The sequence below is a fragment of the Equus przewalskii genome, chromosome 3, assembly GCF_037783145.1.
Source record: "Equus przewalskii isolate Varuska chromosome 3, EquPr2, whole genome shotgun sequence".
In the NCBI taxonomy this organism is placed as follows: Eukaryota; Metazoa; Chordata; class Mammalia; order Perissodactyla; family Equidae; genus Equus; species Equus przewalskii.
Window position 1 is genome coordinate 65,103,477 of NC_091833.1, and position 264,463 is coordinate 65,367,939.

At 35.6% G+C, this 264,463-nt stretch overlaps 3 protein-coding genes, 1 long non-coding RNA gene and 1 pseudogene across 13 annotated transcripts; 3 read left to right on the forward strand and 2 right to left on the reverse strand.

Moving 5' to 3' along the window:
• Positions 1-7,929: 7,929 nt before the first annotated feature.
• Positions 7,930-30,980, forward strand: SULT1B1 (sulfotransferase family 1B member 1). Of its 5 annotated transcripts, none has more exons than XM_008506648.2 (9): positions 7,930-8,033; positions 8,129-8,242; positions 14,280-14,463; positions 14,741-14,869; positions 19,994-20,091; positions 21,820-21,946; positions 22,583-22,677; positions 26,073-26,253; positions 29,262-30,980. In XM_008506648.2, exons 3-9 carry the CDS (start codon positions 14,316-14,318, stop codon positions 29,372-29,374), a joined length of 891 nt encoding a protein of 296 aa, XP_008504870.2. In that variant the 5' UTR covers positions 7,930-8,033; positions 8,129-8,242; positions 14,280-14,315; the 3' UTR covers positions 29,375-30,980. The 5 variants fall into 5 exon arrangements, with proteins under 5 accessions (XP_008504870.2, XP_070468892.1, XP_070468893.1 ...); XM_070612791.1 differs by having other exon boundaries at positions 7,931-8,033; positions 14,283-14,463; XM_070612792.1 differs by having other exon boundaries at positions 7,936-8,037.
• A 19,615-nt stretch (positions 30,981-50,595) lies between these two features.
• Positions 50,596-152,825, reverse strand: LOC103565312 (uncharacterized). Of its 2 annotated transcripts, XR_011538709.1 has the most exons (7): positions 152,071-152,825; positions 149,969-150,104; positions 117,243-117,366; positions 104,248-104,348; positions 103,091-103,134; positions 54,816-54,850; positions 50,876-52,884 (listed from the first exon to the last, which is right to left on the reverse strand). It is a non-coding gene; the product is annotated as an uncharacterized lncRNA (long non-coding RNA). The 2 variants fall into 2 exon arrangements; XR_011538708.1 differs by lacking the exon at positions 149,969-150,104 and having other exon boundaries at positions 50,596-52,884; positions 152,071-152,372.
• LOC103565311 (UDP-glucuronosyltransferase 2A2) lies at positions 78,823-145,751 on the forward strand. 4 transcript variants are annotated; one of them, XM_070614742.1, is made up of 7 exons: positions 78,823-79,115; positions 81,552-82,323; positions 134,088-134,236; positions 136,681-136,812; positions 138,428-138,515; positions 138,984-139,203; positions 143,875-145,751. In XM_070614742.1, the coding sequence occupies exons 2-7, from the start codon at positions 81,606-81,608 to the stop codon at positions 144,152-144,154; spliced, it is 1,587 nt and encodes a 528-aa protein (XP_070470843.1). In that variant the 5' UTR covers positions 78,823-79,115; positions 81,552-81,605; the 3' UTR covers positions 144,155-145,751. The 4 variants fall into 4 exon arrangements, with proteins under 4 accessions (XP_070470843.1, XP_070470844.1, XP_008539548.1 ...); XM_070614743.1 differs by having other exon boundaries at positions 79,036-79,115; positions 81,555-82,323; XM_008541326.2 differs by lacking the exons at positions 78,823-79,115; positions 81,552-82,323 and adding an exon at positions 123,946-124,727.
• Positions 152,826-163,879: 11,054 nt separating the features above from the next.
• On the forward strand, positions 163,880-173,474 carry LOC103565314 (UDP-glucuronosyltransferase 2A3-like; annotated as a pseudogene).
• A 27,552-nt stretch (positions 173,475-201,026) lies between these two features.
• LOC103565309 (UDP-glucuronosyltransferase 2C1-like) lies at positions 201,027-228,473 on the reverse strand. 2 transcript variants are annotated; one of them, XM_008541325.2, is made up of 6 exons: positions 227,629-228,473; positions 221,928-222,076; positions 216,111-216,242; positions 209,189-209,276; positions 207,611-207,830; positions 201,027-203,495 (listed from the first exon to the last, which is right to left on the reverse strand). In XM_008541325.2, the coding sequence occupies exons 1-6, from the start codon at positions 228,350-228,352 to the stop codon at positions 203,216-203,218; spliced, it is 1,593 nt and encodes a 530-aa protein (XP_008539547.1). In that variant the 5' UTR covers positions 228,353-228,473; the 3' UTR covers positions 201,027-203,215. The 2 variants fall into 2 exon arrangements, with proteins under 2 accessions (XP_008539547.1, XP_070468895.1); XM_070612794.1 differs by having other exon boundaries at positions 224,866-228,415.
• Positions 228,474-264,463: the final 35,990 nt, after the last annotated feature.

Below are 264,463 nucleotides of genomic sequence, written 5' to 3' on the forward strand. Positions count from 1 at the left end.
TCAGAGAATATTTGTATTTCTATGTCTCAGTCATCAGTGGGCACTACCAGCCTGGAATAATTTTATTACAGCTTTGATATCTGGGCTCCAATTCTCAGGCCTGTATAAGTGGTACACATTTTTAATCACAGACCCATATGCCAGCAGGCTTCTGATTGCAAATTCTAATGCAACATTATTAGCCGTATTATCAGTTCAGAGCCCTGTCAGGCAGAGGCAGTTCTCCCTGTGGGGTTTCCCTGATTTCATTAGCTCTTCAATATTTGTAGTAATAAATTGTATTTTATCGTGGAAAGATTTTCTGAACATTTTGTTTGCCACTCTTAAAAGTCCTGTTTTTGCGTTTTCATTTTTTTCTTCTGATTTCAAAGAACTGCTGGTGACTAGAGTTACTACATAATGACACAAAATAAAAGATTTTATGCGTATTTTATCAAAAAATTTAAAACCAGGCATGACATAAATATTATATTTAGAAATAAAATTTGAAACAACGCTGGCTTCAGCATTATTGAGCTCACTGATGAATGGTGGTGGATTTTACTGCCAGCAACACTCTCAAAAATGTACCATGAAACCAGCCTCCATTCATATTCAGCTGAAGCAAAACCGGAAAAAGAAAAGGCACAGTTTTGTATTATGCAAGCTCTAATAATTATGAATCCTCTCTAATAATTATGAAGCCATATGTTCTGCTTCACTCTCAGACCACAACACTCCTCATTTAAGACAATGTCAGAATCGAATAATATCTGTGCCTATACTGTTGTGACAGTCAAACAATTTGCACTGATATGTGTGCCCTACTTACACCCCCTGTAAGATATCTGCTGAAGACTATAACAGGAGGCCTGATAAATTAGACCATACCTTCACTCAGCAATCCATGCTATACTATTCTTTGGAAAGTAAATAAACTCTCAATAAATTAGAAAGTCCAGTTCCTTCAGCTGTGTCTGAGTAAGAGCTTCTGTGTCCAAGGCACTATGATGGCTTCAAGATTCCTGAGAGCCAGTTTGGTAAGAGCAAATGTAAACATTTAGGGAGAAGTGTAGCCTGTGGATGCTTATGCTGTGTGGGTTTGAGGGGTTGGGGTGCTTTAAGAAAAGAGGATAGTATGAAAACTAGAGAAGAGGAAGAATTCAGACATACATTGGAATGTTATATGCACACAGCGGTATATATAGTAGAAGTAGTGGGCTTCTACTACTTTCTGGAGACTGCTCTCCAAGGGAAAGTAGATTTCGCATAGTTGAGGGCAAAGCCAGCTATGGACGGCAGTTCCATAGGGATAAAGGCACTACTGTTGTGGGCAAACTGTTTGTGAGCATAACTGCATCTGGCTCATTAAGAATTCAATTAAATAGCTCATGTCTGGCTACTCACTGCTCATAAGCCGTATCCATTGCTCTAGCCTATCACGCTATTGAATTAGAAAGTGGATGCAGGAATAGTAACGTTGAAAGCTCACACTTGCATAGTGCTGGCTACCAGCGGAGCATTTTACTAAGTGTTTCCCAAACATCTTTTTACATCTGCATACTGTCTTTATGACTTTGGTACAGTATTAGCCCCATTTTATGGAGGATAAAACTGAAATACAGAGACAGTATGTAGCTTTGTCAATGTCCACTGGAACTGGAGCTTGAATCTAGGCAATTCTGCTTTGTTGTAAAATCCTACCTCATCCTGACCAAAGTCAGTGCTTCACAAATTAGAAAATTGACGCTGGAGAAATGAAGGAATATATCCCGGGATGTATTGATTGCAAAGCTCCAGAGACCAGCTTAGAAAGTATCTTCAGTTCTTACCTTCCTAAATTTCTAACATAATTGGCTAAAATGGTACAGACTAGAAATTGAAAGGAATTTAAAAATGACAAAACAAAGCAGAGTTAATTACACCTGGGGCAAAGGACACACCAACAGTGTGCATGGGCTAGGGGTGTGAGTTATAGTACAACTCTATACTTTCTATACTTTTACTCCTAATGGATTTTCAATGTATTCGCCCTGTCTCAGAAAGTCACAGTTCTTCAGGAAAAGTTAAAAATGATTCCAAGAACAGCAAATGTGTGAGCCACTTATATTTACAGAAGTCTTGTTTATTTCTGGTTAAAGTTCTTTCTTATCTTATGAGTACATTGGGATGTTTACAGAGGGTGTATTCAGCCAGTTATGTCAAATAAAATGCTGTACAGTCAGGTGGCATGAAATTAACCCTGGACTCAGCTCTTTATTTCTTTAAAAATACACAAAACCTTAAAAGGTCTCACAGATCTAAAGTTAACAAAACTTTAGAAAGTTCAATAGCTATAATGTGTAATATCACCTTAATTTTACTAAAATCAAATTTAAAACATTATCATTATGCCTTTTAAAAGAAAAAATATCCATTTTATTCATACAAGTAAAATAAATGCAATCATTTGTTTTGTATTTCAAATAGTCATAAAAGAACCATTTAGACTAGTCACTCTTTGATATGTATTTACCTCACCCACCTATTAAAGTCAAAATTCTCAAAATCATTAAGAACATAACTCTTCTAAGTAAATAAGTAAATGATGGCAATTATCTGCCAAAGCATTAGTGTAAAAACCTAGATGGTAGGGGGTTAAAAGATAGCAGAAAACTCTCCTAAGAACTTGTTCACCTATGAAATCATAATTTCTAAAGACATTTTTAAGTGGCTTATATAGTATTTTGACTCAGTTGTTGACATATGTAAAGAACCACTGCTAAATCTGAAATGCAAACCACTAAACATTCATTTTTAAAAGCTTATGCCAAGCAACGTAGTCAATAAACTCTCTTGCCCAACGGTACATTTCATCAGGCTGAGAGTGGACGAGGTTCAGATCCTGGGAGACTACCTCTAAAGCTGTAGAGGTCAGGGAGGGAGAAATGATGGGTGTAAAGCTTGGTATATTAAAGTGCAAATTCCATGTTATTACAAAATATCATTTTTACGTTTCACTGAAGCAGCTTATGAGGTCTCAGGCAAAAGGCACACTTCCTTCAGAGAGGTTTTGTTGTTGTTGATTTTTTTGTTTTTTCAGGAAGTGGAATTCTAAGTAGAAGTATGGGCAGTAAAGGCAGTTGCTCACTTTTCCCAAGACGGTTAAAGAAAAGACAGAGCCAAACTGTGCCTCTACTTGCTTCTTCCTTCACTTTGTAAAAGAGACGGAAGGTCTTAAACTCAAGCCCTTTAACTCTGTGGTGAACACGAGTTAGGTTACTCTCTTGTACTTTTGTGAGTCAGAGGGTGTGTGTTGGTCTGGTTCTCAGGAAAGCAATTCTCTTTGTCCTCTTTTTCTTCCTGGAAACAATATGCGTGCGTGCGTGCGTGCGTGTGTGTGTGTGTGTGTTAGGAGTGGAGTAGGGTGTGTACAAATGGGAAGGAGGCTGGACATCAGGTAGCAGACTTTGTTACTTCCTTCTCCAGGGGTAAGATAAAGTCAGAAGTATATACAAAAACTACAGCTGCCAAAAAGGAATTTTCTGTTTGGCAGCTAAGAAAGTAAGCACTCCTACAGTACCTAGGATTACCACTTTGGTGATGAGACATTCACTGGCCATTGTTCTGTAAACTCTCATTGATTAACAATGACAAAGAAAGAAAAAAAATATACATACCCATAGTCCTAAGAACGTTGTCTTGCCTAACCAAACAGACGTCCCTTCCTTGAGGAAGAAGAGAATATATTTGGCTGGTGGTAGTTGTGTATGAGAATTTACTTTTGCATTCATTTTGGTTTCAATAGTGTTTACCCAACAAGGAACAAGTGGGAGACTCTAGATTTGAACTCAAATTTATCTTCCAGATACTGAAGTTCATGATCTCATCCTTGTGCTATGTTCTCATTGAAGGCTGACTACTTGGACTTTGGGTCAAATTGATAATTAGAGATAAAGCAATGTGAGATTAATTGCATGCTGGTATTTACCAAGCACAATTGACTAAATCTGTTTTCTATATCTAGAATTAAAAAGTCGTATTAATATATCACATAACCCTATGATTATTAACATATATAAAAGCCTTTCATCCAAATGTTTACCAGGTGCACTATTATGGTCAAGATTATTGCTAATCTATAGAGCCAGTGAGTACAGTTGTGCACGTTGTGCACACTACAATTCCAGGTGGTACCATTCATATTGCGCAACACAACCTAATGTCCTCTAAGTGGGAGCTTGAAAGACAATTAGTTTATGAAGGGGAATAAGCTCAAGTTTTGCCATAAAAGAACTTTGAACTAGCGTTGAACAAGCAGATTCCTTTACTTTCCAAGACACTTAAACAAAGAAGAACCAGATTCTGTAAACTTACTTTTGAAAATTATTCCCCAATGCTAATAATTTTTTTATTTCTTGTGCATATTTCTTTATCCAATAATGTATCTTTACTGTTACCATCCTTCTTTGTCATTAAAGATGACTGATGTGTGCAAGGATGTCAATATTCAGATGAGGGACTTTCCAATTCTGAAGTGAGAAGTGAGGAAAAAGCATCCTGGTGACACATCAGTATAACTCACCTTCAGAGAGGGAAGGAGATTCATCTCCATCCTAATCCCAGCCTTCTCAGGTAAGTGAGCTATGACGAAACAAGGAATTTCAAGGAAGTGACTCTTACCATTATTTCTATCACAGTGAAACAAAGATGGCCTTGTGCTCTGGAATTTACAGGGAACAAAATAGCTGCAAAAAAGATTGGCTTTTCCTTGGACTCACACATTCATAAGAAGGGTAACTGAGAAAAATATTACGTATGCAGAAGTCACTGGTATAAGAACCAAAAAAATGCAGAACATAGATCGATATTAGGACATTAAAATGCATAATCCTAGATAAAGAAAATAAAGACAAACGTCTAAAAATGTAAAAGGGAACTAGGAAAACATGATCTAGGAAAAACCGTCATCACTTTTGCCTTAAGTTAAATATCACAAAAATAGAATTTCCAGTTCCAACGTTTCTTCTCACTTTCCATTTTTGAACTTGCTCTTTAAAACCTTTAGAACATTTATTCAGTAGTACTAGGTTCACAATTTGAAGATATTATTTTTATAAACATGCGTGAAAATGAAAATGCACTGTGGTCATTATAAGCATGTGTGGCTAAAATCTAGAGGCCCTTTTCTTCACCAATTGACATACAAAAAGCAAGTATGTATTTAGCATTTCTTTGTATTTTCTTTGAGTATGTAATTTTTTAAAACATAAGACACAGTTCCTGTCTTCAAAGAATGTATCTTCTTATAGGAGATAAGGAGAAATAACAAAAAACTACAATGTATCTATAAATATGTGGCTATTATGCAAAGGTAAATTGCATACCACAAATCCTGTGAAGAAAATAAGTAAAATTAAAATGGCAACCAGGCACATATTTGTTCCATTTATGACAGAAAAATGATTACAATCCTTAATATATAAAGAGCTCTTAAAATTATCACATAAAGATTTCAATAGAAAAATAAGAAAAGACTAATAATAATTTACCTACCCTCTAAAAAAAAAGTAGAATAGCATAAAAAAACAAGCTCTCATGTAGCTAAAGAAATGTCAATTAAAACAATGAGGTGACTATTCTTGCCTATAACATTATACACCGCCACAAAGACACAAAGCCATATCAAATGTTATTCTCTAGGATGGATGAAAGGTGCAATGATATTCTGCTAAAGAAAATTTAAATTGATGTAAACTTTACAAAGTACCTACCTTTGATTTAGCAATTTTGCTTCCAAAAAATTTGTTAGTAGTAAGAAATAATTTTTCTCAATAGAAAAATTCAGCTTAAAACTGGTAGGTATAATATAATATCTATTTTGGAAAAAATTGCGTAAAAATTTTTAGAAGTATATCCTGAAAATACTCAACTATAAATAGTGGTTGTTTCTGTGAGTAAAATCTAGAACAAATTTAATTCCATATTTTCTACATCTTTAGAGTTATTTTGCAACATGTACATAAAATTTTTATAAAGAGAAAAAACAATATTTAAAAATTTTGCATACCTCTCGTTTTACCTTTCTCACCTACCATAAAATAATTTCTCTAATTTTTATTTAACTTCTCATAGAATTTATTTATTTTTTCATTTGACTAGACATTAGGGACACTGAAAGAATCCAAACTTGTGTTTAGACTGGTGGATGCGCATAAAGGACACATTTCAGGGAAAAATGAGTACACGTACTGTGAATCTTTTCTGTAATCTCTTAATCTCTCTCTCCTCTCTATTATTTTATTTGTTAAGGCCACATAGCTTTGGAGTCACAAGTGGTTTTCTGGGCCTGATTTGTTACCTAATACTTGTAAGATTTTAGCCAAATCATTTACAATCTCTCAATCTCCTGGGACAAATTTGAGCTGTTGAGAATGACCTTATTGAATAATTCTTTATAAATCAGCCAGGCCTAGTGTAGTATTTAGGATAGGATGGATTCGATGACTGAATGCTTTCAGCAAGCCTGCTGCTGTTTTGCATAGCTTCACTAGTTGCAGCTGGGATAACACAATCATCCAGTTCACTGACACATTTATTGAAGAGAGCCTGAGGTATAATTCCACAGGTCTTCAAACTTTACCTGATTTCAGGCTGCCTAGATGTTCATCATTGTCTTGCCTCCTTAATTGGTTTTTAACTGGCACTGCAACTGTTAATTCACAATCACAATCACATCATTGTATTCCCAATTGGAAATATAATTTCCCCAGCTTTTGCTTTTGATGGTCCTCCACTGTGGGCGGGAGAATTGTCCTGACCCTGTGTCTTTGGAACATATCACTTGCTAGCATGAAGTTTGGCAGGAAGGGGAAGTGATTTGTGAGAGCCAATGGCTTTACGTGTTATCAAAATGGAAAAAAAAAACCAAAAAAACCTTTAGTTTACAGAGTCATCAAACCATACAAAAAATGAACAAACTAGCTTTGAGAAGACCTTAGACAAATCAGATGTTCCACATTCTCTGTCAAAGAGAGCCAGATGGGCATTAATATGACAGATCTCAATGCTCTCCAGATTTGTGTACCTGATGCACTGAGAAGGATTATGATTCCCAAGAACGGCAACAAAATACAACTATACCAGGTGCACATAAATGCCTTTTATCTGTGTTCTCTCTCTCAATTTTTCTACCCACCACACACACACACACACACACACACACACACACATACAAACCACTGGCTGGCAGAGAAAATTAGGAATCTGTAGGCAACATCTTTTAAAAACACAAATATGTTGTTTTTAAAATTTCCTTAAAAATCTGTAAATAAAATGGAGAGTCTAAAAGAATGTGCTAGTTTGTTTCTGGGCTTTATGACCTCCCCAGGCCTACATAGGTATAATCGCCAGGGCAAAGGCTTGGCAGTTATAACTGCATCTAAGTTTGAGACAAGTGCCCTTAGCAAAAAGATTGATGCTCACAACTAGAGCGTCAGAGAATCTTATAGGGTGGCTGAGGTAGTGGAGGTGGAGGTCAGAAGCATATATCTGGGCCAAAATTCCTTCCCCTTCACACACAAGCTTCTTGTTTATTCCTCTTCTTTGTATATGTGACTCAGAATACAAAAAACAAAAAGAGCTGAGAGATTATAGAAATGATTAGAGTGACAGAAAGCACCTGCATTCTGAAACCATTAGTTCTACCCTTTCTTTTCTGCTGCCAAAGTTATTATTTAATTTTTAGCGTATGCTTGCTCTTTCCATGATGTTGGGAACTCAAGTTTCTTCCAGATGAAAACACATGTACACACACACACACACACAAATGACTTTTCACCATGAGCAAAATTGTTAGATGACATTCTTATGAGTTGTAGAGAAGCAACGGTCTTCCATCCACTCGCCCTTCAGTTTCTTTTTCTGCGCATTTCTCTCAGACCGTTTGAAGGCTTATGGGAACCTTCAAATCTAGAGAATCTCTGACTTTGCTTCTTTCTGGCCTCCACCCTGATCCACTTCCTTCTCGGTGCTTCCTGGCTCTTCTAGCTGTTGAAACAGCAGGGTCTGACTCTGTGTGTGTGTAGTTTAGACTTTTTATATCTTTACTGCCTGTAAAGTCACTGATTATTAAATTCTGATCGTATCCTTGAACTTTTTTTTTCCCCAGAGACAGGAATGAGTCTCCCTGGCCTTTCCTGCCCTGCCCTTCCAGGAGTGCCACCAGCTCCCAGCAGTGCCACTGACTGAAACTGAAAACTGAAAAAGAGGATTAAATTGTGAGGTAAAATTTGCTTTTTTTGACTTTCTTTTCTTGAAGTTTTTACCTTGCATCTTCAGAGCATTGTGCTCCTTAAATGATTTCTGTTTTGAATACATTTGTAATTTGAATGTGTTTGCCTAATTCCAATTTTCCCACAGGAAACTCAGTGTTGTTTATGCTGTGCAGAATGTCTCAGGCTTTCAGTGATTTTTCTGGGTTCAATGGAACTCTTATGAAGCATGCCAGGATTTAAGATCTCTCATGAAACTGTAGACAGGAGGGAAAAATGAAACCATTTCAAGTCCTCACTTCTCTGCTCCCGTCTTCCCTCCACCCCTACACACACACCCCCACCATTATGACACACTTTATATAATATAGAATATGTGGTTTATGACATTTATTTCAGTAGCTGGTGTTTGATGTGGACGAAATAGAGCTGGACTTTGTGAGGGTGGGAGAAACGGAAAAAAACATTCTTTTCTCGCTAATAGAACCATTCAGTTTTAATATCAAATGACTCAGTTAGTTTCTCCTACAAAGGACATTGTTTTCCATTTTTCTCTTTTTTCCCACTAATTTTTTTAAGCCAATTTCGATAGTTTAATTTTCAGTCTATGGCTCTACTTAAATAGGAAGAGTAGTGGTGTCATGTAGATTATAGAATATAACCACATAAAATTGTTTGTTACTTTCTGGTAGGATTTAAAAGATTTTTATGAAATAATTTTTGTATTTTAAAGTAACTATCATTCATAAACCATCTTCCAGGGTCTGACTCAACAAGATTTGTTGTCTATGTCTTTCGGGCTGCTCCCCTGCACTCATGTCCACATATAATTCTGAACTCATCACCTTCTGTTGGTTATGATGAGGCAGTGCTAATTCAGAAGTAATATTCCTAGGTTCCTGAATTGGTTACACCCGCTTTCTTAGACGTGACTAGTATACATCGAGAATCAGCTACCTTATTTTCATCTTGTTACTCATATCCATCCTTCTCTGACAACATTTTTGCAGCATGAGGAGCTTGAGTTTTTTGTCAGAGGGAAGTTTGCTTTGTCAAAAGAAAATTTCCTCACGAACTGTGAACACCCTTATTTGAATGAGATCAGTGATAGACATTTTTTGACTCTGGTTTGGGCCCACTCACAGTAGATTTGCAGTATGACCAGGTGAGGAGAGCTGAGAAAATTGAATACTATTTCTGAGTTGCTGCTCACGTCTCGTGTGCCTTTGAGCAGACTCTCTGAAGCTCAGTTTCCTAATCTTACCTACAAAATGAAAGTAAGATTCATCGTCAGGGTAGGTATTGATTAGAGATAATATATATTAAGCACAATCAATACAATTTATTTTCTAGAAGACAATTCATTTTGATAAATCGTTTTTCTACATTCTATATTCTAGAGAATAGACTAAAAATGGTTATAAGTCATGCTTTCCAAGTTTTCCTGTGCATGCATGTTACTTGGGGATTTTATTAAACTATAGATTCTGATTCTGGATTGAGGCCTGAGATTCAGCATTTCCAACACTCTGGTGATGCCAATAGTACATGGTGCTTGTATATGGACTGTATTTGAATAGCAATTATGAATCAATTACATAAACATAAAACAATAGTACAAATTAAATTAAAATGAATAAATAAAAAAGTGGAAAAGGATGAGTTAAGACGTGAAGGGTGACCGTGAATGATGTTATAAATGTACAACATAATGTTAACCACCTATTATGTGGGGAATAAATTTGTCTATATACAAAAAGGGACTCTGTGTCTTCAATATTCATTTACTTTCCCATATTAATTTGTATCCATAATAAGAGTTGGTCAGTAGAGTTGTATTGCTACAAAATTTTACATTCTGGAGCCAAAGAACAAAAAGAGATCCTCATTTATTTTCCTCAATTAATTCAGAATATACAAGTGTTCAAATGAATTTGGGATTGATATTTACCTTTACATAATCTAGGAAGAAATAATTTGCTAGGAAATTACTAGAATAAAATGTTTTAAGGAAAACTATTTCATTTATTATGGGAACCTCAAGTCTAATATCTGAATATACTATGTGACTTCTGCTGTCACTCATTCCTTTATATACAAACTGGGAAATAACTCTAACCCCAAGATCTTCTAAGATTGTGGGTGGGAAATATAGGTCTCATCATTCATTCTTCCATTCAGTTCATTCAATAACAACTTCATTCCACGCACAATGCTTATAGACGCGATTTCACTTCTTTTCACTTCCTGCATCTGCTGAGTTCTTGACCAATCACTTTATTTGTTCAGGTCTTGAGGTTGCTGATGTATTCCATAGTATTTCGTGATGAAGAATTTCTTCTACTAGACCCTGCCCCTCCGCCAACAAGGGAATTCTAAGGCAACAAGATAGTTTACCAAAAATAGAGAATAACTGAGAAACACATAGATGGCAATAATTTAATACGGAATATTTAATATAAATTTCCTAAAATGCCATGGCGACTCGGCTCTCACTGGCATCCTTGCCGTAGGATCTTGCCCACTATAAACTTGTTCGTGTCTGCTCCATGCTGATCCTGCTCTTCCGTCAGTATACTCTTCTCTAGGCTCCTGAGGCCCTCAGCTCATTTACTCTATTAGCAGTAATGAAGATGCAAAATTCAAATTATTTTCCCTGTATTTCTAAAATAAGATGCCATATATTTTAAGACAAATCCCAGGTTTAATAATAACATTTGGAGAAACCAAAATATACTCTATTTTTGTGTGCATACCCATTAATTACAAGATACAAAAACATGACATATAATTCTTGTCTTACAATATAAAAGGAAGAAATGTTTGTTCATATTTCTCTCTTCTAGACATTTTTAGGGGTGGGTGAGTGGAGGAATTATCTCTAAAATATCAGACTATTACACCAACATGTTTTTCCTAATCAAAAGCATGCATGGTTCTATACAAATCAATTTTAGGTTACCAGTTTAAGCAGAAGCTGGCTTTTAAATTAGGGATTAATAACGCAAGTTACTGTTGAAAGCTTACTAAGTGCAATCACTGCTTAAAGCACCCTCAAGGGATTTTTCAGTCACCAAATTACTTACTAAATTTTTTTTTAAAAGATTTTATTTTTTTTCCTTTTTCTTCCCAAAGCCCCCCGGTACATAGTTGTATATTCTTCATTGTGGGTCCTTCTAGTTGTGGCATGTGCGACACAATGAGCAGTGCCATGTCCATGCCCAGGATTTGAACCAACAAAACACTGGGCTGCCTGCAGCAGAGTGCCCAAACCCAACCACTCAGCCACTGGGCCAGCCCCTACTTACTAAATTTTTGGCTGATGAAATCTGCATTTAGCAATCAATTTGCCAATCAGAGTTTGACAATCTTTGAGATCTAATTACAATTATTTTGCTAGAGGTAATACAATTTCATCCAAGATATTATGTGATTTAGGTTGTTATTAATTCAAATTCTGTTCATATGGTGGTATACATTATCTATTATTATTGAATGACAGATTCTCAGAAATAAATGGAACAATATATCATAAAGGAACCTATTACTTCTACATTCTATGTTTTCATCTATTTCTGGGATGTTTGCATTCTCTGTGTGTGGGAGGTGGGAATGTTGTAAAATTAGAAACACATTAGTAAGAGCAAGGCTAGAGTTTCACTTACAAAGTTCAGTGGAGATTAAGTGGAAAAAATAAATAATGAATAGCTCTCTTTGATGGTCAACTTTCTAGGCCAACTTGATTGAGCTACGGAGAGCCCAGATACTTGGTCAAACATTATTCTAAGTGTGGAAGTGAGTGTATTTCTGGATAAGATTAATTTTTGAATCAATAGACTGAGTAAAGCAGATTGCCTTCCCTAATGTGGATGGACCTCATCCAATCAGTTGAAGGCCTGAATGGAACAAAAAGAACAACAAGGCTGACTCTCTTGGGAGTAAGAGGAAAACCCTCCTGCCTGACTGTCTTTGAACTCAGATATTGATTTTTTTCCTGCGTTTGCAATTGAACTGAAATATTGGTTCTTCCTGGGTCTGAGGACTACTGGCCTTGAGATTAGGACCACATCATTGGCTTTCCTAGGTCTGCCGCCTGCCAACTACAGATCTTGTGACTTGGTTTGCCTCTATAATCGTGTGAGCCAATTCCTTATAATAAATTCTCTCTCTCGTTCTCTCTCTCTCTATATAGGTTCTGTTTCTCTGGAGAATCCTAATGTAGTCTCTCAGGAACAAAAATATTTTGAATAGCTTAGAAGACTAATGGAATTCCAATTCAGAGTTGGTATTATTATAATTAGAATAGTTATTAATCAAATAGTATACAAAGTAATTTCTATGGTATATATACACATGAAGAGATTTATCATATATAACTGTCTCATGTGATTTTAAAGGCAAGCAAGTCCCATGATCTGCAGGATGAGTTGACAAGCTGGTGACCCAGGATAGCTGATGATTTAGTTCCACTCTGAGTTTGAAGGCCTAAGAACCAGGAGAGCTGATGGTATAGCTCCAGTTCAAAAGCTTCCAGGCTCCAAATCCAGGAAAAGTTGATGTTTTAGTTCCAGTCTGAAGGCAGGAAGAAGCTGATGTCACAGCTCGAAGGCCATCAGAAAGGAAGCATTCTCTTTTACTTAGGAGATGGGCAGATTTCTGGTCTATGAAGGCCTTCAAACAATCAAATGGGGCCCACCCACAGCAGGGAGGGCAATCTGCTTTACTTAGTACTTCAATTTACATGTTAATCTCATCTAAAAACGCTGTCACAGAAACACTCAGAATAATGTTTGACCAAATATCTAGGCACTTCTTGCTCTAAGAAATTTGACACATAAAATTAACCATCATAGCTTCTAAGCAAGACAGAGTAACAGAAACTAGATTTACCCTTTTGCATGAAACAACCGAAATGAATGACATTGGATAGGAAACAAACAAATTGAGCCCTATGATTTTCCCAACTCATTTCCTTGAGAAAATTCCCCGGCCATGGCTCAGGGAGGAAAAACCCAGGCACAAGACCAGACATCCAATAAAAAAAATCAGGCATGCAAACAAGCAAAAGAAGAAATCCATAATGAAAAGAAAAATTGTTCAATTGAAACAACCTAGAACTGACATAAATGTTAGAATTAGCAAATAAAGACATTAAAAGAGTCATTATTACTGTATTCAATATGCTTGAAAAGTTGAGAGTTTTAATCTCTAGAAGATCATTTTGGCAATAATTCCCAAAATGATCTTCTAGAGTTGAAAACTACAATGTCTGAGATAAAAATACATTGGATGGGATTAACATCAGATTACATATTGTGGAAGAAAACATTAGTGAACATGAATACTTAGCAATAGATGTTATCCAAAATAAAACACACAAAGATTTAAAAAAATGAATAGAGTGTCAGTAAGCTGTGGACAACTTCATGTGTCCTGGAGTCCCAGAAGGAAGAAGAAGAAACAGAAAAAATATTTAAAGAAATAATGACTATAAACCCACAATTCCAAGAAGCTCAATAAACTTGCCACACACACACAGACACATGCACTAACCCATAGAGATAACCACATCAAGTTACATGATAATTCAATTGCTCCAAACTAGTGATAAAGAAAAATAAATCTCAGAAGCAGGCAGAGAAAATGGAGGCATTATGTACAAAAGAACACAGGTAAGAAAGACAACAGATTTCTTATAAGGAAAAATGAGATACAACTGAAATGTAAAGATGAGTGATAGATTTATTTTGCCTTGGGTCTAGAAATTTTTTAGCATATCTCTGTGAAAAGTAATTTTTAATTCAAACTAAGGTGTGCAGTTCCATTTCTTCCCAACGCTTCCACTAAAGACCTTTGTTCTGCTTGTCACTGAGCCAGTTGCTGCTGTTGCAGTCTACAGCTTTATATCCACAAAAATGCCCTTTGTATTTAGATCAGTGTATTAAAGGTCAGTTTTACTTTGTGTCAAGTTGCAGTATTTTCAGAATAACATTAGTTACTCAGCTTCTGATTTTTATCCTCTCTATTTCTCTATGATTTGATTGTCAGTAGATATTCTAAGTATTTGCACAACCTGGTACAAAAATGACTTCCCTAAAAGACATCCTGAGAAAAAACCTGAAGATGGTCCATGGTTATCCCATGGTCTACGCTTTTGCAAACAGCTGGGAAAAGGTTGAACAGTTCCACAGCAGACCAGATGACATCGTGATAGCCACTTACCCCAAATCAGGTGAGTTTTGTGGCCTGACAAATGCAGGTCTGACTTCAACCTTCATTTCCTGAAAATCAACTTCTCTATAAAATTATCATCCAAAATAAAATTAGTATTCCTATCAGTGAACCTAGCCATCTACTTTGAGTTTATTAAGATAGGTATTTGGGGCATAGAAAGGGAAACTGCAGAATTAAATTTCTAATGGAATTTATTAAGATGATAGGCTTACACCAGGTACTTTTTTCCCTCAGATGTAGGTGATGGTTATAAAAAATGTTTCCTTTTGCCACAGGTACCACTTGGGTTAGTGAAATTGTGGACATGGTTCTAAATGATGGAGATGTTGAAAAGTGTGAGCGAGATTTTATAACTGTTAAAGTTCCAATGTTGGAAATGGCTCTCCCTGAACTAGGAACCTCAGGTAATCTTAAACCACCTAGGAATTATAATTTTGTTATATTATTTATGTAGCTTACTAATTATGGTATTCGTGATTTCCATTCAAAGAAAATGGAGTAGATTTGGTGATATAAAATGAAAATTTGCAAGCAGTACCATAACTCAGGACAACAGAGAAAATGTGGTTTAGTTCACTGCATATCTGAGTATGGTAACCAAAGATGAAAGAGTTTTGTTGTAGAAAATAACTAAAAATTTGGTTGACCGCACAAAAAGTGCTCCTTATCTTTTATTGACTTTTATTGTGTAGAATTTGGCAGATTAGAGCAATAAGTTCCTAATTTAGGACATTTCTGTAGTTAAATAAGTAAAGAAATACCAATACCTCTTAGAACATAAAATTTATTATTAATACAATTCAGTTTTTACTCCAAAAATATTTACTGAGTGCTTCTAAAGAATTATGTACTGTGCTATGGCCTAGATAGAAAGTAATTAGTAAATTATACGCCCTATCCCCAAGGAGCTCGAAGTAATATTGTGACATTAAATAAGTAAATAAGGGGGGCGGCCCCATGGCTGAGAGGTTAAGACCACCAGTCTGCATCGTGGGTGCAGACCTGCACACTGTTCATCAGGCCATGCTGTGGTAACATCCCACGTAGAAGAACTAGGATGGCCTACAACTAGGATATACAACTATGTACTGGGGCACTGGGGAGAAAGAGAAAAAGAAAAAAACGGAGGAAGATCGGCAACAGATGTTAGCACAGGGCCAATCTTAAAAAAAAAAAAGTAAATAAACTAACAATAAGTGGACGTTATTAGTCTTACATATGCAAAGAATGGGGCTCTATGAAAGAGAAAAACAAGAAAGTTTGCTTTAGATTGGATATTTAAGGATATTGTAGAGACCTGGAAATGGCCACCCCAAGATATGTCTCTTTGGCTGGCCTCAGGATTATTTGAGGCTGATTGCTTTTGATAAACTGGGACAGGGAAGGAGGCTCTGAGGAAAGGAACCTGCCCTTTGTTAGGACACTTACATTTGTAAAGTAAATCTCTGTCTGTAAAAGGTGCCTCCCTCTCTGTACCAGGAAGAAGAAAGGAGATGACCTTCTCTCTAGAAACTCTTGATCTGTGCCAAAGGCAAGGACTTAAATCTGCATTTTATTGTACTTGTCTGGTAACCTCCTATAACTGACTTCCCTCTCCCTCCCAATGTTGGCATTTCTTTAAGGATTAAGCATCTTTCCTTAGGCTAGGAACTGATTGCTGCGCTCACCTGTGACCCCTCAGTTCAAGACAATAGACTTGCCTCCTGCTACGCCCACTGAGACAGCAGACCACTACCTGCTGTGTCCATCAAGTGCTGTGCTGACAGGGCAATCTTGTGACTATTGTGGGAAGGATATTTCAATCATATGTGAAACACCCTGTTTGGGGGTATATAACCACTCTGTGCACCCCACTTCTTTGGCGCCCTTTCTTCCTTTGGGAAGAAATGCCCCGGGCCATGGTTCCTCATAAAGTTTTACTTAATTTTTTCTTGCTATTCTTTCTCATGTGAATTTAATTTGTTCTTCGGCCAGACGAACCCACATTTGGGAAGAGGAAATGTCTTCCTCCCCTACAATATCTACTATGAATTGAGATCTAAAATTGTGCACACAGTTGGGAAAGTGTATTTCTGGAAGGTGAAGTATTTGGTATGAAGACCTAGATGCTGAAAAGAACCTGATGTAGTCCATGGACTAAAAAACAACAACTACCACCACCAAGAACAACAGCAATAAAAAATGGAAAAGTGAAGTGCAGATCAGTTGGAGTCTAGACAGTGACAGATCGTGTAGGGCTTGCAATTCTTAAGAAATACTCAATGAGCTACAAGAGAATCTGAAGAGCATGATGTTCTGTAGGCAGGTGAGAAGGGTTCAAGAAGTGAAGTCTGGCTCTCAAATGCTGCTGGAAACCTGAGAAAAGATGACAGAAGTGTTGTGGTGAATGTGTATATCGATTTAAAGAGTAGAATCCAAATTCTGTCTCTTAATGGAGCTAGTTGCTTCCACAGGCAGAGAAGGACCAACTGGGAGGATGTCATTCCTTCTGTGTGGTTACCTGAAGTCAGAGAGCAAATGCTAAAGCTTGGAACTAAAGGACTATTCTGGGACAAGCAACCAAAATGAGTGCAAGAGTGAATTATGGTTGCAGAACCATAGAAAAGTATGAAACGAGAAAGTGATAGAATTAAAGTAATCAGGGTCAAGGAGTCAGGGATTACTGATGGGAGACAAAGGTTGAGGGTGGGGATTGAGGCTGTGTAGCATCACCAGAGTGTGTAGGTGAGGTTCAGCAGGTAAAGGAGGGTAAACCAGCGTTCAAATTTACTCTGAGCCTGAATGTGGATACTTGCAATGTTATTACATACTCCCCATATTCATACTTTTGCATGAGAATGGTTCATTTAAAGGAACTCACATGGCAAAACAATTACAAGACAGAAGACATTGAGAAACCTTTCAATGAAGTTGAGGGAGAAAAGAGGAACCACAGATCTGGGAAAAACTTTATAAGAGAGCCAGATATAAAAGTTCATGTCATGAGCATTGAGGAATAGTGAGTTGTGGAAGATTATGTTTCTCATTCCCACATGCTAGTGTCGATGAAAATAATCCATAACCAATCTATAAATGAAAATTTGGGTGAGTTTATTCTGAACTTAAATCTTAGGATTATAACCCAGGAGAGTCTTTCCACAAAGTAACAGAGCACTCCAAAGAAGTGGGGGTACACAGGGTGGTGATATACCCTCAAAGAGGGTGTTTCGCATGTGATTGGAATGTCCCTCCCACAATAGTCACAAGATTGCCCTGTCGGCACAGCACTTGATGGACACAGCAGGTAGTGGGTCTGCTATCTTGGTGGGCGTAGCAGGAGGCAAGTCTATTGTCTCAAGCTGGGCAGTCACAGGTGAGCACAGCAATCAGTTTCTAGCCTAAGGAAAGATGCTCAATCCTTAAGGAGATGCCAACTGTTGGGAAGGGGAGGGAAGTTGCACCTTTATCTCAAGGGCCTTTGCTCTTGCCATAGGGAATCTCTAAAGCACATATACAATGCACGCTGAATGGCCTCAGTCAGGCCCTTTTGGAAAGACAAGGTCAGGCTGAATTAGGTTTACACCAAATGGCTTCCTCATATATTCCAATACATCCTATTACTTGCCATTTTTATTTGTCACTAGGTAAAGTTGTTGTAGCTTCCAGGCCAGTAGAAGCATGATGAAATATCTGGTGGAATTTTAAATATGTAGAATTAATGCTTCTGATAAAATTCAGGATACCCAATTAAATTGAAATTCAGATAAGTTGTTGTTTTATTTAGCATAAGTACTTCCCAAATATTGCATGAGAGATATTTACACTAAAAGGATTCTGTTGTTTATCTGAAATTCAAATTTAACTGGGATACTTACATCTATATTTCCTAAGTTTGCCAACCCTATCTGTACTGATATTAAGTTCTTCTTAATACAGCATGTGCTATGCATTGTTCTCCACAGAATAACCATTGGTGAACTGAATAAATGACATTCCTGCACTTATAGAATCCCCATTCTAGTGTGTGTGTTTGGGGATGGGGTTGGGGAAGAGGCATGGGAACTGACAATAAACAAACAAATAAGTAAATAGACTAGTAAACAAAAATAAGTGTTATGTAGAACATTTAAAAAGATGTTTTACTAGAGAGAGACTGAGTGGCTTCTTAGCACATGTCATAAATTATTCTAAACAGTTGAAGCATAAAATTTCTTTGAATGAGTGAGTCAGCTACAATTTTGTGCAGGTGTGCCTTCATATGCAAAAAGTGGGAAGATAATGTAGGATTAACACGTAATCTGGAAGTCAGACTGGATATAAGTATATCGTGAAAAAATGCGTGAGACTTTTAGATTTATTGGATGTGAAACCTGAAGGAGAAGACAACAATAATTGAGATTTTAAGGGTTGGAGACTAAAGGAGATGACACCGTTAAAGATATATCTGGGATGAGATAAAAGCCACTGGTCCGTTAAAAGAATAGTAAGTTAAAAGGGTTAGCCCAGGGGCCGGCCCCGTGGCCGAGTGGATAAGTTCACGCACTCTGCTTTGTGGGTTCAGATCCTGGGCATGGACATGACACGGCTCATCAAGCCATGCTGAGGCGGCATCCCACATGCCACAATGAGAAGGACCCACAACTAAAAATACACAACTGTGTACCAGGGGGGCTTTGGGGAGAAAAAGGAAAAATAAAATCTTAAAAAAAATAAAGGGGTCTAGCCCATCTCTCCCTAGTCTATGTCAAAAATTCTTTGAGTACGCTTTTACCCCGAAAGTGCCTTCAGATTGGCCAAGTCACTTATCTAGTGAGATCCAGGCCACTGGGATCTTCCTAATTCTGAACGTAGAAAATAAATGGAAACTTTCTGCCTCAGGACAGGTCATATATCTCTCATTCAAAGACTTAATTTCTATCCAAGTCCTACCATGTATTAGTTGTATGACTTTGGAGAGTTCAGCTAACACCTAAAGATTGCACAACATTTTCATTTTGCATATATATATATATATATATATATTACACATATATACGATACATAAAGTAAATAATGAAAATGCAGATACTATAGCCGATGCTATGCAAAAATAACCTCATCCACACTATAATAGCTGATGCAAAACAATAGCCCATGTGAGGATTACTAATTATCCCTATCTCTTTAACACTCAGAAAACGTTTTTATAATCATTTATAATAATGCACAGCTATGATGAAACTCCAAATTGCTAAGGTTGGTACTATTCCTTCCTGTTTTGGAGGTGGAGAAAGTAAAGCATAGAGATTGGCATACTTTCAAATGTCTCGAGATGAGGAAGTGATAGACATAGAATCTGAACCTTAGGAGGCTATCCTCAGAATGTAGGCCTTTAATGATTACACAATATTGCCTCTTTGAATCAAAATAAGTCATGCCTGTGATTGGCTCAAAATTTAGCAGCCTTATAAACTGCTCAAAAATATTTTGAAAAGTTGGTTGAGAAAATCAGGAAATGAAGGCTCTGTAAAGACTTTAATATCTCTAAACACCAAATTAAATTTTCCCAGGTATAGAACAATTAGAGAAGAATCCATCACCCCGCCTCGTGAAGACACATCTACCAATTGATCTCCTTCCTAAGTCTTTCTGGGAGAACAACTGCAAGGTATATTCTAGGCTGCAAGTCAATTTTCTAATGTTTCCCGACCCCTTTATTCAGTCACATAGTAAGTAATTGCTCAAATGTTTCATTTACTTGTTACCATGAGAACTAAGCTACATAAGAAAGTATTTCAACTAAACATATATATATTTTAGTCTAAACCTACATACTCAAATTTTCCATATTTACGTAGCAATAGGCTCCTTATCTCAGCACAATATTGTTACTTTCATTCCCAGGTGTCCCTAACATTCTTTCATTCTTTGAAAACTCAACATAAGGATGTCGGTTCTTATTTGATTGTTTGGTAAAATTCTCCAGTGAGACATTTGTGCTTGGATATTTGATTTTGGAAACTTTTAAATATGAAATTCAATTTGTTCAATAAATATGGTGATAATCAAATTATCTATTTCATCTTAGCTGACTTTTACTAGCTTGTGATGTGTGAGGAATCCCAAGTTGTTGAATTTTGTAATGAAAAGGTTTTTATAATATTCCCTTCTTATTTTTTCTTTTAACAAACTTTTTTTACAGAAATTTTATTTATTTTTAGGGCAATTTTAGGTTCACAGCAAAATAGAGAGGAGAGTGAAGAGATTTCCCGTATATCCTTGCCTCTACACGTGCATAGAACCCCCATTATTAACATTTCCCACCAGAGTGGTATATTTGTTACAACCGATGAACCTACACTAACACATCGTCATCCAAAGTCCATAATTTTTATGAGTTCATTCTTTGTGTTGTGTATTCTATGGATTTGGACAAATGTATGATGACATATATATACAATTATAGTATCATGTAGTGTAGTTTCACTACCCTAAAATTCCTCTATACTCTACTTATTCATCCCTCTTTCCTCCCAACACTGGTAACAACTAATCTTTTTCTTGCCTCCAAAGGTTTGTGTTTCCCAGAATATCATATAGTAGAATCATACAGCCTTTTCAAACTGTATTCTTTCACTTAGTAATATGCATTTAAGGTTCTTCCATGTCTCTTCATAGCTGGATAGCTCATTTCTTTTTAGTGCTGAATAGTATTCCGTTGTCTAGAAGTACCACAGTTTATTCATCCATTCGTCTACTGAAGGACATCTTGCTTGCTTCCAAGTTTTGGCAATCACGAATAAAGCTGCTATAAACATCCATTTGCAAGTTTTTGGGTAAACTTTATTTTTCAGCTTCTTTGTGTAAATACCAAGTAGTGTAATTGCTAGATCGTACGGCAAGAGTATGTTTAGTTTTCTTAAGAAATTGTTAAAGTTTCTTCCAAAGAGCTGTACCATTTTGCATTCCCTCCAACAATGAATGAGGATTTCTGTTGCTCCACATCCTCACGAGGATTTGATATTGTCAGTGTTCTGAATTTTAATCATTCTAATAAATTGTTTTAATTTGCATTTCCCTGATGACATATGATATGGAGCATCTTTTCATACTCTTATTATTCGTGTAATAATTGCAAGATTTCTCATGATACCACCTGTTTTTTTCTTGATATTAGTTTTTTGTGTCTTCTCTCTTTTATTTTGTCACTTGCTAGGTGATTATCAATCTTATTGATTTTTTAAAAAGAGATGTTTTTTGTTTCATTAATTTTCTCTAATGTTTTCCTATTTTTTAATTTCATAGATTTCAAATATGTTGTTTTACTTGCCTGTATGTTAATTTTTTTCTTAAATACAATATTATCCATTTAATTTTCTTCCTCCTGCCCCTGCAGATGATTTATCTGGCTCGAAATGCCAAGGACGTTGCTGTCTCATATTACCATTTTGACTTAATGAATAATATGGAACCTTTTCCTGGCACTTGGGGAGAATATCTGGAGAGATTCTTGACTGGAAAGGGTAGGTAGGCCTTGGCTTAAAATTAATAAGTAATTATTTTATTATTAATAATATTATTAACTGTAACTAGTATGACTTTTTCCTTTCAAAACACTTATTTTTCCAAGTCAGTAACAAGTACATTAAAATTCTATTAAAAATTACATCAAATAAATCTAATATTTTACTATGACATACAATATACAAACTTGGTATTAAACACTGGCTTAATAAAAATATTCTCAAGTTTATTTCATTTGCTAGAAATCCATTCTCGGTTCCTGCTCACAATAGAAATTAACTTGCTCAAATCATTAGTTACATCTATTATATATATATTTATGGTACTCAGATAAATAATTGATATGATTACTTCATAAAAGCATAATTTCCTTCTGTGTGAGGCTAAGTATAACGTATTGGAGGTCAATGTATTTTCATTTGAAATTCTTCCTTTGTACTTTATATATTTTTTTTCTAATCTGATTTTTTGTATATCAATAATGGCTGATTTTATTTTTTTAATTGGCCTTATATTCTCAGTTCCCTTGGTTACTAAAACATTTCCCAAAATGTTTTTACCATTTGACATATTGTTCAGAAGCAAATCTTTAATTTGATGAATGCTATGGAAATAGACTCTTTCTCTGGTTTTAGTGGCCTATGGTTCCTGGTTTAATCATGTTAAGAGCTGGTGGAAGAAAAAGGAAGAACATCCAATACTTTTCTTGCACTATGAAGATCTGAAAGAGGTAAAATGGTAGAAATTCATTCTGGATAATTCCTCTACTACATTCTGGGGTAAAAGGATTAGTATATACTTATATATTAATATATATTTTTCAGCTTAATCTATGGAGTCCAAAATGGTATGATTGCTTTACCTATTCTCCATGCCCTCTTACTCAAATCTTGCTAAGATCATTAATGACTTTCTAATTGTGAAATCAACCACATTTTTATTCCTCTTATCATTTTTAACCATTGTGTTTATTTTGAGCACCTTTTCCTTTTGAAATTCTTTCCTACTTTTAACAGATTATCACACTCTCATGATTTTCCTGTGGATCTCCATCTATCTTTTGGTCATTCTTCTTTTTGAGCTGTTTGCTGTATTTCGATGATTACATCCATACCCACTGTTGCTGAAACTATTTATGTGCTGATGACTCCCAAAAAACTGCATTTTAACTTCTACCCTGAATTCAAACCCATGCTTTTATTAAAATGACCCTCAAATTTAACATGTTCAAAACTAAACTCATCTTGCTTTCCTTTCTCCAACATGTAACCCTTTTCTTCTTTTATTCTCTCTTTCAGTTAATGATATTATTTGTCCATTTGAAAGCAAATTATTCTCATTGGCCTCCATATAGTGGATATGGTTCTACTGTATCCTGAACATTCCACTGGTTCACATGCTGTACCTATTATATCTTTCAAATGTGTCCCCCAACTTTACTTTCTTACTATCTTCCTCTTGGTTCAGGGACTCATATAAGTGTTCATCTAGTCTCTTGTATGAACTACTATTAGGTCAAATACTACTGCAAAGTTCCAGGCCTATTCTGGGGCTATTCTACTTAAATTAGCCAAATTCACTCACACACATGCACACACACGCACACACACACACAGGGAACTATGTGGAAACCATGTTCCTCTAGTTGTAAAAGCCTGAGCATGCAAATGAAGATAATTTTAGGCTTTCAGATTCATAATAGAAGGTACAATATCTATTGTTGTTGTAATTGCATCTGCAGTACCTAGTATAGTACCCACCAAGTAAATAGGGCCTCAATGATTACCTGTTGTATGAATAATTCATCGCTTGAATGAATGAGTGAGCAGTAATAACAAACACTTTAGTTTTGCGTGACAGAAATCAATCCCACTTTGCATAACAGAAATCATGCCCCATGTAAACTCTCCCTTGCTCCAAGCATTGCTGAGAGCCCCCCCCCCCAGAGCATTTCTCACATCTTATCAAAAAGAGAGTTTTCCTGCTCTGCCCAGGCTCCCACCTTCCATCACACTTGTTTGCAGCCTATAAGAATCTGCTGTTTAAACCCTACCATTGCACCTTTACGCAGGACTTGAGGCAGTTAACGTCAAGTTGCTGGCAATACATGGTTACAAAACTGAATTTTATAAAAGCGCTTTTAAAAAGTGGTCATATTCCTTGAGCGTTTAATTAGCTAGAGTTAAATTAAGAATTCTTCATAAGAGAAAAATTTGTCCTTCTGTACCAAGTGTCTCTCTTTACTTCATGGACACCAGGATAGCATTCATTAGTGTTATCAAAAGAGCAATTTTAGCTTCTGAATATAGTCTCTTTTCCCCATAGGATGGGAAAATACATCTCCTTGGCTAGACTAGTATCCAAATTCTGAGTCACACACCATGCTGTCCCCCATGTGACACTCTCGTGTCAACCATTTCTCTCCGCATGCATCTAAACTGTTTTATTCAAATCAACTCATTCATATTGATTTACAGTCTGGCCTAATCAGCTTTATAAGCATATCTAGATATTTTGAATTCCACTCAAACACTCTACATACATCATATTTAGTAGATAATGTTTTTCTCCTGTCATACAGTCATTTTTAGACAATGTTTTATAATGAGGTTTAATATAACAACTATAGAACAAAATTATAATTATATATCAAGAAAAAAATTCAGAGAGAAGTTTAATTTACATCAGGTTTATGAGTATCTCCATAAATTCTCTGTCAGTGAGGTGAAAGAGAAATATAGCACAAGAAGAGTCAATAGGAGCCAGCACTCTCTGCTTTAACTTCTGCTGGTCTTTAAACTAAAATCATCATTGATACTTTGGCAGTGGCCATATTATTCTCTAAACACTTTGAATCCCTAACAGAAATTACTATTTGCCTGTCCATCTATGCTCTTTCCTAGTACCACTACTAACTTTTCTTTTGGCCTTTTCTCCACTATCATCATTTCTGACCTTTTACTCATTCTAACCACTAACACCCCTTAGGTAGCATTGTCATTCTTCTCTCACAGATGTCTTCTCATGGAGGCCTTCCCTTATAGGGAATTCTTTGCCAAAACATACACACATGTGTACATGTACACACATACAGCTAATAAGACACATTCTTAAATGCTGTTTCTTCTCTACTGCATAACAGGTAACAGTCCTAACCCTTCACCAGGACATCCAAGGATGTTCTCAATTTTATCTCAATTCATCTTCCTACTTTTATAGTCTCTCTCACTCTTATGAACAACTCAAACCTACTCCAACCACTTTGCTTTTTCTCTCCCTTGAACACACCATGACACCTTATACCTCCAAGAATTTTAACTATTTTCTCTACTTGAAATTCACTTCTCAACATCTCAGCACCCCACATCTTTCTGACTTATCAAATTCTGACTTATCTTTTTCAAATCACTTAGATATTACCTCCTCAAATCTCTGTAGACATATCCATGCAGATTTTAGTTTAGCTTCCTAAAAATTTCCAATATCAAGTTTATGTCATTGGAATCTTTAAAATGATCCATTCCTCAGATTTTTTTTTATCCTCCATGGTTAATGAATAATTTAGGTCTTGATATCTTTGCAACTTCATTGGAGTTTATTTTTAATTATTTATATGCAACCAAGGTCTAATCAGTATTTATAGAGGCAAATATACTTGAAGTTGTTTATTATTACTTTTACTTTTTTAAATATTATTAAACACAAGAAAGAAATTTTGATTAAGAACAGGAAAATAAAGTCAGGAAGAATACAAAGATACTAGGTGCCTAAAACATTCACAGTTCAAATCTGATCACAAATTGAGCTTAAAATAGCTGTTGTGATTTTTTTCTCTAAATATTGTTACTATTTAGCTCGAAGCTTGTTCTTATTGTACTTTGAATGTAAACTAAAAATGCAAGATTTAGAATAAACAAAATATTTCCATTGTATTTTTGCTCAACATAAATTATTGATTTTTTATGATTGAATTTTGAAAAAAATTAGCAGACCCAACCAAATATGAATTCAATATTCAGAATCAACATTTAAGAAAACAAATTATAAATATTATAGTTTTTCTCATTATGTTAATAATTTACTTGTTTACCATTTTCTTGGATATATCTCTTTACCCACTGATAGAATCCAAAGCAGGAAATCAAGAAGATTGTTAGATTTCTAGAGAAGAACCTGAATGATGACATTTTGGATAAGATTGTCCACCACACCTCATTTGAAAGGATGAAGGATAATCCTCTGGTGAATTATACACATCTACCAAGTGCAGTGATGGATCACAGCAAATCCTCTTTTATGCGCAAAGGTGAATATTTTGCTGAGTTTAATTTCCCTTTTTCATTTTTTATAAATTACTCTGAAATGATGATTAGTTTTGTGATCTCTACCAAGTTACTTAGCCAGTTTTGGCATCAAGTTTTTCATCTGTAAAATAAGGACACTAAAAATGCCTGTGGCAAAAAGTTACTGTATTAGATTAGAAATTATTAAAGGAAATAATGCATGTAAACCTGTCATCAGAATACTTTGAGAATTTGATACATATTTCTTCTGCTATTTACTACTCTGATAAATGGGAGTGGTTTTGTTGATTCTGGTGTGAGTTATTCCAAATTTGTTGTTCCTAAATCTTAAATCTTTGTCTAAATTGGCATAGACCTCTTTCTCCTCGTCAGTGATAAACTAATGTCACTCAGTATAATACTATCTTCTTTAAAGACCCTGTATCCTTTAGAAAACAGCAGTCACTTTGTTAAGAAGCATTCACCAAGAAAAAGGGCATTATTTTCACCCTATGGGAAGTTTTTGCTTCCTAAAAATACTGTCTGAATTATAGGCAGTGTGGAATCTAAATTTAAATTAGAAAGATGATAATATAGGAATATGACATTCACTGGTGAAATACAACTTTATTCCGCTGAAGTAAATCCTGTGTGTTTTGTGTAAAAACGTTTTGTTAATGATAAAAATAATACATTTAACAAATTAAACAAATTTAAGAAGCTATCCATGTAATAATGCCACCCCCTATTTTTAATGTTCTTTATTGAATTGGAGAGAAAGAGGTAGAATTTCAATTGGTGTGCTAGGAAGTAAACATAATCTTGGGAATGTATTGTACATATGAACACGTGGATGAAAATTCTCGATTTTGGCAGTTATATTTTTTTCTAAAACATGTTTCTCCATAACTTATTAAAATAGCAAATGGTCTCAGTGTTTTCAAATTATGTTTTTTAAAATTTTCAGAAACAACCTCCATTACAAGAGGGCAAAACAAATTTTTTATTGTAAATGGTGCATTGTAAGATTGAACAAAGATGAATACACACACACACACACACACACTCTCCTGGTGGAAGAATCAGGGGAAAAATATCTCCTGCATTAAACAAGGCAAATTCTCCTTATGCCAGATCATTGGATGTAATCTTTTATCCCCAGTCATATGAAAATTGATACCATCCCATGATATCTCATTAGGGCATAGAGATAGAGAAGATAAGCTCACTATCTGGATTCTACGGTTTCACCAACTACAACAGAAAAGACTGTATGCTGGTCTAATAAGAAGAACAGTCTTGCATCCCTCTGGAAGTCATAAAGAACAGATTCTTTATGGTCAGATTGAACTAGGGTTTTTCCAGGCTATGCCACTCCCTGAAACCATGATTTTGAACACATTAATTAATCTGCCAAAGTTTTGGTTACATCACTGACAATATGAAGAAAGTAATAACACCTATGACCCAAGCTTTTGGGGAAGATTATGGAAACTGATATGTAAGTGTTTGGAATATTTTTCTGACCATAAATAATACATACAAAAACAGCAAGTCCTATTAGTCTAAACAGTTCAAGATTTATCTATCCATTTCTTCATTTGTGCATCCAGTAAACATTTAAAGAATACCCATTCATTCATTTATCCACACATAGGAAAGCTCTTCATGAACACGTATATGTGGCACATATTCTCTGGAACAGGCAGGGATGAATGACACATGCGCCTGCCTTAAGAAGCTTAGTATGTAATGCAATAGGCATGCATGTGAATGGATGCTGAAGAGGACTCACAATGAAGTGTGGACAAAGGTCCAGGCACAGTCAGTCTTGAAGGATGCTATGTTGGATAAATCAATGTCATAATTTAGTAATACAATAGTAAAGGTAGTAGAGAAAGGACAGATGACATTCAATGTTTGTACCAATTTTCAATTGCAACAAAACAGAAAAATCTGGACATTGGACAACATTGAGTTTATCAAAAACTTTTATACTTCCCTTACTTTTGTGAAGCGAATGTGTTTGTGTATATTATATAATTTATACTCAAAATAGAAGATCATTTGAATAGTTTATATATAACTCTTTATTGTTAATATCTGTGTCCTCTGTTTTAAATGACATCTTTACAGATATATTATCTCAAATATACCCTACCCCCACATACATTCCAAAGAGCTTTTGCCATCTGGTGAACACAGAGCAAAGTATAATAACCAGGGAAGCAACCTTGTCTATGGGGAGGTTTTCATTAAAAGGATTGGAAATATTCATCAACACATCATGGGCTAATATAGCTTGCAGTTCAATAGCATATATTTAAAATTTCATAAACAGAAAAAGTATGTGGTTTTCTCCAAGCATATTGGCAGTCCATTAAGAATTTATTTTTCGAATAAGTATTTATAAACATCCAAGTATAAGAGGTTAAATGTAAATTTATCACCCAAAAGTTTTACTTTGGTAAAGATGATTCAGTCATGTTATATGTTTGATTTTAATGCTATTCTTCTTCTCTGAAATGCAAATAAAGTATAAGTCTAGTAAACTCAGGAAAAAACAATTATCCTCCAAATATCACACTATCCTTATTTATAAAATCTGGGAAATCAGCTTTCTATTTCTGGTTTGGCTGTGCTGATAACCAGCCCTGTACAGTTTCCAGAACTAACTCATGAGACAAAATATTCCCTGTCCACTGATCCAGTGTCCAGTAGTAACCCCACAAGCCAGGACAATTAGTAACACTAAAGGAATCTCCTTCAGGAAACTATTGTACCAGCCCATAAACTTAGATAAGAAAATTAGCCCTTCTCAGAATCTATCTTTAAAAGTGAGACTCTGTTCAGTTATAAGCCACCTGCCTAAATGGAAAGAATTACCAATAAGACAATTGCTATTTTAAATTTTTCAAATACAAAGCTAACTCTTTAACTCTTCTAAACCTTTCTATTTGTATACATTAGCGTTTCCTTCATAATGGAAACGTTTTATTCTTTCAGCTGTTTTCTTATTTGCTATTTTTAGGGATTGCAGGTGACTGGAAGAATTACTTCACAGTGGCCCAAAATGAGAAATTTGATGCCATTTATAAGAAGGAAATGTCTGGAATTGCACTTCAGTTCCGCATGGAGATTTAAAGGACGGGAGCTGCAAATCTGAAGAAAGAAGAGCTCACCTGTAATTTTTTGAAACAGGGACAGATATGACTTGGGCAATCAAATGGATTTATAAAGGAGAGAATCTGCTTTTAAAGCTTTGATTTTTCAATGTCATTAACTTAGTTCTCAGTTTTGCTCCAGACCAAGCTTCTAAATTCCCTAAAGTTAGGGCCAATTGCTACCTTTTTTGTAGATTATTTCTGCCTTTTCCTAGACTAATGCTGATGAGAGAGAAAGTATTTATTCTACTCAGTCTCCATATATTATGACTTAAGATTGAGTTCCCCTCCCTATTAACATGGCCTAAAAAATACTGTTCTCACACTGACAATATATTTCCTAACTCTGCCCCAGTTTCCATTTTCTGAAAACTTGACCCAGGACACTCTGTTCCACTGCTGTCTCCTGGGTTTTATGTTGTTCCCTGAGTCATAGCCCATCTTCTTGAAGCGTTTCTACTTGGATAACATTGTTCATGTTCCAGATCATTTGGTTCAGTTTTTAGAAACGCTGTTTCTATGCCTAATTTCGAAAGTATCCAAATTTCTTATTGCTGAAAATATAGTTTCTGAGTCTCCAAAGGTGAAAGGTCTACATTAGTCTCCCTCCAGCTCTTCCCTGGGAATGGGAACTCTGCTCTGAGAGCCTGGACTAAGGGCTGGAACCTGTTTCCTGTGAAGTCCTTCCAGATCTCAACAGCCTCTTCTGAACTTCAGAGAATCACCTATTGCCATGCTCTGGTCACCATTTGGGAATTTCAATTACTTCATCCTGTGTCTGAACAGATTTGGATCCCCTAACAGCACCTAGAATACCCCAGATAAGATCATAGCTGCTGCTAAGATTTCCCAATCTGGTGCCTAAGGGAGACTCTCTAGGCTCAATCTCCACTATGCCCTCTAGACCCAAGGTCCCTTCTATCTACTGTTCTGCACGTATGCTTATCAACAGGCTCTTTGCAAAATGTTTCCTTGGAACATTTATTTCTCAACTCCAGCTTTGCCTTAGATGTAATTGTTTATATCTCCATGTGCAGACTTTTGCTTGCAGATCATATTGGCATGTGCCAAATTACATACCAAGCCCAAGTTCTCAAACTCAAGGTTTGTTAGCATGTCCTGGGCCCATACTTGTTCTGGAAAGGAGATCTGCCATATTATAGACCCCTTCAGCCATAACTGAGATAGCTACGATAATTTGATTACAATATTTTGCCTTCTCAGATGAATATCTATCAGCCTTTGCAGCTGGAATAGCTCCTCAAGCCTGTAACATCTCTCTTCCCCAACACCAGCGGGGGATTGATCTAATGCCAACAGCAAATCTCCTAGCAGTGGTATATCCATGATCCTGGAGATAGTTATTTTCAGAGGTTTATTATAAAATGTATTATACATTATTTGAGCACATGAAACTTGTGTCTATGTTCCTTAGAAAATGTTCAGTAATAGATAATCTTGAGCACCTAGGGGTATTATGAACTAGTTCCAGCTTTCTAGAATATTCTTGGCAACAAGGAAGTAAAGCCGATCATATATCTATTTGCTTTATTATCTTTATTAATAATAAATTAATGTGGTATGGACTTCTGATACTATGGTCTATTTTTTAAAGAAATTAAATATCTCTGAGCTAGTCTTTAATCTGTGTAATAGATTGGTTGCACTAACTGCCTTCACTAGCTGCATGAAATAATTTCACTTTCTCTAGTTTTCCTTTGTGGGAATAAATCTCTGTAACTGGACTTTATTCAAAAAATTTGAGTAAGTTGTAACTATGCCCCAAATATTTTTCTAGGTACTTGAGAAAAAAAAAGTAGAATTTAGATTTTCCTTTACCTTTCTTACAAGTTGCTACCTCGTATCCATTCTTTATTCTCTGATTCACTGTGGTTCACTCTCTCATCAGCTCACATTTCATACCACACTGTAGCAGTCCTACTAGAATTCCAGATTCAGAAGTACCTGATATCCTTTGAAATCACTCAGAAAACTGCCACAAAATTTTTCCTAAAACAATGATTTTATCATTATTTCTCCTATTCAACAATCATCAGTATAATTTTCAAAAAAAAAAGTTAGAGTAATCTCATTCTATTTTTCTCTAACCAAAGCATGTGATATAAAGAAAGTGTCAGCAAGTATTTGGCACTGACGTGATTACTCCCTCATCCATGGCACCTCAATAATCACACTTCAAATATAAATAAATAAATATTTGGAATTGTAACAACCCACTTCTAAATAACACAGGAGTCAAAGACGTCTCAAGAAAAATTCATTTCACACTAAATGAAAATGAAAATACCACATCAAAATTTGTGAGATGCAGTGAAAGCAGTGCTTAGAGGGAAATCTATAGCAATAAATGTATATATGCATAGAAGTAAGATCTGAAATCAATAATTGAAGTTTCCAACTTAGGAAAAGAAATAAAGGGCAAATTAAAGAGAAAATAAGCAGAAGAAAAGAAATAATAAAAATTAGTGTTGTTAAAATTCCAAATATTTGAAGATTTTGCAGCTTGCTTGTTGATTTCTAGTTTAGCTTCACTGTCATCTAAAAACACACTTTGTTTAACTTCTGGTCTTTAAAAAGTATTCAGATCTGTTTCCTGCCTCAGAGTGAAATCTATTTTGGGGAATACTCCATGTGAATTTGAGAAGAATATTTATTCTGTTCTTCCTGGATGAAGTAGTCTGTAACTGTGGATTACATCAAGTTGATTGACAATGCTCTTCATGTCAACTATATTCTTATTAATTTTTTGCCTACTTGATCTATCAGTTACTGATAGGAGGGTATTAAAGTCTGTGAGTCTAATAAATTTGCCTACATCTCTTTGAAATTCTGTAGATTTTTGCATCAAGAATTTTGATGTTCTATTGCTAGATGTATATCTGTTTAGGATTGTTATATCTTCTTGGGAAATTGATCCTTTTATCATTATGAAATGATCCCCCTTACCCTGATAATTTTTCTTGTTCTTAAAAGTGTTTTGTCTGAAATTAATACAGTTACTCTAGTTTTCTTTTTATTAGTGTTAAAATGGTATATCCTTCTCCATGCATTTTCTTTTAACTTTTCAGGGTCTTTATGTTTAAATGTGTGTGTATGTTTTGTAGAAAATATACATATTTTTTATATATTCTATATACACACATGTGCACAAACACACACAAACTTTGAAAATCTCTGTCATTTAATTGGTATGTTTATACCATGCTTATATGAAGTGTTGCCAGAGGTTGTTTTTCCACCTTTCTCTGATTTTAACTAAGCATTTTACATGACTCCATTTTATCTCCTTTCTTAGCATATTGATTATGCTTATAAAAATATTTTGCAGTCACCCCAAAGTTTGCAATATAGATTTTTAACTAACCGAAGTCTACTTTCAAAGAATACTATTCCAATTCACATGTAGTTCATGTAGTTTATAAGAGAATATTCCCAATTCTTCTCTCCCATCCCTTGTAACATTGCTGTTGTTCATTTCACTTATCTGCATGCTCTAATCACCCAATACAATGTTACTATGATTATAACAAACAGTCATCTTTTAGATAAATTAACAAAAAGAAAAATATAAGATTTTATTTTATCTTCATTGATTCCTTCTCTGATGCTCTCCCTGCCTCTATATAGACCCAACTTTCTGACATATATCATTTTTCTTATGTCTGAAGATAATCATCTAACATTTTTTACAGAGAAGGTCTGTTCAAAATGAATTCTCTCAGTTTTTCTTTGTCTTGGAAAGTACTTTTCCTTCATTTTTGAAAGCTAATTTTTCTAGGTATAGAATTCCAGGTTCATTTTTTTTTCTTTCAAGTCTAAATATTTCACTTCACACTCTTCTTGTTTCCATGGTTTCTGATGGGAAATTGCTGTAATTCTTATCCTTGCAATTTCTAGTTTTTATTGAAAAAGAGTTAGTCTTCAGTTTTTAATCTAGATAACACACTCAGAACTTTGCATGAGATTTTTGCACTGGAATTTTGTCCAGTGAAAATACGCTAAATCTCTTGCTGTCTCGGGGGGTAACAATGGTTAACTTCTATTATATTTTCTCAAATGTAAGCATGGATGTAAGAAAAAAGGCAAACATTCTAAAGGTTTCCATATTTTGTAAACTCTCAAGGACTCAGGCACAGTCAGTGCTCTCCATGTTGTCAGCCAAAACCAAAACCAGCATTGTTTGTTATCCCTGTGTCCACTGGCTCATTCTACCAGTTTAACCTGTGCAATACTTATCACTATAAATACAAAGTCCAAAACAATTTTTAAAGCTTTGAAGAGGATGTGTGTATTGATTTAAACTTTTCCATATTTAGGTTCATAAATTTATAGGAATCATTTCAAATTATATTTTGTGTTTCTCCCTTTTATGTAAGGCAGTTCCAGAAGATAATTCCATGATAGGAAATGTCGTTTATTCCCATATACTCCACCCCATTTTGATGTATTCTGTGCCTAATTTGTCTCTATCTACGCCCTTTACTCCCTTTCCCACTGGTCCTTTGTTCTGTCTGATGAAATCTTTTGAAGGTTTTCAGGGTTGAGTGCTGTTTCATTTTACTATTAATCAGCATAACACTCTCCTTTGTATCTTTTAAACATTTTCATAAGCAGAAAAGAAAGTAATGCAGTCTATTCAAAATGTTTAATATTAGAGAGCTATAGGAATACAATTATTTTGCTCAGAGATCTTTTAATAACTGGAAATGTCCAGAAAGAAAAAGAGAAGTGCTGATGGACATCAATGGACTCACATACAGGCTTTTTAAAGCAAGCTACATGTGCATTTATGATCATGGGAAATGTTACATATAAGTAAAATTTCTATATTATTGAGATACTACTTTCAGCAGCAAGGTAATCCTTTTTAGCTGCCACTTAATAACTACAATATAATTTATTTTATTTTGCTATAGTAAATTTATTGGTGACTATTTGGTAACTGTATCCGCCATTAAGAGTTTTAGCTGGTTTGTATTTTGACATCTCATACTTCTTTTTGTGGATATATATTTCCACATTTTATGGGAAATGTACATATGTTTTGCAAGTTACTGAGCAGCGAAGAGGTTCCTGACTTCATTACTGTTACCATTGCTCTTTTGTTGTTTGCTACCAAGTCGAATTTTCCATATGTGTTAACTATTCCTATTTAAGACATTATAGTCCAGTCCTCAACATTTTCAACAGGAGATAATGATTACCATTCATGGAAAAGAATAGGAAGGCTATATAGATTGAAATACTTCTTCAAATGACAGTATAAGTTATAAAAATCCCAGACTTTAAAAAAATATGATGGAAATTTAGATGCAGTCTTGTAGGTGGATTGAAATTTCTCAGTGAGAATTTTATTACTTGAGAAAGTCTGTATTGTTAAATTTAGCATTTAGGATGTTATGTATACTTGCACACATATTCTGGTAATAATGCTTTCTAATCATGTAGGTAGCAATTAGGAAATGTCATGACAGCATTTTTCAGAAAACGTTAGTGAATGCATAGAAAGTAACTTCTACATGTGTTTGAAAGTTTCAACTGCAAAATTTCTTGGCTCCATGGTTATCATGAGTTTATTCGTCAGGATTTGGGAAATGCTTAAAGCAAATGGGACCTCATTCTTTATCATCTTACCTAAGAGTGGTGGTCATATCTCTTGTTGGCCACAGCCTACTCTCATTAGTTTATAGGAAGAAATAACTGTCTTAATAACACATAATGTGGTAATAAAATAATATATGTATCAATTGTATATTTTATTACCACTTTTATTGATCATTTCTTGGATGTCAGACAATCTGGTAGAAGTTTAGTACACACATTTTAAAGAGAGGAAAATGAAATTTTGAAATAGGATTCAAATCTAAGCCTGCTTGACTCTAAAACATCATTCTTAACCACTATATGACGCTACATAGAATTGTATATAAATAATATCCAATCTCCTTCAGATATTATGTATTAGATTACGTTTCAAAGTACTATCATGAACATAATTAGTTTTGATGCCCAAGCTGACAACGTAAAGATTCCAAACGCTATCCACTCTCAGAGGCCTCCTGTTGCAGGGACACTGCCTGAAAATCTGTGAAGGTTAGATTTGTGGATGTTTTTCTTCTATAAGCTAGGTCATAATTGGTACTTTATTGTTTAAATAACGATGGCAATAGCATAGTTCAAGCTCATCTAGGGTAATGTACATTTTGAGTGTTGATCTGAAAACTTACTAATTAGAAAGGAATGTCTCTGGGAAAATGCATAGAGTCTAAACAAATGATTGATAGATTTTTTTAATGCAGCCTGTTCATTAAGATGGGACTGACTGTACTCTGTCCTGTTCTCTTCTAGTCAGGGAGGAAGAGAACAAGCTGTCATAAATCTTATGGAAAAACTTCAAGTGCAACTTTGAAAATGAGAAACAAAAGAGGAGAAAGCACAAATCATTTTCTCACAACTTGTGTCCTCTATTTCTGCTCCCTTCCTCTTTTCCTATTAGCATGAGTATCAAAATTCCTGAGTTTATTGGAAGCATTTGTAAAGAAAGATTCTTATTGTTTTCGCTGGAGATTCTGACGATAGCTGGGACTGGGGCCCCAGATTACGCATTTTGTATAAACACCAAAGTTGTTTCAATGGCTCTATTATCTACTTCTATTTCCAAGTGATGAAGATGAACTATCCTTACTTTCTAAGTCACTGCCAGATAGATAGATAGATAGGTAGATAGATAGATATAACAGCTACCAAGATATTCCTTTTGTACTGATTGAATTCCTGTTAGAGAATGAAAAAAAAAAGCAAATAAAACTTGAAACTAGTGGTTTAACATAATTTGAAAGGAAGTTCAGTGAATTACGCAGCTCAACTCTGGGCCTTTAGCCAAATGTGAACTGTGTTTTGAAATAAAAGAAATGGGTGATTTTCCAGCACAGTCTGTTCAGTGAACTATTCATTAGCTTAAACAACTGGTGTAGATTCAATTTCACTGAGAACATTTTTGCTTATTTACTGGGAAATTATTCTCTCCATTGAATAAAAGCTAAATTTCTAAATAGATTGGTACAAAGAAAAACTATATTCTCCCATTGTTTTGCCTGAATTGTTCTCATTGACATATTTTGGGGGCTTAGGCTTGAAGCACACTGGGCTTCTTCAATAAAGCCAAAACACAGAGAAAGTAAACCGGAAAAAAGCAGGAATATATAATAAAGTAAATAAATATGAAGTAAAATATTTTCAAAGCAGCCTATTGGTGAAGGCATAGCATTTGAGTGGTACAAAATTCTATCCCAATATCTGAATTTCCCATTGTCCGTGCAATTTTACTTTTTTTTGAAGTATAACATACAAACAGAAGAGTGTACAATCTTAAGTATCCAGATAAATCTCCCCAAGTAAACATATCTGGGTAACCAGATCCATATCTCAAGAAACAGAGCAATATCAGCATACCAGGGCCTGCCTCTATCTTGTACTCCTTTATAGTGAATATTCCCCACAATGAAAACCACAGTCCTGATTTCAAACACCAAAGATTAGGTTTGCCTTTTTTGAAATTTGTATTAATGGAATGATACAGGTGGACTGTTTGTCTTTCTTTTCACTCAACATTATAATTCGGAGATTTTTCCACATTGCATGTAGTTATAGTTTACTAAATATGGAGACTGGCATATTGATAATTTCAGGAGTTGTGGTTTTTAGATGGATATATTATATGGTTACTGAGTGGGCACTGGAAAAGAGGAGATAGGCCTCCCTGAGCTGGGATTGAAGAAAGAACATCAGAGAGTACCACAGGAGCTTGGGACTAGACCTGAGATATCTTCTGATGATTTCCAGAAAAAAATCCTTGACGAATTTAGGGGCAACTGAAGTTATTGTTGAGTAGATAAAGTGGAAACAGAACAATAGTGTTTTCATAAGGTGTGTATGACTGTCTTTATTCCTATGTTATTGTGGCCTAAAATGGGCATAATCTACACTTAGAGGTTTCATGGTATTACTTTTCACTTGAATAAGAATGGATACTGGGTTTCAATGCCATGCAAAGTGGCATGCCCTCCCTAGTTCATAGGATATATGAAAGTTGTTTTAAACGAATTAGTGTTCCTCTTACTAGATTGAAGACTTTATGTATAAAACGTATAAAGTCATTCCTCTATTTGTTTTTGAATTCCTAATACAGCAAGTAACTTTCAAAAATGAAATGTTGATTATTGTCTGCAATGAAGTGGAAAAGTAGAATTTCATGACTGGAACTTTGATTTTGAAACAATTTTGGTGGCCAACAGAATTTTCAGTGTTGTTATTGGTGCTGGGGTTTTTGTTTGTTTCATCTTTACTTTTTTAAGAATTTGAATGTCTTTATTTCTAAAATTTTTTTTGTGAGGAAGATTGGCTCAGAGCTAAGATCTATACTAGTCTTCGTCTATTTTGTATGTGGGATGCCACCACAGAATGGCTTGATGAGCAGTATGTAATTCTGTGCCCGTGATCCAGGCCTGCAAACCCCAGGCTGCCAAACTAGAGAGCAAAATTAACCTCTCTACCATGGGCAGCCCCTGAATATCTTTAATTAGGACACATAGGCTCCAGTTCAACCTAGGCCCCACTGCTGCCTTTTGTTGGTTTATGCATTTACATGACTTGTCTAATCCCCAAAAAGCATTTTAGTTTTTTCTTTGTCTGAAAAAGTCTTATCCAGATTCTTCCCTAAGATATATGGTTCCTCTCAAAGAAATATTTTCTGTTTCCACAATTTGTTATCATATTCAATCTTTTATTTGAACCTGAAATCTACATTCTTTTTAAACCATTCAAACTCTTTCCTGTTATCATTAAAAACACACACAGCCACAAATGTAAAACAAGTAAAAAATTGCAAAACGCAAGGTACAAAAGTAATATGCATTTAGTCTTTAGATAGAAAACTTATATTAGTATCTGGATGCTTCCAATTACTAGCTGCATGACCTTGGCCGGTTAGCTAGCATGTCTGATTCTCTTTCACCCTGCTAAAAAACATTCCATAGCATTATTTTGAGAATAAAATAAAATGTTAAAAACATGACATATGCAAAATCTCATAGGCAGTACATACAATCTCGTGTGCAGTACACGAACAGCATGAAAGAAATAGCAATTGTTAATATTAATACTATTATTAATGAAACTATTCAATGACATTGTATATTAGAGTTAAGATTGTAAGCTTTGGAGTTAAGAGTGCCTGTGTCCAAATCATGGCCATGCCACTTACCGGCAGGGTGATATTGGTCAGGTAACTTAATCTCTCTGCCTCAGTTTCCTCCTTTGTAAAAATGAGCACAGCTATAGCTCCTACTCATGGAATTGTAGTGACAGTGAAATAATTAAACTTATGTCAAGCTCGTAGAACTGTGATTCACATATAGTAGGGCTCAATAAATGTTAAATACTCTTCTCATTAGTGAATTCATTCTCAGAGGGAATTTCATTTCAGAGAATGAATATATTGTTATCTCTAGACACTGGCCTGATCAAAACACTTTTAACTCTGAAAGCAACATAATTTTGTCTAAGAGCAAACATGAGGCAATGTGTCTAAAAAACAAGCATGGCAGAACAGGAAACACACACACACACTCTCACACACATTGGATTTGCATGGGGAGAGACTAGGCAGATTAAACTCCAAGCTGCTACTCTGTACTATGAAGGAAGAACCTCATTTGAAAACAATGTGTTATCGAAGTTGTTGTACAGTGTCTTCATCAATAAATTCTTACTGGATTTTAACAGTCAGAATTGTGTTTTCAACATTTTAATTTAATATATAAGTGCAAATTCCAAAATCCTTAACATAAAATTGTGTTCAGATGATTCATTTTGAAAAAAAACTTTGGGAAAAAAATGAATCTTATTGGAAGGAACATACAGAGAATATTGCCTCATAATTGTTTTATCAAATTCATCCTGTCACATGTATAGTACGGAATATGAAATTAAATACGACTAATCTGGTATAAAGGTACACTTAAAAACACACTCAAAAAAAAAAGAAAGAAAGAAAAAGAAGACAAACACAGACATGTCTAGAATTGGGAAGCAGTTCTGAACTGCCTTACGCAACACCTTGTTTTGTAGCTGTCTTGAGTCTGCCCCATTCAGCTATCACAGGTGTGTTTTAGGTTCGGCACCTTTATCAGTTTAACTTCTCAGATGGTGAGAACATTCTGACGCCAGTAATAATGAAATACTATGTGATGTTGTTGCCAAAAAATCATGCTGTACAAGCCAGCTTTAATCCTCTAAGGGGTAAGTGAAACCCAAAGAAATGAACAAGAGTCTAATTTTACACTTTATGGTTTGTTTATTAAAGACAAAAGACCTCTTGGATCCCAAAGGCTAAGACAAGTTCGTTAATCTTTTTCTGAGGTGAAAATAATCTTGCTGAATACATTGTCACTAAAGAGATATGAATGATTTTCAAACTGAATTCATGCACATTTTCTCCTTTTGTCCTAATATTCAAAGACTGTGCAAAATGTTTTACAAAGTCATAATACAGCTCAACAAGGGTTTGTTGTAAAAGTTATAAAATGAAAAAAAAAGTTTTTCTTTCTTCTTTCCCTCTTAAATTTCCTTTTTCCCACAGCATATATTAGTGTATTCTTATCACTTCCATCTCACTATACATAACTTAAAAATAATCCCAATAACTTTACCACATTTCTAGATAATTTTGAATTTAGAATCAATGTATGAAAATCTTACAGGCAATAAGCTGGACAGCTTCTTTCCTTAAAAAAATGCTTCTTCAAATTTAAAAAATGCATTTTTAATGAGCTAACTTTTGGAACTTTAATCAGAATGTAATAGCATGAGATAAAATATTACTGGGGCTTCCTTTTTGTGGAACTGGAAAAAAAAAAAAACAAATACATTCTTGAGTACACAGTCAAATTAGAAAACCTAAGTGACAAAAATGAGCAGCATGAATGGAGCAGAGGCTTTCAGAATTGGAACCTGATTTCTAATTCTGCCTAAATAGCTATGCGATCATGGAAATCTCACTTCATTTTTCTGAGCCTGGTTTCTTCTTCCTTAGAATGGGAATGATCACACCTTGTCTGAGTGTGGCTCTCCACAATCACCAAATCACCTCTCTCATCAAGAGAAGTGTTCAAAATTGCCAAATCTGATTCTCCTATAAGTAAGCATCCCTGCTGGGAAAGAGCCAAAACATCTCCAGATGAAGGAGACATTGCAGATGTTTAAGCAGATCATTTGCATGTGATGAAAGAGGAGTTTATGAGGCTTGGCATGACTAAATCTCATGCAGAATTTGGTGGTGAAAAAATTCTAACTCTAAAAGAAGAGAAAAAATGAACCAAGCTGTGGGAATGTGTGCGCTTTACTTAGATTCTTTTCCTCTAAGAAGATTTATTGTTAGTGGCCAGTAGCAAATAGAAAGTGAGGAATAAACAGAAAATGGAGATAAAAGAGATAAAAAGAAATTAAGAGGGGCTGGCCCCGTGGCCGAGTGGTTAAGTTCGCGCGCTCCGCTGCAGGCGGTCCAGTGTTTCGTTGGTTCGAATCCTGGGCGCGGACATGACACTGCTCATCAAACCACGCTGAGGCAGCGTCCCACATACCACAACTAGAAGGACCCACAACGAAGAATATACAACTATGTACTGGAGGGGCTTTGGGGAGAAAAAGGAAAAAATAAAATCTTTAAAAAAAAAAATCCTTTAAAAAAAAAAAAGAAGTTAAGAAAAAGTATAATAAGGAGCACTTCAATGTGCAAAGATCTAAATCAGAACTACTGGGTAGAAAATTTAAAGTCTTGGAAAGCCTCCCAAGATTAAGGTTACTAAGTAATTTCAGTACAGAATAATAATTTTTTTATTAGAATTTCAAAAGGAAGTTTTGTTGTGAAGGTTCTCTATACCAGTTCATTTCAAACTGCTTGGGTTTGAAGAATCTCAGTTTCTTCTTCCCCCAAATGTGTAGGGTATATAATAAATGCTATTAAAGGTGCCACAAACATTTTTTTCAGACAGCAATAAAATAATTTTAACAAGTGACCCAACCACTATAGAATTTAAAGACTGGGAACGTTAGGAAAGGTTCATGACACCTGACCCATTGCAGCAGAGTCATCAGTGATTCAATTAAGAGTGAACATACAATTGACTACATAATCAAATGATAAATAGCTTTATTACTTATTGTAATATCGGGTATTTCTCATTTGACATATATTCATACATATGCAGAATAAACACACACACACACAGACAATTGTTAGTGTTTCAGGTTATCTACATTTATGTAACAAACTACCCCAAAATGTAGTGGTGTAAAACAAAAATATGTTATTATCCTCAAAGATACTGAGAGTCAGGGAACCAGGCAAGATGAAAAGAATATGGCTTGTTTCCACTTCATGATGTTGAGAGACTCAACTGGGAAGATTCAAATCTCAGATGACTGAGTATTGAAATATCTTAGAGGAGTTTTCAATCACAGGTTGGAAGCCTGGGCTGTGTTGACTTGAAAACTGCACTCAGTCAACAAGGGAGACCAGGGGGCTGCATGTCCTTCCTTGTGGCTTGAGCTTCCTTACAGCATGGTGACCTCAGTGTAATTTGACTTCTTACATGGCAAGTTAGAGCTCCAAGAGCAAATGTGCTGGCAAACAGGGTGGTATTTAACATAGCATTTTATGACCTAGCATCAAAAGTTAAACAGTGTCTTTTCTGATGTACTAAAGCAGTCACAACCCTATCTATACTCAAGGAGAAGTAACAAAGACCCCCTCATTGAGAAGAGTATTAAAAATTTTACAGTCATGTTTTTTTTAAACTTCCACAACAGTGTCATTGATAAATATTGAAACAAAATTTCCTGTTACAGCTGAAATCTTGATTGTCCTTCGTTTTATTCATTGGAATGAAAAATTACCATTAGATTTTAGTTATTACTGCTTTTTCCTATTGATTCTAACTAAAAGAAGAAAGTGTGATCTCTAGGGAGGAGTATCGATTACTCCCCCTGTGTTTTCTATCCAGTACTGAGGTCACACAGAGCTATGCTGTGAGCTCTCCTTAGAGAAATTTGTAGGTAAGCTGTAAGATTGCTAATGTTTTGCTGTGGGTAAAGAAAGAGCAAAGTTTTAGTCAAAAGCATTAGATGCTCAGTGTAGAAATAGGAGCAAAAGGGCAATATTTTGTAACCCAACTAAGAAAAAAAGTTAAACAGCCAGAGGATGCCACAAAGTGAAAACTACCCTTCACTGCTCAGCCTCACCCTCACCATGCCCCTCCCAGACTGGGCTTTCATGCTGCTACAGTTCTTTACCTTTTATCTCCTAATATGTTTAGTCCTCTAGAGGCTTTTTCCTGTTGGTTTTAGTCTTACTTAGTTAGAAGAAATACACTCCTGGTTATTACCTGCGCATAAGCTTTAGAGGGCCATACTCTAGCCTTTCTCTGGCTGCACCTCTGTCTATGGGGCAAGGAGTCTGGGCAGCCAGGGGTTCTGTCCCTCCTTCTAGACCATGTATTAGGAGTCCCAAATCCTGGAATCCCCCTTCCATAGAGCCCTAGCACCCTCCCAGCTCTATGAAGCTTTCTTCCCAGGTCAGTCCTCCTCAGGGCAGACCTCTGTTGCAGCCATGTACACCTCCAGACTTGAAGGATGCTCAAGTGGTGACTTTTTTCTCAGAAGGTGGGGTGTTGACAGAGCTTGAACATGTGGCTTAGTTTGTGCAGATACATTTATATAAGGCCTTTCGCAGTGGTAAATGGAGTGAGGTGGGCTGTGGGCCAGGGCTTCCATTTGTACTCTTGTCCTGACCTCACAAATGTTAGGAGCAGGTCAGTTCCAGGCTGTTTTTTATTTGGTAAAAATAAAAAACAGTAAATTATAAAATCCTTATTCCTTCCTATTCTCTCTTCTCACTCACATATTAGTTTGTTTTCCTGACATACGAGTCAGTAGAGATGGAACTGCTAATGCATTTCAGCTTATGTGTGTCATTATTTGTTTGAATTAAAGGTACTGGGTGTACAGCCCTCAATAGGGCATTTACCACTCCTGGCACTCCAAGCTGGAACTCTGGGCACACATTCCAGAGGGTTACTGTTGCACAATGATTAAAACATATATAGTAATTTATGTATAATACTTCATGAAGTTAACCGTTCCTAGGAAAAGTATTTTGTTTAGGCTGGTTGAGAACTACAGAAAAGGTAAAACTGGAAAATGTGCTCCAAAATATGTGATTTACAAATGAATTTCTTAACTGCAATTGATTTATAAATGGTCAGTTATACTGAAATCAACAGCAAAACAAGTTTACCCTTAAAATTCTCCTGATTAAAACAGTACAATTTAACTTGAATTCATCTATCTATAGAAACTTATCAGAATGCTAGCGTACAGAAATGGTGAAAGAAAACGTGATATTCAGGTTAAGCCAGCCAGTTTAAGTCTGGTTCCACAATCCTCTGAGCCCTTCAGCGGTCCTCTACAGCAGTCAGAATCTTAAGGGCTGAATATTTGAGGCTTCCAAAACTTTTATTGTCACTGCTTTCTTCTTGTTTTTATGAAATTGTTGACAGACTTATCTTTGTGTCATCCTAAATCACATACTTCCTGCAAAACGGTAGAGCTAAGTTTGGGAAATAGAAAGTTTATTGATAAAATACAGAGCCCCCTTGATAAAAAATGAAGAAAGAAGGATGATATACTTATACTTGGGAAGTTTGCTGATCTGTTGGGCTAGTTACTTTTCAGGACAATGTTAACTTGAAAAGGAAAGTGCTTTCTCCTTATCTACATTGAAAGCAGTGAGGAGAAATATATACTTCCACTGTTGTTACAGGGCATACGATATAACTTTTCCCTTTTATAAAGATTTCATTTTAACTAATTCTCTGTAGTACTCTGGAGCTTATTCAATAGGATAGAGCTTAATGTCTGAGCGTGTCAACAGTAAGTTAGCCTCAACAGTCCCCTGAGAATCAGGAGTTAACTTGGACATCTTTACCTGCTACCAGGATGAGTGAGCACCTTAGCTAATGTATGTGTTTGGTGTGTTAAAAGCTATTTTTCTTTTTGGTCCCTTGATGAATAAGAAGTCCTACTCAAAGTGGTGAGAAACAGCCCCAATGTGTACAGTCATTTTACATTATCATGAAACCTTCACAAAATCGAACCTGGGTAGGCTTGCCATAAAAGCCACATAAATATTTTGCCACATATATGAGCTGATTAAATATACGGTTTAGTACACCTACCCCACCATACTCTGAATAGCATGGTTAAAACATTTTAACAAAAAGGAAGATCAGGAGTCAGGGGCTAAAAAATAAAATAAAGGGTAGAGTGAAGGAAAACAGCAAAGGAGATGTAAACTGGTTTTCTAGAAGAGTAGGAAAGCAACACATAGGGAAATACACAAAGACAACTGAGCTTGGTCATGGCCTTGAATTTAAAATGAGACCTGGGGCCGGCTCCGTGGCCGAGTGGTTAAGTTCGCGCGCTCTGCTGCGGCAGCCCAGGGTTCAGAACCTTCGCGCGGACATGGCACCGCTCGTCAGGCCACGTTGAGGGGGCGTCCCACATCCCACAACTAGAAGGACCTGCAACTAAGATATACAACTGTGTTGGGGGGGGCGGGGGGGGGGCGGGGGGGGCGGAGTTTGGAGAGAGAAAGCAGAAAAAAAATTAAAGTGACAACAGTTACCATGGGAGTGGGAGTTTTTTAGCCTTGTTTGGGCACAAAGTAGGTGGAATGTTGAATTTAATCAGGATTGGGATTTTTCAAAAGAAGTGAGATGACGAGTGAGAGACGCAACAAATCTGAGTAAGTAAGCAAGGGGGTGATTAGAATGAGCTATCATAAAGTATTTATTGAACAAAGTCTCTAGCATATGGTATTACAAATCATAAACATAATGACAATAACCAGCATAGGTTACTTTCTAAATGCCAAGCGCTGGGCTGACCTTGTATCGTTTCATTTAATCTTAAAAATTTTCTTTTACATAGGTACTGCTCCTAGCTTCATTTTATAAATGGAGTGACTGAGCAATTAAATACTCTAAATCACATAGCTCATTCAGTTAGGTATCAAGTGTAACATAATCATAAAAACCAGCATGAGTAAATTGCCATGAAAGAACACTGTTGGAGATTTAGTCTCTTCAGGCAAGAAGGCCACATGGAAACATACCACCAGGAAGGTCTTATTTAAGCAATACTGAAAGAATCCACAAAATAGGAAAAGACTATTTAAACAATCAAACAAACAAAAATAACACAAAATTTTTAAATGGATAAAAATAATTCTTGGAAATGTGACAAAGAGCAAGTAAAAAATCATTCTTTCCAAATTAAAAAATTCAATAGTGGAGCAGAAATAGATATGAAAACTGAGTTCTCTTAAAAGTTAAATGAAAGAACTATCCTATAAATAAAATTATCAAAAAATGAAAAGCATAAGTGACAACATTAGGTATTAGAGAAATGGAGGAAAGACCAAGAGCACTCTTTAAAGAGGAGCAGCATGGGATTCAGACAGACAGGAAGTGAGAAAACAAAATCAATAATTAAAAAATGGCTTCTTAAAAAATGTTTTGCTCTGCTGAGGAATGAATTGAAATTTCAAATGAAATGTGCCCAATAAATTCAAGGCAACTTTTAAGAAACGGAGTCTCACAATGGAAAGATTTCAGAATTTGAAGAGAAAAAGGTTTATGTTCTATCGGGTAGAATAAGTTGGTTGATTTTATTTCAAAGAGAGGAAAATCAGACCACTATTGAATTCCTAGTCTATAACACTGGAAACTGTAACGTACAGCTTTATAGAAAAATGAATGTTTGTGCCCTAAGAATCTTGTCCCCTGCCAAAATATTATTTGTATAGTAAGACCAAAGTGAAATATTTTTGGACATTTAATGGTTCAAACTGTATTCACTCATTTACATTTTTGAGAAAACTATTAGAAGTATTTATACCAAAAATAACTCAAACAGTATAAAGATCTAAAAATAGGAGAAGATGAAATGAGCCTTAAATAGTGCTGAATTGAAACTAATAAAATGAGCAGCAAAATATACACGTGAGTTAATGTGCTTGGAAATTGCTTGAAAATGATTCTTAAGATAGGGAAGGTAAATATAATGTATTAACAAAAATATTTGTAATGCATATGAATGATAAGATACTGTTACTCAAAATGAAAAATTTGACAAAACAGCAATCTTCTTAAAAATGTGCGAAGATGATTAGAAAATTTACAGAAGTATATATCCAAATGGCCATTAAACTCGTCTTTTCTAGTATTACAATTCCAGCAATCTTTCAACACACAGAGATAAACAATCCATTGATTTTGCCACTTGTCACTGTCTCTCATTTCCTCTCATATCGATATTTATCTCCTTACCCAGCAGAGATTTTATGGTACATTATATTAATCACTGTTGTATTGATTATATACTTATTATTAGTTTCTCTACCCCATCTTCATATTGGTCTGGCAAAGCCCAGTCTAGGCAGTGAAGGGTGGCTGGAGAAATCCAAACAATCATGCTGAATAACAACATTTATATTCATAATCATGACTATAGAGCATGCTGGTTTCATTCACTTTTTCACTCTTCTAGAAGACAATTTCATACTTTCTTTGCTGCTCTCAAACCCGCAAAACCCCTTCTGTTTCATGACAAAGGCAATCAGAAGAGAATTTCCAGAAACTCCTATCAACCAGCTTACGTGCATCTGATATTTTACGCTATTCCTATCTTTTTCTGTAGATGCACTATCCATGTTGTCATACAATGTCAACCCTTCCAGAACTGCACTAAATTCCATGCCCACTTACTCTCTTGACTCTTCAAGAATATCATTCGACCAATATTTCCCTATTTCTTGCACAATCATTCCCTCATCTCATAAATGTTACTTCTTCCATGTCAAAAACAAAACACAAAAATCTCTTTACCCTACATTAGCCTCCATCACTTCATCTCTTCTCCCTTTACAGCAACTCTAGAAAGTGTAAACTATGTTCACAACCTCCGGATTCTCTCCTCCTTCAGTTCACTCCAGTGAGGCTTTCACGTCCATTACCTCATTAGATTGCTCTTGCCAAGTTCACCAAAAGCCTTCACACTGCTAAATTGTATGGCAAATCTTAATTGGTTTATTATCAGCATTAGACACAGTTAATTATTATTTTCTTCTTGGAAACTGACATTTGACTTTTGGAACATTATTCCCAATTCGTTCTCCCCTTACTGCACTGGCTGCTCCTTCCCAGTTTCCTTTGCTGCTTTCCCCTCATCTTGATAACTTCTGAATACTGGAGTCTTTCAGGACTCAGTTCTAGAATTTCTTCTCCATCTACACTTACTCCATAGATGAACTCATCTAGTCTCACTGCTTTGAAAATCATCTGCAAGCTGGTGACTTCCAAGTTTATGTTTCCATTCTAAACTTCTCCTCTGAACTATAAACTTCTCTCTCCAAAACTGTACTCAATGTCTACCTGGATGTCTAATAAGCATCTCAGATATAAGGTACCCCAAACTGAACTCTCAATTTTGACCTTCAAAGCTGCCCCCACCTCATCTTTTCTTCACTTCAGTAAATATCAACTCTATCATTACAGTTGTTGAAGTAAAAGAACCTTAGAATCATTCCCAATTCCTTTTTCTCTGAGATTTGCAGCACCACCTTCAAAATATATATAAAATCCAACCTCTTCTCACCACATCTTCCACTAATACCTTTTCCCAAACTCTGTACCAATGGCTTTGATTATTGAAACAGTCCTAACTTCTCTCCATGCTTCAGCCCTTGCTCTCTACAGTCAACTCTCATCCCAGTAGCCAGAAAGCTCCTATAAAGGCATAAATCAGTTAATGTCATCTCCTCTGCTTAAAACCCTTCTGTAACATACCGTTTCACTCAAAGTTTAAACCAATATTCTTGCAATGGCCTTCACCACTCTATATAATCTTCTTTTATTTCATCTCTCTGACCTCTTTGGTTCTCATCTCCAGCCTTGCCTGATCTCTTAATATTCTTAAACTATTTTAAACATGATCCTGCCTCAGGGCTAGAGGTCTTCCATGTATTTATAACTCTCTTTCCTTAGAGATACAGATGACTCACTCTCTCTGTCGTTTCAAAGGTTATTTTATTGGAAGACTTCTCTGACCACCCTGTAAAACCTACTTGCCCACTCCCCAGTCCTTTCCACCTTGACCATCTTTTATTTTGCTTCACATCACTTATCATCATCTAATATATTATATACTAATTTCCTTATTTGCTTACAGTCTGTCTTTTCCCAAACAATGTAAGCTCCATGAGGGCAAGGCCTTATCTGCTTGTATACTACTATATGCTCAGCATGCAGAATAGTAAGTAGCAGGTGCTTAATGATATTCACTAAATTAATAAGTGGACACATGAAAAAAGGCTCGACCACTAATAGGAGCCTGCTTACTAAGATAATAAAATATCATTTCACCTGTTGTAATGACAAAATATTACTGTAGCATCTACCACTGCTGGTGGGAATATAGCTGCAAGAGGTTTTTTCTAAAAAAAAATGTTTATTATAATTAAAAATACCACATTTTTCACCCAGCAATCTCATTACTGGGAAATCTTTTTCAAAGAAATAGAAGCAACATCATGTATTTATTATAGCATTGTTCATAGTGGTAACAAAGGATGCATTTTTAGTGTCCGCTAAGATGGATTTGGCAAAAAAATTGCAGTAAATGTATACCACAGAATAGGCCAATTATATTGACCTTGAAGATGTTCATGATATATGGCAACTTAAAAAAGTAAATTGTAGAATGCTAAGGGCCACTTGGTGAAAAAGTTAGATTTATTATTTACTGCATCAAGAAAGTATTTGGGTTTGTTTTAAGTGATTTTGGGAAAGGTTCAAGGAAGTTGGGGAGTGCCCTACTCTGAGATAGTCAGAAAACAGGAGCAATTCTATGACGAATATCTTAATATTTTATCTAGGAGGTGGAAGGAATAGAGTGAGGCTAAAGCTGTCATTGGTAAAGAACTGTTAATCACTCACGTTAACTGAAAGAAAGGTATTTAATTATTTTTGTAGTTCTGCAGTCTTCTTGTTTCTATTTGGGCTTAGACAGAATTATCTTGTTTTTCCCTCGCTTATCCAGTCACAGAGTGACCTCATCTGATATTGATGTTCTGTGAAATCTTTTATGTTGAATAGGAAACATGGCCAACATGATAATGCCAGGCCAGCTACTAGCAGACAGCTGGCTACCATCAAGGCTACTTTTTTTATTTCTCAAGATTAATGTGCAAATTGTGATATCATTTTTAAAAAGCATATCATAGACAACATCAGAAAATCATAAATATATTCTATATATCTGTGTGTATATAGGCACATACACATGCCCATACGCACATACATATTAGAGTGTATATGGGTATATATGTGTAGGAGTGTGGAAATAATCAGGAAAAATACACGACAAATGATTAACATTAGCCAGGGGTAAAAGGGAGTAGGATAAGTTCGAAAAGAGGAGAAGGAAACATTATCAAAGTTTTTATTAAATAACTATGAAGTCCTCTGCTGGTTGCCACGATCGTATATGTGTAATAGCTGTAAATCTCAATGGGAAAGCTAACAAAATCTCAAGACAAAAGAAAACAAAATTATGGGCCTAAGGAACAATTTAATTATAACCTAGGACCAGGAATCCCCAAGTTTTATAGTAAAACCCAGGAGTTGGAATAGGAGGAGGATGGGAAGGAAAAATCATCTGAAAGTTCTCATTATACATGCTGTGTTAAAGAGAAAGCTACGGATGAAGAAGTAAAATTCTACTAAATATTTTCTATTCTAGAGGATAATATGTCATTTGATGGGTGAAATTATATACCTTTGATAAATTTGAAAAACTTTTTCATTATATAAATCTAGAAATAGAAAAGATATTAGAACGTACAAATAACCTGGGGAAGCAAAACGAATTAAAACAGTAAATAGTAGTTTTAAAAACTAAATAAAAATATTAAAAATCTTGAACAATCTAAAAAATAAGAAAAGTGAGAAAGAAAGAATGAAAAGGAAGAAAGAAAAAGAAAGAGATTAATAAAAACAGATAAAATATGCATTTTTAATAACATGATACACGTCAGGAATAGACAGGAAACTTTGAGTCTAAAATTATAGTGTGAAATATACAAACAGATGAAAACAAGGATATTGAGGATATTAATAATGTCATTAATGTGTTTGACATGATTGACTGATATTAAACTTTCTTATAGAGAATGCACAGTCCTTTCATTCATCCATAGAGGATTTACCAAGTTGATTACCCAATGACCCCAAAATAAATAAGATGTAAATATAAGCCAAATTAAGAAATGATACTGAGTCTATTTTATGATCAAGTGCAACACTAGAAATTTATTATTAAAAGTGAAAACAAAATCCCTGTCACCTTGAAATTTAACAAATAAATGACTCCTTTTAAGATGAGCAAATCTCAAAGTATTAGCTTTAAAATGTCATTCTCTTTCATAAACATCACCCCCAGATCTTACGCCCAGGTAGAATATTTTTTTTCTGGATCATATAAGAAACCAGGTTCAAGAGTTGGTGAGTATTATAGCTATGATTATATGCATAGGAAATATGAAGTAAGATTTATTTCATTGTTACACAGGAAATAAGACCTAATATGTATATAAGTTATGGAAAGAAGTTTCTTATTTTCTCTTAAATGACCTGCAAATTCCATTCCAAATCTGGAGTTCCATAAGAAAACTATTCCTATAGAGGTGATTCCTAAAGAGAAAAATTAATTTGAATATTTTGTCTTCTTTCATTAGCACTGATGACAATAACCATTATCTTGATTTTTACATAACCTCAAAATACATACTTCAGTACAATGGAAACCTTGAATAGAAAGACCATTTACTTAAATGGTATTATTTTTAGCCAATAGTTGATGAAAATTCTCAGGACCGGAAGGGACTCAAGAGTTTGATACTTCAGCTTAACATTTCCTGGAAAACCACTGATATGTCCATGCCAATGAAAATAGGAGAGAAATGAAGCCAGAAAACTTACCTTTTTATCCATTAACTGGGACATGAAACCGTTTATTAAGAGGGATAAAGAATGGATTAGTGCAAGCTACAAATTCCTCCATTTAGCTGAGATTGTAGATGTCAGTTAAAACAAAAATCAAAAGCTAATGACTCCTTGGGATTTCTCCACCAAGGATTTTTTTTTTAATAGTGGTTTCTAAATTTCGTTTTCCCCTGGAAACTGCTTTCTATATAACTGGCGTCTCTAATTAGTGACATAGAGAAAAATCTAAAGAAGTTTCCGCCCATGATTTTGTCACTAACGTTTTGTAGCCAAAATGAAATAAAATGTGAAATATGTAATTGATGTAAATGAAATATAATTCCAAAGCTCCCATTTGTTAGGAAATTCTCAACTTCTCTGACTTTGATTTCTTCATCTATAAAATAAAGATCACAGAAATTTGTGAAGGTTCAACAAGAAACTATTTGTAAAGAGTTTTTGAAACTCTAATACACAAATGTGTATCATTGGACGGCTGTAAATATTAGGCCTTAGGTTAAACCCAGAACTTACTCATGACTACTTTTCCTTCAAGTAGTTTGTCTCGCTTTGGGATGTTCTGCACCCACGTGAAGGTAGCTGATCATGCTGACTAGGTATGATGAGTCCAAATTATTAGAATTTTCATAATTTTGGTGATGGAGTAAAAATAAAGTTCACCCACCTGCACTTGTGTATACTAGATATTTTGTTGATTTATATAAATATGTAACATAAGCATATGATTATATATAATATAAAGCAAATATATGATGTAAAACAAATTATATGTGTGTACAGGTACACATAGATATACAAAACCAATATGAACACACACAACATATTTAACAGGAAATTTCATGACTATTCTCCAGTCATTAGTTTCCTTGATATCTAGCAAGAAAGCAGTTTTCAGGTTAGGGCCACTGCTATTTATAAATCAAAATAGTAATATAAATATATTACAAGTTTGACCAGATTTAATTAGCAACATATAGGACCCATTGACATGTTGTTTAAACTAATTTAAAACAGTAAAATATGTCAATTATTATTTATTATCAGCTATTAACATTTCTAAAAATAATTCCATTATATGCACACATATAATAAAATTAACAGTACTTATGGGGCCAGCCCAGTGGCACAGTGGTTAAGTTCACACATTCTGCTTCGGAGGCCTGGGGTTCGCCAGTTTGGATCCCGGGTGCAGACATAGCACTGCTTGTCAAGCCATGCTGTGGCAGGCGTCCCACATGTAAAGTAGAGGAAGATGGGCATGGATGTTATCCCATCTTCAACAAAGGAGCTAAGAACATACAATGGAGAAGGGAAGTTCTCTTCAATAAATGGTTTTGGGAAAACTGAACAAGCACATGCAAAATAATGAAGATAGACCATTATCTTTCACTATACACAAAAATTAACTCAAAATGGGTTAAAGACTTAAATTTAACACGTGAAACCGTAAAACTCCTAGAAGAAAATATACACAGTACACTCTTTGACATTGGTCATAGAATGATCTTTTCAAATACCGTATCCACTTGGGCAAGGGGAAAAATAGAAAAAATAAACAAATGGGACTTTATCAGACTAAAGAGCTTCTTCAAGTCAAAGGAAACCAGGAACAAAATGAAAAGACAACCCACTGACTTGGAGAAAATATTTGCAAATCATATATCTGATGAGGGGTTAATCTCCAAAATATATAAAGAACTCATACAACTGAACACCAAAAATAAAAAAATCCAATCAAAAAATGGGCAGAGGATATGAACTGACATTTTTTCAAAGAAGATATACCATGTCCAACAGGGACAAGGATCTTCAACATCGCTAATCATGAAGGAAATGAAAATCAAAACATCAATGGAATACCACATTAAACCTGTTAGAATGACTATCATTACCAAGACAAAAAACAACAAATGTCGGAAGGATGTGGAGAAAGGGAAATCCTCATACATTGCTGGTGGGAATGCAAACTGGTGCATTCACTATGGAAAACAGTATGGAGATTTCTCAAAAAATTAAAAATCAAAATACCATACGACCCAGCTATTTCACTACTGGATATTTATCCAGGGAACTTGAAATCAATAATTCAAAAAGATTTGTGTACTCCTATGTTCATTGTAACATTAATCACAATAGCCAAGACATGGAAGCAACCCAAGAGCCCACTGACTGATGAATGGATAAAGAAGATCTGGTATGGGCTGGCCTGGTGTTGTAGTGGTTAGGTTCATGTGCTCTGCTTTGGTAGCCTGGGGTTTGCGGGTTTGGATCCTGGGTACGGACCTGTCACGGCTTGTCAGGCCACACTATGGTGGCATCCCACATACAATGGAGGAGGATTGGCATAGATGTTAGCTTGGTGACAATCTTCCTCAAGCAAAAAGAGGAAGATTGGCAACAGATGTTAGCTCGGGACCAATCTTCCTCACACACACACACACACACAGAAGAATTTGTGGTATATATATATATATACAATATATATATATATACAATGGAATACTACTCAGCCATAAAAAGACCCAAAATTGTCCCATTTGCAATATCATGGATGGAACTTGAGGGTATTATATTAATGAGATAAGCCAGACAGAGAAAGACAAACACCACGTGATTTCGCTCATATGTGTAAGGTAAGCACATACATAGACAAAATGAACAGACTAGTGGTTACCAGAGGGGAAGGGGGCTGGAGGGTGGGCATAAGGGCTAAAGGGGAATGTATATATTGTGACTGACAAATAATGATGTACAACTGAAATTCCACATTATAAACTATTATGACATCAATAAAAAAGAATCTTCAGGGTTTGCCAGTAGGCTAGACGCCCTGGGCAGAGTAGCAGTTCAAGTCCAAAGGCAGTCTGTTGGCAGAATTCCTTCTTACTTAAGCAAGGTCAATCTTTGTTGTATTAAGGCCTTCAAGTGATTGAATGAGGCCCACTTATATTATAGAGGGTAATCTACTTTACTCAAAATTCACCTATTTAAATGTTGACTTCACTGAAAACATACTTTCACAGAAACATCCAGAATAATGTTCCATGAAATATGTGGGTGTGTGGTCTAGAAAGGCTGACACATAAAACTATTACCTGGAGCCACTAGATGACTTTAACAGAATGAGGGATATCCAGCATGATCAGAAGAACTGCCCAGCAGTACAAACTGTTGACCCATAAAATTGGTAGTAAATAAAACAATTGTTATTAAACTTACCAAATTTGGGGGTAATTTATTTTTCACAGCAATACCTAAGTGACACACAAGGAACAAGGAATAAAATAACTCTGATTAGAAAATGTGTAATATGAATTTTATGACACTAAGATCCAACCAGAACAAGAAAGCAGTTTTTTAAATCAAAGTTATCAAAGAAAAGTTTGAGTTAAAAGGATACACATATATTGGATGAATTCATTACATGTTATGACAAAATAAATCTATAGGGGTAACATAAATTAAACACACACACACACTAGCAACCACAAACATTAGCTTTTTGCCAGAAAAATCTTGTGAACTTAAATGTTGTCTTTTGTAACTATAATTGGAAAAAGACAATAGAGTATGACCTAATTCATGTTTACTGAAAAATGTAGGGATCAAAGAAATTAATTATCACCCCTGCTGTCATCCGGGTGTGAAGGTGAAACATATACTACTAGATATACAAAGACTCAGAAAAAGTTTTATCTGAGGACTTGTATTGAAATATTTAGTTGAAGACATTCTATTTAGCTAACAGGTAAATTATATCAGAAATTCAAAGATGGAGAAACTACTCTATGGAACATGTGCTTATTTTCTTTTATTCAAATTAAACCTGAATTCTTTGAATTGATAGAGAATATTTGTAGTTAAGTGTATGCATTCTAAGTGGACTTGAATTTGAAGGGTTGTTTAGTGCCTCCAATGTTCTCCTTTGTTTTCTCTCCATTACCATCACATAAAGTGCACTTTTAAGGGACTAATTCCCACTTACAATCTGGATAAAATTTATTCACACATTAGTTTATCAATTAAAATAATAATGGTTATGTTCTATTCCAGTACTTAATTATTGCTAAATATGACATATTTGGGACACTATGGAAAAAGACATACTAATTTATTTTTTCTCCTTCAAAATGATTGCACAAAGAAACATAATAGTAATTTTCATTCCCAAGGATTTTTTGGTATTCACAGGTCATAACATTGGATTCATAGTCTTTAAGTTAGTCATTTTCTTTGTTCCTTTCTGACTTTCTATTCTTAAGGAGGTTATTTGCTTGATGGTCAGCAGCTTTGAACATGCATTTAAATCTTTTGAGATAATATAGTGCACCAGGGAGACTATTATGATTATTAAAAACAGGATGATTCCCAATGTCTGAGATGTGCTTCGGAGATTTGATTCCCAAGACTCAAACCAATCAAAATCAATAAGACAAAGAAAAACCTCATTGAAGGTGTCACCTCCGTAAACCAAGTGATTTGTTCAGTGATCTTATGTAGCTGAGTTTCAACTTCTAAAGAAGTGTCAATGCAAGTGCAGCAAGTGGTGTTGGCCATCGCACAAACACTTCCCTGCTCAACTTAAAGATAATCAAGGGCTATTCTATCATCAAGAACAACTTTGGTCAGCTAGTCTTAGGAAATTTGTTGGCAATCTATTGCTTTAGCAGTGGATTCTGCAGCATCTTCAAGAGTTAAGGAAAGATTCCTGATCATTGCCTCATTTGCACTTACTCCTAGTCAAGGGATCAGTGATATACCAAAGGAAGTTAATTTTGAATTATGAATGCCTCCTGGCAATTCCCATTTGAGTCTATGTTCAGGACTAGAAAGGTTACAGCCACGGAGGCCAGTAAAATTTAAGGGTCTGTTGACTGCTCTGGTGATTTTATTCTGGTTACCTTTGCCTCGTGTCCTTTTTACAGGACCTGGACTCAAGTTTCCGTGGATTTGGGACTGTTAACCAGAGACAGGGAAATTGAGGCACAGGGATAGGGAGTCTGATACAATAGAAAGAGGGCTGAGTTTGCTCCAGAGAAACTGAGGCATTGGAAATCAGGGAGAAGTTTGTGAGAGGTAGAACTGCAGAATCATCAGTATCATGGCAAACCCAACAGTCATCTGGAGGTGGGATTACCCCTTTTCAACGGCCTGAAATATGTGAACAATCATAATATCTTTCCAGACCACTGCAAGGCAAATGTGTACAAAAGAATCATAAATACCGTCATGATGTAAGAATTAGGAAAAAGATGGTCACAGAGGGCAAAAAATGTTTTTGATCTGACATTTTGTGAGGAAGCAGCCTACCTTGATGTTGGCCACTTCTCTTCCTAGTCAATTTGATTTTGGGGTTTCCAGTATTTGCACAGGACCAGATGTCAGGTGGAGTTAGTGGAGGTGTTAGTTGTGAAATAAGTACCCAAGTTTTGACATCTTGTAGTTTGTCAGCCATGTCAGTAACCAAGAGTTCTTAGTAGGTTCCTTTCCCTGAGCCTCACTTGTAAAAGCATCAGAGCAAAACAATAACTGTCTGTAAATGACAAAAGACTTAAAAATGCCCATTGTTAAAGATCTGCTGAGAGTTCCTTATAGTGAAATTGATAAGAAAATTTCATTTCTGAAACATGCAACATTTTAAGATAATAACTGGAATTATGACTGATATTATACCATGACATATCAGAATTTAGGAATTTTATACAATTTCTTCAACACGTATAAACCTATACAAACACAACATAAAGACGGCTTAGTATTACTTCTTATTTGGCAATGCTTCCGATGTAATTTAACATATCAAATAATCCTAATTGTTTTAACATCTTCCTTTTCATAGGGAGAGAGAACAAATCTTTAGAGTTGCTCCAGGGGACCTTCAGAAAGTCCCAAAGTTATTGTGAGATCAAAAAGACTTCACTTGGAATATTACTTTTGGAAAGTTTGTCAAAAATGTACATTTAACCAAAATGACAATAGAAGACGTTAAAGACAAATACGGAAGGTTACGTAGTTGTGAGCAAAGCTTAGCTCTTTTAATATCAAGAAGACTAGGTTTACTAAAGTAATCAAAGACCTGATAAAGACAACACAAAGTACAATCATTTTGGAAAAACACAAAATCTTTGCTGTCCAGGCAGATTAGTTAAAAAAAAATTACTTAAAAGGTAATTACTGAAAAGGTAAAAAAACCCTTTCACAATAACTTATCAAAAGCAGATCAAAATCAAGGAAACTTTGTCCTTTTAACAGCGAAAAAACTGAGTTCTAAGTTTGCACCAGTGTACTTTTGATATGAAAATTTATTTTTTTAAATACTTAAATAAATGCATGCCAATTTTTAGCCAGCTTTGCCATACATAAAATTTGTTCCCCAAGATTTCTTTTCCACAAGGCTTCTACAATTTTGTCCTATTTTTTTTCTTTCTCTTTCGGGAACAATCAATCATTCTACTTTCCTGATCTACTTTTTATATATAGTTGTTTCCTTTCACACTTATTATTTCTTAGTTATTTTACTTACATATATTGATTAATTTCTAGAAGTATATTCTTCTACATAGTAAAGTTTTTGATGCGACACAAGCATGTTTACTCATAGACCCAACATCTTAAGTTTCTTGATAATAAAAGGCCAAAAGTAGATACAGGTAGGGACTGTCCCAGTGGTGCAGTGGTTAAGTTGGCATGTTCTGCTTCAGCAGCCTGGGGTTCACCAGTTCAGATCCCAGATGCGGACCTAGCACTGCTTGACAAGCCATGCTGTGGTTGGGGTCCCACATATAAAGTAGAGAAAGATTGGCACAGATGTTAGCTCAGGGTGAGTCTTCCTCAGCAAAAAGAGGAGGATTGGTGGCAGATGTTATCTCAGGGCTAGTCTTCCTCAAAATAAAATAGCTAAATAAAATTTAAAAAGTAGATAAAAGTATGTTCAGTAATTAATGTTTCAGAATTTTATTTTATTTGGAAATTATCAAGATAGTCAGTGACTATCCATCATTTAATTTAACTTAGCAAAACTTTAAGGTTTCAGCTACCAACATGATTTGGGGAAACTTAGTAGACAAACCACAAAACATAATTATTCCTGAGACGTTCACCTAGAAACTTTTACCCTATTTACATCTATTTAATTCACTTGTACTTAACAATTATGTTTAAACTACCCATAAGAACTTCATGAGTCATTAGGGAACTATTTATCATCCCAAGCTATTTTCCTCGCTGAGCAAATTTTGCAACAGAGATAACATGAGTTTATGGGACTAGTAAATCCAGTAGAATAAAAATTGTATGCCTGCACTATATTTAATGCTATAATTCTTTAGACATGTTAATTTTAATTGACAACTAACTTAAACTAGCTTAATTACCAATTTTTTCCCAGACAACACTAAATTGAAAAGCATTTGAGATAATTTACATTATATTTCTGAGAGTTTTAGGAATTCTTAATTCATATAAATGCTTAAGTTTCTTTAAGCCAACTAAATAGAGCTCTTTTTTTTTTTTTTTTTAAAGATTTTATTTTTTCCTTTTTCTCCCCAAAGCCCCCCCCCCGGTACATAGTTGTATATTCTTCGTTGTGGGTCCTTCTAGTTGTGGTATGTGGGACGCCACCTCAGCGTGGTTTTGATGAGCAGTGTCATGTCCGCGCCCAGGATTCGAACCAACGAAACACTGGGCCGCCTGCAGCAGAGCGCGCGAACTTAACCACTCAGCCATGGGGCCAGCCCCTAAATAGAGCTCTTTTACAAATTAAGTTTGGCAATGCCACCCAGAGATACAAAAATACCACACATTTGCAACACATATGTAGACATACATAAACATACAGACAGAGGCAAACAGAGATCTTATAGCTTCTGTTCTAAAATTTTAGCCATGAATCAGATGCAATAACACAAAACCCACTAATTATAAAAAAAGTTAGACCCAAATCCAAAAGTGTTTCTGGCAGATGGAATAAGTTAAGATTACCTGGTCAGGTGACTAGAGATTTTTATTAATATTGGTGGAGAGGACTGTTATGATTTTTCATTCACCTAAGTTTCAAATAGCCTTTCCTTTCTTTTATTCTTCTGATAAGAATTATCTCCTTGAAGTTCAAATTTTAAAGTGATGGCTTAGATAAGAGTTTTGGAGAAGACTGGGTAAAACATTTATACCTTAAAGAGACAGAGAAAGGATGAAAGTTCTTGCAAGAAGGACTTTTGTTTCCTAAGCTCAGAATTTTTACAATACTTACAATCCTTTGAGATGATTGCAGGAGGTTTTGGGATTGGTAAATAAAATAGACTAGGTTTGAATTGATTCCAGAACTGTATTTCTGCTTTTGCAAAGATTTGTAAAATAAAGGCAGTTGCTTTTAATTCCTCAAGAAACTAGTTGCAACTTAAATGACATCAGAGGTTGATTCACCCATCCAACTACATTAACTTTGAAGGGATTCAGAATAAGTCTCTCCAGAATGTGCCATTTTACCATGCAGATTATTTTGCGCTGAAGACAGCACGGGCCCAAACAACTTAGGAGGAGCTTTCTATCTTCCCCTTAACTGCCTAAAAGAATTCAGATACAGGGATGGGTCCAGGAAGAGAGGTATCATCAGAGATAACTACAAAGACTACTGGCTAGATGTGGTAAGCTTGGGGGAACCTAGCAAGGCCTATTTGTTCAAATTCCTATCTGTGTCCCATTGCCTCTGCATAGCATAACAAACATTTTTTTATCAAACCTTTGTTCTTCCCATCTTCCTATGAACTGTCTTTCTTCCCTTTGAAGCCTCAGACAACTCCTCCCTTCTCTTTAGCTTAGGATGACATTTAACTTCAATTGTCTGACTGCCTTTGAAACTCTCATGTCTATGTGAGTTTCCCATACTCATGACACTAAATTTGTTTTTACTTTGTTAATTTGTCTTAAGTCAATTTAATCAGTAGGCTAGCCAGAAGAACCTAGAAGGATAGAGAAAAAAAATCTTTCCTCCACTAGTTTGTGACCATGAAGGGACAAACTTCACTGGCTGGACACTGCTCACTTTAAGTCTGCTGCAGCTGAGAGATCCTGGGACTCCTGACAAAATGACACCACAAAGTCAGAATTCTTACACATCAGTCTCCAAGATTCCTGCCTGTAGGATACAATGGAGATGAAAGTGGGAGAGTCTTTTTTTTTTCTTATATAAATACAAATTAGTTGGAGAAAATATTTGAGGAATTAGTTCCTTGGGGTATACCGACTCTGGTAGAGATTTATTATGAGTACTATTGGTTTTTATTTATCATTTTCCTCCCAGAGATAGCCACTGTTTTTTCTTTGTCTCTGTCTGTTGTGTCATTTGTCATAAGGAGGAAAACCATAGTGTAGAATGCAGGCTTAGGCTCTATAAACTTGATGTTTAAGCCAGCATCACAGACTCACAAGTTCACAGTTTTCACCAGACCAGTGTCTGGTTAGACAAACTTTGCTGTGGGTTAATGTGCACATGAGGTAAGGGCTGTTTCTAAAGGACATCTTGGAAGCTCAAGTCACAAAATTGATGGGCATGAGTCGAGCACCTGAAAGCTATTAAGAGTGGTAGCCACCTAACTCAAAGACTGTTGTGTTAAGATCACTTGGTTGCAGAATGGATTAGATTGACACTAGGTTACCCACTAACTTCAAGAAAATCTCTGTCAGCAAGGGACTTTGTAAAACACTCACAATCCCCAATCCAGTAACAAATCTCTTTTAGGCATTAGTGGGTTCTGAGGTACCCAAGGCTTAGCTAAAGCTGTGAATGTGCATATAAGAAAAATCAGATGAGATTTTCCTTTTGTCTTAAATCTTGAGAACTCTGTTTTGTGACCAGTGAGAATATTCTTTCTGGTCTCTGCCAGCCAGAAGGTGTACATACTAGTGTGCATCTTGCTGGTCAGTCAATTGGTTGGGATTTTGAGACATAAAGTCAGAAGTAGTACTCTCTTTGTCTGACTGTGACAACTCTCAGGGGAGTTTATCGTAAAGGGTCCTAGTCCATAAAGGACTTTTGCTGTCTTGACTTTCATTGTTTTGTTAGTGCTGGAAAAGTTCCATTCCGGTATCACCTGCTCCACATCACAGATTAGTGGGTCTGGGACTGGAGGCATCTCACATACTCGTGGGGAACCGGAGTTACCACTTTCACTACAACATTCTTGCCAACTGTAACAATGAAGGGGATTTCTTTCTTAGACTATCTTCAGGAGTGAACATTTGGACCATAGGTGCTGTATCTTCTGCACCCACTCAAGGGATGCCTCTTGCATACATGGCAAAGATTTATTCTAAGCCTGTAAAGTTACCTCCAAGTCTTTCCATGAAAAAGCTTATTGAATTGAGTCATTATTGGAATAAACATACCACTGAAGATCCTACTCATCAGTGGCCGGATGATGGATCCTTTGAATTGGAAAAACTTCTATATTAAAGAAAAAGTTTAGAGAGCTCTCATTCTAAACACCTCTCTAATTGGTACCTATGGGACTATCAAATTGAAAAGAGTCCAATTTCTCTTCTTTCATCTTATTAAAGGACTTAAAGTTTAAAACTACATCAATGTAAATTCCCCTTCTCCTCCCTCGTATATAAGCCTTTATCTCCAACTCCCTGTACCTGACCTTCCAGAAGTTCTTTTGGATTTCTGGATCCCTAGTCTAAACCCCTCCACTCAAAACCCAGCTCCATCTTTCAGCCAATTCTCTTAGATCCTAACAATCCTCCAACATCCCTAGAAAATCCCTTAGACACCTTGCTGTTCATTTTGACTTCTGTCTTTACAAGATTTATAGAGAGCCCTCTCACCTGATCTCCAAGTTGGGAAATACAGGTTACTCAAGTATATACTAAAAGCCAGGAAGTGAATTTAGCAGAACCACCCTAGGGGGATGATATGGCCCACTTTTCTGTCCTTATGACTCCTCCTACTTTCCAGGGTTCTGTAATCAGTCTCTGCCAGCTCCAGGCATTGCTATGAAATGCCCTTTGTGGATATATCCTGGACCCCCATCGCAAAGAATTTATTTTCTCTGGGCCTTAGCATATTTTTTAAATTATAAAGCCCTTTTGTCTCCACTTTTGGAAGATTCTACCAAATTTATAGAAGATTTGTAAAGATTAGTGGCCATTCACAACCCCAATCACAGAGAGCTAGATGGGCTGCTAAAGGTGTTTTTCACACTGTGATTATACTGTCGCTCTCAGACAAGCCAGACAGCCCCCTGGGGAAAGCCCCTTCACAGAGGAAATAGATAGTTAGAATCTCTCCCCGGCTCTCCTACAAATGACCTGGAAATTGCTCAGCTGGAGGCTGATATTCAATGCTTGGTAGGAGTAATTTTAGAAGCTTTCCCTCCTAAAGTGAATTGGTCTAAGGTTGAATTATGCACTCAGAAAGAAAGAGATCATTCAAAGGTCTTTGTTGAATGCTTTATAAAGATTTTTCAAAAGCATACTGCACTAAAACCCGGAAGCTCCAGAACATATCAGAACATAGAGCTCTTTTAATTTCTGCTTCAGTGGGAAATTTTTGCCCTGATATATTAAAAAAAAAATTCAAAACAGTGTGGTTGGGTACTCTAGACAAACTCTGAGCTTCATAATAGAGGCAGCCACTCAATTCTTCAAAACTAGCTTACAAAAATACCAGAAAAAAAGAGTTAAAAGCAATAATCCTTGCTTTGCAACTTGAATCTTTAGAAAAGCAAAAGCATGACTCTGAGACTAACTTAAATGCCACTCAGAGCCCTCTTTATTTGCCTCCAGACAATTGCAGGTATTATAAAAGATCAGGGCATTGGAGGAAAAATTTTTTTGTACTTAAGAGAAAGGGAAGTTTAAGAAAAAATTTCTCTAAACTCTGCCACTCCTGGAAGGTTTTTTTTTCTCTTCCTGTGGGACAATTTCCCCTCAAATGATTGGGTCAGTTGATCTTCAGTTACACCCCAGAGCCCGCCATTAAACTTCAAATAGAGGATTGGGAACTAGATTTCTTAATTGACACAGTGCAGCTTTCCCTGCCATCTACTCAAAGGATTTATCTCTACCTGTCGCCTGTTATTCTATTCAAGCTATTGGAGACTCTGGGCAACCTATTTCACTGACCATATCTCACCCACCCTAATATCCTTATGCTCTCTTAACACTCATCATGCCTTTCTAGTTTCCAATTCCTTACTAGCAAACCATTTTGGTAGAGATTTGCTATGTAAATTTAATGCCACTATAAAATGTAATAAGAAAGCTGTTTTTATTTCCCTGCCTTCAGACCAAACCTCAAAGTTCCTACTTTCCTTCTGGAAACTCATCTTGATTTACATTCCTCTGAAGAGGATGAGCCTTTAAAGGATAGCCCAATTAGTCTATGGGCTACACATGCAAATGAAGTTGGAATGTTACTGAAGACTGGGCCTGTGAGAATTATTTGGAAAAAGACTAAACCATTTCCATCAGTAGCCCAATACCCTCTTTCCAGAGATGCAGAATGAGGAATTGAATCCATAATAAACTCTTTTATGCAGCAGGGTGTACTTCTCTTTACTTCCTCACCCTGTAACAGTCCAATCTTGCCAGTAAAGAAGGAGGGTAAATTTGACTCAGATGGAAACCAAATCTATTAATTTGTAGAAGACCTAAGAGCTATAAACTCTTTTGTAATTCCTTATCACCCTGTTTTACCTAATCCAGCCACTATTCTTACCTCAATTCCTGCTGATGCAGCCTGGTTTATAGTTATGAACTTCTATTCAGCTTTCTTTTCAATCCCATTGCCTTCTGATTCACAATTTCTTTCTGCATTTACGTTTAGATGGAGATAGTTAACATAGACTTGCTAGCTCAGAGATATTGGGAGTCTCTCTCAATATTTTCCCAAGTCTTTAAAGCCAACTTGGATTCTGTAGCCTTTACTCACAGCTCCTTCTTGTTCAGTACATTGATTATCTTTTACTTTGTAACCAAACTAAGCAGTGAGCTCTTATAGACTCCCTCATCCTCCTAAATAAATGGCATTAGTTGAATGAGGCTATAAAGCCTCCAGATCTAAACTTCAATGGGTGCAAACAACTGTAACCTGCTAAGGACATGAGATATCTCAAGGCATTCAAAAGCTTACTGTAAAATGCCTTGAGTCAATTTTGTCCACCCTTCTCCCTCAAATGAAAAAAGCTATGTAAATTTCTAGAGGCAGCTGGCTACTGCCACTAATGGAGTCTTAATTTTGCTGCTTTTGCTAAACTTCTGTATTCCCTCCTCCAAAATACCACCTCAGAGTCCATGTCCTGGTCTTCAGAGGCATTAACCTCCTTTGAAGTCTTAAAATTAACATTGTCAATACCCCTAGCTCACAGTGTACCTAATCTTGGCAAGCCTTTTCATCAATACTGCCATGAAAATAGTGGGATTGCTGTAAGTATTCTAGAACAAATACTCTCAAATACTCCCTATAGCATATTTATCCTACCTGTTAGACCCTGTGGCATCAGCAATGCCCCCATACTTGTGTGTAGTAACCACATCTGCCACCTTGATTGGCAAAGCCAGAACTCTTACATTAGTCTCCCCTGTTCACCTCTATGTTCCTCATGCTGTGTGTGCTCTCTTACAAGTTCCCAAGACACAGCACCTTTCTACACAATGACAGACCACTAATGAGCAGACCCTTGGACTAACCCTTCCATCATTTTACGTCGCTGAAACACTTTAAGTTCAGCTACTTTACTGCTTCTGCCTGATAATGGAGGCCCTCACATCTTTCTACATGATTGCCTTGCAACTGTGGGAATGATCTCAAAGCCACAAGAGAATCTCTTACACACCACTTTGGATAAAGAAGACTTACTTCTATTTTGCAAGGCTCCTGTGAAACAAATTCCTGGGGAAATGTAGTAGCCTGGTTATACCATAGTTTCTTCACATGAAGCACTCAAGACATATTGTTTGCCCACTGTAAAATCAGCCCAAGCTGCCAAACTCGTAGCTTTTACTAGAGGTTGCACATTGGTGGAAGAGAGTACTGTCAAGATTTACACAGACTTTAGATATACTTTTGGAGTCTGCTATGCTGTTGGCACAATTTGGAAATCCTGTGGATTCTTAACTTCTGTGGGTACTAGTATTGCTAATAGCCATAATTTGTGCCCTGTTACAAGCTGTTCACCTCCTTTCTGAAATGGATGTTGTTCACTGTTCAGCACATACTAAGACTGATACCCTATCCTTAGAAAATGATTGGGCTGACAAAGCTGATAAGTATGCAGCCTCAAGTGGACCCCTTTGTTCTTTCTCCACTCAGTTTCTAAACCTGTCTTTATCTCTTACTGATATTATTAATTATCATGCAAATGCCCCACAATCTGAAAAAGACAAATAGGTACAAAAGAATGCCAAACAATTATCAGATGAATTATAGATTGGGCCAAATGGACTTCCTATAGCCCATTTTCCTTTGATTTTTCTGGCTTGCCTTGTCTCCCATCAAATGAGACAAATGTGCAGATGAGGATAGCTAAGGAACTAAAAGACAATTGGTTTTTCCCTGGCTTCAACAACATTTCTGACCAAATTATTTCCAAGTGTACCACTCATAAATCTTTCCAAATTTCTGAAAGAAATCAGTTATCCTTAGGAAGTCCTCCTAGACCTACACTGCCCTTTGTGGCACTCCAAATGGATTTTATAGATTTGCCTCCAGCTTTAGGCTGTTCTCACTTCTTGGTTATTATTAGTATTTTGCTTTGTGAGGAGGATTGGCTCTGAGCTAACATCTATTGCCAATCTTCCTCCTTTTTGCTTGAGGAAGATTGTCGTTGGGCTAAAATCTGTGCCAATCTTCCTCTACTCTATGTGGGATGCCACCATAGTGTGGCTTGACAAGTGGTGCTAGGTCTGTGCCTGGGATCCAAAACTGTGAACCCCTAGCTGCTGAGGCAGAGCACGCGAACTTGACCACTATGCCCCTGGGCCAGCTCCCCTCACTGCTTGGTTATTGTCTGCTTGTTTAGTGGATGGACTCAATGTTTTCTGGCTAGATGGGCTACAACAGAGGTTTAGAAATTAATAACTGAGTTTATTCCTTGCTTTGGCATTCTTTTATGCATTGAATCAAACCCTGGGTCTCAATTTACAGCAGAGATAAACCAATTGCTTGCAAAAACTCTGGGATACTCACTAAATCTTTTTTTTTTTTAATTACTGGTGGTGGGTTTTTTTTTTTTTTTAAAGATTGGCACCTGAGTTAACAACTGTTGCCAATCTTCCAATACATAGTTGTGGGTCCTTCTAGTTGTAGCAGGTGGGACGCTGCCTCAATGTAACCTGACAAGCGGTGCTATGTCCGTGCCCAGGGTCCAAACCAGAGAAACCCTGGGCCACCGAAGTGGAGCATGTGAACTTAACCACTTGGCCACAGGGCCAGCCCCTTATTAAAATTTTATACCCCATATCATCCTCCATCATCAGGGCAAGTGGGACATAAAAATCAAGACATTAAAAGAACTTTAGGAAAGATCTATCAAAAAACTGGACTTAAATGACCAGAAGCATTACCCTGGGCTTAGAAAGATCCAACATGCTCCACATAGGAGAGACAGATTGACCCCTTTTGAAATGGTGTTCAGTCACCCAATGTCTACTGGCATCTGTAAATCTTTGGTTCTTGGGTTAAGTGAGCACTAATTTTTATGCTATGACAAATAATATAAAAAGACTGACTAGTGTACTTGAAGCACATCATCAAAAGATAAAAGATTCATGGCCTCCTACCACTAACAAGCCTTGCTATCCTTTTCAACCAGGAGACTGGGTGTACATCAGGGTCTTTAGAAGAAAGCATGTACTGTCATCTCAATGGAAAGGACCTTATAAATTACTGCTAACCACCTACACTACTATCAAAATACAAGAAAAATCATCCTGGATTCACACAAGCCATTACAAAATAGACCCAAAACATCAGTCTCAAGACAATTAGTATGCAACGCCTACAGATGACCTTAAATTAAGCATTTCCAGGGACATTTTTGAGGCCCCAGAACCAAATGGCATCATAAAAGAGACAGCTTTTCCCAAGATCATGGAAGAAACCTCACTCTCACTTTCCCACTCCCCTCTTTTTTTTTTTTTTTTTAAAGATTTTATTTTTTCCTTTTTCTCCCCAAAGCCCCCCATACATAGTTGTATATTCTTCGTTGTGGGTCCTTCTAGTTGTGGCATGTGGGACGCTGCCTCAGTGTGGTCTGATAAGCAGTGCCATGTCCGCGCCCAGGATTCGAACCAATGAAACACTGGGCCGCCTGCAGCAGAGCGCGCGAAGTTAACCACTCGGCCACGGGGCCAGCCCCAGCCACTCCCCTCTTTTTAAGACTCCCTACACGCGTACACACACACACACACACACAAACAGAAAACAAAACAAAACAAAACACCTTCTCTTAATAGTGAACATTAGTTTCTCACATTTCTTAATCATTTATTAGTAGGTTGACTGGAGAGTGGAGGTCTCTGTCTACCCTACTTTCCCCCTCAGAGTTTCCACTATGGACCCTCTTTTTATCTGTGTTTTGCTTTTATTATCCTTTACTTTTTAAACAAATCATGTGTAGAACAAACACCCTCTTCTGCCAGTTTACCAAACCCTGACCACATTAACTAATTAGTCTTATTGTTGGTTATGCCAACATCTAGATATTACAAAAAAATCTGAAATAATTTTCATTTCTGCTGACATGAATACTTGGTGGACTAAGCATGGAAGATGGAGGAATGACTGGAGGGAGGAATGACTAGAAAATTATTACTCTGCTTCTTATTATGGTGAGTTATTTGTGTCCAGGAAAACCTCTATGTAAGCTTGATGTCTGCCCTTTGCCCAGATAAAGACAATAGGTACAAATTTTTCCCTTTGTATTGAAAAGAGGTAGCCACTACACCTTTCCTGCATGATATACCTGGACAATATTGCAAGCAAACCTTGTGGCATGATTCCATAAATGGCATCTTCAAACCTGCCAAGGAAATTAAAAGTCACTCTAGAAGTACCTTCTATGGCACAGATGTTTGCTAAATCTCCAAAAGCTTTGGACGGTTCACAGTCTATTCTTGCATGACTTGAAGTATCTCAGGTGCTCCTCTAACCAAACTGCCCAATACCCCAAAGTATATATGGATGCACCAAAAATCTGGATTAACTTGGCCAGGCGACAAAACTAAGCTTTAAGGCAGCCAAAGCCATATGCAGGCCTACTGTATCAGATATTTCACAACCTGTTTTGCTCTTACAAACTGACAGGATTACATGGAAAGTGGAGATGTATGGATGTTAACTTCATTAGTAGCAAAGATCATGGAATGTCCTAGAGCTGGGAAATTACGCATTGCACTTTGACTTTATTTTTGAATCACATTGGACTTTTTGCCTTGTGTGGTGACAAGGTATATAAAGTGTCCCCACCTAAAGGGTCAGGATGATATGGACTTCAATAGCTTGCTCATTCTGTCCCCAGATACTCCAACTTAAATTCTAACCAAATTACACCCTTGATCTCCTTTGTTCACAAAGCAATGCAACATAAACGTATTGGATGAGAAGTCTCAGTAATCTACTTATGTATCATCACTCCAACTTCTTTTCAGTGCTAAGTACTTTGTTCCCAAGCTTTGATCTTATGAATTGGAAAGGGTGATCTTAAATCTTTCCATGGTACTAGAACAACAGTTCAATACTATTATGCAAACTTTGGAAATACTCCAGTTAAAAGTTGACAGCTTAACCTCTGTTGTCCTCCAAAATCATCACGTTCTACACACACTGAATGCCCAGTAAGGAGGAGCTTGTGCAATCATTGGTAAAAAATGTTGCCTCTATGTAAATCAAACAGTACAAAAAAGTGTTTAACTTACATCTATTAAAAGAGAAGACTAACACTTTCCATGAAATAAATGAAGCCCAACCATTTCACTGGGCTGATCTATTCTCAGGATTGGGAGACTGATTTACTAGGTCATGGGGAAATGTGCTTTGCTTTGTTCTTTTCTGTTTGCTCATCCTCATTCTAATCTATATTCTTTTTTCCCTTTGAAGAGCTCTTACCACCCAGCTACTAACCTCATTCTTCTCTCCATAGACACCAGCTCAGTCTTTAATGTGGGAAATTTCCAGGTAAGTTTTAGGTGAGGGAACTGAAGGGGTTTAAAACAAGTGTCCCCAGAATGTGCCACTTTGGCATGCAGATTATTTTGAGTTGAAGATGATCAAGGCCCCCAAAATTCAGGAAGAGCTTTTTACCTCCCCCTTAATTGCCTAAAATAATCAGATAAGGGACCTGGTCCAAGAAGAGAGCTATCACCAGAGATAACTACAAAATCTATGGGCTAGGTGGGATAAGCTGTGGGGAACTCAACAAGGCCTGTGTTCAAATTTATTTCTGTGTCCCATCGTCTCTGTACAGCATGATAAACATTTATTTACCAAACATTTTCTCTTCTCATCTTCCTGTGGATTGTCTTCTTTCCCTTTGGAATCTCAGACATCTACCCCCTTCTCCTTGGCTCAGTATGGAGTATAAGCCTCAAATAACTGTCTATCTTTAAATCTCTCATGTCTATGTAAGGCCCCATACATACAAAATAATTTTTTATCCTGTTAATCTATATTATGCCAATTTAATTAATAGACCAGCAGTAAGAACTTAGAAGGATAAAGGAAAAATATTTCCTACTTTATATCTTCAATTTGCTTCTTTAGATCAGAGAAAAGATTTTCAACGAAGATGGGAATCAAAAAGGATTTTAATGTTTTAGATTTAGACCTTTGTCTTTAGAATGTTTTTCTTTCCCTCTTGTAGGTTTAGCTTAGAGAAGACCTAAAAAATAGTTCCTATCAGGCTTTGAATATCAGATTCCAATTTGGCTTCCAACTTCGAACAATAGAACTACTTTGAAAAAACTCCTGTCAAATATCTTGTCAAGTTTCATCAGAGACAAACAGTAAATAGTCCTGGCAGTGTTGCAAAATCCCCCTTTGGATGTGTCAATACAAATAACCCATGATCAATCTATAAATCAAAATTAGGGTGGGTTTATTATGAGCCAAATCTGAAGACTAGCCTGGGGCCTTCCTTTCCCAAGGAAGGAAGGGCACCGTGAAGTGTGGTGTACAGAGTGGTTATATACCATTTGGAACAAAGAACATACATTACATATCATAGGAAAGTCCTTTTTGCAATTTGAAGAGATGCTTAACTGGCACAGCAAATCAGTGGTCAGCAGACCCGTGGTCACAAGGTGAGCACAGCAGGTCAGAAGTAATCCTCAGACTTTAGGGAGTGATCCTTATCCTAAAGGAAATGCTGATATCGGGGGGGCTATGTCCCTATCTTTAGGGGCACCATTCCTGTTTTTGGGGTATAGTAAATGTTTAAAGCAGATGTATAATGTGTGCTCAACAGGCCTTTTTGGAAAAACAAGTTCAGGCCAAATTAGTTTAACTCAAATGGCTTCCTCAGATACTCCAATATACCCTATTGCTTGTCATTTATTCATTTTTATCCCTTTTAATCAATAAACATTTGACAGAAAGCTTTGATGATCAAAATATTGTCCCTTGGTGCCAGAGTGGTCGCTGCCTGACATGTGTCCATCATGTCCCTTGGTGCTAGGCTTTTATCTCATTTATTTGCCCAGTTATCCATGTTTTGGGGAAATAGACAAGCATAGAGGTAGGTATTAACAGAAGAAACATTTCATAAGTTATATAATTTTTCAATTAATTTTAGATTTCTGCACAAACATTGTACATTTGATTCTCCTTTCTCACGTTGTTTACAATTTCAGAATTGGTACAGTAACGATGACAATTCAGTGTTTGAAGATTAATTTTAAAATGAGTTTTTTGGCATATCAAAAAAAGGAACAACCATCTCAAGAGGGCCAACCAAACAAATAAAGACTGGGTATAGAATTGCTTAAGGTATTCACCTATTTTTTTAATGTGCTTTACCTGAGAAAACACATTGGAAGATTCATCTACTTTAAAAACACAGCATTCAGTTAGAATTATTGCACACATACTACATTGGAATGCAGTTAAAATATTTACTGCTATTCTTTTTTGAAGGACTACCTTTCTACATTAAAGATATTTTAGTAGTTAAAAGTCTATTCCTGCTTGACTATTTTTAAGGGCTTGTTGAGTAAATGTAGTCAGAGCTTCTATATATGATAGGACATCTTCTAGCCCCAAGGAGGGAAAAAATATAGCTACTAGGCAGCCATACCAGTGGAACACTGAATGAGCTCCTCTGACTTTAAAGAAAGGAATCTTGGCAATAGTGTTAGTTCAGTGCACTGCATCCAAGGGAAGCTAGGGGTACAGTGTTTTAGCCATGCAGGCAGTAGCCAAAGCTAGAGCTTTGTTCCACATAACCATTGAGTTCTATTAGAAGCTTCCTGATAAATGCCTGGCATTCAAGAGCAGTCTGTTGTAAACCAATCACTTTCTTTAAGTATGATAGTATTCTGAAATCCTTAAATGGAACAGTTATAAAACAGGTATATGGTTTAAGAATTACAAAGGTTTAAGTGAGAAGATATAAGGTTGGTAATACGGGACTGGTTGGAGTCTTGGGACAGCTGTCTACAACACATGCCATCTTTTCATCCTGGTTTGGAGATGTTCACATTGGTTGGTTGAAGTAGGGTATCAGAAATAGGAACTAAAACCCACTGTGGTGGAGAAGCTTTTTTCTTTTAAATCAGAAATGTGAATCCATGAGTCTATGCCTTTTGATTCTGCAGCACATGAATTGGTTAAAAGTCCCTGATATGGTCCTTTCCAACAGGGCTACACAGAGTCTTTTATCAGGTGTCTTTTCCAATAAACAAAATCCAAGGTTGTTGTTCATGATCCTAAAGGTTTTCTTCTCCTAGGAGCTCACTGTGAAAAGAATCGCCTACCAACCTCTCATTTCTTTAAAGTGTTTCAATGAGACCTTGAAATAATTAAGATCTCCTTTAAGTAAAACTGGTTCATACATTCTTTTGTCTAATTGCATAGTCTGTCCAATTATAATCTCAAAAGGTGACAGCTGATGTTTACCAAAGGGTATATATCTAAGATTGAGAGACAGTAGTGGAAGAGCTTTTGGACATGAGAGATCAAATTCTTCTGAAAGCTTTTCCAATTGAGTTTTGATTGTGTCATTAGTTAACGTGTTGCATTATTGGCCAAATGTCACAAACAGATTTAATCATTTGGCCAGTAAAATGAGTTCCTTGATCACTATGTAACTCAGTAGGAATTCCTCAAACAGGAATTATCCTTTTCAATAACAATTTACCTAAAGTCATCAACCTTCTACAAGGAAAGGTGTCAACCCAATGTCAGAACATACAGATCATTACAAGACATATTTATCATTGAGACGGTGACATTTGAACAAAGTTCAATTGCCATGCTTTAATGGATTCCTTAGGATGGGGAAAGTGGCCTTGTGATCCATGAAATAGTTTCCCTAGATTGTATTTTGGGCATATAGCACACTGAGTATAGGCTTTATGAGCCACTGTGGGAGAAAGTTTCCAAAAGTATTGTTTTCCCCATGAAATCATCTTTTCAGGTGACCAGTGGGTTAATTGGTGTATATGCTAGAGCAGTCGCAATTGTGCTCCAGTAGGCACTATGGTTTGTTATTAGGACCCAAGCCAAATCTGCGTGGTGGTGTCAAAAATTGCCCCTTTTGTTGCCACTTTTGTTTCTCTTCTTCCATGGCAAGGTTTTGAACCTGTAGAAGGAAACCTCTTACTGGGTTAACAGAGTTAAAAGAAAGTAGTGGGCATTTTCAAGGCTGGAGAGTATATCCAGCTTGATAATGTCCTTGATTATGGTTTAAGCAAGACCCATCTGTAAACCATATTAGATAAAATACAGATGTGGTCTTTTCCTCTTGTGGTGATGTAAGCAAAGTACCAGGGTTAAGATAGCGAATAATATTTACCTACACAATATAACCTAAGAAGGTTTATCATCATTTACTTGACAACATTTCCCATGCAATTTAGCATACCAAAGAAGCCTAATTAGTTTAGTATCTCCCTCTTTACAGGAAGAAAGAACAAATTTCTTTGAGAAATGCCAGGGCGCCTCTGAAAATTCTCAGATAAATTATTTTTTGAGCCCAAAGAAATACTTCCTTTAGGATCTGAATTTTGGGGAGAGTATCAAAAATATAAAAAAGTTTTAAAACACCTTGTCAAATAAGAACAAGCATTTGCTGATCTTTTGTCGCTGTGAAACAATGCTTAGCTATCTTTTTTTTTTTTTTTAAGATTGGCACCTGGGCTAACAACTGTTGCCAATCTTTTTTTTTTTCTGCTTTATCTCCCCAAACCTCCCTGTACACAGTTGTATATCCTAGTTGCACGTCCCTCTAGTTGTGGGATGTGGGATGCCGCCTCAATGTGGCCTGATGAGTGGTGCCATGTCCACGTCCAGGATCCGAACCCTGGGCCACCACAGTGGAGCATGCAAACTTAACCACTCAGCCACAGAGCCAGCTCCCTTAGCTATCTATTTAACCAAAGTGAGACTCATTCAAAAGTAAAGAAAACCTTTTATAATCTCTTTATCAAGAGCAAACTAAAAGTCCAGGAAAATTATCCTTTTAAGAAGAAGAAAATCAAATTCTAATCTTTGAACCATCTTACTTCTGATAGTAAAACTTATTCACTCAATTAAATTCATTTTAATCTTAGCCACCTTGACCATGGACAAAATTCTTTCTTCAGGGTACTTTTTCTACAAACTTTCTATAAGTTTCTTTTTACATTCAGAATTTATATCATGCCTTCTCTATTGCCTCCTAGTACTTTAGGACAAGTTTATCTTTCTCAACAAAACAAACAAAAATGTTTCCATTCTTTATACTTTTCTTTACTGAAAACATACATCTTACTTTCCTTGAATAAAAAGATGTTTTCCTTGTTAAACTTTAGTAGATTTAATCACATGTATTAATTAGAATTTTTAATGCTTACAGACCTTAATTTTTAGCAATAACTAAGACATAAACAATTCTAAACTGTCTTTTACATTAGCATTCTGTGACTTGGTGAATTTATAAATACTTTTTATAATTTTTAGAAATATGCTACTTCATAGTTCAATTTTAATAAAATAAGACATATTTATTAATAGACCCTAATATTTTTTGCTTTCTCTATAATAAGAAGCCAAGAATAGACAAACTTATACATGTTTAGCAACAATATTTCAGCACTTTATCTTATTTGAAAATGACCCAGATATTCAGTGAACTTTTTATCATTTAACTTCACCTAGCAAAGCTTCAAAGTTTCAAGTTATTGGGGAGATTTTGGAAGTTATCTCAAATATACATGCCATAACACATAATTATTTTAAAAAGTTCCCCCAACACTTTTATTTTTTCACATTTATTTAGTTTACTCATTCCCAATAATTGGGCCTGGTGGTGCAGCAATTAAGTTCGCAAATTCTGCTTCAGCTGCCCAGGGTTGGCAGGTTCAGATCCCAAGTGTGGATATGGCACCACTTGGCAAGTCATGCTCTGGTAGTCATCCCATAAATAAAGTAGAGGAAGATGGGCATGAATGTTAGCTCAGGGCCAGTCTTCCTCAGCAAAAAGAGGAGGATTGGCAGCAGATGTTAGCTCAGGGCTAATCTTCCTCAAAAAAAAAAAAAAGAAAGAAAAAAATTATTTAGATTGCTTGTAAATATTCATGAGACATTAGACTAAATTAGCTATCATTTTAAGCTATTATTTTTGCTAATCAGTTTTGCAGTAGAGATAAAATCAGCTTATTTGACCAATAAACATAGAATAAAAGCTGCATGTCTGTATCATATCCAGTGCTGGTAACTCTAAACACATGTCCATTTTAATCAAACCAACAATCTTAAATAAGCTTTCACTTGCCAAAGATTAATTTTATTATGTTAACTTGAAAGTCATTTGGGTTAGTTGCTATTACAATAAGAAATAACTTATATAAGTGCTTACTTTAAGCCAACTGAAAAGAGCTCTTTAGAGTTTATACTATCTGGAGGTAAGATAGCACAGACACACACACATACACACACATACACACACAAACACCGAGACTCCCTAGCTATTGTTTTAAAATTACTGCCATGAATCAGGTACACTAATACAAGGCCCTCTAGTTATGAATCCAAATTTTGTTTTAATTCTATTTTTTACTAACATTTGTGGAGAAGACACTCAAAATGCTAGATTTTTGGTGAGGGCACTCTTATGGCCATTTTCTTTCCTTTTTCCCTTTTTTTTTTTCTCTTTAGTCTTAGGAATTGGTGATGGGCTAAATTACAGTTCCTGGAGAGGCAAGGCGATAAGCCTTTTTGAGATAAAGGAGATGGGTGGAATCTGAACTGCCTATAGAGCTGCTTTCCAATTTTGCCAGGGTTTGTCATTTGAAGACAGTTGCTCTCAGATTTGGTTTGTAACTTAAATGACATTATAGGCTAATCTATCTGTCCAAAGACATCATCCCTAATTTGCTTCTTGCCCTCTGGATTCTTAGTTTTATTTTAGTTTAGGGAATAAGGCCTAAAAAGATTCTTATAAAACTCTGAATATCAGCTTCCAGTTTGGCTGAATTTTTGATGATAAATTGCTAAATCTTTTAAAATATCGTAGGCTTCAACCAGGACAAACTGCAACTACGTGGTGGTATTGAATACTTCTGATAATCTTTAACATAGCAGTTTCCAAAAAATCTCCAAGTCTCATTAAATCTGGGAGTAGACTACTGGGGATGTCTGTAAAGCCACGGCCTAATATATTTTCCTTCAGTTACCTTTTGTAACTTAATTTTTATTAGCTTTTTGCAAAAAATCTTTCAATAAAGTTCTTTTGGAATTTTGAAGTCTTTACTTTTATTTGTTCTTCTTAGATGATCTTATCTAATTGGAATGTTCCTTCTAATGGCCAATATAATCCCCCTGAGGGTGGCAGCAGTTTGGTAGGACCCTTAGCTGTGAATGGAGAGCAAACCACATTTCTGTCTGACCATCTCTGACTGCAAAATGGGGTGAAGCTGCATTTTGACCATATTTTGGGACTCCAACCTGATGATGACTAAACCAAGCCCTCAGGACATGTAATAAACTTAGTAAGAGGTGTTTTTTTTTTTTTTTTTTTGCTGTTCTTTGTAAATATTTACAGCTTCCAGAACTTTTAGTTTAGCAATTGTGCTAGAAGTTGGTGAGCTCACCTCTTTAAAAATTTCTCTATTATCTGGCTTTTAGAAAAGAGCCTGACAGTGGCCACTGTAATTTTAATTTATCCCAAGTTACCTTCCCAGACATTTACAGCTATGGCCATTTTGTTAAGCACTTGTAAGTTTCAGCGTGAAGCCAGTTGGAGTTGTGAGGGAAGGCTACCATTCAGGACTGGTCAGCTTTTAGAAGCTTGATTTCCCATTTTTCTTTTAAGTTTGTCTTACTGTAAAGTCTGAGCAATTTCTAGGGACAGTGTAGTGAGTCAAAAATGTGCTGCTTGTGAGTCTTACTTCCTAGAGAAAGGTCATAAAAGTGCCTCAGTTTCTCCCACCAGAAGTCTAAAACTGCCATCGGGGCTTGGAGTGAGTGGGTGACCAACCCTCATATGTGCATCCCTGGATGAGCTGTCAATTACTTAGTGAAAGTTCACAATGGAATTCACTATGGGACTGCTATGCCTCTTGAGGCTAAACCTCAGACACTCCCACTAGGTTCTTATTTGCCTGAGAATGCCTTACAGCTGAGAAGAGCTGGTTTCCCTTTTCTTTAGAGCTGAACAAGTTCAGACTCTCATTTCTCTATCAAGAAGTTTATTCAGACTTTATAAACAAATCCTTTCCAATTTAAAGCCAAATTAAAAAGTTAAGCCAGCCCCATTCACTCCAAAGTTCCCACTAGGCTCCCCTGGTCTAGGAAATTCTTCTAGGTTTCTCGTACCTAGGGTACTTACTGGGACCCCCTTAAGACACCTAGTCTTAAGGCTTGACACTACTCATACAAATTCTGGACCATAACTTAAAATAAGATCTGGGTTTCAGGAGAACTCACTGGAGTCACCTGAAGAATGCAGTGATCTGGGGAGGGGTTCAATGGGCCCTTATTGGTACTGAATGCCAGTTCAGTATAGATTCCATGTGGTCTCCATTCGGTTTCTCTGAAATTCTGCCACAACTACATCAAGAACTGTCAATGCAAATAATCCATAATCAATCTATAAATCAAAATTGGAGTGAGTTTGTTATGAGCCAGATCTGAGGAGTAGCCTGGGGTCTTCCTTCCACAAGGAAGGAAGGGCACTAAAGAAGTGGGGTGTACAGAGTGGTTGTACACCATCTTGGAACAAAGAGCATACACTCCATATGGTAGGAATACCCCTTTTACAATGATCACGAGATGCTTGGCTGGCACAGCAAATAAGCGGTCAGCAGGTCAGTGGTCACAAGGTGAGCATAGCAGGTCAGTAATTAATCCTTGCTTTTTAGAGGGAGATGATTATCCTAAAGGAAATGCTGATATGGGCGAGGCTACATCCCTATCTTTAGAGGCATCATTCTTGTTTTGGGGGCATAATAAGTGTTTAAAGCAGATGAATAATGCATGCTCAACTGGCCAAATCAAGCACTTTTGGAAAAATAAGGTCAGGCCAAATTAGTTTTAACCCAAATGGCTTCCCCATATACTCCAATATGTCCTATGGCTTGTCATTTGTTCATCAGATGAAAGGGGCATCCCCAAAGAGGGTGCAAAGGATACTACCCTCCCAAGATCCAGAACCACTCCCAAAATATGGCCAAAGAGAAAGGAGGACTTAGACAATTCCCCTGAGAGCTAGTAAATGGCAGAACACCAGCTGTAAATGAAGTGCAACCCACATTTCTGCCTGGTCATATTTTTGGTCCACCAATGTGACGGTTGAGCTGCTGTATATGCAGGAGATAATAACCTTTATGCCCCAGGAAGGCAGAAAGACAAGCCAAGTTCTTGGGACATAAAACAAGACAAACAAGAAAGTATTGGTGTCCCTGGGTAGAAAAGGATCAGTAACCAATGGGTCTGGAATTGGAAAGGAAGCAACAAAATTAAATTTTATTTTCTTCTCTTGACTGTGTACTTCAGACAGAGATTGAATAGAGCTGACTCCGCTAAGAATACATCCAGACACACTTTGATGGTGGGGGTTAAGGCAGTGGAGACCATGATAGGAAGGGCAATATTCAGTGCAAATAATTTCCAGGGACCTAATAAAGGGATAAACTTTTAACAAGAGGTTAATCTGCTTAATAATGTAATGAGTAAGGAATGCTAAGAGTAAACAAATCTGTATAATCTTTTTTTCATTTAAGATCACATTTCTTATCATGTTACACTTACCTTACTGGGATTTATTTAAATTCAACTTCCTAATGGCAAAGGAGCATTATTAAAGTTCCAGCTAGCAACTTCAGGTAAGAAATTTTAAAAACTCATGGCAAGCAGCATACAAGCAATGTATAATGTACATTTGGACTTATTTTATAATATTTTCTTCTAAAAGAAATAACCATTATAAGGTTGTGGGTTAACTTTTGGTGTGGTTTGTTACTTTCCTTTGAAAAAGTTTTCAGTTTTGAAGTAATTCGAGGGGTTTTTTTCCTCCCAGGTGTTACACTTCAGAATAGTTTTGTAAATATTGAAAGAATTATATTGTAAAGCAATAAATTGAGAGTTCTATCTAAGTGTGAGCTCATTGTTTTCTTTAAAAATTCGTCTCTTACCTCTAGTTCCTCTCAGTGGAGAGTTTGTTTGTTCCTTCGTTAGGCATACGTAAAATAACAAATAAGATTTATACTAATGCTTGGTGTTAAAAAACAAAATTTGAGAAAATTTTAACAATGTTATTGGCTTTATTCAATGATTCATGAATCAGGCAGCATCTCATCTAGCAGATATCAAGGAGCTCTGAGGAGCTGTAAAAAAATGACAATTACAGGCAGAAGGGAGCAGGACAAGGAAGTTATACTAGCAAAAAGTGGGTTGGTTGTGAGAAGGTCACTTTCTTTTAGGGGATGGCAGGAGTCTGCTGATCAAGTAATTTCCAATTGATTGGTTTAAGATTCTGTTTCTGGGAGAGGCCAAAACTCTTTAATTAGACTTTAATTAAACTGAAACTTAATTGTTTCAGTTTGGTGTTGTGGGGCTTAGCATGAGTGACTCCATTTTGAGCCTGTTGTCTTGTTTTTAACAATATTCTACCTTCTTTTCAAATATGTTAGCTTTTTCTTTAAACTAACCTGATTTCACAAATATATGTCATAATTTTAGCTACAATCTCTCAAAAATTTTCTGGAAAGACTAGACTAGTTTTTCAGTAGTCTTAAGGTCAGAATAATTAGAACAACTTTAGATAGCCATTTTTGAAAAAAACTTTTTTTTAACCTCTTTAAACCTTTGTGGTCCATATAATTTCTTCATTTAGTTTCCTATTAAATTTAAGAATACAAACAAATCAAAAATTTAACCTCAATAGTTTGAGAAATGTCTTAACACTGGTCACATTACTGTGATGTATTTTTAAAATAAAAAAATATTATTTATGAAATAACACGGGTTTCCTTTGTGTACATTGCTCATCACTCATGTCCGGATACTTCAGACTTCAAGACGACTATCAAATACCATATCTCTAATGAAGACTTTCCTATTCTTAGCCCTGGATCCTCTCACTGGGGGAAAAAAAAAAAAAGAACCTAGAAGCAATCTCTATAGAGCTCTGAAACATTCTACCTGTATCATTTTATCTGAAGGCACTTGTCGCTTTCTCTAGTTAGGAAATGGAGACGGAATTAAATGGGAAATATACCAGATTTTAAGCATGTCTTTTACTCCAGAAATTATACTTGTTGCTTACTCAATATTATTTTGTTTATTTAAATATTTATTTATCTTATATATAGACCATATTATTACACATTTTATAATGTTTAATGCATAGTTATTCATTTATTATATATAAATAAATATTTCATTTATTTTGTATTATTTGATACTCACAAAGTCTCTTCAATTGTTTTTAATTTCCATTTCACAGATGAGAAAACTGAATCTCATAAATATCAAGCAGCGTAATGTTAATCTAGGATTCTTTGGCCTAATTGATTCTAAAATCTAAATTCTTTTTGTGATTTCATGCTGACTCTGATATATTATACTGATTTTTGCTAGGGTTACATATCCAATTTTCTTATCTTCCACTGGTAGACTATAAAATGGATATGAGAAGTATCTCTTTTATCCATCTTTCACCTAGAAGGGAGTTTTGTGCCTACAAGCTACCAATAAAAAACTCAGTAATTTATTAACACAAAGTACTTTCCTAAACATATTATTAAAGTAGTAGTAAATATTATGCTTACTCTATTGTTTGTACTTCAACTTTTTGTAAGTATTCTTTTTGCGATAATCTCGTCTGTTCACAACTACTATAATAATGTTTAATTGTTGCTAATGACTATATAAAATCTATTACATATTGGAAAACATGTAGTATTAGCATCTCTACATTTTTGAGGGAGTTCAGATCCTATCTGAGGTTTCAGTACCCAGGCCTGAGTTTAGAATTGAGATATACAGTGGCTTCATGCAATTTCATAGTACGAATTTAACAATTATGAGATGCAAAGAAAGGGTTGTAGGTTCAAGAAAAGAATCAGAGAGCAAGAATCATAATCAAAGCTAAAAAAACAGGTTGAAAGTTAAGATACACGTTACCCCTAAACCTAAAATTATCATAAAATATGGAGCTATCATGGCTAATATCCTTAGTAAAGAGAAGGCTCTTAAGGGTATCAATGGTTTGAATCAAAATTGAAAAATAATTTGTCTTTCCTTTTTACTTTGAAAAGCAGAGAAATTCATTTGTGACGCATCTCATCAAATCTTCTCCATCAAGCCACATTATGTTAAACAAGAGCATTCTGCTGCTGTCTCTTCAGATAAGTCTCCTAGGAATCACTCTTGGTGGGAATGTCCTCATTTGGCCAATGGAAGGTAGTCATTGGCTAAATGTTAAGATAATTATCGATGAATTGATTAAAAAAGAACATAATGTGACTGTCCTAGTTTCTTCTGGTGCACTTTTCATCGTGCCAACCTCAAACTCATCTCCAACATTTGAAACATATAAGGTACCCTTTAGCAAAGAAAGAATAGAAAGCGTGATCAAGGACTTTGTTTTGACATGGATGGAAAATAGACCCTCTCCTTCAACCATTTGGAGATTCTATCAGGAGATAGCCAAAGTCCTTGAGGACTTCCACATGGTATGTCAAGAAATCTGTGATGGTGTTCTCAAAAATGAAAAGCTGATGGAAAAGCTGAAGAAAAGCAAATTTGAGGTCCTGGTATCAGATCCAGTAATTCCTTGTGGTGATATAATAGCTTTAAAACTGGGAATTCCATTTATGTACTCTTTGAGGTTTTCTCCTGCCTCAACAGTAGAAAAGCACTGTGGGAAGGTACCATACCCTCCTTCCTATGTTCCTGCTATCTTATCAGAACTCAACGACCAGATGTCTTTCACTGACAGAATAAGAAATTTCATCTCCTACCATCTACAGGACTACATGTTTGATACTCTTTGGAAATCATGGGATTCCTACTATAGTAAAGCCTTGGGTATGTAATAATTTTTTTTATTATTATTTGAAATTGAAAAAACAGAGCTTTCTATCACCTCTTCTTTATTTCCCTATGGTTATTCTTTTTAGTTCTACATATTGATCATGATCATATGATAGCAGGAAAGAAGATAAAACACAATATGCTTTGTAACTACAGTGTGTTGTTTTCTAACTTTATAGATTTGAAGATACCAATTAAGCTTTTTTATGGATAAGATATAGCGATAAATACCTTAGCTTAAAAGTGGGACTGGATACTCATTTAGATATTACATTGAAAATAGAAATTGCCTAGAATCTTCAATAGTATTTGGGGAAAGCTGAGAGAGATTAAGCTTTCAACAAGTCCATTATTAATACAGACCTTTGTGTGTGTGTTTAAAAACATTATGTATATGGACAATCTCTGATCATTGCTCACAGGTTTCCTACTGTTTACTAGGCATTTCCTAAAACAGGGAGGTTACAATAAAGACTAAGATGAAGTTCCTGGTTTCAATGTCATTTCACGTCATTGTCATTTCATAGACAAGCAAAGAAGTCAGACAAAAAAGGGAATATTTTTAATATGAATGAAATGAGTAATGGAATAAGTATGAAGTACAGAGATAGTATAAAGAAAATCAACTGTATGTATGTGACAGGAGACAGTGGTATTCTTAAAAATAAAAATTAAAAAAATAGACTGTTTTTTGATATTGAATTGTTGAGTTCTTTATATATTTTGGATATTAATCTTTTATCAGGTATGTGATTTGTAGATATTTTCTCTCATTCTGTAGGTTGCTTTTCATTTTGTTCATGGTTTCCTTTGCTATGTGGAAGCTTTTCATTTTGATGTAGTCACACTTGTTTATTTTTACTTTGCTGCCTTTGTTTTTGGTGTCAAATCCGAAAAATCATGGACAAGAGAGATGTCAAGGAAATTACTGCCGATGTTTTCTTCTATTCTATGAATTCTATGGCTTCAGGTCTAACATTCACGTTTTTAACCCATTTTGAGTTAACTTTTTGTATGGTGTGAGATAGGGGTCTGGTTTCATTCTTTTGCATGTGACCACCCAGTTTTCCCAACACCATTTATTGAAAAGACTCTCCTTTCTCCATAGCATATTCTTGGTCCCTTGCTGTAAATTAATTGACTATGTATGTGTGGGTTTATTGGTGAGGAGTGTTAAGGGGGATAAAGAAGAGATTAAAATGGTTTCAAGATTTCGGACTTCAGTAAATGATAAATGGTACAGTAAACTGATAGCAAATATGGGACAGAGCAGATTTGGGAATTGGAATAATGTATTCAACTTTAGGCATGTTACATATGAGGTGCTTTGGGGAACATCTGGTGGAGAAGTCCAGTAAGCAGTAGGATATATGTGGTGAGATCTCAGAGGGAGTGTCATGGGTTAAAGATTTAAGTGCCATCTACATAAGGATGGTATGCATATAAGTTTTTCTCTCTGACAGTAACCTCATTTCCACATTTTCTGCTTTCCTCTTACATGTGTGGCATTCATACATATTTCTTTTTTTTTTTTTATTAATGTTATGATAGATTACAACCTTGTGAGATTTCAGTTGTACATTTCTGTTAGTCATGTTGTGGGTACACCACTTCCCCCTCCATACCCTCCCCCCACCCCCCCTTTTCCCTGGTAACCACCGATCAGATTCTCCTTCTCAATATACTAATTTCCACCTATGAGTGGAGTCATATAGAGTTCGTCTTTCTCTGACTGACTTATTTCGCTTAACATAATGCCCTCGAGGTCCATCCACGTTGTTGTGAATGGGCCAATTTCGTCTTTTTTTATGGCTGAGTAGTATTCCATTGTGTATATATACCACATCTTCTTTATCCAATCATCAGTTTCTGGGCATGTAGGCTGGTTCCACGTCTTGGCTATTGTAAATAATGCTGCGATGAACATAGGGGTGCAACGGACTCTTGAGATATCTGATATCAGGTTCTTAGGATAGATACCCAGTAATGGGATGGCTGGGTCATAGGGTATTTCTATTTTTAACTTTTTGAGAAATCTCCGTACTGTTTTCCATAGTGGCTGTACCAGTTTGCATTCCCACCAACAGTGTATGAAGGTTCCTCTTTCTCCACAACCTCTCCAACATTTGTCGTTCTTGGTTTTGGATGTTTTTGCCAATCTAACGGGGGTAAGGTGATATCTTAGTGTAGTTTTGATTTGCATTTCCCTGATGATTAGCGATGATGAACATCTTTTCATGTGTCTATTGGCCATATTCATATCTTCTTTTGAGAAATGTCTGTTCATGTCCTCTGCCCATTTTTTGATCGGGTTGTTTGTTTTTTTGTTGTTAAGCAGTGTGAGTTCTTTGTATATTATGGAGATTAACCCTTTGTCGGATAAGTGGCTTGTAAATATTTTTTCCCAATTAGTGAGCTGTTTTTTTGTTTCAATCCTGTTTTCCCTTGCCTTGAAGAAGCTCTTTAGTCTGATGAAGTCCCATTTGTTTATTCTTTCTATTGTTTCCCTCAACTGAGGAGTTACAGTGTCCGAAAAGATTCTTTTGAAACTGATGTCAAAGAGTGTACTGCCTATATTCTCTTCCAAAAGACTTATTGTCTCAGGCCTAATCTTTAGGTCTTTGATCCATTTTGAGTTTATCTTGGTGTGTGGTGAAAAAGTATGGTCAATTTTCAATCTTTTGCATGTGGCTGTCCAGTTTTCCCAGCACCATTTGTTGAAGAGACTTTCTTTTCTCCATTGTAGGCCCTCTGCTCCTTTGTCGAAGATTAGCTGTCCATAGATGTGTGGTTTTATCTCTGGGCTTTCAATTCTGTTCCATTGATCTGTGGACCTGTTTTTGTACCAGTACCATGCTGTTTTGATCACTGTAGCTTTGTAGTATGTTTGGAAATCGGGGATTGTGATTCCGCCGGCTTTGTTTTTCTTGCTCAGGATTGCTTTAGCAATTCGCGGTCTTTTGTTCCCCCATATGAATTTTAGGATTGTTTGTTCAATTTCTGTGAAGAATGTTCTTGGGATTCTGATTGGGATAGCATTGAATCTGTATATTGCTTTAGGTAGTATGGACATTTTAACTATGTTTATTCTTCCAATCCATGTGCAAGGAATGTTTTTCCATCTCTTTATGTCATCGCCTATTTCTTTCAAGAAAGTCTTGTAGTTTTCATTGTATAGATCCTTCACTTCCTTGGTTAAGTTTATCCCAAGTTATTTTATTCTTTTCGTTGCGATTGTGAATGGGATAGAGTTCTTGCGTTCTTTTTCTGTTAGTTTATTGTTAGTGTATAGAAATGCTACTGATTTATGCACGTTAATTTTATACCCTGCTACTTTGCTGTAGTTGTTGATTATTTCTAATAGTTTTTCTGTGGATTCTTTGGGATTTTCTATGTATAAGATCATGTCATCTGCAAACAACGAGAGTTTTACTTCTTCGTTACCTATTTGGATTCCTTTTATTTCTTTTTCCTGCCAAATTGCTCTGGCCAGCACCTCCAGTACTATGTTGAATAGGAGTGGTGAAAGTGGGCACCCTTGTCTTGTTCCTGTCCTCAGAGGGATGGCTTTCAGCTTTTGTCCATTGAGTATGATGTTGGCTGTGGGTCTATCATATATGGCCTTTATTATGTTGAGGTACTTTCCTTCTATACCCATTTTACTGAGGGTTTTTATCATAAATGGGTGTTGGATCTTGTCGAATGCTTTCTCTGCATCTATTGAGATGATCATGTGGTTTTTGTTTTTCATTTTGTTGATGTAGTGTATCACGTTGATTGACTTGCGGATGTTGAACCATCCCTGTGTCCCTGGTATAAATCCCACTTGATCATGGTGTATAATCTTTTTGATGTATTGCTGTAATCGGTTTGCCAAAATTTTGTTGAGGATTTTTGCATCTATGTTCATCAGTGATATCGGCCTGTAGTTCTCCTTCTTTGTGTTGTCCTTATCAGGTTTGGGGATCAGAGTGATGTTGGCTTCATAGAATGTGTTAGGGAGTTCTCCATCTTTCTCAATTTTCTGGAACAGTTTGAGGAGAATAGGTATTAAGTCTTCTTTGAATGTTTGGTAGAATTCTCCAGAGAAGCCGTCTGGTCCTGGACTCTTGTTTTTGGGGAGGTTTTTGATTACCGTTTCTATTTCCTTACTTGTGATTGGTCTATTCAGATTCTCCATTTCTTCCTGATTCAGTTTGGGGAGATTGTAGGAGTCTAGGAATTTGTCCATTTCTTCCAGGTTGTTCAATTTGTTGGCATATAGTTTTTCATAGTATTCTCTTATGATCTCTTGTATTTCATTGGTATCTGTTGTGATTTCTCCTCTGTCATTCCTGATTTTATTAATTTGCGATTTCTCTCTTCTTTTCTTGGTGAGTCTGGCTAGGGGTTTGTCAATTTTGTTAATTCTTTCGAAGAACCAACTCTTTGTTTCATTGATCCTTTCTATTGTCTTTTTTGTTTCAATATCGTTTATTTCTGCTCTTATTTTTATTATTTCCCTCCTTCTACTGACTCTGGGCTTTGTTTGTTCTTCTTTTTCTAGTTCTGTTAGGTGTCGTTTGAGGTTGCTTACGTGAGCTTTTTCTTGTTTAGTGAGGTGAGCCTGTATTGCGATGAATTTCCCTCTTAGGACTGCTTTTGCTGCATCCCAAATGATTTGGTATGTCGTGTTCTCATTTTCATTTGTCTCCAGATAATATTTGATTTCTTCTTTAATTTCTTCAATGATCCATTGTTTGTTGAGAAGCGTGTTGTTTAGTCTCCACATTTTTGCACCTTTCTCTGCTTTTTTCTTGTAGTTGATTTCTAGTTTAATAGCGTTATGATCAGAAAAGATGCTTGATATTATTTCAACTCTCTTGTATTTATTGATGTTTGCTTTGGTTCCCAAAATATGGTCAATCCTTGAGAATGTTCCATGTGCACTTGAGAAGAATGTGTAACCTGCTGTTTTTGGATGAAGTGTTCTATATATATCTATTAAGTCCATCTGGTCTAATTTTTCATTTAATTCTATTATTTCCTTGTTGGTTTTCTGTCTGGATGTTCTGTCCATTGGTGTTAATGGTGTGTTGAGGTCCCCTACTATTATTGTATTGTTGTTGATGTCTTCTTTTAGTTCTATTAAGAGTTGCTTTACAAATTTTGGTGCTCCTGTGTTGGGCGCGTATATATTTATAAGTGTTATGTCTTCTTGGTGGAGAGTCCCTTTTATCATTATATACTGTCCCTCTTTATCTTTCTTTATCTGTTTTGCTTTGAAATCTACCTTGTCTGATATTAGTATAGCGACACCTGCTTTCTTTTGTTCATTATTAGCTTGGAGTATTGTTCTCCATCCCTTCACTCTGAGTCTGTGTTTGTCTTTGGGGCTGAGGTGTGTTTCCTGGAGGCAGCATATTGTTGGATCTTGTTCTTTGATCCATCCTGCCACTCTGTGTCTTTTGATTGGGGAGTTCAATCCATTTACATTTAGAGTGATTATTGAGACGTGGGGGCCTACCACTACCATTTTGTGTCTTGTTTTCCGGTTTTCTTCAGTTTCCTTTGTTTCTCGTCCCATGGTTTAATCTGTTCTGATGTAGAGCTGCTACTCTCTGTTGTTGTCCTTCTACTTATCTCCTCTGCTCTTGGTTTTGTAGCCCCTTTCCTTTTTTGGATTTTTCAGGAATGAGGGTTTTCCTGAGGATTTCCTGAAGAGGAGGTTTTGTGGCAATGAACTCCCTTAATTTTTGTTTATCTGGGAAAGTTTTTATTTCTCCATCGTATTTGAAGGATATTTTCGCTGGGTAGAGAATTCTCGGCTGTAGATTTTTGTCCTTCAGATTTTTGAATATATCATTCCACTCTCTTCTAGCCTCTAAAGTTTCTGCTGAGAAATCTGCTGATAGCCTGATGGGGGTTCCTTTGTAGGTTAGTTTCTTTTGCCTGGCTGTCCTTAATATTTTCTCCTTGTCATTGACTTTTGCTAGCTTCACTACTATATGCCGTGGAGTTGGTCTTCTTGCATTGATAAAGTTTGGAGATCTATTGGCTTCTGTCACCTGAAGATCCATCTCCCTCACCAGATTTGGGAAGTTCTCAGCCATTATTTCTTTGAATAGGTTTTCTGCCCCTTTCTCCTTCTCTTCTCCCTCTGGTATACCTATAATCCTTACGTTGCATCTCCTAATTGTGTCTGATAATTCTCGGAGAGTTTCTTCATTTCTTTTAAGTCTTGCTTCTCTCTCCTCCTCTGCCTGCAACAATTCTATATTGCCATCTTCCAAATTGCTAATTCTTTCCTCCATATTATCGGCCCTACTGTTCAGAGCATCTAGATTTTTCTTAATCTCCTCTATTGTGTTCTTCATTTCCAATAATTCTGTTTGGTTCTTCTTTATCGTATCAAACTCTTTTGTGACATAGCTCCTGAACTCGTTGAGTTGACGGTCAGAATTCTCTCTTAACTCATTGAGAATCTTAATGATGGCTGTTTTGAAGTCATCATCATTTAGGTTATATATCTCATTTTCTTTGGGATTGTTTTCTGTGTATTTGTTACTTTCTTTCTGTTCTGGAGATTTAATGTATTTTTTCATATTGCTTGATGTTGTTGATTTGTGCCTCCGCATGGAGATAGAATTTAGTTGCTCCTTTCACTTGTTTCAGCTGCTGCGGTGGGGGGAGCAGCTGTTTATACTTCACCAACCAGGAACCCTGTCCGTAGTTGCTAACTGGGCCTGGGCCCCTCTTCGTAGCCACAGTGGCCCTTTGGATTCCCTCCTCTGCCGTGGGGGCCGTCACAGGGGGGCTTCAGGCTGCAGGTGCCTACTGTTGCAGCCCACCTAGATGTGCTCTCTCCTTGGGGTCTGCAACGGTGTTATGGGCTTTTCCAGCGGCCAGGGGTGGGATCACTTATATTTGTCGCTCCGTTGCTGTCGGCACCCACCGAATCTCACTTGTCCTCTATGGGTCGCAAGAGAGCTATTGGCATCTTCTAAAGTCTGTGGTTAGTACACCTAGCTATGCTGCTTTTGCCCTGGGGTCTTCCAGCCTTGTGGCTGGTGGCTGGGTGCCTTCTACTGGTGCTGTGCAGAGGCTTTCCCTAAGGCTGCTGTGAGCCTGTAGGGTTTCCCCCTAGGCTACTAAGCTGGGTCTCTGGATCTCTCTCCAGCCCCAGTCCTCTCCGAGATCTCCGGCAATCCCTAGTCTCACGGGGCGGGCAACGGCAGCTGGGGGTTGCCCCGCCCTCTGGGCTTCTCTCCGGGCCTCTCCAGGGAGCCCTGAATGCTGGGCGTGGCCCCTCTGCTAATGGCAGACAGAGAGTTTTGTCTGCTGCCTGGCGGAACTCCGGCGCTTTCCCTCCGGGTCGCAGAACCGGCCTTTGAAAGTTCCCCCCGCCCCGGTCCTCTCCGAGATCTTTGGCAATCTCTAGCCCCACGGGGCGGGCAACGGCAGCTGGGGGTCACCCCGCCCTCTGGGATTCTCTCCGGGCCTCTCCCGGAGCTGTGAATGCTCGGGGTGGCCCCTCTGCTAACGGCAGACAGAGAGTTTTGTCTGCTGCCCGGGTGGAGCTCCCGCGCTTCCCCTCTGGGTCGCAGAACCGGCCTTTGAAAGTTCCCCCAGCCCCGGTCCTCTCCAAGATCTCCGGCAATCCCTAGTCCCACGGGGTGGGCAACGGCAGCTGGGGGTCGCCCCGCCCTCTGGGCTTCTCTCCGGGCCTCTCCCGGGAGCCCTGAATGCTGGGCGTGGCCCCTCTGCTAATGGCAGACAGAGAGTTTTGTCTGCTGCTTGGCAGAACTCCACCGCTTCCCCTCCGGGTCGCAGAACCGGCCTTTGAAAGTTCCCCCAGCCCCGGTCCTCTCCGAGATCTCCGGCAATCCCTAGTCCCACGGGGCGGGCAATGGCAGCTGGGAGACCTCCGTACCCTCCGTGACTCTCTCTGGGACCCTCCGGGCGCCCCGAGCACCAGGCTGGGTCTCCCCGGCGATGGCGGGGAGAGACTCTCCCCGCGGGCTCAGGTGTGCAACTCCAAAGTTTCCCTCTGCGTCTAGGAGCAACTGTGGGGGGCTTAGGTAGGGTTCTGGTCACCTGCTTCCACCGTCGCTCCTCTGCCGTGTTCTCGCTCCTGCCCTAGATGTGAGTGGATCCCCTGGGGGCGTCCGTTGGAAGAAAGCCGCCTGTGGGTACTAGGCTGCCCGTCGGGGTCGGAGAGTTTCCACCTATCTCCACATCCTCCCGGAGGAAAGTCCGTCCGCCCTCCGATGCACAGTCGCGTGGGTGTCTCAGACGTCCTGAGATGCTGTCTGGACATCCCCTGTCAAGCGATAAGTGTCCAAATAATTGTAGACTCGAAGGGCGAGAGACAAAGAGGACTACTCACGGCACCATCTTGGATCTTCTCCGGCATTCATACATATTTCGAGAAGTGTAAAAAATCAAATGATTTAAAGTCAAGCAGTGGACTTAAAGATTGTAAATATTATTATCTTCTTCATTTCACCATACATAATTACACCTGTATTTTGTACATAGTCTTAGATGTTATATATTCAATATTTTACTTTGCTTTTATGATAAACCTCACAAGCATTTAACCCCAATGATACTCAGATAGAGGTGGAATGTTTCCCACTTTTGACAAGCTGTGTTTCTCTGATTGTTACTAAGTTTTGAGGCTTTAACTTCTCTTCATTAACACCAATAAATTAATTTTCATGCCTTCATGTTTTTAACATAATAATAAAACCATAATTCAAAGAATATTCAAACAATTGAACATTATTTTGCATATACTGCAGAAACTGCAGTGTTGTCTGCTAAGCAGAATTTGTGAGGTCTAGAGATGTTTACCAACTACTGAAGGAAAATTCTAAATGGTATTAAAATTATTTAAAGATGACAAAGTCCAATGTACAAAACAGTGGGTTGCATGAAATGAGAAAATTTGATGTTCCTCTGTAGTGATAGCTATTGACACACTGGCTTCTTTTCTACAAACCTCTATTCTAAAATAGTTGTAAAATTGATCTATAGCAATCAAAATAGCTATGCATAGGTTAGTGTAGAATGACAGTGAGTTACTAAAGGTGGATGAGTATGATCAAAACCTGGTGAGCCAACTGATAATCAGCAAAAGTCATCGTCTCCTCTGGATATGTTAAATACCTGCTCCGAAATTCAAAAAAGATGTTTATCTTATGGAATGTAAATAAAGACTTTGTTGTTCTGTCATTCAGAGAGAATAAGCATAGCTACTACGATGATTATAAACTATCCTATGAAGATAGAAGTGAATGGTCAACATTATAGGGCTAACAGTGAATCTTCAAAATGAAGAAAGAGAATAAAGAGATTTCAATTTTATGAGGCAATGAAGGTGTCAAGATCTGGAAAAACCCTTTAATCTCCTCATACATGCAGTAAATTAATAGTGACAACTAAAGATGTGCATCTCAGTTATGAATAGAAGAATGTACATGGAATGTTCCTTGTTCACAATACATTTGCATTTTTATTTCATCACTTATGTTTTTATCACCTACTCGTTCTCAACCTTGAAAGGATAATTATCATGATTATGATACTCCTTATTCATATTGGTGAGATTATCCCGAGATAAACCTTCCCATGCTGGCAGTCTCAGAATCACATGCTCCATTGTATATTGCTTGTAAGTTAATGCTGGTAATAAAATCACTCTATTCTCCCAGTCTTAATACATGAGACTAATCTTTCTTAACAATGTGTTCATGGTAATGTAATGAAGATTTCTAAAAAGGTTCTTATCCTCTGTTTTTGATCATATTTCTTATCAAATTACACTCTTCCAGCTTAAAATAACTACTTAAGTTTGCTTTTACTAAAATGCCATATTCTTACTGATGCCCAGGGACATCAGCACTCATAGTCAAAAAACCAGGTAAGAAGAAAAGGTACTGACATGACAGAGTATTTTTGTGTAAGAATTTATATATGTACTATGATAAATGAGAATGGTAGATGGAACTGACTTATAAAAATATCTTCTTTCCAATGTGTAATTTGAATGTATCTTTTACTTTAGGTTGAATACTCTAAAGTCATTGCAGTGAATCCATATCTATTCAAGTCTCAAATTGCTACAACTGAGTAAATAAATAGGACAACTTTCTGTAAGATTACTTTTCTGTAGTGAAATGCACTGAGCCCTTAATCTCTGCTAATTGCTAGGAATTGGATATTATAATGTCAAAATTACTTCTTTTATTTCAAGTGATGGGTATTTGTGTCAAACTCATGGATATCATTATAATAATACCAGCTAACATTTGTTCCCTCTTCCTATGCACTAGATGCTATAATAAGTGCTTCTCATGTATTATATCTCTTAATCCTTGCAATGAATTTGTGAAGGAAAAACCATCACAATACTGAGGCTTGGAAATATCAAGCATGTTAAAATAAAATCATATAGCTAATAGTTTGAGAAAATAGTTTTCAAACTAAAGTCTTTCTGACACCAAAGCTTCTAGGAAAATTTTTCTGCTTTTAAGATTTCAGGTGCAAATCCATCAATTATTTGAATATTTTAGATTTAAACTTTCTTGGGGACCTTTTTTCTTTCTTCTAATAGATTTAACTTTTGAAATCTGCTATTATATTTCTCGCCCATTTTTAATTTGCTGAATGCAGTTTAATCGGGCCATATTATCACTAGGGAACTTGCTATTGCTTTAAGCCTAGGTCCTCAGGTGACTCTGCTGCCTGGGATGATATGCTTGAGGATAGCTTTCTGGTCCTACGAGAGTTTCATAAGCAACCTTTGACTTACATAAAAGAAAAGGCTTCTACAGATTTGAAATATGTTTGTTAAAAGTTGATAGCCACAAAAAAAAAAGTTGATAGCCTATAACAAAAAATATCTTTTATTGTGTGTGTGAATAATCTTCATACATTAGATTTATATAAATACACAATTTTATTATATATGAATAATTAAGTGAATAATTTCTAACTAATGTCATCTATGATAACAATAGACTATCTTACACATATATTAAATTAAACTGGAAAAAGAACAGATGTTCAAAGAAAATTATGACTATAATATTCATATCTTTACATGAACTATTCACAGAGCACAGGTAATAAATGTAAAATAAAGTGCTAGAAATGAAAGAAATTTGAATGTGTATATCTTCATAGTGCTTGACTTCCAGTAGTCATTTTATAGAAGAAAAAAATGCATTGGAGACCTTTCCTTGAAGAGTAATACTTTTCCATTTGGATTGGTTTTTTCTTCCTAGTCTTTCCCTTGCTTCACTCTCTCCTTCCTTCCTTTCTTCCTCTATTTTTTTTTAATGTAAATTAATCTTGATGGGTTAGAATCTTTCAAATGCCTCTGGTAGGATTCCCTTTTTCACGATGACCCATGAGCCAGATGACAGCCATAAGCATGGCATCCGAGGTAGAATTTGATGTGGGGCACGCACAATTCCCAGAGAGCTATCATTCTTTTTTGCTCCTACTCAATGAAAGAGAATGGAGACTACAATTTTTAGGGGTATAATCTTGAGTTTTATATCCGTGTATTTCTTAGTCATTTGTGAACTTTGGTACTGAATATCTTATTAGCAAAAGATCATTTGTGACATACCCCGAGACTGAACGTGACCGACACTTGTGGAGGAACTTGCAGTGTTTGGGTACATCTGCGCCAAAGCTCAGCTGCCCTACAGGCCATGGTTCGAGGCGTGGAAGAGAGGACGTGGGTCTAGGTGAGGAGATCTGCTTGCACTGGTCATCTTTAAACTAAGATTCTCTCCATACAATGTTACATATAGCTAACACTTACTGAGCAGAGATGTTATTGTGAATAATTTACATGCATTTTTTCATTCTATTCTCACAACTATAGGAAATAGGCACCATTATTCTCTCTCACTTTTGTTTTGTATTTGCTGTGGAAGATTGGCCTTGAGCTAACATCTGTTGCCAATCTTCCTCTTTTTGCTTGAGGAAGATTGTCGCCGAGCTAACATCTGTGCCAATCCTCCTCTATCTCGTTTGTGGGATGCCATGACAGCATGTTTGATGAGCAGTGTGCAGGTCCATGCCCAGGATCTGGACCCCAGGCTGCCAAAGCAGAGTCCATGAACTTAACTTCCATGCCACTGTGCCAGCCCCTCTCCCCCATTATTTTTTTTTTTGAGGAAGATTAGCCCTGAGCTAACATCTGTCACCCATACTCCTCTTTTTGCTGGGGAAGATTGGCCCTGAGCTAATATCAATGCCCATCTTCCTCTACTTTATATGTAGGACGCCTGCTACAGCATGGCTTGCTAAGCAGTGCATAGGTCCGTGCCTGGGATCCAAACCAGTGAACCCCAGGCTGCCGAAGCAGAACGTGCAAACTTAACTGGTGTGTCACTGGGCTGGCCCCTCTCCCCACTTTTTTTGAGGTAACACTGGCTTATGACATATAAATTTAAGAGGTACATAATTATATTTTGACTTCTGTAACGACTACATTGCATTTACCACCAAAAGTCTAGTTGCTACTGGTCACTGTACACACATGCCCCTTTATGCCTTTTGTCCTCCCCCAACACCTTTCTCCACTGGTAAACAACAATGTAATCTTTGTATCTAAGTGTTTGTTTATCTTCCACATATGAGTGAAGTCATATGGTAATTGTTTTTCTCTGACGTATTTGCTTAGCATAATACCCTCAAAATCCATCCATGTTGTTGGAAATGGTAAGATTTCATCTTTTTTTATGGCTGAGTAGTATTCCATTGTACTCATCCATTCATTTGTTGATGGGTATTTAGGTTGTTTCCAAGTCTTAGATATTGTAAATAATGCTGCAATGAACACAGAGGTGCCTTTATTTTTTCAAATTAGTGTTTTTGTGTTCTTTGGATAAATACCCAAAAGTGTAAGAGCTGAATCATATGGCATTTCTTTCCTTTTTTTTTTAAAGATTTTATTTTTCCTTTTTCTCCCAAAGCCCCCTGGTACGTAATTGTGCATTTTTAGTTGTGGGTCTTTCTAGTTGTGGATGTGGGATGCCATCTCAGCATGGCTTGATAAGCAGTGCCATGTCCATGCCCAGGATTTGAACTGGTGAAACCCTGGGCCATCAAAGAAGAGCATGCAAACTTAACCACTCAGCCATGGGGCCAGCCCCCATATGGCATTTCTATTTTTAATTTTTTGATGAATCTCCATACTGTTTTCTATAGTGGCTGCATGACTTTACATTCTTACCAGCAGTGTATGAGGGTTCCCTTTTCTCCACATCCTCTCTAACAAGTTTTATTGTTTTTTTAATAATAGCTATTCTAATGAGGGTATTGTGATATCTCATTGTAGTTTTGATTTGCATTTGATGCAAATCAATGCAAATTGAACTGAACATTTGCATGTTCAACATTTGCAGTTCAACAAATTGAACTGAACAAATGCAAACTGAACATTTGCATTTGATTTGCATTTGTGATGTTGAACATCTTTTCATGGACATGTTGGCAATCTGTATATCTTCTTAGAAAAATGTCTGTTCAAATCCGTTGCTCATTTTGTGTGTTGTTTATTTTTTTGTGGTTGAATTGTATCAGTTCCTTATATATTTTTAATATTAACTCCTTGCCTGATATATGGTTTGCCATTATCTTCTTCCAATTGGTAGGTTGTCTTTTTATTTTGTTGATGGTTTCCTTTGCCATGCAAAAGATTTTTCGTTTGATATAGTCTCATTTTTTAATTTTTTATTTTGTTTCCCTTGACTGTGGAGACAGTCAAAAAGATACTTACTGCTAAGGTTGATGTCAAAGGGTGTACTGTCTATCTTTTCTTCTGGGAGACTTACATTCAAGTCGTTAATCCATTCTGAGTTATTTTTTCTGTATGATTTAAGATAATGGTCTACTTTCATCCGTTGCATGTGGCTGTCCAGTTTTCCCAAAACTTTTTACTGCATAAAGTTTTCTTTCTCCATTGTATGTTCTTGGCTCCTTTGTTGAAAATCAGCTGTCCATAGATATGTGGTTTTATTTCTGGGCTCTCAGTTGTGTTCCATTGATCTGTGTGTCTATTTTTCTGCCAGTACCATGCTGAAATCAGGGAGTGTGACACCTCCAGCTTTGTCCTTTTTTCTCAAGATTGCCTTGGCCATCTGGGGTATTTTCTTGTTCCATATAAATTTTAAGATTCTTTGTTCTATTTCCATGAAAAATTTCATTGAAATTCTAATTGGGATTGTATTGAATCTGTAGATTGATGTAGGTAATATGGATATTTTAACTATATTAATTCTTCCAATACATGAACATGAAATATCTTTCCATTTCTTTAGGTTTTCTTCAATTTTTTCAATGTCTTATAGTTTTCAATGTATAGGTCCTTCAACTCCCTGACTAAATTTATTCCTAGGTATTTTATTCTTTTTGTTATGATTGTAAATGGGATTGTATTCTTGATTTCTCTGCTAGTTTGTTGTTAGTGTATAGAAACACAACTGATTTTTGTACGTTGATTTTAATCCTCACAACTTTACTATATTCGTTAATTATTTATGATGATTTTTTGGTGGATTCTTTAGAGTTTTCACTTCATAACTCATTTTACCAGGCTAATATTACCCTGATACTAAAATCAGACAAGGACAACACAAAAAAGAAAGGATAATTACAGACCAGTATCATTGATGAACATAGACGCAAAAATCCTCAACAAAGTATCAGCAAATTAAATGCAACAATACATTAAAAAGGATCACAAACCACAATCAAGTGGAATTTATTCCAGGGATGAAGGAATGACTCAATATCTGTGTATTAATCAATGTGATACATCACATTAAGAAAATGAAGAATAAAAATCACATGATCATCTCAATAGATGCAAAGAAAGCATTTGACAAGATTCAGCATCCATTTATGATAAAAATTTTCAGTAAAATGGGTATAGAGGGGTAGTATCTCAATGTAATAAAGACCATAATTGACAAACTCACAGCTAACATAATAATACCCAACAGTAAAACACTGAAAGGTATTCCTCTAATGCCCACTCTTACCACTCTTATTCAACATAGTATTCAAAGTTTTACCCAGAGCAATTAGGAAAGACAAAGAAACAAAAAGTATTCAAATTGGAAAGTAAGAACTAAAACCATCATGATTTGCAGATGACATGATTCTATATACAGAAAACTCCAAAGAATCTCCCCCATTTTTTAATGAAGAGACTGAGTAATTTGCCTGAGATTGCAATCAAGAAAGTGGTGAAGAATTTGACAGACATTCAGTTAAAAAGAAAGATCTAGAAAGATACTCAGTTAATATACAACAAAATAAAGGGAAAAAAGAAAGCACATATAAATTTAAGCTTTTAAAAGAATTAAGTAAATGCCAGTCAAAGAACTCAAATAAAATTAAAGCACTATTGTGAGGCTAAAAGGTTAAGGTTACCAAGAGTTGATTACTTAAGTTCCTAAAACAGTGGGAAGGCTGGTTTCTATACTTTTGTTGCCACTGGGCCATCTCTAAGTCTGAGAGACAATGAGAAATGAATCAGAGCAATTAAATTCTAGGTGTCCATTCTAATGCTCATAGAGCACACAGAAAGAAGAGACTTTCAAGCCAAGGCATGTCTTTGGGGGGGAAAATTGGAAGAAAGAACTTTCAAACAAAAATGTCGGTTTTAAGGATTTTCATTTCAAACTCATAGCATTATAAATATTTTAAGAAACTTTAATTCTAAATTAATTTTATACAGTTGGACTAAACATTCTCCAGCAAGTGTTATGCACGAATCTTATTAAATATGATTCTGAGAATTTTACATCTCTTTTATTACTGTTTGGAGCCCTCCCTTTCAAAGTAGGCAGAGATTGGAATAAAAATGAGAATTTGATTTAAAGTACAAGGACAATATTCTAATTGGTGCAACTTCTCTATAGCTGACTTTTTTATCACTCATGATACTCATTTATTGATGTTTCATAGGAATTTTTTAATATTATTTTCTGGGCTCATTAGTTATGTTTAAGATGTCATATTTTCAAATATTCACAATAATGAAATGTAACTCTTTTCTAACTTTTAGTGTTATAAAATATATCCTAATTATTGGATTTAAAATGTAGAATATATTGGGGCCCACCTGGTAACATAGAGGTTAAGGTGGTGGACTACACTTTGGTGGCCCAAGGTTTGTGGGTTTGGATCCTGGGCATGGACCTACACACTGATCATTGAGCCATGCTATGGGAGAGTCTCACATACGAAATAGAGGAAGATTGGCGCAGATGTTAGCTCAGGAACAATCTTCCTCAAGGAAAAGAGGAAGATTGGCACAGATGTTAGCTCAGGGCCAATCTTCCTTACCAAAACAAATAAATACATAAAAAGTAGAATATAGAAGGAAGAATATCAGACTGTGAACTAGAGTACTTACACATTTGTCTAATCTGCCACTGACTAGCGTTGTGACTTTGAGATTATTTAAACTTCCCTCGATCAATTTTCTTACATATAAAATGATGGGGTTGAACGAGCTGAACCAACATTGTCTCCAGAATGATAATCCTACTATGCTATTATTCAACTCTAATTCAGCATAACTATAAATGAATCCATAAAGAAAACAAATATGTGATAATTTTAAATTACTGAAACTCATTTTTGTCATGAAATCAGACATAGTTGGCAAGAATTATTATTTTTTCCTTTGATGGAAATTTAAATCTAAGGTTATACCTACATACATCCCCAAATATAATTTGTTTTTTATCTTTTTATAATTTTTTGAATATGCAATTATGAAACATTTTAGGCATACAAGAAACCAGAGAATAAATGTAACAGACATCTACATTGATGCCAATGAGATTAAACACTTTAAAATCTAAGTATAATCTGAAAACAAAAAAAAAATGTCAGCTGTTATTTAGTTCTTTTTTCTCCTATTATTCTTCACTAAATTAGACACTTATTTTACTGTCCTGAAGAAACCACTTAACAGTGGCAAGTTAACTCCTTGAATTTGTCAATCTGCAAAAATAGACACCAGAAGCAAAGTGTTTATTTGGGATACAAGAATTGCAATTCAGGGAGCACAGATTCAGGCAGAAACTCAAACAGTGTCCCACTAGGGAGTAAAAGTCAGAGGCTTTTAAAGGCACAGAAGGGAGGTTGTATTCCAAAATTTTAATTGGAGCTGGAGGCAGAGAGCTAGTCTTGGCTAAACATTGAATGACTATTGATTCTATCTTCAGAAAATCCATAACCACGAGTTTTTCAGATCAGAATGTCCATTTGTTTGTTAACTTCTCAAATAATTGCCCAGGGGCCAGCCCCGTGGCTGAGTGGTTAAGTTCGTGCGTTCCACTTTGGCAGCTTGGGGTTTCACTGATTTGGATCCTGGGAGCCGACTCGGCACTGCTCATCAGGCCATGCTGAGGCAGCATCCCACATAGCACAACCAGAAGGATCTACAACTAGAATATACAACTATGTAATGAGGGGCTTTGCAGAGAAGAAGAAGAAATAAAAGAAAAAAAAGATTGGCAACAGACATTAGCTCAGGTGCCAATTTTAAATAAGAAAAAAGAATTGCCTGTAAAACAATTGCTATTTTGGCCCAGTCCAAAGGTTTGGTCCAGTCCAAGGATCAAGATAGCAAGATAGGGAGTGGTTGGTGGTACAGTGGTTAAGTTCACATGTTCCTCTTTGGAGGCCCGAGGTTCGCTGGTTTGGATCCTGGGGGTGGACCTATGCACAGCTTGGCATGCCATGCTGTGGCAGGTGTGCCACATAAAATAGAGGAAGATCGGCATGTATGCTAGCTCAGGGACAATCTTTCTCAGCAAAAAAGAGGAGGATTGGTGGCAGATGTTAGCTCAGGGCTAATCTTCCTCAAAAAAAAAAGACTGTAAGATATTTTCTCTGGAAAGGCAGCTCTGATTCCATTTTAAAATGGCTCCACTATGGTCAATTTTGACAAACTCTTCAATTTTGTTTTTATTCAGGATAATTTAGGGGTACTCACATGTGTTTGAGATTCTAGGATATACTTTAATAAGCTTCTAAGTGCTAGCATAGCTATCACTAGTGAATAGTTGCCAATTAATTATTATATTCTACTTACATGGACCTCAATAATTGGACAAATCTAAGTATTTTATAGATAGACTTTCTGTCATGCCTTGTATGCTGTTGTGTTTTGTCTCCTGTTTATTGGAAGATCATGGTAACAACACATTTCTTTATGAAGATGTTTCAAATTCTTTTCACTAGGCCTATTTTAATGACTCTCAAGATTATCCATGCTCTTTTCTTTGCTGTTTTGTTTCAAAATCTAATTAATTTTAAAGGTACTGCCACGATACCCAAATTGAGGCTGACTCTTGAAAGGAGACAAATACAATAATTCTAAAAGCTTCTCTTCTCTCTCCTCTTTTTCCCTTTCTCTGTCTTCCTGTTCCTTTTGTTATTCAAGGGCCTGAAATTACACAATTCGAAGGCAACAGAGTGAAAAGAACACCCACCACTTAGTTTCCATTCTTATTTCCTGGTTTCTATTCTTTTAATCACTTTATTTGTTCTTATTTTCTCTTTTTAATGGCAGCTTCAAATAATTTTAACTTTTAAAATAGCATCAATTTATAGATGCTCTTGTTCAGTTTGGCTTTCACTAAGAATCCCAACTGATAGGTATTATTATAGCCATATCAAGCCATTCATTCTGTAGCTAGCCCACTGATTTACTGATGAATCTTTAGGTTTATTTATTAAACTACTAACATTACTAAACTCTTACTGTAAACCAAGCAGTTTGCAAAGCAATTTTGCTAAATCCACAAAGTAATATAACTAACATCATTATGTCTCATTTACTCATGAGAAAACCAAGGCTGAGAGTCTAGGTAATTGCCCAGGTCACAAAGCTTATAAAAAGACAGTTTTTGAATCTGGGGCTATTGAACTCTAGAGTCCACCTAATTTAAGCTACTATACAGCTGTGAGTAAAAAATCATGTGGTTCCTTGTAGTGCCAGGGCGTATCTCCTTGATTTGCGTGTGAAGATGTCATGTGGAAGAAAGTGAAAAATTCCCTGAACAAGGAGGCAATGATCAATTTGCTTGATCAGAAAAGAAAACTATCCTCTATCAATTGTGTAGTAATTTACTCTATCAACCAATTACTCTAAAACATCTTGAAATATTTGAGCAAGGCTCCTCTAAGTGAAGGTTATTTTAATTTTTCTTCCAAAATATTAGCCATGGAAAAGCGACAATAATGCTGGTCATTGTGCATTGCCGAAGTTCCTAAAACAACAAAGATGAGGCATAATACTGTAGAAATCCAACAAGGAGTCAAATGATGTTATGATTATAGTCCCAATTGTACTACTTTGTCATATGTTTTTGGGCATGCAACTCAACATTAATTCATCATCTGTGAAATGGAGTAAATAACTTCTGCCACACAAGATTTTGTGAAAAACAGTGAATTAGAAAATGCATGTAAAAATGCCGTATAAAGAAGATATCCAACTTGAAGTCAGTATAAGTATTGAAAAAGTGGCGTTAGCAGTAAGAATTGTTTTTTTTAACCTAAGTTTTGGAAATATACATTAAACTGAAGACACTTTATAAATCATAATTATTATCACAGAGTACATAGATACCAAGCTTATAACCTACCTGCTTCTTTGTGTTTAAAATAGGACCAGATTTCATTGCTGTTTTTAGAATAATCATATTAATGTATATATAAATTTGAATTACATTGTTTTATTTTTAATCTATAGATCAATAGACCTATGAATGTGTAGCCATCATAGTAAATATTATTTTATTTGAGAAAAATCTGCCTAAGTATACTTTGAAAGTTTCTTTTCATCTTAAAAGGTCTACAATAGGATGGTTTCCATAATGGATATCACCATGCCTAAGAAGTTTTTCCAGCTGCTGGTTTTTAATTTGATTGTGACTGAAATTGTTCTAAGTGGGAATGTGTTAATTTGGCCAACAGATGGTAGTCATTGGTTAAATATTAAGATCATTTTGGAAGCGTTGATTCAAAGAAATCACAATGTGACTGTACTGGCTTCATCAGCAACTCTATTCATCAAATCCAGTTCTGAACTTCCTGTGAATTTTGAGGAGATACCTGTTTCCTACAAGAAGAGCAATATAGATTCCTTAATTGAACATATGATAATGCTGTGGATAGACCATAGACCAACTCCTCTCACACTCTGGACCTTCTACAAAGAACTAGGAAAACTCCTAGATACTTTTTTTCAAATTAATATACAAATCTGTGATGGAATATTAAACAACCCCAAGTTAATGGCAAGACTTCAGAAAGGTGGTTTTGATGTATTGGTCTCAGACCCAGTAACAATCTGTGGGGACTTGGTTGCTCTGAAATTAGGAATTCCATTTATGTACACATTGAGGTTCTCTCCAGCCTCAACAGTGGAGAGACACTGTGGGAAAAATCCAGCACCTGCCTCCTATGTACCTGCAGCTCTGTCAGAGCTCACTGATCAGATGACCTTTGGTGAAAGGGTCAAAAATACCATATCTTATTCTCTGCAAGATTATATATTTCAATCCTACTGGGGAGAATGGAATTCGTACTACAGCAAAGTTCTAGGTAAGTCTCTAAAATAATCTCTTATTAATGACTCTACATAGCTTATTTATTCTTATTGGTAATAGAGCAAAATATTTACATCCCACTGCATATGCCAAGCTGAAGTAAATGTACTTACTATGTCTTCATACGAGTCTCTGATCCTTCTCTTTGGAAAAATTTCTAAAAAATGAAATGGTAATAATATGTATGCTATTGTTTCAATGCAAATAATCTTGTGCTTATTTAGGTCATAGCTTATCAATGTGTACATCGATCTTCAAACAGAAATGAAAGTATCTTTGCAAGAATAAATTATGACACGGCCAAAAAATACCCTGGCAAACATTTCGAAGTGATATATGATTTACTTTCCTTCCTTCATTCTTCATTCTTTTCTTTGTCTCCAGAAAACTTCAAAAAGCCTAGGATTGAGCATTGGAAACCTGACTTTATACTCTCCTTTGCGTCTCACTATGTCTCCATCCTTAGGCTCTTCTGGGTGCTTGGGCTAGCACTGTCTCCAGCTTAAATTTCTCAGTATCCTTTGGCAATCCTCAAGTTTCCTTGCCTTGAAGATTCCTTATGAGGATCAAACAAAATAATGCAAACTGTCAAGGCCAGTTCTGGTTGGTCATTTATATTACTTTCCTTTATGACCTTCATGAGCCTTCCTTCATTTCTTTCTCTATTTTTTTCTCTCCTGAATGCTTTTTCTTTAGACCTATGAGTAGTACCAGCGATATTAATTAACAGCAGGAATTAACAGTTGATGCTACCAATGCTACTTTCTTACAAAGGTAATATGCAAAATATTGTCCTTTTCCACATCTTTCTGCCTTCCTCCCTTCATTCCTTTCATCCTTTCTTCCTTCTTTTGTGTAATAAACTATTTATTCAATACCAACTCAGTACCTGCCACTTTTCTAGGTACTAGGAATACAACAGTTAGCAAAACAGACCAAAATATACTCTACCACCATGAAGCGTACATTCTAGTAAGAGGATGCAGACAATAAATAAAATGTATAGGATGTTAGACTGCGATATATGCTATATAGTAAAATAAGAAGAATAAATATTTCTGAGAGTAGGGTTACACTTTTAAATAAGGTGTCCAGGGAAGGTCTCAAATGAAAGAGTGACATTCAAACAAAGATCTGAGGGGAGTGAGGGTGAGAACGGATAGGATCGCTGGAGGAAAAGCATTCCAGGCATAGATAAGAACAGATTCAAAGATCAGTGGCAAGTCATAGATGCAGGAGTATCTTTCCTGTAACTTGACCTTAACCTTACCTCTCACAAGTAGAAATCGTGTAATTTTTTTCCTGGATTTTGGAATGTTCTTCATCTAATTTTCCATCACTTAAACTTATAAACTTCTTTATAGAATTGGTCTAGAGGGAAGATATTGAACATATCATACATATAAATAAAATATACACAGTGTATTTAAAATTTGTATATACTTTTGATGATATGGTAAGTAGAATTTTGAAAGTAAAATTCTGTATTTTTATATTCATTATAATGCAACGTAACCATATTTCCTTTTTCTCTGGATTCTAAATTTCATATGTCTCAAAAACATATTTTGCTTTAAATTTAGATGTTATTTATATGATTATTTCCCAAGACATTTTAAATGTGTTCTATGATAATTATCTCTGCCCATATATGTATCACATACCAACTATTGCAGGTATTGAATGAAATAATCTACATTCCTTAAATAAGGGAATCAGAAAAACTAAGATGGTGAAGGGTCTTGGAAAGCACACGAGGTTCTGGGTTCAAGTTTCAGTTGCTGACTGTGTGATATCAGGAAAGTAACTTAAATTCTGCATCACAGCACTTCCTCCTCTGTAAAATGAGGCAATTATTTCACTGGACTCTTGAGTATGATCATATAACACCATATATGTGGATATGCTATGTCAACGATAAAGAATTATGTTTACTTTGAATATTATTTACACCTAACTACACAAGAACGCTGCAATGACAAATCCCTAATTACACGACCATGGGGCTCTGCACACAGACAATGAACATCTGCAGAAAACAGATGGCCTCTGGGGTGTACTAAATCTGCGTTCTCAAAGGAAACCAAGACAAATTATATAATGTGTGGAAAAGCCTTTGTAAAACAGAATGTTCCTGACTTCTCATTTTCACAGCATAACAATCTAATTTCCAAATCTCACCTTTTGAAGAACTGAATATCTTGTTTACCTAAATCCTTTATGCTCCTCGTGTTACTAAAGGTATTTGAACAACAAATAACTACAATGAATATTTTGTTCATCTATAGGAAGAACTGGTATAATCCAGTTTGTCTTTGTTTGCAATTACATTCTTAAAGTATTAAGGACACCTGGTAACTGTAAACTGACACTGAAATAGGTCAGGTACCTCATATTTGATAGCATTATCAAATACAGAAGAACACAAACGGTTTAGTAATATGTCAAGTTTCTGTGGAGTGTCTATTTCATGGCTGTTCTTCAGTTCTGTGGGAAAAATAGACTAGAACAATAACATGTTTAACTGTGGTAAAGAAAAGCCCCAAATATTTATGAGGGCGGAAATAGAAGTAAGTAACAAGGAAATATCTAACTGCACTGACTAAAAACCCTGTTTTATTTTTCAGTAAGGAGATCTTAAATCTTATGGATCAAGCAAATAAAAATGATCATTAATTCAATTTTAAATTTGCTTCTAAACACCTAATGGAACAGGCGTACCTGAGAATATGACAATCATTGCTATTCACATCCCGGAGAGAATCTATTAATAAATCTTGCCCAGGCCAAGTGTTCTGCTGAACACCTTGAAATTGCACTTAAACTGATCTGTCTCCTAACCTCTAAGAGATCTGATGTACAGGACGTAGGTAGTTCTCATGGGGGTAGGATTTGGCTCTAGTCTCTGCTGCAGCTTTGGGAAGGCTGAGGGCTTGAACGCTGTAGTAAAAATAGTTAAACAAGTAAGGCAACCTGCTGTCCCCATTTTGTCTGTGTCTTTTGGTTTCCTGATCTGTCTCCATCTTTCCCAGTGTGCTGCAGATCACGACAGCAGAAAGCTCAGGACTAATTTATATAACACTTGGCCAGTGTAGCCTACTTTTATCTGTCAGTACCATGTTGGTTCCATGTTGGTCCCTCTTTCCCTGCTGCTAAATGTTAGATGGATTCCCTAGAAATAATGCTACCTTTCCCCACCCCTTGAAAAAAACAAACAAGCCTCAACATTTCACTTCTACCCCACTTGCCTGGAACTGAGCTAGATTAATCTTAACATTTTTTATATCTGATCTCTGACTCTCTTTCTGAACCCAGTGTTTTCGTTTGTCTGTTTTTCTGCATCCCACTCCCATTCTAATCCTCATTGCTCACCTCCCATCCTTTCCCTGGAAAGCCTGGATCTCTCTGTTAATCTTCCCTCATATAAGGCTTCTAAGTCCTTCTCACGTGCGGCTTTCCTACGGTCAGTGTTGTGAGGTTTTTAAAATTCTGTGTAACCTTTCTTCTGAAGTCAAACATAGCCATAAAGGTTACAGCTCACTGAAGTTTCACAATGTAAACCCACCTATGCAACCAACACCCAAATCAAGAAAGAAAACATTGTTACACCTTTGACTCCTCCTCCTTTCTCATATCAATCCCTGCAAATTCCATCTAAGGGTAACCACTTTGTTGATTTCCAATGCCATAGATGAATTTTACCTGGTTTTAAATTTTGTATAAATGAGCCACACATTATGTACTCTTTTGTATTTTGCTCTTTTGCTTAACATTGTTTTTATATTCATCCAAGGTGTTGCATGTGGGTAGTCTGTTCATTCTCATAGCTATATAGATTCAATGGAATCTATATATGCCACATTTTATCTATCCATTTTGCTGTTGATGAACATGTAGACTATCTTGATTTTGGCTATTTATGATAAACACTGCTATGAACATTCTTGCGCATGTCTTTTGGGGAATTACATACACCATACTGTTGGGTATACATGTAAGATTGGAATTGCTAGGTCATAGGGTGTGCATATGTTCAGCTTTAGTAGATACTGCTAAAATCTAGTTTCTCAAGCACTCATGCCATTAATAATCTCACTAGTCATTTACTAAGATTCCAATTATTCTCCATTCTTACCAACACTTTTTTTTTAATTGTAACCATGCTATTGATGTGTACTGTTATTCATTATTTTTCTTTTAAGGGCTGATTTTCATATGGTAAAAAAACACATAAAATATGCAATATGGTATGTTTTTTCAAATATATGCACCTTTGTAACCAATGCATCAATCAATCTCTGGGATCGCTTTCTAACAAAGCTGCTCTCCAAGACCTTTTCAGACACTTAGAGTTGATAACTCCTTCCAATTAGTTTTCCTTCTTCATTCTGATTCACTTTCATTTTTCTTTTATGGGGCTTTTAATGCATCCTCTAATTATTTTAACTGTAAAGTAATATGATTATATTGTCACTAGTGTTCAATTTGTGATCCATCAAGCATCTCTGCTCTAGTTCTCTACTTAGTGATTCTACAGCTAATGCCTTTGCTAATTGTACCATCTTCATCATTAACTTAATAAATAGCTGCTTTTACTAAACACCTACTTGGTACCAAGAGCTTTGATAAATCCATTGAAGAAATTATTCCTAATCCATACACACAAAGAAACAACCAAGAATGATCATTATCTTTTACACATGAGGCATCAAGACTCAGAAAGATTTAGTAACCTTGCTGAGCTCACAAAATATGTAACCAGATAAGATCCTAAGATCCTGGTTCCAAGGAATAAGCCACTCTATGACTACAGAATTTTAATTTTAGAAGTAATAAATAGGGAAGAGAAAGAGACAGGTCTGCTCAACTCCCTCCCATACTTTGTTTGGTGATTTGGTGTTTCCTATGAGCATTCTCTCATCCAACTTTCCTGAAGGCACTACCATGACATCCTTTTAACTTGACACAGTTCTTTTTGCAAGTTGAAAGGCTGACTATTTTGTTACAAACTCTCTGTGTTGTCATAGAGGAGTGTATGGTTCTAAGTTTGCAGAACTTTGCTCTCCCGTGTACAAGGCTGCATCCTCAGGGAAGAGCATGCCAGGCCCCAGTGTCCTAGGCCCTTCCTGCCTGTTCACATTGCCAGAGGAATTTAGAAAGACTCTCAATCTGCTCCTGAGGAGGAAAATAACTATTGCTGTCTTTACTACAGTTAAGTGCAAATATTTAACTTTAACATTTAGTATAATTAAGTGCAATTATTTAGTTTAAAATGACCTTTTTATTGAGTCTCCATTTCAAGAATATATTATTTCTTTTAACTTTTAAAGAGCATCTTTGGTGTCTTCTGGAGTGTTTACCTGTGTTTCTCATTTCACCTTTTGCATATTTGTTGTTAAATTTTAGTCAAATGATTTAACTTGTTTTGTTGTTGTTGGCATTATAAATGGTTTTTCTCTTTAATTTCTCTTTTACAGATCATCATTTGTACGCATTAATCCTAATTATCACTTAATTTTAATTTTGCATCCTACGTTTGTTTTTATTTTCTTGTGATTTCCAGTAGTTTTCCAGATACACATTCATAAAACTGCTACTAGAAATAGATTATATCTCATTTTTTAATTCTTATGTCACTTCTCTTGCCTAATTTTATTTCTGATAAATTCAAAGACTTATTTGATACTAGTGAAGAGAGTCGCCTTTATCTTTTATTTTTAAATTCAGTTGAAATGATTCTAAATTTTACTCAATTAACTTGCTCATTTATGAGTCATGTTAAGAAAATATCAATTCATTCCTAATACACGTAGTGTTTTCTTTTGTAAATCAGAATTGTGTCAAATTTTGTCACTTTTTTTTTCTACCAGTAGTAAGAGTTATATAATTTTCTAGTTGGGTTAATAGATGAATTATATAAATGGATATCTCATTACTGAATTACTACTGGAATGATTTTACAATCATTTTTGTACATATTGCTAATATTTTACTGATTATATTTGCATTGATGGATGAAATATGGGATAGAAATAGAAAAAAATTCACTTGTGTGCAATCTCTTTAATGTTTTGGAATCATATCATAGACATTTTATGAAAATAATCCTTAAGTTTTCCTTCTTTTCCCACACTTGTAAGACTTTAAAAGCTTTGTTATTGTCTGATATTTTAAGGTTTAGTATAATTTTCTTTTTTCTCTAGATTTATTGAGATAAAGTGGACATATAATATCGTGCAAGTTTAAGATGTACAAAGTAATGATTTGATATATGAATATATTGCAAAATGATTACCACAATAAGGTTAGTTAGCACATCCATCATCTCATGTAGTTACAGTTATCTTGTGTATGCGGTGAGGACTTTTAAAAGCTACTCTTTTAGCAACTTTTAAATATAATGTAAAGTATTTTTAACTGGAGTCACCATGCTGAATATTAGATCCCCAAAACTTATTCATCTTATAAATGGAAACTTACACACTTTGACCAACATCTCCCTGTTTCCCCCACACCCAGCCCCTGGCAACCACCATTCTGCTCTTTGCTTCTATGAGTTTGGCTTTTTTTTTAGCTTCGACATGTAAGTGAGGTCATTCAGTATTTGCCTTTCTCTGTTTCACTTATTTCACTTAGTGTAATGCCCTCAAGTTTCATCCATGTTGTTGCAAATGGCAGAATTACCTTCTTTTTCATGGCTGATTTATATTCCATTGTCTGTGTGTATACATATATGTGTATATAGACGCACACATATATATGCCACATCTTCTTTATGCACTCATCCATCAGTGGACACTTAGTTTGCTTCTGTGTCTTGGCTATGATGAATAATGATGCAATGAACATGGAAGTACAGATATCTCTTTGTGATAATGGTTTTATCCTTTGGATATATACTCAGGACTAAGATTGCTGGATCATATGTTGGTTCTACTTTTAATTTTTTGAGAAAATACCATACTTTTTTACATAGTGACTGCACCAATTTACATTCCCACCAGCCGTGTACAAGGGTTCCATTTTCTCCACATTCTTTCCAAAATTATCTCTTGTCTTTTTAATAACTATTTTAGCAGGTGTGAGGTGGTATCTCATTGTGGTTTAGATTTGCATTTCTTTGATGATTAGTGATTTTGAGCACCTTTTCATGTGCCTCTTGGTTGTTTGTATGTGTTTTTCAGAAAAATATCTATTCAGGTCCTCTATTTTTTAATTCGATTATTTGTTTTTGTGCTGTTGAATTATATGAATTCTTTAGGTATTTTGAATATTAACTGCTTATCAGATATGTAGTTTTCAAATATGCTCTCCCATTTGTACATTGCCTTTTCATTTTGTTGATTATTTCCTTTGCTTACAGTAGATTTTTAGTTTGATGTAGTCCCACTTATTTATTCTTGCTTTTGTTGTTTGTGCTTTAGGTGTCATATCCATAAAACCATTGCCATGACCAATATCAAGGAGATTTTTTGTCTATGTTTTCTTCTAGTTTTATGATTTCAGGTCGTATATTTGTCTTCGATGCATTTTGAGTTAATTTTTTTTATTGCAGTAACATTGGTTTATAACAGTATATAAATTTTTCAGCTGTGCATCATTATATTTCGATTTCTGTGTAGATTACATAATGTTCACTACCCAAAGACTAGTTACAATCTATCACTATACACATGTGCCTAATCACTCCTTTTGCCCTCCTCCTTCCACTTTCCCCTCTGGGAAACATCGATCCAATCTCTGTCTCTATGGGATTGTTTGTTGTTGTTTTTATCTTCTATTTATGAGTGAGATCGTATATTAATTGACTTTCTCACTCTGACTTATTTTGCTTTGCATAATACCCTCAAGGTCCATCCTTGTTGTCCCAAATAGCAAGATTTTATCCTTTTTTATGGGTGAGTAGTATTCCATTGTTTATATATACCTCATCTTCTTTATCCATTTGTGCCTTGATGGGCACCTAGGTTGCTTCCAAGTCTTGGCTATTGTGAATAATGCTGCAATGAACATATGGGTGTGTGTATCTTTACACATTCGTGTTTTCATGTTCTTTAGATAAATACTCAACGGTGGAATAGCTGGGTTATATGGTAGTTCTATTCTTAAATTTTTGAGGAATCTCCATACTGTTTCCCATAGTGGTTGCACTAGTTTGCACTCCTACCAGCAGTGTATGTGAGTTCCGTTTTCTCCCACATCCTCTCCAACACTTGTTATTTCCTGTTTTGATAATTGTACCCATTCTGAAAGGTGTGAGGTGACCTCTTATTATAGTTTTGATTTGCATTTTCCTGATAATTGTTGATGTTGCACATCTTTTCATGTGCTTATTGGCCATCTGTATATCTCCTTTAGAGAAACGTCTGTTCAGATCTTTTAACCATTTTTTAATTAGGTTGTTAGTTCTTTTATCATTGAGATGTATGAGCTCTTTATATATTTTGGGTGTTAACCTCTTACCAGATATATGGTTTGCAAATATCTTCTCCAAATTGTTAGGTTGTCTTTTCATTTTGTTGATGATCTCCTTTGCTGTGCAGAAGCTTTTTAATTTGATGTAGTCCTGTTTGGGGTTTTTTTCTATTTTTTTCCTTGTCTAGTCAGACATCGTTCTTGAAAATATGCTGCTAAGACTGATGTTGAAGGGTGTACTGCCTATGTTTTCTTAAAGAAGTTTCATGGTTTTAGGTCTTACATTCAAGTCTTTAATCCATTTTGAGTTAATTTTTGTCTATGTTGTAAGATAATTGTTTACTTTCCTTCTTTTGCATGTGGCTGTCCAGTTTTCCCAACACCATTTATCGAAGAGACTTTCTTTTCTACAGTGTATGTTCTTGGCTCCCTAATAGAAAATTAGCTGTCCATAGATATGTAGGTTTACTTCTGGGCTCTCAATTCTGTTCCATTGATCTGTGTGCCTATTTTTGTGTCAGTACTATGCTGTTTTGATTTCTATTGCTTTGTAGTATATTTCAAAACCAGGGAGTGTGATACCTCCAGTTTTGTTCTTTTTTCTCGAGATTGCTTTTGCTCTTCTGGGTCTTTTGTTGATCCATATAAATTTTAGGATTCTTTGTTCTATTTCTGTGAAAAATGTCATTGGAAATTTGATAGTGATTGCATTCAATCTGTGGATTGCTTTAGGAAGTATGGGCATTTTAACTATGGTAATTCTTCCAATCCAAGAGCAGGGAACATCTTTCCATTTCTTTGTGTCTACTTCAATTTCTTTCAACATTTTATAGTTTTCAGTGTATAGGTCTTTCACCTCTTTGGTTAAATTCATTCTTAGATATTTTATTCTTTTTCTTGCAATTGTAAATGGGATTGTATTTTTGATTTCTTTTTCTGCTACTTCATTGTTAGGGTATAGAAATGCAACTGATGTTTGTATGTTGATTTTGCATCCTGCAAATTTACTGTGTTCATTTATTATTTCTAAAACTTTTTTGGTTTATTCTTTAGGGTTTTTTAATATATAAAATCATATCATCTGCAAATAGTGACAGTTTCACTTGCTTTTTTTTTCCAATTTGGATCCCTTTTATTTCTTTTTCTTGCATGATTGTTCCAGCCAGGGCTTCCAACACTTTGTTAAATAAGAGTGGTGACAGTGGGCATCCTTGTCTGGTTCTTGTTCTTAGAGGGATAGCTTTCAGTTTTCCTCCATTGAGAATATTAGCTGTGGGTTTATCATACAGGATCTTTATTATCTTGAGGTACTTTCCTTCTATACCCATTTTATTCAGAGTTTTTATTATAAATGAATGCTGTGTCTTGGCAAATGCTTTCTCTGCATCTACTGAGATGATCATGTGATTTTTATTCTTTATTTTGTTAATGTGGTGTAGCACATTGATTGATTTGTGGATGTTGAAACATACCTGCGTGCCTAGAATAAATCCCACTTGATCATGGTGTATGAGCTTTTTAATACATTGTTGTATTCGATTTGCTACTATTTTGTTGAGGATTTTTGCATTGATGTTCATCGGTGATATTGGGCTATAGTTTTCTTTTTTTGTGTTGTCCTTGTCTGGTTTTGATATCAGGATAATGTTGGCTTCATAGAATGAACTAGGAAGGTTCCCTGCCTCTTCAGTTTTTTGGAAGAGTTTGAGAAGGATAAGTATTAAGTCTTCTTTGAATGTTTGGTAGAATTCACCACGGAAGCCATCTGGTCCTGGACTCTTACGTTTTTGGAGATTTTTGATTACTGTTTCAATCTCCTTCCTGTTGATTGATCTATTTAAATTCTCCATTTCTTCTTTATTCTGTTTTGAAAGTTTGTATGATTCTAAGAATTTATCAGTTTCTTCTAGATCATACGATTTCTTGGTGTAACACTTTTTGTAGTATTCTCTTATCATCTTTTGTATTTCTGAGTTGTCCATTGTAATTTCTCCTCTTTCATTTCTGATATTACTTATTTGAGCCTTCTCTCTTTTTTTCTTGATGAGTCTCGCTAAAGGTTTGTCAATTTTGTTTATCTTTTCAAAGAACCAGCTCTTCATTTCATTGATTTTTTTCTATTGCTTTTTAGCCTCTATTTTATTTATTTCTGCTTTAATTTTTTATTATTTCCTTCCTTCTACTGATTTTGGGCTGCATTTGTTCTTCTTTTTCCAGTTCCTTTAGGTGGTCTGTTAGCTTGTTCATTTGAGATTTTTCTCGTTTGTTGAGGTAGGCCTGTATTGCTATAAACTTCCCTCTTAGAGCTGTTTTTGCTGTATCCTATAAATTTTGATGTTTTATTTTCATTTTAATTTTTCTCCAGGTATTTTTTATTTCTCCTTTGATTTCTTCATTGACCCAATCATTGTTTGGTAGCATGTTGTTTAATTTCCCCATATTTTTGACTTTTCTGATTTTCTTCCTAGAGTTGATTTCTCATTTCATACTGTTGTGCTCAGAAAAGATGGTTGGTATTACTTCAATCTTCTTAAAGTTATTCAAAATGATCTGAGACTTGTTTTGTGGCCTAATATGTGATCTATCCTGGAAAATGTTCCATGTGCATTCAAAAAGAATATGTATTCTTCAGTTTTTGGATGGAATATTCTGTGTATATCTACTAAGTCCGTTTGGTCTAATGTGTGATTTAACACCAACGTTTTCTTATTGATTTTCTGTTTAGATGATCTATCCACTGGTCTAAGTGGAGTGTTAAAGTCCTCTACTATTATTGTGTTTGCATCTATTTCTCCTCTTTTGTCTGTTAATAGTTACTTTATATATTTAGGTGCTCCTGTGTTGGTTGCAGAGATATTTACAAGTGTTATAGCCTCTTGTTGGATTGTTCTTGTTATCATCATGTAGTGTCCTTCTTTGTCTCTTGTTACAGGTTTTGTTTTAAAGTCTATTTTTTTCTGATATAAGTATCACTACCCCAGCTTTATTTTCCTTGACATTTGGATGGAGTATCTTTTTCCTTTTAGCACTTTAAATATATCATGCCACTCTCTTCTTGCCTGTAGGGTTTTGGCTGAGAAGTCAACTGATAGCCTTATGGAGTTTCCTTTGTATGTCCCTTGTTGCCTTTATCTTGCAGCTTTTAGGATTCTCTCTTTATCTTTAATTCTTGACATTTAAATTATAATGTATCTTGGTGTGGGCCTCTTTGGGTTTATTTTGTTTGGTGATCTTTGTGCTTCCTGTACCTGGATGTCTGTTTCCTCCCTTAGGTTAGGGAAGTTTTCAGCTATTCCAAGTTTTGGAAATCATGCATAAAGTTGCTAGAGACATCCTATGCAGGTTTTTGTGTGGACATAAGTTTTAAACTCCCTTGTGGAAATACCAAGGAGCATAATTGCTGGATCATATAGTAAGAGTATGTTTTTGTAAGATACTGCTGAAGTGTCTTCCAAAGTGTCTGTACCATTTTGCATTCCCCCCAACAATGAATGAGAGCACCAGTTCCTCCATATCCTCACCAGGATTTGGTGGTATCAGTGTTCCAGATTTAGGCCATTCTAATATGTGTGTAGTAGTGTCTCATTGATGTATTAATTTGCATTTCCCTGGTGACAAATTATGTAGAGCATCTTTTCATATGCTTACTTGCCATCTGTGTATCTTCTTTGGTAAGGCATCTGTTAACGTCTTTGATCTATATTTTAAGTTGATTATATATTTTCTTACTGTTGAGTTTTAAGAGTCCTTTTTATATTTTGGATAATGGTCATTTATCAATTATGTCTTTTGCAAATATTTTCTCTCAGTCTGTGGCTTGTCTTATCATTATCTTGATATTGTCTTTCATAGAGCCAAAGTTTTTAATTTTAATGAAGTCCAGCTTAAAAATTATTTCTTTCATAGATTGTGTCTGAGAGAGAAGACATAGCATAATTTTACAAAGTTGGAAAGAACTGAGTTTGTCAGGTTAATGAAGCACATGCATTTAATGTGTAGTAAAATTTTTTCTAAAATTTCTGGAAAAAATTCCTTTTTAATCTATAAACAGGATCATTCTAATGGTGCACCATTAAATTACCATATGGATCAAAATATGTTTTCACACTTCTGTTTGGAATATTACCTTTATGAAGTATAGAGCATGGCCAAGTATCTAGTTTCTATTATCTTTACTAAGGGCTATAAACATGTGAAGCATCATGGATCCAATATTTCTTTGGAAGCCCCATTGTCAAATGTTAATAAGAAGCATGCTGGTCTTCATGTTTCCCATTTTTAATAGTGTCCAAATGGTCTGCATTTTCAGGTTTAGTCCCCATTTACACTATCAGTGAAATACATAGGCAGTAAAAGGCATGCGACAGGCAGAATACTTGGGCTGATTCAAAAATACTAAATCCTAAAAGGAATTACTAATCTTTAAATAAAAGAAATTAATAATATTATAGGAGATTAAAAAAATCGCTTTTAATTTTCTTTTCTCCTTCTTTTTCTATAGATATCCAGTGCCTTGGAGACATTTTATTGAAATGTCAAGTATTGTGTTGCAGTGTTCAAGAACAGTCGATTGTTGAAGTAGTTCTTTATCAGAGTTAGATTACATAGTTTTTTCTAGAAAAATAATCTTTCCAAGGTAATCTTTTAAATAGCACTTTCCAAGATGTTGAGAAAGAAGAGAGATTCTACCCATTTGGCCTTTCAGAAATATAACAAAAGCAACAATTTTCCTGAAGAGTGAAAAATGCTGTATAACAAAAATGCATATATTGATAATATACCTAAGTGGAGATGGGGAGTGATGTAGCTATAAAAATGAACCACAGACGAAGTCATTTATTTATTCTCCAAGATTTCTCCTGAGGAATAGATTTCTCTAAGGAAAGTTTCTGCATTGCCAAGCAAAGAATTTCTATATGCTTTATATTTGTTATATGAAAAAAATATTTAGGCCTAATATCTATAAGCTCAGATATTAGTCTGCAGCATGTGTTAGGGAGAACAACATTTTTCTGTATAATAAAACTTGTGTTGACAGACTTTGGGCACATGAATGAATCAAGGCTGGTGTCATAAATGGATCTGCCAGAAGTTATCTGGACCTATCACATGTTCATGAAAGTTAAGTGTTAACGTTAGGAGTTTTTCCTACATAACAAGCTGGTTGCTATATAACCAGTGAGTTGAAATTAGTCAAGGAGGATGAATTTACACCACAGCTACAGGTAAATGCTATACGCATGGTTTTATTCCTTTTCTTTTACCACAGAAAGCCAGTTCTTAAGCATTTATAGCATACCACTGGACATTGAAGTGCAGAAAAGAGAGTGAATATCTAGAGTGAAAGCAAACTAGAGTTCTGGGATTTAAAAAATGGAGTAAAGCAAAGCTGGAAGACTTATTATTAGTTTTGCCTTAGTGCATGACAAACTACCCAAAGCTTTAGGGTCTTAAAACAACAACTTTCTATTTAGCTCACGAATCTGCTCACAGTTCTGATCTAGGCCAGGCAGAACTGTTCTGGATTGGTCTTCTTGATGCTTATGTGAATATGGGTCAGCAGGGGCTAGTTGATCTTAGAGGCCACCCCTTGTATGTTTTGCAGTTGTCTGCTCATAACTTTCTGGGTGAATATCCTGGGGCTATATGTCCTTCACCATTTTTTTAATATACATTGAGATATTAATAATTTTTCTCTCCTTTTGTTCATCTGCTAATATTGTATATGATATTGAAAGATTTCCTATTAAGCCCTCCTTATACCCTTGAACTTTCAATGCAATCCTGATATTTTATGATTTCTTGTTCATTACTGAGTTCATTTGCTCATACTTTGATAGAGATAGTCACCTTTGTATTCATGAGTGATTATGCACCTTGAATATGGTTCTCCTTCAGTCCTTTTCTGATAAGGTTGCATTGCTTTTTTGGACGAGTTAAATGAATATTTCTTTCTTCTTTTGTTCTTCTTAGCCTATGGAAGAAAAATTTATTACTTGTGATTTACTTAGAATATGCCTGTAAAATCCTATGAGTACAGTATTTTCTTTGTGCAAATGTATTTAACCACCGCCTTAATTCTAAATTTATAAAGGAAATATTGTACTCTGATTTGCAAATTGTTTATCACAGGTCTATAGGCTAGCAATTCTGAAACTATTTCATGTATTTACTAAGATTGATCAAGTAAGTAAACATTGGGCCCAGCTCAGTTGCTGAGTGGTGAAATTTCCGCACATTCCACTTTGGTGGCCTGGGTTTGCAGGTTCGTATCCCAGGCATGGACTTACTCCGCTCATCAGCCACACTATGGAGGTATCCCACATACAAAAAAATAGAGGAAGATTGGCACACATGTAAGCTCAGGGCTAATGAAAGTGAAAAAAGAGGAGTATTGGCAATGGATGTTAGCTCAGGACAATCTTCCTCAGTGGAAAAAAAAAAGAAGAAGTAAACATATAGTGATATTTGGAGACAGGTTTCTGACTATTGAAGAAATGTCTTAGAAATAAACATAGAAGGCTAGATATGAATGTAACTATAGATAGCCATTTATGTATTACTATGCATACATATATTTACTAGTTTTATCTGCTGAATAAGACTAAAACCCAGTAGCAATGAATGTACCTAACATGCTCATATTGATTTTTAAATGAAATGCCATTTTCTAATAAAATGAGCCAGCGTTCCTTGGAGAAATGCTTTATTTTTAAGGTTGGGGGAGTGAAAATAGTTGATGAGCCTGAAACATCAGAAAGTAAAAAAAATGTTTAAAAATGATGGCACCATATCGAAAGGGTGTAGGATCAAATATAAAAAAAATTTCCAAAAATCTCTGACAATTTGAGCAATAAAATTTACGATGATAACAACTGAATGCAATCTATCAAATAAAATAAATTTATATGAGTTATACTGATAAAAGTAAATAAATAATTTAATAAACAGGAAATTCTTAAATTCTAATTAATAAATATAGAAGAGAACAGCTAAAACAATCTTGAGAAAGAAAAACAAAGCCAGAGGTATCATGCTCCCTGATTTCAAATTATACTACAAAGCTATGGTAATCATAACAGTATGGCACTGGCATTAAAACAGACACTGAGATTAATGGAATAGAATAGAGAACTCAGAAATAAACCCATGCATATATGTTCAATTAATCTATGACAAGGGAAGCAAGGATGGATATGCAATGGAGAAAAGATAGTCTTTTCAATGAACGATGTTGGGAAAACCCAACAGCTATGTGCAAAATAATGAAACTGGATCACTATCTTAAACCATATACCAAAATAAACTCAAAATGGATTAGAGACTTGAATTTAGACCTGAAACCATAAAACTCCTAGAAGAAAGCATAGGTAGTTAGCTCTTTGACATCAGCCTTAGCAACATTGTTTTCTTTTTTGGACCAGTCACCTCAGGCAAGGGCAACAAGGGCAAAAATAAACAAATGGGATAACATTGAACTAAGACTTTTGCACAGTGAAGCAAACCATTAACAAAACAAAAAGGCAACCAAATGGATAGGATAAGATGTTTGCAAATCATATATCTGATAAGGGATTAATATCCAAAATATATAAAGAACTTAGACAACTCAATATCAAAACAAACAAACAACCTGATTGAGAAATGGGCAGAAGACTTGAATATAAATTTCTCCAAAGAAGACATACAGATGCCCAACAGGCACATAAAAAGATGCTCCATATCACTAATCATCAAGGAAATGCAAATCAAAATCACAGTGAGATATCACCTCACGCCTGTCAGAATGGCTGTTATCAAAAAGACAAAAAATAACAAGGGTTGACATGGATGTGGAGAAAAGAGTACCCTGGTACACTTTTGGTGTGAATGTGAATTAATGCAGCCTCTTTGGATAACAGTATGGAGGTTTCTCAAGAAATTAAAAATAGAACTACCATATGATCAAGCAATTTCACTTCTGGGTATTTATCCAAAGAAGATGAAAACACCAATATGAAGAGATATATACACTACTATGTTCTTTGCAGCATTATTTACAATAGCCAAGCTATTCAAGCAACCTAAGTGTCCATTGATAGATGAATGGATAGAGAAGATGTGAGATATATATATATATATATATATATATATACACAATAGAATATTCACCATAAAAAGGAATGAAATCTTGCCATTTGTAGTAACATGGATGGGCCTAGAGGGTATTTTGTTAAGTGAAATAAGTCAAACAGAGAAAGACAAATACCATATGATTTCACTTACATGTAGAATCTAAGAAACAAAACAAATGAACAAACAAAACAAAACAGAAATAGACTCATAGATACAGGAAACAAACTGGTGGTAACCAGAAGAGGGGTGTGTTGGGGAGTGGGTGAAATAAGTGATGGAGATTAAGAGGTACAAACTTCCAGTTATAAAATAAATAAGTCATGGGGATGTAATGTACAGCATAGGGAATTTAGTCAATAATATTGTAATAACTTTGTATGGTGGCAGAGGGTAACTAGACTTATCATGGTGATCATTTTTTCCTGTATATACATACCAAATCACTATGATGTACACTTGAAGCCAATAGGATATTGTATGCCAATAATACTTCAACGAAAATAAATAATAATGGAAAAATTTAAATCAATCAGGTTTTTAATATTAACGTTTTATATAACCATAATAAATTCATCAAAACTAGGAATTCTTGTTAACAGGTTGACACTTATCCTGCTAATGTCCTTCTTTCCAATATACAATCTAGGTTCCCCCTTGCATTGGCTTATTTAGCCGCCTACTTTTCTCCAATTTGTGATAATTCCCACAGTGTTTCTTCTTCCTGGCTAGTTATTTTTTAGAAGATCCTTCAGTTTGAGTTTTTCTGATATTTTCTCATGATTAGAGAGAGATTATACATTTTTGGTAAGAATATTACAGAAGTGATCTTTTGTCCCCACGGTGTGGCATATCAGGAGGTACTTAAATAGATAGGTTATTATTGGAGACAAAAATTTTGATCGTTTAGTTGAGATGGTGTCTATCAGGATTCTCCCTATTTTACCCTTTGTATTTAATAAGTATCTTGTAGGGAGATATGTGAGTCTATGCAAACTATACTAATAGTTTGTTTGAACACATTTTTGCTATATTTTATAGTAAAATTCTGATTACTAACTATAGAAGGAAAAATGGAAATAGAAAATGACCATTAGGCAAATACCCATAGTAATAATTACTGCAGAGTATACAGAGATCTCTAAGCTTCATCTGCAACTTTCTATGTCTAAAATGATTCTTTATTAAAAAATTAAAATTAATGGAAAGATTTGGTTAAAAGAGCATAAGTGTAGGGTTTAGTTGTGCAGACTGGTTGCACTTAAAAAAGGGCAAGCTTCAAAGAGTAGAAAAAGAATTGAGAGAGAAGGTACCAAGTAAGCAAAACCAACAACTTGATTCAGACATCTTAGTCTATTCTCCATGACTCTTAACTGTTCTATCATATTTCCTATTACATGTTTTTTTCTTCAGAACTCAACTCTAAATAATATCTTTTGATTTCTCTTCTGGGTCACTGTGTATTTCTACAACTGTGTCTAATCCACTTTCCAATCTATCCATTGAGTTTTAAATTTCATTTGTTGATTTAATTTCTAAAAATTCTGGATTCTTTAGCAAATTTTCACAATTATTCCTTTTAATTTCTTGTTCTTTGCTCATATTTTCAGGCTTTGCTTTCATACTCAAACATATTGTACAAAATAACTTTAGATTTTATTTCAAATAATCATACTATTTCAAATCATTGTGTTTCTATTTCTGGTCTCTGTTGCTTTTGCTGATTCTCAGTTCTGAAGCTTTGTTTCCTTGAAAAAGGGAGCTGCTTGTTTACCTTGAAGTTTTGTGTGTGGGAAGCCTTTGAAGATTGGGTCAAAGTTTCTTCAAAGAGTTTTTCTAGTTGGAATTTGAACTGGAAACCCATATAAAAGCTAATTGTGTTAAGAATTCTAAGGGAAGATTTTTTTTTAATTCACAGTGCCAAGTCAAAACCAGCAATTTTCCTTACTGAAAACTTCTGTGTAATGGAATTCATTTGTAAAACTGTGGATGCATCTTGGGAATCTAGCATTATGTGAATGTATGTCTGGGGTGGGGGGTCTTGGGCAAGATTTCAGAATTTCCTGTTCCCCTACTCCTGCCACATCCTGTGTATCCTTCAAAGAAACGACTCAAGTTTGGTGAAAGCTTGTACCTCAGAATTCCTGTTTTTACTTTTGTTTAGGGTGTCTGCTGATTTTTTTCTTTCTGGTCAAGTCAAAAATGAATTTCAAAGGGGAAATTTTATACATAATTTTAAGTGTTTCATTTGACATAAGCAAAAATGTGCATGTACTTTTAAATTTATCCAAGTGAATCCTTCTACCTAACCTGAACTCTACCTTAGGTATTTCATAGAATAAAATAACTTAGAGATATTTCTCTAATAACACGTACGTTTTGAGGTGAATTTCTGAGCTGTATTATATATCATTGCTCTTTCCTTGGCTTTATTTAAACTGTGTTAGCAGCTCAGCAGTCTTGCCATAGTGAGTAGATGAACTTATGGGTCTCTTTTCCTTATCACTTTTGGGTTGTTTATCCTGTATGAAAGGACTTTCATCCTCTAAGATTACAACTCTACTGTCCCAGTTTTCGTCTAGTAGATTTATGGTCTTGTCCTAGCTTCCTGTTTCTGACTCTTTTTCAGCCTCTGCTGTCTACCGGTTATCACTAGAATTTTATGCAAAGCCTAATTATGCAACACAGTACAACTCTCCAACCCTTGACCCTAGATTTATCTTTATACCTTCTAAACAAATGTACTTTGGGGCTTCTTTTTAGGAAAACAGAAAAACTCTCAAGGGATTTTAAATTTCAATATGTCTCTTTCAAATTATTGAACTGAAGATAATTTTGCAACTGAATGTAATCCTTGATATAACAATGTCACACTTCTTAAAACACAGATACATTAATAGTGTCTTTTAATTTCAAATGATTATTTTCAGTCTGCTAAATGCCATTCTTAACGACTTAGCTAAAGCATTCTTTTGTCATTCCTTTCTTCCACCAAGCAACATCTTTCATGGGCTTTGCCTCTCCTCAATTCATCCCTACCATCTAAGATGCATCTCCCTTAAATTTGACAATTTGGTTTAACTGATTTATTTTCTGCAATAATCTGTAAACTCATTTTGAATTGGAACTGATCTTGCTTGTCTCTTTATCCCCTGTGCACAGCATAGAACTTGGCATATACTAAGTGCTCAACATTACTTGTCTAAGGTATGACATATTAAAGGACTGGAGAAGAATTGGAATTGGAATAGGATTAAAATATAGACGGATGATTGGACACAAATTCTATGTTTCTAAATTTGACCCCTCCCTTGATATGCAAGTGTTCATGGGTCAAATCAATATCTCCACAGACACGTCCTATCATTAACTCACACACTGCAGGTCAAAAAATATTCACAAAGCTACTCTTCTTTCAGCGTTTCATGATTTTACTTGTCATTATCATACTCTGGTTGCTCAAACTATAAACTGAGCACTTTCTTTGTTTTTTTAAATGCCAGTCATCTCTCACTTTTCATTAACCATAAGACTCATTCTGTGTTTTCCATTCGTAAACTAAAATTGTATTCTCCCTGACAATCTCATCAAATCTTTCTTTCTTAATATTTATTTTTAACCCCTCATACATTCTCTTTTCTCTACGGCTCAAATCCTATGTAGATGCCAGAATAGTTTCATTAAAGGATAAATTTGATCATTTTCTGAACTTGATTTGAAAATTTTAGTAGACAAATTTTTATGCAGATTAAGGCTCTCCAAAGTGTCCTATTTTAAGCAATATTTTCCTTTTCGGCACTGTTCTGTGTTAGCCTTTGCTCTGTACATAATCTGAACTGATAACTATATACTTAATGACCATGATTTCCATATCATCCTTCTTTTTCTCTATTTCTTCCATTCACCTTCAGAATCCTCCTTTTGCTTCTGTGTTCAGCTGAAATGCCTCCTCCATCCTGAAGCTTCATCTGATTTTCTTCACATTGGAGTGGCAGCGTCTTCTGTGGCCCTTAAATGCTGTACCTTTGTATAATATTTAGTGTATTCCTCCCGTTATTACTTGATGTATGTGTGTTATCCACATATTATCTTGAAACCAGTCTTATGGCAAGACCTATGTTCTTATGTTTCCCCAAATTATCAATCGCCATGTTCCATAAGGTATACCATATTATTTACTAGACTTATTTAAATGTTTTTCTTTCATATTTAAAAATTGTAAATTAAAAAATATAATTTTTTATTTTAACATATTTAAAATAAACTTCTAGAATGCTGCAACCATTTCCTGCAAAATATTTAAACATTTCATATCTCCTCCTGAAAAAAATATCATATAATACCGTGCTGAGTCACCAACACTGACAAGGTTCTCTGCATATGTGTCATTTCCTAACTCTAGAAATTAATTTTTAACTTGATCTATGTCTAAATTGCCAATTCACTTCTGTGCCCAGCAATATACAACCTCTGCAAAGCAGCACGAGGGAGCTGCCGCCATGGCGTCTGAGAAATGGGTTTTGGCAACTCTGCTGCTGCAGCTCTGCTTCACTGGCCATGGATTCTGTGGGAAGGTCCTGGTGTGGCCCTGTGACATGAGCCATTGGCTCAATCTAAAGGTTATTCTGGAGGAACTTACAGAAAGGGGCCACGAGGTGACTGTGTTGGTTTCTCCATATAATTTCATCATTGACTACAGCAAGCCTTCCGCACTGAATTTCGAGGTGATTCCTGTGCCACAGGAGGGAGAGACTGCTGCAAATTCACTAAATGACTTTTTAGACTTGGCTACCAATGTCATACCAACATTGTCACTCTGGCAGTCTGCAAGAAAACTGCAAGAGTTCTTTCTTCAAATTACTGGACATTTAAAACTTCTGTGTGAGAGTGTAGTCTACAACCAGACGTTCATGAAGAAACTCCAGGAAACCAACTACAATGTAGTGGTTATAGACCCTGTGATGCCCTGTGGAGAGCTGATTGCTGAGTTGCTGGAAGTCCCTTTTGTGTACACGCTAAGGTTCTCTCTGGGTGGTATTATTGAGAGATACTGTGGGAAAATTCCAGCTCCACCTTCCTACGTGCCTGTTGCCATGGGAAAACTAGCAGACAAAATGACCTTTCTGCAAAGGGTAAAAAATTTATTGTTTTCTATTTTATTTGACTTTTTCCTCCACCAATATGACTTTCAGCTTTGGGACCAGTTTTACAGTGAAGTATTAGGTAAGAGACTCTGCTTTTTATTCTAAAGTAGTTATTAAAAGAAACAGAAGGTTTAAGAAAAGTTTAGGAACATAAAAGGAATATATTTTTAAAACTTTCCCTGCCACATGAAACTCTACAAATGATAACAATGAACTGTTATCACTAACTAATTGGGAAAAGGAGGCAAGAAATACCTTGCCATGGTTACTCTTTCTTTATAGTCATCTAACCATTTTGTAAGATACCTTGATACTTAATAGGTTGTTATCAAAAGAAACAAAACATAAAACACACTAATAAATGTTGATCCAATGGAAGATGTATATTTTATCAGATATAGAATATCATAAATAAGTCTGGTATGGTGAATTTTCATAATGGAGAAGGTTTGACTTCTTATTGACAGAGTTTAATGTTTGTAGTAAGAATAAGATAATCTTCTTCCCTGATTCCAGGAATAAACTGAACCCTGAGCTATATTAACAATGGGATTAAACTTGGTATATAATAGGGGCTGGCCCGGTGGCGCAGCAGTTAAGTTTGCACGTTCTGCTTCTTGGCAGCCCAGGGTTTGCTGGTTCGGATCCCGGGTACGGACATGGCACTGCTTGGCACACCATGCTGTGGTAGGCGTCCCACATATAAAGTAGAGGAAGATGGGCACGATGTTAGCTCAGGGCCAGGCTTCCTCAGCAAAAAGAGGAGGACTGGTCGTAGTGAGCTCAGGGCTAATCTTCCTCAAAAAAGAAAAAATTTGGTATATAATTTAATTTGTCTGAATTTTGCTCCACAAATTTTGAGAATCATGGATTATTACATTTCAAATTTATACCATTCTCCTGTTGAGCTAGAGTACCTGCCGTTCTTATCTCTCTCATAAATACGGAATGAAACTTCAGTAAGTCCTATGTGAACTATTTCATCATGGCTGGTCATACTGAAAAGTTTCTAGGATGCTTTATACTTCTTGGAGTAGTATTATACAGAAACCTGAAAAATTAAATAGAAACTCTAGAAGAGTTTATAGCTTGGGGTTGAAAGATAGCATATTGTTTTTTACTTCACTAATTATATTTATTCTATCTATTTTTAATTGCTCACTTTTTCTAATAAGGATTTTGGTTTTTTTGTTTGCTTTTTTTTTTTGGTGAGGAAGACTGCCCCTGAGCCAATATCTGTGGCAATCTTCCTCTATTTTGTATGTGGGACACCGCCACAGCATGGCTCCATGAGTGGTGCATAGGTCTGCACCCAGGATCTGAACCTGTGAATCCCAGACTGCCAAAGCAGAGCACATGAACTTAACCACTAGGCCACCAGGCCAGCCCCTGGAATAAGGAATGGTTTTACTTTGCAATTTTCACAGATGTAACTCTCATTTGACTTCATCAGCTGAGGCTGGCTTTCACTTCAACCATTTTTGAGAATCATGAAGCAACATGAATTAACAAACAAAAGATCAAATTGGGTATTAGAAATATTAACTAATTTAACTCCCTGATTATATTAGTTTGCTGGATCTCCATAGCTAAATACCCCAGACTAAGTGGCATAAACAACAGAAATTTATTTTCTCACAGTTCTGGAAGCTAGAAGTCCAAGATCAAGGTGTCATCAAGGCTGGTTTCTCTTGAGGCTTGTCTCCCTGGCTTGTAGATGGCCACCTTCTCACTATGCCCTCTCATGGTCTTTCCTCTGAGGGTGCACATATCTAGTGTCTCTTCCTCTTATAAGGAGACCAGTCATATTGAATGAGGGCCCCTCCATGACCTCATTTAACCTTAATTACTTCTTTAAGGGACCTATCTGCAAACACAGTTAGACTTCAATGTATGAAAACTAAAGGAACACAATTCAGTCTATAACAATGATTTTCTGATAGATATTGTTTCACAGAACTAATGCTCAAAGGAACCCACTTTAAAAATTGTTAGCATTATACATGATTTGAATTTGTACCTGCATTGATTTCACAGTAAGTGATTTAACAATTTGCAAGCACTACCTGGGTAGAGGCAGTGCATTAGGCTTTACAGATTTAAAGTAAATAAGACCAGGATCTTGGCCTCAATTCTACTCTCAGAAATAAATGTAAGACATAGAACTATAAATATATTTTGATAATTGGGAATGTTTCCCTGGTTCCGATCAATAACTTTCTAGGACATTTGTCACATTATGCATAAATAGAGAAAAGGTATAGAGCTCTTCATGTATAAACACTGGAATGAATGTAGTCCTTAGAAACAATGGCAAATTTTTAACTCTATCATCTTTAACAAGTTTTTCTTTTGTTGTAAGTACTTTTATTTATTTTCATTCTTGTATTCTCTCATGTTCTTTAGGCAATTTTGAATGCACCATAAGTATAATTTCATTTTTGATGTCATAGTAAAAATAGCTAATACAAATGGTCAAAAATTCAAATGAGAGCTGGCCCTGTGGCCTCCGGTTTAAGTTCCTGTGCTCTGCTTCAGCAGCCCAGGTTCAGTTCCCAGGTGTGGACCTATACCACTCATTAGCGGTCATGCTGTAGTGGTGACCCACATGCAAAATAGAGGAAGATTGGCACAAAGGTTAGCTCAGGGTGAATCATCTTCAACCAAAAAGAGGAAGAATGGCAACAGATGTTAGCTCAGGGTGTCTTCCCCAGGAAAAAAAAAAAACAATTCAAATGGAACAAATATATATATATATATAATGAATGATAATTGGTTTCATATTTCTCCTATGTAAGCACTATTAACTCTACTTCTTTGCATCAAGATATTCTCTATGCATTAAACATAAGTATGCATATACGTCTTTTTTTTCTTTGCACCAATAGGAGCAATTACTAAATATTCATTTTTGCCTCTATTTTTCACCTGATGTAGTTTTGACATATTTCCACAAAATGTTTTAAAATCTACATTATTCTTTATATTGACTTAGTGTCCATTTGAATGGAGGCAATGAATCACTGAGCTAGTCTAGTGCTGAGTGCTGCTTGGGTTGTTCCAATTCTCGTATTACATAAAATATTGCCCTAAACTTACTGTATTTATATCTCTGCCACAATATCCTCTAAAATTGCTGAACCATTTAGGCTTTATCCTCAGACCTCTTCTAAGGTGGGCAGCAATTATTCCATTTTCTTTTGGACTGTTTATCTTATTGGTCTATAACTTTTCTGGCATTTTAGGGAATTTAAGCTTTTTTTCTATGATATGCTTTACAAATATATTTTTAAGCCCATCAATTCACTTAGGAATTTTAAACTAATTTATACAGATACAAAAAATATTTTTTATATATTTTAAAATATTATGCATGTACTTTCAGATTTTAGAAAATATCATACCAACAAAAAAGTGTATAAAATGTAAGTGTACAATTGAAAGAAAAATTAAATAAATTTCTGTATGCCCTATAGCCAAGGTAATAAATAGATTGTTGTCAGTATCTTAGAAATGCTGTTCTTCCAATGGAAACCACAAGCCTGACTTTGGTGAACATTCTTTTAGAAATTTTAAGTCTACTATCTATATGGGATTCTCTCAGCACTTTATTGTTTCTTTTTTTGAATATCATACAAATGAAAGCATAGATTTGCTACTTATGCTCAATACTGTTTTCGAGATGCAATCATGCATTTTCTTTTTTGTTTAAGCTCTGGATAGCATTCCATTGTGTGACTATACCATGGCATTTTATGGATGGACAACTGGTTGTTTACAGTTTTTTGTATAATGTATGAACATTCTTGTATGTGTATCCTGTTGTGTAAAAGCGATAGTATCAATAGAGTATAAACTGCCTATATTTTTCCCCTTCGGTCTGAAAGTAATTATTCAGACTTTTCTCAAAAATTTATACTTAACCGAGATTATAAAATTTAAACTTTAACCAACAGTGTATTTTAGTCCCCATTGCTCCACATCCTTAATGTATCACTGAATGACTTTCATTCACAGTTGCATTGAGATATAATTAATATACCATTAATATACCATAAAACTGACACATTTTAAGTGTGCCATGTGTACACTTTTGTAAATATGTAGTATATTTACAGAAAGTTCTGCAACTGTCACTATGTTCTAATTTTATAATCCTGAAAACAAATGATTTTTTAAATCTTTCAATCTGCTTCATCTGAAATTATATCTTATGTTTTATTTAGATGTCCTTGATTATTACTGAGATTGAGTAACTTTTCATATTTTAAGGGCCATTTCCATTTCTTTTTCAGTAGATATCCTGCTCATGTCTTTTGTTTATTTTGTCTAATGAGTTTGCTTGTGTTTTCATTATTGACTCAACAAATTCTTTATGTATTCTAAATAAGCCTTTATCAGTTTTAGGTATTACAGATATCTTCTCACAGTTTATGATGTGTTTCTCATTCTCTTAAATATCATATGATGACTTTCATGTTTTAAATGTAATGGAGTTGAATTAATTAACCATTTTCTTTATGTGTTTTTCTTTATGCACTTGAGGAAATTCTTTCTTACTGTGAAAACATAAAGGTTTCCTTTTATATTGTCTTCAGAGAGTTATGGTTTTGCTTTTCCTTTGAATGTTTTGATCTACTTAGTATTTTATTTTTGTGTGTTTTGTAGATTGGGGTCAATTAGTTTTCTTTTTTCTATTCTTCCTTTACTGTTCTTCCTTCTTCCTTCTTCCTTGTATTCTTCTCTCTCTACTTTTCTCTTTCTTTCTTCCTAGTCTTGCACAGTGATAAGGAGTTGTACCATCACCATTTACTCAAGGTCCCTTCTTTTCTTTACTTATCTGCAATGTTTGCTTTGTCATTCAGAAATTTCGTTACTTAACTGGTTTTGCTTCTATTTATCATCTTACTTGCTTTATTCTGTAATAGTTCTTTCTTTCTAGCTTTAGTGAGAAATAATTGGCATATAACATTGTGTAAGATTAAAGTATACGACATGATGACTTAACACATATATATATATTGCAAAATGTTTACCACAATAACGTTAGTTAACACATCCATCACCTCACACAATTACTTTTTTCTGTAGTGATAGCATTTAATAGCTAGTCTCTTAACAGCTTTTAAGTATGTAATACACTATTGTTAACTACAGTAACCATACTGTACATCAAATCCCCAGAATTTATTCATCTTATAACTGGAAGTTTGTACCCTTTGATCAACATCTCCCTATTTCCCCCACCCCTGTCAACCACCATTCTACTCTGTTTCTATAAGTTTGGCTTTATTTTTGACTCTACATGTAAATGAGATAATATTTATTTTTCTCCATCTGACTTATTTCACTTAGTACATGTCACCCAAGATTCATTTAAAACAACTCTGATTACTATCCTAAGAGCTCTAATGGATGAAGTGGTCAGCATGCAAGAAAATATGGGCTGTGCAAGCAAAGAGGTGAAATCCTAAGAAAGGATAGAAGCAGAGAGAATATTTCCTAATTCATTCTATGAGGCCAGCATTATCAAATCCAAACAAATATCAAATATCAAAACCAGACAAAGACATTACAAGAAAAGAAAGCTACAGATCAATATTTCTCATAAATATAAATGCAAAAGTCCTCAAGAAAATGTTAGAAAAGTGAATCAAATAATGTATAAAAAGTATTATACACCACAAAAGAGTGGAATTTATCCTCGTTGATACAATATTCAAAAATCAGTTAATGTAATCCATCACAATAAAAGGCTAAAAAAGAAAGATCTCATGTTCATATCAATAAATGCAGGAAAAGCATTTGATAAAATCTCTGATAAGCAAATCAAAGAACTAAATAAATGGACAAATATTTCATGTTCATGGATAGGAAGACACAATATTATCAAGATGTCAGTTCTTCCCAACTTGATCCAAGACTCAATGCAATCCTAATAAAAATCCCAGCAAGCTGGATTGAAAGATGGATATTGACAAACTGATTCTAAATTTTACATGCAGAGGCAAAAAATTCAAAATAGCCAGTACAATATTTAAGGAGAAGAAGAAAGTTGGAGGACTGACACTGTCTGATTTCAAATCATCTATACTATAAAGCTAGAGTAATCAAGACAGTGTGGTATTAGTAAAATAATAGACACATAGGTCAATGGAACAGACTAGAGAGCCCAGAAATAGACTCACACAATATAGTTAAGTAATCTTTGACAGAGAAACAAAGGCAACACAATGGATAAGATAGTCTTTTCAACAAATGGTGCTGGAACAAGTGGACATCTACATGCAAAAAATGAATCTATACCAGACCTTATATCATTCACATTAACTCAAAATGTATCATTGATCTAAACGTAAAATGAAAAGTATAAAACTCCTAGAAGATAGTATAGGAGAGAACCTAGATGACCTTGGGTAAGGCAATGACTTTTACATACAATACCAAAGGCATAATCCATGAAAAACAACATAGATAAGCTGGACTTTGTTAAAACTAGAAAATTCTCAGGGGACAGCCCCATGGCTAAGTGTTTAAATTTCTGCATGCTTCACTTCAGCTGCCCCACTTTGTGGGTTTGGATCCCGGGTGCAGACCTACTCCATCTGTTGCCTCAGGGCTAATCTTCCTCAAGTAAAAAAAAGAGGAAGATTGGTAAGAGATGTTAGCTCAAGGTGAGTTGTCCTCACCAAAAATGAATGAGTGAATGAACAAATGAAGGAATGAATGAAAGAATAAATAAATCAGTAAATAATAAAAAATAAAATTAGAAACTTCTCTGTGAAAGACAATGTCAAGAGAATGAAAAGACAAGACACAGAATGGGAGATAATATTTGCTAAAGACATGTCTGATAAAGGATTATTATCTAAAATATTAAAAGAACTCTTAAAACTCAACGATAAGAAAACATGAAACCCAATTGAAAAATGGGTCAAAGATATTAACAGACACCTCACTAAGGAAGATATACAGATGACAGATAAGCATATAAAAAGATGCTCCATGTCATTTGCCATGAGGGAAATGCAAATTAAAACGACAATTAGATGCCACTACACATCTATTATTAGAAAGGCCCAAATGTGGAACACCTACAACACCAAATGCTGGTGAGTTGTGCAACAGTAATTCTCATTTATTGCTGTTGGGAATGTAAAATGGTGCGGCTGCTTTGGAAGACACTTTGGTGGTTTCTTGCAAAACTGAACATAATCTTACCATACTATCTCACACCTTCGTATTTACTCAAATCACTCAAATATCTATGTTCACACAAACACTTGCACATGGGTATTTATAAAAGCTTTATTCATAATTACCAAAACTTGGAAGCAACCAAGGTGCCCTTCAGTAGTTGAATAAGATAAACCGTGGTACATCCAGACAAGGGAATATTATTCAGTGTTAAAAAGAAATGAGTTATCAAACCATGAAAAGACATCAAAAAACCTTAAATGCATATACTAAGTGAAAGAATTCAATTCGAAAAGGCTACAGACTGTATGACATTCGGGGAAAAGGCAAAACTATGGAGACAACAAAATTCAGTGGTTGCCAGGGTGGGGTGGGAAGAGGGATGACTAGGCAGAGCCCAGAGGATTTTTTAGAGAACAAGCGTATGTGGGAAGTATCTCCACCTTCCCAACAACTTTGCTGTGATCTAAAGATTGCTCTAAAGAAATAAAATTACCCAGAAATGGTACATATTAGTTTTCCCACATGCCTTTGGAAAGACGTTAATAAGCCAGGGAGTCTACAAAAGTTGTCTCTAGATAACCAGATAACATGACTTACTTCTAAGAGATTGGTAACCGTCCCCCACTGAAATTCCCTCCTGTCTATCTTACTTACATTAAAGCACTTTGTTGTAAATTCAAGCTACCTCTAAGACTTCTTTGAGATTAAAAGCCATCTCAGTAGACATAATGTAAGATTAAAACAATAACAATATTTACATAGTAACTCAGATTTAATAGCCCATTTATTAATTATATATTATTTATATAATTCTCCACTGTGTTCATGACTCATATTGTATAATAATTATAGGAAAAAGATTGGTGGTAAATTTTAGTTCCATATTTTTCTTAGTTCCTCGGTATAGCATTTAAAATGTCGTATGAAATTATTGATACGTAAACTTTGTATACGTTTGTTAAATTTCATTCTCTTCACTTTTGATTGGCTTTATATTTCATATTGTGCATCGCTGCTTCAAATATAAAATTTTAGTGACTACTTTAAGCTATCTTTCTTACAAAGTGCTCTACAGGTTATGCACAATAATTTCACCTAGGGAATTGGTAATCAAGGCAGGATGTCAAACACATGGAACAAGATATCTAAAGGATATAAACATACTGGCATGGAAGCTGTGAAGTACTGTTCTCATCCAACCTCTGGTAATTTCAAGCTGAGTGTCCTTGGGAAATGCTTCGTTATTATCAAATTAAGGCATTTGACTAGGTAACCTCAGACATATACTCAAATGCTACGACATAATGACTCTAAAAGGAGGCTATCCACCTTGTTATGTTTATGATCATCAATTTTGATTAGAACCGTTGAGAAAGAAGGATTCTCGTCTGAGTTTTTATTTACTTAGGTGCAAAACATGTTTTCTGTGTGTGAAAATGGTTGACTCGGTCCTTTGCAAATAACTGTTCTTCACTACAAATCTCCTAATATTAATACTTAGAATCTGTCCCTTTCAAAAAACATCATTTAAAAGTAACCCTAAAATAAGTGTGTGATACTTGCCAGGTATATATGGGTACTTCACATTACAAAGGGAGTTGTTTTGGGTATGAATTACTCAGGGAATTCCTACTGAGAAAATGATGGCAAATTGATTGAAGTGATGGGATTTAACTTAGGAAAATAAGGTAAACTGATATTAGTTGGATTCAACAAGATGAGTGAACCAGAAACTATAATAAGCTGGAAGGTAGAAATACACTCCTGAATGGAAATTAGAAAACCATTGAGAGGTGATTTGGTGCTGATATGATGGAAATAATCTATAATCTGTCACTTAATTGGAGAGAAACAGTGAGTATTAAATTCAACAGTACTTGGAGTTGTGGTTAAATTCTTAATTGAACTTTTTTTTAAAGAATTTATTATTGTGAGTTTGTTTTTATTGAATTTATTTTAATTTTACACATTACTGTTCCTTCACTACCCAAACATTCTCTCTCCCTCCCTCCTTCTTACCTCGCTTTCTTCCATCCTACTTTCCTTTCTTCCTTGCCTCTCTCCTTCCTTCCTTATTACTTTAAATTCCTCTTTCTTTTAACATCTAGACATGGTAAGTAATCTGGAAGACCTAGATTTATTTTTTCCTTAATAATGCATCAGAATATTAATGGTACATTTTTTCCCCAGCAAACATATATGCTAATAATCTCCACCCAACTTTTTCCTCTTTCTCTAGGAAGACCCACTACATTATGTGAGATTATGGGGAAAGCAGAAATGTGGCTAATACGGACATATTGGGATTTTGAATTTCCTCGTCCATACTTACCTAATTTTGAGTTTGTAGGAGGATTGCATTGTAAACCTGCCAAACCGTTACCTAAGGTAGGTTTATTACAGTAGAAGATGTTTTTATCTTATGATAAGATCCTGATTTTCCTTTAAAGTTTACAGCCTCAATAAAAGAGATATGCTACTGGATATCTTCAGTTTGCCGCTCCAAATCTATCCTCCAAGTCATAGGAGTCTCTCACGAGTGATATTACTTTATTTTGGACTTTGATATTTAAGCTGAAGAATGAAGTAATTTAAGTGGCATTGTGCCTATAGTGTGGGTACTGGGTGGAAGGGATGGGAAGCCAGAACCTTGAAAATCACTAAGGTGACTACTGTAGTCTTCCCAACAAGCATGATGGACTTATGAACAGGGACACTTACTATAATTGCTTGAGTGATAAAGATGCTTTCATGAAAACTCTGGGGTAGATTCCACAGGCTTTGGTCAGTAAGAAGAAGTAAGTGTTGACTGAAGACATAGAACCTGTTAGGACTTCTGGATAGCAATGATCTTTACTGGGAGAGGAAGCAATTAATGGAAAAACTTTTTTGAGATAACAATTTTGAGTTCGAATTCAAATTCACTTTAAGGAACCAAAGTGACTTTTCAAGTGGGGATTTCTAGGAATCATCCGGGTAATACAAGGTCTCAGTCTCAGCAGAGAGCATTAGAAAAGGATTGGGAATCAACATAAAGTAGAAGTCACATAATTGAGAGACCTAAATGTTGAAATGTTTTTTATGACTATGAAGTTAGGTTTTTTGGGAATGAAAATTAAAATCATATACCACATTCCAAAGTTATCAAAGAACAAATGTGGACTGACAGAAATGCTGGAAGAAAACAATATTGAGGAGCAGAAAAGAATAATAGGTAAACGTGTTTAACTATCTGTACTAATAAGGAGTGAAGAGGTCGATAGTCATTTGCTTGGATTGTAGGTAAATGAGCATAATTTCTGTGGAAGATTGCAGGTTAAATGGTAATCTGGGGAGAGTTCTTGATTTCTGTCTAGGGTAAGGTGCATATTTAAGTTTATAATTTCATTTCAGGATTCTGAATATGCTTTTTTTTACCAGTCAAGTTATTGCTGCAAGCAAGCTCTATTGAGTGTTATTACAGGAGATGATAAAGCAATATCTAAATAAAGGTACAGAAAGAGACATGGCATATTTCATGGCTTGTTAGATAATACCTTGCCACACTATTATGTTTATTTTCCAATCCCCACTTCTCACACACATAGAGTTTCACAAAAATGACTCAGACATGTTTTGCAAGAGGGATAAAATCATTCCATTTCACACCCAATTTTTAATATAGACATTGGGCAATATGAATACCAACTATGGCTTATATCTCTGATGAAAGAATTACGCCAGTCGTGGATACATGCATTAAAAAACAATGAGAGACAGTCAAATCAAGAATCCAAATTAAACAGTTGGTGTGTAAGTCAATATATGTGTGTGTGTACATGTGCGTAAGTATACATATTTTTTTAATTCAATAACCATCTGTTTACATAGACAAATTAAAATGGTAAAACACCAATTCCTGGGGCTTCAGAGATAACCTCCTAACATCAACTAAAATAGAAATCTACTTTTATTTATGGCATCATCCTTCCCCTAGTAATTCTGCTAGCCTTAAATTAAGGGAGAGTGATTGCAGGGCAACCACAAATAGTTACAGAGGGAAAGCCTGACACATCTCTAGAGGGGGACATTCACATAGATTACGATGTGAAAGACCCCAATACCAGACTTTGCAGTGCCCAATTTGCATAACTGTAAGTGGTGACCAACAGAATTGTATTTGCAGAGAAATTTATGTTTTGCCTCTGTACTAGGACTCAAATTAAGGGCATGCAGCTAGTGTCACACTCTTATGAGAAGGCAGAGAAACACTGTCTCTTAAATGTTATAGCAGGAGTTTGTGTTATCACTTTTTAAACATATTACTGTATATCTCATGTCTAAAAAAATTCTTTTTTAGCCCTATTAATCAGGAAAAGAATAAACAAGAGAAAAATATCTTGAATGCCTAAGAGGAAGTTAGGTCAATTTATTAATAATTTATTGGCTATAAACTGGCATGCTAAAAGTTTTAAAAGCCTAGCTCAGGCAACTTTTTGGGGAATATTCCTCCCAAGGAATATTTTTATGAGTTTTCAAACAACTCTGTGGGTTCATAAAATTAAGCCCTGGGAGTAATAGTTCCACATACCATGAGAAGAGCTGTCTATATCACCTACTCATTTTGTATAACAGTTAGGTTCCATGACTTAATTTGTAATCACTCATTATATTCTTAAGCCATAGTTTTTAGAGACATATTTCCTCTTAAAGAGACTAGATGATTCTATGTGGCAGAAGACAGAACCAGTCTAAGGATGTCTCTGACATTTCTCTTGACTCTGCTTATTTAAAGTGCAGGTGAAATTTTTTTCCCCTGCCCTTTTATAAGAGAAAGAATTTTATCTCTGCAGGAAATGGAAGAATTTGTCCAAAGTTCAGGTGAAGATGGTGTTGTGGTGTTTTCTCTGGGGTCAATGGTTAAAAATCTCACAGAAGAAAAAGCCAATCTCATTGCCTCAGCCCTCGCCCAGATTCCACAGAAGGTCAGTACAACCTCCAATCCTAGTAAGCAGCTGCTTTGCCAGTCGAAGAGAGAGTGTGGCTAATAGCACTCTTTCCAGATGCAAGTTGAAACTCATTATACATTGAGCATAACTGGCACCACCTATAAGGAAAATTTCACAAAACATTAACATATTGTATTTGGGCACATTTGTTTATTTGCCTACTGAGCCTTTGCATTACTATGAAAATACATCTTTTTATGAAGTCTTTTTTTCAGTGAAATAAAGATGAAAATGTTAAGATCCCAATCACTTTCTACTATTTGAAATCTTATGACCCGTACTGACTACTCCCAAAGTTCTCAAGTGTGTTACTTCCCTAATCCAGGTAAAGAAGAGGTTACATGTAGAGTAGAGAGGAATCATGCTCAAGAATATACATCAGATCTCTAGGTTTTATTAGAACTCTATCAAAGTGTAGTTGGTTTAGAAGTAGAAGTCTAATCTTTCCAAATTGGATTTTCTATGGTTAAAAATATTAAAAAATCCAAAATTATTGTCACATTATATTTTTTAAATTTATGATACTAAATTAATTTTAATTTTGTTGTTATTTCAAATCTAGATTTCTACTCTTTAAATACTCATTCATGAAATATCCTAGGACGCTTTATATTTATATATTAGTTAAAGTACATAAAATTCTTTAACGGCAAGTATACTAATTAGGCCTGTTAAAACTTTAGATTTTTATTTCTAAACTATTCTGTTAAAGAGTTTGCCACCTTTCAGTATTTAACCAGAAATTTGTCTTACAGAGTGCCCCAAAAGAAAAAGTGCGCAACAAAAGGTTAACATCCTAACCAGACAATTCTTTAAAGAATGGAATATAAGCAAACCTTTATCTCAGCCTCCCTCAAAAACTACAAAAAACAAAGAAAGCAAGCAAGCGAGAAAGGAAGAGGGAAGGAAGGAGGGAGGAAGAAAAGACAATCAATTATCCACAAACTAGGCAATGAAAATCTAAAGTTAATTATATTTTTGGAAAACATTACATTTGAAACTTGAGAGCTAGGGTGGCCTCACGACATAAACAAATTTACACAGTATTCATGTTTCTTTTAATGCTTTTTAACCCCATACTCTCATTGATTAAATTAGTCAGGTTTGTTTTCTATTTCTTCACTCACAATCTCACTCCCAAAAGCTTTTAAGTGATAAATATCATTTTAAAGTGACAATACTAAATAGACTATTAGTACAAACCCTTTCAAAAAAGTAGATATAAATAGTCCTACTATAACTTTTTTTTTTTTTTTCTGAGGAAGACCGCCCTGAGCTAACATCTGTTGCCAATTTTCCTCTCTTTTCTATGTGGGCTGCTGCCACCTCATGGCCACCAAGAGGTGTAGGTCCATGCTGGGAAACAGAAACTGGGCCACTGAAGTGGAGAGAGCCTACCTTAACCACTAGCCATGGGGCTGGCCCCTAGTCCTACTATGTCTTTCAAAGTGTGCAGACCACACCTTTTTTATATTCCTTTCAATTGTCAAATAAAGTAGAGCTGGCTACATGATTTCTAAGTAACACTAAAGCTTTAAAATGCCTTAATTGTGTGTTTTTACTTGCAAAATTAAAACACTGTCTTCCACAGGTTTTATGGAGGTACGCAGGAAAGAAACCAGCCACATTAGGAGCCAATACTCGGCTCTATGACTGGATGCCACAGAATGATCTTCTTGGTAAGACTGAGAGAAAAAAAAGCTGTGTAGTTGAATGATGGATAAGTTAAGTAACTTTAACAACAAATAAATTTAACAAATATTTGATAATTTAAAGTTTTCACATTTTACTTCCAGTTTTAAAGCAGATATAATTAAAGAATTGGCCATTAATTTTACAAATTCATGCTTCCTCTGGTTCACAAAAGAGCATCTTCAGTTAAGACTCTCGTTACTCTTGCAGTTTCAACCTCAGTTCAGATATCACCTCCTCAGTAAAGTCTTTCCAGACTACACAGAGGGAATTAATTCTGCCTTTTCCTGGGGTCACAACTTTATGAAATAACAAGACCCCATGTGCTCCGCTTTTGTAGAAAACACCACCTTCTTTATTGAGTTATCCTGTAGATTTTCCTCCTCTCTCCCTGAAGTTCTTTTAATATGTTATAATGAAATCCTCACCTTGTTCTCCCCCAATTCCCAAACTAGGTCATCCCAAAGCAAAAGCTTTTATCACTCATGGTGGAACCAATGGTATCTATGAAGCTATCTATCATGGGGTCCCTATGGTGGGAGTTCCTATGTTTGCTGATCAGCCTGATAACATTGCTCACATGAAGGCCAAAGGAGCGGCTGTGGAGGTGGACATAAACACAATGACAAGTGAAGATTTGCTCAATGCCTTGAGAACAGTAACTAATGATCCTTCGTAAGTACTATTGCTTTCAAAGGCTTACCATTGATTATATTACTCTTCATAGTGGAAAATGTACAATGTTTCATGCCTTTGTAATTGGTCGATTTTCAAATAACAGCTGTAATATGACCAATACAAAAACTACTTGATTATTTTGTTTCCCAAATTGCTGAAGTAATTTGCTAAAATTGGGGAAAAAAAGCTAAGATTTCAAATATTCTTTCAATGTTTTTCAAAATAAATAATGTTAATGATTACATAAATGTTCACATCTTTTTCTGGATAATATGCTTATTTTTATAAATATATATGATTATTTAAATATTATAGCCATTCAGTAAGTACAAAATTGGAAGTGATAATTTGCCCCATATTAATTATTCAAAAATAATCATTGTTAAAACTGACATATACCCTTCATCAGTATGTACATATATAGAGAGAGAAGAGATTAGAATAGTTAATAATTTTTTAAATATAGATTGGTACGGTGTGTGGATTTTTAAACAAAATTTTAAATTTTATTTAATTTAGCTTAAGATAAATTGAAATGAATCTATAAACTATGTTGAGCTTTAGATACAATATATCATTATATCTTAATTTTTTCTCTGAAAAATCTCACCAAGGTTAGGAGTAATATAATGTACGTATATTTAGTTTTGAGTGTTTATTTTTAACTATGTGTTTTAATTTTAGCCAGTAACAGTTGAACTTATGCTATGGGAGTAATCTTATTTCCAATATGTATTACTTAAAATTTTAATTTGTAAATATTTATGGCACTTATTTTCTTCACATTTATTTAGTCTTTTTTGCTATATTTTAAGGGAATCAGTAATCACCATTGAAATAGAGATTTTTTATTCCAAAATATTTGGATTCATTCTTAACTGAATATATTATATAGAATTTTCTTTCAATAAAGACTCATGGATATTGACTTCCCTGAGATCATGTTTAGCCATATTTGCTCATTGCCCTGATATGAAAATGACACCTATCTGAATATAATATACTTAGCTCTCACTTTCTTTTCTTCAGAACTCTGTAAGTACAATTCATGGTCTTCTAGCATTAAATGCTGCTCTAGGATTTGGAGGCTTAGCTGATTATTTTTTCTTTTTAAGTGTTTCTTTTTCAGTCTGGAAAAGAATTTTTTTTTTTTAATTTAGAAACTTAATTGTGATGTATCTTTATAAATCATTCCCTACAATTTCCCTGGGTTATAGTGTATCCTTTGAACACCATTAATCTAGGATAAACATTATTCAATTTTTCTTTTCAGAAATTAATTTTTTGTCTTTTAGTGCCACTTTTTTTCTCCATTTCAGGGATGTCAGATTTCAATGTACTCTATGTTAAAATACTTTGATTTGTTTTCTTTCTCTGTTATTTCCTAATTCTTCTAATCAATTTTTACTTTTATTAATTCCCTGACATTTCCTCTAGTAGTTCACAAATTAGTGAATTCACTTTTTCTCCATGAACATTGCTTGCTGTTTCTAATTCCTTTATAATCCTTTAAAGCACTATTTTTAACAATTTATTTCAACAGCTCACCTTTATCCTTTATCACATCTCCTTGTTTTATAATCTGATTTTTATGTTGTTTCATAATCCTCATGTTCTTATTATACTGAAAATCTCTTCTTTTTTGAATTAGGTACTATGCCTAATTGCATTCTAAGTTTGTCGTTTTTATGTTTTTCTCTCCAATATTGTATACATTTTTTCAAGGCATGTTTTTCATCTTGTCTCAGTATTTGCTCTGACTTTGTATAGGTGCCTTATACTTAAACTTGTTTCCAGGTTATCTCAGAGTCAATTATTTTTATTCAGAGGCAAAACTTGAAGGCTAGTTGTAACGTTCCATTCATATTACTAAAACAAGGAGGTAGGGGAGAAGGTAAACTCAGATGGAATTTTGTGCACCTAGTCTATGTAAAACCAAGTGTTCAAAGACCTAGTGCTTGGGTTTTCCAGACAAAGGAGTCAGTGTATTAATTTCCAAAGGGGAGACAACACTCAATATTTGCCTTGAATCCATCCTAAAAAGTCAACCCTGCTTGCCTAATTTTCCTTCCCATTCACAGTCCAATTAAATGACTTTTATTAATATGCATGTTTCCCATAATTTTCAGATTATAGATATCAACTCAGGAGCTGAGTAGGGGGTTAGGATTCAGCAAGGCTTAGCATGATCTTTTGTTTCTCATAAATGATGACTTTCATGTCTAATCTATTAGATTGTTATCAGTTTGTCGGTTGCTGATAATTTGGTTTATTTTACTAAGTATCAGAGTAGTTAGGGTCTATAATTATTTTTAATGCTCTAATTCATTTCATAGACTGCTCATTAAAGTTTATTGTTGATTTGAAATGATTGATGCAAAAGATAGAATGATAAATACTCAGAATTTTCCAAGAAAATACCTAAAATTATTTATTCTAAAAATATCCTAACATTAACCCTAAACCTAATACTAATTCTGAAATTATCTGGGAAGAAAAAGAGTCTAGTGTAGATTTTACATGTAGATGTATTTGTATTACATTTTCCTATTTCTTAAAGGAATTAAAAAGCACAAAAGATTACATTCAAATACATGTCATAATAATTTCAATTATTCATAATATTATAAGATAGTCATAACACATTAGTGCAGACTAAAGTAAATAATCATTTTATTTATGAGCATAGTCCTTTATTTTCCTATCTCATTTATAGGAAAGCATACTTTATTTTTATTTGGAATCACATACGCAAGTTTATCCATCAAGTGTAGGTGTATTTCAAATTTAAATCTCTATCTATAAATGGAGAAAATCTTGAACAAAAAATGTGATTTGAAGAGATAGGCTTTTATCACCACTGTAGTTTGCCTAAAATGTATTAGGATGAACCATGTGAAATTACACTTTTTCTTTTTTCCTGCTTTTTTCTCCCCAAATCCCCCTAGTACATAGTTGTATATTTTAGCTGTGGGTTCTTCTAGTTGTGGCATGTGGGATGCCACCTCAACATGGCCTAATGAGCAGTGCCATGTCTGCACTCATGATCCCTGGGCCGCCGAAGCGGTGTGCATGAACTTAACCACTCGGCCACAGGATGGGCCCCATGAAATTACACTTTTGACTCTACTATATTTTAATACACTTGAAAGAGTATATGATTAATCTGTCTCACTATGAACAAAAAAGAACACAAGTAAATTACCCCTTGCTGCTGGATCTACTGTACCATGTTCACTGGTGATTGATGGCCACATTTCTCTTTCCCTAATTCCAATAATGTCCTGCTCACACTAGGACATTTATTCACGAATCATTTACCTTTTGTCATCTTCATGTTTCCATGTTGGAAATTGTATTTAACACAAAACCAAAGGGAAACACACTGATTCTGGCTCAGCCACTGAGAAATGTCAAGTGAAAACATAACTTGTCTTTCAAATGCATACTTATGCCCATTGTTGTTTCAGAGACCATTAGAGCTATTAACTCTATAACTTTTGGTACTGTGATGCCACATTGATTAGGGGCTCTAATTCGAGTGAGATATTTCTATTTACCCTAAAAGCCTAAAGTTCATCTTCTTGCCATTTCTAAAATTACCCTAGCATCTCCATCCAACTTTGACATTGCCAATATAGACAATGTCTGTTGCATCACAAACATAAAAGTGTCTGCAATGGAGGGATTCTCACAGTGCCAAGATCTCAGACGCTGCAAAAATGACTTGCTGATATTGACTACCAATTTCCTGTGCTTAACTAGCCAGACATTAGAAACCATGCTTATGGAGTTTTTAATGGATATTTTCCCACAGTATTGGGTTAGTCATAATCTTGGTCTTGGAACAATCTTGGAAATTAACTTTACACAATATTAAAATTTCTTCATAGAAAAATTGGGCTTATTTCATTTTGTTTTGCTTGCATTTGATCACATGCTGTTAAGAATATATTTCTTCTGTGCTTTTCCCTTAACAACTCTTAAAACGCTATGCAACCAGCTAAGTTCATGTCACAGCAACAATTAAATTTTTCCTACACAAAGGCATAAAGATACATGCACCCCTGTGTTCATTGCAGCATTATACACAATAACCAAGACTTGGAAGCAACCTAGGTGCCCATCAAGGGACGAATGGATAAAGAAGATGTGGTATTTATACACAATGGAATACTACTCAGCCATAAGAAATGATGAAATCCTGCCATTTGTGACAACGTGGGTGGTCCTTGAGGGTATTATGCTAAGTGAAATAAGTCAGAGGGAGAAAGTCAAATACCGTACGATCTCACTCATAAGTAGAAGACAAAAACAATGACAAACAAACACATAGCAATGGAGATTGGATTGGTGCTTACCATAGGGGAAGGGAGGGGAGGGCAGAAGTGGTGATTAGGCTCACATGTGAGGAGATGGACTATAATTAGTTTTTGGGTGGTGAACATGATGTAATCTACACAATCTGAAATATATTACAATGTACATCTGAGAGCTATATAATGTTATAATCCAATGTTACTGCAATTAAAGAAATAAAAAAAATAGAATTAAATTTTTCCTTAACACATCTATGGCTTTTGGCTTACATCATATATAATGTATATCACATACTTATCTTTAATGAAAACAAAAGCTCTAATTTCTGTCTATGTTTTTGTCTACCAGTTATAAAGAGAATGCTATGAGATTATCAAGAATTCACCATGATCAGCCAATGAAGCCTCTAGATCGAGCGGTCTTCTGGATCGAGTTTGTCATGCGCCACAAAGGAGCCAAACACCTGCGGCCAGCCGCCCATGACCTCACTTGGTTCCAGTACCACTCTTTGGATGTGATTGGGTTCCTGCTGGTCTGTGCAGCAGCTGCTATATTCCTGGTCGCAAAATGTCTTTTGTTTTCTTGTCGAAAATTAGGTAAAACAGGAAAGAAGAAAAAGAAGGAATAGATCTTTCTAAGTTTTGTAAAGGCCTGAAAGGGCAATCCTGTTCATTCTAGCCACAATGACCTTAATAAAAACACATCATCTCCATCCTGTTTTCAAAATTCCCACTCCACCTTAGCTTAGAGATAAAGCCTGGAATTCAACAAGATCATTAACTAGTGAGCATGCTCTTTTCTTCCTTTGTCTTTTCCCAGGTGGCTTTACCTTCTTCCTCAAACTTTCCTGACAAATATATGCTGAAGCTGATGGATGTAGAGAACACAGAAGAATAAAATTCATAAGTTCTCCTAGAACGTGCAACTTAGGAAATTATCACGGGATATTAATATGTTATAAAAAGATTTATTTATAAAAGATTTATAGAATCTTAGATTTATAAAAAGTAATGATTTGATATTTCATAAAAATAAGCTCTCTGCTTGCCTAATGTTACTGGGGTCAGAGCATGAATTGATAATAACTGTGATGGCACATCACACTAGGAAAGGTCTATAAATTTCCATTGAACTCATAGATAATCATGACCTACGCCCCTGCCTTTAGTCAACAAGTGTTCTCGAGTGCCATTTAGTGCAAGAGTCTGGGCATTTCCTTCAAACAAAAGAGATGGATTGAGTCATTGTTTTTTCTCAGGGAAAGAGAATGTTAGCAATATGTTAAAGGTGAAGAAATCATTTTTAGAGGAAATAATAGGAAATATAGAAAAAAATTTAGTACTTTTATGAAATTTTTAATTAACAGTACAACTGATAACCTTAAAGTTAAATGTCAATTCATTATATTTAAAAATCATTAATACTCATAATCCATAATCACTATTTAAAATGAAATTCAGTTTTCTGTCAAAAAACAAATATTTACCTAAAATATAAGATCATTATATTATTTTCCAGTGTGTATCTTCTACAAATTTAAATTCATCAATTAATTGTTATGTTATGGATATAAGATGTTAGCAGACCTGCTCAGTCAAGGATATGTTACAGTAAGTATTTACCCAAAGCACTAATTAAAGGCAAATGATCATGTTTGAATCAGCTTTCATTAATGTAACTAATTTAAAAGTAGATTAAAGATTGTGCTTGCTTTATTATTTATAAATAATATGTCTAACTAAAATTTTAATTTCATATTTGATATATAATTGAGGCAATAAATTACATCCATTGGCTTATTGAAAATTTTGAAATTCTTATTCATTTCATTCTGGTATATTAAAAATTACTTCCAATTTGACAGTATAGTGGAAACATACAAGTGCTTCTTTTGAATATGTATATTATTGAAAACGCAAATAAATTCTACAATTTTTTGTGAAGGATGAAAATGTATTTGTTAAATGTTAACATTTTTAAAAGGTGATTCATGTCGGGGCTGGCCCCGTGGCCGAGTGGTTAAGTTCGCGCGCTCCGCTGCAGGCGGCCCAGTGTTTCGTTGGTTCGAATCCTGGGCGCGGACATGGCACTGCTCATCAGACCACGCTGAGGCGGCGTCCCACATGCCACAACTAGAAGAACCCACAACGAAGAATACACAACTATGTACCGGGGGGCTTTGGGGAGAAAAAGGAAAAAATAAAATCTTTAAAAAAAAAAAAAAAGGTGATTCATGTTGATGTATTTTGACTTTTGTAATTTTATTTTGTTTTCGGAAGAGCTGTTTATGCTTGCTCTACACCAAATTTCTGCAGTTAGAATGCAGGAAATGGCTAAGATCTAATGAGAGGTGGGCTGGCCATCCCTGGGGCAGGACACTACCTATGTTCTGCACCCATTTGGGTTCTGAAAGTGGACACCCATTGCACACTAGACTTGCTTCTGCTTAATAGTTGTTGCTCACCTGGTCTCTCACCTACTGCTCTTTGATTATCTATAGGTTTCTTCCTTTGCCTGAATATCAGAAGCCAGCTGGCAAAAATTCCTGGGTGATACCAACTGCGTTAGTTAGTGTAACGGCAGCATATACTTGGATTAAAAAGTAAGCTGAGAATGGACTTTCCTAGCAATTATTCTTAACTGTTCAGATGAGGAAACTCTCATCCCTAAAAAGCAGAAATCAAGCCTCGTCATCCAGGGTATTTTTCCACAGCTCTTACATTCTCAGATCTTAGAGATGCTCAGAAGGCTGAACTTAATGCTTTTACTTATTTTGTTTATAAACATTCCATGTGCCCCTTATCCTTTGCCAGCATCTCCTCTAGTCAGAGTTCTTCACCTGGTAGAATGATCCAAATCTTTATCCACTCCAAATGAATGTGATAATATGCCCTGTCTGAATCATTTACCACAGCTCTCCACTGACTTTTACTATTGGGCATTAGAGTATTAAGATGTGTCCTGGTAGTCTACTAGATACTAGACATATTTTTGCCTACACTTATCATGTGTCAGTAACCTGGTTTATCATTGGTGTTTTGGACTATTTACCACAGCCAGATGAGTAACACCTTCTCTGATTGAATTCTGAAGCAGAGGAGCTCTAAATAATCAAGAAGCATGCACAGTTTCCAATATAAGTAAATTATGGCCGTATCATTGGGTGGAAATATTCTTCTCTTGAGAAATGCACCTTCCAAACTGCTTGACTCCAAGTTGTAATAACGGAAGACAAACTTGTCTGAGGAAATAGTGAAGCACACTTGTTAGAGGACCCATTCTCACTTTCAACCCCTTGAGATCTGAACCCATGTATTCAAACTAAAATCTTGATTTAAAACGTACACTGCGTCCATTAAGATAGCACTTGAAATATGTAGGGTATTGTTTCCCAGCTAAAACCCTAAAAAGCTTTTAACAGCTACTGGGAAACTTGATATAATCAGCATATTCCATGGACATTAGACTTTGTTGCATTTCCTTAGCTGTAAAATACATTTCCTAGTCATACACAATGTTAATATCAATACTGTGACTTTTACTAAGACTGCATGTCCATGGTTTGTGATGCTGACAGAAATACTACAGAGAGGTTAGGAGGGGGAAATCTGTTATTTGGAAATTAGAACTACTTCTATGAAGGAAAACAAATGCATCCTCTAGGATGGAAGGTGACCAATGCAATCTTCTACCTTCTGACTGGCTAAAACTCTAGGGAGTTGTGCCATATTGGGAAGGAGGTGAGGAGATATCCTCTATTAACAGATTGACCATATAACAGTTGGAGTAGCCAGACAGCCTTGGTGAGGTGAAGTCTATGTTGTGCAGCCATCCCATTCTCCACTGCTCCTCTGTATATAAGCTTTACGATCAAAATCTGGAGGGTTGGAAAAAGACACTGACATCCACAGAATTGCTAATGCAGAACACCTTATTATTGAGACAGTTGTCAACATCACTTGAATTCTGGAGGGAATTCCCATAGAATATGAGTATCTTCACAATATATGCAAATTCCATGAGGTATATCCACATAATTCTACCTTAGATCTTCTTGCCTTTAATCTTCCTTCTGATTCTTCCTATGTCTTTGGTCAACCAATCAATTCATTAGTTAATGCCCATGAATCTGTAGATCTGTAAAGCAGGTCATTTTTTCCTCCATAAAAAGGAGTTATCCAGATATACTACTTGAAATTCTACCCCCTAGGAAGGGTTTGTTTCACCATCTTTCAAAAATGCCTTTCACTGAGGTTATAACAATGGCTACTTCATACTGCTGCAAGAATATCATGCATAAGCATACATAAATTGCCACTGAGGATCTGTTTCCTGCTTTCAATTGCTAATTTCTCCATAAATCTGAAGTTGGGGATTGACTGAGATTTATTTAAAGACATTAGTAGGTTCCATGACAGTATAAGCCACCTGCAAAGACAATATCCCTACCCGTTTTTCTGGACTTGCTCTGATCTGCTGTACTATACACTATATCTATTTAATTATAGAATGTTATTGCTAACATTCAGTCATATTCTGTTATTATCACAACATAACAACCATCATAAGTAGCACTTGGTGCCCATGGTCAGGTGTTTGGTCTCAAAGAGAACTCAATAATAACTCAGGACTGTTTTTTTTTTTTTTTTAATGGAAAGAGATGTCAGGAAAATAGGTTATAGTTTTCTCCAAAATCCTAGGATTGTTTGTCTGAATATTGTCAAATGTGAAGTGCACGTTAGTCCAAACCGTTGCCTTTGCTTTCAGCAGGTCCCACCCTGGGGTTTTTTCCTGTAGTGCTCAGACTCAGGCAAGACAAAAACCAGTCCTTCGGCAGCCACCCGATAATTGAGAACATTGCACATATGATTCAGTCCTTCCCCCAATCCCCCCAGCACAAGAGAGAGATTATGGCAAAAGGCACCACATATTTTTCTTCCAGCTTTAATGTGGTTGGTCTCAGGATTTCCCAGAGTGTAAGAGCTCAGCTGGTCTCTGAATTTCTCACAAAGGGAATTCATCCATGTATTGTTGTTGAGTCAGTGCACCTATTTGGAGAAGGAGGGTCCAGGGCTTCCTATCCTATTATCTTTCTGAGGTCACCATCCCTATGGATTTTCTGAGTTATAAGATGAATATCACACAGTGACCATGGAAAATCTCATCTAAAGTTATATTATTTATATACCTATTTATTATTTCTTACATATAGGCATTTCTTATTTCATATATATATGCTTATATGTAGGATATATCCTATATATTAATAAAGGGTAAAGCAATACCATAGTAGCCGCCTCATATAATTTGTGCCAAAGATAATATGATTAATTAGTCAATGTCACAATTACCTGAATGTTAAATCACTCTACAATTTTGGTCTTGTGGCTAGACTTGGTAATTTTTCTGAATTATATCTTTGATGGTAAAGAAATCCATTCAGCCTCCACCATTATGAGTTCCAGCAATTCCCAGTGAAACTGGGGACTCCAATTCCATTGCTGCATTTCTCATGTTCATCTTTTACAAAAGAAAACTATGACAATGGTTTTCAAGGAAGCTGCTGTGCCTCTCACCAATGCATTTCCGTGGTATAGTGAAATGACATCTGAGCAGCTTCTACTTGATAGAGCCTCTCTAACATTCCCATCTCCCTCAGCCTATAGAGTCTTTCTCATATAGTATATCAAAGAGGTTCTGGCATTTCAACTTTGTTAACTAAAAGCCACAATTATGTCCCAGCTTCAAATATTCAACCCAACAGACTGATTTGGCATCACTATTTGCTTGGATCCACACATTAACTTCAAACTCAGGGATAAGAGTAAACTTATGTGAAGTTGGCATGATTCAGTCTTACTTTTTTTTTTATTGTTTTGATCTAACACCTTGAAAAATAGGCCTCTAGTTCATTCCATCAAACTGATAAAATATTAATTCTTTTTGCTGTGTAGGTGAGCTTCTCTCAAAGCAAACTTTATTATTCTCCACCCGGGCTGAAGCAATAAGGAATGGTAGAGTTGGGTCATGAGAAAAGTATAGATGCTCTTGTTGGGTCTCTATTCCAAGAGAAGTCAATAAAAAGTCTTTATAAAGACAAAGGTAGTTTCTTCAGCTAGGGAAGGAGAGTAAACTTGTGCCATTAAGAGAAGCTCAAGGTGTTTTAAAAAAACAGTTTTCTCAGTTATATCTGTGACTGATGAAATGTCACTTTCTAAAACTCAGGATCTCATTCATTCCTAATCAGTACCCTGATATGAGATCAGGGAAATTTGTGAGGTTGCACATTTAACACGTTTTATGGGCTGACAATATGACTTGTTTCCTTTTAAGAAAGAAATTTGAACACATACTTGTGTTAAAATGTATCCAGGATTTGTTTTAATCAGACGTGGTAAGACAGAACATATAGAAATGTTATGAAGGAAGTACTTACACTTACCGATCTCTAGAAACACGAGGTATGATACATCATGCAGCACCACATAGGAAAGGATCAGGATTGATCAGAAGGCAGGAGGAGGAGAGGGCAGAGCATGGCCCAGAGCCTTTACTGGAGTTTTTCAGGAAGGAATGGCCTAGGCAAGGTAGGTAGACTGTGTGAGTTTATGACTGGATAATTTGAATAATTTCAGCAAGCTCTGGGCTATAGACGTGGTCCCTAATTGTCTGGTACCTGGCCCTGGAGTAATTTAAGGCAGGAGAATATTGGCTTAGTGTGGGGAAACTTGATATAAGGAGATGTTTGCTTATGTGGGCTCTGGAATTGTTGGTTTGTATATCTAAGGTACACTCATAAGGCAGTCATTTGCTATCTCTAGAAATTAGCTGGACCTTGGAAGGGCTAGCTCCAGGATCCCTTCAGGATCAAGGCCCCAAATACCAGAGAATCAAGTATACATGAAACAAGAAAATGTAGTCAATACAAACATATATAGAGTAAGAACACCATGTAAACGGGAAGACAACCACATAAATGCTGAGAAGAGAGGCCTCAGAAAAAACCAACCATGGCAACACTTTGATCCTAGACTTCTTGACTTCAGAACTCTGAAAAAACAAATTTCTATGGTTTAACCCACCCAATCTGTGGTACTCTGTTATGGCAGTCCCTGAAAACAAATACAACAGGCATTGTAATTCACCACCACGTTTAGATTTGGGGCCTGATAGTCATGATTTCAATTCAGCTACATGACATAGGTATCATTTTACAACTTCCATACAGGTTTTTATTTCTCCATCAATGAGTTGTGAGTTCAGCGGCCTAATCTAATCTGTTTTTCTATTTTTGCTTTCAAACTTAGTCAGAAACATCTGAAACTTCCAGTAACATCACATGGAGCTAATTTGAACTTACAAAACTTTCCCACTATAAACATTTCAACAGATTTCAAATCATAACACATGTCAGTCTAAGATGATTTGAGGAGTCATGATACCACTTGCTATGGACTGAATTGTGCACCCCTAAATTTTGTTTATTGAAGCTGTAACCCACTATATGACTGTATTTGGAGACAGGGACTATCTGGAGATAATTAAGGTTAAATGAGGTCACAAAGGTGGAGCCTTAATCCAATAGGATTAGTCTCCTTATAAGAATAGGCACCATAGAGCTCTCTCTCTCAACACTATGTGAGGACATAGCAAAAAGGTGGCTGTCTGCAAGCCAGAAAGACAGCTCTCACCAGAAACAGAATCAGCCACTATCTTGAGCTTGGACATCCCAGATTCCAGAACTGTGAGAAAATAGAAATTCCTGCTGTTTAAGCCATCCAGTCTACAGTATTTTGTTATGGCAGCCTGAGGAGACTAACACACCACTGTACGAAAACATTACAATTATCTTATTTTGTTCTGTCAGGGAAGGTATCCATATTAGTCAAATACGATAACAACCTCAGAGTCTAACTACATAGTCTCTTTCCTGGGGCGATGATTATATCAAACTGAGAATAACTCAGTTTCCATTCAGATAACAAAATTCACCTCAGATGTTTCAAACAGGGACACTTTAATGGAAAGAATACTTCGAAAATATCTGGACAGTGTGAAGGGAACTGAAAAAAAGGGCGAGGCACCCAGAGACTAGCAAAAGTAGAAGTTATTGCTAACCCAGGAAACTTTTCCTGAGGTGTTAATTTCCTATTTTGAAGACATTCAATCAAATAGCATACATGAAATGCTGTTAGAATCCACAAATCTGACTTTAAATTTTACAAGGGCTTACTTGCTCAGACCAAGGAAAATTACAAGCAATATACAGTGAAGCAAGTGATATTATGGAAGCTCATAAAACTTTTTTCCCTGTGGGAGGATGGGGAGGTTGAATGGAGATGAGAGGAGGGAAAGAAAATTAAAGGAGGACATTTCAGCTTCATAACGCTTGACTAAAATTTTTAAGGATGAATAAGTTTACCCACACAGTGTATGCAAGACTTAGCAGACAGTGACTACATAAGGACATAGGAGTATGTTTCATTTTTTGGAGATTTTAACTTATTTAATAATGGAAACAAGAACATGATGCCTAGTTCTCACCTCTCTGCAAGTCAGGTAATCAACATTTCCATTCTTTGAAGTTCTCATACCAAAAGGCAGCACATTCTATTAGAGGTTATCATCAAAACTTTATGATGACTCTGGTTTCCATTCGTTCCTTCAAGCTTGCACCTGCATTCCAGCAGCCTCAAGTCCTTTTGGTTCCTTCTCAACAGCATTCTTTGAATTCATCATCAACTCTTAAGTGGATTTCTTCAGTCTCCTGACTATACTTCTTGCTACCACATTTGCCCCTCTTTTTCCACAATCCATTCTTCAGCCAGCAACCAGAGTGATCTTTTAAACCTTAAATCAAATTTGTTGCTGTTCAATTCCAAACTCTTTAATCATTAACTTCACTTCAATACCATGTCCTTTAGGCACCCTCCTGAATGAGGAAACTCTGGTCCACCTCATCCTTTTGCCCCACTACTGTTTCTCTGGCACACCGTGCTCCTGATATATGGACCCTTCCTGTACTGCCCAGCCAGACAAAAGCTCACACTCAGGCTCTTTTCACATTTTGTCCCCTTTCTCTTGAATGCTTTTTCCAGTTCTTGTCTAATTATTCAAATTTCAGTTTAAATTTCCTCTTACCTAAAGTAATCTTTTCCCACCACATATAATTCCTTTCTAAAACTACTCTATTTATCTTGTTTATTTTTTCTTAAATATGTATTGACCAATAAAATATAGGTAATGAAAAGCAAGGTCCTTCATCTATCTTGTTTGTAACCAAATCCCCAGTGTCTCATGGTCAGTCACCTGGGTATACAGAAGGTATCTGGTAAATATTAACTGATTTAGTGAATAAATAAAGAACATTCCCATTTATTGGTAGACAGAGGCTGCCATATCAGAAAAAGAGATTGAGATAGGGTAAATACAAGATAAAAGAAAACCTAGAGAAGTGGTGAATCAGAAGCCAAAATTAGAATTTCAGTATATGAAATTAGATAGTACTGAATTCTAGGTCATGTAAACAAAATCACCAAAAGGTTCGTTTATCTGATTTACAGATTTTGTTGCTCATTCTGGGCATGAGCTATTTCCATGAAATAATAGAAACAGAAAATGGATTACAAAATAGAAAGTAAGGTAATAAGAGGAAATGTATAGACAAATTTCATAAAATAAAGCTGTGGATTGAAAAAAAAGTTAACATGTAAACACGTGGCATTATTCTAAGTGCTTTAAGTGTATTATCTTCATTAATTCTTACAACATTATAGGAAGATGATATCATTTTTACAGATGAGGAAATTGAGGCAAAAATAGATTAAATAATTTTTCCAGTGTGATATTACTGGTTAGTGTTTGGAGAGGGTTTAGCATAAACACTTGGAGCCCAGAATCAATACTGTTAAAAATTACATTAGATATTACATTAGATATTTCTGAGTTATGAATGTATAGCTCTTCAATGAAAAAAAAAAAGCCGTTATGGAGGACAAGTTGAAGATATAGGAAAGGAGAGGGATAATGTAGACAAGGTGAGGATGTCAGGAAGCGTAACCTTAACAGGAATGAGTCTCATCATAGACATTCATTCAATGTAAAGTGGAGGAGGAGGAAAGGAAGTTACTCTTGTAGGCAAGTTTGTAGTATTCAGTTTAGGAAGTAAACAGTTTGATTTCTTGCAAAGATAAGATAAAGTATGTTTTTTTTCACATTTTCTTCAAGTTTCATGTGCACTCAAGTGTTGTAGACTCAAGCTACACACATGTTCTTCCATAGACTGAGAAACACTTTATTCATCTTATCTGCCATCACACTACACCTGGCAGCACTTCAAAAACCTTTCGGCACTCCTGGTGAACTCCACGTCCTGTCCCGGCTCTAGGCAGTGACTCCCCTCCTGTTTTACTAGTAGTGTGTCCAGGCTTTGTGAACCACTCTGTATTCCCTCTTCTCCATCTGCGGTAACACTTCTCTTTCTCCATGTTCAGCCATCCTACATGGTCGGGGGAGACACTTCTTTAACTTGCAGTCATCATTCATGGCAAATGAGTAGTGACCCTAAGCAGCAGGGGAATTATTCTTGATTTCCAGCTCCAGAGATAAATACCAAATACTTATCAAAGCAAAGAAAATAAGTCCTTTTCACATAAGCTTGTCTATTTCCTATAATTTTCCTAAAATATCAATGTAATTCCATACTTGCTTCAGTAGTAATCCAGGGAAATTTTCTTAAAATTAACATGACCTTTCTAAAACTCTTTCATTAACACCTTAATTGTCCTTCGTCCTACCTGCTGTCTATCCTGTTTGTTTTCTTGGATTAACTGCTGGTCCTACGGATTCACTTTTGGAAAAGCAAATTCAGTACTTGCACAGGCCATAGAAGGACAAATATCACTACATCAGAGACTATAAACTGGAAGTCTTTAAATCTTGCTTTGGAGTTACTCATTTGGAGAATAATTAACCATATAATTACTCATCAGATGTGACCCCTGATCCCTTCTCCCCACCTCTGGCTAATGAGGCAAAGTCTGTGTGGTTTTGCAACCATGTCAATAAAGCAATTTGATTATAAAATATCTCACATCTAACGTCTTCAATATGTTTCCTGATTTATTTACATTTTTGCATACAAAACTGTATTTTGTTCATTTTTACTTTTGTAATATCCCATTACATCAATATACCACAATAATTTGCCCAAATTTGTGCATATATCTGCATAGTAAATCTAAAATGGATTTCAATACCCAATTTTCTTTACTACAACACAGCAGATATAATCAAAAAATTCACCTCAATATTTTTCTTAATACTGTCTATGGACTCCTTGACTATATGAGCACAAGCACGATTCCTCTGTTATTATTTAATGAAGGAGAACATTTCACCATATAGTTGTATCATAATATTCTTAATCAGGAACACCTCATGGACATATTAGTCATTTGACATGGGTATTATCAATGATAATGGTTCAGTGAACATCACTGGTGGACATATTTTTAAATAAATTCTAGAGTACATTTCTGACAGTGTGATTTCTAGTTGAAAGATTTGAATATTGTTAGAATTTGTTCTTATTGTTTAATATAGTGATACATGTTGACTGTTAATTTAATTGAAGAGTATTGAAAGACTCATCCACAGAGACAAACACTATTAACTATCTCAGACTTCTAAAATAGAGTCATATCCATTTTCCATAATGAATCATAATATAAGCTGTTTTTCTGGATTTAAGTTCACATATTGCCAATTATATTGTATTTCCATACCTGACTTTTACTTCCCTTAAATCTCTCCATCTATTTTCCACTCATTCCTTAAATTATCTTAAATTTCCACTGTCAGCAAATCATTGCAAATTTTTTTTCACTGCAGTCTAGTATTTCATTTTGATTACACTTCTGTCTTGCAACTTTAACTATTTTTTGCTTGTTCTTCATTGAATTCCTTATTGCCTATCTTTTTACTTATACACTGTACCTTAATCTTATTTTATTTCGAGGAGCACCTGTAGATCAATTCAATAAGATTCCCTATTTTCCACAGTTATTTTTCTTAGAATCCTCAAAGTACAATCTCCCATCTGGGATTTTTACATTCTAGCCATTATACACATTTCTAAACCTGCAATATATTTTTGCCACTGTTCCTGGTTGGGTGCTCAATTTTTGGTGCCCGGTATTTTCCTCTTGTTTTTCTTTCTCCTGTGTCTTCCAGTAACTTCCTGGGAAAGAACACATTTTCAAATTTGGTCTATATTGGCAACCTAGTCTCCAGAAAATTTGAAAAAAAATGGTATTATCTCACCAAATCATATGTGAGTGCCTGCTTGACCTCCCTGGATAGGGTCAAGTTTCTTACACATTATTACAAGTTCTTACATTATTATTAGAAATTAACCCTTTATTTGTCATACATATTCCAGATGTAATCTTCCAGCCTGACTTCAGTCTTTGGTATTATTAAAGGTGCTTTCATCCAATTACGTTTTTCCCAATAGTGATATAGTCTATATTCCTATCATTTCTGGGCTGTATCCAACTTGGAAAGAATGTTTCCTACCCAAGATTTGAAAAATGCTTCACGTTCTTCTGAGAAATTAGGTTCTCTCATCACCTTTTTAGGCAACTTTTTTCCTTTCTCTGTGAAGTACCACGTTCCCTACCAGTTCCACCAAAAATCCTATTATATCCTTGCTCATCTATAATTATCCAATCTGTTCCTTGAAACTCCATCACTTTGCCTAAAAAGGAGTCTCCATAAATATATAAACATTTCCATAGAGAAGTCTTATCATTGTATCAATCACTGCAGGGCTAAAAATCACAGATGGAGCATATTTTTTCCAAACTTGCTGCTCATCTTGTGTATCACATTTTACCTAATGATATTATCAGTCTCTTACTCATTCAAGTAGAAATCACATCAGTGCCTTTGCTCTTATGCATTTCTCCAGTCTCAGAGGTAGTCAGTAATTACAAATTTCAACTCTGTTCTCCATATTTACTACTATCAAACTAAGCCTCAGCCTTTATGAGCCGTGGCACTAGCTTTTCCTCATTGCTCCTATAATAGTGTTTTTCTCTGGATTTATGAGCACATTGCACCATTTATATGACCATCACAATATTGCTCAGAGTACATTGTTCAGGGATGTTATCACTAAACTATTTGATTGTCCTCCTGGGAGAAACAGTTGGGGATTTATATTCTCCTAAACACCTAACACATTCCAACTTAGGTTGTGTAGAATGTGTGTGTGAGTGCATGTGTGAGTGTTGGTATGTGAAGAAAATGAACTTTCAAAGTTTCTAATTTCTTATTTTCCTCATTACCAACCTGGATATTGAATGCACCTCTATTTTATGTATTTTAGGTTTCAAGTTCTAGAAGGCTGGAACAATTTTTCTCAAATATTTTTGAATTTTTTTCATTACGCAAGAGAGTTAGTTATACTTGCAACCAATCAATAATATTTTACCTAAGAATGTGTAGTCTCTGATTGTTGATTCAAAATGCTATATATGCATATTAGATCAAATGTGTTAGCTTTGCTGCTCAAATCTATCATATTCTACAGCTGACATGTCACTTGTTATGTCAGTTTCTGAAAGATCTGTGATAAATGCTCTCCCCATGATGGTGGGTTTTTAAATTCTCCTTATAGTTCTGTCAATGTTCGCTTTATAGAGTTTAAGGTGGTGATATTCTATGCATTGACATAGAATTATTATAATTTCCTAGTGAATTGAAAATTTTATTTTTAAATGACTTTTAATTTTGGTAATGATTTTTAACTAAAATCAATTATTTTTTAATATCAGTATAACAACATCTGTGTTATTTTGTCAAGTATCTATGTGATATATTTCTTATATACTTACTTTAAATGTTTATATGCTTTAATGTTTTAGATTCTTTTTATCCAGAATATAATTAGTCTTTTTAAAATCTACTATTTATGGGTATTTTCTAAACACAAGATTTTCAACTAGTTTTATTTATTTGGAAACCACTGTATTTCATGTTCAATATCTTTTCATGGATTTTCTGGTTTTGTGTTTATATTTCCCCATCTTTATTTTGGTCTTTATAACTGATAGACTGGTTTTTGTTTTGCTGAACTTTTCCAATTCTTTCTTCTAGTTATTTGGAAATTACACACTGTACTAATATTTAGGTGTGCCTCTTTGAACAATTATGTAACTGAAGTTTTATAATCTAATTTAGGTTTTACATGTTTTACTTGGAAATTTTCATCCAATTGCATTTGCTAAGATAACTGATATATTTTATTTTTGCAATCATTTTACGTGTTTCTATTTCTCTGATTTTTTCAATTCTTTTTTCTTTTTTGTTTTTTTATTACATTGTTAAGGAACAGTTGAAGTTTTTATTATTTTTCATGAAATTCTTTTATTTATTTTTCTTCAATCATGTATTATTTTAGTGACATATTTTTAAAAATCAAGAAGATGATTAATTTCTTTACCACATTGCTTAATAATATAAGAACATTAGTGTGTATTAGGACCATGCCGCATTTCAAGTTTGTGTGTCTCTTAAGTTTGAATTGGCTCAGTTTTCTTTTTTGTTTTTAATCATTATGTTTTTAACATTACTAACTCCTTTGATGGTCTCATCCAACTATCTGGTTTTTATTATTATTTGTATGTCACTGACTATGAAATTTATGGTTTATCTACCCTGTACTGCAGACTTAAAGTCCAACTGCCATCTCCACAACTACTTTTGAATGTTTACATGCGTTTTACATATTTGCTATTTAAAACTGAGCTCCTACTTTTACCCTGCCCCAAACAAGAGATCCTGGAATCTTCCTTATTTCAGTAAAAATCAACTTAGTCCCTTCAAGTACTCAGGTGAAAAATACTCGGCTCATTATTTATCTCTCTCTTTTTCTTTCACAATTGGCCAGGAATATCTGTCAGCATTACCTCCCAGTATATCTAGAATTTGCACCATTCTCATCACCTACATTTGCTTTCCCTCATTCAAAGTGCCATTGTCTCTCATCTGGATTAAAATAATAGAGACAGCACTACAAGCTTCAGTAAAATGAGAGGTAAAATATCATGCTTGATGTTGCATAGAAGCTTATTTCTCTCTACTATAAATGTCTGAAGGAAGGAAGGAAGCTGTACTGAAGGATCCATCCAGGCATAAAGGCACTGATCATCTCATTGCTTTGGCATCTCTTCATCACTTGGGCTGCTGTTCTTGCCCATATACTTAGGTAAGGACACCTAGAATCTGAACTCGGGATATTAAGGAAGTGAAGAACAAATATTTTCCTGTTTAAATCACATAATCAAGAGATTGTACACAGGTTGCTCACATGCGTTTAGCAAGAACTTAATAACTTGATCCTACATAAACAGCCTAGTAAAAGTTGTCCCTAGATATCTACCTACCTAATATGACTTGTATCTGAAATATTGGTAGTTGCTAACCACTGAAGACCCGCTCCCTTTTGCCTCATCCAAAGTAAAGCATTTGGTCTTGTGTTCAGGCTATCTCCAAGAATTCTTTGAAATTAAAACCATCTCATTTGATTTACTATATGGTCTTGGAAAACATAGTCGTTAACTAAAAATGTATACTTAGTAGCTCAAATTTAACAAACTACTGATTATTAAATATGTTCTATATTAGTGCACTGTGTTTATAACTTCAGTGTATGTGCATAATATAACTGAAGGAAAAAGATTATTAATCACATCTAATTCACTCTTTTGATCCACAATACCTCACATGTAACATTTCAAATAAGCCTTATGAAATTAACTAATTTTTGTATAGTTTCACTCAATTTTATTATTTTATTAGATATGCTCTATATTTATAATTGTGAGTCACCCCTTTAAATATAGAATTTTGGTAAGTGTTATAAGCTCTGTCATTCTCAAAATGTGGCCTAGAGGTCTTGCGAACCAAAATCACTAATGGAGTTGGTAGTGAAGGCAGAATGTGAGGCATGTGGAATGAGGCATCTAGAAAACATAAACACGTTGGCTTAGAAGCTGTGAGATGCAGTTCTCATCAACCTCTGGCGATTTCATTCTGAGTGTCCTCAGGAAAAACTTCTCCACCATTAAATTAAAGGCATTGAACTGTACGACCTCAGACTTAACTTTGGACACTAAAATGTGATGACTCTAAAAGGAGACTTTCACCTTGGGGTGTGTATCACCACCAATTTTCTTTAGAATCCTAAAGAGAAAAGTACTCTCATTTGAATTTTTCTCTTTAGTTCAGTTGAAAAGCATGGATTTTTTTGCATCTAAATGATTTCCCCAGTAATTTGAACATGGTTAATCCTAAAATTAATACCTCATCTGGATCTTCCTTCAAAAAACATCAATTGAAATCAACATCAAAGCAAGTATGCAGCAGTTGCAGGACATACATGAATTCCTCAAATCCAAAAAGGCTGGTAGTTGTGGGTTTTCCTTTTTAAGTAAAAAGGAAAATTGTAAAATACTCTTGGAATTCTTGTTATGAATATAGTGGCCCATCAACAGAAGTAGTGAGGGGCCGGCCTGGTGGTGCAGTGGTTAAGTGCATACGTTCCGCTTCTTGGCGACCCAGGATTAGCTGGTTCGGATCCCGGGTGCGGACATGGCACCACTTGGCATGCCATGCTGTGGTAGGCGTCCCACATATAAAGTAGAGGAAGATGGGCACGGATGTTAGCTCAGGGCCAGGCTTCCTAAAGCAAAAAGAGGAGGATTGGCAGTAGTCAGCTCAGGGTCAATCTCCGCCCCCCCCCCCCCCAAAAGAGAGAGAAGTAGTGAGATTAGACTCAGGGAGTTGAGATGGACTGATATTCAAAAGATCCTTCGAGCATTTGCGAGAACCAGAGACAATAACAAGCTGAGGATGGGAATACATCCCTGGCTGCAGCCTAGAAAATCATTGATAGTGATTTGTTGCAGATATGGTGGAACTAATTTAACATTTTCAATTTAATTGGATGAAAATAATGTCATAAATTCATCAATAGTTTGGAGTTGTGGTTAAATTTTTAGTTGATTTCATTATAGCAAAAGTACGCTACCATATAACTGTTCCTTCTCTACCTTACTCCATCTTCCTTTCTCTCTTCCTTTCTCTTTTTCTCTCTTTCATTCTCTCTCTCTCTCCTTACTTCCTTCCTTTGTATTATTGATTTGATATCCCCTTTCTTTTTATATCTATAAGCCATAATTATTCCAGAGGACCTAAGCTTATGTTTTCCTTAGTAGCTTTATCAATAAATTACTGGTGCAATTTTCCCATTTTAACTTATATGCTAATTGGGTCCACCAAACCCTTTATTTTCGTCAGGAAGTCCCAGTACATTATGTTAAGACATGGAGAAAGTGGAAATTTAGTTAATCTGAACATATTGGGATTTTGAATTCCTCATCCATACTTACTTACTTTTGAGTTTGTTGGAGGGTTGCACTGCAAACCCACCAACATTTTACTTAAGGTAAGCCTATTATCATGGAGTTTTCATATACCTTATGATATGACACCCGGCATTCCCTAAAAGTTACCACCTCAATAATGGTGACGTGCCTCCTAAACCATTTTCCACGTCACAGGAGATCTTATAAGTGATATGAGCTCTTTTAGAAATAACATTGAGAATTTTAGGTGAAATATGGCATGAATGAAGTGGCATCTTAAAATGTCAGTGGAATTAAAGTGTAGATACTGGATTGTAGGTGTAGGAAAGTAGAACCATATAAATCACTAGAGAGACTGCTTTAGTAATCCTAACAAGTGAGATTGAGATCAGAACAAGAGTATTTACTATTATGGTAGAGAGATAAAGATACGTTCATGAGACACTATGGGGTAAATTCAAAGATTTCAAGGAGTTCAATGTTCAGAGAAGAGAAGGAATTAAGGTGGAATCCTGCATTTCTATATTGTGTGTTTATTTGGATAGTGATGGCTTTTACTGGAATAGTAAACAGTAGGAGGAATAACTTCTTTGAGATTAATATGTTGTGTTCTCTTTTGGATTTATTCACTTTGAGGAGTCAAAGCAATATTTAAGTGGAGATTTTTATAAGTCATTTGGATAACACAAATTCTCAGTCTCAGCAAACAGAAAAAGAAATAGATTGAGGGTCAACAGCATAAAGGAGAGTTTACGGAAATAAGCGAAACAAACGTTGGGTTGGTTCTTTACCAGCATAATGGTAGATTTTTTTAAATAAAAAGGAAAATTGTATAACACATTTCAATTCTTCAGAGAAGAAATGTTGAGTGTTAGGGATTTTGGAAGGAAATAGTAATGAGAAGGAAAAGACAGTAATAAATAAATGTGATTAAAAATACGGTATTTATCTAACAGGGACTAAGGCAAGGGGGTACATTTTACTTGGGTTGTAGGAACAGGAGAAAAATCTCTTTAGGAAAGTTGCAAGGTAAATAGCTTTCCAGGAGAGCTCTTTATTTCTATTTATGGAAAATTGTGTTTGAAAATTGAAGTTTGAAATTTCACTTCAAGATTTAGAACATCCTCTTTTTTTTCTAGTCTAGAGATAGCTGCAATCCAATCTCTTTTGAGAATTGTAATTATAGAGGATAATGAATCAACATTTATTAGACATACTGAATGACATATGACATTTTTCATGGCTCCCCAGATAATGTTCCATTCTGTAATATTGTATTTAGCCTTCTAATTCCACTTTTCACACATAAACATGCACATACGTGCATGTGCACACACATACCACACAATGAGTCACAATTTTTCACAAAGTCATCTCATGTAAGTGATATAAGATGGGAAAAACTGTTCTCTTCCACAAAGATTTGTCTAGTAATGTAAAAGTTTGTGAGGTGTGAATATCCATCACGGCTTATAACTCTTCTGTAAAAATTTAGATTTAGTAGGGGGTAGAAAATGTTTATTGAGTGAGTTAATGCAAAAAGAATTACATTGATGTTCATTAATTATTGATGTAGAGGGGTAGATAGATGAGCAGATAGACGAATGATTACCTACTTCATATTCTGAAATATTACTAGCTGCCTAAATTTGAATATCCAAGGGGCATATAAACATTTACATAGCGTTGTTTTATTAATTCAATTGCTGCAGGAAAAAAAAAATCTCAGATAGATCATATTAACTGCTAAATCTGCTGCTAATTTTGTGTATCATATTTTACCTAATTATATTATCAACATTTTGTTCATTTACACGAAAATCACATTTCTTACATCTCTGTACAAAGCCATATATCCTCACTCTTATACATTTTTTTCCCAGTCTTATATTTAATCAGTCATCACAAATTTCAACTGTATTTCTCACATTTACTATTATCAGTCCTTGTTTCAGGCTGCCATGATCCTACATTTAATTTACTAATTCACATTTTCAACCATTTTCTCCTTTTTTTAAACTCTTGTCTTTGTATGCCAGTCTATGTTTCACTGCCAGAGTTGTTTGCTAAAGGAAAATTTTGATCTTTAGATTACTTTTCTTTAAAACTTGAGTAAATAATTTTGCCTGTAAATTAAAATCCAAGCCCATAATATATTAATCAAGACTGCCTAATTTCTCCTATTTCAATCTAACTTTCTTCTACAACCTACTTCCCATGACTTCTCTGTGATTTATAGACACTAAAATGCTTTCCATATATCCATGAACTTTTCTCATTCTTCTATTTATTGTGAAATATGTCCTTTGCCACACTCTGCTTATATCCTACCAAAAATTTCATCTCACTTTGTTTGTTATCTGCCTTGCTAAAACTGTTCCTAATTATTCCATATAGGAGTAATTGTATTTTTTTCTCCAGAATTCTGAACACCTTGTACTATTCATATGACTTTTATCAAAATATTCCCCATGGATATCCAAATGTATTTAAGCAATTTAGTTGCTATTCCACATAGCGAAAATGATGTGGAATATGTATTCACTTAAATCACCTGGAACCTTTGAATATAGGGTGGAATGAGTGTTAGTGTGTGTTTGTGTATATGGGTGTGGGTGTGTCTGTGTGTGAAATATTAACTTAGGGGATTTTTATTTATTATTGCCCTCATTGTCAATCTAGAGAATGAATGCATCTCTATTTCATGTATTTTACTTTTAAGTTCTAGAAGTTTGGAATATTTTTCCCCAGATATTTTTGTATTTCTGTTTTATTCACTCAACAAACGATAAATTTGCTAGCAACTGAAAAGCTTATCTTTAAAAATTAGTGTTTAATTTGTCCTGTGTCTCCATTGCCATTTCACCTTTGTGCTCGGCTGAAACTTCTGCAGAGCAGTGTGTGAGGGAGCTCTCGTCATGGTGTCTGAGAAGTGGGCTCTGGCAGTTGTGCTGCTGTAGCTCTGTTGCACTGGCTGTGGATTCTGTGGGAAAGTTCTTGTGTGGCCCTGTGACATGAGCCATTGGCTTACTGTAAAGACCATTCTGGAGGAACTCACAGAGAGAAGCCATGAGGTAACAGTGTTGACTCATTCATATACTAAACTCATTGACTACAAGAAGCCTTCTGCACTGAACTTTGAGGTATTATTTGCCATATGACAAAGAATCATCTGAGAACTTAAATGATAAATTTCTGGACCTAATTTTGAATGTTTTGCCAAGCATAGCACCTTGGCAATCAGCTATAAAACTGACAGACTACTTCTTTGAAATAACTGGAAGTTTGAAAATCATGTGTGAGTGTGTAGTGTACAATCAGACACTCACGAAGAAGCTCCAGGAAACCAACTCTAGTGTCATGATTATAGATCCTGTGATACCCTGTGGAGAGCCGGTGGCTGAATTGCTTGCAGTCCCTTTTGTCCTCACACTGAGAGACTCTGTAGGAGGCATGAAGGAGAAACACTGTGGGAAACTGCCAGCTCCGTCTTCTTATGCACCTGTTCACATGCTGGGACTAACAGATAGAATGACCTTTCTAGAAAGAGTGAAAAATACAATGCTTTCAGTTTTCTTTGACTTCTGGATCTGGGATTGTGATATCCATTTTTGGGACCAGTTTTATAGTGAAGCATTAGGTAAGAGATTCTGCTTTTCATTTTAAACTTGTTATCAAATGAAACTTAGAAAGATTTAAGTGAAATCTAGGTAAATGAAAGGAAAACATTTTAAAATATCTGTCTTCCATTTAAACTCTACAAGTGATGGCAATGAATTAGTTATCAAAAACTAAGTGGAAATGGGGACAAAAAATATCTTGCCATGGTTACTTTTTCTTTACAGTAGTCAAACCATTTCCCATAAGATACCTTGATACTTGTTAGATTCATGCAAAATAATACAAAACACAAAAAATATTAATCTTCTAGAAGTTCATTTGTTATATTTGGATATTACATATAAGTCCAGTACAATGAGTTTCCATATTAGAGGAAGTTGTAGCTATTCCTGATAAAGAGAGGATAAGGTTTATTATAAGAGTAAGATAACCTACTTGCCTGATACCAGTAGTAAGCTGAAATAACAAAGAAAATGTATTTAATTCACCTGATCTGCTCAAAAAATGTTTGACAATTGGTTGTGATTATTCTCAATCTTATGTCATTGCTCTTGGAACGGGGTGCCCACCATTATCCCTATCATCAATTTTAGATGAAACTTCGGAAACCAGATTCATCATGCTTGGTCACTGAAAAAATTACTAGGTTGTTTTATACTTCTTAGGGGAGTGCTACACAAAAACCTGAAAAAGTAATTAGAAAATTCCAAAAGACTTCGTGTCTTGAGCGGTAAAAGAGTAGATTTTATTTTTATTTTTTACTTTGCTGATATACATTTATTCTACCTATTTTTAATTCCTTGACCTTTCTACTAAAAAGTTTGCTTTGCAATTTCACACACTTGGCTGTGATCTGAATCAGTCGATTTAGATAGTCTTCTACTTGAGCTATCTTTGAGACGTATGCACAGACATGAACTAACAAAGGATCATATTAGACACTAAAAGTATGGTCTGATTTAATTCACTGAATACATTTATTTTTCACAGAACCAATGTTCGAAGGAATCCACTTGAAAATTCCTTTGATTCAGACATGATTTGGCTTTATCTGCTATAATTAATTAATTTCAAAATCAGTATGCATTGCCTGGATGCAGACTACATGCTAAGCTCTATAGATTTAGGTAAAAAAGACAAGAATCTTGTCCTCAAGCCTACTCTCAGAGATAAACTGAAGAGATAGAACTATAATAGGTCACTCCCACACTTTGCTGTAATAGGATTATGAGTAAAGACCACTGGAAAGTCTCCAGCTGACAACAAGAGAATAAAAACATTATCAATGAAGAAGGGGAAAAGGGCATGTTCTATTAAGCAAAAGCCATACTGGCCATGCATTTAGGCAACCCCTAAGAATTCTTTAAAATTACAAACCATTTCACTTGACTCACTGGGTAGCTTAAAATAATAGATGCATTTGATAATAATATCTACTTGGTAGCTGAAGTTTAATAATAAATTAATTATACATATTTTATAGAATTATCCATTCTGATTATAACTCAATTGTATGTGAATGATATAACTAAAGGAAAGGAGGTATTGGTCAATTTTATGTCTGTAATTCCTCGTGTAATATTTCAAAGAAAACACAAAATTATTTACTTTTTGTACTTAAATTCACTTTCTTTCTCTTTCCTTTCATCTCTTCTATACTTGTTATCATGAATCATTGCTTTAAATATATCATTTCTCTAACTGTGTTAAGCTCTATCTTTCTAAAATGAAGCCTAAGCTCATGTAAACAAAATTACTTAGGTAGAAAAAACAATTAAATGAAACAAGAGAATGACTAATTTAAAAAAAATCACTGAGGTTTTTTTAATCAAGGCAGGATGTGATAGGCATTGAACTGTATGACCTCGGACATAATTTCAAACATTAAACATAAAAAACATTTTTTTTGTAAATAGAAATGATTGACTTGACTATTTGCAATTAGCAATTCTTCTGCATAAAAATCCTAAGATTACTTAGGATGTGTCCACTTTAAAACACATCATTTAAAGACAACAATAAAGTAAGTATGTGATAATCATAGTATATACTTGGGTACCTCATGTCCCAAAAAGAGGATCATCATGAGTATGAATTATTCCAGGAGTCCTTACTAATAAAATAATGGCCCATCAATTGAAGTGATGAGACAGAACTTACAAGGATAAGGTGGAATGATACTGATGGATCTTAAAATAACATAATTAATATTGAGATTACAATAAGTTGGGTGGCATGGACATATCCTTGTCTGGAAGACTAGAAACCATTGAGGTGATTTGGTGTAGGTATTGTGGGGCTAATCTGCCATTCAACTGGAGAAAAATGAGTAGTAAATTTATTTGTAGTTTGGAGTTGTGGTTAAATTTTTGATTTATTTTGTGTTGTGAAAATAAATTTACATTTAACTCTTCTTTTTTGTTTTCATTCATTCTTTCATTTTTACTTCTTTCTTTCTATTAATCCACGTTATTGCATTAACGCCCCTTTTCATTTCACAGCTAGAAGCCATATTATTCTAGAGGATCTAAACTCATTTTTCACTTGTAGTTTATCAGTAAATTTGTGTTGCAATTTTCCCATTTAACTTATAGGCTAATTCCCTCCACCCAACCGTTTTGTTTTCTCTAGGAAGACCCACTACATTATGTGAAACTCTGGGTAAAGCTGAAATTTGGCTAATTCAAACGTATTGGGATTTTGAGTTTCCTCTTCCATACTTACCTAATTTTGAATTTGTTGGAGGATTGCACGCAAACCCACCAAACCTTTATCGTGTGGATAATAATTGAAGTGACTAAAACCATAAAAGTCACTAAGAAGACTGCTATAGTCTTCCTTACAAGCATGATGGAGTCATGAACAGGACATTCATCATGATGGTAGAGAGATAAAAATGCTTTCAGGAAACACTTTGGGGTGAGTTTAACAGCATTTAGTGATTGAGAGAAAGTAAGAGTTGGGGGAAGAGAAAAAATTAAGGAAGACTCCTGGATTTCCATTTTAAATATTTATTTGATAGTGATAGCTTCTATTCTCTAGACAACCTACCATGCCAAATTTTTTTTTATCCTTACATTCTCGTTTTTACACACACACACACACACTCACACATATACAATAATAAGTCATGTAATTTCACAAAATCATCTTAGATAAAATGATGAGAGAAGGGGGAAATTATCCGCTTCTAAATTCAACTTACCTGTTCATCAATTTACTATAAGAAGTTTATATGGTATGAATAACAATCATAGCTTATGGCTGTTATGTAAGAATTATTCTAGTCACTGGATACACAGATTAAAAAGCAATTAGAGGTTCTCCAATCAAGAACCCAATGAATTTAGTATATATGTATATATGTGTGTATATATATATATATGGTTCTGTATATATGCTATACATACATTCACAGATATATGAACACATATATACACATATATAAATACATAGGTACACACATATTTACATACATACATACATACATACATACATAAATTTTATTCAAACTCCTTATGTCTGGGGAGATAAACCAAAATAAGACAATATTTTCTGAGGCGTGGGAGACATTCTTCTTACATTAATGAAGCTGAAAATACAAGTTTACTTTCAACTTTGACATCGTCTCTTCTCTGATCATTTAACAACATTTAGTTGGAGAATATGGTGATTCTAGAGGTGCCACAAAAGGTCTCACAACAAATACATGGCACATGTCTAGAGGATGTCATTCTCATACAATATGATGTGACTAAGCCCAAACCCAGCGTTTACCACGGCCAAGGTGCACAATGGTAAATGGTGAGGCAGGGGATTTAATTTACAGAGGAAACTACATACCAATTCTGTGCTAGGGCTCAAGTTAAGAACATGCAGATAGCATTTGCTGAGGTGGGACTTTTATACATCAGCATGACAGATAATCACTGTCTCTCATAAGTAATTTATAGTGATAGTTTAAATGTTATCTCCTTTTACACTACATTACTATATATCACAATTCTAACAGATATCTTCTTAGCCCTATTAATAAGGGAAGACCTAAACATGAGAAAATTACCATGGAAGCCATATCTAAAAGAAAAGGTAGATCAACACAGTAATGATTTGCTAGATGTAAACTGTCATAATAATAATTTCAGAAGCATAAATCAGACCCACTTTGAGACTTTCTTTCGAGAAATCCTTTGATGAGTTTGCAAGCCACTCAGTTTTTAACAAAATTAAACCTGGTAGGAAACCATGTCCATCAGCCATGGAAAACATTGTATTCTTATCACCTTATCTTTTTGTATAATGTTTTGTTCCATGACTATTTAGAAATCAATGATTATGTATTTAAGCCATATGTTTTAGACACATACTTACTCCTAAAAAGACTAGATGGTTCTAGGTGTCAAAAGATAAAAACGGTCTAGCCATGCCTCCTACAATTCCTATGAATCTTCATTTTAGTAGTGTAAGCAAGCTTTATTTTATTTCCCATGATGCTGCACCTTTGTAACAGAGGGATTTTTTCTCTGCAGGAAATGGAAGAATTTGTCCAAAACTCGGATGGTATTGTAGTGTTTTCTTTGGGTACAATAATCCAAAATCTCACAGAAGAAAAGACCAATCTTATTGCCTCAGCCCTTGCCCAGATTCCACAGGAAGTAAGCCCAGTAACTTTTCTTATTTGTAGAAGATACATTCTAAGACTCCCAGCGGATGCCTGAAACCGCAGATAGTATCGAACACAATATATACTGTTTTTGCCAATACACATACATACCGATTTATGTCTATCTGGTAGAAAGCTACTACAGTAGTCCTCTCTTATCCTCAATTTCACTTTCTGCTACTTCAGTTACCTGCAATCAACTGCCATCCAAACATATTAAATAAAAAATTCCAGAAATAAACAATTTATAAGTTTTAAATTGTTGTTGTTCTTGGTACCCTGGTGAAATCTCACACCTTCCTGCTCTGTCCAGCCCTGGATGTGAGTTTCCCCTTTGTCCATCTTATGCATGCTCTGTGCCCTACCCACCTGTTAGTCACTCAGTAGCCCTCTTAATTATCAGATTGACTGTCACAGTATTGAAGTACTTGTGTTCAAGTAACCATTATTTTACTTAATAAGGGCTCCAAAGAGCAAGAGTAGAGATGCTGGCAATTCAGATCTGCCAAAGAGGAGCCATAAAGTGCTTCATTTAAATGAAAAGGTGAAAATTCTCAGCTTAATAAGGAAAGAAAAAAAAAATTGACATCATCTGCTCCTGACATCCAACCATCAACATCATCAGACTCAACGATTCTCCTTTTGACATATCATCAGAAAGTCAGTAGTAGCCTAATGCTCCCGTCACAATGCTCACATCTTTCATCTCACTTCATCTCATCACATAGGCATTGTATCATGTCACATCATCACAAGAAGGGTGAGTGCTTTACAATAAGATTTTGAGAGAGAGAGACCACATTCACATAACTTTTATCAAAGTATATTGCTGTAATTCTATTTTGTTATTAATTATTATTGTTAATCTCTTACAGTGCCTAATTTATAAATTAAACTTTATCATATGTATGTATGTATAGGAAAAAACATACTAAATATAGGGTTCAGTATTGTCCTCAGTTTCAGACATCCACAAGGAGTCTTAGAATGTACCCCTCATGGATAAGGGGGTACTACTTTAAGTGGCTAATAGGTGGGTAGCATATGCAGTATGGAGACCCTGAACAAAGTGATGATTCACAATCCAGGCAGGATGGAGCAGGATGAAGTGAGATTTTATCATGCTACTTAAAACAGCATGCAATTTAAAACTTACGATTTATTTATCTCTGGAATTTTCCATTTAATAATTTCAGACTGCAGTTGACTTTGGGTAACTGAAACTTCAGAAAGTGAAACCATGGATGGGGCGCATGGGGGGACTACTATACAACCTTTGATCTTGTAGGCAGTTATTTTCCAATTGTCTTTCCATTAGAAAGCTGAATCTCATTTTATGCTTAACATAACAGGCACCAGTATTAAACAAAAACTTGTAAAACGTTACAATCGTGTGTTTAGGCACATTTGATCATTTGCCTACTGGGCATTACCATTACTATGGAAACACACCTTTTTGGAATCATTTGTTTTTAATGAAATAGAGATGAAAACATTAAGCCCTTTGCTCATATTTTAGTTTTTGAAATCTTAAGGCCTATGCTGATTATTTTCGATGTAGTTCTTAAGCATATTCACTCCAAGGACCAGGAAAAAGGAGAACTGAAATAAAAAAAGATAGAGATGGATCATGCTAAAGAATGCCCTCCACATTTTTGGTTGAATTAGGACTCGATGCATTATAGTTGAGCATAGAATTACAAGCCTTGATTCATTTAGTCTTTCTAATTAATTAGAATTTTATAGAATTAAAAGATAATTGGAATTTTAATGTGATAGTCTGGCAATTTTCATGACCTAATTTATGACATTTAATTAATTTTAATTTTATCACCACAATTATAGATTTTGTATACAAATTTTAGTGATTTTATTTATTGCTATTTATAAAATACCCAAGAGCTCTTTTTATATTGGTTAAATTCCATGCAGGCAAATATGCTAACTACAAAAACAAAACCAAATAAGATACTTCATTGAATAATGGCCTATAAGAAACACATTATCTCATTCTTACTTTAAAAAAAAAGGAACAGTAGTAAAAGAAAGAAGTTGAGGAAAGAAAGAAGGATGTAGGAAGAAAAGGAGAAAGAAAAGATAAGCAATTATCCAAAGACAAGTAGATAAAATATAAAGCAAATTACATTGTTGAGAAAAACTAATTTTAAGATAGGGCTAGGATGATCAGTGACTTAAATTTATACAGAAATCATGGGTCCATAACAATTTTTAACTCTGACACTCTGATTGATTAGACTAGTACTGCTTTATTTTCTGATTCTTCACCTGTAATCTCACTTCTAGAAGCTTGTAAGTGATAATAGTCAAAATGATAATAGTAAACCTCATAGACAACTAGCACAAGCCCATTTAGAAAGGTGTTTGTAAATAGTCCTACTATTTCTTTCAATGTTTACAAAGTACACCTATGTACTCCCCTTTCAACTATCACCTACAGTAAGGTGAATTCATGATTTATAAATAACTCTACAACCTTAAAATGTTATTATCCTATGGTTTTACTTGTGAAATATATGTACCATCTTGCACAGGTTTTATGGAAATACAAAGGAAAGAAACCAGCCACATTAGGAGCCAATACTCATCTCTAGGATTGGATACCCCAGAATGATCTTCTTGGTAAGACTACGGGGAAGAAAAGCTGTATATTTGGGTTATGGACAAGTGGAATAATTGTTTAACAACTAATAAATACAACAAATATTTAATAATTGTAAATGTTTCTCATTTAACCTTCAATTTTAAAATATATAACTAAAGATTTGACCATTAATTTTATAGATGCATACTTGTTATGATTCAGATAAGAGTTTAAGGCAACACAGGAGGAATTAATGCCTCCTTTTCTGAGATAGCAATTTTCTATGGTGGAAATACCCGATGTGGTCAGCTTTGAGGAAGATTAGCCCTGAGCTAACATCTGCCAACAATCCTCCTCTTTTTGCTGAGGAAGATTGGCCCTAAGCTAACATCCATGCCCATATTCCTCTATTCTTTTTATATGTGGATGCCTGCCACAGCATGGCTTGGTAAGTGGTGCGTAGGTCCCCACCTGGGATCCAAACAAGCCAACCCCAGACCACCGAAGCAGAACATGTGAATTTAACCACTGCACCACCTGGCTGGCCCCGAAAATACTGCCTTCTTCAGTGACTTATCTCAAAGATTTTCTCCTTCTGCCTCTGAAATTCTGTTACAATATTATAATGAAATTTTTACCCTACTTCTCATTCTATCCCCAAACTAGGTCATCCCCAAAACAAAGCTTTTCTCACTCATGGTGGAATAAATGGAATCTATGAAGCTATTTATCATGGAGTCCCTATGGTAGGGATTGCCATGGTTGGTGATCAGGATGACAATATCATTCACATGAAAGCCAAAGGAGTAGCTGTAGAGTTGAACATGAACACGATGACAAGTGCAGATTTGCTCAGCGCTTTGAGAACAGTCATTAATGATCCTTTGTAAGTACTACTGCTTTCTAAAGGATTACCACTGGTTGTGTTATGCACCATATGAGAAAAATGTTAGAGTTCATGCTTATGGACCTTTTAATAGATCTTTTCCCACAGTCCTGAGTCATTCACCATCTTGGTGCTGGACATCTCCTCGAAACTGTAGTTCACACAGAGTCAAACTTCCTTCTAGGAAAAATTAGACTTGAATTAACAACTAGTTAATTCCAATTTTTTATTTGTCTGTATTTAACCACATTCTGCTAAAAAAATATATTTTTTCAATCTCCCTACTGTGCCTGTTAAAATCCTATGGAGAGAACAAAGTTCTTATAATAATAATTTCTATGGCTCTTAGATTAATTTTTATAATATGTATCACATAATGAGCTTTTACAGAAACAAAATTTCATTAATTTTTCTTTGTATTTACTATCCAGTTGTAAGGAGAATGCTATGAAGTTATCAAGGATTCACCATGATCAGCCTGTAAAGCCCCTGGATTGAGCAGTCTTCTGGATCGAGTTTGTCATGTGCCATAAAGGAGCCAAACACCTGTGGCCAGCCTCCCACGACCTCACCTGGTTTCAGTACCACCACTCTTTGGATGTGATTGGGTTCCTGCTGGCCTGTGTAGCAACTGCTGTATTCTTGGTCGCAAGATGTTTTTTGTTTTCTTGTCAAAAACTAGGTAAAGCAGGAAAGAAGGTAAAGAGGGAACAGATCTTTCCAAGTTTAGCAAAGGCCTGAGAGGACGATTCCATTCATTCTAGCCACAAAGAGCTTAGTGAGAACACAGCACTCCCTTACATTTTCAGATTTTCCTTTCTTTTACCTCAGCCTTCAGAGAAAGCCTAGAATTCAACAAGATCATTAACTAGTGAGCATGTCCCATTCTTCCTTTTTCTAGTCCCAGATGTCTTTACCCTCTTTCTCTTTGCCTACTTTCTGACACAGGGACACTAGTAACTCTAAAAGTTCTATTCATGATATCATTATTTTCATTTTATAACCTTAAGTGTTGACTCACAACATGCTGATTCACAGTACATTGATTGCTGGAAAGAATAAAATATGAACTAAATTTCATGGATATAGGGTGCTCAGAATAGTATAATTCACAAGTTGCAATGGACCATATGAATCTTTGGAGCTTAACTTGCTATGAAAAATATAATTTCCTTTTTTAATAAAAATAAACCTCTTTACTTACCCAATGTTATTGGGATTAGGACAAAAATTGAAAATGATGGTAATGGGACATCATACTTGGGAAAGTGTACAAAATTTCCATAGAGCTCCATATTACTCTAAGTGCCATAACAAGATACTGCAGACTCAGTGGCATAAACAAGAGAAACTTATTTTTTCACAAATCTAGAGACCAGAAGTCCAAGATCAAGGTGCCAGCAGGGTTGGTTTTTGGTGAGGCCTCCCTTCCTGACTTGTGTATGGAGACTGTTGCCCTTTGTCCTCACCTGGTCTTTCCTCTGTGTGCTCATGGACAGAAAAAGATATCTAGTATTTCTTCCTCTACTTATAAGGGCATCAATCTTGTGGGATTAGAGTCTCACCCTCATGACCTAATTTAACCTTAATTTCCTTATTAAAGGCCCTGTCTCTAAATGGAGTCATACTGGGGGTTAGGGCTGGAATCAACATATAAATTGTGGGTGGACACAATTCAGTCCCTAACAAGCTCTACCAGACAACTGTGGCCTGTTTCTGCCTTTAATCAACAAATATTTCTTGTGTGTCCTTTATTTATAAGGGACAATTCTGAGCATTGACTTAAAAGAATAAAGAGAATCAATGGAATGATTTCTTTCTATTAGTAAGTGAAGATATAGCAATGTTCTAAAGGTAAACAGATTATTTTAAGAGGAATAAATGTAAGAAATATAGAAAAAATATTTCCTAACTTTAATGAGATTTTTGAAAGACCAGTGCAATCGATAACCTTAAAGTTCAATGTCAATTCATTGTATTTAAAAATCACCAGTATTTATAACCTAATAATTCTATATAATCAAAGAAATAGTTTCCTACAGCAAAAGAGAAATATTTACTCTATAATTAAGATCATTATAATTTTTACAGTCGCCATTTTCTACAAGTTTTAATTCATCAATTAATTGTTATTTAAGAATACAGGATATTAGAAGACTGTCTCATCAAGATATGGTATATTAAATATTTATCAATGCAGTGCTCTAGTGAAAGATTACTATTCGTATTTTAATCAGACTTGATTTAGGCTTGTAGTACCCTCTGTTTTTTCCACCAAATTAACTATCTGCCATTGAAGGTACTTAAGAACTCCTTTTGCTATGTACTGAGTTTTATATGCCTATTAGAAGTCCAAGAAGATAGATCAAGTCTAGAATTCAGGGAGGCACTCTGGTCCAGAAATCTAAAATTGCATATCCATAATATATAGCCTTGATACATTCCTCCATGGGACTGGAAGAAATCATATGTTTAGAGAAATTAAGAAGGTCTGTACATCGATTATGATCCCAACAGAAAACAGTATTTACTTAAGACAATTCAACTCTAGAGACTTTAGATTTGACAACTTCCAGAAATTCTGGCATAGCCAAGGTTATAAACAAGGAATTATCAGTGTACAGAAGAAACTCTCTATTAACCATAGTGTGGAAAGGACAAGAGAAATATTATACCCCAGGAAATATAGAGCGTGGTTGCAGGGTCGCATCGCCGACCTGGTGTTGTAGAGGGACACAGTTACTACAGTGAGATGAGGCCAAAGCAGAGAAGGAGTAGGTAAGATAATACCTGATTACTTTCCTCCTGCCATGATTATCTGTAGGTCTCACCTTTGGCTCAATCTCATCAAACTCAGCTGGTAAAACTCCTGGGCGATGCAAACTGCATTAGTCAGAGTCCTTGGAGAATAGACTAGGGTAAAAAAGGCTGAGAATGGACTTCCCTTAGCAGTCATTCTTATAGTTGTTCAGATAAGGAAACTCTCATCTCTAACAAAGCAGAGACTGGGCACCATTAGCCTCATTACTTTGGCACAGCCTTGACAGTACCAGCTCCTAGAGTTGCTCAGCAGATTGAAGCTTATAATTTAACATTTTTTTTTGTCCATAAAATTCCATTTGCCCTCTATCCTGGGCAGCTCCTCCATTGCTCAATGTTTGCCAATTAGCGGTATGATCCAAAAGTTTATTCACTCAGGATCAACGGGATGATCTGTTTTTACTGGTTTATTATACCTTTACGATGACTTTTATGATTGGACATCAGAGTATTAAAAAGGAGCCCTACTAATCTGTATCACCATTCATTCAATTTCTACTAGAGCTCAGTAAAAACCCAAGAGCTGTTTCCCAAATGTAGAAGGGCAGTCAGGAGAATACGGCATGGTTTTGCTCCAAAATCCTACAATTCCCTTTTTAAGGTTTGTCAGAGATTTAGCATTTCTATTTGCCACAGATACAGTATATAAAATCATATTTTCTGAATCATAAGGATTGTCACAGAATAGTTTCTAATGCAGCCTGGATACATAGTAGAGAGCACTCATGCCCTAGATGCACTAAAAATTGGTAATTTACAGGTTACTTCTTAAATAGGTTATGGTCACATACACATATGTGGAATTGATGCTCCCAATATTCAAGAAGAGCCTAGTAAGCTTTGAACCCTCTTTTAACATGACGGTCAGTTCAATGTTAATCACGCTGAAGTGATTATTCCAACTCAGAATAACTCAGTTTCCCTGTGGATAATAAAATTCTCTCCAAATGATTCCAGTAAGGAGATTTTAACAAAGAGAATACTTACAAAATGTGTGGATAGTGAAGGGAACAACAAAAATGATGAGGCATATAGAGACTAACACCAGTGAAAGACACAAAAGGTGCCTGGTAATTCCTAAATAAATTAGTGAATAAGTAAAGAATACTCACGTTTACTAGACCAACAAAGGCTGCCATAAAAGAAAAAAAAAAGGCAACAAAACACTGAGTAAAGCAAATAGAAGGTGGGCGAAAAACCTGGAGGGTATGCTAAACCAGGAACCAAGTAAGAAATTCAGTGGAGGAAGGAAAATAGTATTAAATTCTAGGTCATGTAAGCAAAACAACTGATACATTTTTATCTGAATTAAGATTTTATTGCTAAACCTGGTATGAGCTATTTCAGTGAAATAATGAGGGCAGAGACTAGATTATAAAATGCGACACATGAACTAAGACAAAATCTGTAGACAATTCTCCAAAAGTAGCGTTCAGGTTAGGAAGTAAACAGTTTGATGGTGAATGGGCAAGGGAGTTAACACAGAGCCTGAAGAAGACATGGCATCAAGATCCATATATTAAGTATCAGCCATTCTGTTACTCATTGTCTAAATTAAATGTCAACTATCTGTGTCTTTAAAACCTACTTACAGTTTAATTAAATTGGTGCAAAATAAATAAATTTTAAAAGATTCCTTCCAAAATATTTATACTATGAAAAGAGTGGCATCCCTTGGTTCCATGTCATTAACTAGTGCAAATTAATTTAGTCACACTCTGTTTCTACATTCACCAGGTCCTTATTTTGTTAATCTTATCTAGTCCAATGATGTCATCTATTGGCCTGTTCAGGAACCAGTTTATTTAATGTCTCTTTCTCAGAAACAGTTTTCTGTGATAAAGTGGAGGTAAGAAGCCAATATTGTTAATGTCTTGCTCCCTACTTTGCCCTTATATTCCACTGTATGTCTTGTATCCACCTCAAAAATCTTCTTCATGAATGGCCATCTTCTCTTTAACATCTATTTTTATTTTCCCCCATTTCTGCTTTCTGCAAAAGAAAATAACTTATGATTTAACATCATTATTTGTTTTTCTATTTAACTAACAAATATACTACTAATACTGCATTAGTGATATAACAATATCTTCCATTTCCTATGCACAGCAATTTACCAAGAATCGTATTACATGATTTTCATACACTAACTTGTACTTATCAGCAATTCCACATGGTGGGGGTCATTATTGCCTTGTGAAGATGACATTAGTAGACTCAAATGTCCTTGGAACACGCTATTCTAGGCCTTCGCATTCCAGCAACTCATCTTAATCTTCACTGTAGAATGCTTCCACCAGAGGATACAATAATGGTTCCATTGAATTGAAAGATAAAGCCACCTTTTAGCTGTTTAGGGCTTTTTATGCCACTGAAACAATAGACAAAAAAGAAAAAAAAATCAGTTAATCTATGTCAATATACTGTATGGATGATTCATTCTGATTACTAAGGCAAAGCTTAGTTGTTGCTCCAGAGTGGAGGTAAGTAGGACTATGTCTGGAACCCAGGGGATTCTCTGGAATGCCTCTTTTACTTCCATGCAAATTTAAATGTTAATGGAACACCAACAGCTACCAGAAAAAGTCAGGATGATTAAAGACTCAGACCTTTTAGGAAGGAAGATATGGGTTACTTCCCCAGATAAAGAACCCAGAGAAGTTTCTGGTTGAAGGCAAGGGAAAATATTAGATGGAAACTAAAGAAGGAAGCCACACATATCAACAATGACATCATGACCAATTTACAGAAATGAGGACTGTAGTAGCTTTGATATTTTTTCTTTGCTTGTCACATGCATGTGTTCTTCATATACGTGATTTCTAGTCTCTCCTTTGCATTTTATTTCATATACAAGTTGTTAGAGGGTAACTCACAATTTAATCTTTGGATAACAGAATAATTTCAATACCGTGACTGAATTGAAGTGTTTTTTTAAATACTTATTTTGGGAAAATTAAACATATACAAAGGCAATTATGCATGTACATTTGAATGTGAAATTTAAGTGGAGAAGCCAGTGTACAGAATAAATAGAGCAGGATTGAAGTAAGAATAGTATTAAATGCTGAATAAATCTAATTTTATAAAACCATTACCTCTAATGATTAATTATCTTGGTCACACACCTCCACTCTCCAATCAGATGGCCCAGCATGTGAAAAGTTCTCTGATTTTGGGCAACATACACAGTGTATAACAATTATCAATAATTGCTGTTGAAGATTTTAAAATAAACACATTATCATTCTAATACAAAATTATAAATTTTGGTAAGTATTCTAAAAGCTAATAACAAAAAACTCTGAAAAATAATAACCAAGAGTAGCAACAAATGATGAAAAAACAGAAACAAAAGAAGATGCCAAGCTTACCAGTCTAAATGGGAAGGTGGAAGAAAGAGTTTTAAAGTTCACATCTCCCAGAGGAAGCATTGCCCTATCAGTGGAAAAGCCAAAGAGAAGTGTTTGTAGGGTTCACCAATGTGCTGTGTGCCGCTTCACCACAGAAGATCTCCTGCAGTTCTATGAGTACATCCTGCCGCACAAATCTGATGGTTCTTCCTGCCAGAGCCCAAATGTGGCCTCTGTCTGTTATATGTCCCAAGCCTCTCTGTCCAGATACCTCTTCAGTGTACACAAGCAGAAGGAAGGGACCTCAGCCAGTGCCCAAGCAGAAGGGGTCTGGGGAAGATAAAAAGCAGCAGAACAAACCCAGGCACAAGGACAGCTCATCTGATGATGTGTCAAACAGAAAAGGCAAAGTGTGCACAAAAACTTTTGTAACTGCATTGCCTTAAATACTCACATGTGGACACATGGCATGGCCTTCATTAAATACAAAAGGATGAGTTCAGCTGGGAATTAGCTACAGATGGCCATAAGCAAAATCTCTGTCCACATTGGAATGAAAAAGGCATTTTTATCACAAAACATATGCAGCATAATAGAGTTAATAGCACTGTCTAGGCTATTGCAATATATGCTCTTTCAATGTACCTTCTTCATCTCATCTAAATTCTTGATGAGTGTTAAAACAAGATTTGAGTTTAAAAAGTTGTCATATATTTAAATGAATAACTTTTTATAGTCTTTGTTACGTTTATATCAGTATTTAGTGGAAAATATTTTGAGTTTTTTAGGGTTAGTTAATTTATTCTTTTACTATTTCTTTACAACACAGTTTTTAATAACAGGAGCAGTTCCTAAATTGAAATAAAACATTTTGTATGTTATGAATATTAATGAGTTAACTAATTCTAGGTTAAGATAATGCCTTTTTTAGTGTTTTTAAATTTTAGATTTTACTACTAAATTACAGGTGATTGTGGGTCTCAAAAATACTAGGAACTTTTAATTATCTTAGAACTATGCTCAGTGCGCCTGCTTCAAGTAAGTGCTTGCACATTTGAGATACAACTGCCATGATGGGTTCATCACAGTGACTTTCAAGCCACGTCAAACAGTGTTTAAAGCAGACTTGCCAGTAGTTCCTTTCCCGGTGATGGATTAAAAACTCAGGCCAAGAATCTAGCAAGGAATGTAGATTCCCTTAATCTAATTTCTGGGAATGGGGAAGAATGGTATTATAAACGAAAAATGAGGATTGGTTGTTTTCTGGGCGAATTTGCAAGGCTGGTTTAAAGGGCACAAGGAGGGGCTGGCCCCGTGGCCGAGTGGTTAAGTTCACGCGCTCCGCTGCAAGCGGCCCAGTGTTTCGTTGGTTCGAATCCTGGGTGCGGACATGGCACTGCTCATCAGACCACGCTGAGGCAGTGTCCCACATGCCACAACTAGAAGAACCCACAACGAAGAATACACAACTATGTACCGGGGGGCTTTGGGGAGAAAAAGGAAAAAATAAAATCTTTAAAGGGCACAAGGAGATAAAGTTATGAAAGGGCTGGGACTACTGTAAAAGCTACAAATGTGTAGTTAGATTGATAAATTTATGTAGGCAGGTTTTTGTCATGTAACTTACTTAAAATTACAGGAACCAATAAATGATATCAAGTATTGCTCTGACACTCGACAGTAAAACAAGGTACTGCTGACTTAACCATTTACTGTTGAAAGAGAAAAAAAGCAGTTGGAGGGAACTGAGAGAAGAATTTCTTTCTTCCCCCACCTTTATTGAGGTGTAGGTGACAAATAAAACGGTCTATATTTAAAGTGTATGATGTGATGATTTGATACATTACATATTGTTAAGTATTGAGCACAATCAATTTAATTAATTTATCACCTTGCATAGTTTTCTTTTTGTGTGTGTGCAAGAGATCCCTTAAGATTGGTTTGAGAAGACTCAGACTGCTGGGGAATGAAACAACAATGGACTTTTTAGGCATCTCTGTGCAATCTCTCCATCACATAATCTCTTAGACCCGGAAACTTTGGGTGTGGCACAGCACTCCAAAGTGAGTGGACAGAGAGAGAAAGAGACAGTGACAGAATGGATCACATTTTCTAACCAAGCTTGGAATTGAAGCTGCATCACTTCAACTGCATCCTTTTTGCTGAGACAGCTGTAAGGCCTGCCAAAGCTCAAGGGGAGGAGACACAACAGGGCTTGTAAACGTGTTTATAGTCATGTCTCAGCATTACCGCAAATATTACTCATACCATTAAGCCACCAGAGGTCACTAAGCTACTATGAAATTCACTAAATATGACATTAAAACTACAGTAAACCTGTTAAGAATTATGAGAATTTAGATTTTTACAACTATTGAAAGTTTTAATTAACATTGTTATATAATTATTCCTAGATATTTTGAATAAAAAATAGTTGTCCTAAAAAAGAGCCCAATTTGATAAAATAGATACTATACCAAAGAAAAGTAGTGAGGATTTCCTATATCATCTTCGGAAAAAACTCTCTGACAGAGAAGCAAAGAAGGTAGTTTGACATAGGGGAAAATGGGAGAAAACTAATCAAGAAACTATTGCAAATTTGTAGGCGAGGTATAATTAGCACCTGATAAGTATGATGATTTATCCATTCTCAACAAGAGATGCCAGTAAAGAGAAAGACTTCATTGAATAAACGGTGACCATTGTGGCACACATGGTTAATTTTCTTAAATGAGTGCATAAAAGAGCATTCCATGTGTCAAAAAAACACTGGGACTAGGAATTTTTTTCCTAGTCCTGCATTAGATAACACCCAGCAAAAATAGCTTAGTAATTAGTCCCAGGATGACAAGATGTGATCAGCTATTTTATAGTGTACTGATTAAAACACATAGCTTTCTCACTACACAAGATTCCAGACCTGACCTTGCTGTGTCCAGCAATTCAAATTTATGTCATAGACTTTGCTCAGTTATAACCATTCCCTACTTTCAAAGCCCTCCTTGATATCACCAACATAGGTCCCAACATCTTAGAATAATCTTCCTCTGACTTCCCTTTTCTGGAACAGAAATGAAACCCTGTCAAGGTGCTGTTCCCCCTTCCTGTAATAAGCCAAATAAACCTATCTTTCTTCGATCAACAGGTTGGGGTTTTTTTGATGTTCTTTTCTTTTTCTTTTTTTTTTTTGGTGAGGAAGACTGTCCCTGAGCTAACATCTGTGCCAATCTTCCTCTACTTTATATGTGGGATACTGCTACAGCATGGTTTGATGAGCAGTGTATGGGTCCATGCCAGGATCTGAACCCACGTACCTCAGGCATCTGAAGTGGAGCATGAGAACTTAACCACTATAACACTGGCCTGGCCCTGATGTTCTTCTGAGGAATAAAGAGTTGACTTAAGAATTTAAAAGGATCTAAACTCCTAACAGAATTCCTTGAATAAAGTGAAAAGCCTTCTTGAACTTATATGTCGCTCCATGTCCAATATATTTGTTACAGAATTGATCCACTGTCCTTCTTGGCAGTCTTTCAGGAAGTCTCTTTTGGTGTGTAGGCTTTCCAGATTACGAAGGCTACATGTAATGTGATCTGATTCTGAAGGCTACATATACTTGCTTTGGTAAAAGAAGGAAATTGTTCCTGTTAAATCATCTATATGCACATAAATAAGACCTTCAATTTATTTGCCACAACCTTTCCTGCTGTTTCAGATGCCCACTACCAAAAGATCCCCTACATGAATCCTCAGATGAGACACTGATGTTATTAACCTTTTTTTTCTGGTGACATTACATTAACTGAAAGACACAAAGATTTATGAATTTATGAAATAATTTTCCTTTTCTTAATGTCTCAGATCCTTTTGCTTTCTGGCACATGCTCTGCTAATATTGGCGTGTTACACTAATCTCATCTCATAGTAAGAAGACAGCTTTTCAAAACTTCCTGCAGTTTGTTTCTTCCTATTTTCATTCAAAGTCCTAATGAAGGTGCAACGACATGTATTAACCTTATTTTTATATAGAATGCTTCAATCTTGAGTATAAATTTGATTCTATCTGATCTTGGCTCAGATATTTCGAGGGAACTAAACCCATACTGATAAGGAATGTGACAAATTTTGCTTCTATATTGTTTATTTCAAGTGGATTTTACTCCTTGAGAGTGTGATTTAATGGGTGAGACATAAAATCAGTTGTGTATGAACTAATTGGAGACTATGACATAAAATTATTGAAAACTTCCATTTATATGTCTAACTCTGTGACCTATTGTGCAGGTTAATATTACACTAGGCATTTCCTCCCTGATATCTTACTTACTATATTTATTTCCAAGCCAGCTAGTGAGATCAGGCAATTTAAATGTTTGAAATGGAACTATATCATATGTAATTTATCTACTACTGAATGCCCCACTATGGCTACTTCCGGAGAGAGGCTGATTTTCACAAACTATATTAGCAGCCTACAATCTTCTCTGCTCTATTTTGAGCCATGAAGTTATTTGATCTCATATAAGACCAAATCAAATGCTGGAGTGCATTCAGAAATGCTTTTGGAAATAGAATCAGGAATTCTCCAGTACGCACTCATATATGTACGTATTCAAATATATATCTCAGAAGGAAACCCTCCAGGCTAGATACTGGTGAGACTGTTTAAAGCATCAAACAGGTTTTAACGTTTTCATCTGCTTTGTTTTGTAAAATGATTTCTTTTTATTAAAAGGATCACTAGTCAAATTGAAATCACAATAGCTAATATTTATTAAGCACTGTGTGCTTGGCTCTGTGTAGGGGCTTTGCATATGTAGTAGATTCTTATTATTCCCAGCAGGTATCTTCTGTGAAGTTGCTGCAAACACATCATTAGTGAATACTGAATCATTGCTCCCAGCGGAAACAGGGCTAGGTTCCGCAAGCCTCTTGTTATAGCATTTTCATCAACTGATCAACACATAACCTTGTTTTATGTGTGTTTCTGCTTAAAGACACCTTATTTAATATATATTGTTGATTTGTTAGCATTGAGATCCTAGCAAATAGTGCTATAACTCATGGAACTGCATGAAGCTTATCTAACAAACATATTTTCTCCCTAAAGCATATTATAGTCTTCTTGCTTCCTCTGAGGAACACTAGAAAGCACTTCAGCACCATCCTTGGGGGCCATTCTAAACAGTGCAATCATCAAATAAACCACACAAATTAAAAAATGTGGCATTAAATAGACTGGGCAAGGAACACTTGTTTACAGTATGAGAACCATACAACAAGGCAGAGCATCACCTTTAATTTAACATTATCAGAATCTGATTCTTTTAAACACCTGATTGTGATTTACACGAATAATATACGACAAGAGCTCCCATATCACCTCAGTCTTACTTGTAACATTTATTTTGTACTTTATTATGAATTGCATATAATTGCTTAAAATGTATGGTTTTTCTGACCAGTCTATAAGTTCACGTGGGGAGTAACTGTGCCTCTGTCTTTCGCCTCTTCTTCAGTGCAGAGTGCAGAATCTGGCATCTAATGTAGACGCAGAATATACATTCGTTGAAAAAGCTATCCTTTTTTATGTGTTGGACACTGAAAGACTGTTTTATAGTGGCTCTATCCACATGATCCTGCATTTCTCTCATCCTTGTAACAACTGTTATGTAGCCCAGAATCTTCCGTGATAATGAAAAATGAAATGCGTAATATGTGAGGGAATGGGGTGAAGCAATTTTATGTATTGCCCCATGTCTTTTCTATAAGACAATATCTGGAATGGGAAAGAAAAGCTCTTTTCCAGAGACCAATGTTTTATCTTAGGCAAGGATTTGGCACGTTTGCACTGGAGTCCTCCAGCAAACTCAAAATTAGGTAAGAGAGGACGAGGAAATTCAAAATCCCAATAGTTTCTTATCAGCCATATATCAGCTTTCCCCATCAGTTCACACAATGTAGTGGATCTTCCTGGAAAATAGGGAAAGAAAATTACTTATATCTGTGAATTTATATCCTTTTGTTTAGGAAATATAGGAATAAAGTTTCAGGTCTCTGTAGGTCAAGATGTTCAAAATATGCCAGTGATTTAAAATATGAACAAATATTTAAACAACCAAAAAAAGCAAAAGGAAGACCATGTAAGTGACTGAATAGCTAATATACTCTCATCTCTACAGACTTTCTAAGTTCAAATATTCATTAAAGATTCATTCCTTCTCATGCATTACAAATTCAAGATAACTGAGACATTACATTCCAAAGTCAATATTTCTCTGTAATTAAGTATATATGATGAATATTATGTTCTAAATGACCATTATCTCATTTTCCATGTCCATAGCATTAGATTTGCACCTCTTTTATGATATTTGTGACAGCTTTACTGAATCCTGTGTCTTAAAAATGTTTTATTTTCTTCACTAACTGATGATTCTGAGTCTCTGGGTAAGGCCCATGTGACAGTTTCACACGGGACATGGGCCCAGCTAAGAATCCACTTTGCTGCTCATTGAAGTAAGGAAATCCCCTAGGATTGAAGTAAGTTGGTTGAATAAGAAATCGCTTTCTAAACATCATAATGATCTCCCACATTAAATGTGGATCTGCAGCGTGAGGATTTGCGTTGTTCACACTCATCTCAATCTGGTCTCCAGTTGCACCAGAGAATAAGCAGGTTACACGTGGGAAGCTGAGTATCCTTTAGGGGTATAGGGAAAGGAAAGCAGAGAAACCCCAGTGTCTCAAGTGTTCTCCCTAATGATACAGATCTCACCAGGAAACAATGAACTTTCCCTTCCACAGCTTAAAGACTCACTTTCCCTTGTATATTTTGCAGAAGAAAGCTTCCTTCAGGGCCAAAGTCCCGGACCATCTGTGATCAGGAAAGTGCATGATGAATGAGATGTACTGAATGAAATGATGTCTTTCACCTCCATCTCCATGTCATTTATATTTTATTTCTGAAGAAACTTGAAATATTCTGACGTGGATAGATTTTTGTGTTTTAATGTAAAGGGAGGGCTGCTTGATAACTACAAGGAAAGAATGGGGGTCTGAGGCACTATACCATCATGCAGTCTATCAAGTGTGTTCCTATACCTAATTCGTGCCTCTACACAGAAAAGTTATACAGAAGTTATATATATGGAAAGACTAAAGTAAGTATTATCAAGCATGTGGGAACGGGTGGTAAGGGAGATTCACCAGCCAAACCTAAAAATTCTCTTTTAAGTGTTTATGGCCAGGGGATCTCCTGTGTCAAGTTCTATCTCTACAGTAAATCAGCACTTCTGTGGTGGTGCCTGTTCAAGGAATGACATAAAACTTCTGAAAAGTCAGGATGGAAAACTGACTTTGTTGGAAAAGTTTATTTGTATCAGTCTCTTGCCCCAGTGTCCCCTTATTTACCTAAAATGTTCCCTGAGCTTCTTTGTGGCTTTGGATTATTTGCTTGGTCTTACGTTCCCACAGACTCTCCAACCCACTCACCTGCCCCATCCACCACCCAGCTTTCTACTTTGATTGTTTGCCATTTTATCCCTGTTTTCCTTCACATTACTGTGCATGCCCTGACTATGGAACCTCATCTAAGAGCTTATTTTCTATGACCTATGATTCCTGATTACTTTTTAGCAGATTAATCTTAGAAACTTTGGTCTTTGGATTATTTGTTTAGTCTTTCATTGCGGGTAGACCTACCCACCCTCTCACTCCACTTACCAACCAGTTTTCTTCTTTGATTTTTTGCCATTTGATGCCTCGTTTTCCTTCACATAACTTTGCATACCTTTGCTCTGGGATATCATGTAAGAGCTTATTTTCTATGACTCATGATCCTTGATTAATTTTTAGCAAATTTCACTTTGAGACTTTGTTCTTTGGTTTTATTCTCCAAGCCACTGCCTTCCATACCCTCATACAATATATATATAGTCAAAAGTTAGTGTTTTTATAACTCAGATCCTTATTTCCTCTGTAATCTTAAATTAACCTTTCATACCTTCTTATTCATTGATAATAATTATTACATTAATGCTAAGTATACTTAAGTTCCATTTTAAAGGGATTTTTTTTGGGTTTCAAATTTTTTACAAAAGGGCCCAACAAACATGCTTTATATATATGAGTATATAGTGATGATGGAGCACCCCTCGAGGCAAAGCAAAGTTTGTGTAGTTGAAAGATATACACTGGCAATGGAAAATGATTAAAAGACCATCCATAGCAAGAAAAACTAACTTTCTTGGTCTTTTTATTGTAGGATGCTTGATGCTTAGCACAATGTCTCTTCAATTAACATGTGAGTTTTTAAAGGAAGTCTCTTTCTTTTCTATCAATTAATGCAATATGCAAATGGATTTAGGTCCAGGGGCCAGACTGCTATGTTTCAGTCCCATCCCCAACACTTCTTCCCATGAGAACTTGGATAAGTTACCTGAACTTTCTATGTTTCAGTTTCCACATCTGTAAAATGAGGATAACAATAGCGCCTATTAAAAGAATTTCTATGTGTGTCTTCTGTGAGTTAATAAATATAAAGGATGTAGAAGATTTCCTGGAAAAGAGCAAATTCTCAGTAAATGTTGCCATATTTCCTTCTGACTCCTGGAAACCAAAGTCATAGCAGAAGCTCAATAAATGTTTGTTACTGAATTAATGTGCTCACAGAATCGTGATTAGATACCATTCAGATATGAAAAATATACTATACCCTCATATTTTGTTTTATTTTTTGAGATGAGGGGAAATATTAATTGTAGAATCAGAAAATAGACATTGATAATTCTAAAGTAATTCCCAAAGTTTTAGGTTTACTTAGCAGATGATTTTTAATTCATTGAGAAGGGAGGAGTAATGCTAGATAATGCTCAGGGACGACTCATCCACAACTAAGGATTTTCCCTTTTAATAGAGATATTAGATGATTAGACAGACGAAACAATTCAGATATAATAACAGAAAAATTGTCGGGGCTGGCCCCGTGGCCGAGTGGTTGGGTTAATGCACTCTAACCCAACCTGCGGCAGCCCAGGGTTTTGCTGGTTCGGATCCTGGGCGCAGACATGACACCACTTGTCAGGCACATTGAGGTGGCATCCCACATGCCACAACTGGAAGAACCTGCAACTAGGATATACAACTGTATGCAGGGGGGATTGGGGGAGATAAAGCAGAGAAAACAAAAACGATTGGCAACAGTTTTTAGCTTAGGTGCCAATCTTCAAAAACAAAATAATAGAAAAATTGAATCTAGAAGAAGGGTATCAGAGACTTTGATTCTGAAAGGTGAAAGGTACTTAGCTGTAAGCTCATAGAAATATTTAATTTTAAAGACAAGTAAACATAAAGTTTATACAATTAGTCATTATTTCTTATACATAAAGTATATTTTTTACTAAAGCCAGATTGGAAAATGTATTTCATCACAACTGACCTTCTCTTAATTTTTAAATCTATTTAATGAAGTTTCTTACTGTAATATATTAAAAATGGCTCCCTATTCTTTGCAGCTTCTTCTATCAAGAGGTAGAGGCTATTTTTCCATCCTTTGAATTTTAACTTCTCTCATGACCTGTTTCCCCGGTGGAAGGTAACAGAAGTGAAATTCATGTTCTAGGCCTAGAACATTCGTGTAAGCTGTTTTGGAATTCTGCTATTATCTGAAAAAGCACTAACTTGACTATAGGAGAGGCCACATGAAGGAGACAAGGTGTCCGGCTAATCTGCCAAACCCCAGCCAAGTGAGTGATACTTTCTCAGACCATTCTGACCCAGCTAAACTGATAGCTACCTGTAGCCTAATGAGTGAGCCCAAGCAAGACCCAAAGAAGCAACAATTCACTGAGCCCCGCCCAAATTGCTGGTCCACAGGTTCATGAGCAAAAACTATGGTTACCGTTTCAAACTCTAAATTTTAGGGTGGATGGATATACAACAACAAATAACTGAGAGATTATGATTTGTGAAAAACATAGTTCATGTATAGCTCTTTAAATAAACAAATCCTAAGAATATTAATACAGTAGGTCAATGTCAATTGGAGTTACATCTCCAGTGTTACAGAATTCTAGAATAATTTGCATAAGCTTTCTTCAATGATTGATAAATTTTGACTGAAAAATTATTACATGTCCCTTTTGGTGCTCAACCTAAGAAAATATAAATTTGCTTTAATTTTGTATATATATATATATGTATATATTGACAAATAAAAATGGCAAGCAATAGGATATATTGGAGAATATGAGGAAGCCATTTGGTATAAACCTAATTCGGCCTGACCTTGTCTTTCCAAAAGGGACTGACCGTGGCTGTTGAGCATGCATTGTATATCTGCTTTAGATATTCCCTATGGCCAGAACAAAGGCCCTTGAGATAAAGGTGCAACTTCCCTCCCCCTCCCAATGTTGGCGTTTCTTTAAGGATTAAGCATCTTTCCTTAGGCTAGAAGCTGATTGCTGCCCTCACCTGTGACCGCCCAGCTCGAGACAATAGACTTGCCTCCTGCTACGCGCCCACCAAGATAGCAGATCCACTACCTGCTGTGTCCATCAAGTACTGTGCCGACAGGGCAATCTTGTGACTATTGTGGGAGGGACATTTCAATCATATGTGAAACACCCTGTTTGGGGGTATATAACCACTCTGTGCACCCCACTTCTTCGGTGCCCTTTCTTCCTTTGGGAAGAAAGGCCCCGGGCCACGGTCCTCAGCTTTCAGCTCAGAATAAACTCACCCAAATTTTCATTTATAGATTGGTTATGGATTATTTTCATCGACAATATACACATATACACTCTTACACACGCGAAGAAAGTAAGGTGCCTTTCCACCTTCTGTAGGGAAAATGTAGTAAATAAACCACTGACTTACCTAATATTTTACTGCAAAATTTATCACACTGCTTCTTGTTAAAGATCTCAAATGTAAAGTGGACAAATAGGAAATGCAGCACATTTGTCACACTCTCCATACATGGCATTTTGTCACTAAGTTCTGATATGACTAGTATGTAGGAAGGCGGTAATGAAAGCTGTCCACAGACTTTTTCATATGTATCACCAGTGGTAAATCAAAGAGAGTAGACCAAAGGTAAGTTAAGAAATTCAGACAGCAGCTCACCACAGGGAGCAATGACATCTCCAAGGACAATATCAAATTTGGATTCTTGCAATTTCTTGTTCAAAACTGCATCCTCACAGAACTTTTGAATATAATCAGAATATTCATAATTTATTTTTTTCATCTTTGAATCATAGGCCCACAATGTCCCCTTTGGTAAATTTGCTCCAAATTTAAGAGTAGATTGTTGGGATGCATGAGGCTAGAAGCTGAACATACCAGAACAGTCATCTCATGGCCCCTCTGAGCAACTTTATCCAGGATCATCTTTAAATTGATCCAATGACTATATTCCATTGGCCACACCAGCACTTTCCACAGAACCCACAAGTTAAACAATAATACAGTGCAAAAAGTGAGACTCATTTCATAGGCATCCTGGTAAAGTTTACTCTTTCTTTATAAACGTCTCAGAACTTCAATGTGGCTCTCATCTACATCTGGGAAAGAACCAATTAAGTAGTTAAAATATAACTGGTACATATCAAGTTCACAATGATTAAAAGAGCTCACAGTAGAGGTTTTGCAAAGCAAATAAAGAAAAGAGTAAATGATCTTGAGCTTGTATCTGCATATAAAAAATTCCTGCATCATTGTAAACTCTACTGCCTCTAGGCTAAGAGGACATTATCTTGCAGGTACAGAGTCTCCAGATAAGAAAGCAGCATTGTGTCAGCACAAGTCTCTTCTGATTTATTTGAGCATTTCCAAGCAAGATTTCTGAACTCACTCCTCCATATTTTTAAACCTGTTATATTAACTCTATCTCATTTCTCTAGTCTTTGTTTTTCTGACTGTATACACTCCTTCTCTTTTTTCCTTTTTACCCAAGCAAGGGAGACTGTTGAGTACCACTTTAGATTCTTTCCTTTATTTGAAGATATTGCCTCCAAATGATGATCTTTTTCTCTTCTGAACATTTGCAATATTCCTTATGTCACTCTTCCTTCTTCGACTCTTACTCTTAGAAAGTATTTATCCTCTAAGCACCTTATTTTGAATTTTGTTTTGTAGATTGCCTTTGTAATCCAGGTAAATTGCATCTACAAAAAATCTTACCAGAAATTCCCATCAAATTAGAAGTAGGAAGGGATAGATGCATGTCATAGGATAGATTTGTTTTCATGCTGTTAATAATCTGTTGACCTAAAATGAGAGGGAATGTCTCTTAAAATGAATTTGATCATTGATTCTAAGCAGAACATTGCCAGCAAAGTTGCCATGTTCTTCAATCTTGGTAATGCCTTTTGGTGGATATTTGATGTGTTACCCAGATTCCCCTTTTTGGAATATAGAAATTATTCCCAAATTGATAAGAAGATTGTCAGCTGGCATCCCTCATCTACCAGCTGTCTTTGAGGGCTGCCTCTGCTGAAGAGAACTATCTAGTCTAAAGTGATGTCCCCTTCCTAGGGAAGTTATGTCTGATGTCTGGTTTCCTCATTTCACTTTGGGCCAACTCTTAAAGGTGACTTTAGCTTCAGAGCTCCCAGAGTGTTGGTTGAGACCTATGCCGAAACTTTATTTTGTTCCAATTTTTTTCACTGTCAGTCTTCCTACCCTTCACTCTGACAGTCTTTGTTTCCAAGAGCGCTCCTTAGTAATCTCCCTGCAAGCTAATCTCCAGCTCAGAGTCTGCTTCTTGAGGGCATTCAAACTTTGATCATGAATATCAAGGGTGAAAAAAGAAAGTAGACACTGAGATCAGATTTCGGAGCTGGATCATTAACCACAAGTTGTAGTAAGGACTCACTGGTAGTAGGTGGAACACAGTTAGCCTTGGAACTGTGGTAACTATGAAATTTTTACTACTTTGAGTGATAGTGAATTGGGACTATATACTGTTGGGAGGAAAATCACTAGTGGTTGTAATATATCAGGTATTTGATAAATATGGGAAAAGTAGAAATTATGAGGAAAATGGAGGTAGATGATTGTTTCTGCTGAGTTCGTGTTTGGAGACGTTTGTGTAATGGAAAAATGAAAACTATTAACCAACAACCTAAGTCTAAATGTGAAAGTCATAGAAGCCTCCTTGGCAGCATATAAAGAGATTCTCATCTCTTACAGAAGGCCCCCAGAAATGCTGTATCATTTAAAGATAAACCATTTCCAATTGTACTTAAATTCCTAACCTAGTTTCATCTCTTACCAAGATCAAGACTCTGGTTGAGAAGGAGCAGAATCCTAAGGCGTCTGATAAATCATTAATTGTACATGAGAATCTCGTAATCCCAGATTCTCCTGAACCCTTCGAGTCCTCAGAAGTGGCCCAGTCTGATATATTAGATATGTATGCTATGTTAGTCTGGAAAATCTACCAGATGATTGTCTACAGACGTTATCAGGAACGCTCAGTGTGGCTGTCCTCTGAGGCACAGGCTTTTTGGTAGTGATAAAACTGAGCTCACTGATGTTAATCAGAATCCAATCCAAAAATACAAGTGACCAAGTGACAGTACTCAATCGTCAGAACTCAGGTGGTCACAATGATCACAGTGAACAACAAGATCAGATTTGCAGTCAGCACCTCTAACCAATGAAAAGCTATGGATACAGTAATAGAGCACACAGCCCTAGGGACAAAATAGGCCATGAAAAGGGCATTGAACGATCGACACTAGCTGTGTGGAGTCTGTGGCAAGCCTAATGGGAGAACCACAACACAGCAAGATGATGCCATCTAGACTGAATAATTACATGCATTTGGAAAAACAAATCCTCACATGCTGTGGGGCCCTGTTAGAGATGGAACTCTTGACCATGGGACACCATGCTAATGCTCACCAGAGAGAATTCACCACGAAATAGGTGCTAAACGATAAAGTAGGCAAAATGATTCATCCAGTTGACCTCAGCCAGCTTCTATCATCAACCATCCCAGTTTCAACCCCAAGAGCAATTTAGCAAGTGGCCATAGCGGCAAAGGGTGAGACTATGCATGGACCCAAATGTATGTGCTGTTGTTTAACAAAGCTGATCTAACTACTCCTTAAACTGAATGTCAAGTTTTCAAATCTGCTAGCAATAGAATCAAACACTGTGTCCCTTATATGGCACCATTGTCTGGACAGTTAGGGCCAGTTTCCAAAACTGGATATCTTCCATCCAGCTATTTACCCTGACAAGAATAACCACGCATACTGAGAATTTCTTTATCTTTCTTATCTGCATAAGTCAGATATACAGATAAGAAAGAAAAGGTCACGTTCCATTAACCTGGAATTTTAGCAGTTTAAACAGTTGAGGAGGCTGAGAGATGTAAAATCAGTGTTAAAAATCTAGATAGTTTAAGGTCATACGTGAAAATTGATTTTTGCAGGTCAAAACAAAGTCCTCTCTGAGCAGCTTAATTTTCAGTAGAAAATAGTGCAGGGTTTTTGAATTTCCAAATTACCCAGATCCTACTCCAGATGTCTAGTCTCCTCAAACTCTACTTTCTTTCTCCTCGTGCCATGATCCCCCCAGTTTCTGATGAAGATCCTGTTGTTGTTCACAATGTAATCTGGAAAGTGACTATACTCAGAAAGCTGGAGTGATCTTAAGGTTCACCTCATCAATTTCCTGTCTCTTAGTTATCATGTTTTGTGATGCCTAATGTTCAATGTCTGAAAATAGTTGTTGTATGTAATTTGTCCACTTGTCTAGTTGTTTATGGTAGAGAGTTAGCCTGGCCACAGTTACACAGTGAGGGCCAGAAATGGAAGTTAATACCTATTCTTAAGCAGTCCAAACATCTTGGACTACTTTTGAGTAGATAAATTAAAGCAGAATCTGAGGAAATTTTGTAACAAGAAGAGGATCTTAATATAGATATTTAGTGACTTATTGAACATATATATTAGAAAAAGTGCACCCTCTTGTTTTTCCAGACTTAGTAAAATTAAGAGAACAAAATGAGTACTTTTTTTTTTCTAACAAAGAACAAAATGATTAACATTTAGGCCAGGAAGCACCCAACAATATTGGGAGACTATTATTGATAACGGATGAATTCATTGGCTGTAGGTCAAATGTCTTTAGCTCTTCTGTGGTGCATAACAAATATGATTAAGAAGAATGATTGTTTTAGGGGATTTTTAAAGTAATATACTAGCATTAATTTAAAATCTTAAGGAAAAAGAACATAGAAAGAAATACATTGTTTTCTTCTTCATTACATGTCAGTTTTAAATGGTACAAACTGAGACATATAAATGTGAAAGAAGAGAAAGATGATTTTTTTCTTGAATGATTTTAGCATCTTTTCCTGCGAGATGAGGCAATATTGTACATAAACAGGGAAATAAAATTTCTAACAACAAAAATAATGTGAGCAAAAGCACAAAGGTAGGAAAATAGAATAGATTATTTGAAATGCTTCACTTGATTATTTGAGTAATGATTGTTTCACATTTTTAACCCCAGTTTTAGGGAATAGTGTACGGTATGTTAGATGGTGGCTAGTCAATCACATACATGGTCATGGTCCTCTAGGGCTCTTTAGAATATCTGATTAAGAGAAAGAAATCAAAACCACAATATCATGTAGTGATGTGTGTGTGTGTGTGTAGTTGAAAAGACCTAAGTAGGGTTCTTTATTTTTTTCTGGATTTTATGCCTATTTTGTTGGGTTTTTTTGTCTATGGAAAATTTTAAATGGGGTATGTTCAAGTGTAAGTACATTTTTCATTAAATATGCTAGTTCTTTTATATTCTTTAATAAGGTCAGTAATTTTACATATACTTCTCATTCAAAACTCTCTCTTGCAGCATGGAATGGAATTTTGCCAAATTCCTCACCGCTTTAGAGAGGCAAGAAACGTTAAAGGATGACTGGTTGAGAAATAACCTAATGGGGGCCGTCCCAGTGGCGCAGCAGTTAAGTTCCCATGTTCTGCTTCTGCGGTTCAGGGTTTGCTGGTTTGGATCCTGGGTGCGGACATGGCACCACTTGGCAAGTAAACCATGGTAATGCTGTGGTAAGCGTCCCATATATAAAGTGGAGGAAGATGGGCATGGGTGTTAAGGCCAGTCTTCCTCCGCAAAAAGAGGAAGATTGGCAGCAGATGTTAACCTCAGGGCTGATCTTCCTCAAAAAAAAAAAAAAAGAAACAACCTAATAACACATTGATATTTAGAAGATGAGCTTAGGGGCTGGCTCCGTGGCCGAGTGGTTAAGTTCGTGTGCTCTGCTGCCGCGGCCCAGGGTTTGGATCCTGGGCATAGATGTGGCACTGCGCGTCAGGCCACGTTGAGTTGGAGTCCCATGAGCCACAACTAGAAGGACCCGCAACTAAGATAGACAGCTATGTACCGGGGGCGGGCGGGAGCGGAGTTGGGAAGATAAAGCAGAAAAAAAAAAAAAAAAGGTTGGCAACAGTTGTTAGCTCAGGTGCCAATCTTTAATTAAAAAAAAAAAAAAGATGTGCTTAAGGATAATCATTGGAAAAATCTTTAACAAAGATTTAACAAATATTGCAAAGAAGTATTAAAAAGCCGTCCTCTATCTTCTGGATTTTATTATAGTTTATGTTTGAATGAAATAATTTTTACTAATAATTTTAATTAGGAAATATATCAAACTTATGTGTTTCAGTTTAAAGATATTATTTTTCTCTAAAATTACTCCATAGTTTTTAGATGAATTCATGCAAATCCTGTTGTAAACTTTCCTGACAGTTACATATCATTAGAGTTTTATTTTGAAATAAATTTGGGCTGCTAGAAGTAGACTATTTTGTCATTGTAGATCTTAGATTATGAACTTCTTGATCAATTGAGATATTTACAGTTTCCTCATTATAGAACTTTCCTAGCATAAAATGATTTTTGTGAGAAATTGTTAAATCTTTGTGAGATGATTTCTAATTCTTCCCAATACAGAGCATCTACATTTATAATTTTATATTTTGTTATAGATTACAAAAATATATTCTCTAAACTTGAATGTAGAGGAAAATATATTATTAATATCACCTCTGCTGAAAGACTCAATGCTTATGCATTAAAGATATGAGAGAGAAGAAAGAAAGGTATTTGAGAAAATATAGAAAGAATGAGAAATCTTTTTTTATGTGGAATAATAGCTGTATATACAACTGTCTTTCAAAAATTCTTTCAATAACACAACATTTCTTAAAGGAAGTTAGATATTTTTATTGTTTCAACTTGGGAAGATATAAGTAAAATATATATTTTGAAAGAATAAACACTCAAAGACTTTAATCTCATTGGGTAAACTAGATTGATAACATGCATAATTAAAGCTTCGTATGGAGGGAGAACATCTAAGTAAGGCATCATTAAAGCCATTACAAAAAAATACGTTAAGTTGTTAAACAAGTGACTTTCCCAAATAGCATTATTTTGTTGTGAACAGCAGAAATGTACTGTAATAAAATTTAAAATATAAATTTTCTTAGGAGGAGATTTATTCTTTAAACACACTGATTATCTGTAGTAGTGCCTTTAACTATAGATACATATTTTGTGTAAATGGCACATCCTCACATAGTATTTTAATGTCTTCTTCAATATTTGCTTCTTTTCAGTAGTTTCATTGCAAACGTACTTAAAAATTTAATATCAAATCTGTAGCTATTTCTGGACATGGAATCAGAATTTAGGGGAATCATCAAAGGATAGTGCAGAAATTTTGGACTCACAACTGAAAGAGCTGATACCAACCCAATCTAAAGTCAAGAGAAGGTAGCAGTTATAAGTGCCCAGTTCTTAGTGATAACTGGCCTTTTTGGGTGTTGTGGCTTCCCATTGTTTGGTACTATTGGGCATGGTATTGTTAACAGACATCCCAAATGAATCTCCTGGATTCCCCAAATAGTGCTCTTTGTTCATTGCTTAGCAACATCCTAAATTCCTTTCTTTGTCTGTTGGTTCAGGTAGAGGACAGAGTCCAGGTTCAACTTCTAAAACTACAGGACTGTTTGCTGATGAATGCATTCCTTCTTCAAGCAAAAGGATCTTCAAACCCACTGAGCCATAATGTCATGGAGACTGGAACCAAAAATTGCTGAAGGATTTATTTCTTGTAATAGTGTTAGAGGATACTTCCTCCTCATGGTCCCAGACTTACATTCTGGTTGTGGAGGCAATGGCCTCCTATACTGACCCTAGAGTAAGGTCTTCACCACTTCCTGTATGACAGATCTCCAGAAGCAGCCATCTGTCTGCTTTTAATTGACCAGTATACAAATGTATGGAGTCAGTTGTTTTAAGTAATTTGAGATATTATGAAGCATATTTCAAAATATTGCAAAGGATGATTTGTTATGTTTACTTGTGATCGTTTATTTATAATTGCCTTATGTGGAATATTCCTTAGGAGTAAACTTAATTTGGCCTTAAGCTCATTTACTGATTTATGTTACCCCAAGTGAATCTGAATATCCTGATAAATAAGTAACTACCTCTCACTGAACAGTTAGGAATATGACAAGCACAGGTGCATTTAAGAATAATGAAGAAACTCTAATGAGCTAACTCAATTAAAAAATTTTGAACCAAAGAATGTGAAATGTCACAAGAACATACAAGAACATCTAGTGCCTAACTAGTACAAAAGCCCAACCTGCCATATCATCATGAAGCCATTCCCATCTAGCAGTCCAGGTGCTTAGCTCTCTGTGTCTCCCTAAGAAACATCAGTAAGCAGAAAACACCTGTTCTCATTCATGGCAGTGAGACCAACTTGGAGATTTTTGAGTCTTACACCCTTGTCCCATATTTTTTGTTTGTTTATCAACTTATCATTTGAAGGCAAGAAATCTTTAACTGTAAGTGCTTACTATGTGGTTTGTGTGATTTCTTAGATATACTGCTTTATGTTACCTCTCAATTAATTGAGTTTTGCTACAATCTGAGTAAAATTAAAATCAAAAACTCAGTACAACACTAATATTAAGGCCAGTTAGTCTATTTATATGCTTCCTTTGTTGTAAACTGTGCTCCCTATTCAGAGGTGATGTGTGGGATACCATCACAAGGGAAAAGGCAGTCACTAAGTTAGTGAGCAGTGGTCCTAGAAGAAAAACTGAAGGTAGGAAAGGGCAAATTTGTACTATGAATATGTGTATCACCCTATGAGGACCAAAAACTCCCTATGCAGGCTGGAAAGCGTCCAGTGTATCATTTTAATACTCACAGCGTGGCTGGTCCCCTCAGGAAATGATGCTCGACAATTGGGGGCTCAATATTGGCTTTATCTATTAGAATATTAAACACACGCAGTGGCAAAAGCAAATTTGCTTCTAAAAGTGGATGTACATTTATGTAGCCCATGTTACCAGGGCCATTTTGTAATTGTGAGAAGCAGGTAGGCTAGAGGAAGAAGCTGACTGAAATCCACAGAATAGGCTGTCATGTCCTTCGGATGACTAAGTGTTTCTTTTGTAGTGAATGACCTCTGATACGCATTTATGTAGGTCAAAAATATCTTCACAATTCGAATATTGTAAACTGGTATCTATTGCCACAGTAAATACAGGCACTGATTGTCTTTGTTGGTAGGTATAGGTGAGAAAAGCGTTTTCCAGATTAATAGCTAAATATCTGATGCTAGGAGCTGTTTTGATTTGCCTCACTAAAAATATCACATCTGAACTTGCACCTGTGATTGGCATCACTAACTAATTAGGTTTGTGATAAATCATAGTTGTTTCCATGACCTGTCTAACTTTTAGTTCTCCAAATAGGTGTGTTAAAAGACAGGGATCATATCCTCTGTATCTTCCTAGTCTTTGATGGTAGCATGAATAGCTGAAAACACCTGAGACTTATGCCAGTGCTTGTGATTTATTATCTTGATGGAAGGTGAGTGGCAGGATATGCCAGTGGCCTCCACTTGGCCTTTCATGAAGATCTCTAGCTTGGATAATTGAAAGGACTCACAGGACCTATAAAGAATACTCACGTAATGCTTTAAATGCAGGAAAATTAGAGCTTATAGAGTTAGTTAGAGAAAGAGAGTAAAGGTGAACCCAAGGGTTGAAGGGACTTCCAGGCACAGATCTTCAGGTTTCTCTATTATTTTTACAGGACACACTTTGCATTAGGATATGAACCACCAAGATTTGTTTGATGAATTTTCTTGATTGTACAAGAAAAAATGGCTAATTTGGTCCTTTGTGCTCCTCTAGTCCTTTTACCAAACCAGCCCATCTCGTAGGTTGCATCAGTTGCTGTAAGCCATCAATAAACAAACTGGCCTTGGAGGCTAATGGGAAAAGAGAGGGAAGACCTTCAAACTTAAACAACAAATCATAAATCATTAGTTAGTCACTACCCTTATATTGGCCCAGAGTTAGTGCTAGCCTCTAGACCTCCACGAAGATAACCTTGAGGCTGCTACCATGCAAGTGAGGTGATCCAAAAAGACATTCTGTCAGGTATCAAGTGTATCTACATTGTGGGATCAGAGAAATAATATAAGATGATTTCATGGTTCTACTAAATCCATTGTAAGAAGAACTTAGGGGAAATCTTTACTTATTGTTTGGCCCTTATGAGTTCTCACTCTTTCTTTTGTATCATAGTGGTGTTTTGGGTCTACAGAGATTAGTCAATTTGAAGTGATTATCAAATAACCTTTAGAAGATCTAAATATTTTTCTTTCTCCCGAATGCAAGCACAATCGTTAATAGACCCTGCTTAATTTAATCTAGTAAAGAGATCTCATCTGGGATTCTAATTGGAATCAAATTCTGATCTATGTTGAGATAAAATAGTATATCACAAAGCAGCTAAGCAATTAGAGGAGCAATGTCTTAAGACGTGCTCAGTGGAAGAACTTGGAACATGTGGTTCATATGCATTGTATTTTCCAGTAAGAAGAAAAAATGAATAACACCTCATAGCAATCTGTTATATGGACTCAGGAATGAGGGACAGGTCCATGGTCAGGTCTGCATTCATAACGTTTTTAGGATTGACATGATTTTGTAGTGGGGTCATTGCTATGTAAAAAAATCTGGCAGATAATCTGCTTAACTTATGTCTTTGAGACCTAAGAGTAGTAACTAGTTGTGGACCAGCGTCCTCCTCATCTAGTCTTCTAAACATATAAAGGCATGGATGAAATCACATTTTAAGTTTAAGGATTCTCCAGGTGTTTGGCATTGGGTTTTATGAACATCTGGAATGGAAAGTCACCACTAACTGGAAAGTGATGGTGCAGGAGGAATACTAACAGAGGTTGTTTCTTCTACCTCTCACGCAACACCCTCATGACACCTGGAAAGTGAATCCTCCTTCAGTTCATACTAATTATTCATAAAATATCAGTTTTATATTAAAAAAGAAGAAAGATCTACTTTATTCCAACTCTGTAGGAGATTTTTAATACTCCCCCCACCGACTCCACCATTACCTGCAGCTGAGACCCTATGTCTAGAGTTTCCTTGAAAGGAGATAGGAGCTCCAATGAGGCATTTTAATTAGCACAATGTATCTCTAGGACAGTTGGGTGGCTTTGCTTCATGGAATGATCATGATTTTATTATCTGACAGTTGCTTTAATTGTGAAAGATGCCTTCATTTCATGATATCATATGGGTTACTGGTATCATTTATGAGGGGATTTCATCAGAGTGGATGAAAGAATCGTCTTTGGGGGAAATGATTTGCAGGCACTGAGAGTGAGAGATTAGGATTTCAGCTTCTTTGGCTGGGTTTATAGCCATAATCCAGAACAATGGCAGAACCGGAGTGGGATTTAGAAGCAAAGAACCCAGGGAGAAAATGAAAGTGAGAAGTAGAAGGTAGGCAGTGATTCAGTGCCCACTGCAGAACTTAGGTTCTCTGTTCCATAGGCAGAAGACTCCTCTCAGTCCCAGCTGTATAATACTTTAAATATCATGGATACCATTCCACTAATTTAGCGAGTGTGGTGGATCTGGGTCTACAAGAGAATCATTATTTGTGGTAAAATATGTAACACATGACAGAAACAAATATTTCCCTCATTGTAAAAGCCAAGGAAGTTAAAAAGTCCAAACACACAACAATACAAATCAGTTTTTATTCATAACATGCAGAACATGACTTTTTGTTCACATATATTTTCATGTGAGTGTGTACAAAATATTTACATCTACGTGTTATATTTTCAGTTACTTTATGATGCAGAAGAAACTTGAGTAGAATTTTATAATACAGTCACATAGGAATTGTAAGTAGTTCAAAGATAAAGTATTTAAAATGTTATTTTAAGTGAATAGGAAAGTCAGAAGTCATTAAACTCCTGAAAATTGTGTTTTTATTAAAACTTAAACAGGATAAAATATAATACATTACAAAGGTTTAGCCTCGGTATATCAAAAATTATTACTAGAATGTTAATATGTTTAATATAATGATGCATACATGATTAAATAGGTAAATATTTGTTTTTAAAAAAAGCTTTTGTCTCTACAAGGTAAGATATATCATCTATTTTTAGGGTAGTTCTTTTGAACAAACTCAGAAATTGCTAACAAAATATCAAATCTCGAGTTTACTTTAATTCTTTTATGTTACATTATTTTAAAGCAATGAAAAAGTGAAAGGATATCTAGACTTTGACATAACTAAGTATTAAGCTATGATTTTAAAGACTATTATATTAAAGAACATTATCTTATTGCCAGAATTAATATTTCAGCAACATTGTAAGTTATTGCTTTGATTACATTAATTAGATATTAAACCCAGAAACGTTAGTGTTTAAACTTTTTAACTCTATACTTGAAAACATTATAATTATTCAATTATTTCAAATCTTCATAAATTGAGAAAATATCTTTTTTCTCCTATATTTCTTTATACTTAATTTCCTAAGAATAAATTTTTTATCTGCCTCTTATTTCTGCTAGTATTCATGTAAAAAACAGGCATCCCCCTAATGATTCATATTTCTCTAAGACAGAGCTATAATTGTAGGTCTGCTAAGCTTTGGGTTATAAATATCAAACTCTGTGGTAAATCACTTACTGAACTCGCTTAATAGATCATGCTATCACAGCTAGATTGAATGATTCTTTGAACTCAAGGGCGAAGAATTGGAAAATATATTTGAAGAGGGTCTTTTTAGAAAAGAAAGGAAGAGAAAGCCTTACTTCTAGTAAAATTCAATTTATGTCTCTAAGTTGACTGCAGATTTCTGCTAACGCTAGTTAACAAGAAGCCTAACTACTTGTGCCTGGTATAGTGGTCACAGTAGAGTTCATGAGAGGAGCAGAAGTGATAGAGGAAAGGAAGATGAAGAAATGGTAAAACTCAGTGAGTTCCTGATTAGATGGAGAAATCATCCCCATAACAAATAGCATCTCTGAGAAATGCATTTTTCCCACCCAAGTATCTGCAGTGTAGTTAGGAGTTTTGTCTCTTCTTTCCAAATATGGATATCATAGGTAAAACTAACGTAGGAAAGAATTCTTTTTTAAATTTAAGTGACTTTAAAAGGTATGTATTGAATTTCAATAATTTCCTTTTGTTCCACCATACCATCAATCATGCCAACTTGTCAAAATCAGCTAGTTTTCTGGAGCCACAAAGTGTTACAATACAAATCAAGTAATGTCACTATTAGTTTCCAAATCAAAGGCAATCTTCAAATCGAAGACAAAAAATAATGTTTTATATTCCAAGGAGGACAAAGTCAGACGTGTAATATGAAAGTAAATTGGTGACATAAAACAGACTTCACAGCAGAGTAGAAACCCTGACAGTCTCCTGATATTTGTAATTGGAAGGGACACTCTGGCTACAGCTTGCTCCATCCTACTCCTTGTCTTCTTGTTTTCGAGAATATGCAGTAATTATAACATATGGGAATGAAAATGATGTTAAATATTTAGAAAATGTTCAATATGATTGATATTGAACATAGAATTAATCATTATTTTCTTAAGGCCTCAAATAGCATCTCAGTTTGCTGAACTGAAATGAATAAAGTAAAGCACTAAGATCTCAATAGTAGCAACTCCCATGCTTTTATATGTTTATCTCCTCTTTTTAAAGACTAAATTATTTTAAACCTTAATTCTAAATTATGTGGCAAACTCCTTAGGGGACTCTATGATCTCTGACTTTATAAGCCAAGGAACGGACAAGAACTTGGAAGAGTGGTAGAGGAATCTGTTCAGGTGACTGGCTAGATTAATTTGGATGGGCCCTATCAAGATTTCCAGACAAACTCATGGGAAGCTACTCTCTCTTTTTCTTCTTTCCTGTCTTACCAAACTTCCAGCAACAGAACAGGCAACATTTTGTGACCAGAAAGATAATAGTTGCCACACAGGCTAGCAGGAACCCAAGCACATCCAAAGAATGGTACTGGTACCAGGTGAGATTGTAGGAGGCTGGCCGCAGGTGTTTGGCTCCTTTGTGGCGCATGACAAACTCAATCCAGAAGACTGCTCGATCCAGGGGCTTCACAGGCTGATCATGGTGAATTCTTGATAACCTCATAGCATTCTCTTTATAGCTAAAGTTTAGATACATAGACAACAAGTTGAAAAATTCATTAAGAACATATTGTTCAAATTATGTATTATTGAGTATATTACATGATTATATAATAAATATGTCATAGGTGATATAACCAAGAGCACAGAATGCATATGACAGTAAATTTCCTCTTGAGATTTTGTAGATATGGTGGCCTATGAGATGGAATTCATTGGATGTTTCATATTCTAAGTAATAATCGGAGGTAGGGGAGAAAATAATTTCTAATTAGAAACAGGAATGTAGACTGTGTCGATTGAGAATACAGAATTTTGATCTCACTTGCTCAGTGTAATTTTAGGAACAAGACAGTGATAGGAAGTAGCATTGAGTAGCAGGTCTATGATAAAGAGAACCCCTACATCCAGCTAGATTTGTTCTGGAGTGTTAGTGTTCATGATAAGCTAATCTCAACAGTAGCAGGTACTGGCTTCTGTCTGTGGTCTTCATGACCCCTATATTTCACACCACACCAAATAGCTTAATGTGAGCCTACAGGCAAAAAGTAGGGCCTGAGAGTCAGTAGATGCTGGAATCTGCTTCAAGCTACAGATGGTTGCAAGTGCCAGTGGTGAGAAGGGACAAGGGCAATAGCGAGAACACTAACCCTTCTAACTTCACTCAAGGAACAAAAGACCAGAGAGGGGTTTTGGTTTAAGGTTTTGGGTGGCTGATCTAGAAGAAGGATTTCCATGGATTTGTGAAGGAGGTGAAGGAGGGAGGTTATTCTTCCACACTGACGTGCAATCATCATTTGAGGAGAAGATAGAACATTAAATTGTAGAAAATAGTCGAGCAACATGTAAAAAGTTCTGAGGAAGAGAATAGTGAGCAAAAAAAAAATCTATACAAAGCCCTGTTGGCTTTTGTTTTTAAAAAAACAGAGCAGGCTTTTCTTAATATGCAAGAATTTAAGGAATAAGTACCTCTTGATATATCTCAGGAAAACAAGGAAACAAAAACAACAAAAGCTCCAAGACATAAATAAAATACATGTCAGAGAACAAATTAATAAAAACAATACCCTTCAGGAATAGAAAGACTGAGGTAAAACACAAATGGCACCATTAAATCCATTTAAATACCAAAGAAAGGTTGAGTACTGGAAATTGTGGTCATTGACAAGATGTGTACATTATATGCCTTAACTATGTAATGTTGATAATATGTCAAACAAAAATTAAGATGTGAGGTTTAAGAGACATGGACGGTAGGTTGAGAAATGATTTTATAGGGAGAAGTCATTCTATATTGACGAAAATTGGAAACATTTAAGAAATAATTATTCTATTCTCTAAAGTCAATTTTTGTTCATGGATGTGTATGCAATTCTTAGTAAGTAATTCATCTATTTTATTACAGAAATATTTATCCAAAGTCTGACAATTCTTTTAACTTGACTAAAGTTTCTTTCTTTCTTTCCCTGAATATATTTATTTGATTTATTTGAACTAAAATAGCATAATTAATGTAATCATTTATTCTTGAGAATTTATTTATGCTCACAGTTATTTTATTTGAAATTAAATAGTATCACCAAGTAACATCAAAATGAAAGGATTTTTTCCAGCCTTACTGAGATATAATTGAAATATAATAATGTGTAAGTTTAAAGTATACAATGCATTCATTTGTTACATTTATATATTGCAATATGACTACCAATGTAGCATCAGCTAATACTTCCATCACATTACATAATTACCATTTCTTTTTTGTGGTGAGAACATTTAGGATTTAAACACTTAGCAACTTTCAGCTATGTAATACAGTATTATTAGCTATAATCCCCATGCTTTACAAAGATCCCTGGAACTTACTCAACCTACATATTTATGTTTGCACCCTTTGACCAATATATCTCCACTCCCTGAAACCCTAGGTCCTGGTAACCACCAGGGTCAACTCTCTGTTTCTGTGGGTTTGTATTTTTAGATTACACATATAAGTGATACTATAAAGTATTTGTCTTCCTTTGCCTGACATTTCACTTAGCATAATGGCTTTAATGTCATCTATGTTGTCACCAATGGCAGGAGTTCCTTCTTTCCCACCAGTGAATAATATTCCATTGTATTCGTAAACCACGTCTTCTTTATCTGTTCACCCATTGACAGACACTTAGGTTGTATCCATATCTTGGCCATTGTGAATATTGCTGCAATAAACATGGGAGTGTAGATATTTCTTCCATATCCTGTTGCCATTTCCTCTGGATATATACCCAGAGTAGGATTGCTGAATCATATAGTAGTCATATTTTTAATTTTTTGAAGAAACTCCTTACTGTTTTCCATAGAGGCTGTAGCAATTTACATTCTCAGCAAAGGTGGGTATGTGTTCTCTTTTTCTCCACATCCTCACCAGCACTTGTTATACCCTGTCTTTTCTTGACAGCCATTCTAACAGACGTGAAGTGATATCTCATTGTGGTTTTGATTTGCATTTCCTGACAATTAGTGATGTTAAGCACCCTGTAGTGTACCTCTTGTCCATTTATGTGTATGCTTTGGAAAAATGTCCATTTAGTACTTCTCATTTTTCTATGTATTTTTTTATTTGTTTTGTTATTGAGTTATATGTGTTATTTATATATTTGGATGTTAACTCCTTATCAGATATATAATTTCAAATATTTTCTCCCATTCCATAGGCTGCCTTTCCTTTGGTAATCATTTCTTTTGCCTTACAGAAGCCTTCCTCTTTCACATAGTCCCATTTGTTGATTTTTGCTTCTGTTCCTTGTGCTGTTTGCGTCATATCCAAAAAATCATTGCCAAGACTCATGACACAGAGGTTTTCCTCTATGTTTTCTTCTAGGAATTCTACAGTTTGGGACCTTATATTTGGGTCTTTAATCCATTTCTAATGAATTGTTGTGAGTGGTGTAAGATGTATAGTTTCATTCTCCTGCATGTGATATCCAGTTGTCTCAGCACAATTTTTTGAGGAGACTATTCTAATACAACTGAATATTCTTGGCTACCTTCTCAAAATTAGTTGACTGTGTATGCAAGGGTTTATTTCTGGGCCCTTAATTCTGTCTATTGGTCTTTGTGTCTTTTTTTTTTTTGCCAGAACCATCACTTTTTTTTTTATTACTATTTGAAATTAGGAAGTGTGATGCCTCTGGCTTTGTTCTTTCCCAGAACTCCTTGGGCTATTTGGGGTGTTTAGTATCTTCATATAAATTGAAGATTTTTCTTTCTATTTCTGTGCCCCAAAAGGCCTGAGAAGCTGATTGCTCAACCCATTCTTCCTTTCCCAGTGAGGAACTCTTTCTAGCTGGGAAGTTCCCTCTTGGCCCTGAGCAATGCTGCCTTGGGTATGGAATGATGTAGGCAAAATAAAGCTGTATTCCTTCTCTTCTTGGGAGATTGTTCTCAGTTCTCTTCTTTCACTTCTTTGCTAAAATTTCTTGAATGGACTCTAGAGCTCTCCTGGAGTTGATTTTGTTCATGAATACCTCTCCAATTATTGACTTTGTCAGGGGACAGAGAAGCTGGGTCTTCTTGGTCACCATTTGGACCTCGCAATTTTACTCTATTTTCTTTCTCTTGTTTTATATTAAAATATAGCAATATAGAATATTTTTTGTTAAAAAGCAGCATGATCCAAGTTTTATAAAATTAGTTCTTTTTTGTTTTTTATTTATAAATTTTCAAAAGGAAATATCTGAAGTATTATTTCTCTATTGGTGAATGGTTATAGCTGCATGAGGAGAGATAAGTGATTTTCAATTTTTGTTTCTCTGTTTTTTTGTTATATTGCCTAAATTCTTTATAATGGTAATTTCGGCAGTTTTTAAGAAATAATTATTATTATTAAAAAAAATAAAGATTTGTGTCTATTAAACAATAGCTTATTTTCTTTAAGTAAATTTAGTGTTTCTATTAGGTTGTAATCTATTACCCATTAACAACAGGTGAACCAAAACGTCTCCATAGAATTTGAGAAGTAAAAGACAATTGTATTTGATATTATTTATGTGCTGGTGATTACTTAAAAGAAATCAATTTAAAATTGAATGAAACAATTTATTTCTTTAAAAATACTAGATACTTCTCAGTAAAGAATATATTCTGTACTCACGAAGGGTTGTTAATGACTGCCTTCAAAGCTTTAAGCAGATCAGAACTGGTCATTGTACGCATGTCTACGTCAACAGCTGCCCCTTTGGCCTTTATACGAGCAATATTATCAACCTGATCACCAAACATGGGAATTCCCACCATAGGGACCCCATGGTAAATAGCTTCATAGATCCCGTTGGTTCCACAGTGAGTGATAAAAGCTCTGGTTTTGGGATGACCTAACAGGAAAAAAATATATCATTATTCTAAGTTGTGAGAGTTTCAGAAACAGAAAAATCATGACACCTGTATAAATCATTGATTCAATTAGGCAGCATCTAATATAGAATTCTGTGCCATGAGGCCATATATAAAGTCCTATACACTCTAAAGAAAGCAGTAATTAGTTATTCCAGCAATTAATTCATTCCAAAAAACCTCTGAAAGGTTTCTGTGGCATTTAAATGATGGAGAGTAGTTGCCAGGTAGACAAGTTTTTGGGGTAAGGAATACATTAATAATAAGGAATGGAGGGACTGAAGAAACTAAAGTCTTGTGTGAATGGGGAAGAGAAGGTAGGATGTTCAGGGTTTCAGTGGGAGAATGTTGGCATAACAGGCTGGAAAGATAGACTTGGGCAAGATCCTGAAGTACTGTGCTTAAGAAAATTGGATTTTCCACTTGATTTTATAGTAATAAGGAGCCCTTTATAATATTACAAATGATGAATACACTTGTCATATTTTTATTTTCAAATAGTTATAGTGAGGCAGAGAGAAGACAGGTGGTTGAAAATGGATGCAGAGAATCAAGAAGTGTTGAAATATTCTATGCCAAAGTTAATGAGAGCCTGATCTAAAGGTATGTTGATTCTGATTCTGAGGAGGGAGAGATTGGATCATAAGTGGGAGAATTACAACTTCCATATTAATGTTAGAGCCTGATAAAGATTTTCTCCTTGACAAAACTCTATTCAGGCTCCTCTGAACTCTCCTCTCAACTAGGCCATGATTTTTGGGCTTCTGTGTGTGGGCTCTGCATTGTCTAATTTTAGCAAGAATCCTACTAAGTCAGTTTAGTTAGTATCTCCCAGCCTCAATATCTGATCACTCTTTATAGCTGATCAGTTTCCTAATCTGTCGGCATCCCCCAGGTGATGTCTGATCACCCTGACCTGCCTTCAGCAAGAATCTGGGTAAGTCAGTTTAGCCAGGGTCTCCCCATGCCCCTGAGGTTTCCCAAGTGTAATTTTCCATCCAGTGACCTGCCCCCAACTCTGCTGCTTGGCTATAAAATCCTTACTATTTTTTGTTGTATTCAGAATTGTGTCCAATCTCTCTGCCTCACTGCAAAAGTCCATCGCAGTAGTACTTATACTCATCACGATGGTCTTGAATAAATTGTGCCTTACAGTCTTTAACAACTATGATGAATAATTTTTTCTTTAACAAGCTCCAGAGGAAATGTGAAGAAGATCACATTAAGGGATTTTTCTGCTTGTTTTGAAGACAAGTTTGTTGGATTTACTTGTTATTGAGTAATCATTCAGGTTATCCCTCATTCAACTGTGTTTAGTTTTGCTTCTCTTTGATCTTACCGAGAAGATCATTCTGTGGAATCCAGTCATACAGCCGTGTATTGGGTCCTAATGTATCTGGTTTCTTTCCTGTGTATCTCCACAGAACCTGTTAAGATAAATATCTTTACTCTAATAGAAGATTTTCAGAATCACGTGATTCAGTTACTTAGAATTAATCTAGTTCAATGTCTCCATGTAACAGATGAGTAAACTGAGGCCTTAAGTGATTAAGTAATCATTGTTTTTAAACCTTTGAAACTACAGCTATGTTTTCAAATATTTGCAATAATCCTTATAAATAGGCTATCATCATTGGAGGAATTCTCATTTAGTAGATAAAGAAAAACAAAGACAGTCTGTATCTGAAATAATTACATATTTGTGTTATTAAGCCATTCTGATAAAGAGAATTTTTTTTTTTTGAGGTAGATTAGCCCTGAGCTAACATCTATGCCCATCCTCCTCTACATTATGTATGGGAAGCCTGCAACAGCATGGCTCAGCAAGTGGTGCATAGGTCCGCTCCCGCATCTGAACCAGTGAACCTCAGGCTGCCAAAGCGGAGCAGGCAAACTTAATCACTGCATCATCAGGCTGGCCCCCCTGGTAAAGGAAATTTTTTAAATGGAGTTTTCAGAAGCATAGGGGAGGATGTTATTTACAATCACTTTAAGAATTTGCTAGTGTTTTGAACTTTGTTACATACTTGGTAGTCACATAGAAGCAACATTACCTTTTTTGTTATTATGGTAATATATACATAATGATATTTATTATTTTACTCTAAGTAAACAATTTGGTAGTACTAAATATATCCACAGTGTTGTGTAACCATCCCCACTGTTGACACCTCAAACGTTTCCATCATCCCAAATATAAACTCTCTGTGGTTAAACAATAACTCCCTATTTCCCTGCTCTTCAGTTCCTGATAGCCTCTATTTTACTTGCTGTCTCTATGAATTTGACTACTCTATGTACTCATATAAGTGAAATCATACAGTATTTTTCTTGTTCTGAGGGGCTTATTTCACTTAGCATTTGTCCTCAAGCTTCATTCATGTCGAACGTATTAGATTTTCCTTCCTTTTTAAGACTGAATAATATTTCCAACTGTGTATATACTACATTTTGTGTATCCATTAATTTTCTATTGTGAATGATGCTGTCATGACCATTGTGTACAAAATCTGTTTGAGTTCCTGCCTCAATTCCTTTTGATTTATAGCTAAGATAGGAGTTACTGGGTCATATGTTAGTTCTATGTTTAAATTTTTCAGTAACCACAAAACTGTTTCCACAGTGGCTACGTCATTTTGCACTTCTACCAGCAATGCACAAAAGTTCCAATTTCTCCACATCTTACTAATACCTGTTATTTTCTGTTTTTTGATTAATGACCACCATCGTGAATGTAGAGTGGTATCTCATTGTGCTTTGATTTGCATTTCCCTAATGATTAATGATGTTGAGTATCTTTTGACCTACCTATTGGCCAATTGTATATCTTCTTTGGAGAAGTGTCTATTCAAATCCTTTCCCATTTTTGGATTTTTGTTGTTACTGTTGAGTTAAAGGAGTTATTTACATATTGGTGACATTAATCCCTTATCAAACATATGATTTGCAAAATCTTTCCCAATCTGTAGACATTGTACTTTGTTTTCTTAGTAGTATCTTCAATGCACAAAAGTTCTTCATTTGATGAAGTCCAATTTATCTATTTTTTCTTTTGTTGCCTGTGATTTTGATGTCATTATGTATGAAATCACGGCCAAATCCAATGTGAGAAAAATTTTCTACAATATTTTCTTCTGAAATTTCATAGTTTTACCTCTAAAGTTTAGGTCTTGGACCTATGTTGAGTTAATTTTTGCATATAGTGTAAGGTAAGGGTCCAACTTCATTCTTTTGCATGTGACTATCAAGATTTTACCTGCAGTATTTGTTTAACAGACTGTCTTTTTCCACTGAATAGTCTTAAATCTTTTTGAAATCAATTGACCGTATATGCGAGGGTTAATTTCTGACTTTGTCTTCTAGTCCATTGGTTTATATGTCTGTTCTTCCGCCAATAGCACACTTTTTAATTTATTGTAGCTTTATATTAAATTTTAACGTTGGAAAATGTGAGTCCTCTAACTTAATTCTTTTTCAAGATTGTTTTGTCTATTTGTGGCTCTTCCAGTTCCATATGAGGTTGAGGATTGGATTTTCCATTTCTACACAAAAGGCTGTTGGAATTTTGATAGGCATTGCATTGAGTCTGTAGATTCATTTGGATATTGTTCATATCTTAAGCATGTTAAGTCTTCCTATCCATGAACATGGGATGACTTTTCATTTATTTAGGTCTTCTTTCAGGTCTTGCAGGAATAATGTTTTGCAGTTTTAATATGCAAATATTTTGCCTCCTTGGTTAGATTTATTCTTAAGAATTTAATTCATTTAGTTGCTCTTGTAAATGGAACTGCTTTCTTAATTTCACATTCAGATTGTCCATTGATGGTGTATATAAGAACAACTGATTATTGTGTATCAATCTTGTATCCTGAAACTTTGTTGAATTTGTTTATTAGTTTTAGTGCCTTTTTGTGGATTCTTGGAGATTTTCTTACATAGGATGATGTCATCTGCAAATAGAAATAGTTTTACCATTCCCTTTCCAATTTGGATGTCTGTTATTTCTTTTTCTTGTTCAATATCCTAGGCTAGAACTTCTAGTACAGTGTTAAATAGCCGCAGTCAAAGCAGGCATCTTGTGTTGTTCCTTGTCTTAGAGAGAAAGCTTTCAGTTTCTCCCATGAAGTAAGATGTTAACTGTGGGTTTTCCAAAAGTATTCTTCGTCATCTTGAGGAATTTTCCCTGTATTCCTAGTTTTTTGAGCATTTTATCATGAAAGAATATTGGATTTTGTCAAATTCTTTTTTTGTATGTAAGTTGAAATCATTGTGTGTGTTTTTTTTCTTCATTCTATTAATGTAATGCATTGCATTGATTTCTTATGTTGACACACAGTTGATTTCCTTGGATGAATTCCATTTTATCATGGTGAATACTCCTTTCAATATTCTAATATTTTGTTGAGGACTTTTACAACTATATTTGCAAGGCACTTTGCTGTGCAATTTTATTTTCTTGTGACGTCTTTATCTGTCTTCTGTATCAAGGTAAATATGGCCTCACAGAACCATTTAGGAAGTGTTCCCTCTTCTGCAAATGTTTGGAAGACTTTGAAAAGGATTAGTTCAGTTCTTTAATTCTTCTTTAAATGTTTGATACAATTTACCAGTGACTTTTCCTTGTTGAGAATTTTTTGATTACTAATTCCATCTCTTAATTTATTATAGGTCTGTTGAAATGTTCTATTTCTTCTTCAGTCAGTTTAAACTTGTGTGTTTCAAGGAATTATCTATTTCTTCTAGATTGTCTAATTTATTGGTGTACAATTGTTCATAATATCCTCCTTATAATTCTTTTTATCTCTGTAAAGTTAGCAGTGTTGTCCTATGTTCATTTCTGATTTTACTTACTTGCATCTTCTTCTTTCTCTTTGCCAGCTTAGCTAAATGTTTGATAATTTTGTTGATCTTTTCAGACTCAACTTTTGGTTTCACTAATTTTCTCCATTGGTTTTCTATTCTCTGTTTTATTTATCTTTGCTCTAGTCTTCATTATTTCCTTCCTTCTGCTAGTTTTGGGTTTAGTTTGCCTTCTTTTTCTAATTCTTTAAGATGTAAAATTAGGTTATTGATTTTAGATCTTTCTTCTTTTTCAATATAGGCATTTGCAGCTACAAATTTCCTCTGAGAACTGTTTTCACTGCATCTCATAAGTTTTGGTTTGTTGTGTTTTCATTCATTTTAAAGTATTTTTTCATTATCCCTGTGATTTATTCTTTGACCCTTTGGTTATTAAATTCAATAGCATACAAAAACTCTTCTCCTTTATACCTCCACCCTCTTTTGGTTAATAATATCACAAAATACATATTTATACATTGTTTTCCTAATAACAAAGATTAGTAATTGTTTTCTATGCATTTTTCTTTTCTATCACTGAGAAAGTAAAAAAAATGGAGTTACATTCAAAAGTGCAGAAATACTAGCTTTAATAATTGCCTTAGTCGTTACCTTTACTGCAGATCTTTAATTCCATATAGTTTTGTGTCACTCTCTAGCAATCTTTCATTTCAATTTAAAAGAGTCCCTTTTGCATTTCTTGCAAGGCAGGTTTAGTGGTAACAATCTACCCCAACTTTTGTTTATCTGGGAATGTCTTAATTTCTACTTCATTTTTGATGAAAATTTTGCCTGATACAGAATTCTCCGTTGGCAATTTTTTCTTTCAGCATTTTGAGATTATCAACCGGCTGCTTTCTAGTCTCCAAGGTTTCTGATGAGAGATTGGTTGATCATCTTTTTGAAGATCATTTATGTGATGAGTTGCATCTCTCTTGCTGCTTTCAAGATTCTCTCATTGTCTTTGCATTTCAACAGCTTGAATATGATGTGTCTTGGTGTGGGTCCCTGAGTTTATCCTACTTGAAGTTTGTTAACCTTCTTGGATTTCTAGATTCATGTCTCTCGTTAAATTTAGGACATTTCAACCATGATGGCATCTCACAAGTCTGTTAGACTTTGTTCACTTTCCCCCATTTGTTTTTCTTTGTGTTCCTCTGACTCAACAATTTCAATCATCCTTTCTTCAAGTTTGCCAATTCTTTCTTGTGCCTGCACATATCTGCTTTTCAATCCCTAAGGTGGATTTTTCATTTCAGTTATTGTGCTTCTCAGCTCCAATATTTTTTTTGTGCTTTGGTTCTTTTTATAATTTCTTTCTCTTTATTGATATTTTCATTCTTTTCCTATATTGCGTCTTCTCTTTATCAATGTCTTCCTTTAATTCTTTAAGCATCTTTAAGACAATTGTTTTAAAGTTTTTTCTAGTAACTTCAACTTCTAAGCTTTCTCAGGGATACCTTCTCTTAATTTATTTTGGTCCTTTGAGTGAGCCATACTTTCATATATTTTTGTACACCTTATGATTTTTGTAGAGTCCTGGACATTTGATTCTTATAGCATATTAACTCTGGAATATGATTCTTCCCTTTCCTTATGGCTTGATTTTTCTTTTCTTTTTTGATTGTTGAATGGGTTTTCTTTGCCAATAATCAGCCTGAGGTTAAATATTACATCATATCTGACATTTTCTGAGCCAGTGTCTCTCCCTGGACATGCACATGGCTTTCTAAATTCGACCATATGTGCGGTTGTTTTAGACTGGCCTATTTCTTAGGTATCTGGCTCCCCAATTGAGAAAGAGGGAAAAAAGGAAAAAAAATAGTGCTGCTCCTTTAAATTTCCTGACAGCTGCTTCAGCTAGTAAGGCTTGGCACAACTGTGGCCAACTTCCATGCCTCTACCTCAGTGATTAAAAGCAACAATTAACAATCGGAATACAGAACCTCAATATTTGGAGTATATGGTTTCCTGCCAACCTTAGATCCACCAAATCATACCTGAAATACAGGCGTTTTGCCTGCCCTGGGCTTGGATGATGGAAGATTTGAAGCTGCTGCTATGCTGAAGGCTAAAATTGACCAATTTTAGCTCATCACTATTTACCAGCCATATGTTCCTCTGGAAGGTGCAAGTGCTCAGCTAGACCTCTTTGTTCCGATTTTACTTCAAAGAGTTACTTCAAACAGTTTCTTCTTGTATAATTGTTGTTTACATGAAGAGATAAATCCTTGGTCCTTCCTACTTCACCCTGATGGCACCCCTAAGCATCATATTTTAATGTAATAGAAAATTCAATATTTGCATGATGATCCTGTTTAGATTAATATTTAAATGAGTGCTGTTTCCACAAACAACTTTTGAAAGAAATCTGGTTATCAACACAAGTATTGCTATGATCATTTAGAACTTAAAAATGTCATTTGTTTTAAAGTTGTCTATTTTAACTAAAACTGAAAAGGAAAGTATACCTGGTAGTATAAGAATAACATTACCCAGTTATAATGAAGAAAAATGTTAATAAAAAAATCATATCATGTAGGAATATCATAGAGTGAACTGCACTAAACTTTTACTATTTTACTGAAAATATTTAACTGTTTAAATAGAAGAATCATTATTTAGGAGTATTCCAGGAACCTAAGCTGTCAGTTCCAGGCTCAACCAGAGCCTGGTCCAAAACCATTAATTATGAGGAAATATAGTTCTAAGGAACCTGTAAATTAAGGCCATGTTTTTGAATATCTTTTCCTTTATTCTCTGTCATGTTAGTTGCACTTTGTGTGTATGCCTTAGATTTATAAAATAAGCAAGAACAACAAAACAAGATTAGATTACAAGATAGATGATATGGAAGTCTTAAAACCTAGCCATAAACCTGACAGATTGTTTAAGATCAGTGTATGATTTAGTTTTAGGCCATTATTTAAAGAAAATACTGCAATATGCTTTCCTGATAGTATTTCCAGTTTTAAAGCAAGAGACAGTCAAATGTGTTCAGCTACTCTCTTCTAACATTTACTCTCTCTCTTCTAACTCTTTCTTTAAGGCTCAGTTAAATCAACAGTAACAATAGCAATAACTTCCTACATTTGTGAAGTACACTTTTTCTTTTTTGAGGAATATTAGCCCTGAGCTAACATCCACCGCCAATCTTCTTTTCACTGAGGAAGATTGGTCCTGAGCTAATATCTGTGCCCATCTTCCTCTATTTTATATGTGGGATGCCTGCCACAGAGTGGCTTGATGAGCGGTGCACAGGTCTGCACCCGGGACCCAAATAGGCAAACCCCAGGCCTCCTAAGTGGAGTGCGTGAATTTAATCACTACACCACAGAGCCAGCCTGGTTAAGTACACTTTTAAGGAGACCTTCAGGGATTTTACAAAAGCTACTTTTCAAAAAATAAGATTATCTGACCTTCTGTGGAATCTGGGCAAGGGCTGATGCAATCATGTTAGACTTTTCTTCTGTGAGATTGTGGATCATTGACCCCAGGGTAAATATTACAACTCCATCTTTTCCAGAGCTCTGGACAAACTCTTCTAACTCCTGTAAAGAAAACAGTCCTTGTAATATAAAGTCTAGAGTTATGAGAATACAATAATCACATACTTTTTTCAATGTATCTCACTTATTAAAACAGTTCTGCCTTTTCAATAAGTAACCATTTTGAAGTATGTAATATGACCTGAAATCACTGGTTATTAGGCAAATTAAAAATGATTTAAATTGAAGTTTCCTATCAAGCATGGTCCAAACATTTTGGAGGTATGTCTTTGTGTTTACAAATTATTGACTACTAGTTATCTTCTACCAGATGCTGAGCTCTTTACATGTATCATTTAACTTAAGTACACAGTCATCTTAAGGGATATGTGTACGTTTGCTGATGAGAAGGCTGTCTCAGAGAGATTAAGTACTTTCTTCAAGGCCACACAGCAGTAGGTGGCAGAGTCAAATTTCTAAGTTAAGCTTGTTGATTGAAAAGCCAATGACCACATTTAATATTCTCTACTGTCTTCTAACATCCTCTCCACAATGCTCCAAATGAAGAACATTTGACTCTTACTTAAGATAAATAGCTATGGTACTTCATTTCATATTTAGCCTTGGATACTGAGAAGATTATCATTAACTTTTATGTTGAATCAGCCATTATAATGACATGCTAAAGGTATATTTACTTTTTTTTTCTGTTTTGTAAATTTAAATTTTCTTTTATTTTTGTTCCATTTGTACTTTATATAAGCTTCTAGAAACACATTTAAGAATGAGGTAACCATATAATTTTCTGACCAAATATGTATGGCTTTGAATTCAAAATTCAAATTGCATATTTAATCATGTTGAAGTAAAAAAAATCTTTGCACCCCACATTTTAAGTACTATCCAAACTAAGCCAATCAAAAATGCAAAACAAAAAACCATATCTGAGGGTTGAACAGGCAAGACAAATTTTGAACATATATACTTGACAATATTGGGGAAACAAAAATAACCAATATGCAAACTATTACAAATAATAGTTGGCTGGATTTATAATCACTACACAAAAATTAATAATATTTTTTCACAATAACAATGATTAACCTGAAAGTTTAAAATGTCATCATTCACTGTAATAATTAAAAATATAAACTGCTTAAGAGAACAGATACATGCACTTTTATTGAAATAAGTTTAAAATTCTGGTAAAAGACATAGAAGAAGATCCTAGTAGATAGAGAGGTATATTGTGTGTACTGGTTGGTGTCCTCCAGAGAAATAGATCCAACAGGATGTGTGTATATCTCTCTATTCTATCTACTGTCTGTCTATCTATCTATCATTCAAGAGAGATCTAAGGAATTTGCTCATGTGATTATGGTGCCTGACAAGTCCAAAATCTTCATGGTAGACCATCAGGCTGGAGATCCAGAGAAGAGCCAATATAGTTCAAGTCTGAAAGCCATCTGCTGGCAGACTCTTCTCTTGCTTTGGAAAGGTCAGTCTTTTGTTCTATTCAGGCCTTCACCTAACTGAGTGAGGCTCACTCACATACTGGAAAGAAATTTGCTTTACTCAAAGTCCACTATTTGAATGTTAATCTCATCTAAAAATACCCTTGCAGAAACATCCAGAAAATGTTTGACTAAATCTCTGGGTACCAGGCAAATTGACAGATAAAATCGACCATCACACTCTGGTTATAGATGGATTGACTTAATATGTAAGGATACCAATCTTTTTAAAATTATTTTTTATTACCTAATTATAAATATAGGTAATTATAAAATTACCTAATTGTCCTTTATGGGAAACAAAAGAACAAAATGTGGTAAATTCATACACCAAAATTCTCTGCAACATCAAGAATGAATGAAATACATTTACAAATAGAAACTTGGATACATATTTAAAAAACATATAGAGTAATAAAAGAAAGAATATGTGAATTACAGCATAACATCACTTACATAAACTCAAATCAATGCTTTATATTGTTCAAAGACTCATAGTTACCTATATAAATTGGAATGAAAGAATAAATATTAGGTGCACTTGACCAGGTGTCTACTGATTGCAGGGTAATGTTGGAGAAGAGCATAAAGGAAAAATGTAGGAAAATAAATCAAAAGGAGTGTCTGCTATGGGCTGGTTATGGAAAGGTGTGAGTTGAGAGTATGATTAACACATTCTGAGGACCTGAGGTTCAATCAAAGCAAACAAAAACAGAACTTAAATTCCATGATTCCACAAACATATGTTTTAGCATTCAAAATCAAAGTGACATTTTTTTTCATGTTGTAGTGGGAGGGAAATTTTTCCCTTTTCTTCCCAACCTTTCCCTATGTCTCCCTTAGAAGGAAGAGATGAAAGTCCATTTGAGTCTTACTGTAGAACCCTGATTAGGCCACATTTTCTAGCAGATTATTTAGCTGAGTGTGAGAAGAACACCTAGACACGGGTGAGTGTGGCTCTTCCTCTACTTCTGTAGATGGGGTCAAAAGTTTAAGAAAAAAATAGCCTGTTCCAAAGATATTCCTTGGATACTGTTTAAACTAATCTTACTACTCTGACATAGCTGCCTGATTACTGATAAGGTTTTGACTCAAGGGAAGAAGCAGCTGTGGACAGTTGAGACTAAACAAATGATCCAGACTAATTTACTGCAGAGAAATTAAAGCACAAATGTAGTTGACAAAAGGGCTTCCACTTATTTATCATATGAAATTGTACAGACACTAACTCAAACACAGCACACAAATATGGTTATTGTTTGTGGAAAGATTCAAGTTTTACCAGGTTCTGTCATCATGTTTCTGTCTATTAAAGCCTCAAGCCTCATGATTACTTTACTTTTCACTCTTAATATGGGTTACTTTGCACATCACATTGGCTGTTGTATTTGCATCTAAGATGAAGATCTGCTGTCCTTAATCTGCTTTTTAGATTTAGGAATATTGTTGAAAATCTTGAAATATTCTAATGCCAAAATTTAACATGAATTATTCAAAAAATCAAATGTAAAAATGCTTTCTATATTAATGAAACTTTACTGCCGTCGTAGAGTTGGGAATAAATTGTTTCATGAGTGTGAAAGCCTGTGCATTATTTGAATGCAGAGATGGTGATTTTACTTTTGTAGTGTCTGCAAGGCTCCACTGTGCTTTGGTGGGAGGAGAGAGGAGACAGGGGACATAAGATTCCACTGGAAATACCTTAAAGCTCTGACTTTTTCTGGGTATTCTTAAAGGTCATACAAGAAACATTAAATATATCCTTCGTGCCACATCATTGGTAAAATAAATAGATACACACAGACTTATGTTATATATAGATATATGTGTGTGTTATTGGATCAATAAGGGAGTAGGAGCATTTGGAATATATTTGAATTATTAAAATGTAGTATATATGCATAAAAGTAAGTCTCACACTGTCCCAACAATTTACTTCTATGCTTTTAGAATAGAATCTTTGAGGTACACAGATATTTTATCCAGAAGTATGAAATAATACGAAGAAGGCTCAAAATATGTAAGGAATAACTTTCTGAGCAGAAGCTATGGTTTAGAAAATATAGAATGGATATCCGGTATTATTCAACTTGTCAGAATTAAATTATTGCATTCATATAACAAGATAATGTAAAAATTTCTGTTACATGATTTAAAAATTACCAAGTATTTTCAGCCTCTTCAATGAACATTTCACATGCTTCCTTGTCTTACCAGAAACTTGGGTCTTGCCCTATAATCCTTTCACTATACTCTACTCATTTTATCCTACCTGCATCAGGGTCCAGACAGAGGCTTGATCTGTGTCCTCCCCTTTTCTGCTTGCATTTTCAACCATTTTCTTCCCTCTGCTTCTAAAAAATATCCTTGTCCTTATGTGTTTAATCTGTATTATCAACTACCCATGCTCAGTATGCCACCTGTCAGACTTTCAGGAACACCCCTGTTCACAGAAGCCTTTGGCATCTAGCTCATAGTCTTCTGCTCCTCTGCAATTTCTGTTTCTACCTAGGGTTACTTAATCTGTACAAAATCATGTCTTTTTAATCCTTGACATAATTAATTTAAAACCACTTCTTATGGAAAAGGAAAAACTATTGAGGGAGTAAAAAAATTGGTGATTTCCCAGCATTTAGGGACAGGGAGTGATGAATGAGTGGAGCACAAGGGAATTTTAGTGCCGAGAAACTATTCTGTATGATACTATCAGGGTGGATACAAGTCATTATACATTTATCAAAACGTATAGAATGTACATCACAAAGAGTTAACCTTAATGTAAATCATGGACTTTGGTTGATATTGATGTGTAATTGTTGGTCCACTGATTGTAACAAATGTGCCACACTGGCGTGGGGTATTGATGGTGGGGGAGCTGTGTGTGGGAGGGGGACAGGAGACAGGTGGAAACTCTCTGCACTTTCTATTCAATTTTTCTATGAATGCAAATGGATCTGGAAAAAACTCTATTAATTAAAAAGTTAAAAAAACCACATAGACCTGTCCCCTGAGATGAAGACACTTGTGTTCAGTAGTCGCTGACTAGGCGCTGCATTGGCACTTCCAATTCAGCATGCCCAAATATGAACGCATCATTTTCCTTCACAATTGTTCCTCTTTAGTTCCTTGCCTTAATAAATGCCCAAATTTTCTACTAAATTGCCTATACAAAGAAAGAAATAGAAGAAAGACATACCAAGAAACAAAAAGCCAAGGATTCGTTCTTGAACTCTCTCCCTTAAACTCCATCTCCAGCCAATCACCAAATCCTATTAACTTTCTTTGAAATACATCTTAAATCTTTCGACTTCTACACAAAATTGTTATCGTATTGTAGTTTGGATTTCTATATAGTTTCGTGCAGGAAATATCGCATCTGTATCTTAGCTCATTTCCTGCTTTAAATCTTATTCCATTACAAAAAATTCAGTAGCAAAGATTTATGAAAGGGAAAGCCATATCTAATTACTGCTTAAAATTATGCATTGGTCCTTCACTCAGCTTAAATTTGAAGTAAAGAATATTTAGTATTGCGCACTTTTTTTTTCACACCTATTCCCTGATTATTTCTCCAGTATAATTTCTCCCTTCTATTCAAATCAAACAGTTCATTATTACTGCACTTCGGCCATATTTTTTTGATAAACCATCATATCTCTATTTGATCTCTTTTCAAATTATTATAATTTCCTCACTATCGTCCATTTCTAAGACAGGGTGATGCTAAATAACATGCAACTACAAAATCTCAGTGGCTTAAAACAGCATTTTCTTTCTTCCTCATGCCATAAGTCCATCTATTGAGCTGCAGTTGGTACATATATTCTTTAATCCAGAACTCAGGTTGACAGAGTATTTGGAACACAGCCTGTTGATGTAACAAAGGAAAAGAGAATTCTGGAGTATATGGACTTGCCAATTAAGTGTTGGGCCTGGAAGTGCTCCAGGACACTTTAGCTCATAGTCATTGTCCAGATAATACTTCACAGTTCCACTAAACTCAGGGCTAGGAATTTCATTTCTATCCAATATCTGGCATACTTGATGAACATCACTAATGATCGCCATGATAATGTTATAAGATACCTATGGCAGCATAATAGTCCAAGAGGATAATGTCCACTATTTCCTATGTCCATGTTGTCAGTTTGAGTGTCAAATACTATAAATAACAAACCAGAAATCATTCCCCAAGACAAATACTCAAGGAAGCAAACATAAGGCATTTAATTACCTTCGGGAGGGGCTTTGCAGGCTTGCAGTGTAGTCCTCCAACAAATTCAAAGTGAGGTAGATAAGGGTAAGGAAATTCAAATTCCCAGGAAGTTCGAATCAACCACATTTCAGCTTTCCCCATAGTCTCACATACTGTGGTAGGTTTTCCTGAATAAAAATGAAGAGTGATAGAGGACAAAGAAACTGATTTGTTAACTGGAAAATATTTTACCATCCAATTTTCTAAGAAAAATCCTTAAAGAACCAATATCGGGCCTATGTAACCCATGTGAAATCAATTGACGTCCCCCCAATGAAAAGTATACAATAATGAGATTATGAATAACCAAACAAGGATTTCAGTCTAGAACAAGGCCAAACGCCTGCCAGGAATATTGTCTTCCTACCTGAGCTAAGCCTGAGCCCTAGTCCCTGCTCAGAGTTGGCAAATGCTCCCAGCAGGAACAGGGAACTCAGGCAGTGATCCTCAGCTCACGGTGGCTCTGTCTCCTCCTCTTCTCCAATTCCAAGTTATCTCACCCTTGGTGCTCCAAAAGCCTTTTGATATCTTTGAAAAATGACTTTTGCAATTTATCTAGCTTTTTATAGTGTTTTCAAGTGTGCTTCCATAACTAATTACATCTTACCAGGAATGGAAATCTTTTAATAAATTTTGAAAGTGCTTATCTCCTTTCCTATAGAAAATGAAAGTTCCTGTTGCACAAGACTTTGTCTTCTTTGGAGAAGATATAGCACTGCATAATAATCTGCGGGCAAAATATTTGCTATTCTGACACATTTATTTGTAAAACAGTACAAAAGGGGTACTTTTCAAATGAGATGGTAGCTATTAAACAGTAACAGAAAAAGAATGCTGAATTAAATCTTTTTCCTTAGTTTGCAGCCAGTGCTTCTTTCTAAATTCCATTCAGTTATCGTGGTATAAGAAAGCTTACCCAGAGATTTAGCATCCTTTCAAAATATATATTCAGGATTACTGACATGAGGAAATTGTAACTACTGTACAGTTTCCCACCATATGACTTTTTGAATATTCTCTGTGGTGTTCTAAGTGCAGTAAAGTTTTGATCAGAAAATATGAGGGATTTTGAAATGACCAGGACAATCTACCTGTATAAGAGGTCACAGGCAAGTATCAATACTTTATGAGTTTGAGCCTGCTAACAACAAATGTATTCATAATTCAGTTTTGTATTCAATACTTATCCCATTTTGGTGTCTTATTGGTGTCGGCCATGGGTATAATCTTATTCTCTTTGTGTGATGCTTTGCTCCATCACTCTTTTTATGACAGTTTTATTGAGACATAATTTATATACCATATAAGTCTTCCTTTTAAATACACAATTGAGTAGTTTTTAGTATATTCATAAAGTTGTGCAACCCTCACCACAATTTAACTTTAGAATATTTTCTTACCCCCAGAAGAAATCCCATGTCCATTGGCAATCATTCTCCATTTCCCCCTCTCCCCAGCCCATGATAACTACTAATCTACTTTCTGTTTCTATTTCCCTATTCCAGAATAATCTTATTTGATTTCACATAAATGAAATCATATACTATATGGTCTTAGGTGCTACCTTCTTTTACTTAGTGTAATATTTTCAAGGTTCATCCATGTTGTAGTATCTATCATTACTTCATTATTTTTCATTGCCAAATAATATTTCTTTGTATGGATATACTTCATTTTGTTTATCCATTCATCAGTCAATGAACTTTTGGGTTTCCATCTTTCACTACTATGAATAGTGCTCCTATGAGCATTCATGTACATATTTGTAGGGACATTTGTTTTTATTTATCTTGGATATGTACCTAGGAGTAGAATTGCAGAGTTACATAGTTGAGTCACCCTCTTTCATAACAAGATAATATCTTTTTCCTGTTAAATCTTTACTTAGTAATAATCTACTGTGCTTAATGCATCTTATTGAAATGAAGACAACATAGTACAAGAAGAGTAAAACATAATGGTTTTTGATAAAGAACCTATGAGACTATGTTCCAAATTTGGAAATCAAAAGAAACCACAGCATGCTTATTTGATATCAGGCAGGGGCATTGTTGAACAACAAATGAAGGACTTTTTCAATTCTTTAGGAAAATGTGCTTATATTTTACTTTGTTGTTTAGTATTGACTTACTATGGACTTCTGAATCTAGATACAGTGACATTAAGTGTTAACTTGCATATTTCTGTCTGGTAGAAAAGATCACCCTCCAAATTACGATTTTATTGCCTATAGGACATTAAGCAGTTTTGTGTCTAACCTAGTAGTATTAGCTTAACATTCCTTATTTTTCCCAAAATGTTTATAAATAGTTCCTCAAAATATTTTTGAACCATATTTGCCATCTCATGATTTCCTCCTCGATGAGTGGAACATATCTATGGCATGCTTCACTTAATAATTCTATAAGAGATATGAGTTATATTTTTAAAAATTTGAAAAATATACGTAGAATACATTAGTAAGAGAAGATTCTATTTTCTGAATAACTGAATGATAACATATAGTTAATAGGATTTTTAAGTTTATGAGAGTCAAGAAATGTTTTCCTTCTATTTATCAAGCCTTCATTTTTCTTTCTAAGATTATTGATATATTCCTAGAAAGAATATTCTAGAGTGCCAAGAGTTAGGAAAGAATCAGAGACAGAGTCATACCCTATCATTCATGCTTCACTATGTAAGAGGTTCCAAAACTGACTAGGAAACTGCTAGAATCAGAAGTAAACAAAGAATTTAGATCCAGTGGTAGATCAGTCACTGCCTAATCCAGGACTCAGAAAACGTCTCCAGGATGAGATTTTAAGTTATCTTTTCTCACTTTTGCCTTTTGCTACTTGAACTGTGACCATGGATAAGTGATGAATGCAGCATTCTCCGCCCGCATTTTTTTAGGGTCAAGTCTAGAAGAAATAAGCACCTGCTTCTGTCACAGAACATCCAGAAAAAGTCAGTGCAATGTGTCGGCCTTCATTAGGTAGTATGCCTTCCTGAACATCTGTCATATTCCTGGGCAACATACTTCATTAGAAGCACTCATATTTCTTGTGAGTTGGTGAGGAAATAATTTCTCAGAGAAAATTTAGAACACATACCAGAAGAAAGGAGAAGGGTTGCTGCTTTAGAAAATAAAGGATCACAACTACAAAGGAAAATGTTAATACATTTTAGGATAAAGACTTTACTAATGATAAGCAATTAGAGATACTTCTGTTAAAATTGGCAACACAGAAAACAATCCTAAAATTCATACGGGACCACAAAAGAATCCAAATAGCCAAAGCATTCCCGAGAAAGAAAAACAAACCTGGAGGAATCACACTATATGATTTCAAATTGTATTATAAAGCTACAGTAATCAAAATCATATGGGACTGGCTTAAAAACAGACACAGACCAATGGAACAGAATTGAGAGCCCCAAAGTAAATCATTGCTTATTCAGTGAACTAATAACTTACAAGGGAACCAAGAATACTCAATGGAAAAAACACAGTCTCTTCTGTAAACAGTGCTAGGAAAATTGGACATTCACATGCAAAAGAATGAAACTAGGCTCAATCTTACTGCACTCAAAAAGATTAACTCAAAATAGATTAAAGACTTAAATGTAAGACCTGAAACTGAAAAACTCCTAGAAGAAAACATAGGAAAAATTCTTCTTGAATTTGTTCCCAACAATAATTTTTTCGACATGATGTCTAAAGCATAAGCAACAAAATTAAAAATCAACAAGTGGGATTACACAAAATTAAAAAGCTTCTGCATATCAAAAGAAATGATCAACAAAATGAAAAGACAACTTATGACGAAATAGGGGAAAGTATTTGTAAACCATATATCTCATAATTGGTTAATATCCAAAAATATATAAGCAACTCATACAACTCAATAGTGAAAAAACAAATAATCCAATGAAAAAATGAGCAAAAGCCCTGAATAGATATTTATCCAAAGAAGATATTCAAATTGCCAACAAGTACATGAAAAGATGCTCAACGTTACTAATCATCAAGGTAAAGCAAATCCAAATCACAATGAGCTATCACCTCACACCCATTAGGATGGCTATCATCAAAAATGCAAGACATAACAGATGATGGCAAGAACATGGAGAAAAACGAACCCTTGTGCACTATTGGTGGGAATGTAAATTGGTGTGACCACTATGGAAAACAGTATGGAGCTTCCTCAAAAGATTAAAAATATAACGACCAAATGATCCAACAATTCCACAATCATTATCTCAAAGAAATGTCTGCATTCTCATTTTTATTGCAGCATTATTTAAAATAGCCAAGACAGGGAAACAACATAAGTATACATTAATGGATGAATGTGTGAAGAAAACATGGTATATATACAATGGAGTATTATGAGGCCATGAGAAAAAAGGAAATCCTGCCATTTGCCTCAATATGGATGAACCTTGAGGGAATTATGGTAAGTGCGGTAAGTCAGACAGAGAAAGACAAACACTGCATAATTTCACTTAAATGTGCAATCTAAAAACACAAAACAAAACAAAATAAAACTTATGGATACAGCGAATATATTAGTGCTTGTCAGATATGGGAGTTGGACGGTGGGTACAATAGGTGGAGGTGTTCAAAAGGTACAAAATTTTTGTTCTAAAATAAGCCCTAAGGATATAATGTACAGCATGGTGACTAGACTGATTAATACTGTATTAAAGTTACTAATAAAGTCATCTTAAAACTTCCCATCTCAAGAAAAAAAATTTGTAACTCTGTGTGGTTATGGATGTTAACTGGACTGATTGTGCTCATTATTTCACAATATATACAAATATCAAATCACTGTTTTACACCTGAAAGTAATGTAATATATGTCAATTATATCTCAAAAAACCCCTAAAAATGTAAATATGGTACTGATTCCTGAAAGATAACTAATTTATTATGCAAAATTATTCTTAACAATTATATGAACACTTTTTTGGAGTGAAAAAATCAATTCTGTAAAAGGAAAAAAGAAGGGGTAAACGGACTTGCTGAAATAGAGAGAAACATTGTGCAAAGGGTCAAAGCTCACTAGTTGACCTCTAATTCATTCTTGAATAGAATGAGAACAACAAAACAGTGAGATAAGTTAAAAAGTCTGTAAACAAGTTCCTTCACAAAAAAAATCTTCCAATTTTTCCCTCTTTGGGAGACAAGAGCAGATGAAGCTAACATACATACGTTTATTTTCTAGTTTTTTACTCACCATGTGACAAGCCCTGCAACCAAGCCACCAAGCCTGGATAGGATGCAAACAGAAAGCCTAAGAAATAGCAAGTTAATCAGAAATAAAACAGGGTGTACAAAAGAAACAAAGAAGAGAGAAAGAGGCCAAAGTGTTGGAAATCACACTGTTAGATGTAGGTTTTCCAGATACCTGAAAAAACTAGTAGCAGCAAGCAGGTTTTGTGTATAAATATAAAGACTATTCCTTCTCTGATATATTGTAAGTACTCTAACATCTAAAACAAACAAACAAAAGAATCCTTTACTTTGGCTTAGAACATCTTAGCCACTCTTTAGCCACAGTTTCGATACTCCAAGACCCACAGGGGTTTGTGTCCTCACTTAAAAATACCTTTAAAGTTTTTATATACTCAGATAAATATTTACATTTTACATACAAAATAAAAATCCTTATTACATACAAATTTCTCTTACCTAAAACCTTGCTATAATACTCATTCCATTCCGGAAGTAGAAAATACGAATAGATCACGCCACTCATTACATACAAGAACCAATTCCTCAGCCTCTGTACAAAAGTCATGTTGTCTGTCAGCCCTGATGTGCTACCAGGAACATAAGAAGAAGAAGTTGGAAGCCCAGCGCACAGTCTTTCAATGAAATTACCGAAAGAAAACCTAAAAGAGTATACAAATGGAATATCGAGAAGCTCAGCCAACAACTCCCCACAAAAACTTAAAGGATCAGAAATGCAGATATCAAACTTAGCTGCCTGTAGCCTGCTGAGTAACTCCTTATTTGTGATAGCACTGTCACATACTCTTTTGGCTGTCCTTGAAAAACGGTTGCTCATTTCTGTTAGTTTTACTTGCATGTCCCACCATGAAAGTTTTGGCAGTTCAAAAGCAGCTACATAGAGAACAGTATTGAGCTCTTCCAGGAGAGTTTCCTTAGTTACTGGAAGTTGAAGGATCTCTACATTAAAGGGAATCTTGGTGTGATCCATTAGAAGGCTTGGTGAAGGTACCAGAATGGTTATTTCATGCCCACGAAGATGGAGCTCTTCCAGAATAACTTTTAAATTGATCCAGTGACTAAAATCCATGGGCCATACAAGTACTTTCCCAGTCCTCCCAGAGTCAAAGAAACACAGATGCAGCATGAAAAGGACACAGAAGCCTTTTGCAGTCTTCATCATCAGCTCCTGCTCTAACAAAACATAGGCTTAAATCAAGTGTGTGAAGTTCACAATGCAGAGATCTCTTCCTTGGCCCTCTCAACAATTTATAGTAGGTCGGGCTGAACTTTGAACAGCATACTTTGTATTATTGATTAAAATTAAATGCAATTGCTTTGATAAGAAAAAGTTCAATAAAGTCAACAAGAGAAATTAGGAAGGAAATACTCATAGTCAGAGTTTCAAAACTTCTTTTAGAGGTTATGAAAATAAAGAGGATTAAAGTTAAACACAAATCTAAAGTAATTTCTAAGTGATGTTAAGAAAAGCCATCACCATGTGATGCATATTCAATTAAGACTGGCATTTTTTGTATATTTTTCTCTGGTTTCATTTGAACAGAATTGTTTCTCTAGCATTTTTCTTATTGATAAGTCTGCTAGAAATTCTAGACAAGAAGGAGGCTATCATCTACTGCCAGGAGAGAATATGTGCACTGTAAGAGTGGTTAAGGCAGAGAGAAGATTTAAATCTAAATATTCTACTGCTAAATTTAGCCCTCTTTCTGCTAAACCATATCTATCTTTAAGAGAAAAAGAATATTTTTTGTTTACTATTAATGCAGACATGAGTTCAAATTCTGATTCTAGGTTAGATTAAAGTTATGTTGAGAAAAGATACCTTGGAATAGAAAAGGCAAGTCATGAAGAAGATAACAGTAGTCTTATCCTTCCTTCCAGTACATTTATTCTAATTTCTTTTCTCTGTCGATCTAAGAGACTTTTTATAGTGTAAAATTCCATTTTTTTACTTGGATCCTCACACCTATAAGCCACTATACCAAGTATGAATGGGTCCAACTATATTTAGAAGAATAACGTCATCTATAATTTTTTTGCTTAAAAAGTTGATTTTTCCTCAAGCAATTAATCAATAGGAATATATGATAACACTATCATTTTTATTATTATTATAATAATTGGCTAATAAGAAATAGGATTAATTATTCAACTGATCACTATATGTATAGATTCTACCCACAAATTATACATTCAATCTATTCTCCTTTATCAGTCTTCATTATAATTGATCTAATCCTGGCCATTTTTGTATCTAACCTAGACTAACTGCAATAGCCTTCAGATATTCCTGCCTTCACTTTTGCACACCTGCAAACCAATTTCCACACAGGAACTTTTATGATTTTCAAAAAACTCTACTTCAGAGAATGTCATTCTTGAGCAAAATACTTTAATAACTTTCCTTTTTATATGTTAAAATCTACACTGTATGAAATGGTCTCCAAGATCCTGAGTAGTTTTCTAATCAAATGTTGTTCAACTTTCCTCTTCTAATCCATACCAGCTTCCTTTGAGCTTTTTGATTATAAGAAATTCTTTCTGAAGTAATATCAGCAGATTGCAGACTAGGAGTTCTCTGCTGTCATCCTAACAACAGAAAATTGATTTTGACAGACACTCAGGGATGAGAATATATTTAGGAATCTAGGATTCCAATGTAAAGGTTTCAACCCACCATGGAGCAAATAATTCCAAGAATAGTTGCATTGAAGAGGGTAAAAGGAACAGTTTCTCTTTGTCTGTGTTCCTCCTCTCCCAAGGCAGCATGATTCAGTGCCAGGAGAGAACACAGTGACCTGTGATTTCTGCTACAGCAGAAAACTTGATCCCGGGAATGAGTGCCTAACCTCCCCAGCCATGCAAGATGTTACCCAAGAGGCCCACTTCTTTCTGTCTTACTTGGATTACTGAGGAGATCTGCAAAGTTGAGGGGCTAGAAGGGACTGGGGCCACAGCCAGAGCTCAGAACTCATCAAATGGATGCTACAAACCCCTTCATGATTCTTCCTACTAAACAATTTGTGGACTCCATTAGAAAGTCTACCCATAAGACACTGGGGACACCTAGCCTGCAGACTACCCCCAACTGGCCCCCACACTTCATGCACTTCACTCCCATTACTCCGATGGCTCCAGATGTGTGCTCCCATTTGTGGTGAGAGTGAGCCTTTGTAGACAGATAGTAAGCAAGCGCAGAGGGCTGCGACTAATTTGGAAGTTTAGGAGAATTCTCACAAACTGGAGTATTTCAGGCCTCTGCTCTAAGGAAAGTAAGTGAGATGCTCTCAAAACTTGATCCAGCCTTGTGAGATCGAGAGAAGGCATATAATCTGAAGAAATCCCACTCAAGTGGGAAAAAGATATGTGGAGCAGGGATATCCATAGAAAAGTTCTGAGAAAGCCTCAGATCTCCTAGTCAGACTGACAAGTGAAGCTGTCTCTCTTACAAAGACAGTCAGTAAAGACTGGAAGAATTGACTGCTTCTTTAAATGTGAACACCAATGCAAGACTTCAAGGAACATGAAAAATTAAGGAAAATGACATCGCCAAAGAAGTATAATAATTTCCTAGTGACCAACAGCAGGGAAATGCAAATCATTAAATTGAAATGAATTTAAATTAAATTGTTTCAAGGCAGCTGAGTGAGCTATAAAAGAACACTGATAGACAACTCAATGAAATCAGGAAAATGATATATGTACAAAATGGGAGGTTCAACAGAGACAGAAATCATAAAAAGAATCAAACATAAAGCTGAAGAAATATTAAAGACTATTTTTTAATGAGGATAAGCAAATAAACAAACAGAAATCTTAGAGATAAAGAATAAAATGAATTAAATAAAAAATGAATACAGATCATCAACAGCAGACTCAGTCAAGCAGTAGAAAGAATCTGTGAACTCAAAGACAAGCCATTTGAAATTATCCAGTCAGAGGAGAAAAAAATACTACAGACCAATATCCTTGATGAATATAGAAGTAAAATTCTCAACAAAATATTAGCAAACAGAATTCAACAGTGTATTAAAAGGATCATACACTATGATCAGGTGAGATTTGTTCCTGGGATACTAAGATGGCTCAACAGAAGCAAACAATAAATTTGATACACCACATTATTAGAATGAATTTTAAGAATCGTATGATCATTTCAATATATGCAGAAAAAATAATTGAGAAATAAAACATCCTTTCACGATAAAAATGCTCAACAATTTGGGTATAAAAGGAACATATTTCAACATAATAAAGGCCGTGTATGAGAAGCCCACCGCTAACATCATACTTAATGTTGAAAAGCTGAAAGCTTTTCCTCTAAAACTAGAAAGAAAGCATCCGCCCACTCTTTCTACTTTATTCAACATAGTGTTGGAAGTCCAGCCAGGGCAATCTGGCAAAGAAAAGAAATAATAGGCATCCAAATTGGAAAGGAAGAGTAAAATTATTTTGTTGGCAGATGCTATGTCTTACATACAGAAAATACTAAAGTCTCCACCAAAAAATTGTTAAAACTTATCAGTGGATTCAGTAAATTTTCAGCAAAAATAAATCCAATGTGGAAATGAGTTGCATTTCTGTACGCTAATGAAACATCTAAGAAAAAAATAAGGAAAACCTTCCCATTCGTGATAGCATCAAAAACAATAAAATGCTTAGGAATAAATTTAACAAGTAACATGAAAGACCTGCATGCAGTCATGCACCCCATAACAACATTTTGGTCAATGATAGACCACATATACTATGATGGTCCCATAAGATTAGTACCATATGGCCTAGATGTGTAGTTGACTATACCATCGAGGTTTGTATAAGTACACTCTGTGATGTTTGTGAACAATGACAAAATCACAGAATGATGCATTTCTCAGAATATATTGCCATCATTAAAAAGAAATGAAAGAAGACAGAAAAGATGAAATGATAGTCTATATACATGGATCAGTAGAATTAATATTGATAGGATGCCCATACTACCCAAAGCCATCTAATTAAATGCAATCCCTATAAAAATTTCAAGTTGTTTTCACAGAAATAGGAAAAACAATGCCAAAATTTGTATGGAGACAAACAACACTTCAAATAACCATGGAATCCTGAGAAATAAGAATAAAGTTGAAGGCATCACATTTCCTGATTTCAAACCATACTTCAAATCTATAGTGATCAAAAAGTACGGTGCTGGCATAAAAATATTCACATAAGCCAATGGAACAGAATAGAGAGCCCAGAAAAAAAACCCTAGACTATACAGCCAACTAATATTTGACAAGGGAGTCAAGAATACTCAATGGGGAAAGGATAGTATCTTTAACAAATGGGGTTGGAAAATGGGATAACCACATGTTGAAGAAACTGGACCCTATACTACACCACTCACAAAATTGACACAAAATGGATAAAGACTTAAATGTAACACCAAAAACTGGAAACCTCCTAGGGAGAAACAGAAAAAAGTCTTCTTGACACTTGTCTTGCCAATCAGTTTTTGGATATGACGCCAAACCACAAGTGACAGAAGCAAGAAGAAACAAGAAGAACTACATCAGATTAATTAGTTCTACATAGTAAAAGAAATAATTGACAAAATGAAAAGGGAACTTATGGAATGGGGGAAATTTTCGCAAACCTTATATCTGATAAGGTGTTAATAGCCAAAATATATAAAGAACTCATATCAATTCAATAGCCAAAAAAAAAATCTGATTAAAAAATGGACTGAGGAATTGAATAGACATTTTCCAAAGGATATGTAAAAATGGCCTACAGATACATGAAAATGTGGTCGACATCACTAATCATCACAGGAATGCAACTCAAAATCACAATGATATGTCAACTCACACTTGTTAAAATGGCTATCATCAAAAGAAAAGATATAACAAGTGTTAATATGGATGTGGAGAAAAGAGAACACTTGTGCACTGTTGTTGGGAATATAAATTGGTACAGCAACCATTGAAAATAGTATAGAGTTTCCTGAAAAAATTAAAACTAAATCTACTATCCAGCAATCCCACTTCTGGTTATTTATCCAAAAGAAATGAAACAGGATATGGAAGAAATATCTGGACTCCCATGTCCATTACAGCATTACATTATTCACAATGGCCAAGATATGGAAACAACCTTAGTGTCCATCAACACATGAATGGGTAAAATTGATATGATATGTGTATACAATAGCATATTAATCAGCCATGAGAAAGATGAAAATCTTGCTATTTGCCTCAAGATGGATGAACCTTAAGGACATTACAGTAAGTGAAATAACTCGTACAAAAAAAGACAAATACTGTATGATTTCACATATATGTGAATCTAAAAAAGCCAAACTCACAGAAAATATATAATGGAATAGCGGTTTTCAGGGACTGGGGTTTGTGGAAATGAGATACTGGTCAAACGGTACAAACTTTCAGTTATAAGATGAATAAATTCAGGAGATATAATGCAAAGCATAATGATTATTGTTAATAATACTATATCATATTTGAAAGTTGCTAAGTGAATAGATTTTAGATTTTCTCACTACAAAAAGAAATGTATTTATGTGACATAATAGAGATGTTAAATAATGCTAGGGTAGAAATTATTTGAAATATATAAGTATATCAAATAGCTTCAAAATAACACGATGGCATTTCTAATTATATTTCAATAAAGCTGGAAAAAATTTGAGATTATAAAATAATGCCAGAATATTTAAAAAATTTCCTAAGTCAAGCATTCTTCTAAATTATATTTGTTATGCACGTCAGAAGTGCTAAAGAATTTTGACACTCACTCTCTCAATGTTATTGAGTACATTCTGATCTGGGTGTTAACCATTTTGTTGTTTATTAGAAAAAAATGGTTCTTATTTTTGTTCTCATAATTTTAGTAAGTCTGGTAATATAAGAGGGTTTACTGTGTCTTCGATATGACCTTAGTACTCACTATATGTCTACATTATGAAAATTCCTTTCTTTTTACAAAGCTTTCTCAGTTTCTGCTTCTTTTTATCTTTTCTTTTTGGTGAGAAAGATTAGCCCTGAGCTAACATCTGTGCCAATCTTCCTGTTTTGCATGTGGGTCACTACCATAGCATGGCTGAGGTGTGGTGTAGGTCCAAGTTGGGGATCCATAACCAGGAACCCGGGCTGCTAAAGTGAAGTATACTGAACTCAACCACTATTCCACTGAGCTGGCCGAAATCTCCTCTTTAGTTTGTCTACCCAAAGAATGTTTAAAGTTGTTTGGAATGCTTAAGAATTAAGTTTTTGACTTCCATTTCTGGCCATTATCATGTAACTGGAGCCAGACTAATCCTCTACCGTAAACAACTGGAAAATTAGACAAATTATATGTAAACATTGTTTTCAGATAATGAACATTAGACATCACAGAAATATGATAACTAAGAGAGGGGAAACTAATGAAGTGAATCCTAAGATCACTCCAGCTTTCTGACTGTAGCCACTTCTCAGGTTATATTGCAAGGAACAGGTCTCCATTAGACACTGAGGGTATCGCTGTATGAGGAAAAGAAAGTGGAGTTTGAAGAGACTACACTTCTAGAATAGGATCTGCATAATTTAAAAATTCAAAATAGCCCACAATATTTTCTACTGAAAAATTAAGCTACTCAGAGAGTGCTTTGTTTTGACAGGTTAAAATCAATTTTCACACATGGTCTTAAACTATTTTCTCTTTAATATTGCTTTTATATCCTTCAGCCTTGTCATCTGTTTAAACTGCTATAATTCCAGCAATGTGACCTTTTCACAGAGCCCATGCAGATAATAAGATAAGGCATTCCCAGTATATGTGTCTATTCCTGTCAGGGTAAATATCCAGAGTGAAAGAGATCCAATTTAGGAAACTGTGCCCCCAAGTGTCCAGTTGGTGTACCCAAACAATGGTACCATACCAAGAACTCAGTGTTTGATTCTATTGCTAGCAGACTTGATATTCTAGATACATGCATTGGGAGTACTTAGATCAGCTTTGATAATTGGAAGTCCATACACAGCCTCACTCTCTGCCACAGCGGACACTTTGTTAATTTTCCCTTGGGGCCAGAACTGGGATGGCTGATGATAGAGGCTAGCTAATGTCAACTGGTTGAGTCGGTTTATTGTTGTTTAGTAATATATTGTTTATAGCCTATCCTGTGATGGATGTTCTCTGGTGAGCATTAACATGGTGTCCCATGATTGACTGTTTCATCTCTAACATGGACAGTAGCATGCCAAGATGTGCTTTTCCAAATGCACTCCAGATGGCATTGTCTTGTTGAGTTATAATTTTCGTATTATGCTTGCCATAAATTCCACACAACATCTTCTCTCACCACTGACATTTTTAATACCATAATATCTACCTGGTAACGCAGCCTTTCACAGGCTAGATCTACTGCAGATTCTTTTCTTGCTCTAGGCCCACTCAAAGCTGGTAGTCTTTTGTGTTACCTGGTATATGAGCCACAGTATGGAATATACTTCCTTTGATTCCTGAAAAGGCCTACAATTCACTAACTTCTTTCTTTGTGGAGAGAAAGGCAAAATGTGAAAACCTATTCTCTATTTGGAAGTGATAGATACCCCTGACCAACTGGATCTCAGTTTTATTGATGTGGCAGATAGTTTAATATTCATAGACTTTATCTCTCACTTTCTGGAGTTCATGTGTCTTCACAAGCCTCCAAAATACTAGCCACTTCTTGTTCATCTTTTCTGATTTTCATGATATCAACAACGCAGTGGGTTAGTGTGATTTTATTAAGGATATCCAGAGAATCTATATGTCTTTGGGTTACCTTATGAAGGAAGAGAAGAAAGTTTATTTCATATAGTCCTGAGGCAAATCTGTAAATGTATGCCATTGTGTGCTTCAAGAGAATGAGAACTGTTTGTGATTCTCCTTTTAGATAGGGATGGAAGAGAACACATTCACCAAAACAATGGCCTCATATCAGGTATGTACATTAGCATGAGTTAATCTGCTTTAGCAAAGATACTGCATCTGGCATAGAGGGTGAGAGTGGAGCAACTACTAGGTAGAGTTTTCGAGAGTCTATTACCAGTCTCCAGGATCTGTTGGTTTTACAGTGGCCAGACTGTTAATTATTGGAGATATAATAGAGTCTATCATCCTGCATCTTTTAAATCTTTAATATCTTTAAATTCCACTATCTTCTGAACTGTGATATTATTTTCTATTTGCACTTTGGCTGAAAAGTCAGGGGAGTGCTGTGACTAAGCTGTTTCAAGGATATAGTGGGTTGAATAGTGGTCTCCTCCAAAATATGTCTAAGTCCTAGCCTCAAAAGCCTACAAAAGTGATCTTCTATGGAGAAAGGCTCTTTGCAATATAAATAAGGGCATCAAGATAAGTGCGCATTGAATTTAAGATGGACTCTAAACCGAATGGCAGGTCTCCTTATGAGAAGAAAGATGGAGGGAGATTAGAGACACACAAAGGAAAAGGTTATGTGAATACAGAGACTAGAGGGAGGCCTCAGCCAAGAAACACTGATTGTCAGCAACCCCCAGAAGGTAAGAGAGAGGCGTAGAATGGATTCTTTCTTAAAGCCTCCAGAAGGAATAGATCCTGACAACAGGTTGATCTCAAAGTTCTTCCTTCCAGCAGTATGAAACAATAAATTTCTACTGTTTTAAGCCATGAAATTTGTGGTAATTTGATACAGCACCCCTAAGAAACTAATGCAAAATACTTCTATTTGACCTTTCCCAATATGATAGACTCTATCCCATAGGCCAAGAATGCCTTTTGAGGCTTGAGCCAAGGATAAAGTGTATCTTACTCAATTATATGTGTCGGGGACTGAGAAAATCCACAGGATTTTCCAGCAATGCCGTTGTCTCTTTGAGAAAGAATTGAGGAATTGAGGGAATCATTAGCACGTACATGTACTATGATGTTACAGGATTCTTCCTTCAGAGGGCTATTCTATCAGTCAATGAATTTCAGGTCTGAAAATGCTCAAGTCCAAAACCCTGGAAAGTGATTGTGATTTTAGAGGAGAAATTATCCTTGACCTTCAGATACTTATTTTTGAACTCTTCTGGTAGTATAGACTAAGCAGTACTCTTTCTAGGGGCATATCTATTTTTTCCCTAGGGCTGCCAGCTCTATAACCATATCTGCAGTTTCTCAAGGGTTTGGCCTGACTGGCTGACACTCTGATCTTACTGCTCATTGTGATGACTTGACTTCTGATTATTGAGTACCATCACTTGGTCTCAAACTTCCAATTAAAAGATTAATAAGTTCTAAGGATCTCTGTACAGCATGGTGATTAAAGCTAATAAAACTGTATTAAATACTTAAAAGTTGCTAAGTGAATAGATCATAAATGTTCTCACCACAAAAAGGAAACAGTAACTGTGTTACATGATGGAGATACTAGGTAATGTTACAGTGGTAATCATAGTACAATATATGTATATCAACTCTACACATTGTACACCTTAAACTTACACATTATTATATTTCAATTATATCTCACTAATGCCAGAAAAAATATTTTCATTTTGATGTTACTTGGTAATACTGTTTCATTTCAAATAAAAATAACAGTGATCATAAATAAATAAACAAATTTTCAACAATAAATGATTACATCAATTGTGTTGTTTTATTTTAAATAAACACAATAAATATATTTAGAGAAAATAGGAATAAGACTAAAAGAATTGTCAGGCTTTGGATAAATATTTCTTTAATTGAAAAGTCACTTACTCATTATTAAATGTAAATCCATCAATAAATAGTGACATTAGAAAATAGAATAATTATTTGTACAATGTTTCCAATTTTTGTCTCTACGGAATGACTTCTCACTTGCAAGTCGCATCTCAACCTCCCATCCATGTTTCTTAAACCTCACATCTTAACTTTTGCTTGATGTATTATCATTATTACATTTTTAAGTCTTGTAACATACATATCTTGTCTATGACCACAATTTCTAGTGCCATGCAGCTTTTGATTGGTAATGATATGGATATAATGATGTCATTTGTGTTTTACCTCAGTCTATATATTCCTAAGTGGTTTTGTTTTTATCATTTTGTTCTCTGACAAATATTTTATTTATGCATTTTGGAGTTTTTGTTGTTGTTGTTTCCTTGATTTCCTGAGATGTATCAAAAGGCACTTATCCCTTAAATTCTGGCATATTAAAAAAAGCCTACCTTGTGAGCACAAAGGTAGAAACATAGAAATAATTCAGATAGAGGAGGAGAGAGCACTAAAATATTTTAAAAAAGAAGGAATTCTTCAAGAAATAGTCCACTCAATTAGGAAAAGTTACATAAGGATTATAAGTATCCCAGAAGGAGAAGAAAGGCAGAAATGGATTGAGAGCTTATTCAAGAAATAATAGCTGAGGACTTCTCAAACCTGGTGAAAAAACTAGACATGCAAGTACATGAAGCTAACAGAACACCTAATGACATCAATTCAAAAACAATTTCTCCAAGGCATATAATATTGAAATTGTCAAAAGTCAATGAAAAAGAAAAATTATTAAGAGCAGCAAGAGACAAGAAAATAGCTGACAAAGTAACTCCCTCAGGCTTTAAGTGGATTTCTCAACAGAAACCCTGCAATCTAGGAGAGAGTGGGGTGATATATTCAAAATATGGAAAGACAAAAACTGTCAGCCAAGAATATTCTATCCAGCAAAATTACCCTCCAGAGAAATAAAAGCTGTCCTAGACAAAAACAACCTGAGGGAGTTCATTGCCACTAGACCTGCCTTACAAGAAATGTTAAAAGAAGCCCTCCTACCTGAAACAAAAAGGCAAAGGTTAACAAAGCTCTGAGCAAGGAGATAAATAGAATTAGAAAATTAAAACCCTCTATTAGAATAGGTTAGGAAACACTTAATTCTAACATAAGGATAAAGGGGAAAAAGCATCAAAAATAACTATAAGCACTTCAATTTGGACACAAACTCACAACATACAAAATAATAATTTGTGACAAGAATAACATAGAAGGAAAAGAGGGAAAGGATGGAATCTGCTAAGGATAATGGAGATAAGAGGCTATCAAAAAAAGGACTATCTCATCCCTGAGATCTTTTATACAAACCTCATGGTAACCACACAACAAGTAAGAGCAGAGTCACAGACCATAAATGAAAAGAAAACTGAGAAAACCATCACAGAAAACCAACAAATTGAAATGGCAGATAGAAATACAAGGAAAATGAAAATGTAGAGCATCCAGAAAAAAAAGATAAAATGGCATTATTAAGCTCTCCTATGTCAATAATCACTGTAAATGCAAATAGTTTAAATTCACCAATCAAAAGACACAGAATGGCTGAATGGATTAAAAAAAGACACAACAATGTGCTGCCTCCAAGACACACACCTCAGCTCTAGACAAGCATAGGCTCAGAGAGAAGATGATACTCCAAACAATTGAGAGTGGATGTGGTCACCCTTATATCAGACAGAACAGATTTCAAGAGAAAAAAGATAACAAGAGAAAAAGATAGGCATTATATAATGATAAAAGAGACATTACAATAAGAAGACAACACTTATGAATATATATGCACATAACCCAGGAGCGCCAAAGTATATAAAGTAACTATTAACAGAACTAAAGGGAGAAATTGATAGCAGCACAATAATAGTAGGGAACTTTAACATTCCACTTACATCAATGGATAGATCAATCAGAAAGTTAAGCAAGGAAACAGTGACCTTAAATGAAGCATTAAACCAGATGGCCCTAATAAATATATAAAATTCCATCCAAAATCAGCAGAATATTTTCTCAAATGCTCATGGAACATTCTCAAACATAGGCTATATTTTGGGAAACAAAACAAGCCTCAATAAATGAAAGAAGATTGAAATAATATTAAGTACCTTTTCCGACCACAATATATGAAACCAGAAATCAAATAAAAGAAAAAAGATGAACCCCTTTCTCCCTTTTTTCCTTTTTTCAAGTATGAGAGCCTTCTTGAGAATTTCTTGTGGGGGGCGGGCCTCGTGGCTGCAAAGTCCCTTAGCTTTTGTTTGTCCAGGAAAGATTTAATTTCTCCCACATATCTGAAGGATATTTTTGCTGGATAGAGAATTCTTGGCTGAAGATTGTTATCTTTTAAAGTTTTGAATATGTCATTCCAATCTCTCCTAGCTTGTAAGGTTTCTGCAGAGAAATCCAATGAAAGTCTGATAGGGGTTCCTTTGTAGGTTATTTTCTTCTGCCTTGCTGCCCTGGGTATTCTTTCTTTATCATTCTCTTTTGCCAGTTTTACTACTGTATGCCTTGCAGTAGGTCTTTTTACATTGACATATCTAGGAGACCTGAAAACTTCCTCCACACATATTTCTCTCTCATTCTCTAGATTTGGGAAGTTCTTTATTATTCCTTTGAGCACATTTTCTTCTCCATTCTCCTTTTCGATGCCCTCAGGGACTCCAATTATTCTTATATTGCATTTCTTCATTGAGTTGGCTATTTCTTGGAGATTTTCTTCAGCCTTTTTATTCTTAATTCTCTCTTTTCCTCCGTCTGGAGCCATTCAACCTGTCTATCTTCAATTATGCTGATTTTATTCTCTATGATATCCACACGGGCACTCAGGGAATCTGTATTCTGTTTTATCTGATTCATTGTATTTTTCATCTCTAGTATCTCTGATTGATTTTTCTCTATAGTTTCATTCTCTTTTGTAAAGTAATTCCAGAACTCATTGACTTGTTTCTCTATATTTTCCTTTACCTCATTGAGTTTTTTGACTATAGCTATTCTGAATTCATTTTTGTTTAGTTTACTTATTTCTGAGTCCTCAGGGCATAATTCTGGGTGCTTATTTTCCCTCTGGTCTGGAGCTTTTATGAATTGTTTGATGCCAGAAGAACAGTTTTTGCACATAGTGCTATTATTTGGTTGCATTTACAGCCTGTCACCACTATATGTGGGTCAAGAGCTGCATATTCTGAGCCCTCTGCCTTCAGCCGAGATTCCTGGCACAGCAAAGGTTGGAGGAGGGAGGGGCACCTTCTCTTGCACACAGACCCGGTTTCCCAATCAGCTCTTGCTATCTACTCTCCCGGGATCTTGGCTTGCTGAGATCACCCCATGTGAAAGCTTTCCCCCATTAGAGGGATTCTGTCTGGGCTGCATGGCAGTGGGAGTCCTGGGTGATCCTTCAGATGGGCAGACCCTCCCCCACTCCTTCCCTGATGGAGCCTCCCATGGCAGCGATCCCAGTTTTTAGGAGAGGGAGTGGAGTTCTCTCTCACCCCGTTCCAGTTCCTCTGAGGGGGAGGTCCAGCCTCTCCGCCCTCTGTCATTTGGCTGCTGTGGGTCTCCAAGGATTCCTGTGCTATTAGGATATTTTTTTGTTGGAATATTATTGCTCCTTATTGTTGTATGTTGGAAGGGAAAGAGCCCCGGGCAAACTCACTCCACCATGACGCTGACCTGCCGTCACATTCTTAAAGATTAACTTTATTTTTTCAAACCATAAATATCACAAAAATTGCTTGAGAATAAAGTACACCTATGCTGGTTGACAGCTTTTCTCCAAATGCATTCTGTAACATATCCTCATAACAGAAAAGCTTCAAACTTCAGTCACAAACACTTATTTTCTTCATGATAATGTCTCATATATCTCTACCAATAGTTTTCATCTGAGATAAATTCTCACTCTAAATCTTCTTTGCAGCAAGAAATTCTGATCTACATAGAATTCTATTTTTAAACATAATTTTTGATTGTAGAACTTAGCTGTGAACATGATTCTGGAGATGTAGTTTTCTCAACACATAATAGAATGGGCTATTGTTTGCTATATTAAAAAATGATCTATCTAAGAAACTCTGTTCGAATTTTAGAGTTATCATAATATGCATAGCTAGGCGAGTGATGTTGGCAAGATGGCAGAATAAGAAGTCTCTCACTCATGTCCACCCACAATAAAAATAATTTGACAGCCAACCATGGACAAAAGGGCTCTTATGGAAGCTTTGGGATCCAGGTAGGAGGTTGTCAAATCCTGCTGGAGGCGCAAGATTAAGGATGGCCATTTTATTTTATGTATTATTATTTTTTAATTACATGCTTTATTTGGAAGATGGGCCTAAAAAATAAAAACGAGAGAGTTGGGAAATGAGACAAGGAAGGTAGGAAAGCCACCCACAGGGGCATTAGTGAGCAGGTTATGCTCACTACTCCTGGGGGAATCTCTGAGAAGCTGTGTGGAACACTCAGAATCAACCTTGTTGAGTATGTGAGACTGCAACATTTACCCACCAACTGCTATGCCCCATTGTTTTAGGAGTACCCTCAGAAACTATCATTTTCATAACACTAGTACCTGTCTGTGTGCAGTCAAGTAAGTTCACATGGAACAAAGAAAGCCTCAGGCAGAGAAGAGATGCCCATACCTGGGATGTGTAAAGATACTAGCACACTGACAAGCTTTCTTGCTTTACAGCAGCAAGTGAACTTGAGTGGACCAAGGGAGTGTTGGAGGGGCCTAAACAGTGTGTGATATGCATTTTGATGCAATCTAGTGAATGAATCAGAGATTCCATCTTCAAAAGGACAGTCAATGGAACCACTCAATTCCTCTTAAGTGGGAACCTGAGAAACTTGGAATATTGCTTATAAATTTGTTCAAAGCACAGAGTAAGTTCAGATAATCATACTTTCTGCAAATTCTTATTAATTTCAAGAAAAGATATTTCTTGCCGGAGGGTGTTTAACAGGATTCTTTAAGATTACGAGGTGGTATATCTTTTCCATGGGCATCCACATTCACATGGTGTAAGAGTTGCTGATTTACTTTCGCTAGGAGGATGAAGCCAACCAAATTGAGATAGATGAAAACATCTAATTATGGAGAGAAATTATGAGGTTTTCCTAAGTTATTTTTCTTTATGAGAGAAAGCATATTGGTCATAAAGTAGAATTATAGTTTTTAAGGCTGGTGTTAAGAAAAAAGACCTTGGAAAAGCATAAGTAACTCCAAAAGACATAAATACCAATTTGCTATGGATGGGCAGAATTTTCCACAAGAAAATCAGTGAAACTGAATTTCAACAGATGAGTAAATGCTATATGGAGGAATGTGGCAAATCATCTTCACTTTGTATATTATAAATGTATCAATTTCCTTTGAGTCTAGATGGAGTTATATGAATACCCATGAACTGCCACACACACCAAATCCTGTGTGTGACTGCTGCCCCAAGAAAGTCATAAAGCCTAGAGAGATAGGCCTCCTTTTGATGGGAGGAGCTGCAAAGTCTCACTGCAAAGGAACACATTGACAAAGAGGTGACAAATAAAAATGGCAAGCAATAGGATATACTGGAGTATATGAGGAAATTCAGTGTAAACCTACTTTGGCCTGACTTTGTTTTTCAAAAAAGGCCTGACATTGCCATTGAATATGCATTGTACATCTGCTTTAAGCACTTCATATGTCCCAAAATCAAGAACAAATGGCCTTAAGATAAGGGTGCAACTTCCCCCAAATTGGCATTTCCTTAAGGATAAGCATCTTTCTCTAGGCTAGGAACTGATTGCTGTGCTCACCTGTGACCACCCAGTTCTAGACAATAGATCTGCCACCCTGCTGTGTCTACTAAGACAGCAGATCTACTCCCTGCTGTGTCCATCAATCACTGTGCCACAGAGCAGTTTTGTGACTGTTGTAACAGGGACAATTCAATTATATTTAAAACCTCCTCTTTGAGAGTGTATAACCACTCTGTACACCCCACTTCTTTGGTGCCCTTCCTTCCTCATATTTTGGCTTGAAATAAACTCACCCCAATTTTGATTTGCAGATTGGTTATGGATTATTTGTGTCAACAGAGGTATAGATAATTGTACAAATTTTGGCAATCTACTTCAAGTCTAGATTTTTCTCTTTCTTTCCCTGGAAACAACTACCCATGAGCATTCAAATTTTTATCAATTGTCTATAATTAAGGACTATCCTAATTTGCATATCTTCCCCTAAAACAGCAAGTCTATTTCCTTTTTGCAGTAGACATTATTTTATTTATTTATTTTTCATTGTGGTAACAATGGTATATAACATCTCTGTATAGATTACATCATGTTCAGCACCTAAAGACTAATTATAATACATCATCATACACATGTGCCTAATCACCCCTTTCAACCTCCTCCCTCCGCCCTTCCCCTCTGGTGACCACCAATCCACTCTCTGTCTCTATGTGTTTGTTGTTGTTTTTGTCTTCTATTTATGAGTGAGATCATACAGTATTTGACTTTCTCCCTCTGACTTATTTCGCTTAACCTAATACTCTCAGGGTCTATCCACATTGTACCAAATGACAAGATTTCATCATTTTTTGTGGCTGTTATTCCACTGTGTATATATCACTTCTTCTCTACCCATTCATCCCTTGATGGACACCTAGGTGGCTTCCAAGTCTTGGCTATTGTGCATAATGCTGCAATGAACATAGGGGTGCACGTATCTTTATGCATTTGTGTTTTCACATTCTTTGAATAAATACTCAAGAGTGGAATAGCTGGATCCTATGGTAGTTCTAGTCTTAATTTTTTGAGGAATATCCATATTGTTTCCCATAGTCACTGCACCAGTTTGCACTTCAACCCGCAGTGTATGAGAGTTTCCTTTTCTCCACAGCTTCATTGACACTTGTTATTCCTGTCTTGTTAATTATAGCCATTCTGACGAGTGTGAGGTGATATCTAATTGCAGTTTTGATTTGAATTTCCCTGATAATTACTGATGTTGAACATCTTTTCATCATTCATTGTATTCTTCATTTCTTGAATTTCTGTTTGGTTCTTTTTTAGAATTTCTATCCTCTTTTTTGGACTACTTGTTTGTTCATGCATTATATATCTGATTTCATTGAATTGTATGTTTGTGTTCTCTCAAATCTCAGTGCATTTCCTTTAAATAATTGTTTTGAATTCTTTTTCTGATGACTTACAGATATCCACTTCTTTGGGATCAATTACTGTAAAATCATTGTGTTCCTTTGTTTGTGTCATGTTTTCTTGCTTTATTTTATGTTTCTGATGGCATTGCGTTGATTTCTATGCACTTCAAGGAGTAGTCACCTCTTCCAACCTTTTCAGACTGGCTTCAGTGGGAGAAGATTTTCACCTGAAGTGGCTGTGAGAGTGCTGGCAGTGCAACGTCTTGGCTCCTGGGAGGGAACAGCAGCATAGCCTCTGTGAAACTGTGTCAGCTGAGGCCAACCTTGATGCAGATTGCAAGGATCTTCTGTGGCCAAGGATATGAGCGTCCAGTGGGTGGCAGTGACAACTAGAGATATTGGGATCCTTGGAGATGAAGACTGCTGGGTTCTTCCTATTCTCCTATTTTACCTGTGGTAGGAAGTTCTAGTCTAGGGGATCCCTCTTGTCCCCTAGTCTGGGGCACTGGCACTCAGAGCAGTAGCAGAACCAGGGTCCTGTGATCAGGTGCAAGCAGAACCACTACAGGGACTGGGTTTTGGGATACAGCTGCACTTGCTGTAGTGATGACACTGGTATCTAAGGTGGTGACCTGAGCAGACCTTCTGTGGAACCAGGGTCTGGGTATGGGGCTCTCCTCAGTGACTTCTGACAGTGGTGAGGAGATAGAATGCAGTATCAGCACAAGGTCTGGGGTGACAGGGTGCATCAGTGGCTTGAGTCCGTGGCAGGGTACAGTAGCAATACAGCCTGGGTGTTGTAGGTCAAAGTTCCAACTCTGATTCCAGCAGGCAGTTCAGAATAGCAGCATCATATCTCCAGTGGTGGCCACTTAGTCATCTGTTGGGGCCCAGGGGCAGGTTTCAGATCAGTGACAACATAGCCCTAGCAAAGAGGGTCAGAACTGTGACCTAGGAACCAGGGCATGGGGCTCAGAGCAGTGGCAGTGTGACATTCGAAGTATGAGTTGGAACCCTAAGGGCTCAGAGCAGCAGTGGTTATCCCAGTAATTGTAATGGTGGGACAAAGCCATGACCTGGACTGAGAGTGGACCTCAGAGTAGCAGCAGATCTGGTCCCCTATATAGCAAAGCACTGTGTTGTTCCAATCCTACAGAGTGGGGCACATCAATGGTAGGGACCCCTGGGGACAGGTCTCACTGTCAGATAGGATAAGCATTGGTAAAGACTGTCTGGGAGTCCTAGGTGCCAAAAGCTACAATAGTGAAGCTTGCTGCTGTTTCCTTGATCTCCTTTTTCCAATGAGGTGAGATTCCTCTGAGGGAAAGCACCCTGGTGTGGAGCTGCTCTGGATTGGGATGTGGGGTGATACAGGAAAATGCTTCCTATGCTTTTCTACACAGTCATCCTTGTTTTCTTGGCTCTTCAGTGTTCTTGCTGCTTACATGTTGTAGGTCAGAGCTTTTCCTGAGCTACTTTTTTCAATTTCTAGTTGTGTTTGTGTGTGTGTGTGTGTGTGTGAGGAAGATTCTCCGTGAGCTAACATCCATTACCGTTGCCAATCCTCTTTTTTTGCTTGAGGAAGAGCAGCCCTGAGCTAACAGCTGTGCCAATCTTCCTCTACTTTGTACGTGATTTGTCTCCACAGTATGGCTGATGAGGGGAGTAGGTCTGCACCAGGATCTGAACCCTCCAACCCTAGGCTGCCTAAGCAGAGCGCACAGAACTTTAACCCCTCCACCATGGGCCAACCCCAGGTCTTAGTCTTTTAGTCATTATTTTTGTTATTTTTGTGGGGGAGATGAATGGTGGCACCTCCTAGCTCTTCATCCTACTCTCCAGCCAACTAATACATTTTCAAATCACATAAATAATACATGAAAACAGCATTGTGAAAGGTCAAACAAAGACGATATATAGAGTAAAAATTTAAATTCCTGTCATTGGAAATTCAGTGTTTTCGTCCAGATTATTTCCTCTGTGTTTATACAAATTAAATATATTTTGTTTTATTTCCAAAGAAGAGTAAAATGCCTATTTTTTTCCTGGAACTTGTTTATTTAGCATTGTGACATGGAGAGCATTCAACAATGCTTCCAGTAGTATATCTGTTCTCTGTGATGTTGTATACCTTAAGGCTTTCACTGGAAGTAAATGTGTTCATTGACTGTCAGCCATTTAAGTGTTGAACATAAATGTGTGCATGTGTAACTGTTTCTGCATGACGAATTTCTCCTCTAGAATTGCAGAGTTAAGTAGTGTGTATGAATTTTATTTGAAAGTGTTATTCCCATTATGCTCCGTCAAAAGTAATTTTCTCAGATTCTGATGTTTGACAGATCTTCTGTGGGAAAATAATTAATTGATTTAATTTTCATTTCCCTAACTATCAGTGATTTGCCATCTTTTACATGTTATAGGTCACTTTTACTTCTGTAAATTTCCCCTTCATATCCTTAATCTATTTTCGTTTTGGACTATCTTTTTGTTTCTGATTTGTAGGATTTCTCACTATATAGTGAATACCAATCCTTTTTCTGTTACATGTGTTTCAGGATCGATTTGAGGAAAATTAATTCAACCCTATATGCATGTTTTAATATAATTATGTACCATGGTACAATATTATTTATATTTTTCTTTGAAAATATATCAGTTTTCTAAATGAGATGTGTGGAAAAGTCTACTGTAAACTTTTCCTGTCGTTTCCTTACTGTCAAAGTTTGAATTCTTTCTAAAAATAAATTCACGCGTTAGACTGTTTGTTATGATACTTTGATGATGGTCTTCTTGGTCAATAAAGACAAATATGTTTTTCTCAACCTGGGCCATTTCAATCACAAAGTGATTCTCTGATGTGCTAGTTTCGGGGGGGGGGGGGGCTTGAGAATCCTTGTGGTTTGATTTATCTATTTTCTCCCCAAATTGCAGAATTTTGTATTCTTTGTATTGTTATCAATTACGGTCAGTCACATGAGGTCTAGGTTTAAAAGAAAATGGTGATTGTATTATTTTTTGTCATACCAAAGGATTTAATGTTTTTATATCATGTTAATGGCAGAGATAGGACAATAGGCTTCTGAGGAAAGAAAGAATGAGACATGCTGATCTAGTATGGTTATAGAGTACAGTTACTATTATTTCAAATTGTCTTCAGCAAACAACTAATTTGCACAATGAATTCATAACATATCTGTAAGTAACGAAGTGATTCTGTCTTTTTTTGAAGGCAGTGGATATATGTACATACACACATCTGAAGAGAATGAATATTTAATAAATCCCTTTAGAGTATAGTCTCTATATTATCACAACCTAGAAATGAGACTTTACATTCATTATCAAAGATTGAAAGTGAGAGTGAAAGTAATGAGGTGAATCTTTTCAAAGGACTGTAAGGTAAAGAGTGTTAGCTAGTGAGACCAAAGGCTCTCCCAAACAGCTTAAATTCATAGTAGAAAGAAGTTGGCAGTCATCATATTTCTAAATCCACGTACATTCTACCGGGAAACGACTTAAGCTGAATGAAAACAATGTTGTGCCTTGTCTTTAGGCTGAAATTGATACTGAGGCTGGATGCACAGTAAAGTCCAGTAGCATTAGTGGTCTCCCAAAAGTAAATGAAAGGGTGAGACTTTCTACACAATTGTAATTATTGAATCATTTCTTTAGCAAAAGGTAAAGCTACAAATTTCTGTATCCACATGAAGTGAAAATATTCTGAGTATTGGCAAAATAATATTAGTACGGTGAGTAGACACCTTATGTTCTTGTGTCCATGCACACTTTTAGAAATATAAGTAAGCTCAATAAATTTTTTTGGTATAAATTGTGAATTAGAACTGTAAATTTCAATATAAACCCATATAGTTGCATTTGATTTTTATTTTCCCCCAGTTTTCTTTCTCTTGCCATGAAATATTTCTAACTCTTAAATGTGTATTAAATCCCTTGAAAACAAATTTTCTGAGAAGCTAAGTTTAGAAAAGTCATTTGGATATACGAGGAAGGGACCTTTACATCACAACTTCTTGCTGGAGTAAACTGGAGCAGTCCCATCTATGGGGCATATCAGCTTTAGCCCTCAGATACAACTATGCCCTTTTTTCCTTCTTTCCTAGTTTAGCCAACTTCTGGTAAGAAAACAGACAGGCTTTTGTGATGACAAATACAATAGTTGCTACACAGGTCAGCAGGAACCCAATCACATCCAAAGAGTGGTACTGGAACCAGGTGAGGTCATGGCTGCAACCCGAAGGTGTTTGGCTCCTTTGTGGTGCATGACAAACTCGATCCAGAAAACAACTCGATCTAGAGGCTTCACTGGCTGATCATGGTGAACTCTTGATAGTTTCATGGCATTCTCTTTATATCTAAAGCAGAAACACAAAGTTAGCAACACTGAAAGGAAGTCAGCTTGCCTAAACATATTAATCACATTAACAACAGTTCTATTCATTTCCTGGGTGAGTGCAGTTAATATTTATAGATCTCTACAGTATTCTTTGCAGGGGGTGAGACTCAGGTTATGCTGGAGGACATAACAAACCTTGGGGCAAAGGTGAGCCAAGGTATGTTTAGACCAGGCACATACAGGTCCCTACATCCTCTTATATAACTCTCACACTGAGACATCTGACCCTTTCACCCTCTTTCTTCGGCAGGGCCCTGGGGATGTTGAAGGAGTGTTAGTCAGAAGAGGGTCTTTCTTGTCTATTACAGTGGGATTCACCTTTCCCAGCAGATTCCCCTGGGTAAGCACAAGCGTTATGAAGAGAGCCAATACAGCAACTAGTAACAGCAGTTTGAGCAAGGAGGACCCTTGGCCTTTCCTGCAGGGGTTGCTTTGCAACTCCCGTGCTTTGTGAGCCCTGACTGTGTCACTGGGCTGCAGCAGTTGCAGGACGGCGTCCGGCAAAGACCCACAACTAAAAATGCACAACTGTGTACCGGGGGGCTTTGGGGAGAAAAAGGAAAAATAAAAAAATCTTAAAACAAAAAAGATGATAAACAAAAGACAAATGATCTTGTGCTTTTAAATACGGATAATAAACACTAGTATCATTGTAAATTCTACTGCCTCTAGACTAACAGGACATTACATTTCATGTAGGAAGTCTCCAGACAAGAGAGCAGCATTGTGTCAACACAAATCTATTCTGATTTATTTTGGCATTTTCAAATATGCTTTCTGTATTCTCTCCTCCATATTTTCAGACCTATTATATTAGCTCCATTTCATTATCTTTGCCTTTGTTTTTCTGACTTTAGGGACTCCTTCCCTTTTTCCCTTTTCATCCAAATATGAGTGACTGTCAAGTCACACTTTAATTTCTTCCTTTATTTGAAAACAGTGCCTTTAAATTATGATCCTTTTCTTTCTAGACATTTGCAACATTCCTTATGTTACTCTTCCTCCCTCAAAACTTACTCATAGAAAGTATATGTTCTCAAAGTTTCTTTTTTTTTTTTGAACTTTGCTTTGTAGAATGCCTTCGTAATCCAGTTACATCATATTTTTTTTTAAAAGTTTTTACCAGGAATTCTTAATCAAATTACAAGTAGGGAAGGTGAGATGAATACCATGGGATAGATTTGTTTTCACACTATTAATAATCTGTTGACCTGAAATGAGAGGTGATTCTTTCTGAAAAATAATTTGGACACAAATTCTAGGAAAGCACTGCCAGCAGAATTGCTGTATCCTTCGATTTTGGCAATACCCTTTTGGTGGATCTTCTAATGTGCTACCTGGATTCTCCTTCTGGTCATATAAAAATTGTTCCCCAGCTCATGAGAAAACTGTCAACTGACACCTCTTGTTGACCAGGTTTCTTTGAGTGCTGCCTCTGTTGAAGAGAACTATCTAGTCTAAAATGATGTCTCCTTCCTGGGGAAACCCATATCCAATGCCTGGTCTCCTTATTTCAATTTGGGACAACTCTTAAAGGTGGTCTTAGCTTCAGATCTCCTAGTGGGTTGGTTGAGACCTATGCTGAAACTTTATTATGTCCCTATTTATGTCACTGTCCAACCTTATTTCTTACCCTTCACACTCACAGACTTCGTTTCCAAGAGCAGTCATTAATAATCTCTCTGTGAACTAATCTCCAGCTCAGTGTCTGCTTCTTGGGGGCACTCAACATTTGATAATGGATACCAAGGGTAACATGAGAGAAGACAATGAGATCAGATTTTGTAGCTTATCATTCACTACCAGTTGTAATGAGGACTCTATCGTTAGTGGTAGGTGGGACACAAATAGTCTCAGAACGACGTTAACTGTGAAATTATTACTGATGTCACCAGTGACGGTGAATTAGGACCATACATTTTTGGAAAGCAAGGCATTAGCAGTTGTGATATATCAGGTATTTGATAAATATGGGAAAAAGGAAATTATGAAGATAATGGAATTAGATGATTGCTTCTACTGAATTCATGTTTTGGAGAATATACTGGAAAAATGACAGCTATTAACTGTCAAAGGAAGACTAACTGTGAAAGCCACAGAGGAGTCCTTGGCAACATATAAAGAGATTCTCATCAATTACAGAAAGCCAAAAAGACCGTACCATTTTAAAAATAAAATTTTTCCAATTCTACTTAAATTCCAAACCTAGTCTGATCTCTTACCAAGGTTAGGGCCTTACTGGAGAAAGAGCAGAACCACAAGACATCTGATACATGGTTAATTGTACATGACGATTTTGAAATCCCAGATTCCCTTGAACCATCTGAGTCCACAGAAGTGGCCCACTTCTCACTGTGAAGGGATAGCCCTTCTCCATTGTTTGAGGATGATGTAGTGTCTTCTACCCACAGGACATCATGTGTCCCTCTCAGCATCTGCTCTTACCTCCTTTCTTGGCCATAGGCCAATAACCAGGGTTGAGTCACACTGTATTACAGCCAGGAATAAGCTGGACTACGGAGGGAGGAATGATATTATTACTCAAAGAACTGAATGTCTAACCAATATTTACCAGCAAGAACAGGGAGATTATTTAGGGAACCCTATGCTGAGCAACTGGATTATGGAAAATAGAACATTCAGTTGCATAGGGAAGCACAGTTTTATTTTGCAGCACTCTCTCAGGACACAGGATTTAATACCTGGTGTTCAGACTCCAGGAGATGGCAGTAAAAAGCTACTAAGATTCCATAGAAACTTGGAAAAGTGATGTCCCACACAAAGTGACCTGATGTGCTAGTAGTGCCATGGCAAACAGTGGAAGAAAGAATCAAAAGGCTTAGAACAGTGGATATGTTAAGATATATATGTAAGTCTGGAAAATCTAACAGATGGTTCTTTACTGAAGTGACAAGGAGTGCTCAGTGTGGCTGTCCTCTGAGGGACAGGTTTTTAGGCAGTTACAATATTGAGGTCACTGATGTTAATCAGAATCAAATCCAAAAATGAAAGAGACCAAGGGATGGCGCTCAATCATCAGAAGTCAGGTAGTCACAATGATCACAGTGAATGATAGGATCAGATTTGTATCCAGCAGGCCTGACCCATGAAAAGCTATGGATATGGTTATAGAACAGGCAGCCATAGGGCGAGAATAGGCCACCAAAAAGGGCATTTCACAATCTACACTAGCTGTGTGGAATCTGTGGTAAGCCTAATGGGGGAGTCACAACACAGCAAGCCAATGCCATCTTGACTGAAAAATTACACGTGTTTGCAAAGACAAATCCTGGCATGCTATGGAGCCCTGTTAGGGATGGAACACATGACCATGGGACACCATGTTAAAGCTCACCAGAAAGCATGATCATGCAATAGGTGGTAAACAACAAAGTAGGCAGAAAGACTCAACCAGTTGTCATCAGCCACTCTGTAGCATCAGCTATCCCAGTTCTGGTCCCAAGAGTAAATTAGTAAAGTGTCCCTAATGACAGAGAGTGAGGCAATGCATGGGCCTAAATGTATGTGCTCTTTTCAACAAAGATGGTCTCATTACTCCTAAAACTGAAGTCAAGAGTATCAAATCTGTTAGCAATAGAATCAAACAGTCTGTCCCTGATATGGTGTCACTGCTTAAAAAGAACAACTGGAAGTTTGGGAACCAATTTCCCATATTGGATCCTTTCTATGTGGGTTTTTATGCTGACAGGATTAGCCACATATACTGGGAATCCCTTTATCTTTCTTATTTTTATAAATCAGATATGGAGATAAGAAAGACAAGGTCACATTCCATTAACCTGGAATTTTAGCAGTTTAAACATTTGACAGGACTGAGAGATGTAAAATTAGCATTAAAATCAAGACAATTTAAGGCCATATGTAAAATTGATTTTAGCAGGTAAAAACAAATTCTTCTCTGGGTTGCTTAATTTTCCATGGAAAATAGTGTAGGTCACTTTGAATTCTCAAATTATGCACATTCAATTCCAAATGTCCAGTCTTCTCAAATTCCACTTTATTTTTCCTTATAATAAATCAGAAATATTAGAGATGAAAGACACAGTGGAAGATATAAAACTAAAGATGGATTCCCTGAACGTTCGAGCAGACATGGTGGAGGACCATTTCAGCATAATTGAAGATAGACATGTTGAAATGCTCTAGATAGAGGAGGAGGGAGAAATAAGACTAAAAATAAATGAAGAAAATCTCCAAGAAATATCAGACTCAATTAGGAAATGCAACATAAGAATTATAGGTATTTCAGGGGCTGGCCCCGTGGCTGAGTGGTTAAGTTCGCGCGCTCCGCTGCAGGCGGCCCAGTGTTTCATTGGTTCGAATCCTGGGCGCGGACATGGCATTGCTCATCAAACCACGCTGAGGCAGCGTCCCACATGCCACAACTAGAAGGACCCACAATGAAAGAATATACAACTATGTACTGGGGGCTTTGGGGAGAAAAAGGAAAAAAATAAAATCTTTGGAAAAAAAAAAAGAATTATAGGTATTTCAGAAGAAGAAGAGAAGGAGAACAGAGTAGGAAAGTTATTCAAAGAAATAATAGCAGAGAATTTACCAAACTTAGGGAAGGAAATCCATGTGGAAGAGGCTGCCAGATCTCCTAAATACATCAATCTACATATGTCACTGTATAAAGACCTACTGCAAGGCATATAGTAGTGAAATTGGCAAAACTGAATGACAAAGAAAGAATACTTAGGGCAGGAAAGCAGAAGAAAATAACCTACAAAGGAACTACCATCAGGCTTTAAGCAGATTTCTCTGCAGAAACATTACAGGTTAGAAGAGACTAGAATAACATATTCACATCTTTGAAGGACAAAAACTTTCAACCAAGAATACTCTAACCAGAAAAAAATATCCTTCAGATATGATGGAGAAGTAAAAAACTTGCCCAGGTAAACATAACCTAAGTGAGTTTGTAGCCACTGGACTCCTCTTAAAGGAAATCCTCAAGAAGGCCTTCAAACCTGAAAAGTAAAAGGGGGAAAGGGGTTGCAAAACATGGAGTAAGTATATAAATAGGTAGACAGAATCAGAGTAGGATAGCAAATACTCAAGTAAGTATTAAAGACAAAGGGAAAGAAAACACCAAAAACAAAAATAATCTTGTCGTTTTAACTACAAACTCATAACATAAGATGGGATAAGATGTGAGAAAAACAACTTAGGAGGGGAAGAGGAAAGGGAATGAATTGGTTTAATCTAAGGAAATTAGAGGCCATCAGAAAAGGGACTATCTTATCCATGATATTTTGAATACAAACTTCAGGATAACCACTAAATAAAAAATAAGAACAAAGATACAAATGATAAATAATGAGAAAACAAAGAAACACAACATAAAAAACTACATATCTCAATTGGCAGACCAAAACACACAGGATGAGAAACAAAGGAAATGCAGTAGAACCAGAAAATGAGAGTTAAAATGGTAGCAGTATGCCCTCATATATCAATAATCACCTAAAGGTAAATGGATTGAATTCTCCAATAAAAAGACACAGAGTGGTGGGATGATTAAAGAACAAGACCTAACAACATGCTGCCTCCAGGAAACTCATCTCAGCTCCAATGATAACCACAGGCTCAGAATGAAGGGATGGAAAATGATACTCTAAGCTAATGGCAAACAAAAGAAAGCAAGTGTTGCAATATTTATATCAGACAAAGAAGACTTCAAGATAAGAGAGGTAAAGAGAGACAAAGAGGGGCAGTATGTTATGATTAAAAAGACATTCCATCAAGAAGAAATAACACTTATAAATATCTATACACCCAAAACAGGAACACCAAAGTACATAAAGCAACTATTAACAAACCCAAAAGAAGACAATAATAAGACAATAGCAGTAGGGGAACACAATACTATACTAACACCAATGGATAGATCATCCAGACAGAAAATCAATGAGGAAACAATGGAATTAAATGAAAAGCTAGACCACTTGGACTTAATAGACATATATAGAACAGTCCATCAAAAAATAGCAGAATACACATTCTTCTCAAGTGTGCACAGACCATTCTCAAGAATACACCATATGTTGGAAAAAAAGGAAAGCTTCAATAAATTAAAGAAGATCAAAATAATAACAAGCATCTTTTCTGATCACAATGTTCTAAAGCTAGAAATTAATTAAAGAAAAAAGCTGAGAAAAGGACAAAGATGTGGAGGCTAAACAACATGCTATTGAACAAGCAATGGATAATTGAAGAAATTAAAGGACTAATCAAAAAATGTCTGGAGACAAATGAAAATGTAAACATATGAAACCAACTCATATGGGAGGCAGCAAAAGCCATATTAAGAGGGAAATTCATCACAATACATGTTCACCTTAACAAACAAGAAAAAGCCCAAATAAGCAATCTCAAACTACACCTAATTTAATTAGAAAAAGAATAAATAAAGCCAAAGTCAATAGAAGGAGAGAAATCATAAAAATCAGAGCAGAAATAAATGCTATTGAAACAAAAAAGGCAATATAAAGGATCAATGAAACAAAGAACTGGTTCTTTGAGAAGATAAATAAAAGTGATAAACCTATAACCAGACCATCAAAGAAAAAAAGAGAGAAAACTTGGATAAGTAAAATTAGAAATGAAAGAGGAGAAATAACAATGGATACAACAGAAATACAACGGATTATAAGAGAATACTACAAAAAACTATATGCCAACAAAATGGACAATCTAGAGGAAATGGATAAATTCTTAGACTTTTACAACCACCCAAAGCTTAATCAAAAAGAAATAGAGAATCTGAATAGACCAATCACAAGTAAAGAAATTGAAACAGTAATCAAAAGCACCCCAAAGAATAAAAGCCCAGGACCAGATAGCTTTCCCAGGGAATTCTACCAAATTTTCAGAAAGACTTTAATATCTTTCCTTCTCAAGTTATTCCAAAAAATTAAGGAAGATTGAACACTTCCTAACACATTCTATGAGGCCAACATCATTCTGATACCAAAGCCTAATGACAACAACACAAAAAGGGAAACTACAGGCCAATATCACTGATGGACAAAAATGGACAAAACCTCACTGATGCAAAAAACCTCAACAAAATATTAGCAACCTGAGTACAGAAATACATCAAAGAGATCATACAGGATGGTCAAGTGGGATTTATACCAGGGACACAGGGATGGTTCAACATCCTCAAATCCATCAATGTGATACACCATATTAAGAAAATGAGGAATAAAAGGCACACAATCATCTCAATAGATGCAGAGAAAGCATTTTACAAGATCCAACAACCATTTATGATAAAAACTCTTAACAAAATGGGGATAGAAGGAAATTACCTCAACATAGTAAAGACCATATATGACAAACCCACAGCCAACATCATACTCAATGGAGAAAAACTGAATGCCATCTCTCTGAGAACAGGAACAAGACAAGGATGCCCACTCTCACCACTTTTATTCAACATAGTACTGGAGGTTTTGGCTAGAGCAATTAGTCAAGAGAAAGGAATAAAAGGAATCCAAATAGGCACTGAAGAAGTGGAACTCTCACTGTTTACAGACGACATGATCTTATATATAGAAAACCCTAAATAATCCATTGGAAAACTATTAGAAATAGTTAACAACTACAGTAAAGTTCTGGAGTACAAAATCAACTTAGAAAATTCAGTTGCATTTCTGTACTTTAATAATGAACTTACAGAAAGAGAGCTCAAGAATACAATTCCATTTACAATGGCAACAAAGAATAAAGTACTTAGGAATAAATTTAACTAAGAATGTGAAGGACTTAGTGAAAACTATAAGAAATTATTGAAAGAAATAGATAAGGACATGAAGAGGTGGAACGAGATTCCATGCACATGGATTGAAAGAATAAAGATAGTCAAAATGTCCACACTACCTAAAGCAATCTACAGATTCAATGCAATCCCAATCAGAATCCCAATGACATTCTTCATGGAAACAGAACAAAGAATCCTAAAGTTCATTCGTGGCAACCAAAGACCCCAAATTGCTAAGGCAATACTGAGAAAAAAGAACAAAGCCGGAGATATCACAATCCCCTACTTAAAAATGTATTACAAAGTCATAGTGATCAAAACAGCTTGGTACAGATACAAAAAGAGACACACAGATCAAAGGAACAGAATTGAAAGCCCAGAAATAAAACTGCACACATGCGGACAGCTAATCTTTGACAAAGGTGCTGAGAATGTACAATGGAGAAAAGACAGTCTCTTCAAAGAATGATATTGGGAAAACTGGACAGCCACAAGCCAAATAATGAATGCAGACCATTATCTCATGCCATACACAAAAATAACCTCAAAATGGATCAAACACTTGAAGATAAGTCCTTAAATGATAAAATTCCTGGAAGATAATATAGGTAGTGTACTCTTTGGTATCGAACTTAAAAGGATTTTTTCGAACACTATTTCTTCTTAGGGAAATAAAAGAAAAAATAAACAAGTGGGAGTTCATCAGGCTAAAGAGCTTCTGCAAGGCAAAAGAAACTAGGACCAAAACGAAAAGACAACACCCTGATTGGGAGAAAATTTTTGCAAGTCATATATGTGATAAGGGTTTAATCTTCATAATATAAAAGAAATGCACACATTTGAACAACAAAATGGAACAGTCCAATTAAAAAATGGGCAGAGAATACAAACAGAGATTTTTTCCAAAGAAGATATACAGATGGCCAATAAACACATGAAAGGTTGTTCAATGTCACTAATCATCATGGAAATGCAAATCAAAACTATAGTAAGGTACAACTTTGCACCTGTTAAAATGGCTATAATCACTAAGACCAAAAATAGCAAGTGTTGGAGAGGGTGTGGAGAGAAGGGAACCCTCATACACTGCTGGTGGGAAAGCAAACAGGTGCAGTCACTATGGAAAACAGTGTGGAGATTCCTCAAAAAACTAAAAACCAAACTACCATATAACCCAGCTGTCCCACTACTGGGTATCTACCCAAACAACTTGAAATCAAAAATCCAAATTAATATATGTATCCTTGTGTTCATCGCAGCACTATTCACAATAGCCAAGACATGGAAATAATCCAAGTGCCCATCAACTGATGATTGGATAAAGAAGATGTGGGATATATACACAATGGAATTCTACTCAGGCAGAAAAAAAAGACAAAATCATCACTTTTGCAACAACATGGATAGACTTAGAATGACTTATGCTTAGAAAAATAAGCCAGACTGAGAAATACAAACACCAGATGATTTCACTCATATGTGGAATATAAACAAGCACATGGACAAAGAAAACAGCTCAGTGGTTACCAGGGAAATGGGGATGGGCACATGGGGTGAATGGGAGCACCTATGTCGGGACAGACAAGAAATAATATACCACTGAAATTTCACAATGATGTAAGCTATTATAAACTCATACATATATATATATATATGAAGAAAACATATATATAAATATATATAAAATATGTATATAGAAGAAATAATACATGAGAATTTCCCAAACCTGGGGAGAGATTTAGATATCCAAGTTAACAAAGCTAATACATCACCCCAATACTGTGACTCAAAACAATCTTCTCCAAGACATATTACAAGGAAACCATCAAAAATCAAAGGCAAAGAGAGAATCTAAAAGCATCAAGGGAAAATAAAATTGTAACCTGCCAAGAAACCCCCACTAGGCTTTCAGCAGATTTTTCAGCATAATTTTTATAGATCAGGAGAGAATGGATGGATATATTCAGAGTGATGAAAGAAAATAATTGCCAGGCAAGAATACCCTATCTGGTAAGTTTCCCCTTCAGAAATCAAGGGAAATAAAAGACTTTTGTAAAGAAATGAAAGCTAAGGGAGTTTGGAACCCCATACCTACATTACAAGAAATGTCAAAAGAATTTCTTTAGCTGAAATGAAAATACACTACTAAGTAATATAAAAACATGTGAAAATACACAACACACTAGAAAACTTAATTATACAGTCTGATCCAGAAAACTCTAATTCTTAATATGATGATGTGTTAAACACTTAACTATAGTATAAGGTTAAAGGAAAAGGGAAGTAAAGACAAATACCACTACTATAATTTGTTATCAAAAAGATAAAATGAAACGAGGTAAATTGTGACATCAAAAATATAAAAAGGGGGGCTGGCCCAGTGGTGCAGTGGTTAAGTTCACATGTTCCACTTCTCCGTGGCCTGGGGTTTGCCTGTTTGGATCCCAGGTGTAGACATGGCAATGCTTGACAAAAGCCATGCTGTGGTAGACGTCGCATGTATAAAGTAGATATATATAAAGTAGAGGAAGGTGGGCATGTATGTTAGCTCAGGGTCAGTCTTCCTCAGCAAAAAGAGGAGGATTGGTAGTAGTTAGTTCAGGGCTAATCTTCCTCAAAAAAAATAAAATAAATAAATAAAAATGTGTCTCAAAGGGTATAGTTTTTTTATGCAATCAAAGATAAGTTGCTATCAGTTTAAATGAAATGTTTTATCTATAAGATGTTTTATGGACACCTCATGGTAACAAGAAAGCAGAAACCTCTAGTAGATTCAGAAAAGATAAAGAGAAGGGAGTCAGAGTACACTACCATGAAAAATGACCAATTCATAAAGATAGGCAGAAAAAGAGAAAAAAGAAACAATAAAACTACAAAACAAACAGAAATTAGTAAGATGTCATTACTAATCCTTCACATATCCATAATTACACTAAATGTAAATGGATCAAATTCTCCAATAAAAAGGTACAGAGTGGATGGATAGATTAAACAAACAAAAAAAGAGACAAGACCAAAGTCTAGATTCCCACAAGAAATTGACCTAAGCTTCAAGGACACACATGGGCTCAAAGCAAAGGGATGGAAAAGATAGTCAATGCAAGTGGAAACCAAAAGACAACAGAGGTAGATATACAGAGATGAAATAGATTTTAAGCCAAAAGTGGCAAGAAAAGACAAAGAAGATCATTATATAGTGATAAAGGGATGAGCTAACCAAGAAGATGTAACAATTTTAAATATATATGCAGTGAACTTCAGAGTATCCAAATATATTTAGTAAATACTGACAGAGCTGAAGGAAGAAATGGACAATACAATAACAGTAAGGGATTTCAATAACCCACTTTCTGCACTGGATAGATCATTCAGACTGAAAATCAGCAAGGAAACGTTGGACTTGAACTATACCTTAGACCAAACGAATGTAACAAACATATATAGAACACCCCATCCAATAACAGCAGAATACAAATTGTTACATCCATATGAACATTCCTAGTGTAGATAATATGATAGACCACAATACAAGCCTTAGCAAATTTCAGAAGATTGAAATCATTCCAAGCTTCTTTTATGACCACAATAGTATGAAATTGTAAATCAGTAACAATATCTGCAAAGTTCCTTTTGCTATGGATACTCAGATATTCACAGATTTTGAGGACTGGGGCTTGGATATCTTTGACAGCCATCATTCTGCTCGAAAGAGTCCATCCTCTGGGATCAAAAGATTCATGTCCGTGCAAAATATGTTCACTACATCATTAAGTCCCACAAAGTCTCAAGCCTTTGTTACATCATCTCAAAGTCCCAAATCTCATCATCCATATGATCTAAATTAGGTATTGGAGAGGCTCTTGGAATGATCCATTATGGAGCACAATTTCTTTGCTTTGAAACTAAACAAGAATTTATCTACTCCCCAAATATGATCGTGATAGATCCAGGATAATAGCTATAGATATTTTAGTTCAAAAGAGGAGAAAATTTTTAAAAACATGTTGATGGTTCAAGTCATTGTGAAATCCATCTGGGAAAATGTCACTAGATTTCAAGACCTGGAGATGATGGTTTTGTACTTCACAGCTCTGCCCTCTGGCCTTTTGACCCTCCCTTCTGGGCTGTCCTTCCTTTTTCATGGAAGTAGCAGGTATTTGCAGCCAAGTAGATTCATTATCCCCATTCCCTGCATGTATAAATCTAGAGATCAGACAGTTTTCTTTCATTTTGTACTCTCTTTTGGTCGACGCAGAGAGTGTTTCTTCTGGAACAAAATTCTCACTAACTCTGCGGGTCTCCTGTGTATGTCTTGGAGATTCACTCCCTTAGATAAGAGGCTCATGCTTTCTGAGCTAATCCTCTATCTTTTGACTTTTACCGAGATCGCTGAGGCATAACTTCCTAGAATTTCTCTGTCTTGATTGAGTTATGCTCCCAATCCCTTCAGTCTTTTGTGTGACTGAATACTCTAACCTTTGATTTTTCTGAAGAGTTAGCAAAATATTGAATAATAACACCCTCAACTTTTCCTCTAGAATATCTTGTTCTCACAGTGAATTTCTTAATATCAACTTCTTTTGCAATTTTAACAGACTATAAATTTTACAAATCATCAAGCCCAAGTTCCTTATTGTTTAAGAGTTCTTCCATGAATTTATCTCTCACCTCTCATATTTTACTATAAGCAGCAGAATAAAACCCAAATAATATCTTGAAACTTTGCTGGGAAATATGCTCAGGTAAATATATAAGTTTGTCACTTACAAATGCTGCTTTTCATGTCATTATAGGACACAATTCCTCAAAGATTTCTGAAACTGCAGAACGATGATTGCCTTTCCTCCAGTTTCCAACAGCATATTTTTCATTTCCTTGTGAGCCTTTGCTGGCAGCAACTTTAGTGCCTATATTTCTGCTTACAGTCTGTTCTTTGTAATTTAGATATTCTCTAATATAATTTAGATTTCTCTATCATGTTCCTTGTGATAATTTTAAAGGAAATAAGGAATGATTTGCCTATATTTTATTAAGCAAAGACATTTCACTGAAGATATATATCTTTCTATGTTATGGAGTCAATAATATAGTCTCATTGACTTGGGAGTAAGAAATAACATTTATTCTTAGAGAGGTAGTTAAACTTAATTTTTACTATATATTAGGGGGAAACATTGTTTCCTGTAATATTGTAGACAGAAATAGTTGGCTTGAGTCGAATATATTTTTGCCACTAGATGTCTAGTCAGTTGTTTTCTGTAGATTTGATGTATAAAGCAGACAATCCCATAGAATTGTCAGACATCATAATATTATCATTGACATACCCACAAGAATGAAGATCCCACATTATAGTCAATTGAACATCATTAGCTAAAATGTGAAAATTATCAGGTTATCCTATTAGGTGACCTAATGCCCCTTTATAATATAGAAAATATTGACTAGATCATGAGTCTAACTAGAGCCTGAGGAAGAGGAAGGCTTACTTCTATTAAAATTCAACTTAGGTCTTCAAGTTGAGTACAGGTTTCTCACCAACACTAGTTAACAACAAGGCTAAGTACTTGTGCCTGGTAGAAAGCATTTTGTTTTATTTCCAAAGAAGAGTACAATGCCTATTTTTTCCTAGAACTTGCTGTTTATTTAGCACTGTGACATGGAGAGCATTCAACAATGTTGCCTGTGATGTACCTGTTCTCTGTGATGGCTGTACATCTGAAGACTTTCACTGGAAGTAAATGTGTTCATTGACTGACAGCCATTTAAGTGTCGCACGTTAATGTGTGCATGTCTACCTATTCCTGCATGACAAATTTCTACTTGTAGAATTGCAGAGTTAAGCAGTGTGTTTGAATTTTATTTGAAAGTGTTATTCCAATTATACTCCCTCAAAAATAGTTTTTTCAGATTCTAATATTTGACAGATATTCTGGGAGAAAATAATTAATTGATTTAATTTTCATTTCCGTAACTATCAGTGATTTGTCATCTTTCAAACGTTAAAGGCCATTTTTATTTCTGTAAATTTCCTCCTCATATCCTTCATCTATCTTCATTTTGGACTTTTTATTTGCGATTTGTAGGATTTCTCACTAAAAAATCCTTTTTCTTTTACGTGTGTTGTAGGAGAGATTTGAGGAAAATTAATTCAAGCCTATATGCATGTTTTAACATTACTATATACTATAGCACAATATCACTTGCATTTTCCTTTTAAAATATGTCAGTTATCTAGATTAGCTGTGTGGAAAATTCTGCTGTAAACTTTTTCTATAATTCCGGTACCATCTAGGTTTTAATTCTTTCTAAAAATAAATTCATGTGTTAGGTTGTTTGTTATGATACTTTGATGATGGTCTTCTTGACCAATAAAGACAGATCAGATTTTCTCAAGCTGGGCCACTTTGATCACAAAGTGGTTCTCTGATGTGTTGGTCTTTGGAGGGCCTTGAGGTTCCTGGTGGTTTGATTTACCTATTTCCCCCCAAATTTGCAGAATTTCGTGCTCTTTGCATTGTTATTGATTACGGTCAGTCATATCAGGCCTAGGTTTTAAAGAAAACCGTGATTGTATTATTTTTTGTCATACAAATGAGGTAATGTTTTTATATTATGTTAATGGGAGGGATAGGATAACAGACTTCTGAGGAAAGATGGAAAGCATGAGACATGCTGGTCTAGTATGGTTATATAGTACAATAATCATTATTTCAAATTGTCTTCAGCAAACGCAATGAATTTACACAGTTTACACAATGAATTCACACCGTAACTGTAAGTAACTAGCTTATTTTGTGTCTTTTTTGTAACCAGTAGCTATATGTATGTACACACATTTGAAGAGAATGAAAATTTAATAATTCTTTTAGACTACGGGCTCTATATTATTACAACCTACAACTGAGATCTTACAGCTACTATCAAAGGTTGAAAATGAGCTTGAAAGCAACCAAGTGAATCTTTTCAAAGGGCTGTGAGGTAAAGAGAATAAGCTAGTGAAACCAAAGATGTTCCCAAACAGCTCAAGTTTATAGGAGGAAGCAGTTGGTAGTTGTAATCTTTCTAAATCCGTATACATTCTACTGGGAAACGACTTAAGCTGAATGAGAGCAATGTTTT

Coding starts and splice junctions, on each gene's coding strand:
- SULT1B1 (XM_008506648.2), top strand. CDS start 14,316: ATGACTTCCCTAAAAGACATCCTGAGAAAAAACCTGAAGATGGTCCAT. Junction 21,947..22,582: donor GAGATTCTTGACTGGAAAGG/GTAGGTAGGCCT, acceptor CTCTGGTTTTAG/TGGCCTATGGTTCCTGGTTT. Junction 22,678..26,072: donor ACTATGAAGATCTGAAAGAG/GTAAAATGGTAG, acceptor ACCCACTGATAG/AATCCAAAGCAGGAAATCAA.
- LOC103565311 (XM_008541326.2), top strand. CDS start 124,004: ATGGCGTCTGAGAAATGGGTTTTGGCAACTCTGCTGCTGCAGCTCTGC. Junction 134,237..136,680: donor CTGCCAAACCGTTACCTAAG/GTAGGTTTATTA, acceptor TTATCTCTGCAG/GAAATGGAAGAATTTGTCCA. Junction 136,813..138,427: donor TCGCCCAGATTCCACAGAAG/GTCAGTACAACC, acceptor TGTCTTCCACAG/GTTTTATGGAGGTACGCAGG.
- LOC103565309 (XM_008541325.2), bottom strand. CDS start 228,352: ATGATGAAGACTGCAAAAGGCTTCTGTGTCCTTTTCATGCTGCATCTG. Junction 222,077..227,628: donor GTATTATAGCAAGGTTTTAG/GTAAGAGAAATT, acceptor ATTTTTATTCAG/GAAAACCTACCACAGTATGT. Junction 216,243..221,927: donor CTGCAAAGCCCCTCCCGAAG/GTAATTAAATGC, acceptor TTTTCTTTACAG/GAGTTAGAAGAGTTTGTCCA.